The 288,358-nt window shown below is 44.2% G+C and overlaps 1 protein-coding gene across 1 annotated transcript; it reads left to right on the forward strand.

Annotated features, from left to right (window-relative positions):
• Positions 1–32,068: 32,068 nt before the first annotated feature.
• Positions 32,069–227,277, forward strand: nlgn3a (neuroligin 3a). The gene is made up of 5 exons (XM_068047486.1): positions 32,069–32,457; positions 103,596–103,745; positions 142,953–143,138; positions 194,102–194,891; positions 222,220–227,277. Exons 1-5 carry the CDS (start codon positions 32,337–32,339, stop codon positions 223,073–223,075), a joined length of 2,103 nt encoding a protein of 700 aa, XP_067903587.1. The 5' UTR covers positions 32,069–32,336; the 3' UTR covers positions 223,076–227,277.
• The last annotated feature ends 61,081 nt before the right edge of the window (positions 227,278–288,358 follow it).

Raw genomic sequence — 288,358 nt, forward strand, 5'->3', positions numbered from 1 at the left:
GCAAAGCAGGTGTGGAAAGAGATGCAGTGGTTTTTGTCAAGGTTCATCCCAAGCAGCTCTGTAACACAGGAGTCTGTGCTCTACGGGCTGTTCCCAGGGACGCACACCGAGACAAACATCAACTGCTGCTGGAGGACTATCAATTCGGTGAAAGACGCCCTTTGGTCTGCCCGAAACTTGCTGGTCTTCCAGCGCAAAGAGTTGTCCACCACCGAATGTTGCAGACTGGCACATTCCAAGGTCCAGGACTACGTGCTGAGGGACGCACTAAAGCTTGGGGCAGCCGCAGCAAAGGCTCAATGGGGAAAGACCACAGTGTAAGGTTCCCCCACCAAGCTGGACTGAGGGGCTGGATCCATGGGAAACCCCTCGAACTGTATCGTTAATATTCTCAATTGCTGTAAATGTAAAACTGTAATTGACATGACAATTGTGAAACAGAAGGGTTGGGAAGAAACTCATGACAGTATTGAAGGAAACTGATCTCCCTTGCAATGTTTGTATTTTTGGTGCTGTTTGGAAACTGTTTGGCAATGTAATTTTTACAGATTTTTATGAATAAAGTATATTTTGAAAATAAAAAAAAAGTACGATAGGAGTTGTGAAGAAACTCATGATAGTATTGAAGGAAACTGATCTCCCTTGCAATGTTTGTATTTTTTGGTGCTGTTTGGAAACTGTTTGGCAATGTAATTTTTGCAGATTTTTATGAATAAAGTATATTTTGGAAATAAAAAAAAAATACAATAGGAGCAAATACTGCAGATGCTGTATACTGAAATGAGAACAGAAAGTGCTGGAAGTATTCAGCAGGCCTGGCAGCATTTGAGCAGAGAGAAACAGAGTTAACATTCCAGGTCTCTGATCTTTCATCAGAACTAGCAAAAGTTAGAAATGTAACCATCTTTGAGCAGTTGATGTAATCTACATGGACTTCATTAAGGCTTTTAATAAAGTCCAGCATGGGAGATTGGTTAACAAGGTACGAGCCCATGGGATCTAGGGTAATTTGGCAATTTGGATCCAAAATTAGCTTAGTGGCAGGAGGCAAAGGGTGATGTTCGAGTGTAGTTTTTGCAAATGTAGGCCTGTGACCAGTGGGGTACCGCATGGATCGGTGCTGGGACCCTTACAGTTTGTGGTGTACATTAATGATTTAGATGTGAATATAGGAGGTATGATCAGGAAGTTCTCTGATGACATGAAAATTGGTGGTGTTGTAATTAGTGAGGAGGAAAGCCTAAGATTACAGGACGATATAGTTGGGCTGGTAAGATGGGCGGAGCAGCGGCAGATGGAATTTAATCCTGAGAAGTGTGAGGTGATGCACTTTGGGAGGACTAACAAGGCAAGGTAATATACAATGGATGGTAGGACCCTCGGGAGTACAGAGGGACCTTTTGGGTGCTTGTCCATCGATCACTGAAGGCAGCAGCACAGGTAGATAAGGTGGTTAGGAAGGCATATGGGATACTTGCCTTTATTAGCCGAGGCCTAGAATATAAGTGCAGGGAGGTTATGTTAGAGCTGTATAAAATGCTGGTTAGGCCACAGCTGGAGTACTGTGTACAGTTCTGGTCACAACACTATAGGAAGGATGTGATTGCACTGGAGCGGGTGCAGAGGAGATTCACCAGGATGTTGCCTGGGCTGGAGCATTTCTGTTTTGAAGAGAGACTGTATAGGCTGGGGTTTGCGCAGGCGTGTTGGGCCAAAGGGCCTGTTTCTGTGCTGTAAAACTCTGACTCTATGACTCTCAGTAAAAGGGGGATGGGGGGGAAGAAGTGGGAAGGTCTGCGATGGGATGAAGTGGGGAGAGATTAAATGACGGAGATGTCATGGAACAGAATGCAAATGGAGTGCTAAATAGTTGTGGTAAAAGCCAAAGCATGAGTCCAGAGTGAGTGCTAAAGACAGAATAATGAACAGCTCTGTCCAAAAGCAAAAACATGAAAAACGAGACTTAAAACTAGCACATGGTTAAAAAATAATTTAAAAAATGAAAATATTAAAAAATTAAATAATGGAACAGGAGGCTGTGGGGTGACCTATTTGAGGTGTATAAAATTATGAGGGGCCTAGACAGACTAAATAGAGATGACCTATTTATCTTAGCAAAGGGGTCAAAAACTAATGGGCATAGATTTAAAGTAATTGATAGGATTAGCAGGGAGATGAGAAAACACTTTCCTTTTTCACCCATAGGGTGGTAGGGACCTGGAACTCACTGTCTAAAAGGGTGGTAGAAGCAGACATTGTCACCACATTTAAAAAGTACTTCGATGTCTTCTTGAATTGTGACCTGCAGGGCTGCGGACTTAATGCTGAAAGGTGGGATTAGGCTGGGTAGCTCTTTGTGGACCGGCACAGACATGATGGGCTGACTGACCTCCTTTTTCTGTCTCATAAATTTTCTATGATTGATACAAGTCACAAATGCTGGTTCTATCATGTGGGCTGTAGGCAAAGAGGGTAGTGTCTGAGGCAATTGTGCTGACAATCGCTGTAGCTGACGCTGAATGTTTTTTGGTACTTCGACTGTCTCTTGCATGAGGAAGCATGATGCTTGAAGGGAGTTATTCGTCTGGCCCTTGGCCATGATCCTTCTACCCCTGCTGGAAAAAAACACTGTTAACTCTCGCCTGATCTGCCTGTAATTAGAAAAATGGGCATCTATGGTGTTGACAGATCTTTGCATCAATGCTGTCTAAAGCTGTTCCCCTAGCATATGGAGGTCATTTAAGAAAGCATTTTGCAGGTTAGGTGCCAATACCTCTACAGCAGCAGTTTGAACATTAATGAGAAATAATGTCACAGCCCCTTCAAGGCAGAAAGCACATACTGCAAGGCAGATGCAGCAAGGTCATCCTTTCCTCCATTTCTGCATAGATCATTATGATGGACTACTCCACATTATGTCCAAGCCTCATTGCGTTTTGCATAGACGAGTGACTTCTATGGTTACTTCTGCTCAGATCATGTCCTTTGTTCAGAAGGAGGCCCTGTCAGATCTGAATCTCCAAGTGCTGCAGCAGTGCTAAATTCCTTGCATAGTAATTCCCTAGTCTTGGGCAGCAAAAACCACTTGCTGTTTTTCACTCATGCTTTGTGACTGACCCTGTGGTTTTCCCTGTCTAGCTCACTATCATTATCATCCATGGTGTATGTTACAGTGCTGAGTAGGCTGAGTTGGTGCTTATTCCATGCAAGTGCTGTGAGGTGTCAGTTACCTGACAAGCATGTGCACAGACTTCACTCTTCCTCAGTTTGTCTAAATAAAAAAAGAGTGAATTATCACTATGTAAACCCAGATTTTTGGCTGGAATTACTCTGGATTTTGCGTGTGGCACATTGTGCACAGGGCCATTTTGCAGCCTGTATACATTTCTGGGATTTGCTGCCTGATGAGACAGTGCAAGTTAAATATATTTACCCTAATATGGGTGGCTGTATTTAAATGACACATTTAATTATGGTTAAATATGATGTGTATCCCATCATATTGCTATAAGGCTGGATGCTGAAAGTTTTGGTGCAACTCTGGCATACAGCCTTTCTATGGTGGGTGGTGGGGGATTTAAAACTTAAATCCTCCCCTCCTCAAGATAATGTAATTGTGTGGTCATTGATTATTGTATTTATTCTACCCACAACTGTTTACATTGAAAATAAAAAATTCTTCAGCCCATTAACAGCAACTGGCTCTGAGCTCACTGCAGCTGCCCTGAGACTGGTAACATCAAACTTTGTCCCTCCCTTGAGGCGAGCTCCCTGAAACAGGTGGGAGCCAGCCAAAATTCTGCAAATGATGCTGACCCTAGAAGATTTATTCGTGTTAGCTGCAGCCTATTTTTATGGGCACAAACCTGGGCTTTCCTATCTCAGAATGTGTTTCCCATGAGATAAAAAATTCTGGCTGAAGCACATTACAAACTCGATCACATTGCAAGGTATTTATAATAGTATGGCAGAAGGGCAGTGTGCCATTGACATTCAGCTGTGCTAAATTTCTTGACATGTTCATAATGAAGGACGGCTGTTTACTCTGTGGTGGCCTGCAACTTTGGTATTAACCACTCCCTCTACATGCTGCATTTCAATTATCGCCAATTTGACCCTTCCATGGGATTAAGGCATCTGAATTCTTCGAGTCTTTCACCATGCACCTTTGTTCCCTCCTATCGAAGACCATCTTGTTCTGCAAGTACAAGATGTGAGGGATCACAAAGTGCAGATAACATTGACAATATCAAAGACAAAAGCAAAATACTAGATGCTAGAAATCTGAAATAAAAACATAAAGTACTGGAAATACTCAGATTTGGAGCATTTTTTTGTTCGTTCTTGAGATGTGAGCATTACTGGCAAGGCCAGCATTTATTGTCCATCCCTAATTGCCCTTGAGTAGGTAGTGATGAGCCAACGCGTTGAACTGCTGCAGTGAAATTCCAGGATTTTGACCCAGTGACAATGAATGAATGGTGATATAGTTCCAAGTCAGGATGGTGTGTGACTTGGAGGGGAACTTGCAGGTGGTGGTGGTCCCATGTGTCTGCTGCCCTTGTTCTACTGGGTGGTAGAAGTCAAGGGTTTGGAAGGTGCTGTTGAAGGGACCTTGAGTTACTACAGTGCATCTTGTCGATCGTACACACTGCTGCCACTGTGCACTGGTGATGGAGGGAGTGAATGTTTAAGGTGGTGGTTGGGATGTCAGTCAAGCAGGCTGTTTTCGCTTGGATGGTGTTCAGCTTTTTGATTGTTGGAGCTGCACCCATCCGGGCAGATGGAGAGTAATCCATCACACTCCTGACTTGTGCCTTGTAGATGGTGGACAGGCCATGGAGAGTCGGGAGTTGTTACTCACCACAGAATTCCCAGCCTCTGACTTGCCCTTCTAACCAGAGTATTTATATGGCTGGTCCAATTAAGTTTCTATGGAGAGAGAAAAAGAGTTAATATTTCAGGTCAGTGGCCTTTTCAGAATTGGGAAATGTTAAAAGTACAATAGATTTTAAGCGAGTGAAAGGATGGAGGACAGGAGAGATTAAATAACAAAAGGGTTTATGGTGCAAAGCCAAAAGGAGTGGTAATGGGACAAGTAAAGAAACAAAAAATGTGTCTAGAGGGCTTATGAATGGTAGGATTATGAATAACTGCAGTCTGAAAGCTAAGAAAAGGGAAGGGAAACAAATTGGGGGCAGAGTTTACGATTTAAAATTGTTGAACTCCGTGTTAAGTCCATAACGCTGTTCAGTGTCCAGGCAAAAGATGAGGTGCTGTTCTTTGAGCTGGTGTTGAGCTTCATTGGAGCACTGCAGGAGGCTGCAACAGAAATATCAGATGGGAGCAAGGTGGAGAATTAAAATGACAAGCGACTGGAAGCTGAAGGTCACGCTTACGGACTGAATAGAGGTGTTCTGCAAAGTGGTCAACCAACCTGCATTTGTAGTTGAGACTGTAATTATAAGGGTCTGAAAGAGCTATTCTTGAGTGTGTGTAAAGACTACCTCCTACCATGATGATGTAAGTGATCATGTGAGAGAGACTTGACGCTGGATGTAGTATGACTTTGAAGGAGTCACTCAGACTAGAGTGAAGATGTGCATAGTTGTATAAAAAATATTAATGTTCTAACTACTCTAGACTACAGAATCTCTCTAAGCTAGACTAACAAATGTGGCAGCGTACCAAACAAACAGAGACCACATCATGAGCAGCGAATGCAGTATGCTAAATGGAAAGAAGTACAAGTAAATCGCTGTTTCACCTGGAAGGAAAGTTTGGGCCCTTGGATGGTAAGAAGGGAGGAGGTGAAAGGGCGGGTATTGCATCTCCTGCATGGCAGGATGGTGTGACTTTCAGGGGGACTTGGAGGTGGTGGTGTTCCCATGTGTCTGCAGCCCTTGTTCTTGGTGGTAGAAGTCGCAGGTTTGGAAGGTGCTGTAGAAGGAACCTTGGTGAGTTACTGCAGTGCATCTTGTAGATCGTACACACTGCTGCCACTGTGCACCAGTGATAGAGGGAGTGAATGTTTAAGGTGGTGGATGGGGTGTCAGTCAAGCAGGCTGCTTCGGTTTGGATGGTGCTGAGCTTTTTGATTGTTGGAGCTGCACCCATCCAGGTAAGTGGAGAGTATTCCATCACACTCCATGGGAAGAGGAGAGGGTGTTGGGAATGACTGAAGAGTTGGCCAGGGTATCTCAGAGCGAATGGTTCCTTCGGAATGCTGAAAGGGCAGGGGAAGATGTGTTCGGTGGTGGTATCCTACTGGAGACGGCAGAAATAACAGAGGATGGCCTGTTGAATACGGAGGCTGGTAGGGTGGAAGGTGAGGACAAGGGGAAACCTATCTTCGTTCTGAGAGAAGGGAAGGGGTGAGAGCAGAAGTACTTGAAATGGAATGGGCATGGTCAAGGGCCCTGCCAGCCACTCTGGGGAGGAATCCTCGGTTGAGGGAAAAGGAAGACATATTGGAAGCACTGGTATGGAAGGCTGCATCATCAGAACAGATGTGATAGAGATGGACACACTGGGAGAATGGAATGGAGTCCTTACAGGAAACTGGGAATGAGGAAGTGCAGTCCAGGTAGCTGTGGGAATCTGGGCTTATAGTGAATGTTGGTTGATCACCTATCCCCAGTAATGTCAAGGAATGGAAGGGAAGAGTCAGAGATGGACCATGTGAAGGTGAGAGAAGGGTAGAATTTTGAAGCAAAGTTGATGAAATTTTCCAGTTCAGAACGAGAATAGGAAACTCCATCCGATGCAGTCAACAATGTACCAGTTAAAGAGATGATGGAGTGGGCCTGAATAGAATTGGAACAAAGAATGTTCCACAAAAAAGGCATAGCTAGGACCTTTTGTGGGTACCCATAGCAACACCTTTTATTTGGAGGAAGTGAATGGAGTTAAAGGAGAAGTTGTTCAATGTGAGAAAAGGTCCAGCTAGGTGGAGGAGGTTGGTGTTGGTGGATGGATACTAGTTGGGGGCCTCCATTCAAGGGAGAAGCAGAGAGCTCTCAGACTGTTCTGGTGGGAGATGGAGGTGTAGAGGGATTGGGCATTCATGGTGAAAAGGAGACGGTTAGGGCCAGGAAAGTGGAAACTGTTAAAGTAATGGAGGGCTTTGGAAGAGTTGTGGATGTAGGTGGGAAGAAATATAGAGTTGAGATAGGAAGAAATCAGTTGAGTGGGGCAGTGAAATGATGGGTCTATCAGGGAAGTCCTCTTTGTGGATCTTGGGAAGAAGGTAGAAGTGGGCTGTATGGGGTTGAGGGACTCTGATGTTGGAGGTCGTGGAGGGAAGATTTCTAGAGGAGATGGGTCAGAAACAACGACTTGATGTTTGATGGTGGGGTCCGGGGGAGTGTCGGAGAGTTGCAGTTTGGCTTCTGCTAGGTAGAGATTGGTATGCCAGACATCAACAGTACCACCCTTGTCAGCATGTTTGACAAATGGAGCGCTGCAAGTTCAGAAGGAGATGGGTTGGAGTGAGTGAGGGGAGCAAAGAAATTGAGATGGCCGATGTCACACCAGCAGTTCTCAATGAAAAGATCTAGAGAAAGTAAAAGGCCAGAGGGAGGGGTCCAGGTGGAGGGAGAATACTGGAGACGGATAAAAGGGTCTCCTATGGGTGTGAGGGGTGCTTGGTGGCACGGGGTGAAGACTCCTGGCCAAAGAACTGGGCACTGAGGCGAAGGCGATGGAAGAAAAGCTTAGCATCTTACTGAGCTCAATTCATTGAGGTGGGGGCATAAGGTAATGAAGCTGAGGCCTTTACTAAGGATAGACCATTCAGGGTCAGAGTGTACAGTGAATACACAGCAAGGGGTGAGATTGGAAGATGGGGAAAGAAGATCCAGAGGGGTATTGGTACCCATGAATTGTTGAAGCTTGTGATCCTTCACACCTGAAAGGAAGTGTTGGATGAGATGAAGAGTGAAATGAATCAGCAGACTGGGACAGCTGTGAAATAGAGTGGGTCGGTGCTGCTGAAGAAAGAAGTCAAGGGAATGCATGTGGTGGTGCATCAATGTGATCTCATGATGCAGTGAGAACAGTAGTTTGAAGAATGGTGAATGTCTAGCAGATATTTGTAATTGTGGGTGGATTGGAAACAGGAAGGGTGGAATTTAATTGGAATTCATGCAGAATAATTCTGAGCCGGAGACTATTACTAAGGACAGTGTCAAGGAGTTGCATAGTTTGTGTGGCATTGCAAAATTATGTGTATATTGCCACAACAATGGTAAATAAAGCAGTTTGCTTGTGAGATGGCTTCCTGTACACCTGGCACAACAAATGTACTTTCACAAAATGACTTTCACAAACTATTCTTGCCATTCAAAAAAATTAACATTCACAAGATAATTTTGGATGAACAAACAATTCAATCAATCATAGTTCATCTATCCTGAAGATCCCTACATTTCCCCATTGTAGCATCCAATTTCTTGAATTATTCCATGTTTTTCCTGTTATTACTGTAAATGGCACTCTGCTTCACGTGTTGATTACTCTGTGTTGACATTCCTTAGTTTGCATTTTATCAGTTTGAATCCCTGTCTCCTTGTCTCTTGCAATTTACATGAGAATATTATTCTGGATATACCTTTCACAAAGCCTTAATATGTTGTATACATCTGTGAGATGCCTTTTTTCCAGCTAAAGAGCCTGAAATTCTCCCATCTTTATTGCAACTCAGAACACTGGGTATCCGCCTCATTGCCCTTCTCTTGCACTGCCTCTAATGCTTGAATCCTTTTGTCTTGGTGCTCAGAATTGGACACAATACCCAAGATGTAGTTTAACTAGAGCACTGTAGTGTTTGATCACGAGTGTCATTAGATGTTGGACTTGGCTGAGTGGAGGACATGAAGGCTTTCTATAATAGTCCTTTCTTTCCTCTGAGTAGCTTTTCAGGCCTTCATACTTTTCTTACCAGTTGTACCAACTTCAGTCCATTCACTCTCCTCTTTCCTTGGTTTTCCTCAGCGCACACGTCCAAATCATGGCAAACCTTACCCCAATCTTTAACACAGATTCCTAATGGTTCATTCCTGCTCGTGTCTTTGTAAATTTCTATGTCTTCCTTTCTACAGTCTTACTTTAAGCTTGTTGATCAATAAGCCATTTTTCCATCTTTTAGCCCACCTATTAAACATGTCCTTTTCCTGATGAAAACATCTCACAGGAAACAGATCTCATAACCTCCTTCCTACTATTGTTCCTCTTTTCTGCCCCCTTCAAATCGGTCTCTCATTTGCTGCTTTTAGCTTTGATTTACATGTGGACCCCTTATTTCCTTGTCTTTCATTTATCCATTTTCTAGTTAACTTTTAATTGGGTGCACCCTGTATAAATTTACTTCAGTCCTTTTTCCTTTGCTGATCTGTTTTAATTGCCTCACAATTCACTGGATAGCTCCAGATGGGGTGCATTCTTTACTATACCTAATCTGTTGCTGGGGAATGATCTTTTGGCATATGTCTGTTTGATGGGTATGGATCTTTAACTCTGAAATTGGATCTGAGGAACCTTCCTGAAACACAGCCGTGCTGATGGATCAAGTTGACACCTTGAAGGCCTATGCTTCTATCAACAATGCAGCGGTAAATATATTATTCTGCATGATGTAGCAGAAAAAGATGAGAGATGGTCAGGGCTAACTTTTCACTCCTACTTAATTGTGATGGGGCACATCATAGCTAGTCATTCTTGAAAGTAACCTTGTTTGTTTTACAAACCTCCCATCAGCCATCTCATATTCTCCTATGATCTGAAGGTTACAGAGACTCCATTCATCTTTTAGACAACTTCCCAACTCTACTGAACCAGGTGTTTCTGCAGTTTATCCCTCTCTGCAGTGTATGTTTTCCCTCCATTCACTCAGTTCTTGTCACCTTCCCCCTTCCGCCCTCCCCCCTGCCCCAACCCCCAAGAACTTGACCATGGAGATGGTTCTTTCTCTATCTTCTATTCTCCAAAATTGCTTGTCACAATCATTTGCTGCTTTCAGAGGCATTTTAAGCGAGCTGAATTATGGCTCCTGAAATTCTAGTTCAATATAAATTGCAGTTGCAATCTAATATCCTACCTCATTGTACAGGTACTTAAGCAGACAAATATTGCATCCAGGTAGAATGGGAAGATCCCTGAAATAAAAGCAGGAAGTGCTGGAAATAATTCTCGGGTCTGGCAGCATATGTGGAGAGAGAAACCGAGTTAATGTTTCAGGTCTGTGACTTCATCAGCACAGGTCATTGACCTGAAACGTTAACTCTATTTCTGTCTCCACAGATGCTGCAAATTTCCAGCATCCGCAGTATTTTGCTTTTATTTTGGGAAAGATCCCTGATTCAGCTGCATGCTTAACAGTACACACAAACCAAAAATGCCCTCTTGTTAGTCTGCAAACAATAATTTACATGTCACTTTTTAATCATTCAGCTGATGGGAGATGGGTTTTCTGAATGGTTGAGGAAAGAACTGTAAGACTGTATCTATACATCCCTCTTGAGCTTTATGGGCAGAGTTTGGGTTCAGTCCTATACCTTATCCCCCTGCCCCACACCACCTCCCCTCCCCTCCCCCCCCCCCCCCCCCCCACATTGATCTCTCGGGCACCCTGCCACTTCAGGTCAATAGCACAGTCCTTCCTGCTCAAGTGAGAAGTGCTATTAGTTTCTAAAGGACTCTCTTCATAACCTACAAGTGAAAGGAATGTATCTGTAAGTGCTGTTAGTTAACTGACCTGGTCATGCTCAATGGAGGTTCCTTATCATGCGACCACTGCTCTTGTGAGATTACTGGCTGATATCAAGAAATCACCATAGCAAAGATCTACATATAACCACAGCATTGTCATATAGTGAGTCAGTATACCAACCCACTTAGAAACCACCAATGGTCTTATTTATCAGTTTGTTCAATGCCCAAGTGCTCATAGTTAAAAATATAGTCCATGATTGGCAGTCCTTCTCTTTACCAGGGAGGTACAATCATTAAACGGAAGTACTCCTCCTTAAATGTGCTACAAAAATCTAGATGTGACAGTGGGAGAAAGTTAATGTCAATTATTTATCGACCTTAGTGTCACATTCCAGTATGTAGCAGTCTGTCAGGAACATAAGAAATAGGAGCAGGAGTAGGCCATTTGGCCCCTCAAACCTGCTCCGCCATTCAATAAGATCATGGCTGATCTGATTGTGGCCACAACTCCACTTTCCTGCCTGACCCCTGTAACCCTTGACTCTCCCTTGTAGATCAAAAATCTGTCTAACAGCCTTGAATATATTCAATGACCCAACCTCCACTGCTCACTGGGGTAGATATTTCCAAAGATAACAACCTAAGGAACAAAAAAGGTGCAGTTACATTGCTTGGTGTTGTCGATAGGCCACCAACTAGTGGGAAGGATGTAAAGGAACAAATTTGCAAAGAAATAACAGGTGCAAAAATTATAGGGTAATTATAATGGGGCACTTTAATTATCCAAACATAGTATGGGATAGTAGTACCATAAAGGGCAGTGAGGGGCAAGAGTTCATAGAGTGTGTTCAGGAAAATTTTCTACAGTAGAATGTTTCTAGTCCAACGCAAATGGAGGCACTGCTGGATTTGGTTCTTGGGAATGAGGTGGGCCAAGTGGATCATGTGTCAGTAGGAGAGCATTTAGGGAACAGTAATCATTGTATCATAAGGTTTAGGCTTTCTATGGAAAAGGACAAAGAACAATCCAGAGTAGAATAATTAACTGAAGGAAAGTCAACTTCAGTGGGGTAAGAATGGATCTGGGGCAAATAAATTGGAGTCAAAGGTTGGCAGAAAAAATGGAAGCTGAACAATGGGCTACCTTCAAAGAAGAGATAATTCGGGCACAGTCGAGATATGTTCCCTCAAAGGGGAAAGGTAGGGTAAACAAATCCAGAGCTCTCTGGATGACAAAAAAGATAGATAAAGATGAAGAAAAAGTCTGCCTACGACAGATGCCAGGCAGAGAATACTATTGAGAACCAGGCTGAATATAGAATGTTCAGAGGGGAAGTGGAAAAAGGAAATAGAAGCAAAGAGAGAGTATGCACATAGACTGGCTGCTAACACAAAAGGGAATCCCAGAGTTTTCTATAGACATATGAATAGTAAAAGGGTGGTAAAAGGAGGAGTGGGGCCAATTAGGGACCAACAAGGGGATTTGCGCATGGAGGCAGAGGGCATTGCATAGGTATTAAATGAATACTTTGTGTCGGTCCTTACCAAGGAAGAAGATGCAACCCAGATAATGGTGAAAGAGGAGGTGCTCCAGAACTTGCCTCGCCCCTAGCCAAGCTGTTCCAGTACAGCTACAACACTGGCATCTACCTGGCAATGTGGAAAATTGCCCAGGTATGTCCTGTACACAAAGCAGGACAAGTCCAACCCGGCCAATTACCACCCCATCAGCCTACACTCAATCATCAGTAAAGTGATGGAAGGTGTCATCAACAGTGCCATCAAGCAGCACTTGCTCAGTGACGCTCAGTTTGGGTTCCGCCAGGGCCACTCAGCTCCTGACCTCATCACAGCCTTGGCTCAAACATGGACAAAAGAGCTGAACTCAAGAGGTGACGTGAGAGTGACTGCCCTTGACATCAAGGCAGCATTTGACTGAGTATGGCATCAAGGAGCCCTAGCAAATCTGGAGTCAATGGGAATCAGGGGGGAAAATTCTTCGCTGGTTGGAGTCATACCTAACGCAAAGGAAGATGGTTGTGGTTGTTGGAGGTCTGTCATCTGAGCTCCAGGGCATCACTGCAGGAGTTCCTCAAGGTAGTCTCCTGGGCACAACCATCTTCAGCTGCCTCATCAATAACCTTCCTTCAATCATAACGTCAGAAGTGGGGATGTTCGCTGATGATTGCACAATGTTCAGCACCATTTGCAACCTCTCAGATACTGAAGCAATCCGTGTAGAAATGCAGCAAACCCTGGAAAATATCCAGGCTTGGGCTGATAAGTGGCAAGTAACATTCGCGCCACACAAGTGCCAGGCAACGACCGTCTCCAACAAGAGAGAATCTAACCATCTCCGCTTGACGTTCAATGGCATTACCATCGCTGAATCTCCCACTATCAACATCCTGGGGGCTACCATTGACCAGAAACTGAACTGGAGTAGCCATATAAATACCATGGCTACAAGAGCAGGTCAGAGGCTAGAAATCCTGTGGCGAGTAACTCATCTCCTGACTCCCCAAAGCCTGTCCACCTCTACAAGGCACAGGTCAGGAGTGTGATGGAATACTCTCCACTTTCCTGGATGGGTGCAACTCCAACAACACTCAAGAAGCTCGACACCATCCAGGACAAAGCAGTCTGCTTGATTGGCACCCCATCTACAAACATTCACTCCCTCCACCACCGATGCACAGTGGCAGCAGTGTGTACCATCTGCACGATGCACTGCAGCAACGCACCAAAGCTCCTTAGACAGCACTTTCCAAACCCACGACCTCTACCAACTAGTAGGACAAGGGCAGAAAATCCATGGGAACACCACCACCTGCAAGTTCCCCTCCAAGTCACACACTATCCTGACTTGGAACTATATCCGTTTCTTCACTGTTGCTGGGTCAAAATCCTGGAACTCCCTTCCTAATAGCACTGTGGGTGTACCTACCCCACAAGGACTGCAGCAGTTCAAGAAGGCAGCTCACCACCACCTTCTCGAGGGCAATTAGGGATGGGCAATAAATGCTGGCTTGGCCAGCAATGCCCACATCCCATGAATGAATAAAAAAAAATTGACACTCTTTGGGTTTAAAATTGATAAGCAGGAGATATTGGATAGGCTGTTTGTACTTAGTGCTGTATGGCAGCGAGGCCTGGACAACATATGTCAGCCAAGAGCGACGTCTCAATTCATTCCATCTTCGCTGCCTCCGGAGAATACTTAGCATCAGGTGGCAGGACCGTATTTCCAACACAGAAGTCCTCGAAGCGGCCAACATCCCCAGCTTATACACACTACTGCGTCAGCGGCGCTTGAGATGGCTTGGCCATGTGAGCCGCATGGAAGATGGCAGGATCCCCAAAGACACATTGTACAGCGAGCTCGCCACTGGTATCAGACCCACCGGCCGTCCATGTCTTCGCTTTAAAGACGTCTGCAAAGGCGACATGAAGTCCTGTGACATTGATCACAAGTCGTGGGAGTCAGTTGCCAGCATCCGCCAGAGCTGGCGGGCAGCCATAAAGGCGGGGCTAAAGTGTGGCGAGTCGAAGAGACTTAGTAGTTGGCAGGAAAAAAGACAGAGGCGCAAGGGGAGAGCCAACTGTGTAACAACCCCGACAAACAAATATTTCTGCAGCACCTGTGGAAGAGCCTGTCACTCTAGAATTGGCCTTTATAGCCACTCCAGGCGCTGCTTCACAAACCACTGACCACCTCCAGGCGCTTATCTATTGTCTCTCGAGATAAGGAGGCCAAAGAAGACTTAGTGGATAAGGCACAAGGACCAGATGCGATGCATCCAAGGATACTGAAGGAAGTGAGAGTGGAAACTGCAGAGGCACTGGCCATATTGTTTGGGCTTCCTTAGCCTCAGGCGTCGTGCCAGAGGACTGGAGAATTGCAAACTTTACACCCTTGTTCAAAAAAGGATGTAAAGATGAGTCCAGCGACTAGAGGCCAGTCAGTTCAACTTTGGTGCTGGGGAAACGTCTAGAAAGAATCGTTCGGGACAAAATTAATTATCACATGGACAAATGCAATGAATTAAAGAAAGCCGGCATGGATTTCCTAAGGGAAAATCATGTTTAACTAACTTGCTGGAGTTTTTTGAAGAGGTAACAGAGGGCTGATGAGTGCAATGCTGTTGATGTGCTGTACATGGACTTCCAAAAAGCATTTGATATAGTGCCATACAACAGACTTGTGAGCAAAGTTATAGCTCATGGAATAAATCTGACAGTAGAAACATGTATACAGAATTGACTGAGTGACAGAAAACAAAGAGTAGTGGTTAATGGATGTTTTTTGGGCTGGAGGAAGGTTTGTAGTGGAGTTCCCTAGGGGTCAGTTTTGGGACCCTTGCTTTTCCTAATATATATTAATGACCTAGACTTTGGTGTACAGGGTGCAATTTCAAAATTTACAGATGCTACGAAACTTGGAATCATTGTGAACTGTGAGGAGGATGGTGTAGAACTGCAAAAGAACAGGCATGTTAGGGCAATGGGTGGACAAGTGGCAGATGAAGTTCAAAGTGGAGAAATGTGAAGTGATTCATTTTGGTTGGAAGAACATGCATAAATCTTTGAAGGTGGCAGGACAGGTTGAGAGCACGTTTTATAATGCATACAATATCCTAGGCTTTATTAATAGGGGCAGAGAGTTCAGGATCAAGGAGGTTATGTTGAACTGTATCAGACGCTAGTTCGGCCTCTTATTTTTTGCATTCGTTTTGTGGGATGTGTGCATCGCTGGCTGGGCCAGCATTTATTGCCCATCCCTTATTGCCCTTGAACTGAGTGGCTTGCTAGGCCATTTCGGAAGGCATTTAAGAGTCAACCACATTGCTGTGGGACTGGAGTCACATGTAGGCCAAACCAGGTAAGGAAAGCAGATTTCCTTCCCTAAAGGACATTAGTGAACCAGATGGGCTTTCACAACAATCAACAATGGTTTCATGGTCACCATTAGACTAGCTTTTTAAAATACAGGTTTATCAATTGAATTAAAATTTCACCATCTGCCGTGGTGGGATTTGAACCCTTGTCCCCTGAGCATTTGCTTGTGCTCTGGATTACTAGTCCAGTGACATTACCACTATGCCATCGCCTCCCCAAAATTATATGTCATAGGTGGGATTTGAACCCACACCTCCAACTGGAGACCAGCACACCCGATTTATCACATAAGGGCTTCACTCCTTCAGTCTGGCACCTCCGATCACTCGGCCATCCTGACACCCGCTGGAGTATTGCGTCCAGTGCTGGGTGTTGCACTTTAAAAAGGATGGGAAGGCATTGGAGAGGGTGCAGAAAAGATTCATGAGAATGGTTCCAGGGATTAGGAACTTCAGTTATGAAGATAGATTGGAGAAGAGAAGGCTGAGAGGTGATTTGATAGAGGTATTCAAAATCATGAGGGGTCTGAACAGAGTAGATGGGGAGAAACTGTTCCCACTCATGAGAGGATCGAGAATGAGAGGGCACAGTTTTAAGGTAATTGGTAAAAGAAGCAAAAGCGACATGAAAAACCATTGCATGCAGTGAGTGTTTAAGGTCTGGAATACGCTGCCTGAGTGTGGTGGAGGGAGGTTCAATTGAAGCATTCAAAAGGGAATTAAACAGTTATATGAAAATGAAGAATGTGTAGGGTTACAGGGAGAAGGCGGGGAAGTAGCACGAGGTGAATTGCTCGTTTGGAGAGCTGCTGTAGACATGATGGGCCGAATGGCCGCCTTCTCTGCTGTAAAAATACTGTGAAGCCTCTGAGAGAAGAAATTCCCCCTCCTCCTCTGTCTTAAACGGGAGACCCCTTATTCTGAAATTATGCCCCCAGTTCTAAATTCCCCTACAAGGGGAAACATCATCTCAGCATCTACCCTGTCAAGACCCCCTAGAATCTCAAGTGTTTCAATAAGATCACCTTTCATTCTTCTAAATTCCAATGAGCATGGGCTCGACCTTTTCTCATAAAACAACCCCTGCATCCTTGGAATTAACTTGGTGGACCTTCTCCGAACTGCCTCCAATACAAGTATATCCCTCCTTAAATAAGGAGACCAAAACTCTATGCAGTACTCTCGGTGCAGTCTCACCAATGCCCTGTACAGTTGTAACAAGACTTCCCTACTTTTATACTTCATCCCCCTTCCAATAAAGGCCAACATTCCATTTGCCTTCCTAATTGCATGCTGTACCTGCATGCTAGCTTCTTCTGATTCATGTCTGAGGACACCCAGATTCCTCTGTACTACAGCATTCTGCAGTCTCTCTCCATTTAAGTAATATTTTGTTTTTCTATTCTTCCTACCAAAGTGGATAACTTCACATTTTCCCACATTTATGCTCTCTCTGCCAATTTTTTTGCCCACTCACTTAACATATCCAGATCCCCTCGCAGACTCATTGTATCCTCCTCACAACTTGCTTTCCCACCTATCTTTGTATCATCAGCAATTTGGCTACAGTACACCCTTCATCCAAGATTTTAAATAGTTGAGGGAGGCCTCAGCACTGATCCCACACTAGTTACAGTTTGCCAACATGAAAATGACCCATTCAGCCTGACTCTGTTTCCTGTTAGCCAATCCTCTATCCATGCTAATATATTGCCCCCAACATCATGAGCTCTTATCTTGTGCAGTAACCTTTTTATGTGGCACCTTATCGAATGCTTTTGGAAATCAAAATACACCATATCTACTGGTTCCCCTTTATTCACCCTGCTTGTTACACCTCAAAGAACTTTAATAAATTTATCAAACCCGATTTACCTTTCATAAATGCATGTTGACTCTGCTTGATTGTGTGTGATTTTTCTAAATGTCCTGTTACTATTTCCTTAATGATGGATTCTAGCAGTTTCCCAATGACACATGTTAGGCTAACAGGCCGACAGTATCCTACATTCTCTGTCCCTCCTTTTCTTGAATAGGGATGTCATATTTGTGGTTTTCAATCCGCAGGGACCTTTCCAGAATCTAGGGAATTTTGGAAGATTACAACCAATGCATCCACTATCTCTGCAACCACTTCTTTTAAGACCCTAGGATGCAGGCCATCAGGTCCAGGGGACTTGTCAGCTTTTTAGTCCCATTAGTTTTCCTAGTACTTTTTCTCTAGTGATAGTGATTGTTTTAAGTTCCTCCCTCCCTTTTGCCCCTGATTTTCTACTATTGTTGGGATGCTTTTATTGTCTTCTACCGTGACGACAGATACAAAATATTTCTTCAAAGTCTCTGCCATTTTCTTGTTTCCCATTATTAATTCTCCAGTCTCATCCTCTAAAGGACCAATATTTATTATAGCTACTCTTTCTTCCTTTTTATATATTTGTAGAAGCTCTTTACTGTCTGCCCTTTTATATCTCTTGCTAGTTTATGTATATTCTAATATCCTCTTCATTATTTTTTTAGTTATCCTTTGCTGGTTTCTAAACTTTTCTCAAACTTCTGGCCTACCACTAACTTTGCAGAATTGTACACCCTTTCTTTAATTTGATACCATCCTTGCTTCCTCAGTTAACCATAAATGGATCATCCTTTCTCATAGAATCTTTTTTTCTCTCAATGGAATATATCTTGAGAGTTATGAAATATCTCCTTTAAATGTCTACCACTGCTTATCTACTGTCTTTCTTTTTAATCTATTTTCCCAGTCCACCTTAGCCAACTCTGTTGTCGTACCTTTGTAACTGCCTTTATTTAAGTTTAAGATACTAATTTCAGACCCAGTTTTCTCACCATCAAACTGAATGTGAAATTCCTCATGTTATGATCATTCTTCTCAAAAGGATCATTCTTTAATTCTGTCTCATTGCACATTACCAAGTCTAAAATAGCCTGTTCCTTGGTTGGCTCCACAACGTTTTTCTCCAAGAAACTGTGCCGAATACAATCTATGAACTTGTCCTCAAGGCTACCTTTGCCAAATTGATTTGTCCAAATATTTGAAGATTAAAATTACCCATGATTATTGCTGTAGCTTTCTTTGAAGCCCCATTACTTCTTGATTTATGCTCTGTCCTACAGTGTAGCTACTGTTACGGGCCTATAAACTACTCCCACCAGTGACTTCTTTCGTTTGCTTTTTCTCATCTCCACACAAACTGATTCTACTTCTTAATCTTAGCCAAGATCATTTCTCACCACTGTACTGATCTCATACTTTTTATTAACAGAGCTACTCCACCTTCTTTTCCTTCCTATCCTTTTGAAATGTCAAATACCCTTGGATATACAGTTCCCAGCCTTGGTCCCTTGCAACCAAATCTCTCTAATGGCTATGATATCGTACACATTTATTTCCATTTGTACCATCAATTCACCTATCTTGTTACTGATGCTGTGTGCATTCAGATAAAGAGCTTTTAATTCTGTCTTTTGACCATTTTTTTCCTGACTTGGACCCTATTTGCTGATGCTCTCATGTTTGTATGCTCTGTCTCTTCCTGTCACATTCTGGTTACCATTAGCCATATCACTACCCTATACTATTGCCTTGTCCTTTCTCTTAAACTTTCTAAATTTCCCCTCACCTGAACCCTCACCCCACTATTTAGTTTAAAGCCCTCTCTACAGCCCTAGCTAATCGATTTGCCAGGACACTGGTCCCAGCTCCGTTCAAGTGACACTCCCTTGTTACTCAGTAGAGTCATAGTCGTACAGCATAGAAACAGGCCCTTCGGCCCACCGCGTCCATGCCGACCATAATGCCTATCTATACTAATCCCACCTGCCTGCATTAATTTCATATCCCTCTATGTCTTGCTCATTCAAGTACCTGTCCAGATGCCTCTTAAATGTTGCTACTGTTCCTGCCTCCACCACCTCCTCTGGCAGTTCATTCCAGATACCCACTATTCTTTGTGTGAAAAATTCACCCTTTTGATCCCCTTGAAACCTTCTCCCTCTCACCTTAAATCTATGCCCTCTAGTTTTAGTCACCCCTACCATGGGAAACAGACTCTGGCTATCTACCCTATCTATGCCTCTCATAATTTTATATGCTTCTATCATGTCCCCTCTCAGCCTCCTTCGCTCCATTCTGCATTAAATTCCATTTGCCAATCCCTTGCCCACTTTCCCGGTTTATCTATATCCTGTTGTAACCTTAGACAACCTTCTTCACTGTCCACTATACCACCAATTTTGGTGTCATCTGCAAACTTACTAATCATGCCCCCTACATTCACATCCAAGTCATTAATATATATGACAAACAACAGAGGGCCCAGCACCGATCCCTGCGGCACACCACTGGTCACCAGCCTCCAATCTGAAAAACAAACCTCCACTACCACTCTCTGCCTCTTATCACCAAGCCAATTTTGTATCCAATTTGCTAGCTCACTCTGGATCCCATGTGTTCAAACCTTTTGGACCAGCCTACCATGCGGGACCTTGTCAAAGGCCTTGCTAAAGTCCATGTAGATAACATCCATCACCCTGCCCTCATCAATCCTCTTGGTCACCTCCTCAAATAAACTCAATCAAATTCGTGAGACATGATTTCCCACGCACAAAGCCATGCTGACTATCCCTAATCAGACCTTGCCTTTCCTAATGCATATAAATCCTGCCTCTCAAAATCCCTTCCAATAACTTTCCCACCACTGATGTAAGGCTCACCGGCCTGTAGTTCCCTGGGTTATCCCTGCTGCCCTTCTTAAATAAAGGCACAACATTAGCTATCCTCCAGTCTTCCGGTTCCTCACCCGTGGCTAGCGATGATACAAAAGTCTCTGCCAGGGCCCCAGCAATCTCCTCCCTTGCTTCCCATAGCATCCTAGGATACACCTGGTCAGGCCCTGGGGATTTATCCACCTTAATGCGCTTCAAAACCTCCAACGTCACCTCCTTTGTAATGTTGATTATGCTTCAGGATATCGCTGTTGCCTCCTTTGAACTCACTAGCTTCCATGACCACCTCCACGGTAAATACAGATGAGAAGTATTCATTTAAGACCTCGCCCATTTCCCCGTGGCTCCACACATAGATTACCACATTGATCCTTAAGGGGACCTACTCTCTCCCTAGCTACCCTTTTACTCTTAATATACTTATAGAATCTTTTAGGATTCTCCTTTATCTTATCTGCCAGGGAAATCTCATGGCCCCTTTTTGCCCTCCTAATTTCCTTCTTAAGTGTACTCCTATATCCCCTATACTCCTCATGGGACTCGCTTGATCCTAGCTGCCTATTCCCGACATATGCCTCCTTCTTTGCCCTGACCAGACCCTCAATATCCCTCGTCAACCAAGGATCCCTAAACTTGCCAGCCTTGTCCTTCCATCTAACAAGAACATGCTGGCCCTGAACTCTTCCTATCTCACTTTTAAAAGCTTCCTCATTGCCAGACATCTCTTTACCTGTAAACAGCCTCTCCCATTCAACTTTTGAGAGTTCCTGTTTGATTCCATCGAAGTTAGCCTTCCCTCAATTTAGGACTCCAACTTGAGGACCAGTCCTATCCTTTTCCATAACTACCTTGAAGCTTATAGAGTTATGGTCACTGGTCCCAAAGTGCTCCTCCACCGACACATCAACCACCTGCCCAGCCTCCCTTCCTAAGAGGAGGTCGAGTGTAGCCCCTTCTCTAGTAGGGCCATCCACATACTGCTTCAGAAATCTATCCTGGACACACTTAACAAATTCTTCCCCTTCTGATCCCTTAGCACAGTCAATATTAGGGAAGTTAAAATTACCTATTATTACACCCCTATAATTCCTACACCTATCTGTGATTTCCCTACATATATGCTCCTCCACTTCCCTCTGACTATTGGGGGGCCTATAGTATAATCCCATCAAAGTGATCACCCCTTTCTTATTTCTAAGTTCTACCCATATGGCCTCACTGGACGTTCCCCCCGGGATATCCTCTCTAAGTACTGCCGTGATGTCCTCCCTAATCAATAGTGCAACTTCCCCTCCTCTCTTACCTCCACCTCTGTCACGCTGGAAGCATCGGTACCCTGGATCATTGAGCTGCCAGTCCTGCCCATCCCTCAACCACGTTTCCATAATAGCTATAATATCACAATCCCATGTACCGATCCATGTTCTGAGTTCATCTGCCTTACCTGTAAAGCTTCTTGCATTAAGGTAAATGCAGTTTAGCCTACCTGACCTTCCACGCTCCCTGTCCTGCCCCTGCCCGGCCTGCCTACTGGACTTGCTTGCTTTAACTTCTACATTTTCCTCAACTATCTCATCGGAGAGACTACTACTTTGGGTCTCACCCACCTGCAAGACTAATTTAAACCCTCCCGAGTAGTACTAGCAAACCACCCGCAAGGATATTGGTCCCCGTCCAGTTCAGATGCAACCCGTCCCTCTTGCACAGGTCGCCTCTACACCAGAAGAGATCCCAATGATCCAAGTACCTGAAGCCCTCCTGCCTACACCAGCTCTTCAGCCATGCATTCATTTGCCTTATCCTCCTATTCCTACCCTCACTAGCACGTGGCACAGGGAGTAATCCTGAGATTCCAACCTTAGAGGTCCTGCTTTTTAGCCTTCTGCCTAACTCCCTATATTCACTTTGCAGGACATCATCTCCAATATGGACCATGACCTCTGGCTACTCACCCTCCCCTTTCAGAATGTCCTGCAGCCGCTCTGAGGCATCCTTGACCCTAGCACCAGGGAGGCAACATACCATTCTGGAGTCTCGTTTGCGGCCACAGAAATGCCTATCTGCACCCCTTATGATAGAATCCCCTATCACTATAGCTCTTCCACCCCTTTTCCTCCCCTGCTGTGCAACAGAGCCCTCCATGGTGCCACGAACTTGGCTGTTGCTGCTTTCCCCTGGGAGGTTCACCCCTTTCCCCCCCGCCCCCCCCCCCCCCCCACAACAGTATCCAGAGTGGTATATCTGTTTGAGAGGGGGATGGCCACAGGGGACTCCTGCACTACCTGCCTGCGCCTGCTACTCTGTCTGGTGGTCATCCATCCCTTTTCTGCCTGTGCAGCCATTACCTGCGGTGTGACCACCTCACTAAACGTGCTATCCATGACGTCCTCAGCATCGCGGATGCTCCACAGTGAATCCACCCGCAGCTCCAGCTCCGTAATGCGGGTAGCCAGTCGCTGCAGCTGGATACACTTCCTGCACACATGGTCATCAGGGACACTGAAAGCATCCCTGATTTCCCATATAGCACAGGAGGAGCATATCACGGAGCTGAGCTCTCCTGTCATGACTTACCCTTAGATTAATTAGTTACTCCCTGAATTAAAAAATACTAATTACACTAGGAGCCTTGTTCTAACCACTCCAATCTAAAGTCCTTAAGAAGCTACACTGAATTAAAAAAAAACACTTTAGTAGTACTCTCCTTATCACTAGATGTTTTTTCAACAAAATAAACTTTCCCTTTTTTTCAGATATTTAAATGCACAACAGCAGTGATTCACCAACCAATCACCTTACTGCTGCCAGTGCCCCTTGAATTGAAATCCATTTCTCCCACACCAATCTTTGAACAATACGTTCAATTCGCTGATCTTATTTATCCCATGCTAATTTGTTTGTGGCTCAGGTCATAATCCAGAGATTATTACCTTTTGTGGTTCTGCTTTTTAATTTAGCCTCCTAGCTGCTCATATTCCTTTAGCAGAACTTCTTTCTTAGTCCTACCTTTGTTGGCACCTACGTGGACCACAACAACTAGATCCTTCCCCTCCCACTCCAAGTTCCTCTCCAGCCCCGAGGAGATGTCTTTAACCTTGGCACCAGGCAGGCAACACAGCCTTCGAGACTAGCGCTCTCGACTGCAGGGAACAGTACCTCTGCCCCTAACTATACTGTCCCTTACTACTACATTCCTTTTTACTCCTGTAACTTGAATGGCTCCCTGCATCACGGTGCTGTAAACAGTTTGCTCATCATCCCTGCAGTTCCTGCTCTTGTCCGCCCTGGCTGGAAGAACCTCGTACCTGTTGGGAAAGTGCAAGGGCTAAGACTCCTCCAGTGTACCTGCTGGATCCCCATAACTGCCTCACTCTTCGTCATACCCTCCTGTCCTTGACCACAGACCAAATCTGAAGTACTTAACCTAAGAGCTATGACTGCTTACTGGAACAAAGTGTCCAGGCAACTTTCTCCCTCCCCGATGCATTGCAGTGTCTGAAGCTCGGACTCCTGCTTATCAACTCTGAGCCAAAGTTCGCCGGACTACAGACACTTCCTACAGATGTAGCTGCTGTGCATCACACTGGTGTCCACCAGCCCCCACATGCTGCAACTGTAACATATTACCTGCCCTGCCATCTCTATTATATTATATTTAACTACTTAGGGATTCAAGTTTTGGAATGTCACTCAACAATTATTTGTTGTATATTAAACAGTTTAACTAGTTAAGCTGTAATTTTAATCTTGTAATTTACTTGTATCTCCCCGTTCCTAGTTAAAACTACTGATCTAATTTAGAGGAAAAGAAGTAAAGCTCACCAATCAATCACTTACCTGCTCATCTAATTAATGCCTCTAGACTTCTGCTCTCAGGTCTTACTGCCTCCCCTGGGCTGCTCCTTGTTTTTAAAAGACCAGAACAGCACCTCTTTGCTCCACTGCGCCAAATTCCCTCACTCACCAAATTCCCGAGTTAAGTACTCTGTAGATGTGTACTCTGTCGAAGTGGACTGTGATGCACTGCATGATTTATCACTCTGTACTATGTCAGCCTATTTTATTGCAGCTTTTTACGGTGATCCCAAGAGTTTGGGTTACCATTCAGTAATTCGCATTATAGACATTATAATACAGAGACACCCAGCATAGCCTAATCTGCTCGAAGGCAGCAGAATCTGCAAGATCACAGATTTGAATCTGCAAATTCCCTGAGCCTTAAATCTTGCAATCTGGATTGGAATGGACACTTGGCGATGAATTTAATATGCTCGCCACTGAGAATGGCGGCAATTGAAAGAAGGCATGGCGCAAGTGTGACTTGTGTGCCACTGACCCCTCGCGATATTTCAAGTGGGGGCTCGTTTTAAATGTCGGGAGCGGAAGGCTTGCCCCTGACGTAGAGGGGGCTGGCACACCATCCCCAGCAATGGCATCCGGCGCCACCACGAAGGCGCCAGTGCCATTTTTAAAGGTCTTCAAGCCCTTCGGGTAAATTAACATTTTTAAAGGTCCATTTCAATAAAACCTTGTGAAAAGTTTTTGTTCAACTTTGATTCCCCTATACCAGCCGCCACCCCCTCCCCCCCCACCTCCCCAGAAAAGCACCTTTTTGATTTTCTGACCCCTCCCCCCCGCCAACTTCAGCACTTCAGCACCTTTGACCCTCAACCCCTTCCCATCACCCCACAACCAATAACAATAGGTCTCCTCGCTCGCCCCCCTCCTCCTGCCTGAGAATTTCACTCCTCCCCCCTCCGCACCAGTGTCATGCCTCGGATCTCTGAACGGAGATCCGAGGGCACGGGAGTTCCAAACAGCAGCCGGAATATTGGTGTGGGACAGCTGTCACTAGCAGGTAACTCATTATTCTTTAATAGTAATCTGATTTGCATATTCAGATGCAGGCTCCACCACTGAGCGGCCGGGGCAGGGGCTGCATCGAAGCCTCACTGCTGCCGGTAAAATGCGGCGGGGCCTCCCCAGCATTGGGGGTCATGCCGGGCCTCTCCCAGAAGAATTTTGTGGGCACCCCCTCCCCCCCCACCACGACCCCTGACGTTGGAGGGCTGGTAAAGTTCAGTCCTTTGTGTCTAAGAGGGTGAGGCGTTGTAGCCTGTCTTGTGGGGTTAGGCAGAAATTAAACACATGCTTGCACCTTAGTGTGACACTGAAGAAATGGTGCATTGTTGGAGGTGTTGTATTTTGGAATGCAACATTAAAACAGAGAGCTCCATCTGGATGTAAAAGATTCTCCAGCACCCGAAACACGAGAAGACAGATTCTCATCATCATTCTCAATAGGGTTGCCAAGGTCTGCGTAGATGGTTGGTGCTTTCTTAGCAGGTGTGACCAAACCAGCAACACTGGATCTTGATCACTTGGCATGCCGTTTTTCATGAAGTGCTATGTAAAGTATCACATTCTATGGTTAGGTTCTCCTGAAGAAATTTCCAACAGAATGGTTAGACATTGGTGTCTCAGTGATATTTACTGGCACAGTTTCCTTTGGGAACAGAAGCCTCTGCACAATCACTGCCAGAGTGAGATATGTTACATCTCTGTATGTGCAAGGATGAAGGTGCCAACCACAAGGTGCAACTCATCTCTTAGGCAGCATGTCCTGCCTGGTATTTCTCCACCAAATCTCTTCTAAACACGTCAGCTTGGAATGTCCCTATTGGCAAACTCTGGTGTCAATAAATGGAGCCTGGGAGGGGAAAAAAAATGAGTGGTACAAAGACTCATGAAAACTCAAGTGCCAATACAAGAAGGATCTTTATACAGCTTGAAACACTAACATCTGTTGGCTTTATAAAGACCCCACTGTCTGCAGGCCATCTTTCCACCAGAAGCACCATAAATGTGCTGAGCAGTTGATGCCCTGCATGCCTTCAGGCCAGAAAATGGTGTGCCAACCTTTTCCATCTTTTTAGATATTTAAAAATATGTTTCACATGGGAGTTCTGTGATGCACAGATTCCTTCCCCTTGCCCTAGAAAATCATTCACTTTCCTGAAACTGTTACTGAGTGAGTGGAGCCAAATCAAGCTGGATCTCCTGACTGTTAACATTGTTTTTGGTGAAGAGTTGAAAATCAGCCCTGTGTTATGTCATCCCAATCCTCTGCACACATGCCATCTTCCCCTCTTTCCCTATTAGGTGGCAGCACAGTGATACCCACCCTGTGGACATTTGTTAGACAGCAGGAAATGTGCAAGATGATGAATTGAGTAAAAGTGGCTAGGAGGAACAGCAGGTAAAAGATTTAACACCAGTCACTGCTGGCTAAAGGGTCAGGAAACAATATCCCTCAATAAGGAACCTTAGGAGCCATATTACAAGGGCCTGTCATTTAAAAGAAAGGTACTTGCTGAGTATCAAGGTTATGTTCAGTAACTGGGGACAATCACCCAGAATGTGCTTCGGATGGTTGATCAGGAGGACAACTCCACCGCCTGCATCTGAGGCACAATAATGAATGCATGCAGATTCAAGCAGCCAACGCTGGTGTGTGAGACAGCTGTGGAATGATCTGCAGCGGAGGCCCTCTAACAGAGTAATTAAGGACAGTTGTAGCTTTTAGCAACTGCACTTGTTGCCTTGGACTCCTTCAGTGTCATTCTAGAGGGGATTATCTTTTTGGGCTTCAACAATCTGAGTAATACCATTTGCACTGTTTTCATGCTCATTATTACCCAAGCAAAGCCAGAGCTAAGTTGTGGCTTAGCAGGTATGGACATACACAATGATATTATCGTGCTACGTGAATGCTGGCCTTAGCTGAGTGGTAGCACTCTTGCCTCTGACTCAGAAGACCATGAGTTTGAATCTCACTGGAAAAAGTCTTAAGCACATAATCCATACGATGCTTTAGTGCTGCATTGGCAGAGTTATTGTCTTTTAGATGACCAAAACCTACTTTCTCTGGTGGCCTTAAAAGATTCCAGGGAATTACTTGTAGAAGTGCAAAGGCATTCCTCTAGTGTTCTATCCATAATTTATCCTTAAAACAGATTATCTTGTCATTGCCTCCAGCTGTGCCTGGAAGTTCATTCTACATCTTGTATTAAGAATCTCCTGATATCAATCTTAAAATTACCTTTTACCAATTTGAACCTCTCTCGCCAGTTCTACTTCAGCTTCATTTAAAGTAATATTCCAGGTAACATTTTTCTATAATATTATATACTTCCATAAGATCACCCCTTAGACACCCCTTCAAACTGAAAATCCCTCGACTGAATGTTTCCTTAGAGATGCTCTCACTCCACTTCTCTGGAAATGTGTGTAAATGGGCTTTCCACCGTGAGTCTGGTGAAGTTAGGGAGGAACTGCACCTGCTTCACCAAGTACATTCCCAGCCTTCGTCTATTCAAGCTTTACTTACAACTCAGTCCCATGACCCTGGGGGGTTAGCCTTATGGCTATACTGCCTCCAGGGTTTTAATGTACCTGTTATTTCTTGGCGTCCTGAACTGGATGCAGTATTTGAGGTGTAATCTGTTCCAAACACAGTACAACTTATTCATTCCCTCACTTGACTTGTATTCTGCTGTTCTGGCTATGCAGTTCAACATCTTTTTAGTTTTGTGATTGTTGCTCTATATTAGTTAAACATATTGAAGCAGGTCTTGACTGGTGATAGTGTAAAGTAGTAAAATGGCAAGTAGGCAGTCCATTTTACATCTCTCCCAATTTTTATTTCCATTGACTGCAATTGAAATAATTTTCAGTAGGATTTAAAACAGGCTGCCAACTTGCTATCACCCACTTTACGTTATCACAAAGTCAAAATCTACCTTGTTTAGCCTCCAGTCTACTTCTAGACATCTTTATGCTTTATTCTTAGCTGTTTCAACATCATTCATGGAGTATTTGTGTTGCCTGTTTATCCTTCCTGTGTGTAGTTCTGTACGTTTGCCTGCATTAAATGTCGTTTGTATTGTTGAGCCTACTTGCGTATTTTGTCCATCTCATTCTCTAATTTCCAAGCTGCCTCTTTTTGATTCTCCTCATTCTCCTAGTTTGACCACTTTGCATTAAGTTTCTGAATTTATTTATGAATGTGATTTAAGTGATCCCAGCACCGAGCCTTGAGCTACCCAATTCAATGCAGTCCCGCAATTAAATATAATTCTAGCGAGTGCTCATTTTTTCCTAACCTTCAGCCAGTTTTTGTAATCCATTTCCAGGGTTTATTATGAATCCCGACTGCTTTGAGTTTAATTAATAGCCTTTCATTTGGACATTTATCAAAAGCCTTTTGAAAGTTAAGGCACATTGTCATAAGGTTTCCCACAGTCCACTTGGGTGTCACTTCCTCAAAGAAGTCCAAGAGGTTGCTCAAGCAGGATCATCTGAGTCCATGTAGACTGCTTTGAACTAGGTTATTATTGTTCAAATGATACTCAAGCTTACTCCTGATAACCGGTTCCATTATGTTACATGGAATGGATATAAGACTAATGGGACTGTAGTTGCCTGTCCGTTTTGTCATCCTTTTTCAATATGGGAACTACATTACCAGTTCTCAATCTACTGGCACCTCTCCAGTATCAATCAACTTCCTCATAATGATTGTCAGTGGCTCACACATTACCTTCTGGGTCTCGGCACTCAGATAAATAACCAGGGATGGATGGTATTTATTTGTCTTGCGCCCTTTCGCCTGTCCGGAACTTCTATCTCTGATAGGATGAAGTAATTGATCAGACTTGGGATTGCTTTTCTTGGAGAGGGCACGTAGCTCATGTCTTCCCTTGTGAATACTTGCAAGAAATAGTCATTCAGAATATTTACTATTTTACGCTCATCCTCCACTTCAAGCCCATTTGTTTCTTTTATGGTTTTCATCTGTTCTGTCATCTTACTGTTGTGGCACTGGAAGATTATTTTACTGTTATGTTTAGTTTCGCTACATTGCAACATTACCTGTGGTTGGGTATCACTGTGAGAAACACCTGCATGAAATGTGGGAGATTTATTTCCATTTTAATTTGGACATCCTGCAAATTGGTTCTTGACACTTGTGCAGGATGTCCATTTATAGTCATGCCCATGTGAAATGGATACCCAGGATTGCCTGGCAATAACAAGTACATAGAAGACCATGGAAAAGTTAAGTAAAATATCTTTCTGATATTTCCAGTTTTTTCATTTTTTTTCTTCTCGCATTTAGATTCTAAAGCTTTTGTTCCAGTTTTTCTACAGTTTTCTTTCTGCCCCCAATGGGGAATCCTTTTATCTGATCTGTTTGAAAGAAGAGTAATGTAGGGATTGGAAGCAGGTCAGGTTGCACAAGTAGTTCTCCTTTCACAACCTTGGTATCCATACACCTGTATCTGCGGTCAGAGGTGAACATAAACAAAATGCTGGAAATCCTCAGCAGGCCAGGAAGCATCTGCGGAGAGAGAAGCAGAGTTGATGTTTTAGGCCGCTAACCTTTCATCAGAAATGGAAGTTGTTACAGGCTTTAAGCAAGCACAGAGGCATAGAAAGTGTGGGAGAGGAAAGAACAAAAGGGCAGGTCTGTGATAGGGTGGAAGGCAGGAGTGATTAAATGAACAGAATTATTGCCAGCACCTGCTTTCCAAAATAAAAATGGGAGCAGTGATTATTGTCTGCATTTGTTGAAATTGATGTTGAGTCCGGAAAATTGTAAAGCACTAATTGAAAAATGAGGTGCTGTTCCTCGAGCTTCTGTTGAGCTTCTCCATCCTCGGCCGCCTCCCACTGTTTCAAAGAAGTCAGAGTGAGAGTGGGATGGAGAATGAAAATGGTAAGTGGGACATGAACGTACGTTACTTTGGCAGACTATTAGAGCAGGCAGAGGCTCGTATTACCAAAGGAAGCTGGGACAGCAAATGAAGTGGCACCATTAAGATATGCCAATGTTAACTCACTGAAGTGTTGGATGTTTCTTCTAAAGTAGTCCAATTATTTGGCATGTTTTCATTGGCACTGCAGAAAATAATCCATGCCCAGGATGATCAACTGCCAATGTACCCTGATTGACTGAACCATCACTGATAAAAGAAGGCCTTGGTACGTCTATTTGCCAAAATCTTTGGGGAACTATCAGGACACTTTCCATGTCCTCAGAGACCCACGTGCAGAACATTGCCATCTGCTCCAAGGATAACAGCAACTGCCATGTAGCATAAAGCTAACACATTCAGTGACAGTTATGGTCATTTGCAGCTTGCAATTTGACTCTAGCTCCCAGCAGGCATGCTGCAATGCATGCAGTGACGCAACAGGAAACCCTTCGTGCAGCTATTAATTAACTTGCAATGATATGTAATTTTCCACTTCCACCACATGCCCAAATCTGCATCTGTTGCTATGTACAATTATGATAATGTGCTGACCTCAGAAAGTTGGGTCAAAAAAAGTCACATTCTATCCATATTGGAGCAAACTTATTTCTAAGTATTCAGGTGTAAATGCATCCATATCATAAAATCTATATTGATGTTTTTATTACAATTTCTAGCATTTCAACAGTTGTCCTGAAAATAGTTGCATTGTAATTTTAGTCTCAGCGTGTTATTTCAAATTTTAGAAATGTCTCCATAAGACATTAAGTTCTAATTGCATATTAAAATGTTTAAATACCGTGGCCCTGAAGTTCAAGGGGCTCTGCTACAGCAGCATAAATATGGCAGTGTGGAACTCCCCCCACCCCCATCCCATCTGCTGTTCCCCAGGCTAGACAGCCCATCCCAAATCCTGGGCATGGTAGCCGGTTCTATATCTGGGATCGGGCAGGACGCTCACCCCAGCCTGGCGCAATTTGCCCATCTGAGGCAGAGCAGTGCCATCCTGCGAAGACTCAACTGGACCAAATAATTTTTAAGTCTTTGGCTTTCACTTGGAGCCGCACAGCCCTTGAGAAGGTAATTAATGCCAACCTGGGTTGATTGCCTTATTCTAGCAAAGGTTTGGGACTCATGCCAAGTCTTAAATGCTGAGAGTTCCACTGAGGTATTTCATGAGGGTAAAGGGAAGAATTCTTGTGACAGTTTATAATCTCTTCTTACATGGCCCCTTGAAATAGTGGGGGTGTGGGCAGAAGATTCATGCCTGGCCTCAGACTGGAACTTAAAGATGTGGTCTTAATCTGGCAGAAATGGAACATGTCATCTGATAACCCAGGAACTCCAGTGTCAAACACTATGTTCCTCCTAATAAATAAAAAAACACATCTGGGTGGTTCGGGATTTAATAACTGTCAGTCCGTGTTTACACATTTGCTGTGTTTTTTTTTTATCCTTCTGTCTCCCTTTCCTTACAGACAAAGCTTCATATACACAGGCATGAGTTAAATTTGTTTCTCTTTACTTGTCACAGGATTTGTCTTTCAAACAGAAATGCAAGTGTGAAGAATAAACATCTATCTGGATGACTAGATGTGCACCTTCCAGATCTGAAACTACTGGACAGGATCCAGCTGCAGGATGGTTACTTGGCTTTGCATATCCTGTGGATTGAGAGCAGAACAAGAACTAGTGTAACAAGATAAGAACCTCCCTCCCCATGACCTTTGGATTTATTGCAGTTATAGATTGGCATCGTGTTTTTGGAATTTAAATTGGTGAGAATCTGGTGATGTCATCGTGTACAATGTTTCTTTATACAAGATGGAGTTGGCCTGTATCCTTTTTGCGAAGCATAGCTACCATTTTCTTAAATGTAGACTGCAGCGCTGCTCTCTGGATATTCAGCTTTGCTGTCAGGGTCATAGTGCTGGAGGGTCAGATTAATTACCCAACTGTGAATACGCATTATGGAAAACTGCGGGGGATCCGAATTCCCTTGCCAAGTGACATACTCGGGCCAGTGGATCAGTACCTGGGAGTTCCATATGCTAGTGCTCCCACTGGGGAGAAACGGTTCCAACCGCCAGAACCTCCACCCTCTTGGTCTGGGATACGCAACGTTACTCACTTCGCTCCCGTCTGTCCACAAAACATTCATGGTATGGTACCGGAAATCATGTTACCGATTTGGTTCACAGCCAATTTGGATATAGTTGCAACTTACATCCAGGATCAAAATGAAGACTGCTTATATCTAAACATCTATGTCCCCACAGAGGATGGTGAGTCAGTGGGGGACAAACCAATGCTTCTTTTATCTGATTCTTTGTTGCTGTTTTGTCTGTATGTTGCTCTTTAAGCATGAAGTGGTTCTCTATATTCTATCCCCACTGTCCCCCTCCTGCATGCAGATGTCATGTGGCTCATGTTGTGGCTTCTCCTTGCCTTGACTTTTCCATCTCTTACTGTCTATGGCACTGTTATGGTTCCTCTTTTGTTTCTTTGGCACAGTTTGACAACCAAAAGCTTATCATCACTGCAGAAAATCTGAGGCCAGGTGCATTGACCACAGGGTTAATTCTCAGTGTTTGGGGTTCACACTGTGAGGGGACAAGTGGATTGGAAGGTTTGCAAAGGGTGATTGCAGAAATATTCTCCCAGGACATATTTGGGTTGTGCCTGAATGTTTGATGCAAGAGCACTCTCAAATCCAGAGGGTTAGACTGCTATTTGGCATTTACTGAGGTTTTAATTCACTCCTTTGGGCTTATAATGGGAAGAGGGCAGACTGTCCATTCACTGAGATGCTGAACCAATTTCCCAAAAATCAGTACAAATTATCCATCCATCAATGCAGATTACCCATGAGTCAGTATCAGCTATGCATGAATCAGTGTGTATACCCCATAACCAGTGTAAATTATCCATGAGCCAATGTCAATTGGTCATACTGTTATATAATCCAGTAATATTTGGTTTGATCTTGTTTATATTATTAAAAGTATTAAAACTCATTGAGGCCTCATGTGCTAGAGCTATTGTTACAGGCCTCACTGTGGCCTGGGGCTAATCTCTCAAACATGGCTGTGAGCATCGCTATGTATGGATATCGGCTAGCCACTCACACAGAGGCTGCCTGATGGAGTAGGATTGGTCTATCGTGTTAATAATAGTTTGCACTCAATGTGAGTGACATCAGCACTGGAAAAATTCTTAGAAAAAGTGCACTAAGTCTTAAGTGCATTTTAGAGCTGTTATACCCTTCCAGGTCCACCTTAACTCCAGACTCCGGACACTTCCAGTGCACCTGTGTAACATTTTGTTTTCTCATACAATTCAACCTTATGGTCTCTTGAGTTAGAGATCAAATTGATGCCTAAATCTATGTTGTGGACATTTTTTGAGTGGGCGTCAAAATGTCACAAGCAGAATTCATTTTAGATCCAAGACTATTACAAGCAGGAACTGGGCTAGATTCAAACTCAAGTGCGTGAGATTACCATTACCATTGAAACCATTATTTACTTAATAGACATAAGCCGGGAACTTTGTCTCATGCTGAAAACCTATGCAAAGTGGGCAGTGTTCTTACATTCTAACTCCTTCCATGCAGCAGTCTTGCTGGGTGAGGGGGAGTAAACTTGATCTGTCCGTAAGAGAGCTGGATTTAAGCTGAGTCGGGACTGACGAGATCGGGATTTAGTTAAAAGGAGGGGTAAGGAGAGGTGGATTTAGATAGTGTTACGACCAGGTGAGAAAGGAGTCCAGGGTTCCCTCTCAGCCTTCACCTGGTCTTACCGTAACAGTTTAATTTTAAACACACTTTTTTTAGCTCCCCTTTAGTTCACTAACTTCCAATTATAAAGCAAAAAAACTAGGCAAACAGGTTTTCTTCGGTTTAAAGAAAAAAGGTTGAACTTTTAAATTGAAACTCTAATTCGGTTAACGCCTATGGATACGCGATGCGCCCACGCTAGCGTGCATACGCGATACACACATACAGATAGAGACAGAAAAGAGCAGAAGAAATAAAGTGGAAAAGTTTGAGGCAATATCTGAAGATAGTTTTGGTTACTGTTCTTCGAGCTCGCTGTAAAGTACTTGATTGTAGGTAGGTCTTGCTTTTCATTGGGGCCCAGTATTATTCTAAAACCTTGTTTGATGCTGGAGACTTTTCTCTCTTGAAGTTCATGTGTCCTCAGTGGGTCCAGAGGCTTGTGAGAAAGAGATGGGAGCAGACAGATGTCATCTCACTCCAGGAGCAAACAGTCTTTGAGTTCAAAAACTCTGTGGCTAGTTCAAAAAACCCTGGACCAGCCAGTAGTCATGTGACCAGCTGGTTTAACCAGTACTGGCTTTTGTGGATTGTATCACCTTAGCAGTCTCTGGAATGCTCTTCCTTACATCTTCAATGTCTGGTGATCAAAATCCATTGTGGGTTGAATGGTCCTTTTGTCTCCACAAGCACTGTCTGTTAGAATGTTAGCGAAGTGTCTGGCAGCCCTTGTAACAGGCCTTCTCTTCTTCCCAGCAAGTTTAAAATCAGTGTTCATATGACTAAGTGACTATGTCTCATTCTTGGCAGGTGGGGGCCTGAATGCAATAATATCAGGAGCAAGGAGAATTAAATGTAAATAACTAGGTGTAAAAAGAACTGTATTTAGTTTCAGTGAGGAGTAATAGATTTGAATTAGAATGAATGAGGGGTTAGGGAGAGCTATATATACAGTGTGAGGCATAAGGAAAATGGGATTTAGAGTGGAGAGTCAGGGAGCTGAAGTTAAGTTTAATAATGAAGAGAGTTTCATTTGGAGTAAATTATGAACCCAGGATGAAGAAATTGAGCTAAAGGAGAATATGGTGCCAAGACCTGACAAAATACATCAAAGCATATGAAAGGGAATAGTAGAAGTCTTAAAAATTATTTTTCAGAGTTTTATTGTGATGTGTGCCAGATAACTGCAGAGAGGCCAATGTAATACCCATTTTCAGAAAAGAGACTGCCAGTTCAGGTAATTACAATTTAACATCTGTTGTATGGAAAATTTTTAGAATCTTTAAATATTTTAATTATTAAATATCAAAATGGGAGAACATTATTAGAGGCAACCAACATGCATTTCAGAAAGGGAGATTACGCTTCACAAAAGTGATGGCATTCTTTTGAGGAAGTGGCATTTATGTGAATGTGGGAAATGTACATGAACTTCCTGAAAGGTTTTGACAACATACAACAACTTGTATTTATATAGCACCTTTAACATAGTAAAACATTTCAAAGTGCTTCACAGAGGCATTGTAAGAGATATTGGAGAAGATCACCAAAAGCTTGGCCAAAGAGCTATGTTTTAAGGAGTGTAGTAAAGGAGGAAAGTGAAGTAGAGAGGCAGAGGGGTTGAGGGAGGGAATTCCAGAGCTTGGAGCCTAGCCAGCTGAAGACGTGGCCACCAATGGTGGAGCAGTTAAAATTGGGGATGGTCAAGGGGCCAGAATTAGAGGAGCGCAGTTATCTCAGAGGGTTGTAGGACTGGTGCAGATTAGAGATAGGGAGGGGCAAGGCCATGATTTGAAAACAAGGATGAGAATTTTAAAGTCGAGACATTGCTTAACTGGGAGTCAGTGTAGGTCAGTGAGCACAGCGGTGATGGATGAATGGGAATTGGTGAGTTAGGACAGGGGCAACAGAGTTTTGGATGACAAGTTTACAGAGATTGAATGTGGGAGTCTGGCCAGGAGTTTGTTAGAATTGAGGCAAGGGAGGAGGCGGGTGATGTTATGGAGGTGGAAATGACCTTGGTGACCACGCACATTAATTGAAAGCTCATCTAGGGGTCAGATATGACACCAAGGTTGCAAACTGTTTGATTCAGCCTTAGACAGTTGCCAGGGAGAAGGATGGAGTCAGAGGTGAGGGAACAGAGTTTGTAGTGGAAGCTGAAGACAATAGCTTCAGTCTTCTCAGTATTTAATTAGAAGTTTCTGCTTATTTAGTACTGGATCGGATAAGCAGTGTGACAATTTAGAGACAGTGCAGGGGGCGAGAGAAGTAGTGGTGAGGTAAAGATGTGTGTCATCAGCGTACTTGTGAAAACTGGCATTTTTTAAGATGCTACCGCCGAGGAGGCGTCATGCAGATGAGAAATAGGAGGGGGTCATGGATAGATTCTTGGGGTCATCAAAGGTAGCGGTGCAAGAATGGTAAGAGAATCCATTGATGGCAATTCTCGCTGGCTACATTTAGATAGACAAGACTGGAACCAGGTGAGTGCAGTCCTACCCAGCTGGACGACAGTTGAGAGGCTTTGGAGGAAGATGGTGTGATCAACTGTGTCAAAGGGTGCAGACAGGTCAAGAGATAAAGGCTAAATATCCCTCCTCAAACTTCTTGACCTATCTACAGCCTTTGACACAGTTACATAGGATATCATTTGTGACTTTGAGAGCAATTCTGGTACTCTGGTATGGGTGGAAATCTGATTGGAGGGATTGAAACATGGAGTTCCAGGAAAGATGGGCACCAATTTGGGAGGCAAAAACACGTTCAAGGACTTTGGAGAGGAAAGGGAAGTTGGAGATGGGGCAGTCATTTGCAAGGACAGTGGTGGGGGGGGGGGGGGGGGGGTGGTCAAGGGTTTTTTTGAGGAGAGAGGTGATGAAGGCAGATTTGAAAGCGAGGGGGCAGCACCTGAAGAGAGAACCGTTAACTATGTTAGCTAACATGGGAGCTAGGAAGGGAAGTTGGGTAGTCAGTAGTTTAGTGGGAATAGGGCTGAGGGAGCAGGAGGTGGGTCTCATGGACAAGATAAGCTTGAAGAAGTCATGAGGGGAGATAGGAGAGAAAGATGCAAGTTCAGGGAAAGGACCATATAGGAGGCTATTGGGGAAGGTTAACAATAACTTGACTTATATAAGTGACTTTAATGTAGAAAAACCTCCCAAAACATTTTTTGGGTATGAAATTAGGGGAAAGGTAGAGAATTTGATTAAAAATGCTTAGAAGGCAAGAAAAAGACAGTATAAATTCAGGGCTGTTTCTTCGAGTGGTTGGAAGTGCGTAGCAGATTCCCACAGGATTTTGTTCTGGAACCGTTTCTCTTCACTGTACATCAATGATTTTGTTGTAACGCTAGGGGGAATAGTGTCCAAATTTGCCAATGAAACTAAAGTAGCAGGCATGGTAATACTGACTTTCATGGCGAAAGATATATAATATAAAAGTTGGGATGTAATGATGAACCTATATAAAAAAAATCTTGGTGTACTGTGTGCAGATTTGGGCTCCATGTTATAGAGAAGTTGTTGAGGCAATAGAGAGGATATAGTGCAGATTCACTAGAATACTCCCTGGTATGGAGAAATACAAGTTATGAAAATAGACTAGAAAAATTGGGACTGTTTTTTGTTAGATTGAAGGAAATTATGGAGTGATTTTTATAGAGCTGTTTAAATTATGAAGGGATGGGATAGAGTAGATGGAAACAGACTATTTCCAGTGGTTGTGGGGTTAAAATGAGAATAAACATCAGCCTGGACTGGTTGGACTGAACAACTTGTTTCCATGTTGTAATTTCTATGTAACTCTTACATAATTGGGACTGGTTTAGGGGCACTACAATTGTCTTCAGTTTTCTTTATGATGGAAGGAAAGATATCTGCCAGGTTCCAGTTTTTGATCCCTGTACAGTAACCCCTGCTGATAGGATTGGCAGCTATTCAGATATGGAGGAGAGAGCTGCTGTGATGTATCCCTTGCAAAAATAGCTGCACGGGCTCGCACATTAAAAACGTCCCCATGGGCAAGGTTTTGGATGATGGCCAGCAACTGTGGAACTGTACCTTAGCAAGTAGTCAGTGACTTTAGGAGCGGAGAAAAATAATCTTTGATCTGTAGCATGCATCTTGGGCTGATTCTGAGTAGCTCATGGTGCAGAAAAGGATGAGTTAATTGTCCAGAATCCACATTTTTATTTACAAGGAATAACAACATTTATATAGAGATTCTAATAAAACGTCCCAAGGAGCTTCACAGAGACATTGTAAAACAAAATATGACACTGAGCCACAGGAGATATTAGGGAAGATGTCCAATTAGTAAGAAAGTGTACTGAATTAGAGAATGCAGAAACTGTTATAATGCATGAAAAGATATGGGTGAAATCTGTAGGAAAGAGTGATGCAAGTGTATTTTATTTGACACAGAATATTAACACCATGAAATATTTTAGATTGTAGGGCAGTATCTTCTGGTTATGATCTGAGTAATGTGCTTCACTTGAGGTAATTAGCAGATAACACTGTTCAGGTGATGGTAATAATTGCTGGGATTCCACACAGATCAACTCTGTACACTACCAGTGACAGACAAACCGGTGAAACCTAGCATTTACAAATATTGCTAAGTATAACCACCCTGGAGGAAGAAGTGCTTTGGTCTTTTCATGTTGCAATATCATGAAGGCAGTGGTGAAGATTTCCTTTATTATTACTAGTAAAATCGTGAATGCATTCTTTTAGATCAGAGCAAATCTTCACAAATTCATCCATTAAGGAACAGCAACCACAGTAGTTCTTCCCCAAAAAGGAACCAGATAAGAAAAACCTGTGAACAATCAATCTGAAACAAAAACAAGAAATGCTGGAAATACACAGCAGGGCCATCAGCATTTGAAGAGCAGGTTCTTCAGATAAGACCCTGCATCAGAATTCCTGAGGGATCATTCAGAGTTTATTCTTTCATCAGGGGAACATTTGAAAAATGGCTTTTTATGTGGGGCAGTTTCTACTTGAAATATAAAAGATTATCAACTGATCTGCCTTACTGAGAGGTGGGGGTGGGGTGCATGATGCCCAATTTGAGTTCTCTCCACACTCTCAAATCAGAGTGGTACTGCATTGGCTGCTCCAACAGCATCGACCAGCTGTGCCCTGGGAAGACTGAATATTTCTGCAAATAGGTCGCCTGTGTGTGTGTGTATGTGTGTGTGTGTATGTATGCCTGTATGAGAGTGGGGAGGGGGAGTGAGACTGTTGTGATTGCATGCTCCTACTGTGTCTGATGGAGCCTCATGTTATTTTGCAGTATTTTATTCATTTTACAGTAAAAAGAATATCGAAGGAATGCACGAGAAAACCCAACAAGAAAATATGTAGAAAAGGAGGTAGGTAGAAACCTGGTATCACATGGGGAGGAGCGAGCATGTATTCTCAACGCAAGCAGCAAGCTTCGTCATCAAACTGCAATTAACCAAATGGAAACTGCAAGAAACAGCCTAAGAGTGTGTGTGTCATTTGATTAGAGTTTTTTGTATTTTACACAGATGTCATGCATTTGATGTCATGCATTTTGTTTGTTGCACCAGTCCAGCTGATAGGATCAATTGTATACCAGAGAGTAGCTTACTGGACACAAGAGAGGAACATACTGGGAAACCGTCAATATCTCCAGAGAGAGAGAGAGAAACACTGAAAGTACTTTTACATTGGTCGTATGTTTTCTTTTTGGATGGAGGTATTGAGAGAAATATTCAATCTCTGTCATGGTGCAAGTACACACTGCCAAACACTCAGGGTGAAATTGGACCTTGTTTCACCTGTTTCTCAGGTGCGAAATGAGGGGAAGAGAGATCCACTTTCAAGGAGCTATGTCATGTGCCTCAAGGTGTCTGAAACACATTGGGTGAGATTTTAACTCACTCAAAGCCTATCCACTTAGAGTTAAAACCAGGCCCATTGGCTTAGACAATATGCTAATTAGGACCTAAAATCTATTTAAGGACCCCGGGTTGAACTTTGTCAAAAATAGACCGAGTTTGCACTGTGCAAGTTCTCACTAGTTTCTCAGGCACGACAATTGTCTAACCTGTGGTCCCTAAAGTTACCTATGGAAGCTGCTGAAGACAAGGTAAGTAAACCTTTTTCCCCATTTACTTGAATACGGAATAGTAGGAGTGCTCCACTAGTGCGGGCCACTACTGGTTTGTGCTTGCCCCCCACCCACCATTTGCTCTACCCCCACTCTCCACCTAAACCCCCCCCCCCCCCCCCCCCACCTCACCCTTCCAACACCCTGCCACCCCCAGGACCTACCTCAGGGCCACTGCCAGCATCAGATCTGTGCGGTCTTGCTTCGTACTCAACTGGCAAGCTGTAGTTGAAAATCTGTCATATCAATACTACTAACCAGTTTCCTGGCCCGAGGACTAATTTTCAGCAGTCCTTGGTTCACTCTTTTGGGCACTTGTTGCAGTTGTGCTGCAGGTGATAACCAGTTTCTCCCATCAATATCTACACCAGAAGGAGAGACTGCTGAGTACTGCACCTGGGAGGAGAGATTGAGAAAAAAATCTGGGAAACCCTCTTACCTGCCCCAGGTACAGATTCAGTAGTTGTTCTTCCTCGGGAACCATTTCCTTGCATTGGAAAACTGCCGTCATCACCCGTTGCTCAGAAAATGTCATCCTGACCTCTCCTCCAACAACTCCGCCATATCAAGCCTTTCTTTCCATCTTACTCTGTGCTCAATGCGCTCCTTCATTCCCTGTTCAAATCCCTTTCATCTGGTTTATGCCTCAAGACTGCAGTGGTCACAGTGTTTCCAATGTCATCTTTGTTTGCAACCATGATGTGTTCGTTCTTCCTGTCCTCCTTGATCTCTCTGCTGCATTCTAGACAGTTTACCACTTCATCCCCTTCACTTGTCGCAGTGTAGGGAATTCATCTCTGTAAAGGCTTCGCTTCACACCCTCATATGGTTATCCTGGCAGTGTCACAAAATTCCATCCTGGGTTCACTCCTATTCTTTGTCAATGTGCTACAATTTGGTAACCTTATTTGTAGGTGTGTAGCCAGGCTACATATGTATTTTGATGACAACCATTTCAACCTCTTCTCCGCCACCCTTGACTACATGACCACTACTGTTGTATGACAACTTGTTCAACATCATTGTGGATGACCCAGAATTTTCTCCAACTTAACATCAATAAGACTGGACCCATTCTGTTCAGTGTCCAACATAACTTTGCACTGTTGCCCTAACTCCAGCTGCTCCCTCAGCTATTCACTCAAGCTGATCCTGACTGCGCTTAACCTCCTGTAATCTGTCCTACATTAACTCCAACTTGGCCAAAGCTCTGCCACCAATATCCAGTTCCATGCTAAGTACTGCTTGTCTATCATTCCTATCTTCACCAACCAGCATTGTTTCCCAGTTTCTTAATTGAATATCTTCCTCATTTTCTAGATCCCGTCATAGCTTTCCTCTGTCCTACTTCTGCAACCAGCTCCCACCATGCACCCTGTGCTCTTCGGTCTCTGGTCTCTTACACACTGCGCCGCCCCCCCCCCCCCCTTTCACTTTTAATCATTGGTGGCAGACCCTACAAGCATTTGTGTCTTACTGTCTGGAACTTTCTTCCTAAACCCTTTCCTTGGCTACTCCTCTCCCAATTTAAAAGTCACTTCAGAACCTAAAAATTCAACTCTGCCTTTGGTCACCTACCTTAATTCTTCTCTTATTACTCCTCAGTGCACATTCTGACTCAATGAATTACTTTGGGACATTTACTATTTTAAAGGTGTTACAGAAATGCAAATTCTTCTTGTAACACACATACTGGGAAATATTGTAAATACACCAGAACAGAGACAGAGAGACTAACACACACTGGGAAATGCTCAGTACTTGCACCAGGAAAGAGATTAGCACATATCCAGAGGGAGATGGATCTCACATCTTTGATTACAAGTAGTTGTGCAATTAAAATCACAGAATGTAGCCGAAAGAAGTGTATCCTGCCATATATGGTATTAATGGATATCTAAACTTGAGAAATGTTTTTTAAAAAAATTGTACAGAACTTTTGTGAGTGGGTTGACATTTCAAAAAATGAATTACTCCTGAATGTTTTGAAAATCTGGTGCATTGTTTCAAACCAATTTTTAGATGATTTTATGCTAAATGAAAATCACTTTGAAGGATGTGAAGTTTTCTATAAACATCAGTAGCAACTAATCTGATGCTACTGTTGTTGGAGGTTTTCAGTTTATCCAACAGATTTGTTGTGTCTGTGGGAGTTGCAATCTGCTGTTGCTGAGTACTGAGCTGTTGAAGGAATGAGGGTGGGGCATCTTGTCGGTATTCCACTGTAGATGCTGGGTTGCCAACTTGTGTGAGCAATTTGCTTGCATAATAAGACTTTCACCTTGGCTATGCTGCTAAGGTGAAGTGATGAACAGCAGGAGGCTTGCTGCAGGAAAAGGGAATGTGTAACCTCCAGGATTACTCGAAAGAGCAACCTCTGCTGGCTGAGACAAGATTGGGTGGGCAGGTACCGTGGATAAGGTACCTTTGGATGAGGATTGATTTTTGTGTGCGTGTGTGTGTGGAGAACATAAAAGAGGAGGACACAGCAGGGCTGTGTGATAGTTCTGGGACTACTAAAGATTGGTATTCTTCCCCATAGTCTGCACTGCCTTGACAGGAATGCATATTTAATGAGGTGGTAGTATTATGTTTTTAGGAACTCACCAGACTTTTCCCTCATGCGCAGTACTGAAAACTCCAGTGATTAAGGGCTTTGTTCCCTGCGAAATGGAGTATAATATATACATACAACCTCTGGCAATGTAGCATTGCAAATGAGTCAAAAACAAACTCTTGTTACTGTAATTACCTCACCAAGTTGACTTGTATTCTCTCAGACTTTGGATGGAGGAAGGATAAAACTGTTGGACTGTGATTAAGGCTATAAACTAAAAATTGGGCTTTTTAAAAGTAGACAGAAAATCCATGCCACAGATTTCATTTGATTATAGATTTTTAACTGTATAAGCTCAGATACAGAAATAATAATAGATACAACATTTCTATAACTCTCTTTTTAAGACTGAGATATGGAATCTGAAGCTACTGGGCAGTGTTCCAAAGCTATAGTCTTGCTGCTGTCATACTGCTCATAGATTTACTGAAATCACTTTGATTTCATATAATTATCAGAATCACCTGGCAGCTTGAGAGTAACTGGAGCTGGGATAGTCTGAGTTTCATGCTCGTTTATATCTTAAGGATGAATCTGATAAGAGAATGCTGTGTTCTAAAGTCACTTTCTTGCTGTAATCTGCACAGTTCTCTCACTGCCAACTGTACTTGGAAATATAAACTGCTTGACTAACTTTGTTTGGATGGTAATGAATCCCATAAGTCTTATTAACTGCCATTGGATTCCCTAATTTCAACACTGCCTGAGGTCTGACAGAACAGTACCAGGTGCAGTTGTAAACAACAAGAGTAGCATTAAGAATACAGGAATTACGCTGGTCCCTCAAAAGCAACACACAGGAATGTAAAAGAGCGTTGCATGTTGCAGATGCAAATTCCTGTTCAATCTGACCTTGGCCTCAGCTTTTGAGTGTAGGGCTTTTTAATGATAACCCTTCTGTCCCATTGCACTGACTCAATTATTGGTGACTGGCTGAACAGAAGCATTAATAATGGAGTGTTTAATATTAAAAATTACCAGTAGTTGGTTTTTCAGACTGTAATATTGTGATTTGTCACAGACCCTAGTGATAAAATATAATTTTGGAGACTTTGATAAAATACAGGCTAATAACTTCTACCAGTTATTGAGTGTAATTGCTAACAGAGAAATGCAGTAAAAGAAGTATGAATACATGGAAAAAGCAGTAATGAGAGTTTTTTCCCCCCAAATAAAATACTTTTTAGCCAAAAAAAATTGTTTCTTAAAAACAAAATTCAATTTTCCACTTGTGGGTGGGATTGTAAACACCCACGGAATAAGAACACAAGAAATAGGAGCAGGAGTAGACCATACAGCCCGTCGAGCCTGCTCCGCCATCTAATGTGATCATGACTGATCTTGGGCTTCAATTCCACTTTCCTGCCTACTCCCCATATCCCTTGATTCCCTGAGACCAAAAATCTGTCTGTCTTGGCTTTAAATAGATTCAGTGATAGTGCATCCACAACCCTCTGGAGTACAGAATTCCAAAGATACACAACCTTTGCGTGAAAAAATTTCTCCTCATTTCAGTCCTAAATGGTCAGCCCCTTCTCCTGAAACTGTACCCCCATGTTCTAGATTCCCTAGCCAGGGGAAACAATGCTTCAGTATCTACCCTGTCAAGCCACTTTATAATCTTGAATATTTCAATGAGATCACCTCTCATTCTTCTAAACCCCAGAGAAAATAGACTCAATTTACTCAGCTTCTCATCATAGGACAGCCCTCTCATCCCAGGGACCAGTTTAGTGAACCTTCACTGCACTATCTCTAATGCAAGTAAAACCTTCCTTAAATATGGAGACCAAAATTGCATACAGTATTCCTTGCAATAAAGGCCAAGTTATGCTCACATGTACAGCTGGAATTGTTGTAATGAAGGAATGGCAAGATGTGGAAGAATCAGCAAGACAATGACAGAACATGTCAATGAGCCTCGCCAAGCAAGTCTAAGCCCTTGTCGACTTTTTGTTTTTATTCATTCGTGGGATCTGGACATAGCTGGCTGGGCCAGCATTTATTGCCCATCCCCAAGTCCTTGAGCAGGTGAGGATGCACCTCCTTCTTGAACCACTGCAGTCCATGTGGTGTACTTACACCCATAGTGCTGTTGGGGATGGAATTCCAGGATTTCAACCCAGCAAAAGTGCACAAACAGCAATTATATTTCCAAGTTAAGAGATGGTGTGTGACTTGGCTGTTGGGGAACTTGCAAGTGGTGGTGTTCCCTTGCCATGACTATCTTGTATTGTTGTGGAGGGAGGAGAGGATAGCCTAGAAATGTACACTGCATGGAAAATTCACTACTTACAGAGCAAACTATCTCAGGAAGTCGATCTAATACAGATTTAGAAATCTAGGCTTTATCAAGGTGCATCTGAAACTGAGTCAGTAGGGAGACTATGACTGGTGTGTCGTCTGATGTAAGGAAACTCAAACATGTGCATTACACAGCCACTGACAGTGATGGACACTACTCTGGTCTACTTTTATCAAAATGAATGTTTTGAGGTACCTAGACATAACAGACATAAACTGCTATTCCATTCATCCCTTGATTTAATGGATTTTTGAAGCCCAGTTTAGCCATGCAAGCACTAACGTGTTTGGATGAGGAGGAGTTTCAAGTTATTGCAGAGCAAGCAGAGGACAGAATACAACAATCACAAACAGCTGAGTAGCTAGTTCAGGCAGAAAGACAGCAGTTTAAGGAGATTATTGTTAGATTCTTCCGCTGAATGCTGCAGTTGGATGCTCTTTGGGGTGCACACACAATGGTAGAACTGTTTTTTGCTTTACTTATTTAGTATTTGCAGCGAACTGACGAAAGCCAGCAAGATGTGAAAAGTGGATTGAATTTGAAGTATCTAATGTGCTAGTTCCATCTGGAAGGAGGAGTACAATGGTGGAAAGTATATTTAAAAAGCTATAGGAAATGCAGCAGACCTGTTATCTTTAGTGATGTATGTGCATTATGTGCTAAAGCTGTCCTGTGATAGTCATTCTAAGTTCTACCCTTTGAGGCAGGATTGAATGCCACCTATGCAGGGATTTGAGATAGTGCAGGATTACAGATTATGTGATTGCCAATGTGGGCATAAAATGTCTACTGATTTGTGAAAATAAAGAATTCTGGACATCCAAATTCTCTGAATTTCCCCCCACTACACTTTTCCAAACATTTCTGCTATATCTCCCCAAGAGAAACTGATCATAACTGCTTCTCAAAACTTTCATAACCCCAGTGGAAGCATTCATGAAATGCTGCTACAGCATCCATGGTTTGCATAATTGAAGCTATCATTGTAGATGTTAAAGCTGCTGGTACTTGGTCAATGCCAGACTGCAGTGCACACGATCACTGATCCATTCATACCATAGAATCATACCATTGTGCAGCACTGAAGGGGGCCATTTGGCCCATCAAGTCTGCATCAGCTCAATCCAGTTAGTTTCTTCCTCCCATCACCACCCCCTCGTTCTTTCCCATATCTCTGCCATTTTTTTTTCTCCAAGTAATTATCCAGTTCTCTTTTTTTAAGGCTACTATAGAATCTGTCAGGCAGTGCATTCCAAATCCTAACTACTCGTCACATAAAAAGAGAAAAAAAACAAATTTTGTTATGTCATATGCGAGGTGGTTGAGTGTTTGGTCCATCTTCCAAAGTGATGCCTATGGCACTTCTTCAATAGTGGCTTTGTGTTATAATATCTTTTGATTTAAAGCTGCTTCACTACGTCTTTATCACTAGACAACTAAGGTGTGTGCATAGTTACTTAATTGTTTTACTATGCCAGCCTCTATGTGGCTGTTTAGCGAGGGTGATACATACTGGTATAATGAGTGGTGCTCTTTTGCTTTGCCCAGGGATATGGATTATTCCTCTTCATCTCGAAAGAGAGCAATGGAACTTAATTTTTCCATCAACACAGATATTCACTTGTGTAATTTGTCAGTAAATGCACTATTATACAATTAAGTACTATCTGTGAAGTGCTCTATACGAACAGGTTGTTGAGAATTAAGAGCTCATTAATAGGCAGAAGACCAGGGGTAAACTAGCAAAAAGCAAATTTAGATTGAGAGTCAGGAAGCTCCTCATGCAAAAAGTGATCAACATGTGAAAGTGACTTCCAGACAAAGCAATGGAGACAAAATCCTGGAATCGTGTAAGAAACAATTGGATGTGATGTTGGAAGGAAAGGAGTGTTTGCTAGATGAATGGGCTAAGATGTGCTAAATAACCTTTATGTGCATCTATCTTGTGAACATTGTTGGTATGGATTCTGGAACAGTTGTACATTCATAATTTTTGGTTTCTTTTTTTAAAAAAGAAACCTTTTCAAGCTACACTCTATGTATGGCCATCCCCTTCACATCTTGCTATTTGACTGCTGTTCTGCTATTGACTTACCTCGATGCTTTCCTCAAAGTTATGCAGCTTATCTTGGATGTCCTTCTAAATCCACACTGTTGTCAAGATTGATTTTACTTAGTCTGTGGCGTCTTGCCAATGGGCTTGGGTAGCTATTCCTGTGACTCCAAAAAGTTATTTCCTATGTGCATTTTAGAATCAACTAGCATTTAATATTCATGTCAGTGAACCTAGCTTTCTCAATTCACTGCTGAAGCATGGTTATTAACATTCTACGTTTCAAAGCTGATTTGTTTAACTAATACAATAGTAAAGCCTGTAACTGTTTGAAAAGTGAGAAATGAGCATTATTGCAGGTTTGTACTTAATTAACCAGGAGGCCAGTGTTCGACTTGCTACTGCTGTGTTTATGCTTGTAAATAGCTCAGTAGATGGACAAAAATTGATTTAAAACAAATATACTGACTTGTCGCTGGTTCCACCCATTCTGATTTTCCAGTGGACGTTGATTTAAGCAGTTAGCAGTTGTGCCAGAAACAGACAGGTTCCAATTTTAAAACAGGTCAAATGACACAGTAAAGACCCCAACATAATTTTCATGTCAATCAGTACTGCCACTGCTACTTCCGCAACCCTCCCATAAATCAGGAACTATACAGTTAGGAGGTGACCATTTCCAGTACTATTTCAAGGGATATTGACCTGGTGCATTTAAAATGATGCAGCAGCTTTGGTTATATTTTGTTGGTAGTTTATTGTGATTTTTAGCACGTTGTTCAATTGTTAAAAGGTTGTAGTGGCTCCGAAACCTTCTGATCTGTTCAGGAGGTACTGCCATTGCATATTTCTCCAATGGGCATTCTTCTAGGAATTTCATGCGAGCTGGAGAAAGAGTAACAGCAGCAATGATGGAAGGAACACATGAAACTGCATCTTCAGGGATAACAGAAGGAGTCATGATCACAGGTATCCTTAACCTCCCAACAGAGTCTGTAAGCCCAGGATAACATACGCACTTCTCTGAGGAGCAGTGCATAAGGAGGCCACGCTTCTCTGCTAGGCTATCAAAGATTTGCATCACTGCCTGCAAAAAGACCTGCAACCTGTTGCAAGCCTGCTGTAGGCAATGCCATTACAACCCTGAACTACTTTGCCTTCTACTCAGTCCAGGATGCCACAAGGGAATCAGTAACATCAGTCAATCTGCAGTTCATGCTTGTATTAAGCAAGTGAGTGATGCCATATTTGACACAGCAAAGGCTTTCATTGCATTCCCCATGAATAACTGGAAGCACCAGGATAGGCATTCAGATTTGCACGCAGGGTTTCCCGTCCCGCAACCCCCGCAAAGTCTCCAGTCTTGTAAACTGCACCCAGACCATCATGTGAACTCTTTTGAACGATCCCACTGCCTTTAATGAATTGCAAGAGTTTTCACTTTATTAATGTGCGACTGGTATGTGATCACCAGCGATGCAACATAAAGATCTGTGCCTGCTTTCCTGGCAATTGCCAGGATGGTTTTATGTTGAAGCAGTCCTCTACTACCCTCTGCTCCCCAATGCACCATCTGCACCCACCCCCCCACCCCCCCCCCCCCTCCATTCTTTGTGACTGTTCAGCAAATGAGTGGGTGGCTGCTTGAGGACAAGGTGGGGGGGGGGTGGGGTGATCTATGTTAGACTTGACTATTTCAACACAGTCCTGCCTGGTCTCCCATATTTGATCATCCAGAACCTTGCTGCCCAGGTCCTAACTCTCACCATGTTCCATTTCACCCATCACCCTTGTGCTCGCTGACCTGCATTGGCTCCTGGTTAAGCAACATCTTGATTTTAAAATTTTTCATCCTTCTTTTCAAATCCCACTGGCTCCACCCCTCCCTATCTCAGTAATCTTCCAGACCCACAACCATCTGGGATAACTGCCCTTCTCTGATTCTGGCCTTTTGAACTTCCCCAGTTTTAATCACAGCTCCATTGGTGGCCATGTCTTCAGCTACCATGGTCCTAAGCTCTGGAATTTCCTTTCTCAACCTCCCTACCTCTCTTTTCCTCCTTTTAAAACACTCTTTAAAACCTACTTGTTTGACCAAGCTTTTAGTGATCTGCTGTAATATTGTCTTATGTAGCTCACTGTCAGATTTTGTTCTATAACTCTTGTGAATCTCATTGTGATGTTAAAAATGCTCATGATTCCTCAGTGGCTTAACTTCACCACAGTTAGATTCATGAGCCCTTATTGAGCAGACTGTTCTCAAGCAACAACTCCTCTGCCTGGATATGTCTGGTAGGTTCCTACGATATAGCTGAGAAAGCATGTCCCACATGATATAAAAACAAGAAATGTTGGAACCACTCAGCAGGTCTGGCAGCATCTGTGAAAAGAGAAGCAGAGTTAACGTTTCGAATCAGTGACCCTTCTTCGGAACTGACAAATATTAGAAAAGTCACAGGTTATAAGCAAGTGAGGTGGGGGTGGGGCAAGAGATAACAAAGGAGGTCCAGATTGGACCAGGCCACATAGCTGACCAAAAGGTCACGGAGCAAAGGCAAACAATATGTTAATCGTGTGTTGAAAGACAAAGCATTAGTACAGATTAGGTGTTAATACACAATATTGAACAGCAGCAAGTGCAAACCTGAAAAAAAACAGTGGGTAAGCAAACTGAACAAACTAAGATGAAATGAAATAAATGCAAAAAAAAGATTGTAAAAAATGTAAAAAAGAATGTTAAAAAAAAAGGAAGAAAAAATAACTAAAAATGAAAGTAAAATGGGGGGCTATCATGCTCTGAAATTATTGAACTCAATGTTCAGTCCGGCAGGCTGCAGTGTGTCTAATCGGTAGATGAGATGCTGTTCCTCGAGCTTGCGTTGATGTTCTAGACACCCTACAGCCTGCCGGACTGAACATTGAGTTCAATAATTTCAGAGCATGACAGCCCCCCATTTTACTTTCATTTTTAGTTATTTTTTCTTCCTTTTTTTTACATTCTTCTTTACATTTTTTACAATCTTTTTTTTGCATTTATTTCATTTCATCTTAGTTTGTTCAGTTTGCTTACCCACTTTTTTTTCAGGTTTGCACTTGCTGCTGTTCAATATTGTGTATTAACACCTAATCTGTACTAATGCTTTGTCTTTCAACACACCATTAACATATTGTTTGCCTTTGCTCCGTGACCTTTTGGTCAGCTATGTGGCCTGGTCCAATGTACACCACCTTTGTTATCTCTTGCCCCACCCCCACCTCACTTGCTTATAACCTGGGACTTTTCTAATATTTGTCAGTTCCGAAGAAGGGTCACTGACCTGAAACGTTAACTCTGCTTCTCTTTCCACAGATGCTGCCAGACCTGCTGAGTGATTCCAGCATTTCTTGTTTTTATTTCAGATTTCCAGCATCCGCAGTATTTTCATTTTATCCCACATGATATTGTATGGTTGCATGCTGTATAACATTGCTGTGCAGTGGAGACAACACTACTCGTTGAAGACATACTGTGAGATGAGGGAAACAACACTGATGCTATTAAGGATAGTGAAGAAAAGGGAGAACTCCAAAACCAGCCTGCAATTGAATCTGCAGCAGCTTGCTGAAAGATTCCTGCTCCTCCTGGCTCCATAAAAATACTTTGATCTGCTGGTTGCTAGATAGTCCCAAATTTGGAATGTCCTCAGTATGTGAGCAGTGCTACAAAATACAGATTCTTTCCTCCTTGACTTTCCTTGCTCAACTAACACCTCCAAAAATCAGATTAATTGATTAGCTAGCTCCTTGTTCTTTGTACAGTATTGCGGTTGCAGAATGGCTGCTGGGTCTGCCAACATAACAGTCATCGCACTCCAAGCATAATTCATGGTGTGAAATGCTTTGAAATAAAAACAAAAAGTGCTGGAAATACACAGCAGGTCTGGCAGCAGCAGTGGAGAAAGAAATGGAGCTAATGTTTCAGGTCAGTTCTGATGAAAGGTCACAGACCTGAAACGTTAACTCTGTTTCTGCTTCCATAGATGCTGACTGACCTGTTGAGTATTTCCAGCACTTTCTGTCCTTCTTTCAAATTTCCAGCATCTGCAGTATTTTGCTTTTAGTGAAGTGCTTTGAGATGGTTTGACAATATGATAAATTGATCTATAAATGTCAGGATTTCTTTATGTTCTGGCCAGCCATTACTCTTAGTCCACCAAAATTAATCAGCCACAATATGCCTCAAACAACCTCTAACAGAAAAAATAATTTATTTTTTTAATATATTGTTTAAAAGTGAGGTTTTAAAATGGAGACTACTTTTTCTAGCCAGCTACAAAATAGTGGAGCAGAGACATCAGAGAGCAGATACTCTATGAAATCTTCACTGTACAATTCACAACTTGACTTCCTTTTTCCCTACTTGCTAATAGAGAGATTCACTCAATTATCAAACTTTCCATATGACAACAGAAGAACCCTGTTTGCTCCAACATGACTTTGCCAATAATTATCACCTCAGTCACTAAATTAGCATTAAATGGGGTAATTTTGCCTTTAGGTGATTATGTAAATCGGGTAATAATAATTCAGCCGCCCATTATGCATCTCTCCTGATTTCCATTTCCAATGAAGTAGTTAATTAAGTGTATTAATATGTATCAATGAACCTCTATGTAATCTTCAGATTGCACAGAATCTGAGAGACAGCCAAGCGTTAAAGTCACCACACTTGGAACAGCATAAGACACAAAGAGGTTAGACAATCACTTTGTGCATTGTTTAGGCGGGGCAGTAGATTGGGTGATCAGGCCAGCCACCCAAAGTCATCAATCTGAGGCATGAACTATTTTGATTCAGGCTTTATTTAAATTTCATGGGCAGGTCCCCCCAGCAACAGTCCAATTGGGGATGGTATTTCCGGTGGACCTGGCTCCTATTTAAAAACATGATTGCATCTCTTGTGTGTGAGGTGTCCTTTTTACTTGCTGGAGGTTCTTTCTCGGGCAAGAGCATCTCAATTTAGTGAATCAGCAGTGGATGTGCTCGTTGAGTAGATGAGGACATGCAGGCAGATTCTCTTCTTCACAATGGCAGACTCAGCAGGCCTGAAAGCTGGTAGCTGAAAATGTCTGCACCATCACCCACAACACACCGATTCATTGCCGCAAGAACTGATGCAGTCAGCAACGATGAGAATTACACTTGGCCACAGCACTTCTGACAATCCCACCCCCAACAATCTGAACACTATCCTTCCCCACATTCCACATGTTTCTTCTCCAACCACAATGGGACACAGCACCATCGTTCCTTCTCATTCCAATCACATACATCTGTTGTTCCTGCCCTTATTACAGTACTAACTGAGTTCTACTTTATCTGCTAGCAACTGAAAAGTGTTTCACTCCTCTACTAACTGCATTTACATTTCACAGTCGGGCTACTTTCTCACACAAGACCATCTCCACATCCTATTCTCAACTTGTTGCTTCTTCCTTTCAACATGCACACTGTATGGAGCTGTCTCTCTTTTCTCAAGCATGTGCACACACAAGCAGCATAGCAACTTATATACAAGGCTACGGGCCAAGTACAGGGAAATGGGATTAGTTTTGGATGGGTGCTTGATGGTCAGCGCAGGTGCGGTGGGCTGAAGGGCCTGTTTCTGTGCTGTAAAACTCTGACTCTGTAGCGCTGCCAATCACCTGCTATTGCCTAACATTTTGTGGTGTACTGAGCCTTGTCGCTATCCCCAGTTTCTAGGCCAATGCCACAATTTGGAGCTTGTAAACCAAGTCTTAGGCGATCATTTTCGTGAAGAAACACCAACACTTGCTACATCCTTCCAAATCACTAGCATATAAATCAGCTCTCTGGATGGTTTAGATAGTGAATTAGAGGGACCTTCACACGGTGCATCACAGATCACAAATGAGCAGAAGCCAGTGAAAAGGACAATCAAAGGAGATGGTTTGCCAAAGGGGTAGGTTAGTTCCTAGCTCTGCTGAGGACCAAGATGCTCAATTTAATGGCTCAGATATCAAAAGAAAACTGCTTTCTGCTCACCAAAAATTGTTTGAAAAACTTCTGAGGAGGTGCAGTACCAAGAGTATAGAGCAACCTGCTTTCAACTTGTGTGACATTCTATACAAGAGTCTGTGACACCAGCTGTTGTAGCTTTGATTGAAGCCCTGACTTGTGTTGTTCAGGCTTTGTACTCACCCAGCTCCGCTGCCTCTGAAAAGCTTCAGGAATGCATTGATGGAGGTTTCAATCATAGTTCTTTTGCAGTCAGCTCTCACGCAGCTCCATGGGACTGTCATATTTTGCCCTCCCTCAGGATGACAGTATGCCTGCTTCCTCGCCACCCCCATTAACCAGTGCCAGAAAGCCAGCTGGGCCAGATCTCCCCAGTAGAAGCTGAACTGCTGCACCATCCAACCGCACTGTTTTGGGCCTGCATCAAAATGGCAGTGGATGGATCTGGAGTGAAAACAGGGCGGTAAGTATCGCACCACGATTTTCACAGGGCTACTAATCATTCCCACTCAGCAGAGGCACTTTCAGTCGGCCCTAAAGAATTCATTTTAAATTAGATAGATTGAGAACTGCTCAGTGATGGAAAGCAGGAAACACATGCATAATAAGGAATGTCCTTTTTCCATGTTGGAAAAGTAGAAGGTTCTGGGTATGATTTTGAAGATTATAAAGAGTGTGTATTTATATACCTTTCACAACTTCAGGACATCACAAAGCACTTTACAGTGAAGTCTGTTGTAATATAAAGAAACTAATTTGCACACAGCGAGGTCTTACAAGCAGCAATTAGATAAATAAGCAGATAATCTACTGCACTGATGTTGATTGAGGTATAACACTGGCCAGGATAGCTGGAGAATTTCCCTGCCCTTGTTCAAGTAGTGCTACAGGATCTTTTCCATCCATAGAAGCAAAATGTTCAACAAAAACAAGAAATGCTGGAATCACTCAGCAGGTCTGGCAGCATCTGTGGAAAGAGAAGCAGAGTTAACATTTCGGGTCAGTGACCCTTCTTCGGAACTGACAAATATTAGAAAAGTCACAGGTTATAAGCAAGTGAGGTGGGGGTGGGGCAAGAGATAACAAAGGAGAAGGTGCAGATTGGACCAGGCCACATAGCTGACCAAAAGGTCACGGAGCAAAGGCAAACAATATGTTAATGGTGCGTTGAAAGACAAAGCATTAGTACAGATTAGGTGTGAATACACTGAATATTGAACAGCAGCAAGTGCAAACCTGAAGAAAAACAACCTGAAAAAAACAGTGGGTAAGCAAACTGAACAAACTAAGATGAAATGAAATAAATGCAAAAAAAGATTGTAAAAAATGTAAAAAGGAATGTAAAAAAAGGAAGAAAAAAATAACTAAAAATGAAAGTAAAATGGGGGGCTGTCATGTTCTGAAATTATTGAACTCAATGTTCAGTCCGGCAGGCTGTAGTGTGCCTACTCGGTAGATGTTCCTTGAGCTTGCGTTGATGTTCACTGGAACACTGCAGAAATCCCAGGACAGAGATGTGAGCATGAGAGCAGGGGGGAGTGTTGAAATGGCAAGCAACCGGAAGCTCAGGGTCCTGCTTGCGGACTGAGCGGAGATGTTCCGCATACGGTCACCCAGTCTGCGCTTGGTCTCCCCAATGTAGAGGAGACCACACTGTGAGCAGCGAATACAGTATACTACATTGAAAGAAGTACAAGTAAATCGCTGCTTCATCTGAAAGGAGTGTTTGGGGCCTGGGATAGTGAGGAGAGAGGAGGTAAATGGGCAGGTATTACACCTCCTGCGATTGCAGGGGAAGGTGCCCTGGGACGGGGACGAGGTGGTGGGGGTAATGGAGGAGTGGACCAGGGTGTCGCGGAGGGAACGATCCCTTCTGAATGCTGACAGGGGAAGGGAGGGGAAGATGCGACTGGTAGTGGCATCACGCTGGAGGTGGCGAAAATGGCGGAGGATGATCCTTTGGATATGGAGGCTGGTGGGATGAAAAGTGAGGACAAGGGGAACCCTGTCACGGTTCTGGGAGGGAGGGGAAGGGGTGAGGGTAGAGGTGCGGGGAATGGGTCGGACATGGTCGAGGGCCCTGTCAACCACAGTGGGGGGAAATCCTCGGTTGAGGAAAAAGGAGGTCATATCAGAAGCACCGCCATGGAAGGTAGCATCATCAGAGCAGATGCGTCGGAGACGGAGAAACTGGGAGAATGGAATGGAGTCCTTACAGGAGGTAGGGTGTGAAGAAGTGTAGTCGAGGTAGCTGTGGGAGTCAGTGGGCTTATAATGGATATTGGTAGACAACCTATCCCCAGAGATGGAGACAGAGAAGTTGAGGAAGGGAAGGGAAGTGTCAGAGATGGACCATGTAAAGGTGAGAGAAGGGTGGAAATTGGAAGCAAAGTTGATAAAGTTTTCTAGTTCGGGGCGGGAGCAGGAAACGGCACCGATACAGTCATCAATGTACCGGAAAAAGAGTTGGGGAGGGGGCCTGAGTAGGACTGGAACAAAGAATGCTCGACATATCCCACAAAAAGACAGGCATAACTAGGACCCATGTGGGTACCCATAGCGACACCTTTTACTTGAAGGAAGTGCATGGAGTTGAAAGAGAAGTTGTTCAATGTGAGAACAAGTTCAGCCAGGCGGAGGAGGGTGTTGGTGGATGGGGACTGGTTGGGCCTGTGTTCCAGGAAGAAGCGGAGAGCCCTCAAACCATCCTGGTGGGGGATGAAGGTGTAGAGCGATTGGACGTCCATCGTGAAGAGGAGGCGGTTGGGACCAGGAAACTGGAAATTGTCAAAATGACGTAGGGCGTCAGAAGAGTCACGGATGTAGGTGGGAAGAGACTGGACCAGCGGAGAAAGGATATAGTCAAGATAGGAAGAAATAAGTTCAGTGGGGCAGGAGCAGGCTGCCACAATGGGTCTGCCGAGACAGTCCCGTTTGTGGATTTTGGGAAGGAGGTAGAAGTGGGCTGTCCGGGGTTGTGGGACTATGAGGTTGGAAGCTGTAGAGGGAAGATCTCCAGAGGAGATGAGGTCAGTGACAGTCCTTTGGACGGTGGCTTGATGTTCGGTGGTGGGGTCATGGTCCAGAGGGAGGTAGGAAGAGGTGTCTGTGAGTTGGCGTTGAGCTTCTGCAAGGTAGAGGTCGGTACGCCATACAACAACAGCACCACCCTTGTCTGCAGGTTTGATGACCATGTCGGGGTTAGACCTGAGAGAACGGAGTGCCTCAAGTTCAGAGGGGGACAGGTTAGTGTGAGTGAGGGGGGCAGAGAAATTGAGACGACCAATGTCTCGCCGACAGTTTTCAATGAAGAGATCAAGAGCGGGTAAGAGGCCAGGGGGAGGGGTCCAGGTAGAGGGAGAATGCTGGAGGTGGGTGAATGGGTCTGCTGGTCGGGGGGAGGACTCCTGGTCGAAGAAGTGAGCCCGGAGGCGGAGGCGACGGAAGAAGAGCTCAACGTCATGCCGAGCGCGAATTTCATTGAGGTGGGGGCGTGAGGGGATAAAACTGAGACCTTTGCTGAGTACAGAACGCTCAGCATCAGAGAGGGGGAGGTCAGAGGGTATAGTGAATACACGGCAAGGGGTCAGATCAGAAGGGGTGGGGTCAGAGGGAAGTGAAGCGGAAGGAGGATCTGGAGGGGCATTAGTCCCCATCAGCTGCTGGAGCTTGCGTTCCTTAACACCTGAAAGGAAGAAAAAAAGTTTTTTGTTAATGCGTCGGATGAGACGTAAGATGAGATGAAACTGCGGAGTAGAACAAGCTTTGAGATAAGGTGAGACGGTGCTGCTGGAGAGAGAGGTCCAGTGTGTGCATGTGGTGGCGCATAGCACTGAATGTGGATCTCAGGATGCGGCGAGAGTAGCAGTCCGAGGAACTTTGTATTTCTCGGAGATACCTGTGATCCTGGGTGGTTTCAATGCATGATGGGTGAAACTGCAGTTGGAATCCACGTGGAATAAGTCGGAGCCGGAGACAGTCACTGAGGAAGGAGATGTGGCTGTGAAAACGAGTTTTGGTAGATACCTTATCTAACACCAGGAGGGAAATAGAAAGCAATGAAGGTGAACAAGGTAAAAGAGACAAACGAAAATCCCGTCGGAGAGAAGAGCAGAACTTCTTCAAGGTAGGCATTCCTGGAAGAGAAGTGGCAGTGAATTAAACACTAAAATAAAAGCAAAATACTGCGGATGCTGGAAATCTGAAACAAAAACAAGAAATGCTGGAATCACTCAGCAAAATGTTAGTTTAACATCATCTGAAAGGCAGCACGTTGTTATGACCAGGTGAGGAAGGTGTCTAGGTGTCCTTTTCAGCCTTCACCTGGTCTTACTGTAACAGGATTTAATTTTTAAACACATTGTGTTTTTAGTTCCTCCTTGATGAATCCTTGTTCACCGCTTTCCAATTATATGGCAAATAAACCAACACAAGTAGGCTTTCTTAGGTTTAACAAAGAAAAGTTGAAATTTATTAAACTTAAACTCTAATTCGGTTGACGCCTATGGATACACGGCGCGCCCACGCTAGTATGCATATGCGATACACACATGTAAATAGAGACAGAAAAGAGCAGAAGAAATAAAGTGGAAAGGTTTGAGGCAATATCTGAAGAGTTTTTGTTACAGTTCTTCGAGCTCACTATAGAGTCCTTGATTGTAGGTAGATCTTGCTTTTCGTTGGGGCCCAATATTCTTCTTAAACCTTGTTTGCTGTAGGAGACTTTTCGCTCGGGGTTCATGTGTCTTCAGTGGATTCAGAGGCTTGTGAGAAAGAGATGGGAGTAAACAGGAGAGAGATCTTCTCAGTCCAGGAGCAAACCGACTTTCTGCCCAAACTATTTGTACAAATTCAAAAAGCTCGAGTCGCCCAGCGGGTTAGTCATGCGACTAGCTTGATTTGACCATGTCCGTTTGTGTAATCGGCCATCTTAGCAGTCAACTTGGAATGCGAGCCCCCCCACCTTCAATGTCTGGTGATCAAAAGTCCATTGTGGGTTGAATGTGTCAGGGAATGACTGCTTTGTCCTTCCAAACACTGTCTGTTGATATGCAAATGTCTTTTCCAGCCATGGCTGATCTGTTTATCAAGTCCTTTCTTCACTCCAGTAACAGTTTAAAATCAATGTCCATGATAAAGTTAATGCGCCTCATTCTTGACAGGTGGGGGCCTAGCATGACCACATGCTGACAGTAGTACTCCTTCAATGTCAGTCTCTTAGATTATGTTTTTCAGTCTCTAGAGAGAGGTTTGAACTCATGATTGTTTGACTCCAGGCTGGAGTGCTACCAGTAAGCCAAGGCTGGCACCTTGCCTGTTAGTTTAAAGTATTCAATCAATATTAAGCTGTAAACAACAAAGTTAATCATGTGCTGGCTAAGGGCATTTGATTATAAATTGAATTTTTATAAAATTCTGTCTGGCTCATGGCTATATATGGGTAGCATAGTGGTTACGTTATTGGACTAATAATCTGGAGACTGAGTGTTCAAATCCAACTGTGGCGTTTTGAGAATTTGAATTCAATTTTTTTTTAAATCTAGAAATAAAAAGCTGATATCTATTAGAAGTGACCTGCAGATGGATTGTCATAAAAACCCAACTGGTTCACCTGCGTTCTTCATGGAAGGAACCCTGCCATCCATATTTGGTTTGACCTATATGTGACTCCAGTCCCACACCAATGTAACCCTGGAACCAACATGTGCCAGATGTGCCAAGTGGATAATGCTTCTCAGCTTCCTCCTGAGGTCCCCATCATCATGGATGCAAGTCTTCAGCTAATTCAATTCACTTCATTTGAAATCAAAAAATGCTCGAGTGCACTAGACACAACAAAGGTTACATCTCCCCAATGACATCCCGGCTGCAGTGCTGAAGATCTGTGATCCAGAATTAGCACCTGTAACTAAGATGGTCCAGTGTAGCTATAACACTGCAGCTATATCAACCCAATAATGTAGAAAATTGTCCAGGTACGCTCTGATCACAAAAAGAAGACAAATCCAACACAGCCAATTACAGCTCTATCAACCTATTCCCAATCCTCAGCAAAGTGATGGAAGGAGTCGTCAACAGCTTTATTAAGTGGCACTTATTCACCAGTAACTTGCCCACTGATTGTGTTCTGCCAGGACCACTCAGCTCCAGACCTCAGTACAGTTGTGGTCCAAATGTGAACAATTGAGTTGAATTCCAGAGTTGAGGTGAGAGTGATTGCCCTTGACATCAAGGCAGTATTTGACCGAGTGTGGCATTGAGGAGCCCGAGTAAAACTGAAGTCAGAGGATCAGGGAATGACTCTGCAGAGGCAGGAATCATACCTAGCACAAAGGAAGATTGTTGATGGATGACAATCATTTTAGCCCCAGCTATCGTTGCAGGAGTTCCTCAGGGCAGTGTCCTATGCCTAATTATCTTCAACTGCTTCATCAATGAGCTTCCCTGAGGTCGTAAATGTGGCTGTTTGCTGATGCCTGCAGTGTTCAGCTCCATTTGTATTTTCACAGGTAAAGAAGCAGTCCTCACTTGCAAGCAGCATGACCAGGACAATATCCAGCTTTGGGTTCGTAGCTTGTGCGCAAATCCTGATGCGAAGTTGGTAGTGCAGATGCCAATATAATTAAAACTGGTTAATGAAGTCAGTTTGGTGAACCGCGTTTTGGCACCATGAACACCTAGACTTAAATTAGGTGGTAAACCCCATGCAGTTCCTTGACGGAAGGCTAAGGATTTTAAGGCAGTCTTAATAAATATTCTTGGCAGGGTATTGAGCAGAGTGTTTTCACAAGATGGTGGGAGACCTTCTTCTTGAATCATTTCTTCAGATAATACTTGCACTGTGTGTTCTGATGAAAGGTCACTAACCTGAAACGTTAACTCTGCTTCTCTCTCCACAGATGCTGCCAGACCTGCTGAGCACTTTCTCTTTTTAGTACTGGCACAATGTTACTAAGTACAGAATTCAAAGTCTTTGAACAATAGTAAAGGAACAGTGAAATAATACCCAAATAAGGATGGTGTGTGACTTGGAGGGCAACTTTAGATGCTGGTGTTCCTATGATATTGCTATTGTTGGGTCCTTGATAGAGGCCACAAGGTGGAATGATGTTGTTTAAGTGAGCCTGATGAGTTGCTATAGTTCATCTTCTGGATATTACATATTGCAATCATAATGTGCGATGGTGGCGAGGCTGGATATTGAGTCCAGTGGAATGCTCTGTCCTGGTGTTCAGCTTCTCGAGCTTCACCTATCCAGGTAAGTACCATCACTGAGTCCATAACCATCAACATCCTGGTGTCACCATTGACCAGAAACTGAACTGAAACAGCCACATAAATGCTGTGGCTACTAGAGCAGGTCAGAGGCTGGGCGTTCTGTATGGGTAGCTCATCTACTGACCTCCAAAAGCCTCCCTATCACCTACATGGCCCAAGTCAGACTGTGATGGATTACGCTCCACTTTGCTGGATAGAAGTAGCGGCAACAAACTCGAGAAGTTTGACACCATCCAGAACAAAGCAGTGCACTGGTTTTGGCATTTGTCCACTTGCCTAAACATCTAACCGCTCCACCAACGTGTGTTGTTACAGCAGTGTATAGTATTTACAAGATGTACTGCAGCAAATTCCAAGGCTTCTCTAGATGTACCTGCTAAAACTGTGACCTCAACCATCTAGAAGGACAAGGGCAGTAGGAGAAAATAAATGCCATCAGCTCTGTGTTCCTCTCCAAGTCTCACACCATCCTGACTTTTTTTTAATTCATTCATGGAATGTGGATTTTGTTGGCTAGGCCAGCATTTATTGCCCATCTCTAATTGCCCTTGAGAAGGTGGTGGTGAGCTGCCTTCTTGAACCTTCTTGAGTCCTTGTGGGGTAGGTACACCCACAGTGCTGTTAGGAAGGGAATTCCAGGATTTTGACCCAGCGACAGTGAAGGAACGGCCATATCGTGCCAAGTCAGGTTGGTGTGTGACTTGGAAGGGAACTTGCAGGTGATGGTGTTCCCATGCATTTGCTGCCCTTGCCCTTCTAGTTGGTAGAGTTCACAGGGTTGGAAGGTGCTGTCTAAGGAACTTTGGTACATTGCTGCAGTGCATCTTGTAGATGGTACACACTGTTGCCACTGTGCGTCGGTGGTGGAGGGAGTGAATGTTTGTGGATCGGGTGACAATCAAGCGGGCTGCTTTGTCCTGGATGGCGTCGAGCTTCTTGAGTGTTGTTGGAGCTGCACCCATCCAGGCAAGTGGAGAGTATTCCATCACACTCCTGACTTGTGCCTTGTAGATGGTGAACAGGCTTTGGGGAGTCAGGAGGTGAGTTACTTGCCGCAGGATTCCTAGCCTCTGACCTGCTCTTGTAGCCACAGTATTTATATGGCTTCTCCAGTTCAGTTTCTAGTCACTGATGGCCCCAAGGATGTTGATAGTGGCGGATTCAGCGATGGTGATGCCATTGAATGTCAAGGGGAGATGGTTAGATTCTCTCTTTTTGGAGATGGCCATTGCTTGGCACTTGTGTGGCACGAATGTTACTTGCCACTTATCAGCCCAAGCCTGAATATTGCCCAGGTCTTGCTGCATTACTACATGGACTGCTTCAGTATCTGAGAAGTCGTGAATGGTGCTGAACATTGTGCAATCATCAGCGAACATCCCCACTTCTGACCTTATGATTGAAGGAAGATCATTGATGAAGCAGCTGAAGATGGTTGGGCCTAGGACACTAGGAGTTTTCCCCCGATTTCCATTGACTCCAGTTTTGCTAGGGCTCCTTGGTGCCCTACTCAAGTCAAATGCTGCCTTGATGTCAAGGGCAGTCACTCTCACCTCACCTCTTGAGTTCACCTCTTTTGTCCATATTTGAACCAAGGCTGTAATGAGGTCAGGAACTGAGTGGCCCAAGCAGAACCCAAACTGAGCATCACTGAGCAGGTTATTGCTAAGCAAGGGCTGCTTGATGACACCTTCCATCATTTTTTACTGATGATTGAGAGTAGACTGATGGGGCGGTAATTGTATGGGTTGGACTTGTCCTGCTGTTTGTGTACAGGACGTACCTGGGCAATTTTCCACATTGCCGGGTAGATGCCAGTGTTGTAGCTGTACTGGAACAGCTTGGCTAGGGGTGTGGCAAGTTCTGAAGCACAGGTCTTCAGTACTATTGCTGGAATATTGTCAGGGCCCATAACCTTTGCAGTATCCAGTGCCTTCAGTCGTTTCTTGATATCACGCGGGATGAATCGAATTGACTGAAGTCCAGCATCTGTGATGCAGGGGACTTCAGGAGGAGGCTGAGATGGATCATCAACTCGGCACTTTTTGCTGAAGCTTGTTGCAAATGCCTTATCCTTCGCACTGATATGCTGGGCTCCCCCATCATTGAGGATGGGGATATTTGTGGAGCCACCTCCTCCATTTATATCACTGCACTTTTGTTGTTGCTGGGTCAAAATCCTGGAATTTTCAGCTGACAGCATTGTATAAGTACCTTTGTCACACAGATTGCAGCATTTCTACAAGAAGGTCCACAACCAACTAGGGATGGGAAATAAATATCAACCTTGCTTGTGACATTCACATATCAAAAATGAAAAAAAAAATCTGAAGTTCCATTTGAGACACTGGAATGACATGCCTCTCAATTGATGGCAGCAATGCAAATATGTTTGTGAAGACTTCCTCTAATCTCTATTTCTTTGAGATGCATAAAACTATGTTGAATCAAGATTTTCATCTGTTTGTCAGATGGACTATGCAGGCAGAACTTTCTTGATTACGGTTGATCATGATCAGAACAAGCTGGCTGTTGGAATAAAAGACTAAAAATCTCTCTCGGTAAAATTACAGCTCTTCATTCATCTTAAGGGAGCATATATCTGTTTTCATTACTCTTTACAGTTAGCTTTGGAAATGGTGTTAACTTATTTAAAGTTTAATAACTTTTAAGAGTTGGGTTTTCTTCCCCCTTCCTGCAAAGTCCTCCTTGACTCCGTAATGACTAACACAACTGCTTCATCACTCTGTAAATAGTCAAGGAAGCTGAAATAGTGTCATAAGTGTCTGTTTTCTCAACCTTTTAAAGTTCGAGAGCCAACAAAAATAACAGTTTATATAACAAAGTGCCACAGGTTTTAGCCCTATAACATTGCAGCCTGGGTCCTGGGGATATAAAACCAAAAGTAGGGTCTCTGCCGGAGTCTTTTGGTTCTAAAGACGCAAGCTCAGGGCGGCACAGTGGCTCAGTGGTTAGCACCGCAGCCTCACAGCTCCAGGGACCCGGGTTCGATTCTGGGTACTGCCTGTGTGGAGTTTGCAAGTTCTCCCTGTGTCTGCGTGGGTTTTCTCCGGGTGCTCCGGTTTCCTCCCACAAGCCAAAAGACTTGCAGGTTGACAGGTAAATTGGCCATTATAAATTGTCACCAGTATAGGTAGGTGGCAGGTAAATATAGGGACAGGTGGGGATGTTTGTTGGGAATATGGGATTAGTGTAGGATTAGTATAAATGGGTGTTCGGCACAGACTCGGTGGGCCGAAGGGCCTGTTTCAGTGCTGTATCTCTAATCTAATCTAATCTAATTTATGTTGAGAGGAGCTGCCTACAGTGCAATACAATATGTCTTTTTAATATTTTTATGTCCATTACTATGGAAGTATGTTACACAAAACAAGCTACCAGGTATATCAATGTGGATATTCGCAGTGTGAACTTCAAAACATTTTTTTCGGTGAATATATGTGTAATGACAAAATTGCAGTGATCATTTTAATTAATGCTAATTAGATTCTAAAATTGCAATTATCCCAGAAACTAACAATTAATTATAAGCAATAGTTTTATACATAACATAATAACAACAGTTGTTCTGCTAGTCTGCTCAGTGTTATTCGCTCAGTAAGTGAAGTGGAAAATTCCTGCATAGACATCTCCCATAGCGGGTGTTAGATTGGGGTTTGTGGATCTGAATCTACCTCACCAGAAACACATGGACACATTATCTCACACAGAGATTATCTTTATTTAACTACTAATACAATGATTAAATAAGAAACACAACCACAACCTGTCCTAGCTTCTTCAAGTGTCCTGATTGACCAGACTGACGATCACGCAAGGTTTGGCAAATATTTAGATGTTGTCTTTCCATTAAACCAGGACATGTATGTCCCAGCCAACTACAGCACCACAGCTCATAATTGCTAAGTCCATATATCCTTTGTGTCCGCACTTTCTTTGTGTTCTTCATATGCACACTTTGATGGTTGGTCCCTTCAGGTTTTTCATGGTTGGTTCATAGCTTAGTGGTGGTTATCTCAGTGTCTCTTTACATGTTGCTGCGTTCTAGAGTTTCTTATCTCAAACTAAATTTAAATTAATTTGGCACGGGGAGGGGATGAAGACTCCTAACAGAATAGGGACACAGCTAAACACAGGAAAGCGAACAAGTCAGAGGGAATACAGTGGAAGTAAGACCAGGATGGAAGGCCTCTACTTTAATGCCAGGTGTATTGCAGGTAAAACGGATGAGTTAGGGGCAATGATTGACATGTGGATTTGTGATCTAGTAGCCATCACGGAGACATGGTTAAGGGAGGGGCAGGATTGGCAGCTCAATATCCCGGGATATAGAATCTTCAGGCGAGACAGAGGAGGGGGTAAAAGAGGATGGAGCATTGCAATATTAGTTAAGGAATCAGTTACTGCAGTAAGGAGAGATGATTTCTTGGAGGGGGCATCAAATGAAGCTTTATTGGCAGAGTTTAGGAATAAAAAAGGGACAGCCACATTGCTAGGTGTTTATTATAGACCCCCAGATATTCAGCGGGAAATTGAGGTGCAAATATGTGCGCAATTTGCAGAGGTGTGTAAAAATAATAGGGTAATTATATTAGGTGATTTCAACTTTCCCAACATTAATTGGGATAGTCATCGTGTTAAGGGCTTAGATGGAGTGGAGTTCTTAAAATGTATACAGGAGAACTTTTTAGCTCAATATGTAGAGGATCCCACAAGGGAGGGTGCAGTGCTGAACCTAATTCTGGGGAATGAAGCCAGACAGGTGGCTGATGTGTTGGTGGGGGAACATTTTGGTGATAGCGACCACAACATGGTACAATTTAAGCTTGTTATGGAGAAAGAAATAGACAAGTTGCTAAAAAAGGTTTTTGATTGGGGGAGAGCGAATTTTAGTAAAATAAGGCAGGATCTGGCCAAGGTAGATTGGAAAGAGTTACTTGTTGGGAAATTTACAGAAGAGCAGTGGGGGGCATTCAAAAAGGAAATGGGGAGGGTACAGGCCCAACATGTTCCCTCTAGGGTAATAGGTAAGAGCAACAAGCCCAGAGAACCATGGATGACCAGAAACATTCAGGGTACAATGAGAGGGCAAAGAGAGGCTTTTAGCAAATACAAAGAGAGCAAATCAATGGAAGCATTAGTGGAGTACAGAAAGTGTAGGATGGAGCTTCAGAAAGCAATCAGGAGAGCAAAGAGGGGATATGAGAAAGCTCTGGCTGGTAAAAGTAGGGAAAATCCTAAGATATTCTATATCAATGGGAAGATGATAACCAGGGAAAGAGTAGGACCCATTAGGGACCAAAGGGGAAATTTGTGGGTGGAGCCAGAGGACATTGGTAGGATGTTGAACGAATACTTCACATCTGTCTTCACCCAAGAGAAAGAGGATGTCGATATGGAACTTAGAGAGAGAGACTGTGAGGTTCTTGTGCAAATTGTCATAGGGAGTGACAAGGTATTGGAGGTTTTGGAAGGCTTAAAAGTGGACAAATCTCCAGGTCGGGACGATTGGTATCCCAGGATGCTGTGGAAGGCGAGGGTGGAGATTGCAGGGGCTCTGACCCAAATTCTTAATTCCTCTCTGGCCACGGGGGAGGTTCCAGAGGACGGGAGAACAGCTAATGTGGTCCCACTATTTAAGAAAGGTTGTAGAGATAAGCCAGGGAACGAGAGGCCAGTGAGTCTCACGTCAGTGGTTGGGAAACTATTGGAGAAAATTCTGAAGGAGAGAATCTATCTCCACTTGGAGAGACAAAATTTGATTAGGAATAGTCAGCATCGCTTTGTCAGAGGGAGGTCATGCCTAACAAATTTGATTGAATTTTTTGAGCATGTGACCAGGTATGTAAATGAGGGTAGTGCAGTTGATGTAGTTTACATGGATTTCAGCAAAGCCTTTGACAAGGTCCCACATGGGAGACTTATCAAGAAAGCAAATGCACATGGGATACAGGGTAACTTGATAAGGTGGATTCAAAATTGGCTTAGCTGTAGGAGACAGAGTGATGACAGACGGCTGTTTTAGTGACTGGAAGCCAGTGTCCAGTGGCGTACCACAGGGATCTGTGCTGGGTCCCATATTGTTTGTCATTTGTATAAACGACATAGATGACTATGTAGAGGGTAGGATCAGTAAGTTCGCGGATGACACAAAGATTGGCCGAGTGGTTAACAGTGAGGTTGAGTGTCTTGGGTTACAGGAAGATATAGACGAGATGGTCAAATGGGCAGAAAAGTGGCAGATGGAATTTAACCCTGAAAAGTGTGAGGTGATGCACTTTGGAAGGAGTAATGTGACACGGAAGTATTCAATGAATGGCCTGACACTGGGAAGTTCCGAGGAACAAAGGGACCTTGACGTGTTTGTCCATAGATCCCTGAAGGCAGAAGGGCAGGTTAATAGGGTGGTGAAAAAGGCATATGGGACACTTGCCTTTATCAATCGAGGCATAGATTACAAAAGCAGGGAGGTCATGCTGGAGTTGTACAGAACTTTGGTAAGGCCATAGCTGGAGTACTGTGTGCAGTTCTGGTCGCCACATTATAGGAAGGATGTGATTGCATTGGAGGGGGTGCAGAGACGATTCATCAGGATGTTGCCTGGGATGGAACATTTAAGCTATGAAGAGAGGTTGGATAGGCTTGGGTTGTTTTCGCTGGAGCAGGGAAAACTGACGGGTGACCTGATCGAGGTGTACAAGATTATGAGGGGCATGGACAGGGTGGATAGGGAGCAGCTGTTCCCCTTAGTTGAAGGGTCAGTTACGAGGGGTCACAAGTTTAAGGTGAGGGGCTAGAGGTTTAAGGGGGATTTGAGGAAGAACGTTTTTACCCAGAGGGTGGTGACAGTCTGGAATGCCCTGCCTGGGAGGGTGGTAGAGGCAGGTTGCCTCACATTCTTTAAAAAGTACTTGGACGAGCACTTGGCAAGTCATAACATTCAAGGCTATGGGCCAAGTGCTGTCAAATGGGATTAGGTAGACAGGTCAGGTGTTTTAATGCATCGGTGCAGACTCCATGGGCCGAAGGGCCTCTTCTGCACTGTGATTCTGTGAAGACTGCACTTGCCAGTTCCTCTAACTCCATACAAAACCCAAGGTTCTGTCCTTGGTTCAGCAGCTGCCGAATCTCAATAGATGATGCTTGTTAATGATATTTTTCTGTTTTTCATCTTGCAGGTAATATGGTATAGCCATCATTAAAGTTCATACAGTTCTTGGTCGAGATGTTCTAGATTTTCCCTTCACCCTTGAAACCATTTGCCATTATCAACAATAAGTAATATTTCTGAAGCTAAAATGATCATGATCCTCCTGATTCATGGAACATCTGTTCAGGCAGAATTTGTTTCTAGTTTGTTTCTGGACCCAAAGTAGGCGACATACTGCAAGCACGCAGAAGGCAGATTGCGGGTGAGGCTTGGGCCTCATTTTAGTAAAACAGGTGAGCAACTGGCAACTGTCGCACCTCGAGAGGCAACTCTGATCTTGTTTTTTTGTTTTTCAACTAACACCTAAAAACAGGTGATCTGGAAAATTGCTTCATTTCTGTTTGTGGGATCATGACATATTCAAATTGGCTGCCATATTTTCTACATTACACCAGCAACTATTCTTTACAATTACTTCATTGGCTGTAAAGCACTTTTGGATGTCCTCAGGCTGTGAATGGTGCTATATAAATGCAAATTCTTTCTTTGTTTGGTGTGTGTGTTTTTTTAAGGCAAAATTCTTAACATGGAGACATTTATGTCACTGTGCCAATCATTATCTGTTGAATAGCTGCATCTTCACATGGGCTGGGTCTTGCACTCTGACAACAATAAGTCCCTGGGGTTTTCCAGGGTTATGGTAGCACTTTAGGCTGGGGCTTCAGGGTCTCCCAGAATTAAAGGGTACCCAGGTCTGTGGCAGTTATAAGGAGGTGTGCCTGAATTGTGGTAGCACTGGGGAGGATCGAGGGAACTCGAGAGGGTGTTCAGGCATTGGCAGCATTGGGGAGGGCTGCTTCGGAATCTGTAAGCAGTGGGTGTATGATCCCAGGATCTGGCAGCCTATGAGAATAAGAACTATAGGGTCTAGCAATGTTGGAAATCATCTTCAGTGCTAACAGACTGTGCTGTACCTGACCTTTGAGTGCTTTATGCTGACGCTAATGGCCAGAATTTCCTTGGTCCAAGTTGCTTTGGTTTCTACGCTAATATTGTTGGCAATTTATGCAATTTCCTGAGAAGCTCAACCACAAACAGCCAAATGTAAAACCCTTTGTAAAACAAGTGGAAACCAGCAGAAGCAATCTTTTCTTAGCTATATATTTTTTCTCCTTTACCGTATATCACAACAGTGTTTAGTTAAGCAGAATCTTTTGGTAATTTATTTTAAATTCAGGACTTTTATTCAGAAGCTGCCTTCACACTTGAATAATGGTATTACCCTTGCGAAAAGTTTCACCACTTATTTGGATAACTTTTTGACTAATGAAAGTAGACAAAAAATAAAAGTACTGGAGTAAGCTTTTAGGGTACATCACAGAATATAAACATTCCACTTTGAAATGTTGGCATTGTTTAAAGATCTTATTTGTCATACATGCAGTGTGAAAATACATCCTTGGATATAGAAATCAGCATTATTTTTCTCAGGAAAATTATCATGTAAACATTTAAAGAGTTACTGTTTAACCTTAATTTTTATTTCTATAAAACTTCAGTCGTTTTTACTGACCCTGATGTATTCATCCCCTAATTGTCCATTTATATACCAGAATGGAGGAGTGAGTGGGATTTGCAAACAGCAGGACTTGACTGGCTTTATTTATGGTAATCTTGATGTATATCATAAACATTTCAGGAACTGTATGCAGAAGTCCATGCTGAAAGCTGTAGACTAAAAGCTTATGCAGATGGGTCTGGGAACCTGTGCATGCTCAAAGCTCAGGCTTCTTACAGAAGTTCCAATAAAAACATTGTTACTGGCATTTGAAATACACAAAATGCTAATGTAGAGATAGGTTTTAAAGTTAAGTATATTTGTGCTCACCAAAGCAAGGGATGGGCAGTGGTTCATTTTAGGCATTCGGCCCTAGGACTTTTCTGGAAAGTTTCAGCATAACACCACTGCTGTTTATTTTGAGAACATTTGCACGGACCTGATTTTATGATTGTTTTATGCCGAAACATCGCTACGCACAAATATCCTTGCTCATTTGCGCCGCTTTTAAGTTACATTTGTTGTAAACCCCACTTAGCTCATTAACATAGCTTCTACCTCATGCAAAAATAAAAGGAAAATGGAATTTTCTGATTGGGCATAAATTTATGTCCAAAATTTTAAACATAGCAGTCCACGTATATTCCCCACTTTCAGGTCCCGATTGCTTCTGCTGGTTTCCACTTGTTTTACAAAGGGTTTTACATTTGGTTGTTTGTGCTTGAGCTTCTCAGGAAATTGCATAAATTGCCATCAACAACATTAGCGTAGAAACCAAAGTAACTTGAATCGAGGAAATTCGGGCCATTAGCGTCAGCATAAAACATTCAAAGGTCAGGTACAGCACAGTCTGTTAGCATTGAAGATAATTTCCAGTGTTGCTAGATCCTATAGTTCTTATTCTCACAGGCTGCCAGATCCTGGGGTCATACACCTACTGCTCACAGATTCCGAGGCAGCTCCCCACCCAAATGCTGCCAATGCCTGAACACCCTCCCTAGTTCCTTCGACCCTCTCCAGTATTGCCACAATACAGGTACCCCTCCTTATAACTGCTGCAGCCTTGGGTACCCCTTAATTCTGGGAGACCCTGAAGCCCCAGCCTAAAGTGCTACCATAACCCCGGAAAACCCCAAGGACTTCTATTGTTGACAGAGTGCAAGACCCATAGATATTGATTGGCACAGTGACATAAATGTCTCCATTTTAACCACAATATCCATCACTTTTTTTTCACATTGGTTTAAAAGCACATCGCCTGACCTACAAATTTGAGTGACTTGTTTGGTGCCTTGTGAAAATTGCCGTGGCATAGACTAATTACAGGAGCAGGGTTAGTTTGGGTTGATTAAAGCAGCATTGTTAATGTGGGCAAATCAAGGCATGAGTTGATTAAAGAAGCAGTGTGGCCTAATTAAAATAGTGGGCCATTGTAGGCTCATTAAAGAAATAGGTCAGTGAGGGTCAGATAAATCAGCAGGATCAGTGTGGACTGATAATGTTGGGAAGTCAGTATGGGCTGATTAAAGCTCAGGCTGTGTTGTATCCTCGGTGGAAGTGTACACCTTAAATTACCATAGGAAGATCTTTAAAAAAAAACAAAATCAACAAATAGTTTAAGTCCAGTTGTTAGCATGAAATCAGGGAGCCCTTCACTCATTCAGTGTGAGGTGAGTGAGCCCTTTGCCCTTTCAGTGTGAGGGCATTGAATCCTTTCCCATTCAGGAATAGGGAAAGCTGTGTATGGGTAAATCAAAGCTATTTTTAGAAGTAACAGGGTTGCAATAATGGGGACTTTAACCATACAGCTATATCCTGGGATAACCGTGATGATAGTTGTCAAAATGACAAGGGATTCATAGATTGCATTCAAGTCTGTTTTCTAAGTTAATGGGTTACATACGTACAATGAGAAAAAATGCAGTACTAGACCTTGTTTTGGAAAGGGACTGGTACAAGTAAGCAACTTGAATGTAGAAAAATATTAGAAGCCAGTGCTCAATATAATTAGGTTTTACAGTGCCAACTTGACTCCTTGGGAGCTCTCCTGCTTCTGAATTAGAATGTCATGATCACAAAATTGGGCTCTGCAGTGGTGCTGGTGCAAGCTCTACACAAGTCCCAAATTCGGTAAAATGGCGACCAGAATGCTTCCAATCACTTCTAGTGTGACCCGTGTGGTGCGCCGCAATTGACAGGGCGCGGGCCTGCCATGTGTATGCTGGATGCATGCAGAGTGGGCAGATCATGACATCACACAGCTTCTAATGCTGATTTCCACACACGATCTAGCCATTTTGGTGCTCTCTTAAACACTCTTAGCTGAAGATGTCTTCCCCAACTAGAGTTAAAGGGCCAACCATCCAACTTTCAGGTGAGGTACTTTTGACTTAATTTTGCTGGTGCAGAATTAGTGGAAGTACTGTGTTCTGTGTTTTTTGGAGTTGTTTTGCTAACGTTTTGGATTTTCAAGTGTTCTGACCAAGGCAGCAGGAATGCCCTGTTAATTCAGTCCTGCTTCTCCACAGGTCATAACATATTCTTTAAAGTTTTCCACTCATTGAAACAGTTAATTGAATGCTATTTTTTTCCCCCACTAAACATACTAAACCAGGTTTCTTTACTGAACAACAAAATTAACAGTATTATAAAACGAGTCTTAACTAGTAAAGAATTAAAACAATAGCACATAGATCAAAGTTTTAAATATCCAACAAATTTTTTTTAAAAGTCCTCTTTTCTACCTTAACCAATTTTTAAAGTCTCTTTTTAACCTTAGTCCCTTCTCACTCTCACTCTCACTCACACACACACGCACACACACACACACAATATAATTAATATATATATATATATATATATTATATATATAAGTCTGTCACTCTAGAATTGGCCTTTATAGCCACTCCAGGCACTACTTCACAAACCACTGACCACGTCCAGGCGTTTACCCATTGTCTCTTGAGACAAGGAGGCCAAAGAAGCAAAAGATAGATATAGATATATATATATATATATATATATATCTGTCCTTCTTTGGCCCTTCAGCAGTTCTTGACTTTTATCTTTCTAGATTTGATGCATGCACACTCTGCCTAACAGCCGAACAGCTTGGTAGTTTTCCATCCAGTGTTCTGTACCTGCTGCCGGACTTGTCCAATTAAAGGAGAGTTTGTCAGTTTTCTGCTCCTGTTGCCATGGCCTCTGCCGTAAGCTTAGCCCGAACCAGGTGACAAATCGGAAAACTGTTGCAAATCAGCCTTCACTGTGACATTGATTAAACATTTGTTTAGCTTACTCAAAATCCCTTTTTAAAAAATTTATTTTTTAACAGAACAGAGTCACTTTCATAACACACAGGAGGGGTGCCCGATCTTGACGAGGAGGTCAGAAGAGTTGGTTGGCCTGTCAGGAGAAAGATTGCTTCTCAGTAATGGGGGCTATAGTTGGAATCCCTCTTTGGCTGCACCATGATTTGGACATGGAGCACAGACAAGAGCAAGAGAGGAAGCAGTGCACAGAGGGAGAAGGAGGGGGACTGTCAATAGAAGGCTGTACTGCCTAAAGGTCTGTAGGGAGCACTTCTCCTACCACCTGAGCTAGGAACGGTATCTGAGGTGCTTGTGTTTTACCAAGGAGGTAGTTACTGAACTACACCACCTCCTACAATCCAAGCTGCAGCCTCACAGGAGGGTGAGGACAGGGCTGTCCAGTGGCCATCACAGTCACCCTCAATTGCTATGCCAGTGGATCCTCCCAGGCAGGAGCAAGCGACGTTAGCAACATCTCGCAGTTCACTGCCCATTGCTACACCAGTGAGGTGATTGATGCCTGGTATAAAAGGAGAGGGAACTTCATCTTGTCACTGTTCAGAAAGAAGCAGGAGGACAGAGCACGTGTATTTGCCAGGCTGGTGGGATTCCCAGTGGTATGTGGTGCATGCACATGGCTCTGTGGGCCCCACGTATTAACAGAGAGATGTTCGGTAACTGCTAGGGCTACCACTCTATTAATGTTCAGTTGGTAAGCAGCCATGCCAGAAAACCCTCTCAGTAAATGCCTGCTATCCTGGCAGCAGCCATAACGCATTCATCTCATGTCTGTGAGGCATACCCACCTTCTTTGGCTCACTACGAAGCACCAGAGGCTGGCTACTGGGTGACCAGGGCTATCCACTCTACAGCTGGCTAATAACACTCCTCTGCCAGCTAACCTCGCATGGACACAGTGCCTATAATGAGAGTCATGCAACCACAAAGAATGCCATGGAGCAAACCATTGGCGTGCTGAAGCTATGGTTTTGCTGCCTGGATCGCTTTGAGGGAGGAGGGGGGGAAGGGGGGTAGCCCTCCAGTACTCACGATAGTGTGTCTGCATGTTTGTGGTGGCCTACTGCTTCCTCCATAACCTTGTTATCATAGAATCGTAGAACGGTTACAGCACAGGAGACCATTTAGCTCTATGTGTCCATGCTAGTTCCCTACGAAAGCAGCTCAGTTAGTCCCACTCCCCTGCATTTTGCCCGTAGCCCTACAAATTCTTTCTTTTCATACAAGCATACAAATTGTCCAATTCCCTTTTGAAAGCCACAATTGAATCTGCCACCACCACACTCTCAAGAATTGCATTCTACGCACTGCTACCCCAGTGGCTGCAGCATAGCTGGTGGAAGGCTGCTGAACTTCAATGCGGAAGACTGCACATGAAGGATGACGTCGAGCAGCGCTGAGCCTTGCGGGCCTGACTTTGAACGACACCAACTTGGCATGAACTGGCTGGCTGAAAGGCAACAGTCAGGGTACTGGTGGAGTGGCAGTACTGGGAGCACAAATGCTGTCATCCTGAGAGAGGACAGTAGGTTCATTCACCAGGGTAGTGCCTTAGCAATCCTAATAAATGTGTTGGAGGACAGATTGCTGGCCTGTTGTGAGAACCTGCGGGCCCCTTTGAGCACTGCTACCCACAGCCATGATGACAGCAGTCTGAGCCTGTATGGCACCAAGCAGGGCTCTCATGACCTCGATCTGAACTTCCACTGCAGCAGACAGATGTTGGGTAGCTTCTGCCTGTGCTGCAATGGAAGCTGAGACATCGGCCACCAGACGCTGCATCACGGGGGAGTCTGCAGGTGCTGTCACGGAGTTGGCCACCACTTCCATGCTGGAGACGATGGCCTCCAAGTTCTCTGCAAAGTCCTGTTCCAAATAGGAACCAGGCTCCTCCATTCTCCTTTAGAGACCAGATGCTCTGTGGGAGGCCTGCCAATGCACCAAGCATCTCGCTGTGCATGCCCATTAATATTCTCCTGTATGCTGCCCCATTTGAAGTCTGCATCTGAAACCTCTGCAGCAGAATTCTTCAGCAGCGTCGCCCTCCGGTGAACTGGCACGTGAACTATCCTTCCCCCGGCCTAGTTGTAGCACACTCGTGCCCGATGACTCAGCATGTGCTGATCTCAACTCTATACTACCCTCCAAAGTTCGTACAGTGCCAGTGGGCCCAATTTTAACTTAGTGCAAACGGGTGGGTTTTGAATAGGCTAAAATTGGGCCCAGTATCTAAGCCGGTGGCAGAGTGTCAGATCAAGTTACAGTACTTCATCAGATGTCTGGTCTAGCTCTCACCTTTCATGGTCAGGCTGCAGTGGCTGTCCAGGTGGTAGTTCTTGGGTATTTGAAAGCAGAAATGCAGAAGGTGAGGGAAGACGGGGCTGGGTGGAAAGCAAGCCTTTAACGGTCACACCATCTGCAGCTTTCACTTCATGCTAGATAGCAGGATGAGAATGAGGTGGGATATGAGAGGGGCATAAGGCAACAACAGATAGAATGGCCTCAGTAGCAGCCGTCCCCATAATGTGGAGCACCATCTCCTCCAGAAGGCTCAGTTGATGCAGGCGTGCCTTCTCCTGCCAGTTCTCTGCTGCTCCCTGTGGTTATGGGCCACCTGTCCTGCACGAGAGAAGGAAAAATGTCAGTGAGTGTTGCAATGTGTTTGGGTAATGTCCCTGCCATAGCTGAATAGCTGGAGCTATGTGCAAGTTGCAGAGGTAGGTGTGAGGTTGGCAGCATTGGTATATGTAATGGGGGTGTGGTGCATTGAGCAATGTAAGATGTTGGAGATGTCACGTGAAAGTGCATTCACTAACCCTGACCATCCGTGTCAGCTCATTGAACTTTTTGCGGCACTGCAGCCAAGTCCTCGGGGTCAGTCTCTGGGAGTTGACATCCATGGTCATCTGCTACCATTCCCTTCTCAAGCATTGCTTTGAGGGGCCTCTTGGCCTCCTTCAGCAACATGGCTTCTTTACTCCTTTCTACCTTTATCACTAATGCATCAAAAAATCTGGAGCCCTCTGCCTTGTCTATTGCCCCATTTTCTGTGTTTTTCTTTCCAGCGAAATCTTCCACAGACAGTCTGCAGCAGCTCTTGTTGCACGAGTGCAGCTCCCCTTTAAGTGGGGCAGGCTGCCTATAAGAAGCCCAGGTGGCTCACACTGCTGGGCCCCCTTCTGAGTGTGCACCCAGTCAGCAGTACATTCTGCGCTGGGCTGCACGCTGACGTCATTTAGATGAGAAGGCAGCACAAAGTTATTGTGCTGCCGGCCCCAACGGGACCAGGTGCAGGGCAATTGTACATACACCATGCCTGAAAATTGGCCTATTGAATTTTCCCCCATGAGTTCAAGCTCCCCTACACAACCTGAGTACATAATCTCGATGGGAATTTCGGTGCAGTCCAGAGGTACTACTACATTGTTGAAGTTGCTATCTTTCAGATAGAGTTTCTGTTTAGCACGCAATTGGGAAACTGGGCTTAAGTTGCAATGAAATTGCATTGTTTTTCCGAAGGGAAGTTTCTACCCGAACTTATTTGCACAATCACAGATGTAAACTTTTCCAATGAATCAGTACAATTGGTGATAGAACGTAAACTTTTTTTCTTTGCTTTAAAAAATATTAATTGATGTGTTTTAAACATGGTAACCTGATGTAGTTTTATTTTTATCACAAAAGAATAAGCACTTTTAATAGTGTCTATTCCTCCACCTCTGATTGATCTCATCTTAAATCACTGAAAATTTTAAAACTATACTGATCCATTTACTAGTTTCATTGGTGTGCACTAGTCAGTTCCTTAGTAACTTAAATATATTTTAATATTTAAAAGCTTTTGAAACTTGCCTACTCGTGCCTGTGTGCCTAAACAAACAAGCTCAATTTGAACAGCCTCCTCGAATGGCTGCAAACAGCTGCAATTGGCAGAAACTTGTCATCCTCATGATTTCATTCTCAGGCATGGCCAGAGTTTTGGAAAGATCGGCTTTGGGCTAGCTGTAATTTATTAAAAATTCTCCAATCTTTTGTGCTGGTTTTGGTCTATTTCATTTATTTTGCATTGATAATAGCGCAAACTGGCAGAAACTCTACCCCAAGATGCTTTACCAAGACACTTTCTACCTATTCAAGGTGATGGTGAAAGATCCCCTGGCATTTTGTACCCAATATCCTCCCCAGCATTTATCCCTCAATTAACAACACTGAAACTGATTAACTGATCATTTATCTCCTTGTTCTTTTTGGGACCTTGCATGTGCACATTAACTGCCATGTTTGCCTACATAACAGAGAAACTTCAAAAGTAATTAATTTGCTGAAATCTTTATATAAATGTAAATTCTTTCTTTAGTCAGAATTGATTGAAGTAAAAGGTGCTGAACTGAAAATGTCTAAGCTTTAAAGTGAGAAAAGGAAATCAAACTTAGATTAACTGATTAACATTTGCAGATAAAATAACAGGGATATTTTAATTACCAGATGAGTGGGGTATAAACTGAAAAATATCCTGACCAGGAGTGAAAAAATTATAGCAAATGCCAGAATTCCATGGATAAATAAAAAGTTGAGTCAAAAATTATGTTTAGTAAGGATGGATACAATAAAATCGCAGCTAGCGATACTGAAGAAAACTAGGAGAAGTATAAACAGCAGAGAAATTGTCAGGGAGATTAAAAAGTCCTGTCCACCAAACTGGCCATGCCAAAATAAAAGCAAAATACTGCAGATGCTGGCAATCTGAAATAAAAACAAAAAGTGCTGGAAATACTCAGCAGGTCTGGCAGCATCTGTGGAAAGAGAAGCAAAGTTAATGTTTCAGGTCTGTGATCTTTCATCAGAACTGGCGTTTGATAGGGCAGATGGGTAATTAAATAATAAAGCTGTCCTGGGACAAAGGCAAAGAGCGTGTTAATGCTCGTGGTGAAAGCCAAACCATTAGTCCAGAGGGAGTGTTAATAGCGGAATAATAAGCAGCTCTGACTACATGAAAAGCAGGCACATGGTTAAAAAATAAAACATTTTAAAAAAAAGCTAGTCATGCTCTGAACTTATTGAACTCAATGTTCAGTCCGCAAGGCTGCAGAGTGCCTAATCGAAAGATCAGGTGCTGCTCCTCGAGCTTGCGTTGATATTCACTGGAGCAGGCCAAAGACAGAAGTGTTGGCACGAGAGCAGGGGGATGTGTTGAAATGGCAAGCAACCAGAAGCTCGGGGCTATGCTTTCGAACTGAGCAGAGGTGTTCCACAAAGTGGTCACCCAATCTGCGTTTGGTCTCCGCAATGTAGAGGAGACCGCATTGTGAGCAGTGAATACAGTATAATCAATTGAAAGAAGTACAAGTAAATTGCTGCTTCACCTGGAAGGAGTATTGGGGCCTTGGATAGCAAAGAGGTAAAAGGGCAGGTATTACACCTCCTGCGATTGCATGGGAAGGGGGTGAGGTGTCGGGGTAATGGAGGAATGGACCAGGGTGTCGTGGACGGAACAATTCCTTCAGAATGCTGACGGGAGGGGAAGATGCATTTGATGGTGGTATCACGCTGGAGGTGGTGTTAATGGCGGAGGCTGGTGGGGTGGAAAGTGAGGACCAGGGGAACCGTGTCGTGGTTCTGGGAGGGAGGGGGTGAGGACAGAAGTGCAGGAAATGGGCAGACACAGTTGAAGGCTCTGTCGGTTGAGGAAAAAGGAAGACATATCAGAAGCGCTGTTCTGGAAGGTTGCATCATCAGAGCAGATGCGTCGGGGACGGAGAAACTGAGAGAATGGAATGGAGTCCTTACAGGAGGCAGAGTGTGAAGAAGTGTAGTCTAGGTAGCTGTGGGAGTCGGTGGGCTTGTAATGAATATCAGTGGACAGCCTATCCCCAGAGATGGAAACAGAGAAGTCGAGGAAGGGAAGGGAAGTGTCGGAGATGGACCATGTAAAGGTGAGAGAAGGGTGGAAATTGGAAGCAAAGTTAATAAAGTTTTCCAGTTCGAGGCAGGAGCAGGAAACAGCACCGATACAGTCATCAATGCACCAGAAAAAAGAGTTGGGCGAGGGGACCTGAGTAGGACTGAAAAAAGGAATGTTTGACATATCCCACAAAAAGACAGGCATAACTAGGACTTGTGCAGGTACCCATAACAGCACCTTTTACTTGAAGGAAGTGAGTGGAGTTTAAGGAGAAGTTCAATGTGAGAGCAAGTTCACCCAGGCGGAGGAGGGTGGTGGAGGATGAGGACTGGTTGGGCCTCTGTTCAAGGAAGTAGTGGTGAGCCCTCAGACCATCCTGGTGGGGGAATGGAGGTGTAGAGAGATTGGACGTCCATAGTGAAGAGGAGGCGGTTAGGGCCAAGAAACTAAAAATTACCAAAATGACGAAGGGCGTCAGAAGAGTCACAGATGTAGGTGGGAAGAGACTGGTCCAGCGGACAAAAAATAGAGGCAAGATAGGAAGAAATAAGTTCAGTGGGGCAGGCGCAGGCTGAAACGATGGGTCTGCCTGGATTGTCTTGTTTGTAGATTTTAGGAAGGAGGTAGAAGCGGGCTGTCTGGGGTAGCGGGACTATGAGGTTGGAAGCTGTAGAGGGAAGATCTCCAGAGGAGATGAGGTCAGTGACAGTCCTGTTGACGGTAGCTTGATGTTTGGTGGTGGGGTCATGGTCCAGGGGGAGGTAGGAAGAACTGTCTGAGAGTTGGCACTCAGCCTCTGCAAGGTAGAGGTTGGTATGCCAGACCACAACAGCACCACCCTTGTTTGGCCATGCCCAAAGATTGAAATAATGAGGATGGCAAGTTTCTGCTAATTGCAGCTGTTTACGGTCGTTTGAGGAGGCTCTTCAAATTGAAAGTGTACTAGTGACATACAGAGGATAATGCTTTCATAAGGATATCAGAAACAAGAGGACAGTCACAGAAAGGGGGGCATTAAGAGATGAAGACAGCAAGGTAGAGAAAGCACTAGAATATCAAAAAGGAGTTGGTATTAAAAGTGTTTTATGTATTGTTGATACATAACCAGTTCTGCACAGTCGTCCAGAATGCTAAGAGAGGTTAAAGATGAAATAACTAATTCTTTGGAAACAGCTATTGTGCCAAAGTCTGGAACGTGGAAATGTTATATCCTGATTCAGGAAAGTATTTTTTACTTGTATAGCCATGAAACTGTCCTGCTTACAAATCAACCACCGTGTCACAGCTGTAGAATATCTGTTTGCCCAACAGTACTTCCTGCAAGTGCTGCTTCTTGCTTGGAATGTCCATCCAAATATTGAATAGGATGAGTGACAGTAGACAATCTTGCCTCACTTCCCTTTGAGGAGAGATAGATTTGATAAATCTCTCATCCACCTTTACAGCAATCTTGAACCTGGAGTCCACATCTGGATAAAATCTGAGATTTGGTCATTTACTTCCATAACTTCCTGTTGCTTCATTACAGCGGAATGAGACACCAACCTGAGAGCCTTATGGATATTAATGTAAACAATGTAGGTGGGTTGCTTCTGAGCCTTACAATGCTCTGTATCACAAATAAAGTCGCAACTTGTCCTGCACACTTCTTACAGAATAAATTGTGTATCTTTTTGATTACTTTACAGGCCTCCAGAGCATCTGATGTATGGTAAAATAAAGAACCACCTTAAGTTCCGCTGATATCAGAAATTTCCCGATTGTTTCAAGCACATTAAAATTCTCCTTATGGATAGAAACCTCAAAAGTACTCTGGAAAACTGAAGGGATGCATGCCTCAAGCAGAATCCTGTTCAGTCTCAGAAGGCAGCTCCAAGCCTGATCAGTGTTTCCCAGCATTATTCATCAAGACCATTGCCAATTTTACACACTTCTACCCACTTTTACCAAGATCAACTTCATTCCGCATACACTGCCATTAACTAGGTAATGCTGTCATCTTCCTTTCATTGAAGCATCTAATGACACTTCACTACATTAAAGGTTTCATGTAAGTGCAAATCAGAAAATGGATGGATAGTCACATAACTCACAGGCCAATAATGAAATGTCAAATATGAAGCTGAATATGAAGCTGAATATAAAAATAACTTGCTTTTGTATGTAATGTAATTGGAAACATCCAAAAAGTTTCACAGAGAAGAAATGGATTAAGGGTCTGACCAGAAAGAGGCTCCTTAAAGAAAGGGTGTTGAGGCTTTTAAAGCTGAGAGAAACGTAGCAAGGCAATGCATTCGGAGAGAAAGAGTAGGGATGATGTCTCTGTCACCAATAATGGAGTAGATGGTGGAGGATACACAAGAGACCCAGAGTCAGAGGATCAAATTACTTTAGTAGTGATATAGGGCTCGAGGAGCTGAGATAAGATTGGGTGAGGCATAAAAGGATTTCTAAATAATGATGAGCATTTTGGAATTAGTGTACTGGGAGACGGGAGCCATTGGATGTTGATAAGGACAGTAATGTTGGCATATTATGTGGGCCAGGATGTGGGTAATCGAGTTTCGGATGAATTGGAGTAGCTATAGAGTATAGCTCAGGAAGCTGGCAAGGAGACATGAAAAAAAGAACTTGTACTTATATAGCATTCTCAGGACATCCCAAAACACTTTATGGCACTAAATAACTTTAGAACAGAAGTCAATGTTGTTTTATAGGCAAACACAGCAGCCAATTTGTACACAGCAAGATTTTAAGCAAGAGCGGTGGGAGGAACGGTGATTTGGTTCCAAGTCACAATTGTGTGAGACTTTGAGGGGAACTTGCAGGTGGTGGTGTTCCCATGTATCTGCTGCCCTTGTCCTTCTAGGTAGAAGAGGTTGCGAGTTTGGAAGGTGCTGTTGAGACATGGTGGGTTGCTGCAGTGCATTTTGTAGATGGTACACACTGCTGCTACTGTGTGTCGGTGGTGGAGGGAGTGAATGTTGAAGGTGCTGGATGGGGTGCTGATCAAGCAGGCCGCTTTGTCTTGGAGGGAGTCAAGCTTCCTGAGTGTTGTTGGAAGCTGACTCATCTGGGCAAGTGGAGAGTATTCCATCACATTCCTAACTTGTGCCTTGTAGATGGTGGACAGACTTTGGGAGTCAGGAGGTGGGTTACTCACCACAGAATTCCCAACCTCTGACCTGCTGTTGTAGCCACAGTATTTATGTGGCTGCTGCAGTCAGTTTCTGGTCAATGGTAACCCCAAAGATATTGATAGTGGGGAATTCAGTGATGATAATGCCATTGAATGTCAACAGGAGATGATTAGATTCTCTCTTGTTGGAGATGGCCATTGCCTGGCACTTGTGTGGCGCAAATGTTACTTGCCACTTATCAGCCCAAGCCTGAATGTTGTCCAGGTCTTGCTACATATGGACATGGACTGCTTCAGTATCTGAGGAGTTGTGAATGGTACTGAACAATATACAATCATCAGCAAACCTCCCCACTTCCAGGGATGAAGAACTTCAGTTACATGGATAGATTGGAGAAGCTGGGGCTGTTCTTCTTGGAGGAGAGAAGGTTGAGAGGGGATTTAAGAGGTGTTCTATATCATGAGGGGTCTGGACAGTGCAGATAGGGGGAAACTGTTCCCATTGATGGAAGGATCGAGAATCGTACAAGATTTAAGGTGATTGGCAAAAGAAGCAAAGGCAGCATGAGGAAAAGCTTTAAATGCAGTATGTGTTTATGATCTGGAATGCACTGTCTGTGAGTGTGGTGGAGGCACATTCAATCATGGCTTTCAAAAGAGAATTGGATAATTATCTGAAGCAAAAAATTGCAGAGATAGGGAGAAAAGGTGGGGAAGTGGGACTAGGTGAATTGAACTTGCAGAGATGGCCTGAATGGCCTCCTTCTGTGCTGTAACCATTCTATGATTAATTAACGCACAAACACCAATTTGACTAACGCCTTTTGCCGACATCATTGGCATTATGCCCATTTTTTTGCCATAAGTTGAATTTCTTCCCAATTATCTTTTTTGCCTTTGAGTGCCTTAATTAATTGTTTTTACTTGAATAGCTGTTCTTGAATTTGCAGCATAAGAAAAAACAGCAGGTGCTGTAATCATCTCCTCAATCTCTGTCTTTCTGTCTTCATCATCCAGTTTCTCTCAGAGCATTAAATAAGCATTTGAAGATAGTTTCCTGTTCAATCTTATCCTGAAAAAGGTTTTAAGGTTCACGGAACTGCTTGTTTTGAAATCATTTGGAGAAATAAGCACATAGTGGATAATTTTAACCCCCAGAAACAGCAGGTGGTGGGGGCGGGGGGCGGGGAGTGTTGGGTGTGAAGTTAAAATGTTATCAATTTCAAGCTTGAGCCCAACTGTGACAAACCCTTCCACTTCCAGGATGAATGACGGGCAACCAACCCACTCTCAAGACGTGAGACTGCCATTTAAATATTTTAATGAGGCTGCATGCCTAAGGTTTTATCCCTGTTTAAGCTTTAACCCAGGCCAACTGGTTTTCATAGGCCTTGGGAAGCTGAAGAGAGGTGAGAACTGCTGGATAGAACAGATAAGTGCTTTTCCTGCATTGCTTGTGGACCAGGAAGAGCTTGAGTTCTTTCCACTAGTTACCTTGTTAACCTCCCCAGTTATTGAAACCTCCCCGAGCTTTCCAACCCTGACCTATCTACCTTTTCTGGCTCCTCACCAAGTCCACCCCAACCCCCAATCTTCTCCCCAGCGAACAGCCTGTCTAGGCCCCTCCACTGATGACCCCAATATTGACCAGAACTCTGCGAAGAACTCCCCTGCTCTTCTTCAGTAGAGCCATAGAATCTTTTACGTCCAACTGAGAGGGCAGTCGGGGCCTTTTTAATGTTTCAACTGAAAGACGGTACCTCTTGAGAGTGCAGCACTCCCTCAGTATTGCACTGAAGTGTCACCCGAGATTATGTGCCCAAATCTCTGGAATAGGATGTGAACGCATAACCTTCTGAATGAGAACTGAGATTCCTATCACTGTGCTATGGCTAACACATTCAGAACATCAGTGAATCATAACTTATCAAGGGTGCATTTCAATTCGGGTGTGTATATCAGGCAGTTGGTGAGTGCAGGCATTGCTTTGCTGTCCGGTGCTGCCGATGGGAGGCTTGATCAATTTTTGTGGTCAGGCCTCATTAATATTGAATTGTCAAGCTGCCAACATTAATTGCACTCTTTATAGGCAACTTGTAGATGCAGAAATCAACAAGCGCATGGGTAAGGCTTCCACTGCTATGTCCAGACTGGCCAAGAGAGTGTGGGAAAATGGCGCACTGACACGGAACACAAAAGTCCGAGTGTATCAGGCCTGTGTCCTCAGTACCTTGCTCTACGGCAGCGAGGCCTGGACAACGTATGCCAGCCAAGAGCGACGTCTCAATTCATTCCATCTTCGCTGCCTTCGGAGAATACTTGGCATCAGGTGGCAGGACTATATCTCCAACACAGAAGTCCTTGAAGCGGCCAACACCCCCAGCTTATACACACTACTGAGTCAGCGGCGCTTGAGATGGCTTGGCCATGTGAGCCGCATGGAAGATGGCAGGATCCCCAAAGACACATTGTACAGCGAGCTCGCCACTGGTATCAGACCCACCGGCCGTCCATGTCTCCGCTATAAAGACGTCTGCAAACGTGACATGAAATCGTGTGACATTGATCACAAGTCGTGGGAGTCAGTTGCCAGCATTCGCCAGAGCTGGCGGGCAGCCATAAAGACAGGGCTAAATTGTGGCGAGTCGAAGAGACTTAGTAGTTGGCAGGAAAAAAGACAGAGGCGCAAGGGGAGAGCCAACTGTGCAACAGCCCCAACAAACAAATTTCTCTGCAGCACCTGTGGAAGAGCCTGTCACTCCAGAATTGGCCTTTATAGCCACTCCAGGCGCTGCTTCACAAACCACTGACCACCTCCAGGCGCGTATCCATTGTCTCTCGAGATAAGGAGGCCCAAAGAAGAAAGAAGAAGAATAGGCAACTATTGAGAGGATGGAAATTCTGACAGTGTGGTCAGTCTTGGTGGGCCTGTAGCAACACCTTAAAGGGGACGAGTGTAATTGAATTAAAGGTTTATAGTGGCAGGGATATTTTTATAGTGCTTACAGCAGCAAGGAGATCAAATATTTGAAGCCTTTAAGATTCAAAACACACAAACTAAAAATGTTTTTGAGAGATAATTGGCAGATGAGGGTTTTTGATTTTTTTAAGCAATTTGATTGATTCAGTTTCTTGATTTTTTTCGTTAGAAAATTTTCATTTCCTCTCATACTTACCAAGTTCTGATTTGTTGTGGCTGAAGGTAATCTAGAAAAATTAATTGGTTTAGTTTCTGCCTGGTTTTAAACCTCTCATTCCCCTATGACTGTGGGATTTGAGCAAATAACTTGGCAAATGCAGCCAAATATTTCCATGTAGAATACTATGACGCTTAGCAGGAAAAACTGGTGCACACATGGATCACATGGATCATGTTTATACTACAAATGGATCTCCCACAGCACTGAACGTGGGAAGTCAATTGCACACTATTTTACAACGGCAAGGGCATTACTCTGCTACAAAGCTGAAGCGTCCCATTAAGGTTACAAAGTTTAATTGCTGTTAAGTAAACACTGGGTGAGTTCATTCAGAATTTAATTGCTGTTCAGGTTGAATATTGGAATAGAACCTTGCTTTTATTTGTCTCTGTTTAAAGTGTGATTTGCTAATTACAGGGCTACATATGTTTTGACTGGTATTTTCAGTTTCTGGATGGTTTGTTTGTCGTCTTAATATATTCCTTTGTTCATCCTTTTTTTTTAAAAAGTGGCAGATATTTGAGTGTGACACCTAAAAGTGTGATGAACAAGAAATGAGCACAAGATGTACCATTTTTCAAATAGCAGGATCTTCCATTGGAAGGAAAATGAAAGGAGAGGAGGGATGGGGAAATGGGGAAGGAGGTGGCAGAGTGTGTTGACAGTGTGATAGAAGAGGGGAGAGTGGAGGGAAAGAATTGAGGAAGAAGAGAGAAGAAAAGAGGCTGAGGGAGAGGGGCGAAGGATGACTTTTATTCAGTGGACTCTGCTTCTGGTTGGGAAATCCTCTAAGTGCAAAGAATAAGGGAGAGGGCTGCCAATGACTGAAAATTCAGTCAATGAAAGGCGGTGACGTGTTGAGGAAGGAGAACTCAGAACACCAAGGGGGAGGAAGATTAAGGCATGGGACAGCCAGAAATTGGAGAAGGGGAATGGGGGGAGGGGGAAATTTTAATCACCCAACAAGAGGGAGAGGGCTGCTGCATTCCCGGTATTTTGAGTTTTCCTGGCTGCTGACCCATGACCCCGCTCCTTCCCTGCCTTCCAGTAAATATTCGGGTCTACCAGTCAATGGGATGGTTGGGGGAATGTGTGGATAGGAAGTGCAGCTGAGGTATGGGTAGGTGGAAGTGGGGCTTTATATTAAAATAGGAAAGGAAGCAAGATAGTGTCAGCCTCTGAGGAAAAACTGCAGCCATTGGGAGCTGGGAGGGCATGATTGGCAGCCATTGCTAATGGAAGAAGGGGCGCAGACAGCGGAACAGCTTGCCATAATCTTCCACGCTTCCGTAGGTAAGAGGGAGGTGCCAGAGGTTTGGAAAGTGGCAAACGTGACACCCTTGTTTAAGAAGGGGTTTAAGAACATTCCTAGTAACTACAGACTGGTCACTTTAACATCACTGGTGGGTAAGGCTTTAGAAACAATAATCAGGGAAACAAATCAACAGGCACTTGGAGAGGTTTGAGTTAATTAAGGAGAGCCAGCTCGGATTTATAAAAGGCAGATTGTGCTTGACTCATCTAATTGAATTTGTTGATGAAGTAATAGAGAAGGTTGATGAAGGGAGTGCAGTGAATGTTACCTCTCTGGATTTTAAGAAAGCATTTGACAAAGTACCGCATTAAAGGCTGGCAAACAAAATTGAGGCTCATGAAATAGGAGGGTTAGTGTAAACTTGGATAAAAAAATTGACTTAAGGACAAAACAGATTGAGTCATGGTAAATGGTTATTTTTAGACTGGAGGATGGTAGACAGTGGTGTTCCCCAAGGGTCAGTGCTAGTTTTGTGCGATTGCCTTTAAGAGTAATGTACCTTTAAGATCTTAGTATGCTAAAGAACTAAGTGCCAAGATGTAGCCATGTGACTACATGCCAGTCTCACACTGCTACTATAACACCAAGAGGCAAGACCTGCAAATAGATAGCTCTGTACTGTATATAGTTGTTAGTTGTTTAATAAACCTGTTTTGAGACTCCAACTACCTGAATTCTACACATCTCATTTTATGTTGCACCGTACAACGTAAAGAAGCATCTCATTGCATAGAAAAATTACGGCTCAGAAGGAGGCATTTCAGCCCATCATGTCTGCGCTGGCCGTAAAAGCTAGCTGCCCAATCTAATCCCACCTTCCAGCACCTGGTCCGTAGCCTTGCAGGTTACAGCACTTCAGGTGCATGTCCAGGTACCTTTTAAATGTGTTGAGGGTTTCTGCCTCTAGCACTGATTCTGGCAGTGAATTCCAGACACCCAAAGTTTTTCCTCATGTCCCCTCTAATCCTTCTACCAATCACCTTAAATCTGTGCCCCCTGGTAATTGACTTCTCCGCTAGGGAAAACGGGTCCTTCCTGTCTACTCTATCTAGGCCTCTCATAATTTTGTATACTTCAATTAAATCACCCTTCAGACTCCTCTTTTCTAAGGAAAACAACCCTAGCCTTTCCAATCTTTTCTCATAGCTGCAACTTTCAAGCTCTGGCAACATTTTTGTAAATCGCCTCTGTACTTTGTACAGAGTAATTATGTTCTTCCTATAATGTGATGACCAGAACTGTACGCAGTAGTCCAGCTGTGGCCTAACCAGCGTTTTACACAGTTCCAGCATTACATCCCTGCTTTTGTATTCTATACCTCGGCCAATAAAGGAAAGCATTCCAAATGCCTTCTTCACCACTCTATCCACCTGTCCTGCTGCCTTCAGGGACCTTGGGACATGCACTCCAAGTTCTGTCACTTCCTCCACCCCTCTCATTATCCTCCCATTTATTGTGTATTCCCTCACTTTGTTTGCCCTCCTCAAATGCATTACCTCACACTTCTCTGGATTGAATTCCATTTGCTACTTTTCCGCCCACTCAACCAACCATTGATGTAATTCTGGAGTCGACAGCTATCCTCTTCACTATCAACTGCACGTCATGGTGGCAGCTGTGGTGAGAAAACAGAATCCAAGTTTGAAGACCACAGGGAAACAGCTTAAAAATACCTGCAGCTGGAAGAGGGAAAGTTAAAGAAAAATACTGGCCCAAAGTTAAAGAAAAAGCTTGCCTTCAGCTGCCAAGACAGAGCTTTGAACGACAGACTGCAGATCAATCATTGTGATCAGGTGAGTCAGTCTGCCGTCGGTACAGGAACCCCAGTTTATAAAAAAAAAGAGAAGCCTTGAAGCCATTAAAAGGTTGATTTCTTTTTCTCTCAAAGGCTCCCTGGGAGAGTAAAAAACACAGGGAAGACCCAATCCTTTAGGCTGATCGTGGTAGACACCATTACAGGAGGCGCCCGACAGTGAAAAGCGCAGGAATCCTCCATTCACGCAGCTCGCAGCTACAGCTATAAATAGAAATCATTAAATCATTTGAATGCTGAAGAGTTTTCATTCACTCAACCTGAGTTTTTAAAAAAACTCATAAAACCACTCAATTGTGAAGAATTGTCTTTTGAACGACTTTATGAACAGACCAGCAGAAAAAAAAGTACTTGCAAGTTCTTAAAGCAAGATTTAAAGCGAAAAGAACAGCAGAAAAATGGATACCAAATTATTTCCCAGCATGAACTGGAAAGCCTTGGATATCCTATCCGAATTCAAACTGTTCCAACAGAGAATGCAAATATGCTTTACAGACCAAGTAATTACAGAACCTGAAAAGCAGGCTGTAAAAATAATGATCGTGATTGTAAAAGAGGGATTGCACAGAATCTGTACCTCTGGATTATCTGAGCAGGACCAGAAAGATCCCGCTAAGAAATGGAAAGTGCTGGAAGACCAGCTCCGATTGCAAGTGAATTTCAGAATTCACTGCATAGCATTGATGTCCTACGAGTAACAGCCATAGGAATCAATAGACCAGTTTGTCAGCAGATGCCGAAGTAAGGGCAATGAATATGATTTTTCGGAAGCTGAGCTGTCAGACCAAATGATAGAGCTAGTGATTGTATCAACATGCATTGAAGCATTCCAGAAAGACCTCTTCGGGAAAAATAAAGGTCGAAGCATTGATGCAGTACTGGAAGATTGCAGGATGTACGAAGCCATTGTAGCTGGACAAGCACTAGGTGCAGCCAACAGTATCGGCACCATAACTACGTCGAAAAGAGCAAGCAAACTGTGTGGTAAGTGTGATCTGTCCCACTCGCCGCGAAATTGCCCTGCATTTTGAGATCTTTGCAAGGTGTGCGGTGTAAAAGGACACTGGGCCCGCCTATGCAGGAATTTTGGCTCCAAAGACGAAGCCAGAAGTCACAGTTGGACGCAAACGAATGGACAACACGGCGACAGCAGCAAGGAAAGTGCCAGAGACCTGTATAAACACAAGCCAAGAGGTCCACAGCAAAACAGACCTGAGACAAGACTCAGGTAGGAGCATGTCTCAGTCAGAAGACAAGCAAGCGTTCCACATTGTCAGCATTACACATCACATTGAAGAAGTCAAACAACTGAAAGCTTTTGCCATTATCAACATCAAGTGCCCAAAGAAAGCTGGCAAACATACACTCAAGGTCAAGATTGAAACCGGTGCTAGTGCAAATATCCTACCAGTCTTAATCCTCAAAGATATGTACCGGAGTAGTTGGAGATCGATGATACAACTGACAACTGGTTTAACCATTCATTGTCAGATCTGGCTGGACCACATAAAGCACTATCGGGTCTTGCTGACCTCTGCCTAAACTGCTCACTATTCTAGAATCATCCTGGAATGCAAAGATAACCCTAACTTTTCCCCACTATAAATCATCATCTCAGTCATTAAGATTGGCTGCCTCTGCTGCTTCTCTGCCTTACCCTAACCCACAAAGCTAAACTTCTTCTAAGGTTCCCCCTGGTCTTAACCCCAAACTCACATCTTTCTCTAGTTTCTCACCGATCACCCTCATGCCCTCTCCAAGGTCATCTCGTCCATGAGACCTACATTCTGCTCTCTCAGCCCTATTCCCACCAAACTGTTGATCATCCAATTTCTCTTCCTGGCCCCCATGTTAGCTGACACTGTTAATGGTTCTCACTCCTCCGGGTCTGTGCCTCTCCCCTTCAAATCTGCCGTCAACACCCCCCACTTCAAAAATACCCTTGCAAGCTATGGCTCCACCTCCAACCTCCCCTTCCTCTCCAAAGTCCTTGAAGATGTTGTTGCCTCTCAAATCCATGGCCATCTTTTTCCCTCGAATCAGGTTTCTACCCTTGCCACAACACTAAAACAGCCCATATCAAAATCACAAATCCATCCTATTTGTCTGTGACCATGGTAAGCTGTCCCTTCTCATTCTTTCCGAGCTGTCTGTAGCCTTTGACACAGTTGACCACACCATCCTCCTCCAGCACCACTCACCTATTGCCCAGCTGAATGGGACTGCCCTCCTGGTTTCATTCTTTTTTGTCCCGTTGTAGCCAGAGAATCTTCTGCAATGGTTTCTGTTGCTGTTCTGGTATCATTATCTCTGTAGACCCCCCCAAGGATCTATCCTGTCCCCTCCTATTTTTTTTTTATCTACATGCTATCCAAAACACCATCCAAAAGCACAGCATCAAGAAATCTAGCTCCACCTTACCACCACCTAACAACCCTTCCATTGTCTCTGATTTGTCATGCTACTTGTCCAACATGGAGAGCCCTGAATGAGCAGAAATTTCCTCCAACTAAGTATTGGTAAGATTGAAGCCATTTTCTTCCCAGCCACAATCTCTGTTCCCTAGTTACCAACTCCATGCCTGTTCCTGGTCACTGACTGAGGCTGAAACAGACCGTTCACGACCTTGGCATCTTATTTGGTCCCGAGATGAGCCTGCAATCCCATAGCCACTCCATAATATCGCCAGTTCCACCCCTGCCTCAACTCATTTGCTGCTGAAATCCTCAACCATCCTTTTGTGGCCTCTATTTCCCCTGCAGGAACAGTCTTGGTTACAGGTATTTCCTGTATAGAGGATGACGATGCCCCATTAGGAGTGAGTCCTCGTCATCATCACTGATGGCCTCAGCCCTTTCGTGCCGCGCATGAATGACAGAGGGATCCACCAGCTGGGGCACACCTGGCATCCACTCCATACATCTTTGCATCATTAGTGTCATTGACTGATCAATGCTACTGAATATGGCGTACATTCTGTGCAAGTCAGTGCGCTGTTCCTGCATCCACTCAGAGTGATCCCACATATAGTACTCCACGAAGTTGGTCACTCACTCAATGGATGAGTTCATGCGTTCCAGTGCCTGAGACATGGTGGAGTACGTGTCAGGGATGGACTCCTCCATTCTCTGCCCATGATTCCACATGGCCTCAGGGAGTGCTGATGTTTGGGTGCAACTCTCCCACTGCTGCTCCAGGAAGACCCGCCTTGTGTGTGACTCCTGAGGCTCTGCATCTGTGCCCAGCTAAGCATGGCTGTGTCTGTCTTCCAGCCTCCAAGGCGGCCTATCCACAGCTGTCCCTGCCTCCCTCACCTCCTTCTCCTCACATGTGAAGTGTTGGTCCCCTGTGCCACCCATTCTAAGCTCGAGGTGAGTGTATCTTCGCTGGAGGAGGGTGTGCTTGACTGATGTGATGGTGTTGGCCCAGTTGCTTCTTCCTCCACTGAATAAGACAACGGCATCACATTGTCATGCCTTGGAACCCCCTCCACAACCTGCCCTGTTGTAGACATAAGAAGCTGGTTGGGAAAACTTGTTTCTGTCAGCAGCTGGTTCTGCAGAGATGTAGCAGACCACTAGAGCTTATATATTGCTATGGAGGAAACGGAGGAAGAGGAAACTCCATTCCTGTCACCTGGAGATGGTAAGATCACTTCACCCTGTCTTGGAAGGACCCACATCTTGCCATCGTTGACTTCCTGATGGGCTGCCACCCTGACAATATCAAGGGTCTCCTCCTCCATGGATGTTAGAATAACTAGAGTATGGACCCCCACCACCTGAACAAGGGCCTTTTCTCTGGAGTAGTATTCTCTTTTCACCTGCAAGGTCACGAGTGAGAGAGTTAAGACCATGGTGCCCTCTTTCACCACCTCCAACAGGTCAAACACATGGGATTTCACTGCCTTTAGTGTTGCCTCCTCCACAATTGCTTGTGGTGTCAGTTTTGTCAATGGCTCATTGGCGTTCTGGGCACTCATATTTTCCATGTTCTGGGAGCACTATGTACCCTTGGGCTGCTCAGCTCGTGGGTATTCTGGTCACTACAGAACAGAAAGCCTTTCATCTGGGCGTCACATTGCACCCACCTTGCCAGCCCTCAGAAGGTGATTGAAGTGCTTCCGGCACTGTGCCCGGCTGATATTGCTGTGACTGCTCACTTCATAAGACACTTCCAGCCATGCCTGCTTCATCTGGCTGGTTGGCCGCCTCCTGCCTCTCTCTGGAAACAAAATACTCCGCCATGCAGCAACCACGTCTAAAAGTACCTCAAGGGAGGCATCTGTAAACTGTGGGGCTGCCCTTGCAAGAGAACCTGGCCTGCTGCTCTCCTCTTGTTTCCATTCTGAAATAAATCACCCAACTCTATAATAGCTGCCGTTTGTCCTATAACTCAGGCTCACCACGTTTGATGCCTGCCTCCTCATCACATCCACTGCCCTTAACTGGACGGCGAACCCGCCATTGGACCAGTCTTTGAAAATTGCGTCGGCCATCATGCGCCGATGTGGAATCGAGTCGGGACTTGGAAATGGTCCTGACCCTAAAATGAGAATTCAGCCTTTGGTGTGTGAGGGAGGTTTGGTGGCCAAAAATTGGTCAGTATTTGGGGATTAGGCAATTCCAGCTTTCTAAGAGTGCTCAAGCTATGCGGGTTCAGAAACATTTCTTCTTCATGCTTCTCTGCCATTATGAGGCCAGGGACAGCCATCATATATTGTCATTCTTCACTTTTTGAGGCTGTTGTTTAGAACTTGTATTGCTACATTATATTTGCTGTGCCACCTAGAAAGGTAGTTCCTTTAGAATTTTTAAGATATTTGGGATTATAAATATGTAAACAGATATTTAAAATGGTATCTCCTTGTAATGTGTTAATATTACTTGCTCGGGGCATCAGTTGGTTCTGGGAACAGTATTACATTTTGTATCCAAGTCTTTCTTCAGGAAAATATATTTGTAGCATTTGTGACTATCTTCAGCCAGAGGTGCCGAGTGGATGATCCATCTCGGCCTCCTCCTGAGGACCCCAGCATCACAGATGCCAATCTTCAGCTAATTCGATTCACTCCATGTGATATCAAGAAACAGCTGAAGGCACTGGATACTGCAAAAGCTATGGGTCCTGACAACATCTTGGCTATAGTATTGAAGATTTGTTCTCCAGAATGAGCCGCGCCCCTAGCCAAGCTGTTCCAGTACAGCTTCAACACTGGCATCTAAAGGTCTGCTCGGGTCTGCAATTGAAACCCGACCCGAGCCCGACCAGGCCCTAGTCCTTTGATTTTTTTCCCGCGCCCGATCGGACCCGACCTGACACCGGAATGAAGTTGATTATATTAAAGAGGTTGTGCCTACCTTGGATGGAATCGCTCACTGCAGATTAGTGCGGAGTCCAGATGCACGTTTCCCGCCTTGACATCCTGGCTGTTCAAATCTGGAAGCTTTTCCCTCCCTGACCAAAAGGCAGCATTCTGTCCAACCCGGCCCGACCCGACCCGAAATCGAATGCTGGAGCCGGAAGAGAGACATGACCCAGCCTGAACCCGACATATGTTGTCGTGTCTGGTCGGGTTCGGGTCGGGTAGCCATGTTCTACTGGCATCTACCCAACAAAATGGAAAATTGCCCGGCTATGTCCTGTCCACAAAAAGCAGGACAAATCTAATCTGGCCAATTACCATGCCATCAGTCTACTCTCGATCGTCAGCAAAGTGATGGAAGTTGTCGTCGACAGTGCTATCAAGCGCCACTTAAACAGCAATAACCTGCTCACTGATGCTCAGTTTGGATTCCGCCAGGGACACTTGGCACCTGACCTCATTACAGCCTTGGTTTAAACATGGACAAAAGAGCTAAACTCAAAAGACGAGGTGAGAGTCATTGCCCTTGATATCAAGGTAGCATTTGACCAAGTACGGCATCAAGGAGGCCTAGCCAAATTGAAATCAATGGGAATCGGGGGGAAAATTCTCCACTGGTTGGAGTCATAACTAGCACAAAGGAAGACGGTTGTGGTTGTTGGAGGTCAATCATCTCAGCCCAGAACATTGCTGCAGGAGCTCCTCAGGATAGTGTCCTATGTCCAGCCATCTTCAGCTGCTTCATCAATGCCCGTCCCTTCATCATAAGCTCAGAGGTGGGGATGTTTGCTGCTGATAGTACGATGTTCAGTACTATTCGCAACTCCTCAGATATTGAAGCAGTCCTTGTCCAAATGCAGCAAGACTTGGACAACATTCAGGCTTCGACTGATAAGTGGCAAGTAACATTCGCACCATACAAGTACCAGGCAATGACGATCTCCAACGAGAGAATCTAACCATCTCCCCTTGACATTTAACAGCATTATCATCGCTGAATTCCCCACTATCAACATCCTAGGGGCTACCATTGACCTGAAACTGAATTGGAGCAGCCACTTATATACTGTGGCTAAAAGAGCAGGTCAGAGGCTAGGAACTCTGAAGCGAGTAATCCACCTCCTGACTCCCCAAAGCCTGTCCACCATCTACAGGGCACAAGTCAGGTGTAAAATGGAATACTGTCCACTTGCCTGGATGAGTGCAGCTCCAATAACACTCAAGAAGCTTGACACCGTCCAGGACAAAGCAGCTCATGTGATCGGCACCCCATCCATCACCTTAAACATTCACTCCCTCCATCACAGGCGTGCAGTGGCAGCAGTGTGTACCATATACAAGATGCACTGCAGCAACTTGCCAAGCCTCCTTTGACAGTGCCTTCCAAATTTGCAACCTCTTCCACCTAGAAGGACATGGGCAACAGATGCATGAGAACACCACCACCTGCAAGCTCCCCTCTAAGCCACACATCATCTTGACTTGGAACTAAATCGCCGTTCCTTCACTGTTGTTGAATCAAAATCCTGGAACTCCCTCCCTAACAACACTGTGGGTGTACCTACATTAGATGGACTGCAGTGGTTCAAGAAGACAGCTCACTACCACCTTCTCAAGGGCAATTAGGGATGGGCAACAAATGTTGGCATTGCGAGGAATGCCCACATTCCATTAAAAATGAATAAAAACAAAGCTTTGTTCAATATTAACATAAATATTTACGTTCAGTATTTTGTTCAGAAACAACAGGTGAGAAATTTGTTTGTGTAGCGCTGCTTCTAGCAGACTTGCCTCGATTCACCAGGTCATGCAGCGTGGTGGGCCACTACCTGCATGGCCCGCACAGCATTTATCAATGATATCAATTGTCATGCAGGCCCCCACCTGCCAAGAATGATACATATTGATTTTGTCATACGAACATTGATTTTGAACTTGCTGGGAAGAAGAGCAGGCCTGTTACAAGGGCCAGATACTTAGCTGAAAAACATTTGCATACTAACAGACAGTGCTTGTGGAGACAAAAGGACCATTCCCTGGCACATTCAACCCACAATGGATTTTGATCACCAGACATTGAAGTTGTAAGGAAGAGCATTCCAGAGACTGCTAAGGTGATACATCCACAAAAGCCAGGACTGGTTAAACCAGCTGGTCACTTGACTAACTGGCTGGCCCAGGTTTTTTTGAACTAACCACAGAGTTTTTGAACTCAGAAAAAGACTGTTTGCTCCTGGAGTGAGAAGACCTCTCCTGTCTGCTCCCATCTCTGTCTCACAAGCCTCTGGACCCACTGAGGACACATGAACTTCAAGAGAGAAAAGTCTCCTACATCAAACAAGGTTTAAGAAGAATACTGGGCCCTACCTAAAAAGCAAGACCTACCTACAGTCAAGGACTTTACTGCGAGCTCGAAGAACAGTAACCAAAACCATCTTCAGATATTGCCTCAAACTTTTCCACTTTATTTCTTCTGCTCTTTTCTGTTTCTATCTGCATGCGTGTATCGCGTATGCATGCTAGCGGGGCGCGTCACGTATCCATAGGTGTTAACTGAATTAGAGCTTAAAAGTTCAGCATTTTTCTTTAAACCTAAGAAAACCTGTTTGGCTAGTTTATTTGCCTTATAATTGGATATTAGTAAACAAGGATTCACTAAGGCGGAGCTAAAAAAAATGTTTTTAAAAATTAAACCCTGTTATGGTTAAACCAGGTAAAGGCTGAGAGGGAACCCCTAGACTCCTTCTCAACTGGTCGTAACACAATGAAGAACACTGTGCAGGCGGCACAGCTGGCAGCCTATAGCACTGCTTATCCCTGGGGAATCAACATATGTCTGTGTAGCGCTGCTAGAAGCATCTTTATGTGAGAAAATCTCTCCCCCAACAGTCCTTGTCTCATGTCTGAAAGAGGTGTACGATGTTATGGAGACAATCATATGTAACACTGCATTTTTACTACTGTGGGTGGGGTGGGGGAGGGGTTTTACTGTTGCTTCTCCATCTTGCAGAGCATTCTTGCTGGGATGACCTCAAAGCATGCCACAACTGTAGGACTTTTCACTTAATGTACCTAAGGAAATGATATTTATGCAAAAGTAAAAGCTAAGCAAAGAGTTATTGTCCAGCATGCATTGGAATAGCTGCAGAGCACAAGGCAGGCACAGTGATATCATTCTGTGGAATGTAGAATTCCAAGCTAGATATTCCACAACAATCAGAACATGTTTCCAAGATCTTGGCAGTGGATCATGTTGTGAGAATTAAAACAGAGTAAGTACTGTCCAGACTCATACCAACTGTAGGCACTATCGCAGCAAGTAGTTTAGCTAGTGGAAATGATCAGTTGATGTATGTAGCCAGATGTTCGCATTTAATTCAGTCACTGTTGGGGAGTAAACAAACCATTTGCAACCTCCTTTCTACTGCTGATCTAGTCCAATACAAACGCCTTTCAGGGGAGTTTCAGCAATGGCTGCAAAAGTGAAACATGGGGTGATGGTAGTGCCTCAACAGCAATATCCCAAATCAAAACAGGAAATAATTTTGATTTTCCAGTTAGCTTGCATCATTATCTGATAGGGAATGTCCTTTGCTAACTGAGAGCTCAATAATTCCCTTTTGAGGAACCATGAGATTATTTAGAAGGGCAGACGGGGCAAAGCAAGTCAGGTGCTTTAATTTATCAAAGTATAGCCTGACCTCATCACGCGCTGTTGTATTACCCACATTTGTGATTATTAACTAAATGGACTGTGATGTCAGGGCTCGGAAATGGGGTGGGTATGGAAGATAATGGAACTTTCACCTGATGTGAACCAAGAGATAGTGGTAACATATGCTAGTGCTATCAATGCTGGGACCTCTGCTTGATATATGTTTTCAACTGATGAGGTTCCATGATCTGACCAGAAAATATAGCCGTCTTTGTGGCTAGGACATAGTTAGCAGATGTCTTGTCAAACTTTACTGGGTACTCTACTGAAAGGCAGTTGTGTGAAGTCTGTTAGAGTTCTCAGTGTACAGATATATAACAGTCAAGAGCTGGCTCCTCATTCTCTCAGATCAATAGCCAAGACTTGTTTCACATTAAAATGTTCAGTTAAAAAATGAATTGTATTAGGCTGTGTTGTCGTCGAGTTTGGTATTTCTGGGGAGAGGGGTACAGTTGATTAAGTAAATATTTCAGGTTCAGTGTTTCTAGGATGATCTTTGACGGGATGCGATTCACATTCGTGATATTTTTGAATTCTCTTGTTTCCTTTCACCTTGTCTTTCCTCGTTTCGATTCTAGGGGCCAATGCAAAGAAACAGGGCGATGATCTAGCCGATAATGATGGCGATGAAGACGAAGGTATTTTGCGGTGCTCGAAACTGGTGCATGAATGCAGAACAGAATCCTTTTAATACTTTCTGATTTTTAAGTTTCCTTTTTTTGAGGCAATTTTTGGGAGGACAGTGTGCACGTTTCCTTGCACTTTTTTTCTTAATCCTTCAGTACATTTTTTATGTAATACATCCCTTTACAAAATAGAAAGATGTGGTGATTATGTTTGTGTGACTGAAACAAAAACTGCATCACTGGGAAATAATAGTATTTAACAGGATTCAACTTCATCACTGTCCCATAGTTTCGCTGTCCAGAGAGTTGGAAACACATTCCTCCCATTTTCACCCCTCTGCTTCTTTACCTCTGCACCAGTTTTGTTTGAAACTGTGAAGTTATTTCCAACTTTCTTTTACATAAATTTTGATCCTCGTAATTTTCATTAAAAACATCTTCCTCTGGCTTTATAAGACTGCCTAATCTTTAGACATTGCCTACCTAAGAAATTAGTTAGGTAAATGGCCTTTGCCACTCTGAAGCACTAAGCAGGGTAAACGAACACCATAGCACCTTAATCCTAAATTGTAGGTACCCCTTGTGTTGCCTGTGTAGCTGAGTCTGCAGGCTGATAATGCACAAGCTGGTGTTCTAATTCAAGCAAGTGCCAAGCGTTGCTCTGCTTTTGTGTGTTTTTTATTTGTTTCTTTCAATAATCCAGTTAAACTCAGAAACTTATAGCAAAATTAGTTCTGATCCAAGTATTGGAATGGACATACTGTGTCTCTGCATATCAGAATTCTTCTCCAGCTCATGTTCCTGGTGCATGTGCAATAGTAACTCTGAAATACAGTGAAATTCTAAGTGTATTAACAATTATTATGCCACTTTTGTGCATAGAGTGTGATTAAAAGAAAGTTCTCTCATTTGCAACAAATATTTCATAATAAAACACAAGGGCATCAGAAGATTTTTTGTGTGATCTCAAATTTCTGGCTGGTTAAGTGTTTAGTTTGACTTTACATATTTAAGTGTCAGTTGAGATCTGTGCTCACCCTGTATGTACCAGTGTCTGAGTCTGTATGTGTGGTATAACCCAAGGACCCAATAAATAGCAGTGCAATGCTGAGTCTATCTGCCTCATGACTAGGATGCTGATATAATGATTTCTCCCCACCGCCTCCCACATGAGTTGTGTAATTAACTGCTGCCCCCTTTCAATTGTTTGGTACTGAACAGTTGGGATTAATAGTCCATGTTGCCCGACACTGCATGCTGTACTTTATTATGAGTGCATCGTTGAGACAGAAACCGATGGCTTCTTGCATAGAGCATTGGAAATATTGTGTGAATTCTGTGGATTTCAGCATTAGAGAAAAACTATCACCTACCTATTTGAGATTAGGAATGAAATACAGGTACAGAGCAATGCCTCTTAAATATGTTTTAAAGGTTTCATAGTCTGGTTGAATAAAAGCCCCTTGAGCAGGCTGTACTGGCTGAAAAGAACAATCAATTATATCAGAGAAAAAAGTAGTTGTGGCAGCCAATAAGTCTCAACACACTGTTGTACCAAAGAAAATAGATAAGAAAACAGAAATAGATGACTATCACTCCATTTTATCCATGATAGGAACGTGAAGGTCCCCAAGGAGATTGCATGTGTAAATGTAAATCTTTGTAACATATCTTACTGGTAATCCATGTGTAAATATTGAAGGTATAAACCTTGTCTCACTGGTCATAGTGTGTTCTGGGTGTGCTGTATATCTATGATGATGTGGTGTCAGCCTTCCTCACTGCTCAGTTCGTGGAGGGGGAAGAGAAATGTTAAGGCACGCTGCTAAACATGACCTTGGCTGTAATTTTCACCTTTACCGCTTTGGTGGTAAACTGGGCGAGCAGATCACTCAGCCAATTTAGCACTCAAGCATTGAAAATGAAAATTATCCCCTTGTGTCTGATCCTTTAAAATTGGTTAATTGCATCGCGAATTGTCTGTTGGGAAAATGACCGTTGCATTCTACAATGGGTTTACAGGATGCATTGTAATAACTGTAAGCCTGAAATCTGTATCATAACTGTCAGTCTTTAGCTCCTAGTTGGTGTGAGACCTTGCTTTAAAATTCACAGATGTGTTGTTAAATGTACCCACAACCCATTGTAAGACACAAAAAATATAGGAGTATATGTGCAATAGACATAGGCTCTGCCCAGCAAAGTGAAAATCTCTGAAGTCATTGGCCAAATATAGATAATTGGTTTATTATAGAGTCATAAAATGATTTTATAATGAAACAATTAACTGGATTTGGCTAAAGACTGCTGAGATTTCCATTTGGCTTGAAACTGCTTCATCTGGAATTTATCTTAACTGATCACTGGCTGCTGGTTTGAATGGTCACTTATGTTGGAACAGGTCCAACAAGAGCTAGTTTTCCTGTCAATTTTATATTTCTTTATTCAAATTATGTATAATGTCTCAATTGAAAAATATTTAAAATCCTGATCAGATATTTCCTGGTATTTCCTAGTGTGAAATACTATGACAAAATACAAGACAGAGTACAACCCTTTGTGCCACTGATATCAAAGGCTTCCTTTATTGTCACAGGGAAGATTAAGGAATTTCATTTTTCAGAAAGTCTGTGCCATCTTCATTGCTGATTTAAAGTTCATCTCAGGATGACTCTGTGGGTTGATTAAGCTTCAGCTCACAATTTGAAGAGCCCAGCTCTTCGGTAGCCTTGTCAGAAAGATAAAGAGAGGTGGGTTGTGAGAGAACAGCATGTGAACAGCATGTTTCCCAGGTAGGTAACAGCCTACATCTGTGAATGACAAAAGAGGTAGCCAGTAATGGAATTTCCTCTCCTCTCCCTCATTCATTCTGTTCAACAGTGGCTGCTGTCTGTTACTTGATATCCATGGCAGTTACTGAACCTTCATCCTGCCTTTGTGTACACCCTTTTTTCCCCTTGCCTATGTTTGGTGTGTTCACACCTTGGTGTTAAATGTCTGTTATGTACATGTAAAAGCCATGAAAATTTGCTGCAGGCATTCACTGGTGCCAGGTACCAAAGTAGGTAGACAGCAGTAACTCTGAGAATAATGCAAATAGTGTGCACTGTTGAGAGTACATGCACCATTTCACAAAGTTATGGTCCAAAGGCAAATTGCTTTCTTCCCTGCCAAGGCTAATACACATCCATATTATCCACCCTCAAGATCTGAAAATATTTGTATCAGTTTCCCCACTAGTTCCTTTTCCTCTTCCCTATCCACTAACTCCCTGCTCCACTGTTGGCCTATTAAACATGCCAGCAACTAGATCACAATTTCTATCACAGGAAACCTGACTGTGTGTCTTCTTACCCTTTTCCCAAAATTATTCCTGTCTAATTCTTGCAGGGTATAGTTCCATTGCACCAGCAGCCCTTTGGTACATCATCCAATTGGTGTTTCTTCATGCTGAGCCCAGACAGAGTGCAATGGTCACTGTTTGACCCTGGGAGCATCTATGTATTTTAAGCATTGGATGGTGTTCAGCAGCAGCGATCCTAGCCAGTCGAGGTGCCCCAACTGGGAAAATCAGAATGGAATCAAGAAATTCTAATTTCTTGTCACTCAAAATTATTGGTTTTAAATTAGAACAAACAGTAAGTGCATTAAATCCTGTTACCACCCAATGAGAAATGTGTCTAACCTTGTTTCTGCTTCTTCAGATTCAAGGGAAAAATGGTTGGCCACTAGACTTAGCAGTTCAGACTTCCTAGCCTTGCCATGTACAGTGATCCCACACTGCTCAGCCATTTTCCTCAACTCCTCCATAGATTGTGCTTTTAACTTATCCCAAGTTACTTCACCCTGGTTTGGAGAGCTACTAGCTTCAGTTGCAGACATATTAGTATTCAAGTACACACAACCACAAGAAAACCTGTATTGAAATCTCGCTCTTTTTTGATTGGGAACAATTTGGCTTCCCACTTCCAATTTCTTTTGTTTGTCTGTGGGTAAAATCCCTGACGGTAGCACCAAAGTTTCTGTTACAACCGGGTGAGAAAGGTGTTTAGGGGTCCTTCTCAGCCTTCACCTGGTCTTACTGTAACAGGGTTTAATTTTAAACACACCATGTTTTTAGCTCCCCCTTGGTGAGTCCCTGTCCACCGCTTTTCAATTAAAAGACAAAGAAACCAGCTTTTTTAGGTTTAAAGACAAAAAGTTGAAATTTATTAAACTTAAACTTCAACTCTAATTTGGTTGACGCCTACGGATACACTACGCGCCCACGCTAGCATGCAAACACAATACGCACATGCAAATGGATTGAGAAAAAAACAGAAGAAAGATAAAGTGGAAGAGTTTGAGGCAATATCTGAAGAGTTGTTGTTACAGTTCTTCGAGCTCACTGTAGAGTCCTCGATTGTAGGTAGTTCTTGCTTTTTGTTGGGGCCCTGTATTCCTCTTAAACCTTGTTGGCTGTAGGAGACTTTTCTCTCTTGGGGTTCATGTGTCTTCGTGGATTCAAAGGCTTGTGAGAAAGAGATGGGAGCAGGCAGGAGAGAGATCTTCTCAGACCAGGAGCAAACAGGCTTTCTGCCCAAACTGTTAGTACAAATTCAAAAAACCCAGGTTGCCCAGCAGGTTAGTCATGTGACTAGCTGATTTGACCATGTATTCGGCCATCTTAGCAGTCAACCTGGAATGCGAGCTCCCCCACCTTCAATGTCTGATGATCAAGAGTCCGTTGTGGGTTGAATGTGTCAGGGAATGACTGCTTTGTCTTTCCAATCACCATCTGTTAATGTGCAAATGTCTTTTCCAGCCATGGCTGATCTATTTAACAAGTCCTTTCTTCACTCCAATAACAGTTTAAAATCCATGTTCATGACAAAATTAATGTGCCTCGTTCTTGGCAGGTGGGGGCTTAGCATGATAATCCTATTAACTCACTACTGGACAGTAACAGTCTTCAGTGATCATCACATTTCAAGAACATTATCCAAAACTGGCGATTAGATTCCAGCCTGTAACTCATTCTTGGGGATTCATCGTTCTATTTATAAAGCCTTCAAACTCCACAATTAGATTCCTGTGTAGCACATTCCTGGGGATCTTGATCTGTTGCGGTTGCATTTGTTTTTGTTCTCTACTCTATGCTGGAGTTGCCACCTGAGTTGTTGATAGATTTTGGTATTTGCTACCTGGGCCCTAAAATTGCTTCTCCACAAACATCGAACTAATACTGATTATTATTGGCATTCAGCAAGTCACAGTTTAGGCATGTAGTTGATAAAGTGGTAACTGCTGACAGTCACTATTAAAGTTTTGAATAATAAGCGTTGGCTGTGGTCATCATTTTCACAATGGGTTTTGGGTTGCCAGCTATGGAGCACACCCCTCACAACTGAAACCAAGATGATTAAACCTTTAGATCAATGTTGAGGTGGTGGGTGGTGGGGGCCGGTGTAGTCGGGGTATGATTTATGAGATTCATGAATAGAGAAACATGGAATGTGATGACTAAGAGCCATGTTGCATCATTGTCTTTATCTGGTGCTAAATTATCAACTGAACTGGGAACTGTCAGTCAGGGTGACCTACTGTATAAATTTCAGACTGTGACTTTGATGCTGTCTTCACCATTTTAAAAGTTTTTTAAGTGTTTGAAGCATAAAAGGTTCACGGCACTATCTTTGATTTTCCATCTGCACGTAATGCCTGGTATCTGCAGTGTGTCTGTTAGCAGATTTTCTTGAGCCGTGATTGTGGTGTATTGTTGCCAAATATTTGTCATGTGTTGTTGCCCACTGTGGCACATTTATGCCTGGGATTGCAGTATGTGAGTGCCCATTGTTTACCATGTGTTGTTGCCCACTGATTGTGATGTGTTGATGCCTGCTTATTGCAGTATTTTAATACCTACTGCTTGTGGAATGTTGATTCTTGGTGATTGGAGTGTGTGCCTGGTAAGTTGGTGCCTTCTATTTGAAATATGTACATGGCAGATGAGTGAAGTGTGTATATGCACATTATTTGAACTGTGCTTGCTTTCATTATGGCTGCCATCTGAGCGAAGTGACACTTGGCTTTCCTGCTATTTCTTCTCTTGCAGATATTCGTGACAGTGGGCCCAAGCCAGTCATGGTATACATTCATGGAGGGTCATACATGGAGGGGACGGGAAATATGATCGATGGCAGTGTACTAGCAAGCTATGGCAACGTTATTGTTATCACACTCAACTACCGTGTGGGTGTTCTGGGTAAGGAAAAGCCAGTTTTGGATCTTGTCTTATATTCTCCAGTACTTAAATGGATTATGTGGTGATGTGAGTGATATGGTACCTGAAGTCTCTCGGCCTTCAGCATAATGTCTAGCATTTGAAAATGAAACCTTTGTTCCCTCAAGAATTATACTTCAATCCAGCTGGTTAGTGACTTGCTCTGAATCTGAATGTGTTATCTTTTAAATTTCTGCTTTTCTATCTGGGTAACTGAGTGGCGTGGTCTGCTGCAACATTTACACCTCACCCTTAGAATCTGAGCTTGAGTACAGCCCAGACTATGAGATGAAGATGTGAAATTATGTTGGGCAATCCCGATCCAGTTTTTACTGGATGTTATCGAAGGAAATGTAACGGTGGTGAGGTATACTTGGGTGCACAGTGAAGTAGTGTACCAGGCTATTGTGTCTCGACCTAATAAAACTCATTGGGAACCTAGAAATTTGACAGAATTTTAATATAGCTGATCTGCTCGCAGCGGGTTGGCTGGCAGTGGGTCGGGAACCTGTTAGTCACTGTAGCGGGCTTTGCCATGGCTCTTTAACTCAGCCATGGCATTAGCATCCCGCTTCTGGGTTCCCGACCAATCACAGAGTGCGGGTAGGATGATGACCTGCACTCTGTCAGAGCAAGGATCTCTAGTTAAAGCGACCCAGATGGGTCAGAATGGCGGATCTGTACATTGCTTCCTGAGGCTTCAGCAATCACAGAAATGGAAAGAAGACGTAAAGCTTCCCTCCGTGTTTCATTGATTTCAGCATGCTTGACAATGGGTGACTTGACCAGTTCGCTGTGTTTGAAGCAGGCTTGGTGTTCCTTGATTAAAGTGTATAGGCTGCGGCCTGTTTCTCCGATGTAGACGAGTCCACAGTCACCTGTTATGCTGTAAATTCCTAGTTTGTTGTGAGATGGTTTCTTATCTTTATGGGTCTGACTTATGTCGGACTTCTGTTTCCGCTGACTTTAGTATGCATTGTACTCTGTGGCTGACTCTTGTCTTGGTTGAGGTAGTTGTTGCTGTGTGAGTGACAGGTGGGCATGTGTTGATATTGTGGGAAGAAAATCCATTGTTTTGAAGTGTAAAAATGATGGCGCAGTTCAGATTGTAGATCTTATCACAAATGGAGCAGGCTCTTCTGATGAGAGTATTGGAGACCAATTGAAGAGAAGAGAGATGATAAGAACATAGTTCAGTTATCTATCAGTATGGGTGGGCTTGTGGTAGTCTTGGTATGCTGCTCTGTCATAATGAGACTTGGTAATGAGAACATCAAGGAATGGAATGGAAAGTTATTGTTCCATCTTTATGGTGAAATTGCTGTTCAGGTATTGGTTATTACGATGTTGTAGAAAACTATTAAGATCTTTCCTATCATGTTTCTGCTACAGAGAGTGGGAAGTGGTGTGGGTGACTTCCACTTTTCACCTTTCAACTGACCGTAGATAGTGTTTTTAAAGAAAAGTGTTCTGGACCCTGAGTGTTTTAAGGGTCAAATAAATAGATAAATGACACATTTTCTTGTAAGTTTAAAAAGAAAGATAACTATTTATTAAACAATACCTAAAAATGTTCGCAACCTCACCCACTCTCACAGGCACACACATGCACACACACAAGAAAAGATTGAGATTAAAGGACAACATGCATTTAAGTCCGATTGCTGTAAAAAGAGTTCATCTTGCAACCTTCTTGTTTTCTGGGAGGAATTTTAACAACGTTGCAGACCTGATGTTCCTTGTCTTGCTTCACTGAAGTATTGCAGATTTCTTTAAGACTCAAAGTCAGTGGACGATCTTGTAAAAATTTTCAGATGGGGAGTTTTCAAGGTCACCTTTGGAGTCTCTGCCTCATTGGTTTAAAGATGTTACAGGCAGGGTCTTAATCTTGGTTGGATTGCATGTCTCAACTACCTTTCTGGCTGCTTTTCTCTCTCTCTCTCTTTTTCTCTGAGAAATCTCTTTTTGTAAGAAAAACCCTTATCTGGCTGGGTTTTGGTTAGGTGGCCTTAGATGCTCTCCCCTGATGTGTTCATTCAATGCCTTTGAACACAATGGGGTTGGAATGTGTTTTATCTTGATAAAGAAGTGTTATTTCCCACCTATCATCTTGGATTTGTATCCAGAGTCGCCCTGCCTGTGAAGCTCTTTGCCAACCCAATTCTTGAAGATAGGAGCCATTTAGCATTGAATGGCCTGTTTAGCATTTTACTGTGCCTTCAGCAGAACTAGTCCAGACGTGATGATGTGTTTTAGTCTCCAACAGTCGTGATGTATTTTTGCAGTATAGGAGAGGTCAACTGACCTCTTACTCCATCTTGTCTGCAGCAAAATGTGTCCTTTTTTGGAGTTCAATTCACCAGTTCATTTTTTTCAGTTCATAATTGCTTCAGTTCACTTCGTGAGCGTGGCATTCCCATATGACTAAATTGTCATCGACATTTCGGAGTCAGAGTTTAGGTCGAAAAGTAACTGATTGAAGAGCTGCTTGTTCAAACTCTTCCATGAAAATGTTGGTGACGATTGGTGACAGTGGAAATACCATGGCAACTTCATCTGTTTGTTTGAAATAGGAACCTCACCATTGAAATGATATTGAGTTGAGGCTCATCAATAGAAGATCGTAAATCTGGCCAGGTGACATCACAGTTCTGTTGGGTAAGGAAGTGTCTTCTTCTAAGTGTTGTTTAATGATAGGTCAGGCTTCCAGGATGGATACACTGGTAAACAGTGACTCAATGACAAAACTGACCATTATATCTGACAGGTTGATTGTGGTTTGCTGTGTCCTCTCAATGAAGTGTTTAGAGTTGGTGATGTGGTGTGTAGATTTTCCCATTAGTGGCTGGAGAATCTTAGCTAGGTGTTGGTCTACCTTGTATGTTGGCGAACCTTTGGTTGAAACAATAGGTCGTAGTGGAGCATCTGGTTTATGGAACTTGAGTTGTCTGAATAAAATCGGACAGGAAGAAGAAGTGACCTGGAGTTTTTTTTTATTTTAGAGATACAGCACTGAAACAGGCTCTTCGGCCCACCGAGTCTGTGCCGACCATCAGTCACCCATTTATACTAATCCTACATTAATCCCATATTCCTATCACATCCCCACCTTCCCTCAATGCCCCTACCACCTACCTACACTAGGGGCAATTTACAATGGCCAATTTACCTATCAACCTGCAAGTCTTTGGCTCCACTTTCCTGCCCGCTCCCCATATCCCTTGATTCCCTGCGAGACCAAAAATGTCTCTATCCCAACCTTAAATGTATTCAATGTTGGAGCATCCACAACCCTCTGGGCTGGAGAATTCCAAAGATTCAAAACCCTTTTAGTGAAGTAATTTCTCCTCATCTCAGTCCTGAATGATTGGCCCCTTATCCTGAGACTGTGTTCCCGTGTTCTAGATTCCCTGACCAGTGGGAACAATCTCTCAGCTTCTACCTGATCAAGCCCTTTCAGAATCTTGTATGTCTCAGTGAGATCGCCTCTCATTCTTCCAAACTCCAGAGATTATAGGCCCAATTTGCTCCGCCTCATCATAGGACAACCCCCTCAATTTAGTAAATCTTCACTGCACTGTGCAAGTTTATCCTTTCTTAAATGTGGAGACCAACACACAGGTGCAGTCTCACCAAAGCCCTGTACATTTTAGTAAGACTTCTTTATTCCTGTACTTGCAATAAAGGCCAACATGCTATTTGCCTTCCTAATAGCCTGCTGCACCTGCATGTTAACTTTGTGCATTCCTTGTTGGCAGTGTTTATATGAATTGAATGTGTCTGAATGAAGGTCATTAAGTGCTGCTTTCTCTATTTTGTTGATGTTGGATTTGGGTGGTTTTGCTGTATATATAAATATACGAATTAGAAGCAGGAGTAGGCCACTCGGCCCCTCGAGCCTGCTGTGCCATTTAATAAGATCATGGCTGATCTGATTGTAACCTGGACTCCACATTCCCGCCTACCTCCGATAACCTTTCACCACCTTACTTATCAAGAATCTATCTACCCCTGCCTTAAAAATATTTAAAGACTCTGCTTCCACCGCCTTTTGAGGAAGAGAGTTCCAAAGACTCACGACCCTCTGAAAGAAAAAAGGTGGAGAGAGCTTGAGTAACTTGGAGTCGTATGCTATTTGCTGCTGCTCGGTTGAGTATCCTGAGACTTTGTTCAATCTGTTAGATAATCTCTTTGATAGTAATTTGCTTCGGAGCCACAACAAAGTTGAAGCCATCACCACCTGCTCTGCAATCAACATACCCCGACAAGAACAACAGTACATATCGACTTACCACAAGACACAATAACTGGCCAATCAGCAGCAAGAACAATACCATGTACTGGCCTACCACGGAACACAATTAGCGACCAATAGCAGCAAGAACAAGAACATGTAATGACCTATCAGCAATAAGATCCCATCCACATTCCCATTCTCCATCACATATAAACCTACTGTTTCCACCCGTTGCAGTTATTCCTCCGGACAACAGACAGAGTATGCTGCCCAAAATGCCGAGGCCTGCCAGTTCTTCCAAGAACTATATTTTCAAGGAAACACTGCTCTTTGCAGAGCAAATTCACATATTCAACATTACCTTGCTTTTAGACTACTGCTAGGTGCAGTAACTGACCCATTACATTTTTTAGCTCCAACTCTGGGCTTCATGCCTACATCACAGAGTCTCTTACTTAAAACCCCACTGCCAATGTGCAAATCTTTTTCCATCCACCTGACCAGAAGGCTAAGACATATGCATTGATCCAAGACCCTAGCGTGTGCATAGTGTGAAGGAAGGACTCAATGAGAACGATGAACCACCCGTGGATAACAAAGGACATTAGAGTTATAGAGTTATACAGCACAGAAAAAGGCCCTTCGGCCCATCGTGTCCATGCCGACCATCAAGCACCTATCTATTCTAGTCCCATTTTCCAGCACTTGGCCCGTAGCCTTGTATACTATGGCATTTCAAGCGCTCATCTAAATACTTCTTAAATGTTGTGAGGGTTTCTGCCTCTACCACCCATTCAGGCAGTGTGGTCCAGATTCCAACCACACTTTGAGTGAAAAAATTTTCCTCAAATCCCCTCTAAACCTCCTGCCACCTACCTTAAATCTATGCCCCCGGTTATTGACACCCCCGCTTAGGGAAAAAGTTTCTTCCCAGCTAACCTATCTATTCCCCTCATAATTTTGTATACCTCAGCCAGGTCCCCCTCAGCCTTCTCTGCTCTAAGGAAAACAACCCTAGCCTATCCAGTCTCTCTTCCTAGCTGAATTGCTCCAGTCCTAAGGAGAGTATCAAATCAAAAACAAAGGCATACAAAGCGGCAAAAACTAGTGGTAGGCCAGAGGATTGGGAATTTTTTAGAAACCAGCAGCGGATGACTAAAAAGCTAAAAAATAGGGAGAAAATTGATTGTGAGAGTATGTTGGCAAGAAATATAAAAATAAACAGTAAGAGCTTCTACGGGTATATAAAAAGTAAGGGAGTAGCTAAAGTAAGTGTGGGACCTTAGAGGATGAGACTGGGGAATTAATAACAGGGAAATGGCAGATAATTTAAGCCAATATTTTGCATTGGTCTTCACGGTGGAGGACACTATAAACATCCCAACAATAATAGATGAGCAAGGTGTAAATGGGAGGGTGGAACTTGTAACAATCTCTATCATGAGGGAAAAGGTGCATGACAAACTGATGGAACTAAAGGCAGACAAGTCGCCAGGATCTGATGGCCTGCATCCAAAGGTTTTAAAAGAAGTGGCTGCAGAGATAGTGGAGGCATTGGTCATAATACACCAAATTCACTGGATTCTGGTAGGGTACCAGGGGATTGGAAAACCACTAATATGACGCCCCTATTCAAGAAAGGAGGGAGACAGAAAGTAGGAAAATATAGACCAGTTAGCTAACATCTAAAGATGCTACAGTCTATTATTAAGGAAGAAATTGCAGGACATTTAGAAAAACATAATGCAGTCAAACAGAGTCAACATGGTTTTATGAAAGGGAAATCATGTTTGACAAATTTGTTAGAGTTCTTTGAGGATATAACAAGCAGAGTGGATAAAGGGGAACCAGTAGATGTAGTGTATTTGGATTTTCAGAAGGCTTTCGATGAGGTGCCACATAAAAGGTTATTGCACAAAATAAGAGCTCAGCGTTTGGGGGTAGTGTGTTGGCATGGATTGAGGATTGGCTAACACACAGAAGGCAGAGTGTTGGGATTAATGAGTCATTTTCGGGTTAGAAAGCTGTAACTAGTGGGGTACCACAAGGATCGGTCCTAGGGTCTCAACTATTTACTATCTATATTAATAACTTGGAGGAAGGGACAGAGTGTAGTGTATCCAAAATTGCTGATGCTACTAAAATAGGTGGGAAGGCATGTTGTGATGAGGACACAAAGAATCTGCAAAAGAATATAGATAGGTTAAGTGAGTGGGCAAAAACTTGGCAGATGGAGTTCATTGTGGGAAAGTGCGAGGTCATCCACTTTGGTAGGAAGAATAAAAAGGCAGATTATTATTTAGATGGAGAAAGACTGGCGTACAGAGGGATCTGGGTGTTCTTGTACATGAAACACAAAAAGTTAGCATGCAGGTGCAGCAAGTAATTAGGAAGGCAAATGGAATTTTGGCCTTTATTGCTAGTGGGTTAGAGTTTAAAAATAAGGAAGTCTTGTTACAACTGTACAGGGTATTGGTGAGGCCACACCTGGAGTACTGCGTACAGTTTTGGTCCCCATATTTAAGGAAGGATATACTAGCATTGGAGGCAGTTCAGAAAAGTACAGGGAGATCTGGGTGTTCTTGTACATGAAAAGTTAGCATGCAGGTGCAGCATGTACTTCGGCTGATTCCTGGGATGAAACGGTTGTCTTACCAAGAACGGCTAAACAGGTTAGGCCTTTATTCATTGGAGTTTCGAAGAATGAGAGGTGATCTTATTGAAACATGTAAGATTCTAAGGGGGCTTGACAGGGTAGATGTTGAGAATATGTTTCCACTGGTGGGGGAATCTTGAACTAGGGGACATAGTTACAGAATAAGGGGTCACACATTCAGAACTGAGATGCGAAGGAATTTCTTCTCTCAGAGGGTGGTGAATCTCTGGAATTCTCTACCTCAGAGAGTTGTGGCGGCTAGGTCACTAAATGTATTTAAGGAGGAGGTAGATATATTTTTGAAATCTCGGGGAGTCGAGGGTTATGTGGAGCAGGCCCGAAAGAGGAGTTGAGGCCTGGGACAGATCAGCCATGATCTTATTGAATGGCGGGGCAGGCTTGAGGGGCTGAATGGCCTACTCCTGCTCCTATTTCTTATGTTCTTATGTTCATAGCAGGGTTACACCAACCAGTAATTAGAGTGATGGTAGAGTCAAGAAGTGTTCCACTTTGGGTATCTGACTGGTCTGCACAGAACTATATGGGGGAAAAATTCACTCACATAGTGCTACTCAGACTATGTAGATTCCCCAGGGGCAGACAGAGCTGTGGCTCAGCTTTCTCCATTGATATCATTGAGGAAACCCGCATGGGCTGCGCAAAAAGCAGCCCACGTTGTTGAGAACTCTGGGGAATTACGTAGTCTGCATAGCGCCACTTTGAAGCAGCGCTACATGAACAAATCTCCCCGTCTCCCATGTTGTTTTACTATGATAGATTTGCAATAACCCAGGGAACAAAGTTCCCAATGAACATCTCTACTGGTAAAGTTACTCATGCTCTAACAGAGTGCTCCTCAATGAGTTACTCACTAATTAGTTGGAGGTAGAAGCCTCCTGATGTTGAAGGATTGAGTTTTACTGAGTGATGAGCTGCAGTTTATATTAAACTGTCATGCCATTCAAATTCCTTCTGACTCTAGATTCAGAGACAGGAAAAATCAGGCCTGTGTTAGAGATAGGTGCCCAGTGCATTCGACCATTTAGATTAGTAGGATTAAGGTAACTTTCACTCAGTGAGCTGCTTTTAGAAGAACTGCCTCCTAGAGTTTATGAAACATTTCTCTCTGTTATGCATGTAGTGGAGAAAACAGAGGTATAACTATTAGTATATATTATTCTGCAGCTAGCTAAGTTGAAAACAAATAATTTGTTTCCTCAGATAAAATGGAAAGAAAATGTGAACAATATAGTGGCACTGGAGAAAAGTGACTGATACTGTAGTATTTGAAGTGGATTTTCAGCTACTGCAGCAAAATCTGGATGTGAACTTGTCAGAAAATAATGTTCTCAGGGCGCTGCTGGGAAGCTGCAGGGAGTCACGAAAAAGCAGAGGATGTTGAGTATTGGATAATATCACAGTCAACAGGAATATGGTTGCTACATGACAAATTCAGACATTCTTGACAGTGAGATTTATACATCTGTGCTGAATCACACTAGTGCGATTAATGAGTCATGTGTAGCAGCTATGTCAGCAGACAGCCTGCATCTCAAGACACATTTGAAAAATTAAAACTTCAAACAGACGCACAGATTTCAGCTGGGAGCCACTGACTAGATTAGTGCAGACAGATAGCTTCAGTGGGGGAGTGTGCAAGTCATTTGTGTAGCACAAAGCCTGGGATAAGTTTCTACTCATCAACAAAGCATTCAAAAAAAAAGCAGAGGATGAACGTTGAAGTTCAGTTAAACTCTCCCCTAGCCAGCTGATATTCCCTATCTTGATCGCAGGAGGAATAAAGGAAGCTGGTGATGTACAGAATGTTCTAATGGAAACAAAAATTGCTTTGTGTCACCCATGTAGTGTTAGGGATGGGAAACAGTTTGACTCCGTGTTGTCTTACACAGAGTTGGAAGATCACTTGTGATATTACTAAGAATCAGTAATGCTGTATCTTGGTGTCACATATGACCCCGAGCTGAATTTCAAAGCTCAGATCCAGAACATCAGCAAGACTGCCTATTTCCATCCCCATAGCATTGTCATCCCACCCATGCCTTCACTCTGGGAATGGTGCTTGTGGTAGAGGGTGGGAGATCAGGGACAACAATGAAGCCAAATTTAAATATTTTAAATCGGAGTACAGTCTTTCTAAATGGTATGGCCTCCGTCTGTGTGCTTTAGCGCATAGGTATGTGCAAGAAATGGATATGGATAGGAGCATGTATATTTTGTCCCAAAACATTTTATTTTGCTTATGTATATTTTGTTACTGGATTTGGGTGAATGTGATGATGAATAAGGGCTAGACTGAGCATTGGACGTCATCTGATGATGGACAGGGAATAAATTGGGGTGAGGCCTGGCCTATGGGCGCTAGGGAATGAATTGGAGGTTGGACGGTTTGATGATCAGTGGGAAATAGCTTTGACATTAAATTTGGTCTGTTGATGGACAGGAAATGGAATGGGATTGGGATTTATTTAATCTTTTCCTGCTCTCTCTGAAGAATTATGACAGTCACTTTGGACGGGCAGAACTTCAACCGAATATAGTCTGGAACACAAAGCAGCCTGGATTGATGCCTTGCTTTTTGAATTTTTGATTTACAAATCCATTTTTTTGTGGACTCTAAATTCAAATTAAACAGAATGGTCATAGCTTTTAGAAAAAATAAAAGTTAAATGAATGTAACACAAAAACATGTTCTGATAACACAGAGCAGCTCTTTTTTTTTTGTTTAAAATGCTGAGCACAAAAGTTTTCTTTAAACCAAGAATGAAACCAATATGATTCCTTGAGCAGAACCAAGTATGGGGGGATTTGGGTAAGGGGGAGTAATTGTTGTAAATAAAGAGGATTAATAGCTTTTCTTTGGAGTCTCTGTGTAAGCATTAATGAGCGGAAATGGCAGCACAGATCTTCTTGGACAAATGAATATCAATCCAGTGCATCTGGCAATTGGAGGAGAATGTTTAAGGACACAATATACACTGTTCACTATTCATTTCCCAGAAAGGAAGCAATGGCTTGTTTACCCACACAGAGATTTGAACAGTCACAGCCTGCTCTACTGGCCTGGAGAGCCTTGAATTAATCCCATCATCACAGAAAGGCGACTCAGATGCACAATGCATCCATCAGCATAAGAAAATTGAAAATGTTGGAAATGCGAAAGGAAAAAGAAAAATACCAGAAATCCTTTCAGCTCCAAGCAAGGCTTCAATTCTACCAGTGTGTGGTATAGAAGGTTAAAACACTTGTCCTTGAGGCTTGAATTTTAGCCCAGGTCCTAGGTAACGAGGTACATGGCAAGATTGGTTCTGTCTCCAGATTCTTGATGCAAACCCAGTGGGTGGATGACACAGTGTATTGCACAGATACTGGCCAGGTCTTTGTGAATCAACAGCCTGCACACTAATTTCAGGGTTAAGATCACATCCCGAACAGACCACAAAAATGCAGTCGCATACGATCATGATTTTAGTCTTGAGATTACATCCTGAAATTCTTGGGAGCTGTGTTATTGTACGTTGTGTACATTGGTGATTTTTTTGTTCAGGGGGCTTGTTTTGTTACTGTCTGACAGTGTTATGGGAATGGAAGAGAGGGAAGGTGCTCTGTGGATTGCATTTGTGGTAAGTAACATGTCCCCACAGGCATATTTCAGCACTCTCCTTAAACTCTGATTTATCTGCTGAATATAGATTTAAATTCAGACCCACTAAGAGCAGGCAGATGAGCCTAATGCAGTTCAGCTCTTCTGTTTGTGCTTTGCGTCTTGTGACATTCACTGATGTGGCTGTAATGTCGAAAGTTACTTTTAATGTACCGTTGCAGTTGTGTACTATTTAACTGTTAGTGTATTGAATGTGTTGTTACAGTATTAGTATTCTCACACACAGGTACTGTACTGTCACATTATGCTCATGTACAGTTACAACAACAACTTATATTTATATAGCACCTTTAACGTAATAAAACATCCCAAGGCGCTTCACAGGAGCATTATATAACAAAATATGACACTGAGCCAGATAAGGAAATATTAGGTCAGATGGGTAAAAGTTTGGTCAAAGAGGTAGGTTTTAAGGAGTATCTTAAAGGAGTAAAGCGAGGTAGAGTGGCAGAGAGGTGTAGGGAAGGTATTCGATAGCTTAGGGCCTAGGCAACTGAAGGTGCAGCCACCATTGGTGGAGCAATTAAAATTGGGGATGCTCGAGAGGCCAGAATTAGAGGAGCGCAGATATCTCAGAGGGTTGTGGGCCTGGAGATTACAGAGATAGAGAAGGATGAAGCCACGGAGGGATTTGAAAACAAGGATAAGAATTTTAAAATCAAGACATTGCTTGACCGGGAACCAGTTTAGGTCAGTGAGCACGGGGTGATAGGTGAACAGCATTTGGTGTGATTTAAGACATAGGCAGCAGAGTTTTGGATGACCTCAGGTTTGTGCAGAGCAGAATGTGGGATACCAGCCAGGAGTGCATTGAAATAGTCAAGTCTAGAGCTAACAAGGCATGAATGAGGTTTTCAGCAGCAAATGAGCTGATACAGGGGCAAAGTTGGCGATGTTATGGAACTGGAAATAGGCAATCATATAGATGGCACAAATATGAGATTGGAAGCTCATCTCGGAGTCAAATGTGACACTGAGGTTGTGAGCAGACTGGTTTAATCTCAGACTGTTGCCAAGGAGTGGGACGGAGTTGGTAGTTAAGGACCAGAGTTGTAATGGGGACTGAAAACAATGGCTTCAGTCTTTCCTAGATTTAATTGGAGGAAATTTCTGCTCATCCAGTACTGCATGTCAGATAAGTAGCCTGATAGTTTAGCAACAGTGGAGGAGTCAAAAGAGGTGATGAGGCAGTCAGCGTACATGTGAAAACTAACACTGTGCTTTCAGATGATGTTGCCGAAGGGCAGCATGTAGATGAGAAATAGGAGGGGGCCAAAGATAGATCCTTGGAGAACACCAGAGGTAACAGTGCAGGAACAGGAAGAGAAGCAATTGCGAGTGTTGTTCTGGCTATGATTAGATAGATAAGAATGGTATCATGCGAAAGCAGATCCACACAGCTGGATGGCTATGGAGAGGTGTTGGAGGAGGAGGTTGGTGTGGTCAACTGTGTCAAAGGCTGCAGGGAACAAGGAGGGAACGTTTACCCTTGTTATAGTCACATAATATGTTGATAAGAGCTGTTTCAGTACTTTGGCAGGTCTGGTAGTGGATGGCAAAACCAGTTGCCTGCCATATCCTTTCAAGTCTGCATCCCTTAGACTTAAGGGAGCAGAGATGAGGGCTGCTACAGGGGCAACTGCCAGGGTGAGAGAGAGTAATCTTTTTATTGGGAACTCTCTTTTTTCTTTTGGGCCTCCTTATCTCGAGAGACAATGGATACGCGCCTGGAGGTGGTCAGTGGTTTGTGAAGCAGCGCCTGGAGTGGCTATAAAGGCCAATTCTGGAGTGACAGGCTCTTCCACAGGTGCTGCAGAGAAATTTGTTTGTTGGGGCTGTTGCACAGTTGGCTCTCCCCTTGCGCCTCTGTCTTTTTTCCTGCCAACTACTAAGTCTCTTCGACTCGCCACAATTTAGCCCTGTCTTTATGGCTGCCCGCCAGCTCTGGCGAATGCTGGCAACTGACTCCCACGACTTGTGATCAATGTCACACGATTTCATGTCGCGTTTGCAGACATCTTTATAACGGAGACATGGACGGCCGGTGGGTCTGATACCAGTGGCGAGCTCGCTGTACAATGTGTCTTTGGGGATCCTGCCATCTTCCATGCGGCTCACATGGCCAAGCCATCTCAAGCGCCGCTGACTCAGTAGTGTGTATAAGCTGGGGATGTTGGCCGCTTCAAGGACTTCTGTGTTGGAGATATAGTCCTGCCACCTGATGCCAAGTATTCTCCGAAGGCAGCGAAGATGGAATGAATTGAGACGTCGCTCTTGGCTGGCATACGTTGTCCAGGCCTCGCTGCCGTAGAGCAAGGTACTGAGGACACAGGCCTGATACACTCGGACTTGTGTGTTCCGTGTCAGTGCGCCATTTTCCCACACTCTCTTGGCCAGTCTGAACATAGCAGTGGAAGCCTTACCCATGCGCTTGTTGATTTCTGCATCTAGAGACAGGTTACTGGTGATAGTTGAGCCTAGGTAGGTGAACTCTTGAACCACTTCCAGAGCGTGGTCGCCAATATTGATGGATGGAGCATTTCTGACATCCTGCCCCATGATGTTCGTTTTCTTGAGGCTGATGGTTAGGCCAAATTCATTGCAGGCAGACGCAAACCTGTCGATGAGACTCTGCAGGCATTCTTCAGTGTGAGATGTTAAAGCAGCATCGTCAGCAAAGAGGAGTTCTCTGATGAGGACTTTCCGTACTTTGGACTTCGCTCTTAGACGGGCACAGATGGGAACTAGGACATCAAAAGTGGAAGTGAGGGTATGGTTCAGAAATCAGTAGCTGCAGAAATGTTGTGGTCAACGGAGGGCCAAAGGCTAGACGGTTGGGATTTTGAAAGTGCAGTTGTAAGTGAATTGGGGTCAGTTTTTTTCCAGGGACTGATACAGTTATATTGGTGGCATATTGATACGTTGTGGTGTACTGTTACACAGTCGTGTTGTTAAATTTTTATACTGTATTTATGTTAATCATACTCCATTTATATTGCCTGAATTGAACTGCAGTTCTGCACAGGAAAACATATTGCATAACTACCCCTCTCCACTGTTATGTTTACATATTTATTCACTGCAATAACGGATCTGTAAACATTTAAATGGATGCTGGGGGTTTAAAGGGTGTTGTGGCAAATCAAGAGCCCAAAAGTATATCATCACGCTGTGCTAGTACAATGTTACAGTGTTAGCATACTGTTAACACTATGATGTGTTGCAACACTGTGTTGGTATGTTGTTCCAGTTTTAGTATACCCTTACCGTATTAATATATTGTTGCACTGTGATGTACCATTACGCCATGTTCATACACTGGATCAGTGTTAATATACTGTTGCAGTGAATGTACTGTTACAGTGTTAAAATATTGCTGTAGGTTACACTGCATTCGTATATTTGGTCAATAATAGTATACTGCTATTCATATAGAGCTTTTTATTTGTTCGTGGGACGTGACATCGCTGACAAGGCCAGCATTTTTGCCCATCGCTGATTGCCCTTGAGAAGGTGGTGGTGAGCTGCCTTTTTGAACCACTGCAGTTGTGGGGTGTAGGTACTTCCACAGTGCTTTTAGGCAGGGAATTCCAGGATTTTGACCCAGTGATGATGAAGGAAAGGCAATATATATTCAAGTCAGGATGGTGTGTGACTCGGAGGGGAACCTGGACGTGGTGGTGTTCCCATGAGTCTGCTGTCTTGTCCTTCTAGGCACTAGCGGTCACAGGTTTGAGGGGTGCCTTTGAAGAAGCCTTAACGAGTTGCTGCAATGCATCTTGTAAATGGTACATACTGCAGCCACAATGTGCCGGCGGTGGAAGGAGTGAATGTTTAAGGTTGTAAATAGGGTGCCAATCAAACTGGCTGCTTCGTCCTGGATGATGTCAAGCTTCTTGTGTGTTGTAGGAGCTGCACTCATCCAGGCAAGTGGAGAGTATTTCATCACACTCCTGACTTGTGCCTTGTAGATGCTGGAAAGACTTTGGTGAGTCACTCGCTGAAGATAGCCAGCCTCTGATCTGCTTTTGGAGACACTGCATTTATATGGCAGGTCCAATTAAGTTTCTGGTCAAAGGTGACCCCCTGGATGTTGTTGGTGGGGGAATTCACAATGTTAATGCCATTGAATGTCAAGCGGAGATGGTTAGGCTCTCTCTTGTTGGAGATGGTACTTGTGTGGAGTAAATGTTGCTTTCCACTCATCAGCCCAAGACTGAATGTTGCCCAGATCTTGCTGCATGCAGACAGGAACTGCTTCGTTATCTGAGGAGTTACGGTGTGTTAGTATACTATTGTATTCCGAGGGCTGGATTTTATGCAGGAGGTGGGGCTCCTGGCGCTGGGCTGAAAAGGCAGGGAAACCCTGCCTCTGCATTTTTCTGACCCCTGAAGCGATCTTCTGGTCTTTTGGGATCAAAGTTTAAAGAGGTGGCAACCCCGTCCCATAAAAAACTTAATAGGGACAAGGATTCTGCCCCCAGGAGCTGCCAGCCAATCACAAGACTGGTAGCTCTAAAGTACCAGCAATGCCACCAGGAGCAGTAGCCACTGCCTGTACTGCAGAGACCTTGGACTCAGGCCCAGCGTTGGAACCCCAGACCTGAGGTAGGTGAGGCAGGGTCGCTGGGGCTGGTTTGGAAGGCCCTAGCGAGGGGGGTTGGGGGGAGGCCGTTCGATCCAGGGGGAGGGGGTACCAGGTTTACAGGGGGTCCTGGGAGTGTCCTCCAAGGGCCATGAATTGCCCATGGAGGAGGGACCCCCCAAGCCCACAGGAGGGCGCCTCATTTTCCAAGGTGTCCTCCCCGCACGGCGGAGGGCCCCCCTCCTCCCACTGCTGGTGGTAAGATCCCAGTAGTGGCGGATAGAGGCCCTTAATTGGCCATCGCTAGGCCACTGAAGAGCCTCAATTGGCCTCTGGGCGGGAAGGCCAACGTCGGCCTATCCTGCCCCCGGGAAGATTGGGTCCGGCAATCCTGGTGTCAGGTTCCATGGCAGCAGCTGCTGCTCCGATTCTCCAGCCCCCTGCCAGGAATCCGACGTTGGGCTTGGAACAAAATCCAGCCCCTAGTGTACTGTTACACTTTTAGTGTACTGTTATGTTCATAGTATAACATTAGTGTTTCAGGATTGTTAGTGTTCCTGTTACTCTGTTGAAGTTCTCTTGCTCCATATTACTACACTGTTACACAGTTAGTGTAATCTTAAACTATTAGGCTCAGAATTTCCTCAATATGAATTACATTTTTTTAAAAGTAGTCTATCTGCCACTAGCCTTTAGAGAGAGATTTGCTGGTATGGTTATTTTTCATATCTATTGGTGCAAGCATCGGTGTAAAACTGGTGCGATTAACTGAACCAGCATGAAGCTTTGCTCAGCCTTTTAAGTGCATTGTTTACCCTGCAGTAAAACAGTGGGGATAAGAAGATAAAGCAAGAACCCTGAGTGGATCTTTTATTTTTCTCTTAAATTACTTTGCTGCATGTCTTACCAATATTTTGTTATATAATTATGAATTTTGAAATGCCATCTATGCCCAGAGGGAAGCAGATCCAGGCCCCAAGCCAGAGATGAAGAGGGCAGAAATTCACTACTTCAGATTTTCAAGGTTTCCTAGAGGGCATTGAAAGCAAGACAAATATAATCCTGTTCGTGGTTACCACCAAGTTCATGATCTTCCCCAGCCTCACCACTTGCTCCTCTTCACTCATGATTTATGCTCTGTTCCCTCCTCAACCTCTCCACTTAAATCACCTACGGTTGGTCTAGCTATGCTGGTGGCTGAAGCAAGTGGAGTGAATGATGCAGAGTCCTGTGATGTAAGGCATGTTCTGGGCCATTGATATTTTGGACTGTATCTAAAGGAACAGGAGGGGAACATATGTTAGAACACTAGCTATAAAACACCCTTCCAATACTACTTACATTTCACTGTAATGTGTACCATGTTGTTGCATGCCTGTGTGATCGTGAGTGAGTCGGGACAAAAGAAATAAGAAGTGTTAGCCTCGACTTTAGGACGGCCTTTGTCTTCTGGACTTATGCTTTGTGCCAATCATTTTGAACATAGCAACTTTTTGAAAGAACTGAAAAGCAATTTAATAAGATGCAGAGATTGGGGAAACAAATCGTAATTTGGGGAATTTTATCTGACACAGCTGAGATTTTAATGTCGGCACTGAGGAAAACACAAAGGAGAAGGAATGGCAACCAAGTCACTAACTGGGAAGGATCCACACACCAAACCACTAGTCGAGCAGGATCCATTGAGAAAAAAGTGAATTTATTCGCAATTTCATGTGTGGAAATATAATTCATATCAGAATCTAGGTAACAATGAGGCAATGATAATGCAGCATTGCTGCTGAGTTCAGCAATTACCAACAGAACAAAGAAATTGCACTGTTAGTGTTGGATCGATACACTGGCCATTGGCTGTACTGCTTCTGATTCACCACGGTGCCCACTGCACCATATTTTATTCAGAATTTGCAGTGAGTTATCAACGGCAAGATCAACACACTGCAATTGGCATGGTGTATGCCACCAAACTAGCTGTTGCAGGAAAATCTGGTCTATAGATTCAAAAAGGGAAGTGCAGAGAAACAATTCCCTGCTGAGAGAATCCAGAGGAAGGTGGTAGAACCTTAAAAATGGAGCTAGGCCATTTAGGAGTGAAATCAAGAAGCATTGTTTCACATAAAGGGCAATGGAAATCTGGAACTGTCCATCCCAAGAGGCTGTGGATACTGGATCAATTGATATGTTCATATCAGATTATTGTTAGGTAAGGCTATCCAGCTATATGGAACAAAGGCAAGTAAACATAGAAAGATAGAAAATAGGAGCAGGAGTAGGCCATTCGGCCCTTCGAGCCTGCTCTGCCATTCATTATGATCATGGCTGATCATCCAACTCAGTAGCCTGTTCCTGCTTTCGCCCCATACCCTTTGATCCCTTTAGACCCAAGAGCTATATCTAACTCCTTCTTGAAAACATACAATGTTTTGGCCTCAACTGCTTTCTGTGGTAGCGAATTCCACAGGCTCACCACTCTCTGGGTGAAGAAATCTCTCCTCATCTCAGTCCTGAAAGGTTTACCCCGTATCCTTAGACTATGACCACTGGTTCTGGACTCCCCCACCATCGGTAACATCCTTCCTGTATCTACCCTGTCAAGTCCTGTTAGAATTTTATAGGTTTCTATGAGATCCCCCCTCACTCTTCTGAACTCCAGCGAATATAATCCTAACCGACTCAATGTCTCCTCATACGTCAGTCCTGCCATCCCAGGAATCAGTCTGGTAAACCTTCGCTGCACTCCCTCTATAGCAAGAACATCCTTCCTCAGATAAGAAGACCAAAACTGCACACAATATTCCAGGTGTGGCCTCACCAAGGCCCTGTAAATCGCAGCAAGACATCCCTGCTCCTGTACTCGAATCCTCTCGCTATGAAGGCCAACATACCATTTGCCTTTTTTACCACCTGTTGCACCTGCATGCTTACCTTCAGTGACTGGTGTACGAGAACACCCAGGGCTCCCTGCGTATTCCCCTCTCTCAGTTTATAGCCGTTCAGATAATAATCTGCCTTTCTGTTTTTGCTACCAAAGTGGATAACCTCCCATTTATCCACATTATACTGCATCTGCCATGCATTAGCCCACTCACTCAACTTGTTCAAATCACCCTGAAGCCTCTCTGCTTCCTCCTCACAACTCACCCTCCCACCCAGTTTTGTGTCATCTGCAAATTTGGAGATATTACATTTAGTTCCCTCATCTAAATCATTAATGTATATTGTGAATAGCTGGGGTCCTAGCACTGATCCCTGCGGTACCCCACTAGTCACTGCCTGCCATTTGGAAAAAGACCCATTTATCCCTGCTCTTTGTTTCCTGTCTGCCAACCAATTTTCTATCCATCGCAATACACTACCCCCAATCCCATGCGCTTTAATTTTACTTGCTGATCTCTTATGTGGGACTTTGTCGAAAGCCTTCTGAAAGTCCAAATAAACCACATCCACTGGCTCCCCCTCATCAACTCTACTAGTTACACCCTCAAAGAATTCTAATAGATTTGTCAAGCATGATTTCCCTTTTGTAAATCCATGCTGACTCTGCCCGATTCTACCACTGTTCTCTAAGTGCTGTGCGATAAAATCTTTGATAATGGACTCTAGAATTTTTCCTACTACCCACATCAGGCTGACTGGTCTATAATTCCCTGCTTTCTCTCTACCTCCCTTGTTAAATAGTGGGGTTACATTAGCTACCCTCCAATCTGTAGGAACTGTTCCAGAGTCTGTAGAATCTTGGAAGATGACCACCAATGCATCCACTATTTCTAGGGCCACTTCCTTAAGTACTCTGGCCTGCATGCCATCAGGCCCTGGGGATATATCGGCCTTCAATCCCATCAATTTCCCCAACACTATTTCTCTACTAATACTGATTTCTTTCAGTTTCTCTCTCTCACTAAGCCCTGTGTTCCCCAACATTTCTGGTATGATATTTGTGTCCTCCTTTGTGAAGACAGAACCAAAGCATGCATTTAGTTCGTCAGCCATTTCTTTATTCCCCAAAATAAATTCCCCTGTTTCTGACTGTAAGGGACCTATGTTTGATTTCACCAATCTTTTTCTCTTCACATACCTATAGAAACCTTTACAGTCAGTTTTTATGTTCCCTGCAAGCTTGCTCTCGTACTCTATTTGCCCCTTCTTAATCAATCCCTAGGTCTCCCTTTGCTGAATTCTAAACTGCTCCCAATCCTCAGGTCTGTTGTTTTTCCTGGCAAATTTATATGCCTCTTCCTTGGATCTAATGCTATCTCTTATTTCCCTTGTAAGCCATGGTTTGGCTACCTTTCCCGTTTTACTTTTGCGCCAAACAGGGATAAACGATTGTTGCAGTTCATCCATGCGCTCTTGAAATGTTTGCCTTTGCCTATCCACCGTCATCCTTTTAAGTATAGTTTCCCAATCTGTCATGGCCAACTCACGCCTCATACCTTCGTAGTTTCCTTTACTAAGATTCAGGACCCTTGTCTCAGAATCAACTACGTCACTCTCCATCTTGATGAATTCTATCATATTATGGTCACTCGTCCCCAAGGGGTCTTGCACCACTAGATTATCAATTATTCCTCTCATTACACAGTACCCAGTCTAGGATGGCCTGTTCTCTAGTCGGTTCCTCAACGTATTGGTCCAGAAAACCATCCCGTATGCAAACAAACAAAGAACAGTACAGCACAGGAACAGGCCATTCAGCTCTCCAAGCCTGTGCCGATCTTGATGCCTGCCTAAACTAACACCGTCTGCACTTCCGGGGTCCGTATCCCTCTATTCCCATCCTATTCATGTATTTGTCAAGATGCCTCTTAAACATCTCTATGGTACCTGCTTCCACCACCTCCCCCGGCAACAAATTCCAGGCACTCACCACCCTCTGTGTAAAGAACTTGCCTCGCACATCTCCTCTAAACTTTGCCCCTCTCACCTTAAACCTATGTCCCCGAGTAACTGACTCTTCCACCCTGGGAAAAAGCTTCTGACTATCCACTCTGTCCATGCCGCTTATAACTTTGTAAACCTCTATCATTGTCGCCCCGCCCCCTCCGTCGTTCCAGTGAAAACAATCCGAGTTTATCCAACCTCTCCTCATAGCTAATGGCCTCCAGACCAGGCAACATCCTGGTAAACCTCTTCTATACCCTCTCCAAAGCCTCCACGTCCTTCTGGTAGTGTGGCGACCAGAATTGCATGCAATATTCCAAGTGTGGCCTAACTAAAGTTCTGTACAGCTGCAGCATGACTTGCCTATTTTTATACTCTATGCCCCGACTGATGAAGGCAAGCATGCCGTATGCCTTCTTGACTACCTTATCCACCTGCGTTGCCACTTTCAGTGACCTGTAGACCTGTACGCCCAGATCTCTCTGCCTGTCAATACTCCTAAGGGTTCTGCCATTTACTGTATACTTCCCACTGCATTAGACCTTCCAAAATGTATTACCTCACATTTGTCCGAATTAAACTCCATCTGCCATTTCTCCGCCCAAGTCTCCAACCGATCTATATCCTGCTGTATCCTCTGACAATCCTCATCACTGTCCGCAACTCCACCAACCTTTGTGTCATCCGCAAACTTACTAATCAGACCAGCTACATTTTCCTCCAAATCATTTATATATACTACAAACAGCAAAGGTCCCAGCACTGATCCCTGCGGAACACCACTAGTCACAGCCCTCCATTCAGAAAAGCACCCTTCCACTGCTACCCCCTGTCTTCTATGCCCGAGCCAGTTCTGTATCCATCTTGCCAGCTCCCCTCTGATCCCATGTGACTTCACCTTTTATATCAGTCTGCCATGAGAGACCTTGTCAAAGGCTTTACTGAAGTCCATATAGATAACATCCACTGCCCTTCCTTCATCAATCATCTACAGATTCCACATTGTCAGAGTTAATATCTTTCTTCACTATTGCATTCCTTTTGGGCCTCCTTATCTCGAGAGACAATGGATACGTGCCTGGAGGTGGTCAGTGGTTTGTGAAGCAGCGCCTGGAGTGGCTATAAAGGCCAATTCTGGAGTGACAGGCTCTTCCACAGGTGCTGCAGAGAAATTTGTTTGTCGGGGCTGTTGCACAGTTGGCTCTCCCCTTGCGCCTCTGTCTTTTTTCCTGCCAACTACTAAGTCTCTTCGACTCGCCACAATTTAGCCCTGTCTTTATGGCTGCCCGCCATAAATTGCATTAATTTCCTCTTTAACCAGCAATGCAACTCCACCGCCTTTTTCTTTTTGTCTGTCCTTCCTAAATACTGAATACCCCTGGATGTTCATTTCCCATCCCTGGTCACCTTGCAGCCATGTCTCCGTAATCCCGTTCATATCCGTTTACATCTATTTGCGCGATTAATTCATCCAATTTATTGCGAATGCTCCGCGCGTTAAGGCACGAAGCCTTAAGGCTTGTTTCTTTAACATTACTTGTCCCCTTCCCACTATTTTTCACTGTGGCCCTGTTTGATTCTGGCCCTTGATTTCTCTGCCTATCACTTTTATTTCTCTTACTGTCTTTTGTTCTTGTCTTTGATCCCCCCTCCTCTGACTCCTTGCAAAGGTTCCCATACCCCTGCCATTTTAATTTAAACCCTCCCCAACCACTCTAACAAATACTCCCCCTCGGACATCAGTCCCAGTCCTGCCCAGGTGTAACCTGCCCAGTTTGTACTGGTCCCGCCTCCCCCAGAACCGATCCCAATGCCCCAGGAATCTAAAACCCTCCCCCTCACACCATCTCTTCAGCCATGTATTCATCCGATATATCCTGCTATTTCTACTCTGACTAGCACGTGGCACTGATAGTAATCCTGAGATCACTGCCTTTGAGGTCCTACTTCTCAACTTACTTCCTGGCTCCTTATATTCTGCTTTTAGGACCTCATCCTTTTTTTACCTATGTCGTTTGTACCAATTTGTACCATGACCACTGACTGTTCACCCTCCCCCTTCATAATGTCCTGTAATCGCTCTGAGACATCCTTGACCCTAGCACAAGGGAGGCAACACACCATCCTGGAGTCTCTTTTGTGGCCATAGAAACACCTATCTATTCCTCTTACAATTGAATCCCCTGTAACTATTGCATTGCCACACTTTTTACTCCTCCCCTGTGCAGCAGAGCCAACCGTGGTGCAACGAATTGGGCTGTTGCTGCTTTCCCCTGAGAGGCCATTCCCCCCAACAGTATCCAAAGCAGAATATCTGTTTTGCTGGGGAATAGCCACAGGAGATTCCTGAACTGCCTGCCTAGTCCTTTTGCTCTGCCTGGTGGCCACCCATTCCATTCCTGCCTATGGGGTCTGAGCCTGTACTGTGACCACCTCTCTATACGTGCTATCCACGATACTCTCCGCCTCGTGGATGCTCCACAGTGTCCCCAGCTGCCGCTCCAGCTCCGAAACCTGGGCTTCCAGGAGCTGCAGCTGGATACATTTCCTGCACACATGCTGGTCCTGGGCACTGGAAATGTTCCAGGCTTCCAACATGGAGCACGAGGAGCACACCAGGGCTTTGAGCTCTCCTGCCATGACTTAACCCTTTAAATTAAATTAAACCTCTGGAAGATCTTAATGTCCAATAATATCAATTACTCTAGGGCCCTTCTTTCATGGTCCTCGTTACTACAGAACTCCCTAAAAAAAAACCACTACTTATTATGTTTGAAATGAACTTTAAACTTTTAAACTTTTCTTACCTGAGCTACTTACCCAGCTATTTAGAGCTATTCCCTAACAGCAGTGACTCACCAACCAATCACATTGCAGCTCTCTTGTGACGTCACTGTTGGCTTTTTTTCCCCAAAACTCGGCTGCCGCTGCACTTTTAAACTCTGCCGGTCTCACTCAGTATCGCTCCTCCCCACTGCCGCTGCACTTTTAAACTCTGCCGGTCTCACTCAGTATCGCTCCTTCCCGCTGCCGCTGCACTTTTAAACTCTGCCGGTCTCACTCAGAGTAAACGGAGTTGAGGCCATGATCTTATTCAATGGTGTAATAGACTCGAGGGGCTTAATGGGAACTCCTTTTTCTGTGACCATAAATACAGAGGGAGACAAAGCATAAGAGAGAAATGGAACAGCAGAGTTAAGAGCTTGATATTTAGGGGAAGGTAGGGAGGGTGGTGGAGAGGCCAAAAAAGCCACCTGGCAAAGCTGGGGATGTGGAGGTTCTATTGAACTTAACGGCAAGGCCACATTATCATTTCAGTGATCCATTCTCGGCCCAGCCAACAACCAAATTGGCAGCCTGGCCAACAGACTGGAGAGAACACCAGCAGCAGGAGATTGCAACCAGGAAGTCTTGGGGACAATCCCTGGCAATTGGGAGGGGGCAGGTCAGCGATTGTGGCTGAGAGGGGAGAAAGTGGGCGATCAATGTGGGAGGGAGCAAGGCCACGTTGTGCTGGGAGAGTACTCAGCCGTCTGGAGGGGAGAGGCCAAATCCTTCCTTGTGAGGCCTGGGGGAGCACTCATGTTCATCTTGGCCCACAAGCAGTCCTGAGACAGGCACTTAACTTGTGGAACTAGCCTCCCTTTCACTGCTGGGTTTTCCAACCACTGGGAAACCCGCGCAGCAGCATTGAATTTTAAATTGGGCCCTCAATTGCTCTGTGGGAGCCCAATTTAAATATGCTAATTAAGTGCTCCACCACTTCGTGGTGAGACACTCAGATGCCCTGTTATCTGCCTCCATAAAAAAGGCAGTTGGCATGTGCATACTGACAAAAGCCTCAAACCTGGCACCAAGCTCATGGTCTACAGGGTCACAGTGTTACCCGCCCTCCTGTATGCGGCGGAAACATGGACATTGTACAACAGACATCTCAAAGCCCTAGAGAGATATCACCAGCGGTGCCTCTGCAAGATCCTGCAAATTCAGTGGCAGGACAGGTGCTCAAATATCTGTGTCCTCTCTCAGGCCAACACCCCCAGTATCAAGACACTGGTCATGGCTAGTCAGTCACACTGGGCGGCCACATCATCTGCATCCCTGACACAAGACTCCCGAAACAAGCTTTCTACTCGGCGAGCTCTGTCATGGTAAGAGGCTAGCAGGAGGGCAGAGGAAACACTACAAGGATGTCCTTAAAACCTCTCTGAAAAAATGTGACATCTCCACTGATCCGTGTGAATCTCTCGCCTGAGACTCCCCAAAATGGAGAAGTAGCATCTGCGAAAGTGCCAGCCAGTTCGAACAACATTAACATGCCCAGGCAGCGATCAAGTGCAAACAGCGGAAGGAGCATTTGGAAACGCGAGCATCCTATTCATTCGCCTCACCAAACACCACCTGCCCCACCTGTGGCAGAGTGTGCAGATCCTGAATTGGACTATTCAGTCACCCAAGGACCCACAACCCTGGAATGGAAGAAAGTCATCCCTATTCCTGAGGGACTGCCTAAGAAGAAGACCGCGTTGGAGACCTGTTCCTTGTATTTAAGTCTTTAACCCCCACCCATGTGGGGACTTAATATGAGGAGACAGAATTATTTGTCCATCCTTTCAAGAGCACATGCCAACTTTATACAACGCTTACCATGTGACTTCACTTTATGTTTGATAAAAGACTCTGATGGTATTAATTAGATATACTCCTCTCATGGGCTAAGTTCTCTGAGCAGTCCAGTTTTAATCCATCAGCATGATTTTGGACAGGCTGAGTGAGTGGGTAAATACATGACAGATGCAGTATAATGTTGATAAATATGAGGTTATCCACTTTGGTGGCAAAAACAGAAAGGCAGATTATTATCTGAACGGCGATAGATTGGGAAAGGGGGAGGTGCAGCGAGACCTAGGTGTCCTTGTGCACCATTCGCTGAAAGTAAGCATGCAGGTGCAGCAGGCAGTTAAGAAGGCAAATGGTATTTTGGCCTTCATAGCGAGAGGATTCGAGTACAGGAGCAAGGATGTCTTGCTGCAATTATACAAAGCCTTGGTGAGACCACATCTGGAGTAGTGTGTGCAGTTTTGGTCTCCTCATATGAGGAAGGATGTTCTTGCTATGGAGGGAGTGCAGCGAAGGTTCACCAGACTGATTCCTGGGATGGCAGGACTGACGTATGAAGAGAGATTGGGTCGATTAGGCTTGTATTCACTAGAGTTTAGAAGAATGAGAGGGGATCTCATTGAAACCTACAAAATTCTAACAGGGCTGGACAGACTAGATGCAGGAAGGATGTTCCCGATGGCAAGGGAGTCCAGGACCAGGGGTCACAGTTTAAGGATAAGGGGTAAGCCATTTAGGACTGAGATGAGGAGAGATTTCTTCACCCAGCGAGTGGCGAACCTGTGGAATTCTCTACCACAGAAAGCAGTTGAAGCCAAATCATTATTCAAGAAAGAGTTAGATATAGTTCTTAGGGCTATAGTTCTTAGGGCTAAAGGGATCAAGGAATACGGGGAGAAAGCGGGAACTGGGTACTGAGTTTGGATGATCAGCCATGATCGTATTGAATGGCAGTGCAGGCTCAAAGGGCTGAATAGCCTACTCCTGCTCCTATTTTTCTATGTTTCTATGTTTCTATTTTCAGTAAGTTCAAACAAATATTGCTATTTTATAGCTGAGAATTTTACATGTTTTCAATTTATGACAAACATTTAAACTTACTGTGACAGCCAGTGCATCGAATGATTTTGGTTCAATCATTACTTTACACATGCAGTTTCTAATAAAATGCCCAAGAGCTAAAAATTGAATTGCTCCCATTTTTTGATGTGGGGGTTGCAATTTGTGATTAGCCTGCGCCTGGTCCTGTTGTGGCAGATATCACGCTCATGAAGGGAACAGTGATGAAATATGAAATGAACTGGAGGAATTATGAAATAAAAGTCAACTACTGAACTGAACTATGTTGCGACCACGTAGTGCGACATGGGTGGTTCCCACTGTTCAACTCCCCACCGGATGGCAGCAAGTGTATTGCATTAGAGTTTAGCCCCTTGGTGTTTTATTTTTCAAATAAACAGACAACAGGTTTTCTTGCAGGTTTTAAAAAATAGAATGTCAATTGTTTATTGATCAATACACCTTATTCCAAAATTGGCGCAGCTGCATCCACAGATAGAGAAGGGAAGAAGGAAGATGACTTTTAGTAGAGGGGCAGGTTATGAGAAACCTGTTGAATTCTCTTGGAAATCAAGTTCTCAATGGATGCAGGCCTGAGATGATTGTAAATTTCTCCCTTGATTGAAGGTTCCTTTGAATACGGTGGGTTACTTCTAGCTCTCACTGCTGTATAATGTAGATGTAGGATTCTGCAGCAGGGCATGTGCTGTCTGGCTTGGCTGGAACACAAGCTGTTAGGATATTGCTTCTTGTTCTCTCTCTGGCTGTGTTTTTTTAAGGTAAAGCTGTTATCCCTCACCTCCTGTTAGGAGACGCTCAGCTCTCTTCCCCATGATGATCGCACAATGACCCAGGATGTGGCTACTTCACACCTTCTTTGTTTCAGAAAAAGACATTCAATTCTGGAATGTTTTAGAGTAGGTGTAGGATAGGTTCAATTGACACCTCTTAGCCTTGAAGATTTGTCCTTTGTCTTTGTCAGACAGTTTGAATACACAAAATGTCTTTTTCCTTCAATGGCCATTTTGGACCAATGTTCACTTTTAAAAATAGGTTCATTTTTTAAGACAGGTCAGTTTTTCATAACTCTTCAAAGTTAATCCATGATTTTTATATCATCGCACTTCCTATGTGCGTGACCAGTACAAATGGACCCATTTATGCCACGGACAAAATGGAATAGAGGTACCTGTACTGTCAATAAACATATCTGTCTGTTGAGGATGAAACCCATTATCCACATCTGAATTAGCTTTGGGGAAAACATATTGAAATATAAAACAGCCCATTCCATGCAAACAACTCCTATCTTCAGGAATGGAGCCAACAAAGACCTTTGCAGACAGACTGACGCTGCAACCAAGACTAAAATAATAGGTGTGAAGCAGCGCCTAATCATCAGAATGGACCACATTCAGTCGCAATCATGGAACAATGGTTCCCATATCTTGGAACATTGTCTGAATCACTTCAGGGGAGACAGCCCTTAACCTGACCAATACCCCAATCTGACAAGTCTCTACCTGAAAAGGTATCTCTCTGGAGGGAGAGGGCATATAGCCAGACAAGGTCTTTTTGAGCCAGAACAGCTGTGAGACAGTTTCAGCTAAGCAGGAGCCATGCTGACAACACCCATTTGCTACTGCAGCAGAGGTGACTTTGGAATTCCCCCAGCTGTGAAAATGAACTAGGATTTCCTCCATCGGAGTTCAGATTCAGGCTTAACCACAAGGAGCCTGCAACCCTTCATCCTTTACAAGACAAAGAACACTCAGGCCTGCACCGTTGAAAGATTTCCTCCCAAAAAGCTTCAGAAGGTTTTCTTCAAGCAACAAACTCTTTTACCACAATTGGACTCTAACTGCTTGCTACCACTCTACTCTTTATCTTTTCTTGTGTGTATATGTGTGTGAATGCATGAGTGAGTGAGGTCATGAACATTTTCGGTTTTTGTGTAACATAAATGTTTCTTTTTTAACCTACAAGAAAATCTGTCTTTTGTCTATTTATTTGGCCCTTAAACACTTGGGACTAAAAGACTATTTTTAAAACACTATCTCAAGTCAGTTGAGAGGTGAAAAGTGGCAGTCACCCACACCACTTCTCCCCTTTCCGTAACACAGACAGTATGCAAACCTCACGCTAACTCCGTATTTGAACGATTGTAGCATTTAGCGGAGCAGGACGTGTGCTTCTGGCTGGCCGAGCTCTCAACAGAGGGCCCAACAACATTCATGGCTAGCACATTTTTCAGCTAGCCTGCACCTCCTGAGGGGAGCTGCATTCATTACACAGAAGCGACTGCTGACTGTCTATGGTACAAGTGGCTGTAAGAAGAAGGAGACCAAATGGAGAAACAGCCAAGAGAGAGGGCTCGCAGGTGCTCAGATGTGGCGTGAGAGGCCCGGAATGCCCTCAAGGAACACCATGAGAAGGAAATGGGAGCAGGTGGCCAGGGAGGTCAAATCCCAAAGTCTTGCCCTGAGCACCTGGCAGCAGTGCTGCAAGAAGTTCAGCGACCTCACGGAGGTGGTCAAGGTCATTGATACATCTTCAGATTACATCTCCTTCCCCTTGCACCATCAACCTCGTATACTGCTCAATGCACCACACCCCCATCACTCACCCCGCCATCAGCAGTCCCAGGTATTCAGGATTCAGGACAAACGTTCAGATGATCCACCTCACCCTCACAAACCCAGCAATGATGCCAACCCCACACCCACCTCTCACAGCCTCCATATACTTCCCACTATTCAGCTATGACAGGCATATCATCCAAACACATTGCACAGCTGTGACAGAGATCGCTGGATCTGACACCGCCAAGAACATTCCGGATGATATGTTCCTACCTTATGCCCCTTCTCCCACTTCACCCTCATCCTGCTATCTGCCGTGAAGTGAAAACTGCAGATCATGTGAGCATGGACATAATGCTTTCCGTCCCATCCCCATTCCCTCACCCTAATCCTCCTCTTATGATTTTCTGCTTTCAGATACCCAAGCACAACCACCTAACCAGGCACTGCAGCCTCGTGAGGAAGGGCAAGAGCTGTGCCACATCTTCAATGAAGAAACATTGCTACTTGATCTGACACTTGCAACCACCAGCTCAGATACTAGTTCAGCACATACCTTAGAGGGTAGTATAGAGTCAGGAATGCATGTTGTGAATTATTTGGCATGAGTGGGCTGCAACCAGGCCAAGGAAATAGGGCAGTTCGTTTGCCAGTTCCCCAGAGGTCAAGGTCACAGATGAGTTCTTCTGCAGGAGACTCAGATGAGGATTGCGATGGAGTGGCCTACAGGAGAACGCTGACATGTATGCACACCAAAATGCTTGGTGAATTGGCAGGCCTGCCGAACAGCCTCTTGTCACTATCAAGGAACTTAAAGGAATCCAGTTCCAAGGTGGCACAGGGCATCATACAGAGCTTGGAGCCCATCCTTTCCAGCGTTAAAGTGATGGCCAGGACCGTGACAGCACTTGTGGGCCCATCCGTGCTGTAGCATCTGTTGGCCACTGTCTCAGCTTCCACTGCAGCACAGGCAGCACACCCAACATTTCAGTGCTGCAGTGGAAGCTCACACGAAGGTCTTGGAATCCATGCTTGGGGTCATGCAGGCTCAGGCTGTAGCCATCGTGGCTGCGGATCTCAGTGCTCAAAGGGGCATGCAGGCTTTCTCAGCAGTCCAGCAATCTGTCCTCCAACAGATTATTAGGATTTATGAGGTTTCGCCCAGGGGAATGCCAGTGGCCCCGTACAGCACAAAGCTGCTGTCCTCTCTCAAGATGGCAGCAATTGTGCTGTCACCCATGCTGAGATGCAGCCCCAAGCTGGGCCCTCAAGTCCCCAGAGATGCTCAAGGGCATCCTGCAAGGCCCTCTGCGGTCTCCCGCACTGAAGGTCAGCAGCCTTCCACCAGCTATGCTGCAGCCACTGAGAGAGCACTGCATAGAGGCACTAGGATAGGCAAAGGCAGGCACTAAAGGGATGCACAGGGGTAAATAGTTCCTTTTTTGTATGTATCATTGGAGGAGTTGTTGGATAAAGTAGTTATGAAAAGAGTTTTTATTGTGGCTTTTATTTCAGGATTTTGTCCATGATGCGATGGGAAATTGCAGATGGCCTGAAAGGTGGGGAATTTTAGAGTTAGTGGTGACGGGGTGATGTCCTAAGAGAATTGGAATCTCAGTAGGTGCTCACAGACAGCTTGTCTGGAGTGAAAAGGTCCCCAATGTCTCCTCTACCTCCCAAGATGGCCTCCATATGCCTGGTGGCAAGGGCTGCACCCTCATAATAGTGAGTTTATGGAGGATGGAACAGACCACCACGAATTTGCAGACATGCTCCAGCAAGTATTGTAGGGCTCTCCTGAGCAATCCGGGCAGCAGAACTGTTGTTTGAGAATGTCGATGATCTGCTCCATAATGTTTCTGGTGGCAGCATGGCTCTCATTGTAGGCGTGTTGCCCTCACATGGTCAGATTTGTGAGGGGAGCCATGAGCCATTTGTATAGGCGGTATCCCTTGTCTCCAAGCAGCCACCATCTGGTTCTTCATGGTGGTCCGAGGCTGGCGGCAACAGCAGACTGTCTGGGAGGAAGGTGTTGTGGGAAATTTGGGCAAGGCTGCCTGCTCCCACCTGGAAGGATCCAGTTGCATAGAAGCTGAGGGTGACACTGATCTTGATGGCCACTCACAGCGCCATCCTTGCTCTGCTATGAGGCTGCAGGTCTTGTTGAAGAAGCTGGCACAGTTCTGTGACCACCAACTTGGTGAATCGCATCAGGCATTGCTCCTGACTGAGGTGGAGGAGGAGAAATGCTCCCTGAAGATCTTTGGTGGGTAGGGTTTTCTGTTGGCAGTCCTCCTACTTCTGCCTCCCTGAACAGCTTCCCCTCGCTACAGCCTCAGCTCCATCTTCCTGTTGTGTTGCAGGCCAAAAGGGACTGCATCTACAGCCCCCATAACTCCAGCAGCCTTCATGTACACAGGGCAGAGAACTCTCACCTCCCTGTCTGGATGCAGCCACACACCCTCTGAAATCCAACAAGTCACCTGAACCCCACCAAGAACATGCCACAGTATTTCCACAAACTTTACAAAAGCAAAAGTAAGTCAAAAGCACCTCGCCTGCAAGATGGATGGCTGGCTCTTTAAATAGCACTAGTGAGGGGGTCCCTCATGTAGCTGAATGCATGTTCAGCTGGAAGTGTTTAGGACAGGGCATTCATTAAACCTGTGCAGTCCAAATTGGCAGAATGTGCGTCAAATCAGCCTGAGAGGCTGTTTGACGTCACAATCTCCCAGTATTAAAGCCTCTGGTGTATACACGGCACGTCCATACCAGCATGGGGTGCTGCACAGGCCGCACCAATAGTGGTGCACCTGCCATTTTCAGCAACTCCAGCTTCTATATTCCCAGCTTCTGCAGTGCTATGGAACCAAATTTTTCAGCCTAAAAATATTGAATTTAATAGCTTGAAGAAATCAGATCACATGATGGAGAAGCAAAATCTTGTTACGTGGCCAAAGTGAGATGATCTTGCATTCCTGCACTCATTTGCATGCTTTTCCTGAATTCCAAAGAGAAAGTTGATTCAAACTTCTAAAGGAATGGAAAGGTTGTTTTGAAAGGCATCATTTGAAATTCTCTTCGGTATCTGGTTTGAAGCTCTCATCAGATAAATGTATGCGTGCATCCAGACATCTGAAGAGGATGCTCTTGATTTAATTGGATGTTCTCTTACCAGTTAAATAGATTGGTTTTAGCCAATGGAGACTGACCTTGACCTTGGATATCAGTGTGTCTTTCTTACTTTGCCAAGATATAATTCATGAACATAGCACACTAATTAGATGTGTATTTCCATTTGTCTTTTGGAGCATTATTTCAATCCTGTATTTTTCCTTGATAGATTTCTCTGAATGTATAGAAATGATGATTGTTTGATAATTTTAGGATATTAATTCAGAAGGTCCAAAAATCCTGATACTCTGAATTCTAAATTTTAAACATTACTATTGCAGTTGTCGCAAATTATCAGGCACAATCTGCTAAAATCTTCAAAAACAGAAATTACTCTATCACATTCTATACATAGGATAGTGTAAAATAGACAGAAGATAGATGGATATCCTACTTTGTATGCACACTTCCATTTTCTTTTATCCATTTGAAGCATATCCAAGTCCAGAGTTGGCTGGAATTCAAGTTCAAACCTATTTCAATTAATACTTTTGGGTTCTGTACAAAACCATACAATATTCTTTCCCATTCATATTAATGATAACCATGAAGTCAGCTCTTCAAGCTAGTAGCTGAAACAGAATTTTTATGAAGACGTCATTAAATGTCACCCCTTCTTCAAGTAATACAGTGTATTGTCCATCACTCTCGAATACAGTGAATTGAAGTTTGTGAGGTAAAGTGATTAAGAAATATGTAAATAATTCTTTCAGACCAATTACAAACTTCCTGGCCCCATAGATTTCCTGTTCTTCTGGGTCCAACCTGGGTTTAATGCATGATATGGCCAATTAGTGTCAGTGGGGGTAATTTTGATGCTGGGTGATAGTATAAAATGGGCATACATCTCTCCCAATTTCCATTTCCATTTAAGTCAAGCGGGAAAGATGTATAACAGGTGGCTGATCTGATATAGCTTGTTTTACACAATTGTCCAAAGTCAAGATTACCTCAGTGTGTCAGACTATTAACATAAAATTCAGTGATCTCTGCTGCAGCTGAACGTTTCTGTGGGATTCACTGATTAGTCAACAGATTGCTGCAGGAACTGAGAGGGAAAGACTTGCCAAAACCTGCAGTCTTGTGAAAGGGAAATTGCCTTTCTGGAGTAGGGAAAACAAATAAGGCAGCAACAAAGCAATTTCTAAATTCAAACTTAATAGAAAATGTTTTGCACAACATTTGGAAACAGTCATATCTCTGCAACTGAATGACCCAGCTATTGTCGAGACAAGTGAGCACATCTGGGAAGAGGCAGCAGGCATCAGGGAAGGAAGGATTAAGACTTCATGGGCTGCAGGCTACACAATTCTTAATGGAAAGTAAAAAATCAGTTCAGCTTCACAGCTTTTCAAGTTGCCACTGTGGCTCAGTGGTAGCACTCCCATGGGAGTGCAAGTCCCACTCCAGAGACTTGAGCACAAAATCTAGACTGATATGCCAGTGCAGTACTAAAGGAATGCTGTACGGTCAGAGGTGCTGGCTTTCGAAGGCGACATTAACATTAGGCCCTATCTGCCCTCTCAGATGGCATTAAAGATCCTATGGTACTATTTCGAAGATGAACGCAGGTCTTTTCCGTGGTGTCATGGCCCATATTTATCCCTCAGCCAACATTGCAATAACAGACTATCTGTTCATTATCACATTGCTATTTGTGGCACCTTGCTGTGTGTAAATTAGTTGTCATGTTTCCTAAATTTCAAGAGTGACTACACTTCAGAAATTACTTAATTGGCAGTAATTGGAGAGTCGCAAGTAATGAAAGATGCTATATAAATGCAAGTTAATTCTTTTTTATCATATGACAAATTCTGGATACAAATTACAGCAGGGTTACAGATCAAGGTATAATATGAATAGCAAATCATCTGTGAAGCAAAGATTTTATTCATGCTTTCGTGCAACCTTCAATCAAGAGGCATATTCTTGGTGTTCTGGAGACTGAGCTACAACCAGCCAGAGCCCACCCCTCGGTTCCCCATCTCTTCTGCAGAGCTCCCCCATTCTCACAACACAAAAAAATACAGCTGTGAGTGGGTGGTCCCAAACTCAACATTGTTCTACAGAGTTGTAGAGATATAACTGTTTTCAAATGTTGCGCAAAACATTTTCTATTAAGTTTGAATTTAGAAATTGCTTTGTTGCTGCTTTATTTGTTTTCCCTACTCTTTCCAGAAAGGCAATTTTTCTTTCACAAGACTGCAGGTTTTGGCAATTATTTTTCTCTCAGTTCCTTCAGCAATCTATTGACTAATCAGTGAATCCCACAGAAACATTCAGCTGCAGCAGAGATCATTGAATTTTCTGTTAATAGAGTGACACACTGGGGTAATCTTGACTTTGGACAATTGTGTAAAACAAGCTATATCAGATCAGCCGCCTGTTATACATCTTTCCCGCTTGATTTGAATAGAAATGGAAGTTGGGAGAGATATATAATGGGCAGCTGATCTGTGAATGCCCATTTTACACGAATACCCAGAATCAAAATTACCCTCACTGACACTGGTTGGTCATATCCTGAATGAGTTCAAGCTCAGGTTGGACCCAGGAGAACAGGGAATCTATGGGGCCAGGAAGTTTGTAATTTGTCTGAAATAATTATTTACATATTTCTTAATTACTTTGCCTCACAAACTTCAATTCACTGTATTTTAGACAGAGATGGAGAAGACATTGCAATGGACAGTTTATGTTTGCAGTCTCCCTCACTAATGGGAACCTCCATTTCCCCAATTCTGTATTATGAAGAGAAAAAATAAATGAAATAGGCCAGATTGGAAGAATTTAGCATATGGCATCATGGAAGATGTTTATTTCAAACACATGGGGCTGGATTTTCCTGCGGGCTTCAAAATCCGGAAGTCAGGACCAGATGTGTGTCCCGATCTTGCTCTTAGCGGCAGCGTGTCCAATGGCCCAATCTTCCTGGAGACGGCCTCCTATTAAGGACAGCGGGTGGGCTCTCGATGCTACAGGCTTAATCAGAGGGTCTGCCATCGCTACTGGGAGAGGTGGGTGCTGGTGAGGCAGCTCAGGGACCACAAGGGGGATTTCGCCCTCAGAGGGGTGTATTTAAAGTTAAAACTATTATGGGCAAAGTTGTTAGGGTCCCCAAAGCGGAGGGGAATCCCCTCTGTATGCATCGTTCAGGCTATGGGTGCGCTTTCTCACCAGCGGTACCCCTCTTTGGGGCATGGAACCTCTGGCTTCGATGGGCCCCCTGCCCACCTTCATGGAGATGGCAGCCTCCGCACTTGGTTGGGGCGGAAAAATCCCACACGCCCACATAATCAGACCTAATTCGGTCCGTAATCAGCTTAAATGGCTGCCCACCTCCATGGTGCAAGCAGCCAAACCGGGTCCCTGCTGCCCATGGGAAACCTCCCTGGCGGCGAGAATGCATCGGGGAGCTGTCCTGACGAAGCTTCCCTCATTTCTCGCCGCCCCCCCCACCACCGCCTCCAAGCCCACCATCACGGGGCCAGAAAAATTCAGCCTATAGATACATAGGATGGAATTTTATGCTGTCCCTGCAGCAGGTTTGGAGGCAGAGAGAGCATAAAATTGGGTGGGATGGTGGCGGGGCCTCTGCTGAAATTTAGCCTGGGGCGGGAAGGCCTGTGAACGGCCTTTCCACCATGTTGCCACTTGAGGCCCTTAACTGGGTAATTAATCCCTAATCAAGGTCCTCCCCACCGCAGCCACAGATACCCTTGCGGCGGGCGGCCCTGTCATCGCATGGGAAGCATGGCACGAAATACTGTGCAGGCTGCTTCCTGGCTGCGGGGTTTGGTGGGGGGGGGGGCGGCGGTAGGTTGCGTGCGTCATTCATAGGCACTTAGTGCCTGAATAAGAGACCCCTCCCACTCTGACCTAGCTTAAGCTGGTTCCAGCGCCGTTCTTCATTGTCTGCTCGCTGAAGCTACTGCAGCAACCACCGCCTCCGTGGTGGCGCTGCAGCTGCCAGCCTCTGATTGGCTGGCAACTCTGCAAGGCCGGGACCTCCGGCAATGGGGTCCTAAATCTTCTGGAAGGACTGCCGCTGTCAAGTTAAGTGCCTGATCGGCATTAAATTCGGCGGGCCTTTTGTGCAAGAGGCGACGCGGCAATCTCGGCGCTGGCTTCTCCCGACGTTGAGACTCCCATTGCCAGCATAAAATTCCACCCCTAATCAACAAAGCTTACAAACCTGGAAGATCTTAGAATTCTGTGCTCATCAATATCTCAAAAGTTGTGATTTGTCCCCAGATGATATTGGATCAGTGACAGCTGCTGGCTGAAGACCTGCAGACCACTTCAACAAGGAAATTTTAACACTGGATCTTTCCAGACAGCCTTGGGTGACCCTGGTCACATCAGTCAGACAGCACCACATCACTGTATGAAGACAGTCACTGATGCTGTATTCAGATTGGCCTCACTGTTTATTACCTTTTCCACAGAACCTATGAATCAAAGAAAGAGCAATTAAACTCTACAGATTGGCGGGCATCCCGTAGATGCAGAGTAATTGATGTAACTGACGTTGCACCAAAAGCCCCATATGACAACCCCCTCAATTTAATTTTCAAAAAAAGGGTTTCATCAATCAACGTGCAGCTCATGTGCAATGCTGTTTATTCTATACTGCATGTTAATGTCCACTGCCCTGGAAGCTTTCATGATGCTTTCATCATACAGCAGTCCATCATATCAGCGCTGATAATTCAAAACCATGGATCAGGGTGATTAATTGCGTATCAGGATTATTGCCTGCAGTCATGGCTTTTGACTCCATTATGGCATCCACAGACAGAAAGGAAGAACAAGTATAATGAGGCCCAGGAGACTACAAGAACTTAGTAGATAAGACTACTGGCATTCTGAAGTATCTTTTTTGATGCCTGACTGAATCTGTTGAAGCTCAGCGTGAGTCCCCAAAATCATTGTTGCTTGCTGTGTCCTGTATAATAATGATATGCAGATAGGATTACTACTTACTAAAGCTGACGGGGAGGATGATTATAATGAAAATGGAGAAGGCTTTCAATCACTGCAACAGCAGGACAGCACATAGGAAGAAGAGAAAATGGAGAAGGAAAACCATCAGTCTGCAGCCAGAGAATGGTGGCAGCAACGTATAGCCAAATACTTTCAGTAAATAGAAGTTGAAAAACCAAATAACAAAAATGAACTCTGATGTCTAAGTGGTCATAAAATTTTCAGTTTCGGGAATAAAATTCAACAAAAGCTTCCAATCATGTCATGAACTCTAATTACAACTCTGTCTGCTACCTGGTACTTTACTTGCTCTAGCTTCCAATCTACTGCTTCTACAAAGTGCTCCCTGAGTGATGCAAGATTGAGAATTGAGTGGCTGGGAATATTTCTTTGAGGACGAAGGTGACTCTCATCTCAATGAAGCTGTTGTACCTGACCTGCTTCCATTTGACATTCTCTTACTTTGTCAGGGGATGGAGGCATGACAATCACCACTATTATTACAATGAAGCCTGACGCTCACATTTTTGGCAAATCTCCAGCCTCCTAACTTGGGCATGGCTGGGAGTGTGCAGTGAGTTATGTAACTGAGAACCCCACAGTGTCCAGTACACAGAGGTCACTCCAACTGGACAATATGGTGTCAGTAACATATTCAATAATACTACATTTAAAGCAAGTTGGAGTCACAGTGGCGCAGTGGTTAGCACCGCAGCCTCACAGCTCCAGCGACCCGGGTTCAGTTCTGGGTACTGCCTGTGCAGAGTTTGCAAGTTCTCCCTGTGTCTGCCGGGTGCTCCGGTTTCCTCCCACCTCCAGACCTGCAGGTTGATAGGTAAATTGGCCATTGTAAATTGCCCCTAGTGTAGGTAGGTGGTAGGAAAATGGTGGGGATGTGGTAGAGAATATGGGATTAATGTAGGGTTAGTATAAATGGGTGGCTGTTGGTCGGCACAGACTCGGTGGGCTGAAGGGCCTGTTTCAGTGCTGTATCTCTAAATAAAAAATAAATAAATATATATATATATATAATCAGTGTAACAATTTTACTTTTACTGCAACTCCTGAGATACAATACTACAAGATCAAAAATCCACAGCTGTTCTAATGGACTCTCACCATAACTCTGGTGGGAATCCACCAGAATGGCTACAACTTCACTGGGCTTCTGAAATGCCTATGATTCCATGGTGACCCAGCAGGAGCAGAGCCTCTTCCTGCGGTTACAAGGCCATTGATATAAGGGAAAGTGTTGGGGTGGGTTGTTGGGACAGAAATTGTGGAAAGCTGGAGTTCCTCTAGCCAAGCCTAAGTTGGAATCCAGCATAGCATTGACCAAACATATCTCAACCCCTTGGTGGAAGGGAGGCCCACCTTAGAGTCTAAGCCAAGGTCCAAGCTTGAAGCCCTGAAGTGGAGGAGGCAAATGATTTTTTGCAAAATACATAAATGTTCCCTTCAAAAGGGTAGATATCTGTATTGGGGAAAGGGACATCTCCAACCTTGACTGGCCACACATGCCGCTGTATTCTGTCTCTTCTGCTCGGGCAGGGGAAGGGGTTGGTTGAGGGGACTGAACCCAAATGCACCGATCAGCTTCTAAAGGCCCTGGGCCTCTGCAACCTTTGGTTGTGTCAGCAGTGATAGCCATGGGTAGGTGTTTTTTTTATTTGTTTATGGGGATGTGGGCATCGCTGGCTGGGCCAGCGTTTATTGCCCATCCCTAATTTCCAGTAAGAAGGCGCTGGTGAGGTGCCTTCTTCAACCGCTGCAGTCCATGTGGGTAGGTACACCCACTGTGCTGTTAGGAAGGGAGTTCCAGGATTTTGACCCAGCAGCAATGAAGGAACGGCGATATAGTTCCAAGTCAGGATGGTGTGTGGCTTGGAGGGGAATTTGCAGGTGGTGGTGTTCCCATGCATCTGCTGCCCCTGTCCTTCTAGGTGGTAGAGGTTGTGGGTGCTGTCTAAGGAGCCTTGGTACATTGCTGCAGTGCATCTTGTAGATGGTACACACTGCTGCCACTGTGCGTCGATGGTAGAGGGAGTGAATGTTTGTGGATGGGGTGACAATCAAGCGGGCTGCTTTGTCCTGGATGGTGTCGAGCTTCTTGAATGTTGTGGGAGCTGCACCCATCCAGGCAAGTGGAGAGTATTCCATCACACTCCTGACTTGTGCCATGTAGATGGTGGACATGCTTTGGGGAGTCAGGAGGTGAATTACTCACTGCAGAATTCCTAGCCTCTGACCTGGCACTTACACTGGGTAGTGCCCCTATTACCAATGGATATTTGGGGCCTATAAGACAATTCTTTTAAAGGTTCATTGGCACTTCAATTACAATGTCAGTGCAAAGCAGAGCATAACTGGTGACTCAGTCTGAATCATGGTCTGACCTGACATCAGAGTGAAGCAGAATGAAACTCTTTGAAGGAGGCAGTCTCACTGTACTTTGGAGTCAGGCGAAACCTTCATTCCAGATTTGCATTCATAAGTTTAGCATTGGTGTAATACAGAAACTGCTTTGCATTGATTTCTATTGTTAGTGCACAAGAGATTAGCACAGAGCCCGGTTTATATGTTGCATGATTGTAAATGTCTTTCTTTTCCTTGTATTCAGAAAATGCAATAACCTAAGGTGCAGTTTATCACAGTACATATTGAAAGGTTTGTTCCCCATGCTTGTGCTTTATTAAGGATGTACACAATGCTCTCTGTTCATTCCAGGTTTCTTGAGCACTGGGGATCAAGCTGCAAAAGGCAATTATGGACTGCTGGATCAGATCCAGGCCCTGCGCTGGATCAGTGAGAACATTGCATTTTTTGGAGGGGATCCCCTACGGATTACAGTTTTTGGATCTGGAATTGGAGGCTCATGTGTCAGTCTTCTCACTCTGTCCCATCATTCAGAAGGTAGGTCATAGAAAAATGACAATCTTATTTTTCCTCCCCATTTCCACACCTGATTACTTCTGGTAGTAATTGAACATGATTTCAAGGGGACTTGGGAGGGGATGGGGGTGGTGATGGCAAACATCGAAGATTTTAAACAAAAGTTGAGAGGATTGGAAAAAGTGAGCTGCTCGAAGGAGGTGAAGGTACCAGAGGAGTAGGAGAAGAGGCCAAGGTGTGATTTGATAGTAAGGGTCACATCACCAAAGCAGTGGTTTGGGCAAAGCAAGTAGTGGAAATTCTAGCCAGCCTGGGAGGCTTCAGTAGGAGCAAGATATCAACACTCATCAACTAAATTTCAGTCAAAGCAGGATGTCAATGCAGTCACCCACAATGAGGTCATAGATGGCTTTGCTCAAGAATAATGAATTGCAAGGTAGTCATTGGAGGACAAAAGGTGAATCCATAGAGTCAATGCAGATGAGCGAGATGATCCAAGGAAGGAGCATACAAGACCAGGGGCAGGAGCTTGTGGAGGATCAAACGAAGTCCAGCGAAAGGCGATGGAGGATTTCTGAAGGACAAGTGGAGCAGCATTGAGTCACTAGCCATGGGAATGGAGTGGATATCCTTCAGCAGCATCAGAGCAACATCCGGAGAAGGAACAGATCAGAGCCAGCTCAGTATAAAGTGGCTAGTCAAGACAGGGTGCCTGTCAAGTATAAAGGAAAGCAGATGATAATCACTTTGAATTGAATTGATGCATTGAAGTGGAGGAGATGAAACTTATCCCGTTGGTGTAGATCAGGTAGTGGAATAGAGACTGTCTAGCAGAGGGTACAGTCACATTTGAAAGAAGAGGTAAAAGTAGACATCACAGAAACTAGCCAGCAGAGAAGTGGAACTTGACCCTGGGCAAAAACAGGTTTCTGCCCAGGACCCATTGCAGTAGCAGAGTAAAGTTGAGAAGTCATCTGTGCACTACAGTACAATCCTGAGGTCCTGCAGGTAACAGCAGGATATGAACATAGGAACAGGAAAAGGCCATTTAGTCCTTCAAGCTAATTCCGCCAGTCAATAAGGTCATGGCTAATCTGTAGCCTAACTCCATATACTTGCCTAAAATAAAAGCAAAAGACTGCGGATGCTGGAAATCTGAAATAAAAACAAGAAATGCTGGAACCACTCAGCAGGTCTGGCAGCATCTGTGGAAAGAGAAGCAGAGTTAACGTTTCGGGTCCATATACTTGCCTTTGCCCATATGCCTTACTACCTTTGGTTAACAAAAATTTATCAATCTCAGATTTGAAATAAACAATTGATCTAGTATCAACATTTGTGGAAGAGAGGTCCAAACATCTACTACCCTTTGCTAATTTCACTCCTGAAAGGTTTGGCTCTAATTTTTAGGTTATGTTCCCTAGTCCCAGAGACTCCCCAACCAGTGTAAATAATTTCTCTTTATTTACCCTGTATGATCCCATTAATATCTTGAATGCCACAATCGAATCACCTATTAACCTTCTAAATTCCAGGGAATACAACCCTAGTTTGTATAATAAAAGCAAAATACTGCGGATGCTGGAAATCTGAAACAAAAACAAGAAATGCTGGATTCACTCAGCAGGTCTGGCAGCATCTGTGGAAAGAGAAGCAGAGTTAACGTTTCGGGTCAGTGACCCTTCTTCGGAACTCCGAGTTCTGAAGAAGGGTCACTGACCCGAAACGTTAACTCTGCTTCTCTTTCCACAGATGCTGCCAGACCTGCTGAGAGAATCCAGCATTTCTTGTTTTTGCCTAGTTTGTATAATCTGTGTTCATAATTTAATCTTGGAGTCCAGGTATTATTCTGGTAAAACTACACTGCACTCCCTCCAAGGCCAGCAGGTAAAGGATTGACACTGTAAATTAGAACAGATAACCTTAGATTTGAAGGTATTGAGGCATTTGAAGAGATTAAATAGCAGAGCAGAGTCACAACAGCCGAGGCGTACAGCAGAGCAGTGCAATTCTGATGGCAGAATCCAGGAAATCAAATTTGAGCATAATATAAAAGCAAAATACTGCAGATGCTGGAAATCGGAAATAAAAGCAAGAAATGCTGGAAATACTCAGCAGGTCTGGCAGCATCTGTGGAGAGGGAAGCAGAGTTAACGTTTCAGGTCAGTGACCCTTCTGTTGAGTATTTCCAGCATTTCTTGTTTTAATCAAATTTGAGCAGTACGAGAGTCATAGAGTCGTACAGCATAGAAACAGGCCCTTCGGCCCACTGCGTCCATGTCGACCATAATGCCTATCTATACTAATCCCACCTGCCTGCATTAATTCCATATCCCTCCATGCCTTGCTCATTCAAGTACCTGTCCAGATGCCTCTTAAATGTTGCTACTGTTCCTGCCTCCACCACCTCCTCTGGCAGCTCATTCCAGATACCCACTATTCTTTGTGTGAAAAATGTACCCCTTTGATCCCCTTTAAACCTCCTCCCTTTCACCTTAAATCTACGCCCTCTAGTTTTAGTCACCCCTACCATGGGAAACAGATTCTGGCTATCTACCCTATCTATGCCTCTCATAATTTTATATACCTCTATCATGTCCCCTCTCAGCTTCCTTCACTCCAGGGAAAACAGACCCAGCCTATCCAATCTCTCTTTATAACTCAAGCCCTCCAAACCAGGCAACATCCTTACTAAATCTTTTCTACACCCTCTCTAGCTTAATCACATCTTTCCTGTAGTGCAGCGACCAGAACTGCAGACAGTACTCCAAATGCGGCCTAACCAACATTATGTACTACTGTAACATGACGTCCCAACTCTTGTACTCAATGCCTCGACCGATGAAGGCAAGCATGCCATACGCCTTCTTCACCACCCTGTCTACCTGTGTTGCAACTTTCAGGGAACTACGTACTTGCACCCCAAGGTCTAGCTAGGGTTACCAACTCTGGTTGGACGTATTCCTGGAGAGTTAATCGCCTGATATTTGATTACATGACACCCAGAGTTTGGGATTGTTACTACACTTATCTTATAAAGGTTGGGTCCCGGGTAGTTGAATGTCTTTTCTCACCATGAGCCAATAAAAAGATTTTGCTCATTGGCAAGGATGGACTGGGTATCAGGAAATGGGGGCATTTCACCAATGCCCTCATGAATGGTTCCTCAATGCTCGTGAGAGATGCATTCTCTGATCCTCAAAGCCGCTGAGGAATTGAAGGTGGACTATTCTTTCTAATCTCAAACAAAAGTAGAAAATGCTGGAAATACTCCATCTAGATTCCTGAAATATTAACATTTCCTATTATTTACAGATGCTGCCTGACTCGCTAAGTGTTTTTGTTTGAGATTGTCAGAATTTGCAGGATTTATAATTTCAGTTGACTAAAGAAAACCTGGATTAAAGTAAGAACTATCATCAAGATTTAATCAAGCTTCAATCTTACCACATCTCCAAGTGCACATAACTGCTTTTCAGACAAAAAACTTTTAAAAACACATCATGCAACAAAAATATGCAACAGAATCTGCTTGCAGTGTTCATCACTTGGAGCAAAGAAAGGGATGCATTGCTCAATTTTGAAATGTAGAAACAACATTTCATTCAATGCTGTATTTGTACACCTGCTTGTGCTACTCACTACAACTTAAATCTCAGCAGGAAAAGTATTTCCAGGGTACATATTGGATGGACTTGAGAAGGATTTTGTTTTAATCCTGGTAATCTTGCTGTCAGAAAAATTACATTTTTGATGGAGACTTGGCGTGACTCTGTTCCCACAAGCATCAGCTCTGAAACCCGAAAGAGCAAGCAGTGAAAAAAAATGAAGGTTTGGATCACTGAGCTCTTCAGAAGATACAAACTGTCTTTGCCTCTACTGTAAAGGTCACACAGTCGATTGTTGGAGATAGTGGTTTTCAGGAGCTACTTAATGCATAGAAAATTCACTACGCTTGATTGCTAGTTTCTATGTTATAGCTTCTATATATAAATCTCTAGGAATTAGTCTCTGGGAGTGGGAGGCACTGCTATTGGCATCTCCATGGGTGAAAGGAGAGTGAGCAGAAGCTAAGGACTGCTCTCGGCTGCATTGAATATGGAGAGAGAGAATCCGACACGAGTGGGCAGAGTTTCTGTTTTGGGCACAATCGGCAATCCGGGCCAAATTGTGTCCATTTTGATAAGTTTTTTCTTTTCTTGAGTTCCCGATCAAACTATTTGTTTATCACCAAAGGCAAAATCTGTCATGAACCAGCATTTTAAATGTATTTCTTGAAGAAAAAGTTTGCTTTAAAAATATTCCTTGATATAATCAAGAGTGGTAACTTGGTGCAGTCTGGTTAATACAGGTGAAAATGGGTTTAACACAAAAAATAAACATTTATTATCACTGGTCATCCCATTACCTGAGGGTAACTTGACTTTGAATTACTGAAAATGACTTTTTAAAAAAAAATCACAGAACCATTTGCCAGTTATATTGGGGTCCACAAGTGACAGCAGAAACTCCCATTGTTGATTAATTCAGTTGTGGGGGTGGGGGGGTGGTGGAGTTGTGGCCAGATTTCCAGCCGCGCCAGCTTCTGATGTGATGTTTCGCTGAATGCTGAATTTTAAGCTTAAATTACAATCATTTGCGCGGGTTAAACTATTTTCTGGTGACTTGTGCCAAAAAAGACAGTGCAACTGAGCGGAAATGCTATCCTCTGCATCTGCATCATGCATTTACTCTGCGTGTATGTTTTTAACCACTGTGCTTTTCCTTGTCATCAGTATGTGAACTGTAAAATCTAGGGCTGGATTTTAGAGTCCCCCCGATGTCAGGGGTCGTGGCAGAGGGGGCTGGAAAATGCCTCCCAGAGAGGCCCGCCACAGGCCCCTATGCCGGGAAAGCCTGGCCCGATATTGCCCATGGTGGCGAGGCCTCATGGCAGCCCCCCCGCCGCTCGGCGACGGGAGCCAAATCTAAATATGTTAACTTATTAAAATGAATGAATTAGGTACTTAACCGCTCCTGCTGTCTGTTCCGCAGCGATATCGCTGCCAGTGGCCGGCATTCCCGTGCCTTTGGATACCCATTCGGAGATCCAATGCGGGACACTGATAGGGAGAGGGGGAGCAGGTAAGTATTTCAGTGCAGGAGTAGGGGAGGTGAGCAGGGTCAAACTAATCTGATTTGTGTAGGGGATGGTGGGAAGGGGTGAAGTTAAAAGCTTACAAACTTTGGGGGGGTGGGGAAGTCAGGTACACAAGGTAAGTATTTTGGGGTGGGAGAGGGCAAGGGATGAATTGTATAGTTATTGGGGGGGGGGTGGGAGAGGGGCTAGAAACATTTAACTTTTTAAATATATTTTAATTCAATATCTCTTTAAAAATTTAAATTGTAATGTAGGGGTCGAAGCCCTTTAAACATGGTGTCGGCGCCAGCACAGTGGCGCCTGACGCCGTTGCCGGGGACGGACCGCCAGCCCCCTCCATGTCATTGGGTTTGGGGGGAGGGGGTGGTCCACCCTGGCCATTAAATGAGCTGCTGCACTGAATATCGCGGCGGCTCCGCGACGTGTGGTCCACGCAGGCGGGACCCCATTTCCTGAAGCTCCAGCGAGCTTATAAAATCCAACCCCTAATGCTTATCCTAATTGCTACCTGAATGATAGGTGTGTGAGATGTGGTTGACTGCTCAATATTAATGTGAGCCTCCTGGAACTGAGGTGGCCCTTGTGTCATAGTAGCTAGGTGTTGAGGTGGATCCTGCAGGTTGCAGCCCCTGAGCTGTTGCACGGGTGATATGGCCTGGTTTCCTTTCTGCCCTATGTGCAGGCATTGGAGGAGACTAGCAGGATGGAACACATATGCTGATATCCTGAGAGATAGCACCAAAATCTAAGAATGTCCCTGCTATGCAGCCACTGATGTAAAGTAATGCAGACTCAATTCATCAGTCTAGTCCAGAAAGATACTTATCGGTATCTCAGCTCCAAGCACTTGAAGGCTGCAAGAGACAGCTGTCTCCAATCTGGCACCCCAAGTCTCTGTGACATCCATTGAAGAAGTGTAGACTGTGCCTAGGGCCTCTCTCATGGGAGTCCCCCTCCAGATATGCCTAGAACTATCCAGGTGTCAGCATAGAGCTTAATGACAGGTGGACTGCAACACTACAGATGTAGGTAGTAGGCTACACCAGTTGGGCCATCATCTGCTGCACAGTGTTAGACATTACATATGTTTAATGCTGTACAAGCACTCTTCTTATAAAAGTGAGACTGTGAGATCTACTCCTGCGGCCCTTGAGCTGAGGAGCAATATGCCATGGCCCTCTAATCAATAACATCATATTCAACCCCCGCTACCCCTTCACACTTATGACACGCGCATCATTCAGTCTATTTCCTTCTTGGATCACTTGGTCTAGGTTGACGCTTTTGAGGGACACAGTGAAATACTCTGAAATGTTAGCGAGGTCAAGAGCACTGGGGCCTGGCTTATCATTCCCAGAAAAATTTGAAGAAGGAGAAAGAGAGGTTAGATTGGGGCTCACAATTTGCATACAATAGAAAGAATATGAGGGTTTCATGATGCAGCTGACTAATAATTAATACAGGACGTAATAAGAAAAGAAATTTAATGTCATGGTGAACCTTATTGACTTATGCCCTTGCATTTCACCATCTCTGCTAACCTCTGTTACTTCCTTCCCCAGGATCTAGATTACTTACTTCCCCTAGGGGTGACAACTCATAGATTTAGTTTCTGATCTTTCCTGTCTGCTATACACAGTCTTGTCCTTGGCAAAAGAATACGAAAAGTGAGATCGGTTTTCCGGTTTTTGGAGAGATTAATTTTGCACCAGCAATGATTTACCATTTTCAGGTAGGAGAGGTGATATTCAGTACGACTCCAATCTTTCTCCACGTGTCTCAAGACAATTTTTTGTAACTTCCTCTCATGAAGAGAAAGCAGTTTCTGTCTTAGACTCAATCTGAGCCAGGAGGGTTTGTAGGGGTCAGTCTCATTGAAATTGTATACTGCCTCTTTGCAATGCAGTTCTTTGACTGCATCTGTTAGATTCTCCAGAAGAAGACTTTTTTTCTAAATAGCACAAAATCACCAATAAGCCATTCAGTGCAGCTACTTGATTGATTTTGCTAAGCCGAGCATTTTCCAACCTACCTGCTGCTGCTCCTCCAGTCTGTAGCTGTTCTCTTCAGCCAGACTTAGCTTTTTAAAGACTGCCCTGGAATTTTGAAAAACCCCTAGCACAGTACTTCCATTTCACATCAGATTTGCACTACAGAACTGCCAAGGTTTTAAAATGAGCTGATCCACACAAGTATTACAGGGTCAAAACTGTAGAAGATTGGCAGAAACGAGTCCTGGTTCTGGAACACACAGCCAGCACCAGCGGAAGTGCCTCAGTAGAATTGCAGAGTCAGGCTGCCAAAAGGATTCTTGGGCAGAGATTGCTGAAAGGGTTAAATGCCCTTCAGCAATAAATTTCCTGACACTAGTTATTATTTTAATTTCCTTCCTTACAGGAGTAGGAACACTTCTGACCCTGAACTATATGACTTCCAGTTTGCTTATTTATTTATTAATTGACAGGTTGTGAACATTAATGATATTGAAATGATTTAGAGATCACTAAGGCACACTGTTTCTGTTCAGTCTCGACTAAAATCATTACAATGTGATTTGTAATAATGGGAGCCTATAATGAAGCATATACTCTGAGCTATAATTACAAGAAGGTTTCATTGCCTCCCCTCTGTCATTTTGTTCTAATTCAGTCCCCTTAAACCTATTTAAATGCATCCCCTTTGGATATAATTATGAAACAGAAATGTTCAGTCATTATCCAAAAATGAATTGTGTAGAACTACATCACTGGCAGTGGCCATAGGGATCAACAGTATCACTAGCAATAGTCAGTTAATTTTATAGGAGGAAGCCAATGACAGGGCACTGTTCGTAGAGTTGAAGTTAATATTTTATTTTCTTGAACTGCAGAATAAAATAGCATGAATATTTTGGTAGGAATAGATAAGTGGAAGATTTACTAATTCCACAGTCCTAGCAGGAAGCCACGCTCGAACGGACAGTGTTGTAGCCCTATCATCGACCTCTTTCCTTCGGGTGTGGCTCCCTACTGGGAGTATGGAATTGATGAATTTACTTGAATGTGCACAATTTTTTAGTCAAATGCGTAACAACAACAGCTTGTATTTATATAGCACGTTAACATAATAAAGCACCCCAAGGCACTTCACACAGTCATTCGAAAACAAAATATGACACCAAACCACATAAGGTGATATTAGAGCAGATAACCAAAAGCCTGGTCAAAGAGGTAGATTTTAAGGAGCATCTTAAAGGTAGAAAGTGAGATAGAAAGGTGAAGAGGATAGGGAGGGAATTCCAGAACTTAGGGCCCAGGCAGCTGAAGGCACAGCCACCAATGGCAGAACAATTAAAATCTGGGATGCTCAGAAGGCCAGAAGTAGAGGAGTGCAGATATCTAGCAGTGTTGTGGAGCTGGAGGAGATTACAGAGATAGGGAGGGGCGAAGCTGTGGAGGGATTTGAAAACAAGGATGAGGATTGCAAAATTTAGACATTGCTTAACTGGGCGCCAACATAGATCAGCGAGCAGAAAGGTGATGGGCGAAGGGGACTTGGTGTGAGTTAGGACATGGGCAGCAAAGTGAAAATCATAGAAATTTACAGCATGGAAGGAGGCCATTCAGGCTATCCTGTCCATGCTGACCAACAAGTAGCCATCCAACCTAATCCCACTTTCCAACTCTTGGTCCATAGCCTTGTAGGTTGTGGCATTTCAAGTGCATATCCAAGTACTTTTTAAATGTTGTGAGGATTTTTGCTTCTACCAGCCTTTCAGGCAGTGAGTTCCAGATCCCCACCACCCTCTGGGTGAAAAAACTCCCTGCAAATCCCCTTTAAACCTCCTATCTCTGACCCTAAATGTATACCCTCTGATTATGGACCCCTCAACCAAGGGGAATAAGATCTTCCTATCCACTCAATCTAGATCCCTCATAATTTTATACAATTCAGTTAGGTCTCCCCCAAGCCTCCACTGTTCCAAAGAAAACAACCCTAAGCTTATCCAATAAATAACAAGGTTTTAAGAAGATTACTGGGCCCCAACGAAAAGCAAGAGTACTTACAAAAGGACTACAGAGAACAAAGAACAAAGATAATTACAGCACAGGAACAGGCCCTTCGGCCCTCCAAGCCTGCGCCGATCCAGATCCTCTCTCTAAACATGTCGCCTATTTTCTAAGGTTCTGTATCTCTTTTCTTCCTGCCCATTCATGTATCTGTCTAGATACATCTTAAAAGACTCCATCGTGCCCGCATCTACCACCTCCGCTGGCAATGCGTTCCAGGTGCCCACCACCCTCTGCGTAAAGAACTTTCCACGCATATCCCCCCTAAACATTTCCCCTTTCACTTTGAACTCGTGTCCTCTAGTAATTGAAACCCCCACTCTGGGAAAAAGCCTTTTGCTATCCACCCTGTCTATACCTCTCATGATTTTGTACACCTCAATCAGGTCCCCCCTCAACCTCCGTCTTTCTAATGAAAATAATCCTAATCTACTCAACCTCTCTTCATAGCTAGCGCCCTCCATACCAGGCAACATCCTGGTGAGCCTCCTCTGCACCCTCTCCAAAGCATCCACATCCTTTTGGTAATGTGGCGACCAGAACTGTACGCAGTATTCCAAATGTGGCCGAACCAAAGTCCTATACAACTGTAACATGACCTGCCAACTCTTGTACTCAATGCCCCGTCCGATGAAGGAAAGCATGCCGTATGCCTTCTTGACCACTCTATTTACCTGCGTTGCCACCTTCAGGGAACAGTGGACCTGAACACCCAAATCTCTCTGGACATCAATTTTCCCCAGGACTTTTCCATTTACTGTATAGTTCACTCTTGAATTGGATCTTCCAAAATGCATCACCTCGCATTTGCCCTGATTGAACTCCATCTGCCATTTCTCTGCCCAACTCTCTAATCTATCTATATTCTGCTGTATTCTCTGACAGTCCCCTTCACTATCTGCTACTCCACCAATCTTAGTGTCGTCTGCAAACTTGCTAATCAGTCCACCTATACTTTCCTCCAAATCATTAATGTATATCACAAACAACAGTGGTCCCAGCACGGATCCCTGTGGAACACCACTGGTCACACGTCTCCATTTTGAGAAACTCCCTTCTACTGCTACTCTCTGTCTCCTGTTGCCCAGCCAGTTCTTTATCCATCTAGCTAGTACACCTTGGACCCCAAGCGCCTTCACTTTCTCCATCAGCCTGCCATGGGGAACCTTATCAAACGCCTTACTGAAGTCCATGTATATGACATCGACAGCCCTTCCCTCATCAATCAACTTTGTCACTTCCTCAAAGAATTCTATTAAGTTGGTAAGACATGACCTTCCCTGCACAAAACCATGTTGCCTATCACTGATGAGCCCATTTTCTTCCAAATGGGAATAGATCCTATCCCTCAGTATCTTCTCCAGCAGCTTCCCTACCACTGACGTCAGGCTCACCGGTCTATAATTACCTGGATTATCCCTGCTACCCTTCTTAAACAAGGGGACAACATTAGCAATTCTCCAGTCCTCCGGGACCTCACCCGTGTTTAAGGATGCTGCAAAGATATCTGTTAAGGCCCCAGCTATTTCCTCTCTCGCTTCCCTCAGTAACCTGGGATAGATCCCATCCGGACCTGGGGACCTGTCCACCTTAATGCCCTTTAGAATACCCAACACTTCCTCCCTCCTTATGCCGACTTGACCTAGAGTAATCAAACATCTGTTCCTAACCTCAACATCCGTCATGTCCCTCTCCTCGGTGAATACCGATGCAAAGTACTCGTTTAGAATCTCACCCATTTTCTCTGAGTCCAAGCATAACATTCCTCCTTTGTCCTTTAGTGGGCCAATCCTTTCTCTAGTTACCCTCTTTCTCCTCATATATGAATAAAAGGCTTTGGGATTTTCCTTAACCCTGTTTGCTAAAGATATTTCATGACCCCTTTTAGCCCTCTTAATTCCTCGTTTCAGATTGGTCCTACATTCCCGATATTCTTTCAAAGCTTCGTCTTTCATCAGCCGCCTAGACCTTATGTATGCTTCCTTTTTCCTCTTAGCTAGTCTCACAATTTCACCTGTCATCCATGGTTCCCTAATCTTGCCATTTCTATCCCTCATTTTCACAGGAACATGTCTCTCCTGAACGCTAATCAACCTCTCTTTAAAAGCCTCCCACATATCACATGTGGATTTACCTTCAAACAGCTGCTCCCAATCTACATTTCCCAGCTCCTGTCGAATTTTGGTATAGTTGGCCTTCCCCCAATTTAGCACTCTTCCTATAGGACCACTCTCGTCTTTGTCCATGAGTATTTTAAAGCTTACGGAATTGTGATCACTATTCCCAAAGTAGTCCCCTACTGAAACTTCAACAACCTGGCCGGGCTCATTCCCCAACACCAGGTCCAGTATGGCCCCTTCCCGAGTTGGACTACAGTGAGCTCAAAGCACTGTAACAAGATATTACCTCAAACCCCTCTCTACTATATTTTGCTCTTCTGCTTTATGTTCCTTTCTGCATGTGTTTATCGCGTGTGCATGCTAGCATGGGCACGTCATATATCCGTAGGCATGAGTCGTATTAAAGTTTGAGTTTAAGGTTTAATAAAATGTCATCTTCTTTAAACCTGAGAGAACCTGTGTGAATTGGTTTCTTTGTCTTATAATTGGAAAGTTGTGAACAAGGATTCACAAAGGGGGAGCTCAAAATACAGTGTGTTTAAAATTAAACTCTGTTACAATAAGTCCAGGTGAAAATAGTACCAGACCCCGAGACACCTTTCACACCTGGTTGTAACAGTATTTATAAAAAAAATCTTTGGGTTTTCCTTGATTTCACTTGCCAATATTTTTTTCATGCCCACTCTTGGCTTTGATAATTTTAAAATTTCCTCCCTACACTTTTTATACTCTTCTAGGTTTTCTGCAATGTTGAACCCTCGGTATTTGTCATAAGCTTCCCTTTTTTTCTTTATCCTCTCCTTTGAGCCTCATGACATCGAGGGGGTTCTGGATTTGTTAGCCCCAGCCTTTTTCTTTAGGGGAACATACTTGCACTGAACCCTCATTATCTCTTCCTTGAATACCTCGCACTGATCTACTTTCAATTAGCTGTTTCCAGTCCACTTTAGCTAATACACATCTCAGCTTAGTAAAATGAGCTTGAAACAATTGAGAACTTTTATTCCTGGTTTATCTTTGGCTTTTTCCATAACTATCCTAAATCTAACTGAATTATAATCACTTCCACCAGAGTGCTCCCCAACTGATAACCCTTTCACCTGAAATACTTTTTTTTTAGAGATACAGCACTGAAACAGGCCCTTCGGCCCACCGAGTCTGTGCCGACCATCAACCACCCACTTATACTAATCCTACACTAATCCCATATTCCTACCACATCCCCACCTGTCCCTATATTTTCCCTACCACCTACCTATACTAGGGGCAATTTATAATGGCCAATTTACCTATCAACCTGCAAGTCTTTGGCATGTGGGAGGAAACCGGAGCACCCGGAGGAAACCCACGCAGACACAGGGAGAACTTGCAAACTCCACACAGGCAGTACCCGGAATTGAACCCGGGTCGCCGGAGCTGTGAGGCTGCAGTGCTAACCACTGCGCCACTGTGCCGCCCCAGCATTTGTGTGGAGAGAAACGAATTAACGTTTCAGGTCTCTGACTCTTCATCAGAACTGGCAAAAGTTAAAGATGCAACAGGCTTTGAGCAAGGGATAGGGTAGGTGGGGGTGGGGCGTTGTGGAAGAAGGACAGAGGGGGAGAGATTAAGTTGACAAATGTCATGGAAGAGAATACAAATAGAGTGCTAAATAGCTGTAGCGAAAGACAAAGCATAAGTCCAGAGAGAGTGCTAATGGCAGAATAATGAACAACTCTGTACGAAAGCAAAAACATGAATAATAAGTTTAAGACTAGCACATCATTAATAAATAAATAATTAAAGAAAGATGAATATATATATAAATTGAAAATAATAAATAAACAAAAAATAATGGAGCTTGTGGTCTGAAATTATTGAACTCAATATTGAGTCCAAAAGGCTGTAGAGTGCCTAATCGGAAGATGAGGTGCTGTTCCTCGAGCTTGCATTGATGTTCACTGGAACACTGCAGCAGGCCAAGGACAGAAATGTGGGCATGGGAACAAGGTGGTGAATTAAAATGGCAAGCAACCGGAAGTTCAGGATCAAGCTTGCAGACCAAGCAGAAGTGTTCTGCAAAGCAGTCACCCAATCTGTGTTTGGTCTCCCCAGTGTAGAGTAGACCGCACTGTGAGCAGTGAATACAGTATACTAAATTGAAAAAAGTACAAGTAAATCTCTGCTTTACCTGGAAGGAGTGCTTGGTGCCTTGGATGGTGAGGAGAAAGGAGGTAAAAGGGCAAGTATTACACCTCCTGCGATTGCATAGGAAGATGCCGTGGGAAAGGGAAGAGGTGTTGGGGGTGATGGAGGAGTGGACCAGGGTGTCACGAAGGGAATGGTCCCTTCGGAATGCTGACAGGGGAGGGGAGGGGAGGGGAGGGGAAGATGTGTTTGGTGGTGGCATCACGCTGGAGGTGGCAGGAATGTCAGAGGATGGTCCTTTGGATCTGGAGGCTGGTGGGGTGGAAAATGAGGACAAGGGGAACCCAGTTGCAATTCTGGGAAGGAGGGAAAAGGTGAGGGCGGAAGTGCGGGAAATGAGTTGGACACAGACGAGGGCCATGTCAACCACAGTGCAGTGGAATCCTCGGTTGAGGAAAAAGGAAGACATATCAGAGGCGCTGTTATGGAAGGTTGTATCATCAGAGCAGATGTGGAAACAGAGAAACTGGGAGAATGGAATGGAATCCTTACAGGAGGCAGGGAATGAGGAGGTGTAGTCAAGGTAGCTGTGGGGAGTTGGTGGGCTTATAGTAAATGCTTGTGGACAGCCTATCCCCAGAGATGGCGACAGAGAAGTCGAGGAAGGGAAGGGAAGTGCCAGAGATGGACCATGTGAAGGTGAGAAAAGGGTGGAAATTGGAAGCAAAGTTGAAGTTTTCCAGTTCCGGGCAGTTGCAGGAAGCAGCACCGATACAATCATTAATGTACCAGAAAAAGTATTGTGGCAGGGGGCTGAGTAGGACTGGAACAAGGAATGTTTGACATATCCCACAAAAAGGCAGGCATAGCTAGGAACCATGTGGGTACACATAGCAGCACCTTTTATTTGGAGGAAATGAGTGGACTTGAAGGAGAAGTTGTTCAATGTGAAATAAGTGTTTCAGGTGTTAAGGAATGCAAACTCCAGCAACTCATGGGTACGAATGCCCCTCCAGATCTTTCTTCCCCTTCCATTCCCAACAGCACTAGCAAATGCCCTGTGAGAATATCGCTTCTGGCCCTGTTGAAGTGCAACCCGTTCAGCTTGTACAGGTCCCACATCCCCAGAAGTGGTCCCAATGCCTCAGGAATCTAAAGCCCACCCTCCTGCACTCACCAGCCACATATTCATCAGCTCTAACTTCTTATTTCTGTGCTCACTCGCACCCGGAGTAATCCTTTGAGGTTCTGCTTTTCAATCTCTCTCCTAGCTCCCTAAACTCTGCCTTCAGGACCTCATCCTTCTTTCTGCCGATGTCATTGGTGCTGATATGGACCACAACTTCTGGCTGTTCATTCTCCCCTCTCAGAATGTCCTGCAACTGATCAGTGACATCCTTGTCCCTGTCACCAGGGAGGCAACACACCATACTGGAGCAAAAACAAGAAATGCTGGATTCACTCAGCAGGTCTGGCAGCATCTGTGGAAAGAGAAGCAGAGTTAACGTTTCGGGTCAGTGACCCTTCTTCGGAAGTTCCGAAGAAGGGTCACTGACCCGAAACGTTAACTCTGCTTCTCTTTCCACAGATGCTGCCAGACCTGCTGAGTGAATCCAGCATTTCTTGTTTTTGTTTCAGATTTCCAGCATCCGCAGTATTTTGCTTTTACACCATACTGGAGTCTTGTCCGTGGCCGTAGAAGTGTCTCTCTGTTCCCCTCACTATCGAATCCTCTACCACTTTTGCTCTTCCACTCTTCTTCCTCCCTCCCTGTGCAGCTGAGCCACCCATGGTGCCATGGACTTGGCTCTGCCTGTACTCCCAGAGGAGCCATTGCTGTCATCAGTATTCAGAACTGAATACCGGTTGGAGAGTGAAATGAACTCATGGGATCCCTGCCCTCCTCCTTGTTCTTCTGCTGGTCACTCTTTCCCTCTCTGTCTGAATATTTTTAAGATGCGGGCTGACCACCTCCAGAAAAGTGCTATCCATGAGCCCTCAGCCTTGCAGATGCCCCGTAGTAACTCCAGCTGCCACTCAAGCTCTGAAACCCAGAGCTTGAGCTGCTTTAGCTGGTGACACTTCCAGGCTATGGGAAGCAGCCAGGATTTCCCACATGACACAGGATGTGCCTTCTACAGGGCTGAGGTTCCCTGCCATGCCTTTGCTTTCTAGACCATTAACTAGAAACACTTACCAGCTACTCACCAATTGACTCCTTCCCTGGTTTGGACGTCACTATAGCTGCTTTACAGTTGTTGCTTTTGTTGTTGGAGATTTCGCTGGAGACTCTTTCCCATGCTTTAACTCATTGGTTGCTGCGCTCAGTCTCCACCCAGGTCCACCGCCAGCACTGCTGCCGGTGAGTCTCTCTGTAATATAGATAAACTCTCCTTGCTCACCTAATTAATACCTCTCGACTTCAACTCTCAGGTCACACTGTCTCTCGTTCCCTCACTTGGACCGCTCCTTGTTTTGTAGAAGACCAGAACAGCACCTCTTTCCTCACTGCACTGAATTCCCTCACTCACCAAATTCCCTGTGTTAATTACTCAGTCAAGCTGGCTTTCATACTTGGATGTTATCAAATTTATGGAGAGCAGAACGTGGGAGGCTAGTCAGGAGCGCGTTAAGTCAAGAGGTGAAGGCAAGAATGAGGGTTTCAACAGCGGATGAGTTGAGGCAAGGATGAAGCTGGCCGATGTTACAGAGGTGGAAGTAGGCGGTCTTTGTGGTGAAGAGAATATGTGGTCAGAAGCTCATCTTGGGGTCAATTAGGACGCGAAGGTTGCAAACAGTCTAGTTCAGCCTCAGACAGTAGCCAGGGAGAGAGATGGAGTCGGTGGTTAGGGAATGGAGTTTGTGGCGGGGACCAAGGACAATGGCTGCAGTCTTTCTGCTCATTCCTATTGAGAAAGTGAGAGGCTAATTGAATGGAAGACTGACTGTGTGTTTCGCTGAGAGACAGTAAGGAAGTGAGTTTAAGCTGAGAGTGTGAGACCAATGCTGACCAGTCAACCATACAATCGTAGAATGTTATAGCACAGAAGAGGCTTTACAAAACTGTAAAATCGGGCAAAATCAAAACAAAAGCATCATGCGTTGACTACCACTTCTGAAAGGCATTCAGAAACCCGGCAGACAACATGTGTCTGGTCACCTGTGCGTGATATCCAATTTTGTAATGAGCAGTGAGTCAGATTTAGTTAACAGCCAACAGTGCTTGAATATTTATCTAATAGCAATCATAATATTCAACGTGAATATTCAACGTGGTTTTTGAAAGGGAGAAACAGCTAGATTTAGGTAAGGTTGACTTCAATGAGACAGAGACTGTCCACAGTGAACTGAGAAAGTCAATTAATGGGTAAAATGACTGAAGATCAATAGGATACATTCAAAGAAAACTTAATATAATAATAATGTGCTGATCCTGCACACTGGTAGTGTGTTTGATTTCTATTGGGTGGAAAGTGCATATTGTGAGCACACCGATGGAATCATTGTGAGGCCCAAACCGATTTTCATGGCTGGGCTTATTTGCAGAATGTCGGCAAGTTGACATCACTGAACCAGTAAAGATGCAGGAAATCCAGCTATGGAATCAAGCTGGAAGTAGAACGACAAAGGAGGAGAGGCAGTCCAGTGGGGAGGGAGGCGTGGAGGGTCCGATCACAGGTGGGAAGATTGTTATGACTTCTTAAGAAACATTAATACAAAAGCAAAATACTGCAGGTGCTGGAAATCTTAAAAACAGAACATGCTAGAAATAATTAGCAGGTCAGGTGGCATCTGTTGAGAGCAAAGCAATGTTTCATGTTGATGATCTTTCATCAGAACTGGAAAATGTTAAGAGTTGCAACAGGTTTTAAGCAAGTACAGAGGCAGGGAAAGGGGATAGGGGAGGAAAGAACAAAAGGGAAAGTCTGTGATAAATTGGAAGGTGAGAGAGATTCAGGGCTGAATTTTAACCTTACAGGTTATTTGTGTTTCAGTATGGGCAGCAAGTTAAAAGACCAGAAACTGCAGACATGTCGGGAAGCCGGCAGTAACCCACTGACTTCCACACTTAACTCGAGAATGTTTGTGAGCACACGGGAAAACCCCATGGGACAAGGAGGTCTGGCATTCACATATGTTAAAAAGCAATTAATTGGAGTGTTAACCTTGAATCCTTTCTTTTCATGAGTACACGGGTTTCCTGGGCTTCCTGGAACTCACCAGGTTGAACAAAGCGAGAGAACAGCGGGAATTGACGGGGCTGAGCAATTGACAGATGAGAAAGCTTTTAAATACTGAGATATGACAGTTGCTTCCTTGCCTAAGTGAAAGGTTTTTGCTCTGAGAGTGGACTTTTGCTGCTTTAGATGTGATTTCCAATACTTCGGAGATCATTTCTACTACCTTGGAGTTTTTGCCATTGATCTGCACTTTCCTGCTGTTGGTCTTCACAGCAGCATGGGAGCCACTGATGCAGTTCTACCTTGGACCTCAGATGAGGAACAGGAGGAGCAGCGGCAGCAGCAGCAAGAGAAGCACCAGCTTTCTCCTCAACCACCTGTAGCTCCACAAGAGAGAGGAGACAAGCATATAGCTCCAGCTCACAAGAGACAGTAACCCCAGCACAGGGTATAAAGGCAGACGATTCACTGTCTGGACATAACTGAGCACCAGTGCCTCAGGATGCTCAGACTTTCCTGTCAAGTGGTTACTGACATTTGCAGCCTTCTGGAAGAAGACCTCCTGCCAAGTGGTCAAGGTCACCACAGCACTTAATTTTGTTGCCTTTGGCTCCTTCCATGGATCTGCAGGAAATATTTGTAGAAACTGCTGCACACAAGTGCATCTCCCAGCTGACGGATGTCATGTTTGTAGGGCTGGTACTTATGTGCACTTTGCCATAAGGCTGATCAGAATGAGAGAGCCCTCAGATTTGCTACACTGGCTGGATTGCCACAGGTATAGGGAGTCTTAGATTGCATATGTTATTAAGTTATTAGGTAGGGTCAGAGTAAGTGAGAAAGAAATAAAGTCTAAATCAGGGTTAATGTGCATGTGTGTAAATGCATGGAGTGTGGTTAATAAGATTGGTAAGTTACAGGCCGAGATTGACATGTGGAAATATGATGTTGTGGCTATAACAGAGACCTGGCTCAAAGAAGGACAGGACTGGGTGTGAAATATTCCTGCATACAAGGTGTTCAGGAAAGATAGGAGAGGAAGAAAAGGGGGAGGTGTGGCAGTATTGTTCAAGGTGAGCATTGCAGTGCTGGAGAGAGAGGATGTCCCTGAGGGGTCAAGGACAGAATCTATTTGGCTCGAGCTAAGGAACAAAAAAGGTGCAATTACTTTGCTCGGTGTAGTCTATAGGCCACCAACTTGTGGAAAAGATGTAGAGGAACAAATTTGCAAGGAAATTACAGAAGAGGTGCAAGAATTATAAAGTAGTTATAATGGGAGACTTTAATTATATGAATATAGACTGGGATAGTAATATTATAAAGGGTAGAGAGGGGCAAGAGTTCTGAGAATGTGTTCAGGAAAATTTTCTACAGCAGTATGTTTCCAGTCCAATGAGAAAGGAAGCGCTGCTGGACCTGGTTCTTGGAATGAGGTGGGTCAAATATCAATAGGAGAACATTTAGGGACAGTGTCCATTGTATCATAAGGTTTAGGTTGGCTACGGAAAGGACAAAGAACAATCCAGAGTAAAAATCGTTAACTGGGGGAAAGCCAACTTCAATGGGGTAAGAATGGATCTGGGCCGAATAAACTGGAGCCAAATGTTGGCAGGAAAAACGGTAGCTGAACAATGGGCTACCTTCAAAGAAAAGATACTTCGGGCACAGTCAAGCTATATTCCCTTGAAAGGGAAAGGTAGGGCAAACAAATCCAGAACTCTCTGGATGACAAAAGAAAGAGCGATGAAGATGAAAAAGAAAAAGTGTGCTTATGACAGATATCAGGTGGATAATACAATGGAGAACCAGGCTGAATATAGAAGGTTCAGAGGGGAAGTGAAAAGCAAATAAGAGCAGCAAAGCGAGAGTATGAAAAAAGACTGGCAGCGAACATAAGAGGGAATCCAACAATCGTCTATAGGCATATGAATAGTAAAAAGGTGGTAGAAGGAGGAGTAGAGCTACGTGGGGACCAAAAAGGGGATTTCCACATAGAGGCGGGTGGAAGAGCTGAGGTGCTAAATAAATACTTTGCATCTATATTTACTATGGAAGAAGATGCTACCCAGGTCACGGTGAAAGAGGAGGTAATTAGTCCACTAGGAGGATTTAAAATTGATAAGGAGGAAGTATTAGATAGGTTGTCTATACTTAAAATTGATAAAGCACCAGGTCCGGATGAGATGTATCCAAGGATACTGAGGGAAGTGGGAGTGGAAATTGTGGAAGCACTGGCCATAATTTTCCAGTCTCCCTTAGGGGTGGTGCTAGAGGACCGGAGAATTGCAAATGTTACACACTTGTTCAAGAAAGGATGTAAAGATAAGCTCAGCAACTACAGGCCACTTAGTTTAACTTTGGTGATGGGGAAACCTATAGAAACAATAGTTCAGGACAAAATTAATAGGCACATGGACAAATGCGGGTTAATTAAGGAAAGCCAGCACAGATTTGTCAAGGGAAAATCATGTTTCACTAACTTGCTGGAGTTTTTTCAAGAGCTACCTGAGAATGTTAATGAGGGCAATGCTGTTGATGTGGTGTAAATGGACTTCCAGAAGACATGCACAGTGCTGTACAAGAGACTTGTGAGCAAAGTTATAGCTCATGGAGTAAAAGGGACAATAGCAACATGGATACAAAATTAGCTATGTGACAGGAAACAGAGAGTAGTGGTTAATGGATGTTTTTCGGGCTGGAGTAAGGTTTGTAGTGGAGATCCCCATGGGTCAGTGTTAGGAACCTTGCTCTTCCTGTTATATATTAATGACCTAGGCTTTGGTGTACGGGGCACAATTGCAAAATTTGCAGATGGTACGAAACTTGGGAGCATTGTGACCTGTGAGGAAGATAGTGTAGAACTTCAAAAGGACATAGACAATTTGGTGGCATGGATGGACAAGTGGCAGATGAAGTTCAATGCGGAGAAATATGAAGTGATTCATTTTGGTAGGAAGAACATGGAGAGACAAGATAAGATAAAGGGTCCAATTCTAAAGGGAGTGCAGGAGCAGAGGGACCTGTGTGTTTATGTGCATAAGTCATTGAAGGTAGCAGGACAGGTTGAGAGCGCAATTAATAAAGCATACAGTATCCTAGGCTTTATTAATAGGGGCATAGAGTACAGGAGCAAGGAGGTTATGTTAAACTTGTTTAAGACACGAGTTTGGCCTCGGCTGGAGTATTGTGTTCAGTTCTGGGTGCCGCACTTTAGGAAAGATGTAAACACATAGGAGAGAGTGCAGAAAAGATTCACGAGAATGGTTCCAGGGATGAGGAACTTTAGTTATGAAGATAGATTGGATAAGTTAGGACTGTTTCCTTAGAGAAGAGAAGGCTGAAAGGTGATTTGGTAGAGGCATTCAAAATCATGAGGGGTCTGGACAGCAACTGTTCCCAATTGTGACAGGATCAAGAACGAGAGGGCACAGATTTAAAGTAATTGGTAATGCACTGCCTGAGAATGTGCTGGAGGCAGGTTCAATCGAGATATTCAGAAGGGAATTAGACTGTTATCTAAAAAGTAAGAATGTGCAGGGTTACAAGAAGAAGGCAGGGGAATGCCACTAGGTAAATTGCCCATTTGGAGAGCCGGTGCAGACTCGATGGTCTGAATGGCCTCCTTCTGTGCTGTAATAATTCTGTGAATTCTGATTCTGTGATGTGGGAATCAAGGTGCCCTTAAATCGCCTAGCACTATTGATCAACGGACTGGGATTCTACTGCATCAATGTTGAGCTGGTATGCAACCAGCGAAAAATTATCATGCATGTCTGTGCAAAATACCTAGGGAACTGCCATGATGCCTTCATCCTCCGACAGATACTCTCACCTCCAGTCAGTGTATGGCTTCTTGTGGACAAGGACTACCTTCTAAGGACATTGCTGATGATACTTGTGAGGAGCCTATGGCTGACGCACAAGAAAGATACAATTGAAGCCACATGAGCAAAAGAATTGCCATTGACCAAGAAATCAGAATGCTGAAGTTGCAATTCAGGTGCCTGGATAGATCTGGGACACCCTTCAGTATGCACCAACTAGGGTATCCAGAATGATAGTGATGTGTTGCGTCTTGCACAGCAATGAGGACTGAAGCTGCAGAGGAGGAAGGTGATGATCACTCTGCCTCTTCTTCAAGGAGGCGCCTGATGTGGTGAGGGTACCTGTAGCCACTCACTTAGCTGTCAGGGATGCACAGGATTGACAAATTCAGGCACACTTCAGCTAATCTGAGGCAGTGCAGTCATTTGGCACAGTGATTCAAAACCCACTGTGGCCCCCGAGCACGAAGCATTTCCACAATCAACAATCCATCCCTCTTATAGACACCCATTGTTCATCAGTTACTATTGTCATACCATTTTTCACAAGGTAGAAGGCCACTTAGCAGGCAGCAGTTAACAATGGGGAGGATGGAACAATATAGCTTTGCCTTAAAGTTTATGGTTGATAAAAATTGGACAGAAAAATGACAATGTCACACAATGTTAAACACCCAAATAAATGCCCTTGTGCAACTACAAATCTTTTCTCTTCCTTTTCTTATGACTCCTATGTGGTGCAAGACTTGTGGCTTCAGCAGAGCCAGAGGCAGACTGCTCGTTTCCCTGCTCTGACAGTCATATGCTGTTGGGTGTTGTTCTCTGGGTTTTGTGGCCCATGAGAACCCCACCAAAGACTGCTCTACCTGCACCTGTGCAGGGGCACACTCGGCCATCAGGACAGGAGGCAGCATGTGGGACTCTGACTGATTACCAGGACAAGGGGTCAGAATGAAGTACTTTGACTGGAGTCCACATTTTCATGTCCCCTTTCTCCACTTTACCTTTCATGGCCCTCCTGCTCACCAAGAACTGGAGAACACTTTGCTGAACTTCAATGAGGCAATGAACAGCCCAAGGCAAGGCTTTCCTGCATCCTGCTTAAGGTGGCAGACTGAGTGTGCGGGCCATTGTTCATGGCCTGTATGTGCACAGTTACCTACTGTGTCTGATGCTTCATGCAAGTAGCCATTATTCCATAGAGGTAGACATCTGCGCAAAGGCCTGAAACATCATGACATACATGCTAGAGAATGACTCCTCCAATTTCTCTTCATTCATATGCAGTTCCTCTGGAAAGGTGGACAGAACCTCACACATTTTCTGCTGCTGCTGCAGGATAGTCCTCTTCATCAATGATCTTCAAGGCTCAGCATCGACATCCATCTGAGCAGAGCTTGGAGGGTCCTGTGCCCTCCAGCAGGGATTCTTCACTGCTGTTCCTGCCTCCAGTACCTGCCCCTGCTAACTTGTGATACGTCCGGTCTTGGTAGGGACCATCGAGGTGTGCAGATTTGAGCTGGTGGAAGAAGCGCTTGAGTCATGTGATGGTGCTTCCTCAGAGAGAGTGACTGCCTCTGAGCAGTTTTCCTTCTGCTCTGGCACCAGCTTCTGAGAGATGCTTGCGGGACCTGGTGGAAATGAGCGACATGAATTTGAACTGAGAAGGTGAAAGGTTCTAAGTCATCATTGTGCAGATCATCATATTTCAGTGGCTGTTGATATCAAGTCAACATGAGTGAGTGTTGTCTGCCATCTGGCTGTGTTACATTTAATTTTGTCACCTTGTAGCTGGGAAACCACCATCTCTCCACTGTCAATGGTCAGGTATTCCAAGACTCAGCTTATCTCCATTGCCTCCTCCTCTGACTGAAGTTTGTTGGTCTGAGGAGTGATGTGCAGGAGAAGGCTGGAGAAAGCAGAGTGAGGGGTGTTGTACTTGAATATGTCACTCACCTTTCCTGGCCTAATCAGGTCATTGAACCTCTTGTAGCACTGTATTCAGGACTGAGGCACCACACTCCTGCTGTTGACCTCCTCAGCAACCTCCAGCCATGCCTATTTGTTCTCTGTGACAGGCTTCTTCCTCCCATCCACAGGGAAAGGAATCTCCCTGGGGGACTACAGCCCACAGCATGATGTCCAGGGACGCATCTGAGAACCTTGGTGCAGCCTTTGCATGATGACACCCCATCTCTCAAGTTGCTGGCTCTGCTTTGACAATTCTAGAATGCTTCCATTCTGACCTTCTCAGGGTCCTTTTAAATAGTGAAGCTGAAACAAACGGCTGATAGTTGTCATCACATCCATCCACTCAAATTGGTTGAGAAACCCAAAAGTCAGATGCTCTTGCCATGGCTGGATTAAAAAGCCACAGGCAAACCTGCTGCTCAAGCTTCTGGGTTTGTGACACACTGCCAGCCTCTCCCGTTGCAAACACCTTAGAACTTTAAATAACAAAAGGCAAATTGAGGTGGTCATGGAACAAGAAACAAAAGATGGGTCAAGAGGAGGTGTAAATGGGAACAGCAGAATCATTACCAACAGCTGCTGTAAAATTAATTAACATAACTTTTTTGAGAAGCTTGGAGCAGCCCCATTAAGTGTTTGAGAGTATAAAGGAAAATATAAATGGAAAAACTGCAAAGGCTGTCAATCTGAAATAAAAACTGAGAATTATAAAAAAGCAAGGCATGACAGCATAGTAAAAAAGAAAGACAGATTCTGATGTCGCAGCTGCGTATCCTTCTAAAATCCTACTAAAATATCAGTTTCACTCAGCCTTCATTCTGATGTAGGGTATGCAGCCAAACATCATAAACTGTCTTTTTCCATTAGAGATGCTGACTGTCCTGTTGACCTTCCAGCATTTTCTGTTTTTATTAAGGATTTGGGAGTAATGTTTGATCATACTGTGGAAGTATTTGGCCTGTGTGAAGCCATTATTAATAAGGCACATTGAGTACTGGCTACGCCTGGAGGGCATTGAACAGCAAGTCAGAACAAATTGACGTGTACAGACCACATCGTATGTTCAACCAAGTTAAAACATAATATATCATTTTGGTTATCCTACCTCAAAAAGAACATAGATGCATCAGAGAGTGGGAAAATATGAGTTAGCAGAATGATGCCAAGCCTTAGAGATCAGAATTATGAAGAAAGCCTCAAGCTAGATCTTCAAAATAATGAAAGGTATAAATGAAGTTGAAGTGAAAAAAAAAGCTACTTGGGCGACACAGTGGCACAGTGGTTAGCATCGCAGCCTCACAGCTCCAGGGACCCGGGTTCGATTCCGGGTACTGCCTGTGTGGAGTTTGCAAGTTCTCCCTGTGTCTGCGTGGGTTTTCTCCGGGTGCTCCGGTTTCCTCCCACAAGCCAAAAGACTTGCAGGTTGCTAGGTAAATTGGCCATTATAAATTGTCACTAGTATAGGTAGGTGGTAGGGAAATATAGGGACAGGTGGGGATGTTTGGTAGGAATATGGGATTAGTGTAGGATTAGTATAAATGGGTGGTTGATGGTCGGCACAGACTCGGTGGGCCGAAGGGCCTGTTTCAGTGCTGTATCTCTAATCTAATCTAATCTTAACTTGGACAATGAGCATAAGGCTGGAAGACTCAAGTGCAAAATTCACAAGACTCAAGTAAGTTTTGTGATTAAAGGGAACTTCCTTCCACACAGGCAGGTTATACATGGAACAGACTTCCTGAGTAGGTGTTGATTCGGAATCAATTTTTACCTTTAAAAGGGATCTGGATTGATCTCTGGTGAGAAGGGTGATTGGGGGTTACAGATATTAACACTGATGGATTTTTTTTTCCAGGGACTCAAATTCCTGGGTATTAATCCTATTCGCACATAAGTTTATTTCAGTACCCGAAGCCTAGCTGTTTCTAGTAGAATTGAATAGTCCCTTGATTTTGAGGTAGATTTGAAAACCACAGCAGCATTTTTAAGACATAGTGGCCTAGTGCTGTAGCCATATTGGCAGCAGTCATACCAACCTGAGTATGCGTGATCTAGTATAATGTGTGACAGTAAGTGGATTGAGTTGAATTAGCACTTAGAGTTAAAGGCCTGCTCAGGTCTGCAAATGAAACCCGACCCAGGCCCAGCAGAACCACATCTGACCCGAGCCCGACCCGACCCGACCCGAGTCCTTTCATTTTCTCCCGCGCCCGACTCGACCCGACCCGACCACCCGAATATAATCAACTTTATTGAAGAGGTTGTGCTCTACCTTGGATGGAATCGCTCACTGCAAACTAGTGCAGAGTGTTTCCCATCTTGTCGTCCTGGCTGTGACTGTGTCCGACTCGACCCGACCCGATCCGAGCCCAACTGCCGGACCCGGAAGAGCAACCTGACCCAACCCAAACCCGACACCTGTCGTTGGGTCCCGTCAAGTTCTGGTCGAGTAGCCGTGCTCTAATTAGAATGGTAATAGCCCAAGAGCACCAAATGCTGTAGGCTATGTTTTGAATTAAAATTTGAACACTGATTCTGCACCATAATGGGCAGAAATAAGCCCAGAACACACTGAAGCACAGATATTAGTGTGGAAAGTTTATATCAGCAAGAAGGGTGCAAGTGAATAGCAGCAGGGCTCTGTCTGAATGCACTGGTCAGAATTCCGCCATCAACCTTTAAAGAGCTGCTGATGGGATCAATAGGAGACTGGACTAAACTGAAAGTCGAACTATCACATTCCTTGGACTGTGGCCACATTTGTACAGATACTTCAGAATTTATTTTCCATTTTTCTAGCAGATGAGTATCCTTGCTGTGTTCGGAAGTAAACAGGGAAGGCCGTTCCTTTGTGCTATCATTCACTTTCGCACTCGCACAGCTACATTCTGGCACCGATATGTATCCAGCTGGCAGGAAGTTGGGCGGTTGGGGGATTAATTGTGTGCTAATGCTTCACTTGATAAAGTCAGAGGACATTTGAACATTTGCATAACACCCCCTGGTGAAAGGCTGTCTCTTTAGGCACAGTTCTTGCAGCTGCCAGAATTCAGAACTTTCCATTAATTCATGTCACATCAGCCTGCTATTTAAGATTTTACATAAACTAATGCCTTTTTTCAATTTGCACAACCATACGTCCGTAACTAAGCAAACAGGGCTTGGTTACAAGCTACCCGTTAATGTTGGCTTAGCCAGACAGAGTTCATGTTAGTCTTAACAGTCTAAATTGATAGAAGTTGCCACTGAGCTTTACTCTCTGGTGTGGAGTGTTCAGTACCATTCGCAACTCCTCAGGTACTGAAGCAGTTCTTGCCCACATGCAACAAGACCTACAACATTCAGACTTGGGCTGATAAATGGCAAGTAACATTCATGCCACAAAAGTGCCAGGCAATCACCACCTCCAACAAGAGAGAATCTAACCATTTCCCCTTGACGTTCAATGGCATTACTATCGCTGAATCCCCACCATCAACATTCTGGGGGTCACCATTGACCAAATACTTAACTGAACCAGCCATATAAACAGTGTGGCTACAAGAACAGGTCAGAGGCTGGGAATTTTGCAGTGAGTAACTCATCTCATGACTCCCCAAAACCTGTCCACCATCTACAAGGCACAAGTCAGGAGTGTAATGGAATACTTTCCACTTGCCTGGACGAGTGCGGCTCCAACAACACTCAAGAAGCTCATCACTATCCAGGACAAAGCAGCCTACTTGATTAGCACCCCTTCCACAACCTTCAACATTCACTCCTTCCAGCACTGGAGCACAGTGTCAGTAGTGTATACCATCTACAAGATGGACTGCAGCATCTTCCAAGCCAGCAACCTCCAACACCTAGGAGAACAAGGGCAACAGATGCACAGCAGCACCACCACCTCCAAGTTCCCCTCCACGCCACACACCATCTTGACCTGGAATTATATCACTGAGTTCCCTTGCTAACAGCACTGTGGGTGTACATAAGGAGATTGCAGACCGATATAGATAGGTTGAGTGAGTGGGCAAAAATCTGGCAGATGGTGTATAATGTGGGAAGATGTGAAGTTGTTCACTTTGGCAGGAAGAATAAAAAAAAGCAGAGTATTACTTAAACGGAGAACGACTGCAGAATTCCGAGGTGCAGAGGGATCTAGGTGTTCTAGTGCATGAGTCACAAAAAGTTAGTATACAGGTACAGCAATTAATAAAAAAGGCTAATGGAATGCTATCCTTTTATTACGAAATGAATTGAAAATAAAACTAAGGATGTTATGCTTCAGTTATACAGGGCATTGGTGAGACCACATCTCGAATATCGAATACTGTGTGCCGTTTTGGTCTCCTTATTTAAGGAAGGATATAAATGCGATGGAGGCAGTTCAGAGGAGGTTTACGATATTGATACCTGGAATGAGTGGGTTGTCTAATGAGGAAAGGTTGGACAGACTGGGCTTGTTTTCACTGGAGTTTAGGAGAGTGAGGGGATACTTGATTGAAGTATATGTGATCCTGAATAGTCTTGACAAGGTGGATGTGGAGAGGATGTTTCCTCTTGTAGGTGAGTCCAGAACTAGGGGCACTGTTTTAAAATTAGGAGTCGCCCTTTTAGGACAGAGATGAGGAGAATTTTTTTCTCTCAGGATTGTGCAACTTTGGAATTCTCTGCCTCAGAAGGTGGTGGAGGTGGGGTAATTGAATATTTTTAAGGTGGAGGTAGATAGATTCTTGTTAGGCAAGGGAATCAGAGATTATCAGGGGTATATGGAAGTGTGGAATTTGAGTCAGAAACAGATCAGCCATGATCTTATTGAATGGCGGAGCAGGCTCGAGGGGCCGAATGGCCTACTTCTGCTCCTAATTCATATGGTATGGTATGGTCATATGGACTGCAACACTTCAAGAAGGCAGCTCACCCCCACCTTCTCAAGGGCAATTAGAGATGGGCAATAAATGCTGGCCTTGCCAATGACACTCAAATCCCACAAATGAAAAAAAAAACTTACAGGAATATCTCACTCCCCTGCAAAGCATACAGGAGTATTTCATTGCCATTATAAATCCACTTGACCTCCCAGTTGAGTACTGTAAGAAAAAATAGCCTTGCATTTATATAGTGCTTTCCACAATGTCGGGGTGTCCAAAGTGGTTTATAACCAATGATATACTTTTGAAGTGTAATCACTGTTGTAATGTACCCTTGTGTGGGCTGCGGTGGATAATCTTGCAAGCACATCTTGAATATCAACAGCCTGTTTTAATGCTTGAGGTGTAGCTGAGATTTGTTTTGAAAGAGCCATTCTATACCACCCCCTCAAGCCCCATGCACCTTTCTCATCAATATATTCTCATCCCTTTCCTCCTTCCACCTCTGCACTGAACAACTTCTTATCCTCTGTGATTTCAGTTTTCATCTCAACCCACTTTGATTTCACTGCTGTTCTATCCCTCCTTAGCCTCACCCTTCCCATATTTACTGCCATCAACCTGGCCATCTCTTGTGGCCTCCCTACTCTGTCATTTTAATCACAGACAAGGCCATCTCTGATCACTTCCTTGTGTCCCTAATGACTCACATCCCCCTAACTCCTTCTAACCCCATTTCCTTGTTCAGTGAAGCCCACAGCCTAAATAAGACCAATGAATATGAGAGGCAGGACTTTGTGAGACAAATTCATGATGCTTAAGCTATCCTTACATGTTTACGTGAGAAACACAAGAACTGGAGTAGCTGCACCTTAGCAATCTGTATTAGTCCAAAAAGGTCTGCAAGGAATACTAGTGTAACTAGTATAGTTGCATACAACATTTCTCCTACCATGGAACTGTCATCTGTCCGTGAAACATCAGATACCGCTACCCCTACCTGTGGAACTCTATCCTAGATCACATCAATGAAGCATCAGGCACCAACACCCCTACCTCACAGAATCACAGAATTGTTACAGCACAGAAGGAGGCTATTCAGCCCATCGTGTCTGCATTGGCTCTCCGAATGAGCAATTTACTTAGTGCCGTTCCCCTGCTTTCTTCATGCAACCCTGTACATTCTTCCTTTTCAGGCAAATATCTAATTACCTATTGAATTCCTCGATTGAACCTGCCTCCACCCCACACTCTTTGGCAGTGCATTCCCGATCCTAAATAATCGCTGCGTGAAAATGCTTTTCTTCATGTCGCCATTGCTTCTTTTGCTAATTACCTTAAATCTGTGCCCTCCCATTCTTGATCCTTTCACAAGTGGGAACAGTTACTCCCTATCTACTCTGCCCAGACTTCTCATGATTTTGAATACCTCAACAAATCTCCTCTCAGCCTTCTCTTCAAGGAAAACAATCCCAACTTCTCCAATTTATCTTCGTAAATGAAGTTTTTCATCCCTGGAACCATTCTCATCAATCTTTGCTACATTCTCTCCAATGCCTTTACATCTTGCATTAAATGCTGCGCCCAGAACTAGATGAAATACTCCAGCTGAGGCCAACTAGTGTCTTATACAAGTTCAACATAACCTCCTAGCTCTTGCACTCTATGCCCCTGTTAATAAAACCTAGGATACTGTATGCTTTATTGACCACTCTCTCAACCTGTCCTGCCACCTTCAATGACTTATGCGCATATATACCCAGGTGCCTCTGTTCCTGCACTCCCTTTAGAATTGTACCCTTTATTCTATATTGTCTCTCTATGTTCTTCCTACCAAAATGAATCACTTCATATTTCTTCAGATTGAACTTCATCTGCCACTTGTCTGCCCATTTCACCAGCTTGTCTATGTTCTTTTGAAGTTCTATGCTATCCTCCTTACAGTTCACAATGCTTCCAAGTTTTGTTTCATCCACAAATTTTGAAATTGTGCCCTGTACACCAAGGTCTAGGTCATTAATATATATCAAGAAGGGCGGCACAGTGGCACAGTGGTTAGCACCGCAGCCTCACAGCTCCAGCGACCCGGGTTCAATTCTGGGTACCGCCTGTGTGGAGTTTGCAAGTTCTCCCTGTGTCTGCGTGGGTTTTCCCCGGGTGCTCCGGTTTCCTCCCACAAGCCAAAAGACTTGCAGGGTGGGAGGTAAATTGACCATTATAAATTGTCCCTAGTATAGGTAGGTGGTAGGGAAATATAGGGACAGGTGGGGATGTGGTAGGAATATGGGATTAGTGTAGGATTAGTATAAATGGGTGGTTGATGGTCGGCACAGACTCGGTGGGCCGAAGGGCCTGTTTCAGTGCTCTAAAACTAAAAAAAAAAGAGCAAGTGTCCCAACACTGACCCCTGGGGAACTCCTCTACAAACCTTCCTCCAGCCCGAAAAACAGCCATTAACCAACACCCTCAGTTTCCTGTCACTCAGCCAATTTCGTATCCATGTTGCTAATGTCCTTTTTATTCCATGGGTTGTGTGGCACTGTATCAAATGCCTTTTGGAAGTCCGTGTACACCACATCAACAGCATTGCTCTCATTAACCCTCTCGATTACTCCTTCAAAAAACTCGAGCAAGTTAGTTAAACATGATTTTCCTTTGACAAGTCCATGCTGGCTTTTCATAATTAACCTGCATTTGTGCCTGTGACTATTAGTTTTGTCCCAAATTATTGTTTCTAGAAGTTTCCCCACCACCGAAGTTAAACTGACAATGCTGTAGTTGCTGGGCTTAACTTTACATCCTTTTTTGAACAAGGAGTAACATTTATAATTCTCCAGTCCTCTGGCACCATCCCTTAGTCTAAGGGAGACTGGAAAATTATGGTCAGTGCCTCTGGAATCTCCAGTCTCACTTCCCTCAGAATTCTTAGATGCATTTCATCCGGTCCTGCTGTTCTATCAATTTTAAGTATAGACAGCCTATCTAATACCTCCTCCTTATCAATTTTAAATCCTTCTCGTGTATTAATTACCTCTTTTTCACTGTGGCCTGGGTAGCATCTTTTTCCTTAGTAAATACAGGTGCAAAGTATTCATTTACTACCACAGCTATTCCCCCTACCTCCATACGTAAATCCCCTTTTTGGTCCCTAATCGGCCCTACTCCACCTTTTACTACACTTTTACTATTTATATGCCTATAGAAGATTTTGGAATTCCCTTTTATTTTAGCTGCTAGTCTCTTTTCATACTCTGTCTTTGCTTCTCTTATTTGCTTTTCACTTCCCCTCTGAACCTTCAGTATTCAGCCTGGTTCTCCAGCACACTTTTTCTCCTTCATCTTCGTCTCTCTTTCTTTTGTCATCCAGGGTGCTCTGGCTTTATTTGCCCTATCTTTCCCCTTCAAGGGAATATACCTTGACTGTGTCTGAACTATCTCTTCTTTGAAGATAGCCCATTGTTTAGCTACCATTTTTCCTGACAACATTTGATTCCAATTTATTCGGCCCATATCCATTCTTACCCCATTGAAGTTGGCTTTCACCCAGTTAACTATTCTTTCTTTAGATTGTTCTTTGTCCTTCCCTTTAGCCAACCTAGACCTTATGATACAATGGACACTGTCCCCTAAATGTTCTCCTATTGATATTTGATCCACTTGGCCCACCTCATTTCCAAGAACCAGGTTCAGCAGTGCCTCCTTTCGCATTGGACTGGAAGCATACTGCTGTAGAAAATTTTCCTGAACACGATCTAGGAACTCTTTCCCCTCTCTACCCTTTAGACTACTGCTATCCCAGTCTATATTCGGATAATTAAAATCTCCCATTATAACTACTCTATAATTCTTGCCCATCTATGTAATTTCCTTGCAAATTTGTTCCTCGACATCCTTTCCACTAGTTGGTGGTCTATAGACTGCACCGAGCAATGTAACTGCACCTTTTTGATCCTTATCTCTAGCCAAATAGATTCTGTCCTTGACCCCTCTGGAATATCCTTTTTCTCAAGCACTGCCATGCTCTCTTTAATCAATACTGCCACTCCTCCCCCTTTTCTTCCTTTCTCATCTTTCCTGAACACCTTGTATCCAGGAATATTTCACACCCAGCCCTGCCCTTCTTTGAGCCAGGTCTCTGTCAGAGCCACAACATCATATTTCCACTTGTCAAACTGTGCCTGTAACTCACCAGTCTTACACTCCATGTATTCACATACATGCACATCAACCCGTATTTAGACTTTATTACTTCCTCCCCTACTCTGACCCACCTAATAACTTGCTGTTCCCTACTCTAGTGCTATCTATCTTTCCTCGTATTCTATGCAACCTGGTAGTAGAGTATAACACTCACCTTATTATGCACCTTATTCCTCTTTTCTACTTCTTTATGTGGCTGCCTATCCCCCTGTCAAGTTAATTTAAATCCTCCCTGACAACATTAGTGCACCTCCCCACAAGGACATTGGTCCCAGTCCTGTTGAGGTGCAACCCATTCCTTTTGAATAGGTGCCTCCTGCCCCAGAACTGGTCCCAATTCCCCAAGAATCTGAAGCCCCCCCTCCTGCACCATGCTTCAAACCACACATTGATCCTCCCTATCTTCCTATTTCTACTCTCACTAGCATGTGGCACTGGGACTAATCCAGAAATTACTACCTTCGAGGTCCTGCTCTTTAACTTCCTCCCTAGCTCCTGAAAATCTGATCATAGAATGTCAATACCAGCCCTTGCTATGTCTTTGATAGCACCACAACTTGTGGCTCACTCCCTTCCCGCAGAATATCCTGCACCCTCTCCATGATGACACCAGGGAGGCAACACACCATGCGGGACTCCCAATAATGGTTACAAAAATGCCTATCTGTCCCCCTGACTATGGAATCGCCTATAACAACTGCATTTCTGCACTTTGCTGCTCCCTCTTGTACTTTGCTGCTCCCTCCATCTCAGATAGTGTCAGTGAAGTATTAGACACTAGTAGCCATACCTGTGACATTCTCTTCCAGATAAAGTTCTATTCCTTTTGTGCAGAAGTTCAAATGAAGAGTTAACCACAACTTTCTGAACCAGGATGTAATATATGGATCAGAGTATGGGAAATTGGTCACCTATTTCAGCCGCTAGATCCAATTTAATTGATAGCTGTTCTTGTGAGAACATCTAAATTGAACTAATGTGCAGACACAGAGAAAACACTGGATCTTGTTGATGAGAGCTTCAAGTCGATAAGATAAGAGATGAGAGCTTGTATTTTGTACGTTCTTACTTGGACCTTAAAAATGAGAACTGGGACCAGCGAGCCAAAATTTGCAGATGCAAGTTATAACTTGTGAACAAGAGTTGGGTGTTGGGATCAGCGAGTACTTCGACCTTGCATGTGAGGGAAGATAACTGCACTTTGTAAATGGGAACTGGGAATTTGGGGATGTGGGGAGATGAGAAGTAGAACCTAAAGCAGAGAACAAGTAACTTAAAAATGGATTTTTAAAATTTAAAATATTTATGTTATACTGTTCATGAGACCTGGGAACTGAAACTCTTGTTGGGCTAACAGGGTTATAAAGTTTATGGTATAGAAAGCTGCTTATTATCAAGCCATCAATAAAATGGATCATTTTCCACACAACATAAAATTGACATTGGAATTATTCCAGGCAAAGTCATTAAGATTAGCTGGAAGCTAGTAACACCAACATGCAGACTACCTTCTATTTTATTACATTACAGAGGTGTTTTTAACCCTACCCACCTGGTGACAACTGGGCAGGTGGGCTGTTATAATTGTCCGAGTGGCTTGCCTGCTGACATCCCACATGGATGTCACTGCCTTGAACATTAACCTGCTTTTTTGAGCTGTTGGTAAGGACATCTGCTTGAAGCCCACCAAAATGCTTGCCTCAGACCTCCACCATCAACACCCCACCATTGCCCCTCCCCCCACCTGTTGTGCATCTCATTTATGTTGCTTCAGACAACATAAAAAGCTTCTCATTACATGGTGGCAGCTGTGGTGAGAAGACAAGATCCAAGAATGAAGACCACAGGAAAAATGCTTTAAAAACTACCTACAGCTAAAAGAGAGAAATACTGGCCAAAACAGTGTAAAGAAGAAGAAAAAGTCACCTCCAGCTGTAGAAAACATAACGCAGAATGACAGGCTGCAAATCAATCACTTTGAGCGAGTGAATCAGTGTGCCGTCTGTACAGGAACCCCCATGTAAAAAAAAGCTTTGAGGTGCTTGGAAAGTTGATTTTATTTAAAGGCTCAGTAAAAGAAAAAAGCAGGGAAAACCCAATCCCTATCTCAGGCTGATTGATTTTTTTCTAAGGCTCTCCTGGGCTGATCAGGTCAGTGCCATTACAGGAGATACCCGGCAGAAAAAAGTGTAGGCATCCTCCATTCACACAGAACAAAGAACAAAGAAAATTACAGCACAGGAACAGGCCCTTCGGCCCTCTAAGCCTGCGCCAATCCAGATCCTCTATCTAAACCTGTCGCCTATTTTCTAAGGGTCTGTATCTCTTTGCTTCCTGCCCATTCGTGTATCTGTCTGGATACATCTTAAAAGACGCTATCGTGTTCGCATCTACCACCTCCGCTGGCAACGCGTTCCAGGCACCCACCACCCTCTGCGTAAAGAACTTTCCACGCATATCCCCCCTAAACTTTTCCCCTCTCATTTTGAACTCGTGACCCCCAGTAATTGAATCCCCCACTCTGGGAAAAAGATTCTTGCTATCCACCCTGTCTATACCTCTCATGATTTTGTACACCTCAATCAGGTCCCCCCTCAACCTCTGTCTTTCTAATGAAAATAATCCTAATCGACTCAACCTCTCTTCATAGCTAGCGCCCTCCATACCAGGCAACATCCTGGTGAACCTCCTCTGCACCCTCTCCAAAGCATCTACATCCTTTTGGTAATGTGGCGACCAGAACTGCACGCAGTATTCCAAATGTGGCCGCACCAAAGTCTTATACAACTGTAACATGACCTGCCAACTCTTGTACTCAATACCCCGTCCGATGAAGGAAAGCATGCCGTATTCCTTCTTGACCACTCTATTGACCTGCGTTGCCACCTTCAGGGAACAATGGACCTGAACACCCAAATCTCTCTGTACATCAATTTTCCCCAGGACTTTTCCATTTATTGTATAGTTCACTCTTGAATTGGATCTTCCAAAATGCATCACCTCGCATTTGCCCGGATTGAACTCCATCTGCCATTTCTCTGCCCAACTCTCCAATCTATCTATATTCTGCTGTATTCTCTGACAGTCCCCTTCACTATCTGCTACTCCACCAATCTTAGTGTCGTCTGCAAACTTGCTAATCAGACCACCTATACTTTCCTCCAAATCATTTATGTATATCACAAACAACAGTGGTCCCAGCACGGATCCCTGTGGAACACCACTGGTCACACGTCTCCATTTTGAGAAACTCCCTTCCACTGCTACTCTCTGTCTCCTGTTGCCCAGCCAGTTCTTTATCCATCTAGCTAGTACACCCTGGACCCCATGCAACTTCACTTTCTCCATCAGCCTACCATGGGGAACCTTATCAAATGCCTTACTGAAGTCCATGTATATGACATCTACAGCCCTTCCCTCATCAATCAACTTTGTCACTTCCTCAAAGAATTCTATTAGGTTGGTAAGACATGACCTTCCCTGCACAAAACCATGTTGCCTATCGCTGATAAGCCCATTTTCTTCCAAATGGGAATAGATCCTATCCCTCAGTATCTTCTCCAGCAGCTTCCCTACCACTGATGTCAGGCTCACCGGTCTATAATTACCTGGATTATCCCTGCTACCCTTCTTAAACAAGGGGACAACATTAGCAATTCTCCAGTCCTCCGGGACCTCACCCGTGTTTAAGGATGCTGCAAAGATATCTGTTAAGGCCCCAGCTATTTCCTCTCTCGCTTCCCTCAGTAACCTAGGATAGATCCCATCCTGACCTGGGGACTTGTCCACCTTAATGCCTTTTAGAATACCCAACACTTCCTCCCTCCTTATGCCGACTTGACCTAGAGTAATCAAACATCTGTCCCTAACCTTAACATCCGTCATGTCCCTCTCCTCGGTGAATAACGATGCAAAGTACTCGTTTAGAATCTCACCCATTTTCTCTGACTCCACGCATAACCTTCCTCCTTTGTCCTTGAGTGGGCCAATCCTTTCTCTAGTTACCCTCTTGCTCCTTATATATGAATAAAAGGCTTTGGGATTTTCCTTAACCCTGTTTGCTAAAGATATTTCATGACCCCTTTTAGCCCTCTTAATTCCTCGTTTCAGATTGGTCCTACATTCCCGATATTCTGCCAAAGCTTCATCTTTCTTCAGCCGCCTGGACCTTATGTATGCTTCCTTTTTCCTCTTAGCTAGTTTCACAATTTCACCTGTCATCCATGGTTCCCTAATCTTGCCATTTCTATCCCTCATTTTCACAGGAACATGTCTCTCCTGCATGCTAATCAACCTCTCTTTAAAAGCCTCTCACATATCAAATGTGGATTTATCTTCAAACAGCTGCTCCCAATCTACATTCCCCAGGTCCTGCCGAATTTTGGTATAGTTGGCCTTCCCCCAATTTAGCACTCTTCCTTTAGGACCACTCTCGTCTTTGTCAATGAGTATCCTAAAACTTACGGAATTGTGATCACTATTCCCAAAGTAGTCCCCTACTGAAACTTCAACCACCTGGCCGAGCTCATTCCCCAACACCAGGTCCAGTATGACCCCTTCCCGAGTTGGACTATTTACATACTGCTCTAGAAAACCCTCCTGGATGCTCCTTACAAATTCTGCTCCATCTAGACCTCTAACACTAAGTGAATCCCAGTCAATGTTGGGAAAATTAAAATCTCCTATCATCACCACCCTGTTGCTCCTACATCTTTCCATAATCTGTTTACATATTTGTACCTCTATCTCACGCTCGCTGTTGGGAGGCCTGTAGTACAGCCCCAACATTGTTACCGCACCCTTCCTATTTCTGAGTTCTGCCCATATTGCCTCACTGCTCGAGTCCTCCATATTGCCCTCCTTCAGCACAGCTGTGATATCCTCTTTGACCAGTAATGCAACTCCTCCACCCCTTTTACCTCCCTCTCTATTCCGCTTGAAGCATCGATATCCTGGGATATTTAGTTGCCAATCGTGCCCTTCCCTCAACCAATTCTCAGTAATAGCAATAACATCATACTCCCAGGTACTAATTCAAGCCCTAAGTTCATCTGCCTTACCTACTACACTTCTTGCATTAAAACAAATGCACCTCAGACCACCAGTCCCTTTGCTTTCATCATCTGCTCCCTGCCTACTCTTCCCCTTAGTCACGCTGACTTCATTCTCTAGTTCCTTACAGGCTTTAGTTACTACCTCCTTACTGTCCACTGACCTCTTCATTTGGTTCCCATCCCCCTGCCACATTAGTTTAAACCCTCCCCAACAGCGTTAGCAGAAGCACCCCCAAGGACATTGGTTCCAGTCCGGCCCAGGTGTAGACCGTCCAATTTGTAATAGTCCCACCTCCCCCAGAACCGGTCCCAATGTCCCAAAAATCTGAACCCCTCCCTCCTGCACCATCTCTCAAGCCACGCATTCATCCTGACTATTCTTTCATTTCTACTCTGACTAGCACGTGGCACTGGTAGCAATCCTGAGATTACTACCTCTGAGGTCCTACTTTTTAACTTGGCTCCTAACTCCCTAAATTCTGCTTGTCGGACCTCATCCCATTTTTTACCTATATCATTGGTGCCTATGTGCACAACGACAACTGGCTGTTCACCCTCCCCCTTCAGAATGTTCTGCAGCCGATCTGAGACATCCCTGACCCGTGCACCTGGGAGGCAACATACCATTCGAGAGTCTCGTTTTCGACCACAGAATCGCCTATCTACTCCCCTTACAATCGAATCCGCTATGACTATAGCCCTTCCACTCTTTTTCCTGCCCTTCTGAACAGCAGAGCCAGCCATGGTGCCATGAACCTGGCTACTGCTGCCTTCCCCTGGTGAGCCATCTCCCCCAACAGTATCTAAAACGGTATACCTGTTTTGGAGGGAGATGACCGCAGGGGATACCTGCGCTGCCTTCCTGCTCTTTCTCTGCCTTTTGGTCACCCATTTCCTTTCTCCCTCATCAATCCTAATCTGCGGTGTGACCAATTCGCTAAACGTGCTATCCACGACCTCCTCAGCATCGCGGATGATCCAAAGTGAGTCCATCCGCAGCTCCAGAGCTAGAGCTATAAAAAGAAACCATTAAATCACTTGAATGCTGAAGAGCTTTCACTCCCTCAGCAAAAGTTTTTAAAAAACTCATAAACCATTCAAGCGTGAAGAATTACCCATTGATCTACTGTATAAACAAACTCTAGCTAAAAAGGACTTGAAATGCCTATTGCACAGTTGTATAAACAGACAGACTAGAGTGCAAGAAGCTAGATAAAGCAACAAGCACTGTCAAACACTTGCTTCTGTCAATCAAAGCAGCTAGTCTAGAGAACAGACAGGATATTTTTTAAAGGGAAGCAGTACAGAGTCACAGAACCAGGTCGTAAAGCAAGTTTTAAAGAAAACGAACAGCAGAAAGATGGATATAAATTTTCTCAGCAGGAACTGGAAAGCCTTGGATATCCTTTCTGAGTTCAAACTGTTCCAACAGAGAATGCAATTATGCTTTACAGACCAAGTAATTGTAGAATCAGAAAAACAGGCTATAAAAATAATGAAATAAAAACAAGAAATGCAGGTCAGTGACCTGACCTGAAACGTTAACTCTGCTTCTCTCTCCACAGATGCTGCCAGACCTGCTGAGTATTTCCAGTATTTCTTGTTTTTATTTCAGGTTTCCAGCATCCGCAGTATTTTTCTTTCATAAAAATAATGATACTGATTGGAAATGAAGGATTGCACAGAATCAATACCTCTGGATTATCTGAAGAGGGCCAGAAAGATCCCACAATGATATGTAAAGTGCTGGAAGATCAGCCCCTGTTACGAGTGAATTTCAGAATTCACCGCCTAGAATTGATGTCCTACAGACCACAGCCACAGGAATCAATAGACCAGTTCATCAGCAGATGTCGTAATAAGGGCAACGAATGCGATTTTTCAGAAGCTGAGCTGTCAGACTGAATAATGGAGCTGGTGATCATATTACCACCCATTGAAGCATTTCAGAAGGACCTCTAAGGGAAAAAGTTCACAGTATTGACTCACTGCTGGAAAATGTCAGGATATACGAAGCCATTGTAGCTAGACCACAGCACCTACAAGCACTAGATGCAGCCAACAATATCGGCACCATAACCAGGTTGAAATGAGCAAACAAGCTGTGTAGTCAGTGAGATATGTCCCATTCATGGCGAAATTGCCCTGCATTTTGAGACCTGTGCAGGGTGTGTGGTGTAAAAGGACACCGGGCCCGCCTATGTAGGAATTCTGACTCGAAAGTCGTGGCCTGACGCCATGGTAGGACACGAGTCAACAGAAGACAAGCACAGCAATACTGCAACAGCAGCAAGGAAAGCACCAGAGACCTGCATAAAGCAAACTGATAAATGAAGTCCATGGCGAAATAGACTTGCGCCAATAGCGGGAGACTGTGTGTTGTGCCGGAAGACATAAGTGAGGTTTTGAATGAGTACTTCTCTTCGGTATTTACGAATGAGAAGGGGTGTATTACTGAAGAGGACGGTGTGAAACAGACTGGTAAGCTCGAGGAAGTGCTCGTTAGGAGGGAAGATGTGTTGGGGTTTTTGAATAACTTGAAGATAGACAAGTCTCCCGGGCCTGACGGGGTATATCCAAGGATGTTATGGGAAGCAAGGGATGAAATTGCAGAGCCGCTGGCAATGATCTTTTCATCTTCTCTGTTGACGGGGGTGGTACCAGGTGATTGGAGGGTGGCAAATGTTGTGCCCCTGTTCAAGAAAGGGAATAGGAACAACCCTGGGAATTACAGGCCAGTTAGTCTTACTTCGGTGGTAGGCAAGTTGATGGAAAAGGTGCTGAGGGATAGGATTTCTGAGCATCTGGAAAGACACTGCTTGATTCGGGACAGTCAGCACGGTTTTGTGAGGGGTAGGTCTTGCCTCACAAGCCTGATTGAATTCTTTGAGCAGGTGACCAAGCAAGTGGATGAGGGTAAACCAGTGGATGTGGTGTACATGGATTTTAGTAAGGCATTTGATAAGGTCCCCCATGGTAGACTTATGGAGAAAGTCAGGAGGCATGGGATAGTGGGGAATGTGGCCAGTTGGATTAAGAATTGGCTAACTGATAGAAGGCAGAGAGTGGTCTTAGATGGTAAATACTCAGCCTGGAGCCCAGTTACCAGTGGCGTGCCACAGGGATCAGTTCTGGGTCCTCTCCTGTTTGTGATTTTTATTAACGACTTGGATGAGGAAGTCGAAGGGTGGGTCAGTAAATTTGCAGATGATACAAAGGTTGGTGGAGTTGTGGATACCGAGGAGGGCTATTGTCGTCTGCAAAGGGACTTGGATAGGTTGCAGTGCTGGGCTGAAAAGTGGCAGATGGAGTTTAACCCTGAAAAGTGTGAGGTCGTCCATTTTGGAAGGACAAACACGAATGCAAAATACTGGGTTAACGGTAGGGTTCTTGGGCATGTGGAGGAGCAGAGAGACCTTGGGGTCTATGTGCATAGATCGTTGAAAGTTGCAACTCAAGTGGATAGGGCTGTGAAGAAGGCATATGGGGTGTTAGCGTTCATTAGCAGAGGGATTGAATTTAAGAGCCGTGAGGTGATGATGCAGCTGTACAGGACCTTGGTAAGGCCTCATTTGGAGTACTGTGTGCAGTTCTGGTCGCCTCATTTTAGGAAGGATGTGGAAGCCTTGGAGAGGGTGCAGAGGAGATTTACCAGGATGTTGCCTGGAATGGAGAATAAGTCTTACGAGGAAAGGCTGAACATTCTAGGCCTCTTCTCATTAGAACGGAGAAGGATGAGGGGTGACATGATAGAGGTTTATAAGATGATCAGGGGAATAGATAGGGTAGACAGTCAGAAACTTTTTCCCCGGGTGGAGCAAAGCGTTACAAGGGGTCATAAATTTAAGGTGAAGGGTGGGAGATATAAGGGGGATGTCAGGGGAAGGTTCTTTACCCAGAGAGTGGTCGGGGCATGGAATGCCTTGCCTGGGGAAGTTGTTGAGTCAGAAACTTTAGGGACTTTCAAACGGCTTTTAGATAGGTATATGGATAAAGGAGAATGATGGGGTATAGATGAAATTGTCCTTGACAGAGGACAAAGGATCGGCACAACATCGTGGGCCGAAGGGCCTGTTCTGTGCTGTATTTTCTATTTTCTATTTTCTATAAGACTCAGAGAGAAGTAGTTCTCAGACAGAAGACGAACAGGCATTCCACATGTGAACCTAACACATCATGTTGATGAAGTCAAACAATTGGAAGCTTTCGCCACTAAAAACATCATGTGCCCAAAGAAATCTGGCAAGCATACACTTAAGGTCAAGATTGACACCGGCAGTAGTGCAAATATCCTACAAGTCCGAATCCTCAAAGATATTTACTGGAGTCATTGGAAATCAATGATACAACTGACAAATGCCAAGTTCTCTGCATATAATGGGTCATCCATCCCTTGCAGTGGCACAGTAACCATGCAATGCAGCTATGGGCAAGTCAGCATGGAAACCACAAACATTCTACCTAGTAGACTCAAGCAGACCAGCAGTGGCAGGACTACCAGCATGTAAAGACCTCAACATCATAACCATCCATGAGAGCATTGGAAATCTCCAAGTATCGGAACCCACTCACAGACTCTGACTAGCATCAAATGATGCAGTTGGAAAACCCAGCAACAGCACAAATATGTCGCACCTTTACTTATGCTCTATAGAGAACCGCCAGCGCCACAACAAGCCAGAATGAACAGGACAAGTATCGCCATGAGACCAAGTACTCTTCCCCCAAAAAGCCCTCGACCATGAGCCCCAAGTCTTCAGACACGGAGGATGAGGAGAGGCAAAGGACACGCTATGTCCTGAAGAGGCAGAGGAGGAATGAGTTGAAGCATTGTTGGCTCTTCTAGATGAGTTGCTGGAACTTTCCAAGAATGACAAGGCCCTGAAATAGTCATGTTGAGAAAAGCAACTGAGTATGTTAGCAGTCTGAAGGCAGAGCAACAGAAACTGAAGCAGAGAAGGAGAAACTTCAGAAAGAACAGCAACGGATGAGTCGCAAACTCCCCAAGCAAGAGTTATCAAACCACCAAGATAATTTTTGGACTTTTGAGCCTTTATATCTATAAACTTCACCATCTCTATCCATTTGCAAATAATTTTAATGTTATCTAATTTTATATGTTTCTTTTTTTAGCATACATGACATCTTTGGAAAGAAGGAGGATGTTGTGTGATTGCCTTTAATAGTGATAGAAACATAGAAAATAGGAGCAGGAGTGGCTATTTGGCCCTTTGAGCCAAATGGCTGATCATCCAACTCAGTAGCCTGTTCCGGCTTTCGCCCCATACCCTTTGATCCCTTCAAACCCAAGAGCTATATCTAACTCCTTCTTGAAAACATTCAATGTTTTGGCCTCAACAGCTTTCTGTGGTAGCGAATTGCACAAGCTCACCACTCTCTGGGTGAAGAAATTTCTCCTCATCTCAGTCCTGAAAGGTTTACCCCATATCCTTAGACTATGACCCCTGGTTCTGGACTCCCCCACTATCAGGAACATCCTTCCTGCATCTACCCTGTCAAGTCCTGTTGGAATTTTATAGGTTTCTATGAGATTCCCCCCTCACTCTTCTGAACTCCAGCGAATATAATCCTAACCGACTCAATCACTCCTCATATGTCAGTCCCGCCATCCCAGGAACCAGTCTGGTAAACCTTCGCTGCAGTCCCTCTATAGCAAGAACATCCTTCCTCAGATAAGGAGACCAAAACTACACAGTGATGTCCCTTAAGATCTTGCATCAGACTACATAGAAACTTCTCATTACACCCCCCCCCCCCCCCCACCTCCAGTCTGATACCCATTTCAGGTTAAAAATTAGGGCTGAAGTGTGTGCAATAGGGCACATATTAATTCTGAATCAAGACAGTATCAACTGCTTAATATCTTCTGGGTTTTAAAAGTGGAATTCTCAGCTGTTATTATAAGCAAGCATTTTGAAGTAATGAGCCCGAAAATCAGTAAAATGGAAGAGGGGGCTTTGTCGTAGATAATAGAAAATGGCATCCAAGCAGGTGCTCCCAATTTTTGATGTTACACATATCGTTTAGTTTCTATCTTCGGGATGGAAATGTAGAGATGTATAATGCAAGTTAAAGAAATGTTATGTAGTTTTAATGCCTCACACAAAGCTTTTTTTTCCTGCTAAACCTTTGGTTAATTGTGGGTAATAGAAATGGTGGGTCCACAAGTGTTATTAAATGAGCTTGTAACTGGGATTGTAACCAATTAAGTAAGGTTTAAATATCTGTGGGTTTGACAGTAACAATATTACTGTAACATGATGAGGGTAATACCAAGTTATCAAGGTTAATAGGATAATACTACTATAGTATAGAGCATAACCCAGCAGTAAAAGTAAAACATTAATAATGCCATTCATCACTGGGAACAACAGAAATGTTAGCACCATCAGAAACAACAATGAAATGATAGAATCAAATAATAAAATAAAAATCAGGTAAATCAGGAAGTAAAGGATAGATTACTCTAACCTTGGGTTTTAGAGTCATAGAGTTATACAGCACAGAAACAGGGCCTTCGGCCCATCGTGTCTGTGCTGGCCATCCAGCACCCAACTATTCTAATCCCATATTCCTGCACTTGGCCGGTAGCCTTGTATGTTATTGCGTTTCAAGTGCTCATCTAAGTACTTCTTAAATGTTGTGAGGGTTCCTGCCTCCACCATCTCTTCAGGCAGTGCATTCCAGATTCCAGCCACCCTCTGGGTGAAAATTTTTTTCCTCAAATCCCTCCTAAACCTCCCGCTCCTTACCCTAAATCTATGCCCCCTGGTTCTTGATCCCTCCGCGAAGGGAAACAGTTTCTTCCTATCTAACCTATCAATGCCCCTCATAATCTTGTGCACCTCAATCATGTCCCCCCTCTGCCTTCTCTGATCCAAGGAAAACAACCCTAGCCTTTTCAGTCTCTCTTCATAGCTGAAGTGCTCCAGCCCAGGCAACATCCTGGTGAATCTCCTCTCCAGTGCAATCACATCCTTCCTATAGTGTGGTGCCCAGAACTGTACACAGTACTCCAGCAATGGTCTAACTAGCGTTTTATACAGCTCCGTCATAACCTCCCTGCTCTTATATTCTATGCCTTGGTTAATAAAGGCAAGTATCCCATTTGCCTTCCTAACCACCTTATCTACTTGTGCTGCTGCTTTCAGTGATTTATGGACAAGTACACCAAGGTCCCTCTGACCCTCTGTACTTCCTAGGGTCCTACCATCCATTGTATATTCCCTTGCCTTGTTAGTCTTCCCAAAATGCATTTCCTCACACTTTTCAGTATTAAATTCCATTTGCCACTGCTCCGCCCATCTTACCAGCCCATCTATATCTCCCTGTAATCTAAGGATTTCCTCTTCACTATTTACAACACCACCAATTTTCATGTTATCTGCGAACTTGCTGATCATACCTCCTATATGCATGTCTAAATCATTAATGTACACTATGAACAGCAAGGGTCCCAGCACCGATCCCTGTGGTACACCACTGGTCACAGGCTTCCAATCGCAAAAGCCCTTTGCCTCCTGCCACTAAGCCAATTTTGGATCCAATTTGCCAAATTGCCCTGGATCCCATGGGCTCTTACCTTCTTAACCAATCTCCCATGCGGGACCTTATCAAAAGCCTTACTGAAATCCATCTACTGCTTTACCTTCATCGACACATTTAGTCAGTTCCTCGAAAAATTCAATCAAGTTATTTAGATAGGATCTCCCCCTGACAAAGCCATGCTGACTATCCCTGATTAATCCCTGTCTCTCCAAGTGGAGATTAATCCTGTCCCTCAGAATTTGTTCCAGTATTTTCCCAACCACTGATGTTAGACTCACCGCCCTGTAATTACCTGGTTTATCCCTGCTACCCTTCTTGAATAATGGTACCACATTCGCTGTCCTCTAGTCCTCTGATACCTCTCCTGTGGCCAGAGAGGATTTGAAAGTTTGTGTCAAAGCCCCTGCTATCTCCGCCCTTGCCTCACATAACAGCTTGGGATACATCTCATCTGGGCCTGAGGATTTATCCACTTTTAAGCCCGCTGAAACAGCTAATAATTCCTCCCTTTCAATGCTAATTTGTTCAAGTATATCACAATCCCCCTCCCTGATCTCTACACCTACATCGTCCTTCTCCATAGTGAACACCGATGAAAAATAATCATTTGAAACCTCACCTATGTCCTCCGGCTCCACACAAAGATTGCCACGTTGGTCCCTAATGGGCCCTACCCTTTCCCTGGTTATCCTCTTGCCCTTAATATACTTATAAAACGAAAGTCCTTTAGAGGAAGGAAAGTCTGGGAGATGAGGATTTCCAAAGTTTTGAAGTCTCATGAAAGCTCAAGTTGTAGTAGGAGGTGGGGAAGATGGACCGTGAGATCAATACAGGGAGGATGAAAGAAGAAGGAAAAGCAATCAGAACCATAATATTTGGAGAATCAGAGAAGCTCTAATATTAATCAAATAAAGACACAAAAGGTGCTGGCAAAGAGAGAGCAAGAGGAATCAGAGGCTGGAGGTGAGACGGATGCCTATCAGATGGCAAGCCTTTTCTTGTAACCTGTCAATGGCTGTGAGAAAGCTGTTACAAGAGCTCAGATAATGGAAGAGTATTTAACCTTGGATAGATATAGGCTTTATGGGGGATCAAGTGTTGTTGAGGGGGAAAGTACTTTGTATGAAAGAGGAAACCAAGCTACTTGGAGGCAGATGTACCCCTGTGTCACTGACAATAACATAGTACATGGCTTTAGAGTTTTAGTCACTGTAGTTCTGTAAGCAAATGTAGTCATTCTACGACAGCTACAATCCAAAAACATATGTAAAATGTTACTCTGCTTATTGATGGTGTTGATTGTGGGAGGAATATTTCTCATTGAGAGTAACAAACCATTAATAACGTTGTACCAGCAAGTTAAAAGTTGAAATAGCCTCAGAGGTCACAATACAATCCTTGGTAATTATTAGTCATGTGTGTTTATTCAGATATGCGCCATGATCACATCAGTTTCCATAAAATATCCAACCACTGTCCTAAAACTAATGTGATTTCTAATCCATTTCTGATGGTCCTGGATTTTTTGAAGAGAGGGTTTTATGTAGATCGATCACAGTTACCAGAAGCTTGCTTCTAAAATAACATTGAAGCTAAGGGGACTAAATCAAAAGTATAATTGCATTGTAGCAGAAAGGAGAGGCAGACAATCGCATTAAATAAAACATCAGAAATTGGAAACTGTTGGGAATTGGGAAAACTCAGACCTTTTCAAATTCAATTAATTATGAATGTGACATTCATGCCATAGATATGTAATGCTTTGTTAATCCCCTAATAATTTTTTCACTTAAGTTACTTAACAACAACTTAAATTTGTGGTTTATAAAGACACAGCTCCAATTTACCAGCAGAGTTATGTGTGACATGTTATAATATTTCTGCATCAGTGTAACTGGTAACTTCTTCCACAATTCTGTAACTCTTGGTTCAAATATCAGACTCGCAAGTGGAAAAATAGTAAGTCAGGAATAAGGACAACTTCTAGAAAGCTTATATAGCACTTTAATGTAACAGGAACAACCAGTAAGGACGTAAGAGAGAATGTAAGTGAGGTGACAGAAGACACAGGGCTAAAAATTGGATCGTGCCAATAATCGGCCACAGGGGTCACAATTCGTAGTGGAGGTGGGCAGCATGCATATTTGGTGGTGCCACCTCATTTCCAATATCATAGCATAGTGCCAGGAGGCTCCCGCGCTGAAGGCCGGCTCAGGTCTGCAAATGAAACCGGACCCGAGCCTGAAAGAATCACATCCAACACCGAGCCCAATCTGGCCCGAGTCCTTCCATTTTTTCCGCACCCGACACGACCGTCGGGTTCGGGTCGGGTAGCCGGCCTTTATCCAGCACTGCCTGCTGCCTCAGCACTCAACAGGGGACTAAGCACCATTGTGCTGAGAGAACATGATGCAGCCAGCTTCCTGTTCTTAAAGGAAGTCTGTCCCTCTTAAAGGGAAACTGCACAGAATGACAGGAGGCTGCTGCTGAATACTATTGCTGCAATTCTAAGTACGAAAAATGGAATACCAGGGGAGAGAAGGAGCTCGAGAGTCACAGAAGCAGTGCTGGAGGCCTTCGTACTGGAGGTGGACAGGAGGAGAAATATCATGTTTCTGTTGTGGGGAGGGGGGGCGTGGTATGGGGCAGGAGGCCCTTAAGGACAACCCTCAGAAGGGATTGGAAGCAGGGAGGTTAATTCCCAGCGTCTGGATTCAAGGACCTGGCAGCAATGATGGGTGGTCAAGGTCAGTGAATGCAACTTCACATGATGTCTCCTACTCACCACTCCACCAGCCTCTCACATTGCTCAATGCACCACACCCGCATCACCTACCCATCAGCACCCCTGGTACTCAGACTTACGCCTTACATCCAGATGCTTCACCTTACCCTCATGTACCTACCAATGCTACCAGCCTCTCACACACCCCTCACTGCCTTCACATATTCAGCCATTCAGCTATGGTAGCCACATCACCCAAATCCATGCTACACAATCACTGACCTTCTTCCCTCTCTTGCAGGACAAGGTGGCACACAATGGAAAGGAGCAGAGCAAAGCTGGTGGGGAACAAGGACACCTGCATCTCCTGGGTCCTACTGAGGAGATGGTTCACCGCATCATAGGGCTGGCTGCGACAGAGCCCATGTCACTGAGAACATTGAGGATGATGGTATGTTCCTGCCTTATGCCTATTCTTGATTACCAGCTCACCGTCATCCTGCTATCTGGCATTATGATCAAACTGCCGATTGTGTGACCATGGAACTCTTGATTTACACCCCACCCACCTTCCCTCACCGCAACCTTTCCCTTCTGATTTTCTGCTTTCAGACACCCAAGAAGTGCTGCCTGCCCAGCCACAGCAGCCCCAGGATGAGAGAGAGAGAGCAACAGCACACCGCAGATGAAAAGGCCCTGTCACTTGATTTGGCACTCACAGCCAGCAGCTGAGATGCTGGCACTGCGCGTACTTTGGAAACCAGTATAGAGTTGGGATTAGCACGTGGTGATTCACTGGGCATGACTGCGCTGCACTCCTGTTACAGGGAACTCAGATGAAGTCCTTGATGGTGCGACATCCAGGAGAACGTAGATGGGCTGGCTCAGCATTTATTGCCCATCCCTAATTGCCCTTGAGAAGGTGGTGGTGAGCTGCCTTCATGAACCGCTGCAGTCATCTGGTGTAGGTACACCCACCGTGCTGTTAGGAAGGCAGTTCCAGGTTTTTGACCCAGCGACAGTGAAGGGACGGCAATATATTTCTAAGCCAGGATGAAGTGTGGCTTGGAGGGGATCTTGCAGGTGGTGGTGTTTCCATGTGTCTGCTGCTCTTGTTCTTCGAGATGGTAGAGGTCTCTGATTTTGAAAGTACTGTTGAAGAAGCCTTGGCGAGTTGCTGCAGTGCATTTTGTTGATGGTACACTTGCTGCCATTGTGTGCCGGTGGTGGAGGGAGTGAATGTTGAAGGTCGTGGATGGGGTGCCAATCAAGCCGCCTGCTTTGTCCTGGATGATGTCGAGCTTCTTGAGTGTTATTGGACCTATACCCATCCAGGCAAGTGGGGAGTATTCCATCACACTCCCGACTTGAGCATTGTAGATGGTGGACAGGCTTTGGGATTCAGGAGGTGAGTTACACACTGCAGAATTCCCAGACTCTGACCTGCTTCTGTAGCCACAGTATTTATATGGCTGGTCCAGTTAAGTTTCTGGTCAATGGTGAACCCCAGAATGTTGATGGTGGTGGATTCAGCAATAGCAATACCATTGAACATCAAGGGGAGCAGGTTAGATTCTCTCTTGTTGGAGATGGTCATTGCCTGGCACTTGTGTGACACAAATATTACTTGCCACTTATCAGCCCAAGCCTGAATATTGCCCCAGTCTTGCTGCTGGTACTAAACATTTCAATCATCAGCAAACATCCCCACTTCTGACCTTATGATGGAGGGAAGGCCATTGATGAAGCAGCTGAAGATGGTTGGGTCTAGGACACTACCCTGAGGAACTTCTGCAGTGATGTCCTCGGCCTGAGATGATTGGCCTCCAACAACTACAACCACCTTCCTTTGGGATATTTCGGGCCATGTGGCTACAGATTGTGGTTAAATACAATTCTGCTGCTTCTGATGGCCCAGAGTGCCTCATGGATGCCCAGTTTTGAGCTACCAGATCTTCTCTGAATCTATCCCATTTAGCAAGTTGCCATGCAACACGACGGAGAGTGTCCTAAGTGTGAAGGCGGGACTTCATCTCCACAAGGACCGTGTGGTGATCACTCCTACCAATACTGACATGCACAAATGCATCTGTGACAGTAGGTTAGTGAAGAAGAGTTCAAGTAGATTTTTCCCTCACATTGGCTGTCTCACCACCTGCCATAGTCCTGTCCTTCAGAACTTGGCCAGCTTGCGCACTATCGGTGCTACCGAGCCAGCTTTGTGATGGGCATTGAAGTCACCCATCCAGAGCACATTATGTGTTCTTGCAACCCTAAGTGCTTCTTTATAGTTGTGTTCAACATGGAGGAGTGCTGATTCATCATCTGAGAGAGGGTGATAGATGGTAATGAGCAGGAGGTTACCTTGCTCGTGTTTGACCCAATGGCATGAGACTTCATGGCATCCAGAGTCAATGTTGAGTTCTGTCAAAGCCACTCCCTCCTGACTACTTACTGCAGTGCTGCCACCTCTGGTGGTCTTGTCCTGCCTGTGGGACAGGACATACCCAGGGATGGTGATAGAGAAGTCTGGGATATTGACTGAAATAATTGCCGAGGTTGCAGAGAATGAATGGAATGGTAAATAAGGATGAGGATTCTGAAATCATTGTGTTGGGATATGAAAAACCAGTGGAGGTTGGCAAATACAGAATGATTGATAAATATAGTATGGAATAGGGTGCAGGTGACCAGGTTCTGGATGAGTTGGAGATTATGTAAGTTGGAGTTTTGGAAGTCAAGCTTGGAAGTTCCTGGAACAGTTGGGTGAATTGCAGTGGAGGCATGCAATGTAACGAAAGTGAAAATAAGCAATCATGGAGAGGGACAGAATGTGAGGGTAGAAGTTCAGCTCGTGGTCAAACAAGACATGACATGTGCAATTTTGAGTTAAGTTTGAGCAAGTTACTGGGAAATGAAGTAGAATTCGGCAAGGTTATAGAATTCCTGCCAAGAAGTAACTGGGAATTGAACTAAAGGAAGCTATCATTGGAAGGCCAATAAAATGGACAGTATAAATGATGCATTTCTGAAGAATAAGGAGGTGATTGAGGGATATAGGGAGAAGGGGTTGTTATCTGACAAAATGATTAACTTGTTGGGCCTAATAGGTTTTCCAGTTCCTAAAGTTCTTATTTTTCATTTGCTGTATTCTCTGATTTTTGTCTTCAGGCCTTTTCCAAAGAGCCATTATTCAGAGTGGGTCAGCTTTATCGAGTTGGGCAGTGAATTACCAGCCTGCAAAGTACACAAGATTACTAGCGGAGAAAGTGGGCTGCAACATGCTGGATACCCTTGACATGGTGGACTGTCTGAGGCAGAAATCATTCAAGGAGCTAGTAGAGCAGGACATCAAGCCGGCACAGTATCATGTTGCATTCGGCCCAGTCATTGACGGAGATGTTATACCAGATGATCCTGAAATTCTGATGGAGCAGGGAGAGTTTCTAAATTATGACATCATGTTGGGAGTCAACCAAGGCGAAGGATTCAAATTTGTGGAATGGATAGTGGATCAGGACGATGGAATATCTGGAAGCGACTTTGATTTCACTGTTTCTAAGTTTGTGGATAACCTTTATGGCTATCCTGAGGGTAAGGATACGCTGCGGGAAACAATCAAATTCATGTACACTGACTGGGCAGACCGCAACAATCCTGAGACACGACGGAAAACCTTAGTCGCTCTATTTACTGATCATCAGTGGGTGGAGCCTGCAGTGGTGACAGCTGATCTGCATGCTCGTTATGGCTCTCCTACATATTTCTACGCCTTCTACCATCACTGTCAGAGTGACATGAAACCAGCCTGGTCTGACGCATCCCATGGTGATGAAGTACCCTATGTCTTTGGGATCCCTATGGTTGGCCCGACTGATCTATTCCCTTGCAACTTTTCCAAAAATGACGTAATGCTCAGTGCTGTTGTTATGACGTACTGGACAAATTTTGCCAAAACAGGGTAAGCAGCATATTTATTTATGATACTAGTTATTGGTTCTGTAAGGGTGACATAAGGATACAAACCCAAGAATATGGAAATGTGCATGAAGAAAATAGTCCTTTTGCACTGGTGTGGCAGATCATTGTAAGAGCTCCCTCTGCTGACTCAGTGAGATAATGCATTACTAAGTGGTACTGAGCCCAACAGACTAAAATGTCCCTGGAGTAGAAGTTCAACTTTGTTGCGCCAGGTCTATGGGTGTAAAGTGGGCAATGCAGTGGAACATTTTGTGGTAGGAAAGCCTGCGCCAGATTTGCACACATACCCATGCCACTATTCAACTTGGCAGGACCGTTTTTTAGGCAGCAATAGAGGTTACCTAAAATGAACACAAGCCTAATTCCAAATTGAAATTGAACTTGTTGGGCCTAATAGCCTTTCCCACACCCATTTTCCATGCACCCATTTCCGACCCATTTGCGTAACGAGTTAACAGTACTCAACCCTTGCGCTGCCTCAAGCAATGACTGCTTTTCCAGGCTCTACAGCAGCTTAACCAGTAATACATAAAGAGGCTGCTAAAGGCCATGGAAAAAGCCTGCATGTAATTGTTTTAAAATATATCTTCATGTGAAACCAACAGGAGCAAGGGTGCCTCCCTCTCAGTCACCTCCTTCCCCCTTCCTGGTCTCATCCATGGGCCACGGCCAACATTAGAGCCAGCTGAAGTTTGTTCCACAGGTCCTGGCAGTTCTCTAGTATATCACCCAACTGGCCATTTTCATGTGTGAGCCAGATGTTGTCAGCAGGCTAGTTAAACGTGAGATGAATATCAAAGCCGAGCCATAGTTTGCCCTCACCTGACATTTACTGAAGCACACTTTCTAGCAGAATCTTTAGGTAATGATAGGAGTGGGAGTTCCATCTGGTGTTGTCCTCCTTAGCTTAACGATATGATAGCAATTGTAGGATACCTACTGCCAGCCCTTCGGAGGTCAACTATTACTGAACTTTACCTGATAACTCTAGCTTGTGTCAGTTGTGGCTCAGTTGGTGTCACTCTCGCCTCTGAGTCATAAAGTTCTGGATTCAAGTCTCACTTAAGGGCTTGACCACAAAAATCAAGGCTGACACTGCAGTGCAGCACTGAGGGAGCACTGAGGTGCCGTCTTTCGGATGAGATGTTAAACTGAGGCATAAAAGATCCCATGACACTATTTTGAAGAGCAGGGGAGTTATCCCTGGTGTCCTGGCCAATATTTATCCCTCAATCAACATCACTAAAACAGATTATCTGGCCATTATCACATTGCTGTTTCTGGGAGTTTGCTGTGGGCAAATCAGCTGCTGCATTTCCTACACTACAACAGTGATTACACTTCAAAAAGTACTTCATTGGCTGTAATGTGCTTTGAGATGTCCAGTGGTTGTGAAAGGCACTATATCAATACAAATCTTTCTTTTCTTTTTGTAAGGTGCTCAGTTCCATAATGGGCACTTACTAAGCCTTTTGAGGTGGTGGACAGGCAACCTAGGCTGCAGTGCTACCAAACAGCTCTTAAACTAAACTCTCCAGATCCCATTGCATTGGGCCTTGTTCGATCTAGAGGTCAAGCACTAATATATGCTTCCAGAACATAAGAGAACCTCAGAGCTGTGGGCATGTAGGGAGGGGAAGCAGGGTTTGATGTCCATGTTCGGGCAAAAATGGGCACTACATATGACAAAGTGTGACTCCTGGCAACAGAGTGGTTAGGAGTTGGGCCAAACATCCAGGTAAAACGCACCACTCAAACCCAGATGCACAGGCGTGATATAGACAACCTGTGGCTGCTGGAAAGAACATAAGATCTAACTAACTAATTGCTACTGCAGGAAATTGCTGCTAATTCAATGCCACATTAACAGTACAACATTATCTTGGGATTTACAGCACCAGACAGTCACATCTATGAGAGAAATAAGCATGTTATTGAGAATTTTTTTAAGAGTTTAGGTTATGTTGTAAATGTTACTCTTACTTGTAAATCTTTACCTGGGGAAGTAATTCAAGATAGTGGCTCAAATCAGCATCATATTTTTTCAGTGAATTGTATATCCTGCTTCTGGTTTCCTTTATTCATAACTTTACTCATTGGTCATTCTTGACTCATTATTTTCAGTTATGTTTTAACCTTTAAAATGATGGCAAAAGAGTTTGAAGTTATTTATAGTGTGCATGTTAACTTTTGAGATTTTTCCATGTTGTACATAGGAGGAATTTGAAGTTAATTAAGATATTGGTTTTAAATTAAATTTGGTGGACAGGGGATTAATTCTCTAACACATAATTTATCTGGTAATATGGTTTAAATCGCTGGAATTAGATGAAGTGTCTAGCAGAGGTATGTTTCTTACATATCATATGAAATAGAAGAGAATCGTAAGGGAACAGGTGGGAGATCACTGCATCCAACACACACAACAGTAAGGCCCTCAAGTCATGCTATTGCATAATTAAATATTGGCCAGTAAAGATATGCTTTTGATGATAGGAAACATGTGGTCCACTTATGGAAGTGACCAGTGATGTGGAAATCAAGATAGTCAGAAATGTGATTTCAAGGTGCAATAGACAGGCGAGGAGAAAATAAAGGTACACAGAATCATGACAGCATGTGCCCGACATATGCAAAACTATATTATTGGTGGATCTCCCACCGAGTTTCTCATGGAAAATCATGATTTTTAAAAATAATTTTTATTTGCTTCCAAGACATAGACAATGTCTACAAGGCCACACTTACTGCCCATCCTTAGATGACCTGAGAAAGCATTAATGAACCTTCTTCAAGCAATTAGTTTTACAACTGAGTGGTTTCTGAGGACTGTAAGAGTCAATCATGTAATGTTTGGGCTAGAATCAGGTAGCAGTGGCAGAAGTTCTCTTTGCTGAAGAACACCAGTGAACCAGTTGAGATTTTGTGACAACCAATAGATATCAGGGTAATTTTAATTCTGGTTCTAGCCCACAAATGACCAGAATTAATTGTATTCATGTTCCCAATATGCAGTGGTGGAATTTGAACTCTTGAGTTTTTTGTTGCTTGTCCAATACCAATCACTACATTTCTGTATCCAGTCTCCATTGGGGTTTAACAGGAATGGAAATAGTCACGATCTGCAAAAAAAAAAATTGTTACCTGGGGTATTGCTTTTCCTGATATATATTAATGACCTAGACCTTGGTGTACAGGACACAATTTCAAAGTTTGCAGATGGTACAAAACGTGGAAGCTTTGTGAACTGTGAGGAGGATAGTGTAGAACTGCAAAAGGACAAAGACAAGTTGATGGAATGGGCGGATAGATGGCAGATGAAGTTCAATGCAGAGAAATGTGAAGTGGTGCATTTTAGTAGGACGAACATGGAGAGACAATATAAAATAAAGGGTACAATTCTAAAGGGGGTTCAGGAGCAGAGGAACCTGGGTGTATATGTGCATAAGTCATTGAAGGTGTAGGACAGATTGAGAGAGTGGTTAATAAAGCAGACAGTATCCTGGGCTTTATTAATAGGGGCATAGAGTACAAGAGCAAAGAAGTTATGTTGAACTTGTATAAGACACTAGTTCGGCCTCAGCTGGAGTACTGCATTCAGTTCTGGGTGCCACACGTTAGGAAAGATGAGAGGGCATTGGAGAGAGTACAGAAAAGATTCACGAGAATGGTTCCAGAGATGGTTCCATTATAAATTGTCACTAGTATAGGTAGGTGGTAGGGAAATATAGGGACAGGTGGGGATGTTTGGTAGGAATATGGGATTAGTGTAGGATTAGTATAAATGGGTGGTTGATGTTCGGCACAGACTCGGTGGGCCGAAGGGCCTGTTTCAGTGCTGTATCTCTAATCTAATCTAATCTAATCATGAAGAACTTCAGTCATGAAGATAGATTGGAGAACTTGGGACTGTTTTCCTTGGAGAAGAGAAGGCTGAGAGGTGATTTGATAGAGGTATTCAAAATCATGAGGGGTCTGGACAAAGTAGATAGAGAGAAACTGTTCCCACTCGTGAAAGGATTGAGAATGAGAGGGCACAGATTTAAAGTAAGAGAAGCAAAAGCAACATGAGGAAAGACTTTTTCAGGCAGAGAGTGGTTAAGGTCTGGATCGCACTGCTGAGAGTGTTGTGGAGGCAGGTTCACTTGAAGGGTTCAAAAGGTAATTAGATTGTTATATGGAAAGGAAGAATGTGCAGGGTTATGGGGAGAAGGCAGGGGAATGGCACTGGGTGAATTGCTCGTTCGGAGAACCGGTGTAGACCCGATGGGCTGAATGGCCTCCTTCTGCACGGTAACAATTCTGTACTTCTGTGAGAGTCCAGTAATCCTGTGATTCATTCTGACCTTACTGGTGTGTTTGCCAACTTATTCAGGACCGCAAAGAGCTCTCATTTGGCTTTAGTACAGCAGTTGCAAAGTATATTCATCCCACATTTCTACCTTTCACATTTGCAGAAACAGCAAGATCCTTTCTTTCTGTCCACCTGGGGAGTTCTGTATGGAAGATTCCAGCCAGAAACACTGATGGCAGATCATACTGATTTCTTGAATACTCTAGGTGCCTACGGTGCAATGATGTGTTTCAATCAATCACTAATTTCACCATGCGCAAGGTGGATAATTCACCTAGTCTGAAAATCTGCAGGGGTAAATTAGACATGGAAATTAGCCATGTAAAAAAGTGATCCATGCAAAGTGTTTGGAACTGGTTTAAGCAGTTTAATCAGGGGACAGATAGAATACTGAGCCAGTGATGAGGAACACCAGGCAATTGATAGATTACAGACACACTCACAAGCAAACACAGACACGTGAGAAATAGAAAACAAGGGACAGAAACAGTCAAAGAAAACAGTGACACCAAGACATATTGACAGAGAGAGATGATGACATAGACAGGGAGCGAGAGAGAGAGACACACACACACACACAAAGGAATAGAAAATAAGAATATGCAGTGAATGGATATGCTCACAGAAAGCCAGCAAAGATGATTCATGGATTTGGTCACTGAGCTATGAACAACAGCTGAGAAATATGAATATAATTATATTGCAAATAAAAAGGATTAATGAGGGGATTTTATATATTTGTTCCTCTTTTTCTCTACTCCTTTCCTGAAGGCACTAACTCTTGTTAGGGTCTGGTTCAGTGGATGCCAGCTGCACTCTGTTGTGGCCTTTCTTCATGTATAAGCCTAGACAGTATCAGCAGCCTATTCTCCATTGAGGCCACTACAGCCAAGCCCAGTGGTATCCACACATGTACTTACCAGCAGGAGTCACTGCATATTGATAAGGAGCAGAAACCCTGGATGATGTTTTGCTCCATAGCCCAAGGGCACTGAGATCAATTGTCACTTGTGCTAATAAGTCAGATTTTCTAAATAATGAAGGGAATGGATAGTCTGTATGCTAAGAGAACACCTGTGAAAACCAGGGAAAGGCAGGCAAGATGATTCTTAACTCAGCCCCCAGGAATAACTTTAGTCTAAAATTTACTGAAGAGAGCATCCTCTGGGGCAGTAACCAGCTCAATTGGAACACTCAAACAGGAATGGTATGAAGTTATATCAAATCTACAGCACAGAAACAGACTGTTTAACCTAACTGGTCTTTGCCAGTGTTTATGCTCCACAAAAGCCAAGGGTTAGGTTGGAGATGGGCAGAGAAAAATGAACTGGTGAGACAGGGTCCTGGAGCAGACCATTGCAAAGAGAAAGCCAATGGATCAAGTAGCCCTTCCTTGTTTCTTTTGGGCCTCCTTATCTCGAGAGACAATGGATACGCGCCTGGAGGTGGTCAGTGGTTTGTGAAGCAGCGCCTGGAGTGGCTATAAAGGCCAATTCTGGAGTGACAGGCTCTTCCACAGGTGCTGCAGAGAAATTTGTTTGTTGGGGCTGTTGCACAGTTGGCTCTCCCCTTGCGCCTCTGTCTTTTTTCCTGCCAACTACTAAGTCTCTTCGACTCGCCACAATTTAGCCCTGTCTTTATGGCTGCCCGCCAGCTCTGGCGAATGCTGGCAACTGACTCCCACGACTTGTGATCAATGTCACACGATTTCATGTCGCGTTTGCAGACGTCTTTATAACGGAGACATGGACGGCCGGTGGGTCTGATACCAGTGGCGAGCTCGCTGTACAATGTGTCTTTGGGGATCCTGCCATCTTCCATGCGGCTCACATGGCCAAGCCATCTCAAGCGCCGCTGACTCAGTAGTGTGTATAAGCTGGGGATGTTGGCCGCTTCAAGGACTTCTGTGTTGGAGATATAGTCCTGCCACCTGATGCCAAGTATTCTCCGAAGGCAGCGAAGATGGAATGAATTGAGACGTCGCTCTTGGCTGGCATACGTTGTCCAGGCCTCGCTGCCGTAGAGCAAGGTACTGAGGACACAGGCCTGATACACTCGGACTTTTGTGTTCCGTGTCAGTGCGCCATTTTCCCACACTCTCTTGGCCAGTCTGAACATAGCAGTGGAAGCCTTACCCATGCGCTTGTTGATTTCTGCATCTAGAGACAGGTTACTGGTGATAGTTGAGCCTAGGTAGGTGAACTCTTGAACCACTTCCAGAGCGTGGTCGCCAATATTGATGGATGGAGCATTTCTGACATCCTGCCCCATGATGTTCGTTTTCTTGAGGCTGATGGTTAGGCCAAATTCATTGCAGGCAGACGCAAACCTGTCGATGAGACTCTGCAGGCATTCTTCAGTGTGAGATGTTAAAGCAGCATCGTCAGCAAAGAGGAGTTCTCTGATGAGGACTTTCCGTACTTTGGACTTCGCTCTTAGACGGGCAAGGTTGAACAACCTGCCCCCTGATCTTGTGTGGAGGAAAATTCCTTCTTCAGAGGATTTGAACGCATGTGAAAGCAGCAGGGAGAAGAAAATCCCAAAAAGTGTGGGTGCGAGAACACAGCCCTGTTTCACACCACTCAGGATAGGAAAGGGCTCTGATGAGGAGCCACCATGTTGAATTGTGCCTTTCATATTGTCATGGAATGAGGTGATGATACTTAGTAGCTTTGGTGGACATCCGATCTTTTCTAGTAGTCTGAAGAGACCACGTCTGCTGACGAGGTCAAAGGCTTTGGTGAGATCAATGAAAGCAATGTAGAGGGGCATCTGTTGTTCACGGCATTTCTCCTGTATCTGACGAAGGGAGAACAGCATGTCAATAGTCGATCTCTCTGCACGAAAGCCACACTGTGCCTCAGGGTAGACGCGCTCGGCCAGCTTCTGGAGCCTGTTCAGAGCGACTCGAGCAAAGACTTTCCCCACTATGCTGAGCAGGGAGATTCCACGGTAGTTGTTGCAGTCACCGCGGTCACCTTTGTTTTTATAGAGGGTGATGATGTTGGCATCGCGCATGTCCTGGGGTACTGCTCCCTCGTCCCAGCACAGGCATAGCAGTTCATGTAGTGCTGAGAGTATAGCAGGCTTGGCACTCTTGATTATTTCAGGGGTAATGCTGTCCTTCCCAGGGGCTTTTCCGCTGGCTAGGGAATCAATGGCATCACTGAGTTCCGATTTGGTTGGCTGTATGTCCAGCTCATCCATGACTGGTAGAGGCTGGGCTGCATTGAGGGCAGTCTCAGTGACAGCATTCTCCCTGGAGTACAGTTCTAGGTAGTGCTCAACCCAGCGGTCCATCTGTTTGCGTTGGTCAGTGATTATGTCCCCCGATTTAGATTTGAGGGGGGTGATCTTCTTGATGGTTGGCCCAAGAGCTCTCTTCATGCCATCATACATTCCTCTGATGTTTCCGGTGTCTGAGGCCAGCTGAATATGGCTGCATAGGTGTTGCCAGTAGTCGTTTGCGCAACGCCTAGCTGTTCTTTGTGCAGTACTTCTGGCTGCTTTAAGTGCTGCGGATGTTAAATCGCTGGGGGCTTTCTTGTAGTTCAAAAGTGCAATGCGCTTAGCGGCTATGACAGGTTCCAGCTCTTCATTATGAGATTGAAACCAGTCTGCATTTCTCTTCGCACTTTTGCCGTAGGTGGTCAAAGCTGACTCATAGATGGCATCTCTGATGTGGGCCCACTTGGTCTCAGCATCCCCTGTGGGAGTGTTTTGAAGGGCTGTTACAAGTGAATTTAGAAATTTTTGTAACAGCTGTGGGTGAGAAATTCTGCTCGTGTTGATGCGCGGGTGGCCTTCTGCTTGGAATGATGCAACTACTTTGGTCTGAGTCTAACCTTGCTGCACACCAGGGAGTGGTCGGTGTCGCAGTCCGCACTGTGGAAGCTGCGTGTGATTTGAACACTGTTTAAGGCGGCTCGCCTTGTGACAATGAGGTCTAGCTGGTGCCAACGACGTGATCTTGGGTGCCTCCATGAAACCTGGTGACAGGGTTTAGTGTGAAAGAACGAGTTGGTGATGCAGAGGTTATGATAGGTACACAACTCAAGCAGTCTCTGCCCGTTCTCATTCATCCTTCCAACGCCATAGCGCCCAAGGCAGGAGGGCCATGAGTCATGGTCGGCCCCAACCCTGGCATTAAAGTCCCCCAGCAGGAATAGGTGTTCGGTGTTGGGGATGCTGCTAATGATGTTATGGAGTTGTTCATAGAACTGGTCTTTAGCTTCAGGTGCGGAACAGAGTGTTGGAGCATAGATGCTGAGTAGGTGTACTGGACCAGAGGTGGTGAGCAGTCGGATGGACAGTATGCATTCCGAGCCATTTGAGGGAGGCTCTATCATGCTGAGCAAGGAGTTTCTGATGGCGAAGCCCACTCCATGCTGTCTTGGTTCTTCAGGATCCCTGCCCTGCCAGAAGAAGGTGTAGTCTTGCTCTGCTAGAGAGCCACTCGCGGGGAGGCGAGTCTCCTGAAGTGCTGCAATGTCCACATTGAGTCTACTGAGCTCGTTGTTAATGATGGCGGTCTTCCGAGAATCGTTGATTTGTGTAAGGTCTTCCGACAGGCCAGGACACATAGTTCTGACGTTCCAGCTTGCAAAGCGAAGGGCTGGTACCTTCTTTCCTTTTTTCATGTTGTTTGGTGCGGTGTATCAGTCCACCTTTCGGGCAATGACCCTGAGCTCCAAGCACCCATTGAAGCAGGCAGACTGTGGCGGGACAGAACCTTATTGACCGGGGGCTGCCCGGTTTGAGGCGGGCGGTAGCTGTCCAGTGAGGTGCAATGACCTCTCCCACCGACAAAGGCAACCCGTGGCGCCCAGTTTCTACGCCAATTTATCTGGACTTATAACCCGTAACTGCTGCCTTCCGTGTTGTTTCAGTCGCTGTGAGGCAACTATGGAGTGACCTCTCCATGGCGCATGCCTGGGCAAATTTATGGAGGTTGAGAGTTGCCCAGTCGTCAAAACCCCCCTCTCGGCCTTTCTGGTGGGGTCCAAAGGAGTGCGGGACACAACGTTTGGCACCAGTATGGCTGCAGGAACTGCCGGAAACATGCCAAAGGTGACACATGACCGCCTACGGGGTTCCGCTCCGGATTTTCTGTTAGGGTTTACTCCCTTAGCCTTGGTCTCTCCCGAGACGCCCGCAAGGCAGTGGGGTTGTTGGGTCCCCTACACAGGTGTAGGATGGTGCCGGTGGGAGGAGGGGATGCAAGGGGGAGGGGTAGAGGGAGGGGGTGGGGGGGGTGCAGGGGAAGGGGGTGCAGGGTGAAGATGGTGCGGGGGGGGGGCGGGCTGGGACGGGGTTGTGAGGGGGTGAGCTGAGAGGGTGGAGCAGGGAAGGGGACGGGGGTGGGGGGGGGTGGGAGGGGGGGTGGAATCTGGTGCAGGTAATAAGCCATTTCCTCAGTGCCCACCATCGACGTCCGGAAAGCTCATCTACGTCCTTCGGGAGGTGAAGCATCATTTGGCAGACTTAGAGGTGGTTACATTTGCTAAGGGTTTTTTTTTTTTGCAGTGGTTTAAATAAAGGCATGCAGCATTGCCGACAGTGCGCTGCAGATGCTCTCCGAGCCATCTCCCGCGGGCGCTTTGAAGTTGCGGCCGGGGGGGCCGCTCGTGGATGTTTTGGGTGTTCGGGGCACCTTTTCACAGGACTTCTCTCGGGTCCCGCAGCTCCTTCTTCACCTCAATGGACTTACCGCATGCCGTGGCTGCAGACACTCTGGACTGTGAAGACAGCAGGATCGGAGATTCAAGTATCGGCAGCTGTTCTCGTCAGTTTCATCCGGATCAATTTCATTGAGAAAACAAAGAGCAGGTGTGGCTGGGGGAGGGCAGTGGGCCCAGGTAACATACACTAAACTAACTGTTAACTTTTAGATAGGGCTAAAATGAACTGATTTAAAGAGCCAGGGGAATTTAAACAGTTTAAGAGGGCAGATTGTGGGAGAAAACGTTAGGGATGGGAGCAGATGGCCATGGATAGAGTTGAACAGCAAGGGAGCTTCCAGCCCAGGAGCCATCTTGAGATGGGCAGAGAAAAATGAACTGGTGAGACAGGGTCCTGGAGCAGACCATTGCAAAGAGAAAGCCAATGGATCAAGTAGCCCTTCCTTGTAGCTACATTCTATTTTCTTATTTAAATGTGACACTTGGAGCCACAGTACCACGTGTATTCGTGAAAAATGTGATGGTTCACAGACATCTTTCTAAAGATATGAGAATCACAGTCACAGAGCATGGGATTGCGAATGATGGGGAGAAGAGTATAAAGGAATAAAATCGGACAAAATACCCGGCATCGACCTAGGCACCGGAAACAACAATGGCAAACCCAGCCCTGTCAACCCTGCAAAGTCCTCCTTACAAACATCTGGGGGCTTGTGCCAAATTTGAGAGAGCTGTCCCACAGACTAGTCAAGCAACCGTCTGACATAGTCATACTCATGAAAACATACCTTACATCCAATGTCCCAGACACCACCATCACCATTCCTGGCTAAGTCCTGTCCAACTGACAGGACAGAGTCACCAGAGGTGGCATCACAGTGGTGTACAGTCAGGAGGGAGTTGTCCTGGGAGCCCTCAACATTGATTCTGGACCCCATGACGTCTCATGGCATCAGGTCAAACATGGGCAAGGAAATCTCCTTCTGATTACCACCTACTGCCCTCCCAGCTGATGAATCAGTACTCCTCTATGTTGAACATCACTTAGGTGAAGCACTGAGGGTAGCAAGGGCACAGAACGTACTCTGGATGGGGACGTCAATGTCCATCACCAAGAATGGCTCGGTAGCACCACTACTGACCAAGCTGGTCAAGGTCCTGTAGGACATAGCTGCTAGACTGGATCTGCGGCAGGTGGTGAGGAAACCAACAAGAGGGAAAAACCTACTAGATCCAGTCCTCATCAATTTACCTATTGCAGATGCATCTGTCCATGACTGTATTGGTAGAAGTGACCACCGCACAATCCTTGTGAAAACGACATCCTGTCCTCACACCGACTGTACCCTCCATCATGTTGTGTGGCACTACCAGTGTGCTAAATGGGATAGATTCAGAACAGATCTGGCAACTCAAAATTGGGCATCCATGAGGGCTGTGGACCATCAGCAGCGGCAGAATTGTATTCAACCACAATCTGTAACCTCATGACCTGGCATATCCCTCATTCTACCATTACATCAAGCCAAGGGATCAACCCTGGTCCTATAAAGAGTGCAGGGCAGCATGCCAGGGGCAGCACCAGGCATATCTAAAAATGAGGTGTCAATCTAGTGAAGCTACAACACAGGACTACTCGCATGTCAAACAGCATAAGCAGCATGCAATAGACAGAGATAAGCGATCCCACAACTGACGGATCAGATCAAAGCTCTGCAGTCCTGCCACATTCATTCAAGAATGGTGGTGGACAATTAAACAACTAACCAGAGGAAAAGGCTCGACAAACATCCCCACCACAATGATGAAGGAGCCCAGCACATCAGTGCAAAAGAAAAGGCTGAAGCATTTGCGACCATCCTCAGCCAGACGTGCCAAGTGTTCGAACCTTCCGGACCAGCTTACCATGCGGGACCTTGTCAAAGGCCTTGCTAAAGTCCATGTAGACAACATCCATCGCCCTGCCCCCGTCAATCCTCTTGGTCACCTCCTCAAAAAACTCAATCAAATTCGTGAGACATGATTTCCCACGCACAAAGCCATGCTGACTATTCCTAATCAGACCATGCCTTTCCAAATGCATATAAATCCTGTCTCTCAGAATCCCTTCCAATAACTTTCCCACCACTGATGTAAGGCTCACCGGCCTGTAGTTCCCTGGCTTATCCTGCTGCCCTTCTTAACTAAAGGCACAACATTAGCTATCCTCCAGTCTTCCGGTACCTCACTCATGGCTAACGATGATACAAAAGTCTCTGCCAGGGCCCCAGCAATCTCCTCCCTTGCTTCCCATAGCATCCTAGGAGACACCTGGTCAGGCCCTGAGGAATTATCCACCTTAATGCACTTCAAAACCTCCAACACCTCCTCCTTTGTAATGTTGATATGCTCCAGGATATTGCTGTAGGCCAGATTTCCCTAAAGAACATTAATGATGGGTTTTTATGCCAATCAATGATAGTTTCATGGCACCATTACTGAGACTAGCTTTCAATTCCAGTGTTTTATTAATTAATTTAATTTAAATTCCACCAGCTGCCATGGTGGGATTTGAAACTGTGTTCCCAGCGCAGTAACCTGGGCCTCTGGACCACTAATCCAGTGACTTTACCACTACATCACCATGCCTGGAAAGCATCCCATCATAGATTGGATACAACACAGAAAGAGGCCATTCAGTCTGTTGTGTCCTTGCTAACTTGGAGGAGGATAACAGTCATTCCCTTCCTGACCAGTTGTGACATGATTGCTTCGTTCAACTACAGTTCCACCAAACACAACTGCAAATCCCCATTGTACAATAGTCACACTGTCAGTGTGATCTGTCACTGAGCATCAGTGTCCTCTTGGCTACGATGCTGAAGTAAATGCCACCACAAAACAACCATTCCAAACCAACATCATCCAACAAACCATACAATATTTCATACAAACATCAACTAATCACCCTTGTGCATTCACTTATTGCCTGTCTTGTGGGTGCCTTTGTTTGTGGCAATACAAGTAAGCACAAAAGCCAAAGGAGCTGTGTAATGTATTTAGGATCAAGTGAATAGTGAGTAAACATTGTCAATGAGCAATGTTTGTGAGGTAGTCTTGTAAGCAGCGTTTATCAGCTGCTCATAGAATCATAGAACCATAGAAAGATTACAGCACAGAAGGAGGCCATTCAGCCCATCATGTCCATGCTGGCCGAAAAACTAGCCGCCCAATCTAATCCCACCTTACAGCATCGGCTCTTGTGAATAGTTTTGATAAATATATTTCCGACCATACTAAATTTTTCAGATAAACTATTTTCCTCATGGAAGGTTGGGTTTGATTTTTTTTTAGATTTTAGATATACAGCACTGAAACAGGCCCTTCGGCCCACCGAGTCTGTGCCAACCATCAACCACCCATTTATACTAATCCTACATTAATCCCATATTCCTACCAAACATCCCCACCTGTCCCTGTATTTCCCTACCACCTACCTATACTAGTGACAATTTATAATGGCCAATTTACCTACCAACCTGCAAGTCTTTTGGCTTGTGGGAGGAAACCGGAGCACCCGGAGAAAACCCACGCAGACACAGGGAGAACTTGCAAACTCCACATAGGCAGTACCCGGAATTGAACCCGGGTCCCTGGAGCTGTGAGGCTGCAGTGCTAACCACTGCGCCACTGTGCCGCCCACAGTGGTAGTAATTGGTAGCAATGCCAGAATTCTCCAGAGTGGATACATGGTTGCAGTTGGGTCAAAGGTGAGGAACCTTATCATGGATGCCCCTGACAGGTATTATGGTGAGAACCTCAGCATGGATTTCATCATTGGATGCCATCATCTAGAAACAGGATTTCAAAACATTTGGCTTGAGATCTGGGCTAGACAGTGGATGGAAAGTCATGTGTTCAATGTACTTACGGCTGTTCGTCATGAGTAGGGTGGTATGTGCATTCATCAAAGTGTTCTGTTAGCCAATATTTTGGATCTATATCATTGATCACATCATGGAAGTGTAAGAACACCTTTCAAAGAGCTGATTTCTCTTTTGCCACTTGAAATGCCAGTTCCTTGGCTCAAAACAAAACAATTCATTTCCCAGGAATGAATTTATGTCCTTGCTTCGAGAAAACATGTAGAATGCTCATTGGCTGTCACCTATGGTTCCATAGTTATCAAATAAATGAAGGATTTATGGATCTAGACCCAAAGGTGGCTTCAGCAAAACTTTGATTATTGACCTGGGCTTGCTTACAGTGGAACTTAGGATGTGCCAAACTAACTTTGTCATGGCCAAGATACTCTTCAAGGATTTAGGCATTGGCCTCTAGAATCTGAGTGCATTCCTCAGAAGCTGCAGCGTGTTCAGTGGGAAGCATCCTCAGGACCTCAGATACAACTCTAGATGGCCGAGAAAATGTTTGTGTTTGTTCATTGCTCCAATGTATGACTAATATGATAGTCAAAGATTCGTGTTGGAAATCATATACACCCTCTGTTAGCAATACTCTCTACTTTCTTTTGAAGATCACCTATTACGTGCGTTGGCAAGGGGTGCAGAAGGCACATCAGTCATGTCAATGTGATACCTTGCAGCATGTGTTACTTTAAAATTGCTGTGTTCAATGTTGATGGGAAGCTTCAGACCGCTGGCCAGTTACATTCTTCATTAACAAGACAGCTCTTCGATGTCTTGGGCAAGATGATTTTTTAAAATTCATTCATGGGATGTGGGCATCACTGGCTAGGCCAGCCTTTATTGCTTATCCCTAATTGCCCTTGAGAAGGTGGTGGTGAGCTCCCTTCTTAAACTGCTGCAGTCAGTGTGGCGCAGGTACACCCACAGTGCAGTTAGGAAGGGAGCTCCAGGATTTTGATCCAGCGACGGTGAAAGAACAGCGATATAGTTCCAAGTCAGGATGGTGTGTGGCTTGGAGGGGAACTTGTAGGTGGTGGTGTTCCCATGCATTTGCTGCCCTTGTCCTTCTAGGTGGTAGAGGTCGTGGGTTTGGAAAGTGTTGTCTGAGGAGCCTTGGTGAATTGCTGCAGTGCGTCTTGTGGATGGTACACATTGCTGCCACTTTGCATCGGTGGTGGAGTGAATGTTTGTGGACGGGGTGCCAATCAGTTGGGCTGCTTTGTCCTGGATAGTGTTGAGCTTCTTGAGTGTTGTTGGAGCTGCACCCATCCAGGCAAGTGGAGAGTATTCCACCATACTCCTGACTTGTGCCTTGTAGATGGTGAATAGGGTTTGGGGAGTCAGGAGATGAGTTACTCGCTGCAGGATTCCTAGCCTCAGACCTCCTCTTAGTTTCTGGTCAATGGTAACTCCCAGAATGTTGATAGTGGGGGATTCAGCAATGATAATGCCATTGATTGTCAAGGGGGGGATGGTTAGATTCTCTCTTGTTGGAGATGGTCATTGCCTGGCACTTGTGTGGCACAATTTTTACTTGCCACTTATCAGCCCAAGCCTGGATATTGTCCAGGTCTTGCTGCATATGGACAGCTTCAGTATCTGAGGAGTCACGAATGGTGCTGAACATTGTGCAATCATCAGCGAACATCCCCACTTCTGACCTTATGATTGAAGGAAGGTCATTGATGAAGCAGCTGAAGATGGTTGGGTCTAGAATGTACTTATATCAAAGGGTAAGAATGTATTTATAACAAAGGGTAACTGCCAAATCAGAGTTGCTGAGGACTGTGCCATATGTTTCCAGGCTTGTGACTCATCCATAAGCAGCACGTTTGTCAGGTAACTGTAAAGGCATAGAGAGAGAGCTGTTAGGTAAAGAATTTAAAGCAGTACTTGAAGCCTCTTGAAAACAATCAAGAGCTACTGCAACATTAGTTGATGCAGTGCAACATTAGTTGATGCAGTGCATCATTATGATAGGAGGATCACTAGAGAGATAAAGTGGGATCACTGAGTTGAAGTCATCCATCAGGGTATGCGATTTCACAAAAACAATTCTGTATCATTTTTCTATTCAATAAAGCCTGTTGTGATGGATGATCAAAACGTTTCTCTAGGTTACTGCCAATAAGTGTTCTAAACCAAACAGATTAAGTTATCTACAAGTCTGGAAAGAACACTATACAGAGTTGATATCTGACCCAACAAGATACAGCAAGGACCTATTTACAAGGTTGTAAAAACTGTGCTGCACAGATAGAAGACCTTAATGAACTAGTTTGATGGGAGCAAATGGACTCTGCACTGTGTTGGCTGACTATTAAAGAGCAGCAAGTATTTATGGTGTTCATGCTGAGTTCCTAAGAGCTGCTTTAGACGAAAACAACAAGGGTTTTGGTGACCAGTCTAGGAACCACTGACTGACTTTGGAACTACTTTTCAGAAGCTGCTGAATAGGTTTCTGTTTAAGGCACACAATCCCTCTGTATTACAGAGCACGGTTCTAGTTTCTATCCCCAAGAAGGGAGAGTGATAAATAAGAACCTATCACAAATTCAAATCATAACTAAGTCTACATATTTTATTATTTATACAGATGTGACTGATCACTTTAAATTTAGTTACTGCTAACTTGTTTTATATATGTTGAGAAGGACACATATAATATTTAAGTATTCAAGTACCATAACGTCAAGGGCATCATCTCTGTGCATGAATGTTTTGATGGCAAAGCAAATAGAAAATAGTCAACACAGACTGCTTTCTTCATCCTGAACTCAGTTAAACTGAGATTAAATGATTCATAACACATGCATAATGTGCTGGGATCTTACACCTGGGTAGATCTCAGAAAACTATTGTGTTAATTTGATGAAGTTGTTCAACAGTGGGAGTCACCTTACGTTTTGTGTATCTCAATTTTCAACTTCAAAGGCCATAGGAAGCATATTCTAGACACTGTGTCCTCAGCTCATCAGTTCATCATATTATTGTACCACGGCTTGTGTGGAGATGGTTTCATGGAACCACCACATGCAGTTGCAAATCACCATATAATATTTTGCACAGTCCAAGAGGGGATCATGAAGGACAAAACAAAGGGCACTTGCTCCAATTAGATTCCTATCAATACCTGGCAGTTCTGGCAGATGCCAGCTTCAGCCTGACCACAATACCTTTGGGGCAATGTTCAGAAAGGCATGAAGGGTACTTGGGTCTTTCCATTCTTTGGTGTTGCAGTGGAATGGCTTCCTCCGGTCATGATCTAGAACAAACCTGTGAGATGGATTTGTGGCAAAAAGGGAAGATAGCTGCTCTGTGTGAGGGCCCTGATCTATACAAGCCTGTCGACAAGTACCTTGGAGGGGAAGTTCCCTCATGATGGGCACACCTCTTTGTAAAAGCCCCTTATGTTAAGAGTTAGATTAAACTGTTTGGTAATGAATAAAAGCAAAATTTGATGAATAAGCCTGGTGCACGTCACTGAACATTGACACCTAGACGATCAAGACGGCTGGCTGGAACATCAAGGTGATTAGAATGACTAAAGCTATTCTGTGCAGTTCTTTCCACCAAACAGAAGGCAAACAGCTATCATATAGTCAGTGAAGAAACTTTCAGACTTGGAACAACAGCTGCTGGAAGGCACTGGAGACTAGGTATGAGATCACACCCTTGTACATCCATAATATATTCTACTTTGAGTTGCAGAGAGGCAAGCAGCTGCTACAGAAGCTGCACAACTTCACCTGGTGGAATTCTTGTTCCATGGATTTATGAGGTATTTCTATGCTATGGTCAGGAGAATTGTGAGAACATGCACTAATTATATGAACAATGCTGCTCACCATAAGGAGCTCCTGATACATTCTGTCGACCTAGCAAAGATTCAAATCTACATTTGTCAGTTCTCCAATGACCAGCCGGTAGCTATCTTCTGGGAGAGAAGTTAAGCAGAGTTTTTTGGAGTAAAGGTGGCTTCAAGATGGCATCCCTAGTGATGAAACCTCAGTGCAAGACTCAGTAATCCAATACCTTAAATAGGGAGGTCTACAGCATTGCAGTGCACTGTGTATAAATCAATGGTTCACTTATTGAACTTAGGGCTGTCATTGGGCCCTGGCATTCTTCCAACTTGGCTCCAGAAAAAGGAGGAAAGTGAGGTAGAGATGCAGAGGGGTGTAGGGAGGGTTTTCCAGAGCTTAGGGCCTAGGTAACTGAAGGTGCGAGAACCAATGGGCAAGCGATTAAACCCAAGGATGTTCCAGTGGCCAGAATTGGAGGAACGCAGATGTCTCAGAGGGTTGTGAGGTTGGAGGAGAGATTTGAAAACAAGGATGGGAATTTTAAAATCAAGACGTTGCTTTACCGGGAGCCAATGTAGGTCAGCGAGCACAGGGGTGATAGGCGAACAGGACATGGTGCAAGTTCAGACATGGGCAGCAGAATTTTGGATGACCTTGAGTTTACGGAGGGTAGAAAGTGGGAGAACAGCCAGGAGTGCATTGGAATAGTGAAGTCTGGAGGTAACAAAGGCATGAATGAGGGTTTCAGCAGCAGATGAGCTGAGACAAGGGCGAAGTCGGGTGATGCTACGGAGGTGGAAATAGGATATCTTAGTGATGTGCAAATATGTAGTCGGAAGGTCATCTCGTGTTCAAATGTGACAGGTGTTCAAGGTTGTGAACAGACTGGCTTAATCAGACTGTTGCCTGGGAGAGGAATGGAGACAGTAGCTAGTAAATGGAGTTTGGAGCGGAGACCAAAAACCATGACTTCAGTCTTGACACTATTTAATTGGAGGGAATTTCTACGCATCCAGTACTGGATGTCAGATAAGCAGTCTGATAATTTAGTGATAGTGGAGGAGTCAAGAGAGATGATGGTGAGGTAGAGTTGGGTGTTGTCAGCATACAAGTGACAACTCACATTGTGCTTTTGGATGATGTCACGAGGGGCAACATGTATATGAGAAATAGGAGGCGGCCAAGGATAGATCTTTGGGGGACACCAGAGGTAACGGTGCAGGAGTAGGAGGAGAATCCATTGCAAGAGATACTCTGGCTATGATTAGATAGCTAAGAATGGAGCCAGGTGAGAGTAGTCCCATCCAGCTGGATGACAGTGGAGAGGCATTGGAGGACGATGATACGATGATGTGGTTAACTGTGTTAAAGGCTGCAGACAGGTTGAGAAGGATGAGGAGGGAAAGTTTACCTTTGTTAAAGTCACATAGGATGTCATTTGTGACTTTAATAAGAGCTGTTTTGGTACTGTGGCAGTGGCGGAAACCTAATTGGAGGGATTCAAACATGGTGTTCCAGGAAAGATGGGAATGGATTTGGGAGGCGACAACACATTCAAGAACCTTAACCATAGTTGATACCAGCTTTTTGCAGTTACTGCAAAAAGAAATAGAAGCCGTATGAACTCAGCTAAAGTTCTTTAAACTTACTGCCTGGAGGATTAGAAAAAAGCTGCTCACTGGTGGGTTTAAACCAATCAGGGAACAGCTTTTCTGACCAATCAGTCATCCAGCCTGATTTGAGACTGTAATTTACTAATGTCAAAGTTTGGGAAAGAGCCAGGATTGAAGAGAGATTGCAGGGAGGAAGGGGATGGGAGTGAGGATGTGTGGCAGAGGATGGGGCTGAAGGGAGAATGGAAGTGAGGATATGGGCATGAATGATGGGAGTGACACCAGGGGTAATGAAGTATGGGAATGAAGATGGGGAATCAGAGTGGAGTTGTGATGGAAGAAAGATGCAGATGAGCAGAGTAAAAACAGGAGAAGGCCTTGATTTTTTTGCATGGGATGTATGGGGGTCTCACTTCTTTGTGTCTGAGAAATGTAGCTATTTATAAATGTCTTGGGTTTTTTTAGGGTCGAGTAGTTCTTTCTTGTGTATGTGGAACACATCTTGTGTTTTGTGTGCAGGGAGTCTCACTTCTCTTATCTATGGGGCTGTTTGAATTTTTGTGTCGGTACTTTTTTAATTTGTGTGCTATGGGGTGGTTCCATTCTCAGATTATTGAGACTCTTCCTTTTATGTGGCCCACTCCTCTCATTGGTTTTGACATGAGTATCAGGGCTCAGCTCCAAATTGTTGAACATCTTTGAAATAAATGGGGCCTGTTCAAATGGTAAAAGAAATAGGTATCCATATTGGGCACTTTTAGGATGCTTCACATTACAGCGATAACATCAGTGTGAAGCAGTTTGGCTACACACCAGTGCTGCAGTTATAATGTAAATGGAGCTGAATCTGGAGTCAAACTCTGAGCTAATACTGGAATGAAGCAATATTATATTCCCTGCATAAGTTAGTTTCAACCTTGATACCTGATTTGCACTGCACGAGTTTGGTTTTGGTGTAAAGCTAAAAGAACTTTACACCAGGTCAAGTAAACTTGTTTTGTGAATTTACCAGTAAGCATGGTGATAGGTTCCTCCATGTCAGACATTTGACTGACAAAAAAATTGGAAATTGAGCCCTAGCTCTGATGCAGGCTCTCTGTACCATAGAACCATAGAAAAATTATAGCACAGAAGGAGGCCATTCAGCCCGTCGTGTCCATGCTGGCCATAAAAACTAGCCACCCAAACTAATCCCACCTTCCAGCACCTGGTACATAGTCTTGCAGCTTGCAGCACTTCAGGTGCATGTCCAGGTACCTTTTAAAAGAATTGATGGTTTCTGCCTCCACCACCATTCCTGGGAGTGAATTCCAGACACCCGCCACTCTCTGGGTGAAAGTTTTACCTCATGTCCCCTCTAATCCTTCTACCAGTCACCTTAAACTTATGCCCCCTGGTAATTGACCTCTCCACTAGGGGAAACAGGTCCTTCCTGTCGACTCTATCTAGGCCCCTCATAACTTTGTACACCTCAATTAAGTCACCCCTCAGCCTCCTCTGTTCTAAGGAAAACAACCCTAGTCAATCCAATCTTTCCTCATAACTGCAACTTTCAAGCCCTGGCAACATTCTTGTAAATCTCCTTTGTACTCTCTCCACAACAATTATGTCCTTTCTGTAATGTGGTGACCAGACCTGTACGCAATACTCCAAATGTGGCCTTACCAGTGTTTTATACAGTTCCAGAATTACATCCCTGCTTTTCTATTCTGTACCTTGGCCAATAAAGGAAAGCATTCCAGATGCCTTCTTCACCACTCTATCTACCTGTCCTGCCACCTTCAGGGACCTGTGGACATACATTCCAAGGTCTCTCACTTCTTCCACCCCTCTCAATATCCTCTCGTTTATTGTGTATTCCCTCACTTTCTTTGCCCTCCCCAAATCCATTACCTCACACTTCTCTGGATTGAATTCCATTTGCCACTTTTCTGCCCACTCAACCAAACCATTGATATCATTCTGGAGTCTACAACTATCCTCTTCACTATCAGCTACACGACCAATTTTTGTGTCATCAGCAAATTTCCCAATCATGCCTCCCACATTTAAGTCCAAATTATTAATATATACCAGAAACAGCAAGGGACCCAACACTGAGCCCTGTGGAATGACACTGGGAACAGCTTTCTATTCACAAAACATCCGTCGACTACTACACTTTGTTTCCTGTCACTGAGCCAATTCTGGATCCAACCTGCCACATTGCCCTGTATCCCATGGGCTTTCATTTTACTGACCAGTCTGCCATGTGGGACCTTGTCAAATGCCTTACTAAAGTCCATGTAGACCACATCCGTTGTACTACCCTCATCAATCCTCTTTGTTACTTCCTCAAAAAACTCAGTTAAGTTAGTAAAACATGACCTTCCCTTAACAAATCCTTGCTGACTATCTCTGATTAATCCGTGCCTTTCTAAGTGGCAGTTTATCCTGTCCCTCAGAATAGATTCTAACAATTTACTCACCACTGAGGTCAGACTGACTGGCCTATAATTATTTGGCTTATCCCTCGCACCCTTTTTAAACAATGGTACAACATTCGCAGACCTCCAATCGTTTTGTACCTCTCCTGTATCTAGTGAGGATTTGAAGATGATCCTCAGTGCATCTGCTATTTCCTCCCTAGCTTCTTTTAAGAATCTGGGATGCAATCTATCCAGCCCTGGCAATCTATCCACTTTCAAGGATGTCAGACCCTCTAGTACTTCCTCTCTCATTATGCTTATCGTATCTAATACTTCGTACTCTTCCTCTTTAACTACAGTATCTACATCAACCCTCTCCTTTGTGAAGACAGAGACAAAAAACTCATTAAGAACCCTGCCCACATCTTCTGCATCCATACATAATTTCCCTTGTACATCCCTGATAGGCCCTACCCTTTCCTTAGTTATCCGCTTGCTCTTAATGTACTGATAAAACATCTTTGGGTTTTCCTTGATTTTACCTGCCAGTAATTTTCCATGTCCTTTCTTTGCTTTTCTAATTTCCTTTTTTACTTCACCCCTGCACTTTCTATACTCCTCTAGGCTTTCTAAACTATTAAGATTTTTGTGATCGTCATAAGCTTTCTTTTTCTGCTTTAACTTACCCTGTAAGCTTCTAGAAAACCGGGGGCTCTAGATTTGGCCGTAAAACCCTTTTTCTTTGTGGGGACATGTCGACATAGTGCCTGTAGTATCTCGCTTTTGAATGCCTCCCACTGGTTTGCCACTGATTTTCCCTCAAGTAGCTGTATCCAGTCCACTTTCGCCAGATCACCTCTCAGTTTCTTAAAATTCGCCTTCTCCCAATTTAAGACTCTTACTCCTGTTTTATTTTTGTCCTTTTCCATGATTATGCTAAAACTTACTGTATTATGGTCACTATCTCCAAAATGGTCACCCACTGTTCCTTCCTCCACTTGCCCAGCTTCATTACCGAAGACTAAATCTAGAATTGTGCCCCCTCTTGTTGGGCTTGTTACGTGCTGGCTTAAAAAGTTCTCTTGAATGCAGTTCAAGAATTTTGTCCCCTCTGTGCCCTTCACACTGTTTGCATCCCAGTTGATATTGGGGTAGTTGAAATCCCCAACTATTACCTCCCTATAGTTTTTGCACTCTGAAATTTGCCTACATATTTGTTCTTCTATCTCCCTCTCACTATTTGGGGGTCTATAGTACACTCCTAGTAGTATGGCTGCCCCTGTTCTATTTCTGTGCTCCACCCATATGGCCTCGTTTGATGATTCATTGAGCAAATCATTCCTCCTAATAATGCTACACCCTCTCTTTTTTAATCTCCCTCTCTATCCCGCCTGAAAACTCTATATCCAGGGATGTTGAGCTGCCATTCTTGCCCCTCTCTGAGCCAGGTTTCTGTTATAGCAATGATATCGTGATGCCATGTGTCTATCTGTGCCCATCTCAGCTCATTGGCTTTATTTACTATACTCCTTGCAGTTAAATAAATACCTTTTAACACTGCCAAATTCCTGTGCTGCACACTTTTTAACGTTTGTTTCTTCTTTCAGAGTCACTTGCTAATTTTCTGCCTCCTGTTCCCTGCCCTGAAATTGTCCTATCTAAGACTGCGCTCAGGTTCCCATCCCCCTGGCAAGCTAGTTTAAACCATCCCCAACAGCACTAGCAAACCTTCCTGCAAGGATATTTGTCCCAGTCCTGATCAGGTGCAGACCATCTGGCTTGTACAGGTCCCACCTTCCCCAGAACCAGTCCCAATGCCCCAGAAATCTGAAACCCTCCCTCCTGCACCATCTCTGCAGCCATGCATTCATCTGGTGTATTTTCCTATTCCTATAATCACTAACACGTGGTCTTGGGAGTAATCCACAGATTACTACCTTTGAGGTCCTGCTTGCTAATCTCGTTCCTAACTCCCTGAACTCAGCCTGCAGGATCTCATCCCTCTTTCTTTCTATATCGTTGGTACCAATGTGGATCACGGCCTCTGGCTGTGCACCCTCCCCCTCCAGAATGCCCCGTAGCTGCTTGGTGATATCCATGACCCTTGCACCAGGGAGGCAACAGACCATCCTGGAATCACGTCTGTGACCACAGAAACGCCTATCTGTTTCCCTAACTATAGAATACTCTATCACTATTGCTCTCTTGTCCTTTCTCCTCCCTCCCTGCACAGCTGAGCCACCCATGGTGCTCTGGTCATGACTCTCACTGCACTCTCCAGAGGAACCCTCTCTCCCATCGATACTCAGAACTGAATACCGGTTGGAAAGTGAGATGCTCTCAGGGAACTCCTGCACTACCTGCCTCAATCTTCTTGTCTGTCTGGCAGCCACCCAGTCCCTCTCTGCCTGTGCTCTCTTAAGCTCCAGTGTGACTACCTCCTGAAATGTGCTATCCACGTAGTCTCTGCCTCGCGGATGCAGCACAGTGACTCCAGCCACCGCTCAAGTTGCGAAACCCGGAGCTCAAGCTTCTGCAGCCCGTGACACTTGCCGCAGATGTATTTGTCAAGGACACATGGTGCATCCACGACTTCCCACGTACTGCAACAAAGGAAATATGGGTGATTTATGGAGTTGAGTGGTTGGAGATTGGGGGAATTCGGGAAAATACCCAGCTTTGAGTAGAATAGAACAGCATTTCCACTGAAGTCACTACAGCTAGGCTATGTGCCGTCAGCATCAATCTGGCTCTGCATGCACCTATCTAGCCTGGAGTGCTGATTTGGGAGGAAGACTCAGGGAGGCTGTATATGGACTGTATGTTTGCAAGTGCTGTTGTAAGACTGCAGAGTCATGAGTCAGGTACACCAAATGTGATATGTGGGCCATTCCTTTTTGGGCTGTCATCACTCACCTCTTTCACATGTACAATCAATCAGTGAACTTGTAGGTACTGCCCTGGACAGCCGAGGCGACTGTATGTTTAATGGTTTATTCTAACCAAGCCACCTTGTCACTGCCTGTGGTGTCTATGAGCATGTGGATTTTATAACTTCTTGTTTCGGGTTAATGGTACAATAATAAAATGAGGAGAGCGCAGGTGCTCTGTGCCTGTGTTTGACTCCAACTCAATGGCTCAGAATTTCCTGTGCAATAGTTCCTAAAGACACCTGCAGTTGTGACATAAAGCCATAAAGCAAAAGATAGAGGAAATTTGGGTGTAAGTGTGTTATACACCTACTTACAATACATCCGAATTTCACCGATCTTTTATGCCTATTTGCCTAGATGCATCCCACACCCCCCCACCCCGCAATGGTAGAGAGGGTTACACTTGAATTTCCTGTGATTGTGCTGTTACAAAATGGATGTAAAATTACGTCAAAATTTTAGATGCAGCAGGACTCAAAATCATATTTCTGGTAGTTTATGGCAGTTATTTTAAACATTGATTTTATTTTTTCTCACTGATTTTATTTTTTCTCACTGAGACTGGAACTGTATTTTCCGTTTCTTTGAATGCATTTTTATGGCACCAGGGTGAATCACATTAAAAATTGAAAAGCTTCCCAGATTGCTTAAACATTATTGAGCCTAACTTGAGCATTAATACGCCTGTTTTACAATGATCCATTTAGCAGTGGGACTATGTGGGCATTTGAACCACTGCTAAATTTGCCAGGCCCATTTTTCTGGCTTCCCTGATGTAGGGCTGCCAACCCTCTTGGATTACCCTGGAGTGCCCAGAAATTAAAGATTCATCTCCAGAACACTGCGGTGTGCAAAATCATGAGGGCATTAAAAACAGTTGTATTTATTAGGTATAAAAATATTGGAGAAGAATTTTAAAAAGACTGTTTTACTGGGTAGGGCAGCTTGAGGCTGGTAGACATCCAGGAATATGCCCAGCTAGAGTTAGCGCCCTACCCCGGTGGCCACCTAAGGCAGGTGTTAGGCCCATACAAATGTAATTGAGAGGTCCACGCCTATCTTAAGTCCTCTTGCCAAAATCTTTTGGCTGTGTGGAGCAGGTGCCAGGCCTGCTCCACTCCGAATTCTTCAGCAGCCCCTGCAGCCAGCAACAAAAAGTAAGTTTTTTAAATTAAGAAATAATTGGTGTGAAGCCAGCAGGAGTGCTCTCTAATTCCACAAACTTCGCAATTGCCCCACCATTGCTGCTCCAGCTGGATTAACCTTCGGCCTGCTGCCAGCAAGGCAATCAGCCCAATATTATTCTTAGAATAATGTGCAAATTGCGTGTGGAGGGAGCCGGCAGTTCGCAGAAAAATTATTAATGAGGCCTGAAGTCCAGTTTTGGCCTCCCAGTTGAATGCATGCTACTGGCACACCACCTTAACTAATTTTCACCCCACAATGCCTAATGTTCATAAATGATGGTTATATGGTATATGTTTTTCATTTTCATAGTTAAAGAAAGGATATATGGTATGAGTTCTGCACTTTGTTTACCGATTGTTCCTGTTTGTTAATGCTGATTTTCACATTCTGGTTTATGCTATTGAGATTGGCAAGAAATGTTGGCATCACTTGCTGTCAGCAAACGTAACATATTTACGCCAGCATAAGGTGTTTCAGGCCTATGTATCCATGAGCCAAGACTCAGTTGCTGCCTGCAGAGTCCTGTTCACCTTATATTGAGCAGAGTGTGATTACCTGGGCCGGATTTTCAAAGGGTCACCGAGTCTGAACCCGGTGCAGACTTGATTGGAAAATCACAGTCCCAGAGGTCATCTCCGGAACCTGATGCCTCTGCGACAGTCCGCAATTTTTAATGTGAGGGCTGGGGGAAGGGAATGTGGAAGCCACTCACCTCCAATTAAGAGCCCATTAAGCTCATAAAAGAACTCATTAAGAGGCGGGGGTGGGTGGGGGGAGTCAGCACTGTAATTTTCAATGGCGATTCCGGAGAGCCCGACCAATCTGGTGCACAGTAGTCGGGCTCACAGGGGGCAGGGGGCAAACTTTATTGCTGCACGTTGAAATGTTTTGGGGCCATAGGGATCTTGTGCCAGGCCAAGCGCAAAACTTCTTTAATTCTGGAAGCGCTGCCTCACCTTTTTATTCTGCTGGCCCTCCATGGTGTTGCCTGCTCTCAGTGGCAAGGCAGCAGCCGGCTCCATCATGACTGCCACCTGTTTTTGCCGCCCGAGCTCTGCAGGAAGCTCCTATCTCCTACAGACACTCAGTGCCACTAATTAGGCGCCGAGCTCGCTTTCTGACCAATTAGGGCATTAATATTTGAAGATTGCGTCGCATTGGCAACGCAACTCAGGCGTGGGGTCGGGACCCGGAAATTGTCTGGGCATTGGGTGCCCAATCCCGTTTTGAAAATTTAGTCCCATGAGTCCATTTTCCAGGGTTTGGCATTGTTCATGATAAGGGCAGACAGGCCTTTAGATCTTCACATGCATTACATGCTTCATTAACTGTGCTTGATTTATACAGAACTGACAATGACCCTGGTAAGTAAATTGAAAGGAACTCCTGAAAGTAACTGTCTTCTTTCTATCTCTAGTGATCCCAACAAGCCAGTGCCGCAGGACACCAAGTTCATCCACACAAAGGCTAACCGCTTTGAAGAGGTGGCCTGGTCTAAATACAACCCACGGGATCAGCTTTACCTCCACATTGGTCTGAAGCCACGAGTGCGGGAGCACTACCGTGCCACCAAAGTGGCCTTTTGGAAGCACCTTGTCCCTCACCTGTACAACCTGCATGACATGTTCCAGTACACCTCCACCACCACCAAGGTGCCTCAGCCCAACACCACTCCCATCTCCTATGCGACTAGGCGACCCAATGGCAAGGTATGGCCCTTCACCACCAAGCGGCCAGGCTCAGGCATGTCTCCAGCTTTCAACTCCAATGAGCAGCAAAAGGAGAACTGGGACCCAGAGCAAGACAGTGGCTCCCTGCTGATCGAGAACCCCCGGGACTACTCCACTGAGCTTAGCGTCACCATCGCAGTGGGGGCCTCCCTGCTTTTTCTCAATGTCCTGGCCTTCGCTGCACTGTACTACCGCAAGGACAAGCACCGCAATGACTCCCACCAGCAGCCGAGCCCACAACGCAACACCAGCAATGACATGGCACATACACAGGAGGAGGAGATCATGTCACTACAAGTGAACCAAACGCACCATGAGTGTGAGAACATCCAGGCTCATGAGCCCATGCGGCTGCCTTCACTGCCAGACTACACACTGACTCTCCGCCGCTCACCTGATGATATCCCCCTCATGACCCCCAATACCATCACCATGATTCCCAACTCCTTGGTGGGAATGCAGTCCTTGCATCCTTACAACACCTTTGCTGCTGGTTTTAACAGCACAGGGCTGCCTCATTCACACTCCACCACTCGGGTATAGTCCTGGGCAGTAACCCTCCAGTAGGCGGGAGTGAATGAACCGCCGGGTAGAGACCCCCTCACACAGACCACTCCAGACTGCTGGATTTTAACAAGTGTCTGATTAACATGTGCACTGTACCATCCTTACAAGAAGGCTCTCTCTCCCTGGGAACTTCAAAAGACATATATTCACATCGGGCCTTCTTGTTCAAAGAGACAACCTGAAGTTTTATAAAATAATCAAAATAAGAAAAAGTTTTAAAAAAGAAAATACACACATGAGAGAAAATGAAAGTGCTTTTTGTTACCATTGTGGGGAAGCAGCAGCAGATGGCTGCCCACCTTTTCTCATTGTTCACATGCCTTAGCCCCACACGCTGCTGTGCTCCATGCATTTTTTTATCACTTTTAGAACAGCTTAGAATAAATATATTAGCACCGAGGGGATCGGACACACACAAGGACTGAAACTCTGTGGCCGGGTATCTCCTCAGTGGTTCACGGATCACCTACCATAACTTCATGAGAAAATCACAGAAACCAGGGATAGAAGCAAAAACTGGGTATTCTGCTGAAGTTACAGCAGTCGATCAGGAAAGCCCCCTAGAAAATTCCCAGCGTGATTTTTTTTTCAGTAAATATTAAGGGTTGTTGAGAAGAGAGAGAGTGCCTCCTCGGCCTCCCCTTTAGGACTCAGTTCTTGTTTTGGGTTCAGTTAGGTTCTTATGTTCCGATGGTTCTAAAGTCAGTTAATTCTGAAGTGGAGATTGATCTCGGTCCAGCACCTTTCAACAGTGAATGTCTTGCTGTACCACCAATGGTTAATGGTTAATAATTCAAAAGAAAGACCAAAATCAAGAGTGCAACACTTCCGTCCTTCTAGAAGCTGCCAGTAAAGGTGACAAAGCGTTGTTTTACTGCCATTGCATTTTAACCTGACCGCCATGGAAGCATTTCTGTCCACCCATTGCCTCTATATCCCTTCCTCATGTGACGTGCTCGCATTCATTTATCCAGTGAAGCACTTTGTATTTTTGTGACTCAACAAAAACCTAACAAACTTTTTACAGATCTGTTTCTTTTTTCTGTGGCTAGGTGACGACTCTTCAAGGACAGCAAATAAAGCAACTTTAGATAGTGTGCACCCCTTAATTTTTTATACACAGTGAATTGTGACACGTGCCAAATTAGAACCAGCAAAAATTCTTGGGGGTAGGGGGGGAAGGTTGTTTTTAACTGTGTCTGTTTTGTATTTTGGTATAGCAATCTGTTGCTGTATGTTACTTTGTGCCAAACCCGTTTGCAATTGAGAGGGTGCAGAGGGAGACAGCACCACAAATACACTCCATGTTCTGACACTTTTCAATTCAGTCAGGCTACCATCCATGTCCTTAGTCCAGGCTCATGAGGACTATGCTGTCAATGGAATGTTTCCTACAACCCCACACCACACTCCTCCCACAGTAGCCAGACTCCAAGCAAGTGTGAAACAAAACACTTCAACGACTGGGGATTTCCAAATGGAATGTTTGATCCATTTCCTGAAATTTCATCCCAGTCATGCATACTCTGCGTCATCTTCCTTGCCCAAGATTTATTTAACTAATTTGGAACCGAGGTTATGTTGTGAATGTGTTTAGTGGGTTTGGATTGAAAACTTTATTTTGAACTTGATCCTCATTGTGCCCATTTTCTGGGTAAAAAAAGATGCAAAAGGTGCCACTTGCTGGGGACAAAGTTTTGCATCCCCGGGGCGCTTGGTAGATGTCTGACCCCACAGTGGGTCAGGCAATTTTTCAGGAGTTCCTGATGGCCACTTAAAACAGATGTTAGGCGCTTAACGTGTAGACACCTGTTTTGGGACCCCTCTGCTAAATTGGCCATGCTTAATGGAGTATGTGGCAGGAGTGGTTCACTCGGGACCTTCAGTAGTCACTGTAATTACGTAGTGGCCGCCAACAAAATAGTGAGTTCTGAAGAAGGGTCACTGACCTGAAACGTTAACTCTGCTTCTCTCTCCACAGATGCTGCCAGACCTGCTGAGTATTTCCAGCATTTCTTGTTTTTATAACAAAAAAGTGTACATGTTTTCAAAGTTTGGAGCCAGGAGAAGCAGAAATGATCATCCTGGTACCACATCACTCCCAAGGACTGCTGCCAATGGTGATTAGTCCCTCTCCCATTGCCCTCAACAGCAAGACAAGCCGCCCAAAATTCATGCTGTTTAAATGGACGAGCTGCCTTTAAAGGCAAAACAGGCAGATCATGCAAAATATTAAAATGAGGCCCAAGGGCCAATGTTAGGAAAGCCTCCAGGCTTCGGTGTACACAATAAATTGGCCATAACCAGTTGCTACTCCATAATCTCTTTCTTTATATGCATGTATTCTGAGGGGGAGGAAGCAGACAGTCTTCAGCTGAATTTGAACCTATGTCCCAATGGTAAATAACACCAGGTATATTACTAATACCAGCCCCTCCCAAGAAAGGTGGCTGAATACATATGAGGCACAAGCAAAAATACTGCGGATGCTGGAAATCTGAAATAAAAACAGAAAATTCTGAAAATGCTTAGCAGGTCTGGCAGCATCTGTGGAATAGACTTAACTCATGTTTCTCTTCCAGACGTGCTGCCAGGTTGGCTGAGCATTTTCTGTTTGAATACAAATAAGATCTGAGTTATTCCTGACCCTGTTCATCAGCAGTTGAAAGCCAGAAAGTATCGGTATTAACACCGCATTCTGGTTGGAAACTCCAACCTCAATTTGCTGTGAAGACAAATAATCAAAATACCATCATAGAAAAACACAAGATCAATATCCATAATTATGGTCAATCCTGCCTGAGACAGTCCGGCGTCTATGTACAATGCCTGAAATTGAATCACAAAGCAACTGCCCACATGTAAAAAATATCAACATATCAGGCATCCCCTATCCATGTATCCATTCCTCTATCTCTAACCGTCCATCTTCAATCTTTAGTAATGTTTATCTGTCCATATCCAATTCCTCAGCGTGTGTTCATCCCTCCCTGCAGCATCTGTTTCTCCACCTCCCATTCGTCACAGTCTCTATCATCATCTCCAGTTCCTCCATCTCCAAAGCCCGGGCTTCCCCATTCTCCTGTTCTGCTACTTCTGATCCCTTTGCGTGTTCTTCATGATCCTACTAAACAACCACTAGATTGTATTAAGCATGGATTCTGTTGCAGCTAGATTAATTTCCTTTGGTTAAGCTTTAAATAACCTTTTTTTCTGATCGACAGGTTCTTTTTGTTAAGCTATAAAGCAGTCCCAATTATACAAACACAGTGTAAATTCTAAACTGCTTTTCCCATGCAGAAAAGCACTGTATTATGACCAGGTGAGAAAGAAGTCTAGGGTTCCCTTTCAGCCTTCACCTGGTCTTACTGTAACAGGATTTAATTTTTAAACACACCGTGTTTTCAGCTCCCCTTTGGTGAATTCCTTTTTCACCTCTTTCCAATTACAAGGCAAAGTGACCAGCACAACAGGTTTTCTCAGGTTTAAAGAAGAAAAGTGAAATTTTATTGAACAAACTTAAACTCTAATTCAGTTAATGCCTACGGATACACGACACACCCACGCTAGCATGCACATACGATACACACTTGCTGATAGAGACAGAAAGAAAACAGAAGAAATAAAGTGGAAAAGTTTGAGACAATATCTGAGGAGGTTTTTTGTGTTACGGTTCTTCGAGCTCACTGTAGTGTCCTTTATTGTAGGTAGATCTTGCTTTTTGTTGGGGCCCAGTATTCTTCTTAAACCTTGTTTGCTGTAGGAGACTTTTCTCTCTTGGGTTCATGCGTCTTCAGTGGATTTGAAGTTCCGTGAGAAAGAGATGGGAGCAGGCAAACAGCAGGAAAGGCTGTGGCGAGCCAGCCAGGAGAGATCTTCTCAGTCCAGGAGCATTCTGCTTTCTGCCAAAACTGTTTGTACAAATTCAAAAAAACTCAAGTTGCCCAGCAGGTTAGTCATGTAACTAACTGGTTTGACCATGTCCATTTGTGTATTCGGCCATCTTAGCAGTCAACCTGGAATGCGAGCTCCCCCACCTTCAATGTCTGGTGATCAGAAGTCCATTGTGGGTTGAATGTGTCATGGAATGGTCATTTGTACTTTCCAAGCACTGTCTGTTAATATGCAAATGTCTTTCCAGCCAAGATCTGGCAATTCTTTTTTAAAGCAAGTCCTTTCTTCACTTCAACAACAGTTTGAAATTTAATATCTATGTGGTGAAATTAATATGCCTCATGCTTGGCAGGTGGAGGCCTGCATGACAATTGGAAGTTTGCCTTTGCGTGACTTCCATCTAAACCGCGACCTCATTTGACATCTGGACAAAGACTCCCCCGATCATCAGCTATTTCAGCCAATTAATTCAGAGTGTCTTGGTGATTGGAGCAGAGCAAACTCCCTGGTTGGTTTATAAGACCCCCAGTGTTTTTGTTTTGAGATCTGAGTACAGAAAGCCGATACCATGTGTGGAAGTGATTATTGGAGCATCAGTGACTTGTCAAGAAGGAGGGTTTTCACTGTGGTAGGTTCTATATCTTCTTGGGGTATATTGGGTTGAGTTGAATACTTAAGCTGAGCAACTCCCATTCTGGACATCTGCAATTGCTCGTTTGTGAAACATGTTTATGTTCTTTGTGGCCTTTCGGTTTTACTGTGTGTACTTTAGTATTGGAGGTGGGCTGAGATGAGATGTGGAGTTCTGTTGGTTGCTGAAGGACTTTAGTAACACTGAAATGACTGCTCCCTACTGCCGCATAAACATCTCACTCAAATATCTGGGCTCAGAGTAACAGGGATTGTGCTTTACCTGTTTGTGATGTTAAAAGTTGTGCACATCTGGAACAATATAGGAGATAGGGAAAACATTCCATTGTGTGTTATAGATGACCCTTTGAGTACTGAGGTACGCAGATTCCTGGATCCTTTTCTATCCTATTCGAGCTGCGCCGACTAAATACATTTTTAGTTGAGACTGAGTCTTTGCGCAGACACTCTAAATATTTCCTAATTCACATTATTCTCAATAAACTGAATAATTAATAATGGAATTTGATCTTTGTTTTATTTTGATGCAGAAATGCTGCTGCAGAACTCAAAGGGTTAAACAGCCACTCTGACTCAGGAGAAAACAGCGCGAGAAAAGCCAGTCTGGAGTGTGCCCCTGGGTCTTTTTATATAGTGATATATAAATACCAATTATGATTTTATCATACCGAATATAACATTGTTACTGAAATATCTTATTCACTACATATCAGTCTGAAAGTATATTTTCAAATGTGCAGTGAAGGTGAAAGTGTAGTCTTGGTGGGATTGCTCCCCACATCATCCAGTTTACAGGATGATAACCAGTGTTCAGGTGCTGGATGCCAGCCACCAGATATCAGGTTATCCTGATGGAGATTCAGGAATACTTTATAATGTCATCACACCATCTCTGATGTAATAAATTGCTTGTGATATGATGAACACGGCTGGATGGACTCCGCCTACCTATTTCCACCGTAACGAATGTGACAATAGATTTAAATACTCTAGCCTATGTATCAGAATTGTTCCCTGTGATGTGACAGGGTTCGCACAGTAAAGCGGAGCCCGGAGCCTATGTACCACTTAATAAGGATCAACTGGAACTTGCTCCCAGTTTACGAGATCTTTCCTGGCCCTGGTAAGCGTTCCATCTCAATTTGATCCGCTGTGTGTTCTACGTTTAATGCAGCTTCACCATTTACTTTAATCACAATGTTTCTTTTAATCTTTTGGCTGACGGTGAAGCGTTTCTGCATCGAAATAAAATGATAACAAGATGCTGGAGCTTCTGTTTATTCTCTGAGTCTCAACATTAATTGATGGAAAGTGTTCATGTGTTTTGTTCAAATGTTCTCTTCTAGATTCATTTGTGTGTTTCTTATAAAACTGAAAAAGTAGGAAGGTCATAGATACATAAACATTAAAGCAATGCGATTTCTGTATCAATCAGAGGAGCACTCTGTCCTTCCCATGCATTTGATTCACCAGTTTCTTATTTCCTTGCCTGAAGGTGCTCGCTGTCGCTGGGGTACAGTTCCGTGTGCGGCCGCTGTTTACATAATGACAATCAAGTGGTCACTTCCAGGTCTATGGATCGTTTCACAGCCCAAACAAATCCTCTTGTCCCCTGACATCAGCACTTTCCAGCAAGGGATCATAGGATGGTGATCGAGAGTGTGAACCCTTGCTGATTTCTCAAACTTGAATATAGCTTATTTGCATGCTTCAAAATGCTTCACAATTAATTACCTTTGAAGTCCAATGACTGCTATTATGTGGACAAGTGTGGTAGGTATTCTACACCAGCAATGTCCCACGGAGTATTTTATTGTGATAATGTATTAATTTACATCCATAACTTGGAGTTTTGGATAGCTTTAGAACACACATCTGGACAGCAGCAAGACATTGCTCCTGTCCCCATTCAGCTTGTTTCCTCGTGTGTTGTAGTATCACAATCTGACCAGTTTCTGTCATTTTCCTGCCTGAAATCCACCCCAATATCCTATAGACTCAGGAGCTCATCCATTTGCAGCTACTATGTATCTGACTGCAGTAAATACTATATCATGGATTAATCTACCTGCAGCTATTGTGTATCCGACTTCAGGAAGCATCGAAATTGATCACCTGCAGCTCCTATAAACCTCCAATAAACTCCCTAAGGAATTAATTGCTTGCAGCTTTTGTACATCTCACTGCAGTAAGCACTATATCAGTGATCTACCTAGCGCTGGCAGTTTCAATATATCTGCAGTAAGCACTGATCAGCCTGCAGTTTCCATGTATCTGACTGCAGTAAATACTGCATCAGAGATTGATAACCTAGCGCCAGTATATCTGACTGCACTAAGTACTAAATCAGGGATTGATCACCTGCAGTTCCTATGTCTCTGATTGCAGTAAGCACTGTAACATGGATCGATCACCTACAGCTTTGTGAATCTGACTGCAGTGAGGATTGTATCAGTTTACGATCACCTGCAGTACCCATGTATCTGACTGCAATAAGCGCTGATTTCAAAGAAATTTGGCTTGACTCGTGTTACAGACAAAAGATAAGTTGTTACAGATTGATCATTTGAAATATTACTGAACCACACATTTTGGAAAGATTGAGGTCCGATCTCAAATTTGTGCTGAAATAGCTGACATCAGCTGCGGTTGGGAGCAATGCAACTGGCCTTACTGCCCCTGGCACGTGGAAAAGTAAATCAGCCAGGATTCCTGTTCTTGGTTAATAACCAATGATGCTGGCTGGAAAATGCATATATGGGTGTTGTGTGCACACAAGATAGGGCTGGGCTATGATGCCCTCCAGTTGATTCGCCTAACAGCACTCAGTGTTTAGATTTACACATAAAGAATGGCCATTTCTAAAGAAAAATTCATTTGTGGAATGTGAGCATCATTGGCAAGGCCAGCATTTGTTGCCCATCCCTAATTGCCCTTGAGAAGGTGGTCCTTGAACCGCTGCAGTCATCTGGTGTTGGTACACCCACAGTAATGTTAGGGAGGGAGTTCCAGGATTTTGACCCAGCGACAGTGATAGGAATGGCGATATAGTTACAAGTCAGGATGGTATGTGGCTTGGAGAGGAACTTGCAGGTGGTGGTGTTCCCATTCATTTGCTGCTGTCGTCTTTCTAGGTAGTAGAGGTTGCTGGTTTGGAACATGCTGTCGAAGGAAGATTGGCAAGTTGCTACAGTGTATCTTTTATAGATCAGGGTTGTCCGACATATGGCCTGTGGGCCAGGATCCAGCTTGCCAAAGGTTTCCATTCAACCCACAGATGTAAACTGTACAGAGCTGTTTCCTCATCCCTCGCCAGGGGTTCGTGACTGGTAATTTCCCCAGACTGGCTTTTAAAAGAATCACACTGTCAGTTTCACAGCTGAATTGGACTTTCTAAGTTGAGATCTTTAACTAATACTCATCAACTCTCCTTTCCATATTCACAGCTGACAGGTGCTGAAAGCGGGAACAGTGGCTTCCGAACTTCGGACAGATTCTGGATTTTCCAGCAGGCCCTGATTTTTTTTTTTTAAAGCCCACCAGTAAACCACAAACTGTCTGAAATTCGGAAGCCGCTATTCCCGATCTCAGCACCTGTCAGGGAGAGAGAAAGGTGGGGGGAGCAGGCACGGGGGAGGCGGGCAGGGGGACACAAAACTTGGGGGACAGAGGGGGGAAGGAGGCGGCAGATGCAGAGAGAGATGGGGAGAGAGAGACAGAGAGGGTGGGCGACAGACAGAGAGAGGGGGTGAGGGAAGGGGGGATAGAGACAGAAAGGGAGGGAAGAGAGAGAGGAGGGGGAGAGAGAGACTGAAAGAGATGGGGAGAAAGAAAGAGAGGGAGGGAGGGGACGAGAGAGAGAGGGAGGGAGAAAGAGAGGGAAGAGAAAAAGATCAAGATTACTCCTGATAGATGGACATCTATCTGAAATACTCCACATTGCTGTGTCAAGTATGTGGGCAGAGATTGAGTACTAATGCAAGCAAAAACAATGCCAGGTATGTCACAAAATCAGTGTTCAACATACTGATGAGAAAGTAAGTCAATAAATTAGTTTTCTCATTTAAAGCTTCGCAAAAATGCACCTTTGTTGTTTTGGTAGTAAGATAAATTTTTAGTGCAGGGGGACAGAGGGCGTGGGGGACTGAGGGGGGAAGGAGGCGGCCACCAATGTAGGACAAAAATTGTCATGTGAGCCCCCCCCCTCCCCACCATGTGAAAAGGTTGGACACCCCTTTTGTAGATGGTACACACTGCAGTCACGGTGCACTGGTGGTGGAGGGTGGCAAACTGGTGGATGGGGTGTCAATCAAGCGGGATGCTTTGTCCTGGATGGTGTAAATCTTCTTAGGTGTTGTTGGAGCTGCACTCATCCAGGCAAGTAGGAAGTATTCTTTATGCTCTTGACTTGTGTCTTGTCGATGGTGGACAGACTTTGGGGAGTCAGGAGGTGAGTTACTCAGCACAAAATTCCCAGCCTCTGATCTGCTTTTGTAGCCACAACATTTACATGGTCCAGTTAAGTCCCCACTTCTAACCTTATGATGGTCATTGATGAAGCAGCCGAAGATGGTTGGGCCTAGGACATTACCCTGAGAACTCCTGTAGCGATGTCCTGGGGCTGAGATGATTAGCCTCCAACAACCACAACCATCTTCCTTTGTGTTAGGTGTGACTCCAACCAGTGGAGAGTTTTCCCCCTGATTCCCATTGACTTCAATTTTGCTAGGACTCCTTGATGCCACATTTGGTCAAATGCTGCCTTGATGTCAAGGACAGTCACTCTCACCTCATCTCTGCAACTTAGCTCTTTTGTCCATGTTTGGAGCAAGGCTGAAATGAGGTCTGGAGCTGAGTGGAATTGGCAGTAACCAGGATAAATTCTAGAGGGAACTGACACCTGTGAACTCATACTCCAGCAGGAAGTCAGTGCATTCAAAAAAAGAGAGGAAGAATGACTGGCAGGGATGCACAGTGTCTATGGAAAACAGCATGTGGAAAAATCTTGGAAAATTTTAATTACTGTTGGATTTGAGATTGAGAAAGGAACTAATTACATTCATGATAAATAGATTGATTCTTCTGTGTGTTGTGGTCTGTAGAATGATAATAATAAAGTGGTTCTAACTATAGTAGATCAGATAACTAAAAAGAATTGGTGGATAATTGGTAACCAATTGCAACTGCATTCCTCTTAACAATTTGCTTAATACTGCTAGAAATTATCTGGAATATCTAGAACACTGAGAATTGAAGACAGCTGTTGGTTTAACTTTAAACTGTATTTCAGTGAATGGAAATAATTGTGAATTGAAAGTTAATTATTCTTAAAGTAAATCTTGAGACCGCTGGGGAATTGTAAGGCTGGCACAATGGCGAAGTGAAAAACAAAATGCCACAAAGTCATGTGATTTGTCTGCACCACAGCTACAGTGCATGATATCATGCTGTGCTCTGTCAAATGCTGTCCATCCCTGCAGCCTGTACCTAGACAGTGTTAGTCAGCTGAATCAGCTACGTCTGCAGTTAGAACACTCAGATGTCACAGAACCAACCTACAGCCTCTTACAATCAATCACCCTCACCCAAGCACATTCACAATCTCATATTCACTCACTTTCCCATTCAAACTCACCCACATACACACACATGCATACATACATTCAACCACCCACTCACATCAACTGATGTGGCCTCTTTCCAAACTGGAAATTTATTTGATTCTATGATAATTCTTACACAATCACAGCCAGCAACAAGCATTAACATTCATTCACCCATCCATGCATACATTCACTCATACCCAACCACACACCACTCTCACATGCACACTCACCCACCCGCACTTTGGTCTGGATTTTAAGAGCCAGCCGCTGATCTTGGCAGCGAGCTCAAAAAATGGCAGCCTGCCCCCCCCAATCTCATAGAGGTTGTGGGCTGTTCGTGCCTGGCAATGGCGTCAGCTGCCTGTGTACAGTTGCTGGCACCATTTTTAACAGGCAAACAGCTCTGCCACCCAATTTAAATTTTTAAAGTCATACGCGCCCACAAAATTAAATAAATAAATTTCTAATGCCCCTTTCCCACCCCACTATAACAATTACAATAACTATTTACCCTTCCCCCCCAAAACACTTACCTTGTACATCTGACCTTCCCCCTCCCCCCCCCCCCCCCCCCCACAAAACTGCACAAAGTTTAAGGTTTAACCCTTTCCACCATCCCCTACACCTGTTACGTGTATTTGACCCCGTTCCCCCACACCCCTCCCCGCACTGATAAACTTTATCTCCTCCCCCATCCCCACCAGTGTGGCGTCTCGTTTCCCTGGACAGGGATCTTTGGCGCCGGTGTGCCGGACACCACGCCAAAGATTGCGGCAGGCCCTCAAAATCGCGAGTAAGTCTATTTAAATTTATTCATTTTATTCATTTCAATATTTAAATTGTGGGCCCGTCACCCAGCGGGGGTAGGGGGCCACTACAGAGCCTTGCCACCGCCGGGAGGATCGGGCCGGGTCCTCACGGCGTCGAGGTCCATGGCGGGCCTCATCCAGAGCCATCTTCAGGTCCCCCCTCCCCCCGCCACAGAACCCAACGCCTGGGGGAGAACAAAATCCCGCCCTCTCTATCTCTTAGTCAGCACCGTTTGTGACTGGTTTCACCAACATCAGTTGTGTCTGCTTTCTGTAATGTAGCAAAAACAGAAACAGGATACCTTTTGCAACAAAAACAGAGATCTAACACTAAAAAAATGAAACTAGAATATTAAACATTTTATCAGGTAGTAGAGCATTACAATTTTTACTTTGAATTAATTTAATAATTGAATTTATATGTGTATTTATTGATGGCTGTAAATAAAAGTTTAATTTGTATGTTCTCAGTAAATTGGGACATTCCCAGCAGTATCTCTCTCTACTCAGCTATCCCTTTCCTACTGACCCTGTAACTAATCTCTGTACAAACACTGAAACTTTTTATAAATAGATGTTCATGCCAAAGTTTGTTGTTTGAAGGGCTCTTTGTGAATGATTGCATTTCAATTTTACTGTTAGACCAAGCAGTGGACAGAGAATGGTCTTACCAGTCACTTTTTCCTACCAATTTCTCTCTCATTATTTCCTGGAAATGCTGGTTTCTCATCAGGATATAATTCCATGCACAGTATCTGGTCACTGGACCTAGCCAAAATGGCCATTCTTCATATAGAAAGTCATAGAGTCATTTACAGATAAGACATTGCATACCTGGAGGCTATTCTGTCTTGGAGGACATCGCAGTTACACCCAATCCTGGCCTCCCCCATCATCCATGTGTGCACTTTCCAGCAGGGGTCAGGAACAGAGATAAATATCTAAACGACACAGGCACTGAAATTCTGAAAGGACTCCACCAGACTGAATTTTGAAGACAGGATATAAATAACCTTGAGCTATCAATTCACAATCAACATACCTGCACTGACTTCTAAACTCAGACAGAGAGGTGGGCATATCACAGGTGCGCAAAGTCACGGATGAAGCAGCTGGCTCTCAAAACACACTTTGCGGCCATCAAACATTCAGCACAAGTGACAGTATATGTGCTAGAAAGTGACCAGGGTGAGACAGCCAAAACAGCACTGGTTAGAATCAGAATCTTACAGCACAGAAGGAAGCCATTCAGCCCATCATGCATGCACTGGCTCTTTGAAAGCTGTCAAATTTAATCCCACACCCCAGCTTTTTCCTGTAACCCTACAAATTAGTCCTCTTCAAGTACATGACCAATTGCCATTTGAAAGTTGAAAGAATCTGATTCTTCCACTATTTCAGGTATTGCATTCCAGGTATTAACAACCCTATGTGTGAAGAAAGTCCACCTCATTTCCCTCTAGTTCTGTCACCAATTATGTTAAATTTATGGCCTCTGGTTACCAACCTACTTGCCATAAAGCAAACAGTTTCTCCCCATTTGTTCTATTAAAACTCCTCATAACTTTGAATACCTTTATTATGTCTCCCCTTAACCTTCTCTGCTCTAAGGAGAACAATCCCAGCTTCCCCATTTTCTCCACATAACTGAAGTCCCTCATTCCTGGTAAACTTTCTCTATATCATTTCCAAGGCCTTGACATCCTTCCTAAAATGTAGTGCCCGGAATTGTACACAATACTTTAGCTAAACTCTAACCAGAGATTTGTAAATGTTTATTCCTTGTTTTTGTATTCAATATTCCTATTTACAAGGCTAAGTATCCCATATGCTTTCTTCACTGCCTTATCAACTTGTGCTGCCAATTTCAAAGTTTTGTGAATATGCACTCCCTGATCCTTCTGCTTTTGCACTCCCTCAGTACCATATAGGTTATACTGCCTCTTCATGTTGTTACTGCCAAAGTGTATCACTTCACACTTATCTGCATTAAATTGCATCTGCCATGTGTCTGCCCATTTCACCAATCTGTCTACATTCTTCTGAAGTTTGCTGCTATCCTGCTCACCATTAACTATGCTGCCAAGTTTTGATTCATCCACAAAATTTGAAACACAAAAATTGGAAACTGGGAATACTCAACCTCAGCTCTTTAAACTTCTTGAGCTGGCGGACAAATTAGCATTATAAGAATGCTCCCTGATTGGTCTGACTCCACCAGTGAGCAGTATTTTCTAGTCCTCGAAGACCAGGAAATTTAAAGAGCTGCAGTTGTGCTGTTTATTCAGCACCCACTTCTTCTCAGATTTAGAAGCACAAAGTCAATTTCAACTATAGTTACTTCCAGCTCTCAATTATGATAAATGTAGTTTAAACCAGTTTTGCATGTTTAACTTGAGAAGAAGTGCAGGCTGAATGAATGGTGTTTGAGTTTGGCTTTGACTTGTGGGTCACCTATTGGACATTTCCAATATAGTGCAAAGTATTATGCGCTGGGGCTACAATGGCAATATGGATGCAACCAACATCCCTCTGGATCTTTAGATAACCTGTAAAATTGTTGTGATGCTCTGTCATTCTGCTATTGGTGATCAGTGACAAAAGTATTGAAATTACTGGCTCTACCAAATAATACATCTGTGATCGCCCTGATATATCTGTGGACAAATACTGACTGGCACTACTGACATCATGAAGAACCCCAATGCAAAGCCACAGTGACTTTGATTGTCTAATAGTCAATCTAATAGTCCTCAGTACCTTGCTCTACAGCAGCGAGGCCTGGACAACGTATGTTAACCAAGAGCGATGTTTCAATTCATTCCATCTTTGCTGCCTCCAGAGAATCCTTGGCATCAGGTGGCAGGACCATATCTCCAATGCAGAAGTCCTCGAGGTGGCCAACATCCCCAGCATATACACCCTACTGAGCCAGCGGCGCTTGAGATGGCTTGGCCATGTGAGCCACATGGAAGATGGCAGGATCCCCAAGGACACATTGTACAGCAAGCTCGTCACTGGTATCAGACCCACCGGCCGTCCATGTCTCCGCTTTAAAGACATCTGCAAACACGACATGAAGTCCTGTGACATTGATCACAAGTCGTGGGAGTCAGTTGCCAGCATCCGCCAGAGCTGGCGGGCAGCCATAAAGGCGGGGCTAAAGCGTGGCGAGTCGAAGAGACTTAGCAGTTGGCAGGAAAAAGACAGAAGCGCAAGGGGAGAGCCAACTATGTAACAGCCCCGACAACCAATTTTATCTGCAGCACCTGTGGAAGAATCTGTCACTCTAGAATTGGCCTTTATAGCCACTCCAGGCACTGCTTCACAAACCACTGACCACCTCCAGGCGCTTACCCATTGTCTCTCGAAACAAGGAGGCCAAAGAAAAAAAAGAATGAGAAAGAAATAGTACAGTATGAATGGTTGTCATACCTAGAAGTCTTGATCAATTATATGGCACAGTTCTGTCATATCCCCCTTGCTTAGCCTCTCAAGGCAGTGCTTTCAATCATTCCCAGGTAGCTACGCCTGGGATAGTCTTCCATCTGACATTACAGGCTACCCTTTTCTTCTCTTGTTTGTCCTTACCAGCCAATTTTAGTACCAGTGGAGTATTGAATTTAATACCCATTTTATAAAAAACATCGAAGGATGCAATTTATTTATGTAGCAGCTCACCTGTTCATACAACCAAGAAGTCTACTACTTCTGCTGCTAAACCAGATTCGTATGATGGTTAGCAAAGGACCATGCAACAAAAATCTCTGATGCTGACAATCATTATCCCAACAAGTTAACCATTTATTGAGTAAATATATTCCTTGAGTAATTCAGAGTCAACAAGCCACCTCCGCCAAGGAGCAATTTGACAGCAAATAAGAATGGGTACCCCTTTGCATTCCCAATATTATTGCTCTATAACACATGAACAGCACAGGCATTCATTGTAACACTAACTTCCAGGCTGATATGTCAGATTTCAGTGAGGCACAACAAAACTGCTGCTGTGCAGTTAATTAAACAAGGACTCTGACAGCTCCATTAGAAAGGGAAACAACAGCAACAACAACAATTTATATAGCACACTTGACATATAATAAAAAATCCAAAGGCACTTCACAAATAAGCATACGATAAACAGATACTGAGCTATGAAGGAGAGATCATTCAGGCTGACAGAAAGCTTGGTCAAAGAAAGGGCATGTAGTAGTTTTTAATGATGGAGAGAGAAGCGGGTGAAGTGGAGAGGAGGAGAGATGTAGAGAGTGAATTTCAAAAAATAAGACTAAGGTAGTTAAATGTTCAAGCAGCACTAATGGGGCACGGGAGGCAGGAATACACAGAAAGCCAAAGTTGGGGGAAGGGAGGAAGAGGATGGGTGCATTGTAGGGCTGGAGGAGTTCACAGAATTAGAGTGGGGCCATGGAGGCATTTATAGATGACAACAAGATTTTGAAATGTAAGCATTAAAGATGGTTGGTTGGTATCCTTCCATCTACGAAAGATGATGGACATGCAGCAAACAAACCATTTAGGTGGGGTGGACCTTTGCTGATGGCTGCGAAAGCCAATCCTTGAGAGGCAGGTTCTGCCACAAGTGCTGCACGTGAAGCTGCCAAGTGACGCTGTGAGTTGTTCTTTTTGACATTGGCACCTGTTGCCAAGCTGCTCTAGCAACTGGTCATTGTGGTAGTGCACACCAGTCCATAGGATGTGTCGCCACTCACAAGTGTGATAGTCAACATTTAGGGCCTTCATGTCACGCTTGCAAGCATCCTTGAAGCGGAGCTGTGGACACCTCACAGGTTGTTTGGCTTCGGCCACCTCACCATACAGAAGGTCCTTGGGTATGCGACTAAATTCCATTCGGCGCACATGTCTGATCCAGCAAAGCCGCCTCAATTTGATTAATGTCAACAGACTTGGGAACTCTGCCTTTGAGAGGACTGCCACATTTGTGATTTTGGCCTGCCAGGTTATACCCATAACCCATCCCTTGCATAAGCAATGATACCAAGTACCAGCACTTCGCACTGTCGCTAGAATGCTTGCTACCCACCAAAATCTTAATAGGAAGCATTGATGCTGGCATTGATGAAGCTTGGAAGTCACGAAGCTCAATCATCTATGAAGCAGCAGAAGCATCATTTGGTAAAGGCGGAACCCGCAACAAGGGCTGGTTTGAGACCTACTCAGCTGAGATGATATCTGTCATTGATGCAAGGAACAAAGCCTATATGATGCACAACATAACCCAACAGCTAAGACATTGCATGACCTTAAAGTAGCCTTGCAATGGAGAAGGAGATACTGTGCAAACAAAGACTGGACCAACTAATGTCAAGAAATCCATACTGCATGTGACAAAGGAAATCTAGGAGCTATGTACGAAGGGATCAAAAGGGCCCTTGGCCCTGCCATCACCACAGTTGCTCCCCTGAAATCGGCAGATGATGAAGTACACACTGACAAAGTAAACAGATGTCCCACTGGGCAGAACACTACTGTAAGCTGTACTCCTCAGTTGGGCATCTCCCAGTCTGCGATCGATGCTCTCCCATAACTTTCTGTCATGGATGAGTTAGAAGAAGAACCCTCATCACCAGAGCTCGAGAAGGCCATAGACCACTTAGCAAACAGAAGGGCGCCAGGCAAGGACGGAATCCCAGCCGAACTGCTCAAGCGCAGAAAGTCCATCTATTGCCACATCTTTATGATATTCTCCTTCTCTGCTGGAAAGTAGGCTCTGTTCCACAGGAGATGCATGACGCCAAAATCATCGCACTGTACATAAACAAAAGTGACAGAGGAAACTGCAACAACTACAGGGGCATCTCACTCCTTAGCATCATAGGGAAGGCCTTTGCTAGGGTCATACTTAAAAGACTCCATTTACTTGCAGTCCGAGTGTACCCAGAAGTGCAGTGTGGTTTATGTGCTGGCAGACCTACAGTGGATATGGTCTTCACCATACGCCAGCTACAAGAGAAGTTTTGGGAACAGAGCATACCCCTTTATCTTACTTTCATAGATCTCACTAAGGCATTCGATGCTGTCAGCAGAGCAGGGATCTACTATATTTTGGGGAAAATTGGCTGTCCACCGAAGCTCCTCAGTCTCATCCACTCCTTCCATGACAACATGCACTGTACTGTACAATTTGATTGTTCCACTTCTGACAGTTTCAGAGTGAAGAATGGAGTGAAACAGGGTTGTGTCCTAGTCCCCACTCTGTTTGGCATCTTCTTCTCCATGCTCCTGATCTTCACCTTCCTTGCAGACATGGAAGGACTCTACTTGCACACTAGGCTGAAAGTGAAGACAAAAACACACCATGTCCTGATCAGAGAACTCCTCTACACTGATGATGCTAATCACTCACATGGAAACCTAGCTACAAAGACTCAGGGACTGTCTCTCCCATGCCTGTAACTTGTCTCCTTGACTATAAGCATCATGAAAACTGTTCTCATGGGACAAGGTGTTGATCACACCAAATAACACCCCACTGGAAGTGGTTAGCAAATTCTGCTACCTTGGTTCCACAGTGACAGACAATCTGTCCCTTGATGCAGAGCTTGATACACGCATAGGGAAAGCATCTACCATCTTTGGCCGACTTGCAAAATGCGCATTGGATAACACCAAGCTGACCCTTAGGACCAAGCTAGTGGTTCATAAGGCCTGTGTTCTCAGAACCTTGCTGTATGGCTGTGATACATGAGTGACTTACAGTTACCAGGAAAATAAGCTCAATAATTTCCATCTTTGCTGTCTGCGGCATATTATGGGTATATCCTGGCATTAAAAATAAGAAGACAGTATAAGTAAGAAAGGACAAGATGATGGGCAAATAGGATGTGTTGTAAGACAGGATACATGCAGCAGAGCTTTGGTTAGGTTGAAGTTTATGAAGGATGGAGATCTAGCAAGGAAAGCATTAAGTAGTCAAATCTGGAGACGAGGAAGGCATGTATAAGAGTTTCAGTGGTGGAGGGGGCTGTGCTGCTGAGATGAGACCAGAGGTTGGTAAAGTTATGGAGATGGAAGTAAGTACTCTTGGTGATAGGGAGGTTATGAAGATTAAAGTTCAGGTCAGGGTTGAACAGCACACTAAAATTACAAATGTTTTGGTTCAATCTGAGAAGGGAATGGAATCACAGGCAAGCAAGAGGAGTTTTTGCTTTGATTGTCCTAATGTTGAGCCGGACGAAGTTATGACTTATTCAAGATGATGTTGGAAAAGCAGGTTTAAAACATGGAGGTGGTTGAGGAGTCATGAGCAGAGCTGGAGAAATAAAGCTGGAGCAGTGTGAATGTGAAATTTTACCTCAGGCCTGCAGATAATATTGCTGAGAGGCAATATGTATAAAAGGAAAAGGTTGGGACTGGGAATAGACTCTTGGGGAATCCATAAGGTGTTATTGTGGTAGACGGAAGAGAAAACATTGGTGGAGATGCACTATATTCAAGGAGGAATGGAACAAATCAAGGGCAAATCCCATAGAGGTAGACAATGAATAAGGAGCATTGGGGAAGGAGGTTTGGCCAACTGCACCGTTCAGTGTGGGAAGATTCAGGAGGGAAAAGAGAGTAAATGCATCATGGTCACAGTCGCAGAGGATATTATTTGTGACTTTAACTTGGATTTTTTTTTGGTGCTGTAGGAAGAGTGAAAATTGCACTTAGGAGATTCCCATAAGAAGTTTTTGGCAGTGAGCTAGGAAGCAATGACATGTTCCAGGACATTAGAGAGGAACAGTAGGTTGGGGTGATAGTAGGTGATATCAGATGGGTCAAGAGTGATGAATTGGAAATGTCAGAACAACAACTGTAAATTTCAGCAATTCAGGCTGAGACCTAGGGGTTACCATTGACTAGAAACTGAACTGGAGTAGCCATATAAATACCATGGCTACAGGAATCCTGCGGCAAGTAACTTATCTCCTGACTCCCCAAAGCCTGTCCACCATCTACAAGGCACAAGTCAGGCGTGTGATGGAATACTCTCCACTTGCCTGGATTGGTGCAACTCCAACAACACTCATTAAGCTCGACACCATCCAGGACAAAACAGCCCGCTTGATTGGCACCCTATCCACAAACATTCACTCCCTCCACCACTGACGCACAGTGGCAGCAGTGTGTACCATCTACAAGATGCACTGCAGCAATGCACCAAGGCTCCTTAGACAGCACCTTCCAAACCCATGACCTCTACCAACTAGAAGGACAAGGACAGCAAATGCATGGGAACACCACCACCTGCAAGTTCCCTTCCAAGTCACACACCATCCAGACTTGGAACTATATCGTCATTCCTTCATTGTCGCTGGGTCAAAATCCTGGAACTCCCTTCCTAACAGCACTGTGGGTGTACCTACCTCACATGGACTGCAGCGGGTCAAGAAGGCAGCTCACCACCACCTTCTCAAGGGCAATTAGGGATGGGCAATCAATGCTGGCCTAGCTAGTGACGCCCACATCCCAAGAATTAATAAAAAAAAGGTAGTGAACTAGACACTGATTAAAATTGTTTTTTTTTATAAACCTGTTTTCACCTGTACTAATCAAACTGCACCAAATTACCATTCTTACATCTCTGAAGACAAATCTTTTGGAACAAAAAAGTTTTTTTTAAAATTATGTTCTAAAATATTGCTCAATTGCATTGGTTCATGGTAGATTTTACATCTTGGAGATGTGCAAATAAGTTTGAGCAGAAACTTGAGTAAAAAACTTCTCAAAACGCGCACAATTTGGGACACTATTTATACTTGGATTGTTGATTGCTATGGCCTGGAGTTTCCACTTTGGGCACAAACAGGATAAAAATCCTGATGAAAAATAGACTTGAATGTAATGAGTCCTCACACCAAACTATAGTTTGTTAGTTTAACGTCATTTGTGGGTAAACCCTTAGACTCTATAATTCAAGTTAAAGTGTAGTATTTAAAAATGCATGTGATAGTCAAAGACAATCAAGAACCAACATTAGTATGCAGCCTCAATGATGTTGCTTCCACTGGCTATTCATATCAAATACTTTGTCAAGTGAATTGAATCAAAGGCAAGGTAAGTAAACCCCATGATACCTTAAGTCAGCTAGTTTTGGTTGGTAGCACTCACACATTGGGTCCCCCATAAGGACTTGATAAGATAATCCAGGCTGACACTCCAATGCAGTACAGGAGGAATGCTGCAATATTGTGCTGGTCGTCAGATGTGATGTTAAACCATCTGCCAGTTCTGTTGGTTCAAGTGGGCCTGAATAATCCTATGAAGGAGAAAAAAGAGCTCTGTCAGTGCCTTGATCAATATTCCTTCCTCAACACCAAAAATCACTATCACCAACCAAAAAAGATATTCATCCCATATCCATTTGTGGGATAGGATTAGCATGTGTGACTTCCTCATTTGAGTACATAATGGGCGCAACTTTAATTTAACCTGCCCATTGAGAAAATGATGATATTGGGTGCAATGATGGTTTTACCCCCATCCTGATTTTACTCTTCATTAAAGTCACCTGATCCTTTGGAATTCCTGTCCTGAAAGTTCAGTTAAAATCATCCTAAAAATGTCACTGCACTTCCAAATTATTTGATTGTCTAAAGGACTTTGAGATGATTTGATTTGATTAAGCACCATATAAATGTATGCTTAAGCAAAGAAAGATATCCAGTAATTCTTTTTCCCAAATCTGAAAGACCAAAAGAAAGTTTAAATCATGCAAAAACCCATAAAGTCCCATTTTCAGATGTCTCAGTTGCTCAGCTTGTTACCATATCCCTTCAATCCCTTTCTTTCCAGAAACATCTAAGTTTGGAACATTCCTGTTCCAACACAAATTATGTAAAGGGGGCAAACATTGTGTTTATTAATTTCCTGTTGCCCCATCTAAAGTCCCAATTGGCTTACAACTTGTTGAATGTATACCATGAATGAATCAGTTGCAGTGCCATCTCAGAAGCCGGCACAAGCAGGTACAGAGCCATCTGAATCCGAACAGGCTCCCATTGGGCTAGATTTTCCTGGTCCTATGGAGGCAGGGTTGGAGACGGAGTGGCAGGGAAATTGGGGGTAGCTGCATCGGGACAACTCTATGATGCATTCTCGCCTCTGGGGGTCTTTCCTGTGGCAGGCTGGGTCGGCTGTCTGGAAGCTGAGGCAGCCAGCCAATTAGTCCCATTAAGGCCCTATTTAGGGACCATTTTTCAGAAGTGCCAGTGTTTTGCTGATTTCTGAGCAGCCCCTGGCTGTGTGCGGAGGCTGATGGTTCAATTGAGACAGCCTCCCAGCAGCAGGCCAGGGGGCCAATGGAGCCAAAGGCTCCATGCCCCACTGACGGCAATGCCACTGGAATGAAAGGCCGCAGTGTCACCGGTGAATAGGACTGCGGAGGGGGTTCCCCTCCAACCCTATGGCCATGCTTCGGGTCTTTATAACTTCAATGCAGGCAGGCGAGGACACCTCTATGTTGAGGTGCTCTCACGCTCACTGCCTGCTTCGGCAGTGCCCACTTCTCCCTTTGGGGTTGCTGTCCTGACATCACTGTGGCCCATCTGATTGGGCTGGCAGCATTAGGAGCCTTCCATCTGTCCTTAATAGGATGACAATTGAGGAGGCCGCCAATTAGGAGGCTACCTCCCGGAAGATTGTGCCAGAGGAGACACTGAAGACATGGGCGGGCTTGGGACCCTCATATGGGCATAACATCAGGGTCCCAAGGCCCGATGGAAAATCCAGCCCATTGAAACCTGGCAGCTAGCCAGGACATTTACTCCTGCCTTAAAGAAAACATTTTAAAGAAGTCATAGGTTAGAGATTAGAAACCTGAATTAATATACCAGCACTAAGAATTACCATGGGAAAAGTGCTTAATGTCACTCACATGGGACAGAGAGTAGGCGAATAGATTAGTTACACTGTACACTTTCTACTGTAGAATAAGGTAGCAGCTCAGCAAGGATGGTAAAGGCCGGCTCGGGTCTGCAAATTAAACTCAACCCGAGCCCGACAGAACCACAACTGCCCCGAGCCCGACCCAGCCCGAGTCCATTCACTTTTTCCCGCGCCCTACCAGATCTGACTCGACCATCAGTTAACCTACCTCCCGTTTTTCACTTTGTCGCTTATCTGCACAAGCTTAAAATAACTGTAACAAAACCACCTTTCAGGTCCAAAAAGTACATTAACATTGGAGCCACTTACAGGAGGTGGTGATAGAGCGTGTCCGACCTGAGCCCGACCTGACCCGAGCCTGAATGCCGAACCTGGAAGTGTGACCCGACCCAACCCGAAACCAACACATGTCGTTGGGTCCCGTCGGGTTCAGGTCAGGAAGCCGGCCTTTAAAGGGTGGGCACTAAATGTTAGCTGAGCAAGTACAGAAACGAGTGGTGCAGAAGGTCATTGAAGTTAATTTCTTTATGTCCTCTGCAGAGAACAATTACTTTAAGAGCAGTGCTGATACTTGGATGTGTGCCTCGTGCACCAGTCTGCACTGAAGTTTCTACAGTGACATTCTTTTGGTCAGTGTCTATGTCCTCATCTAACCTTGATTGTAAAATACCTCTCTAATTGTTAAACTGCTTTGCATTTCAGTAATATGGAGCATGCAGAAGATGAAGTTAATATTGGAGACTTGGCAAGAAGCTTTACTGTAAGGTATCTCCAATGTGTCTAGACAATTAAAACATTGCTAAAAGATGTCAGTGATACTCTCTATAATTATCCTGGTAACTGATTAGTTTTGTAGGTGCACTCTATGTTGAAAAGGTGTCATTAACTGTACATGAAGTGGCTAGTCTTCACTGGTGACTGGCCACTGCATATTGATGGGGTTGAACCCTTACTGATCATGTAGACTATTGCATTGTGACTAAGGGTACAAATTGCCACCAAGGTGTTATCAATGATTGAATAATTTGTGCGTTGTAATATGACAACCCTGTCTTGCAGGTGTTCCTGGGACAAGTGGGCGAGAAGGTATTAACCAGGTTGAATAATGCATCCGTCATATATTCGATAAGTCTGTTGACAGAATATTGGTTGATCATGCTCCCCTCTGCTAGCCTGGAACAATCTGGGGCATAAAAGGTGAGAGTAATGATAACCTTGACTGCCACAGATCCTCCTTTGAGGATGGCTGGTAGGAGGTCTTCTTGAAGAGGAGGGCATATCTCTGCAGCTGCTTCCCTGTTAAACCTGAATGTCTGGAGGCAGTTCCCCATCTTTCTGCTTGAACCTGTACATATAATTATTGGCATATTGATGAGTGTAGTCAGTCCAGCTCTCATGCCATCTGATATTTTCCTTTGTTCCTTTCATTCCTTTCATCAAACTAAGTGAAAAGAGAACACTGAAAGCAATCCCCACTAGGTTACAAATGACTCAGAAACAAAAATTAAACAATGCCTCCGCCCCCAACAGGTGAGAACCTGCTGACTTTTAACAACCATTTGAAATGGACAAAATTGGTCCACTGCAAATGCAGTTAATGAGATCAAGAAAATTGCAGGCTTCTCTTTAATGCACATTAGCAGATTTGCATTTGTAATGAAGTTAAAGCACATTCTATAGAAAGGCACACGCCAACAGCAGGAACTTAAACCAATATGTTCAACAAGCAGAAAGTGAATGTGTTCCAGAATTTGTGATTTTCCGATTCCTGTGATCGAACTCCATTCCCTTGCATCGAAACAATTATGTCAACATAAATTTCCAAACTCAGTTATCTCTTGAACACATTTGTAAATTTCACTTTGATGATTTGGTGGCTTACTCATCAGCAAGCACTTTAGATAGAGTGTGATCAACAACTAAAATGGATTGAAGTCAGAAACCTGGGCTCATTTAAGAATCAGCTAGATACTGTGATAGGAAGATGTTAAAGTTAGTATTCTGGAGGATGAGATCAAATAAGCTGAACAACCTTCTTCATTCAAAGCTATCTTGTGATCTTACTTCTAACTTTCTCATTTTAACTTGTATCCCCTGGTAGTTGAATCTCATATCAAAGTGATGAATTTTCCTGTATCATCGTTGCCAATTCTCTTCATAATATTGAAAATTTAAATTAGGTCACCTTGAAGTTTCTTTCCAAAAATAAATCTCTTAACCTTTCCTCCAAACTTAAATCCCTGATGCCCAGACATCCTTATTGTTCACCTCGCACCTATAAAGAAAATCTGCTGATATCATCAGGATGCTGCTATATTCATATGTGGTGTTTTTTGGAATACATTCTTATAAGGATTGACTGAATTTCTTGATTTCTGTGATTCATTAATTTATTACCTTTTGTTAGAACCAGGTGAGAAAGGTGTCTCGGGGTCCCTTTTAGTCTTCACCTGGTCGTACTGTAACAGGAGTTAATTTTAAACACACTGTGTTTTGAGCTCCGCCTTGGTGAATCCTTGTTCACCACTTTCCAATTAAAAGGCAAAGAAAGGAGCACACACAGGCTTTCTTAGGTTTGAAGAAGAAAAGTGAAATTTATTAAAACTTAAACTCTAATTCGGTTAATGCCTATGGATACATGCCCCACGTTAGCATGCATACGCCATATGCACATGCAAATAGAGACAGAAAAGAGCAGAAGAAAAATATTCAAGAGGTTTGAGGCAATCTCTGAGGAGGGGTTTTTGTTACCTTGCTTTGAGCTTGCTGTAGTCCTTGCTTGTAGGTAGATCTTGCTTTTCGTTGGGGCCCAATATTCTTCTTAAACCTCGTTCACTGTAGGAGACATTTCTCTCTTGGGGTTCATATGTCTTCAATGGATTCTGAAGCTGGTGAGAGAGATGAGAGCAGGCAGGACAGAGGACTTTTCAGTCCAGGAGCAAACAGCTTTCTGTCTTCAAAATTCTGCTTCTCCAATTTAAAACTCTCCTAGTTGGCCAGCAGGTGGTCACGTGATCGACTGGTGTGACCAGGTCTCTTCTGTGTATTGGGGCAGGGACTGGTTCCTTTGTTCCAACACTGTCTGCTAGTATGGAAAAAATGTCTTTCCAGCCAAGGTGGGATTTTTTAAAAACAAGTTCTTTCTTTACTCCAGTAATAGTTTAAAAATCAATGTTCATGTGCCTCATTCTTGGCAGGTGGGGGCTTGCATGACACTTTTTATACAATACAGGTATAAGACACCATCAAAATACTCATGTAAGCCAGCAGACAAATGGATACATTAGCAAACATACTCTATAAATGCTTGTTTTCAAAATTTAGGGACACACATAAACCTTCAAGACGATCACCTTGTAGCAAGTAATTATATTTTTGTTTCACATCCTGCAGGGGGTTTTTATGGGACCTGCAACAGCAGCTTTGTTGGCAGGCTGGATTATTTAATTAGGCAATTTTTTTTACCAGATTTCCGACGTCGGGTATTTGTATCACAATTAAGCCAGCAGCATCGTTGCGGTGCCCCGGGGTGCACGGTGGCAGATTGTAGCTTAGCATTCATTTCCGTACCATGAATAGTTATTACCCTACATTTATTTCAAATTAAGTCCTATCTGCCAGATTAAGTTAGCGGCATACGGTATTCCCCTGCCACCTGGTTCGCATTCATTTAAAGGTGGCGTAAACCAATTGGCTTTGTGCAGTTGTGTCTGAGGCCAGTGGTTTCATGTCTTGAACTTATCAGTACAAGGAAGGCCAACATTAGAATAGATGTTTGCCTCCAGGCTTGGCACCAACAAGGGCGATTCTTCTCAGGCGATGGCAGTGATGGCATGGTGGGGTTGTGGGGTGGTGGCAGAGGGTTGCATGGAGGCGCAGTAGAGGGTAGCCATTGAGGACACAGGGTATGGTTATCGGGTGCATGGAGGAGCAAGGGAGGGTGCACGGGCAGAACAGGGTGGGGTCTCATGCGCATGGGGGATCAGGGGAGGGTACTCAGGTAGGACACGGTGGGGCCTCGGATGGGTGGAGGAGCAGACGAGGGAGAGGGCAGCGTTCGGGGTGTGTATTGGTTGTTATTGATGCTGAAACTGGCTGTGGGCAGTTGCAGGGGGTGGTCAGTTGATGTGTGTATGACAGTAAAAAGATGGTCATGAGGGGCCTAAAGGAAGGGATGAGTGCTGTGTAAATCAGGGCCCTGTGGGGCAAAATCAGGGTACTGGCTGGCAGATGAAATGGTCACAGTCACAGTGGGCAATTAGATTTCATAGGGGGGAAGGTCGAGACATAGGTTTGGGGATTCAACCGCATCAAAGGGAGGGGAATGGGACTCACAACTACGTCAAGGTGGAGTTTAGGAGGATCAAGGGTAAGAGTCGGCAATTGGATGGTCATGGGAGTAGGAAAAAAGGGGAGGAATGGCATGATTAAATTGATGATGATCCGGTCCAAGGTAATGGTAAGAGGTTCAATGGTAACAGAGGGAAGGTGTAACGTTACATTGGTGGGTCAAGGGTGATGGGTCTAGGCTGGAAGGTGGCAGGTGGAGGATGGAAGGTGGGGAAACTCACTGCTAGTGCAAACGAAACATCTTCTTGAAGGACAATGCAAACCACCTGGCCACTCAAGGATTGCAAGTCGAGTGGGAGGAGACCAATGACTGTGGGTGGGATTTCCTGCTGGGTGCAATTGTAAGGCACATAAAAACAATCTGCTCATTACCTCAATGGTTCAGCTGACTGACAACAGAAGGCTGAATGAAATGCGCTGCTCATTTCAATATTTGCAGCGCTGCAAAGACATGGGTCTTATATGCCCAATTTATCTCCTGCCATGGGAATAAGAGCAGAGGGAGCGATTGAGGGGGGCTTTTTCCCTCAACAGATGATGCCTGAATACCAGCAGCAGGCAGAACAAGAAGGTGAGGATGCTCAGAATGATACCATCCAGGAAAGGCTCTATCAAAGACGGGCACTGGTGCGTCATCTCATCCTCAGGACAAGGTCAAATTACTTTCAAATGTCAGAAAGGCAATGCCAGAGATGCCTAAAAATGTCAACTGAAATGGTCACAGAAATTTGTAGGATCCTGCTGTATGACCTGCAACTGCATGGGTTTGGTGGAAATCCCATACCAGTTGCCCTCAAGGTTACTGCTGGGCTCAATTTCTTTGCTAGTGTTGTCTTCCAGGGATCAATGGGTTACATATGTGGCATATCACAATCTATGACCCATAGTTGTCTCAAAGAGGTGACCAATGCCCCATTTCGTCATGCAGTGATTTCATCTATGTATCTATAGAGAAGGACAGCCAGGACACAAGGTCTACGGCCTTTGGCGCCATCGTTGGTTTCTGTAGAGTGCAAGGGGTAATTGACTGCATTCATGGGGGCCATTAGACTTCCCTGGGACCAGCCTCCACTTTTTGAATGTACAACTGCGACCACAGGAGAAGAATCATGCAGATTTGCGTTCATTTCCCAGGGAGTTGTGATGACTCAACAATTTTTTGGAACTCACAGCTGCCAGGGATTTTTGGAGAATGAGCCGAAGGTGACAACTGGATCCTGGGAGACAAGGGTTACCCCCTTTGGACATGGTTGATGACACCAGTGTGGCATCCCCAAAGCGCAGCCGAAGAGCGATACAATGCTGCTCACACATCCACCAGAACCATCATCGAACACACCACTAGCATATTGACAATGCGCTTCCACTGCCTTGACTGGTCTGGAAGGTCTCTTCAGTATGCGCCACAAAGGGTCTCATGAGTAGCTGTTGTCTGCTGTGCATTGCACAACCAGCAATTAGACACATTTTACATATGGAGGACAGTAGTCCTCCTCCGATGAGAATGACTATGAAGAGGATGAGGAAGAGGACAACAATACAAATGATGCCATTATGGTTATAAGCGCCAAGGAGAGACGTGCAAGGGACATCAGGGAGAACCTCATATTTGCATGTTTCAGCCAACATTGAGGTACTTAATAAAGGAACTTTGGAAGGAAAGAAAACCATTCTCAAAATATGTTCACATACGCCTGAGTTCTTATTCATTGGTGTAACCTAAAAGAAGGGCTCTTGTGACAACAGTACGTGAACCTGCAGTGGAGATGTGCATAATGGCCTGTCTGTTATGAACTTCATTGAAAGTGACCTGCTTCTCCATGGAAATAGGATCCTGCATTGAGGCATTACCCCTCACAAATAGGATACTACAACGCTGCAGCACTTTGATGTCAACGGCAGATCAAATCTTTTCTGGGTTACAATGGACCCGCAACAACACCTATGCAAGGAATGTAAGGGGATGACCACAGAACTACAATTGAAAGGCATGTTGGTAAGGAATAAGGTGCAAAATCTTCAAAGGACAAACAGTCATCATTGAAGACTGAAGGCTCAAATGTCAGGGATAAAAGCACACTGGACACTTTCAGAAATGCTTTGCAAGTATCAATGCATTCCTGCCATAGGCCTCCAATGATCATTTTCCTTTTCATCTGAAACAAAGCAAATGATTTCCGAGAGTGCATCAAATATTAAAGCAAATAAATCTATATTGAAATGTCATTAATCTATGTACAATATTTACAAAACCCGTGCCACCTTTGTGCTCATAGATGTTTAATTTTTTTTCCTACAACATCTAGGTGCAACCCCGACATTAGCAGCTGAGGTGGAGGAAGTCTGCTCAGTTATCCCATTGCTCTGGATGATTGTGGTGGGCGTCCTCTGGAAGTACGGGCCCTTGATGGATCCATACTACTGGGGGTCTGCAGCACTGGTGCTTTAGTATCCCCTGTGTATTCACCTGCTGGAGGTAAGGGAGTCAATGTTGGCAGGGAGGATGAGATGCTGCTTACCCTGGGGGTGTCCTGAGAGGAAGGCCCTGGGGAAGCTGGCATGTGCTCCTCCTCCATCCAGGTGCATGATAGCACCTGCCCGTCTCCCTGAGAAGAAGGAGCACCCGTGGGAAGTGATACAACCTAGGCAGGTCGAGTGCACTGTCTTTTCTCGTTCCACTTCTCCACAGATCACAACATATATTTAAATGTTTACCCAGTTACTGATGTGGTCAATCATATATTCTACTCTTTATCCCAGAATAAAATACACCAACCAGGTTTCTTTAATAAACAACAAAATTATCAGCTTATTATTAAGCAAGACTTATCCAGTAACAAAGCAAAGCATTAACACACAGATTGAAATATGAAAGTTCCCTTTTTAAATACTTCAACACACACACACACTGGTTAACAGAAACCTAAAGAAATTCTCTCTGTAGAGATCTTCTACAAAAAAAACAAAAACAAAATCAGAAAAAGAATACTGTGGCCAAATATTTGCTAAATCTTGAAGAAAAGGGATGAGATCTGTTGTGTCCCAAAATGGCATACAGTCTAGCGTCCGAGTACAAGTAGATAAATCACTGGGATCTTTTCTGGAACAGTTCTTTTCAGACAGTGTTGAGAATTCATCTGGCAGGCCTTCCAGGAGCGTCTCAGGAGAAATGTGGCATCAGTGGTTTTAGCTCTCACACACACTGAACTCTCAGGGCTTTTCAGAGAAGAAAGAGAGGAGCTGGGTTTTTTCTCTCTTGGCAGGCTGACCTCCAACTAACTCAAAATGGTATTCAAAAATGAAACCCACTCTTGAGCCCCATAAGTCTTGACACGTCACTTCTCTTCCCAAGTCACCAAGGTTTCTGTTGTTTATTGAGCTTAAAGCATGTGACTTCCAGTAAAGGTTGTTTTCAAATAAGACCTCTCAGTGACCTTGTAAAAAACACATCCATGGACTCTTTTCAGTTTTAAACAGAAGTCCTCAAAAAAAAAATTAAAACATGGAAGCATTTTCATAATGGGAGGTCCAGGTGCCTCATCCCCATCTTGCTTGGCCATTGCTGCACACAGGACATGGCTACAACGATGGAGTGCAGGTCGGATCGCATATGGCTTGAGTGTTCAACCACACTCACCACAGAGTTTGCCAGACTGTCAACTGAGGAAGCCATACGCTCATATGCCTGGGACATAGCAGACGTCATGGCCTGCATGAACTCCTTCATGGCACGCACAAAGCCACACATGACCTCAGGCATCTCTGACATGTGCTCCACATGGGTTTGCTGCACATCCAGCAGATATCTCATTGCAACAAACAGAGGATCATCATCAGCATGGGGCTGAGCAGCGGCCTGGTCCACAGCAGCCCTCCAATTGTCAGGAGACCCGGCTGGCACATGCTCCATCATCCACGTGTCCGTGTTCTGACCACCAGCTTGTGAGCCTACTACTAATCTTAAACCCCCTGCAGACCATGTGGCTGTATCTGTGCTGGTGGAGGTGGAAGAAGAGGCAGGTGATGGTGCACCCATTGGGGCATTGGCATCTTCCTCCCCAGAGATGGATTGTGGGTCCTCACAGCGTTCCATCACTCAAGTGTGGGCACCTGCAGTGGAGACACAAACAGAGGCGCATTAAGCATTAGTACAACATAAGGGTGACAGTTTCACTCATGTTCCTCTTGCATTCAAATATGGCTGCTGGACTACAGTGGACACTTCATCCTTATGCCTTGAGGATCCTGCCTCGCCAACTGAAACAGATCTGCCTCCCTCCTCTCATGCAATTTCAGCAGCCTCCTCCTCAGCTGTTGATAGAAGTCTGATATCTGGCACTCCTCCACCTGTCCTTGCCCGCTCCTGCTGGTTATGGGTGCGTTTATCCTGCAGGAGACAGTGCAGATTCAATGACTGCCAAAAGATGCATCACTCACATTCTACACGTGCATCAACATCACTCATTCTGGAATGGCTTTCCCACCACACATCCAAACGCATGCAAAAGCCAGAAGTCAAGATTCTGCACGATCATTTGGTGTCCGGCACAAGAGCTGATCAAGCATTCAAATGCATGCCTTGTCTGCCCACTGTGTTATACACATGGAGCCAAGGAGCAAAACTTAATACCAGCTTTGGGAACATCACTTACTCCAACCAATCTGAACAGGTTGTTTACATGTTTCCAACACTGTACCCAGGTTCTATGCATCACGCCATGGTTCAACACCTCCTCCACCACCTCCATCCAGGCTGCCTTGGTCAGGAGGAAGGGTCTTCTGATGACATCAGCAGGGAAGAGGACCTCCCACCTTTTCCCTCACTGCCTTGAGGAGAACTTGCAGGGAGGCATCACTGAACTGTGGGGCGGGACACTGCCTACTGCCTGACATAATGTTGGTTGATCAAGCAAAACAAAATTATGAAGGGGAGGTGGTGTTTGGGTGCTCACTGAAAATGAAGGTAAACCAAATTCAAATTATAATAAGCTTATTCTGTGGCCACAATCAGCATATGCTTCTGAAAGCTGCTGATCCTTGTGGCTTGCAACACAGAATGATTTATAGATGTTTGGCCCATGGTGTTTTACAGAGTGATGGCGGGTTCTACCAGTCTATCCCCACCACCTGATCAGATGTAAAATTGTGTGCAAAATGAGAAGATGGGTAAGGGCAGAGGCGGAAGTTCCGCCAACTTCTGGTTCTGCTATCGGAAACGCCATGGGATTCATAAAATCCGGGCCTGTGACTCACTGATTCAAGCAAGCTTCACTGGCAGAAATTAGTGTTTAGAGTTTTACTGAGGGGGTAGGTGTGAATGGTTAATACTTCGGTGGTAAAAGTGAATCCCAGTGATAGAACTGAGAGCTTGGAGTTTCACTGAGAGGAGATAATATTCAGAGTTTCACTGAGAGGGATGCTTAGAGTTTCACTACTCAGAGTGAATGTTGAGAGTTTAAATGTTATGAGCGAGTGTTCAGATTTTTGCAGAAGATCGTATGGTTTGATTATAAATTTAAAGTATATTTCCTCTGAAAAACAAAGTACTGAAGATACTATGAGGAGAGACACAAGGCAAGAATGTTTCTCAAACAGCAGACATTCACTGATCTCTAACAAAGTGAGTGCTCTTTAACCTTAATTGCCTTCATACTTCCTTGCTAGCTCATCTGACATATAAGTAAACATCGCCTATAGACCAAGACAAGAAAGTAAATATCACTTCTTTATAATTGTTAATGCCACGTGGTGAGGGGTGTTATTGGTTCCCACTGTTCAACTCCCACCTAACTGCAGCAACTGTTTTTGTTATTAGGATTTTAACCCCTTTGTGTTCTATTTGTCAAATAAATAGACAGCGACAGGTTTTCTTGTAGGTTTAAAACAGAAGATTAATTATTTTTTGAGCAATATGCTTATCTTGAAATTGTCACAACATATCCACTCATGCATTCACTCTCACACACATAGACACACACACGCACATGCACACACAAACACAAGAAGAGACAGAGAGGAAAAGGGTTAAGGGGTTTTAAGTGGGGTAGGTTTCGGGAGTCATGGTAAATCTGTTGAATTTTCTCAGAAGTCAAGTTCTCAGTTGCAGGCCTGAAGTGCTTGTAGGTTTCTCTCTTAGTTGAAGTGGATGATCCACCTCGGCCTCCTCCTGAGATTCCCAGCATCACAGATGCCAGTCTCCAGCCAATCCAATTCACTCCACGTGATATCAAGAAACAATACTGCAAAGGCTATAGGCCCTGACAACATTCTGGCAATAGTACTGAAGACTTGTGCTCCAGAACTAGCTGCGCCCCTAGCCAAGCTGTTTCAGTACAGTCACAACACTGGCATCTACCCGGCTATGTGGAAAATTGCCCAGTTATGTCCTGTCCACATGAAGGACAAATCCAACCCAGCCAATTACCGCCCCATCAGTCTACTGTGGATCAACAGCAAAGCGATTGAAGGTGTCATCAAGTGCCGCTGCTATCAAGCGGCACTTGCTCAGCAATAACCTGCTCACTGACGCTCAGTTTGGATTCTGCCAGGGCTACGCAGGTCCTGACCTCATTACAGCCTTGGTCCAAACATGGATAAAAGAGCTGAACTTCAGAGGTGAGGTGAGAGTGACTACCCTTGACATCAAGGCAGCATTTGACCAGGTATGGCATCAAAGATCCCCAGAAAAACTAGAGTCAATGGGAATCAGGGGAAAACTCTCTGTTGGTTGGAGTCATACCTAGCACAAAGGAAGATAGTTGTGGTTGTTGGAGGTCAATCATCTGAGCTCCAGGACATCACTGCAGGAGTTCCTCAGGGATAGTGTCCTAGGCCCAACCATCTTCAGCTGCTTCATCAATGACCTTCCTTCAATCAAAAGGTCAAAAATGGGGATGTTCACTGATGATTGCACAATGTTCAGCACCATTCGCGACTCGTCAGGTACTGAAGCAGTCTGTGTCCATATGCAGCAAGACCTGGACAACATCCAGGTTTGGGCTGTTAAGTGGCAAGTAACATTCGCGCCACATAAGTGCCAGGCAATGACCATCACCAACAAGAGAGAATCTAACCATCTCCCCTTGATGTTTAATGGCATTACCATCGCTGAATCCCCCCACTATCAACATCCTTGGGGTTACCATTGACCAGAAACTTAACTGGACCAGCCACATAAATACTGTGAATACAAGAGCAGGTCAGAGGCTAGGAATTCTGCAGCGAGTAACTCACCCCCTGTCTCCCCAGTGTGTGTCCACCATCTATAAGGCACAATCAGGAGTGTGATGGAATACTCTCCACTTGCCTGGATGGCTGCAGCTCCAACAACACTCAAGAAGCTCGATGCCATCCAGGACAAAGCAGCCCGCTTGATTGCCACCCCATCCACCACCTTCAATATTCACCCCCTTCATTGACGCACAGTGGCAGCAGTGTGTACCATTTACAAGATGCACTGCATCAACTCACCAAGGCTCCTTTAACAGCACCTTCCAGACATGCGACTTCTACCATCTAGAAGGTCAAGGACAGCGGACGCATGGGAATACCACCACCTGCAAGTTCCCCTCCAAGCCACACACTATCCTGACTTGGAACTATATAATTGTTCCTTCACTGTCACTGGGTCAAAATCCTGGAACTCCCTTCTTAACAGCACTGTGGGTGTACCTACACCCCAAGGACTGCAGCAGTTCAAGAAGGCAGCTCACCACCACTCTCTCAAGGACAATTATGGATGGGCAATAAGATTAGATTAGAGATACAGCACTGAAACAGGCCCTTCGACCCACCGAGTCTGTGCCGAACATCAACCACCCATTTATACTAATCCTACACTAATCCCATATTCCTACCAAACATCCCCACCTGTCCCTATATTTCCCTACCACCTACCAATACCAGTGACAATTTATAATGGCCAATTTACCTATCAACCTGCAAGTCTTTTAGCTTGTGGGAGGAAACCGGAGCACCCGGAGAAAACCCACGCAGACACAGGGAGAACTTGCAAACTCCACACAGGCAGTACCCGGAATCGAACCCGGGTCCTGGAGCTGTGAGGCTGCGGTGCTAACCACTGCGCCACTGTGCTGCCCTAATAAATGCTGGTCTGGCCAGCGATGCCCACATCCCATGAACAAATGAAAAAAAAATTCAGTTCATGACAGTTGATCACTTCTAAATCACTGCTGCATAAGCAAACGTGTAGAATTCTACAGCAGGGCACTTCCCTTCTGGCTTGCTGGATTTCTCCCAGCCCCTTAGTTGGAAGCAAGCTACTTGGTAATCTTTCTTTCTGGGTGTCTCCCTCTCTTCAGGGATCTACCTTTAAGCTCAAAAATGGTTTCACACTTTGTCTCTGTTGGGAGATGTGAGTCTCCCTCCCTGTCGTGACAAACAATGACCTAGGATGTGGCTACCTTCTTTGTTTCAGAAGAACCCATTCAATTCAGGAATGTTTCAGGATGGATGTTATTGACCCCGCCCAGCTCAAAGGTTCTTCCTTTTGTCCCTGTCAGACAGTTTGAATATACAAAGGCCAGGTCGTTTGCTTTCAGCAGGCATTTTTAGCAGCATTGTCCATTTTTTTAAAAAGGTAAAGTCAATTTTTATAACTCTTCAGTTTTAGTCTGTATTTTTTCATCGTCTCATTTCTTGTACACGTGACAATAATATATATTATGTCTTACAAACAACCACGGAATGAAAGGAAAGTTGACAATTCATCTTTACCACTGACTCTCATCCAATTTGAGACTAGGTGCAGATTTGTAATTGACCCCAACATCTGCTCATCTGGATATAAAAGCATTAGAAAATTTTTCAGTCAAGCTGCACCTTTGAGGAGTGCTGATGACAAGGTGAACTGTGAATCTCGAACTCACTATCGCTTATATCATCACCTCCTGAAAGTGTTTTGCCTTAGAGAGATCTGAATTCCCTCATCCTTGCCTTTGTTTATCCTGTTGCTAAGTATTTAAGCAGAACTGTTGATTAAGAAAAGGATGATCATGACAATTGGCTGATTTCATTAAGAAGAAAAGGTGGAGACTGATGATTAATGCGAAAGCTGCAGCATTATGATAGCTGTAATTGTATGACCATTAGTAAAAGTAATGATACTGATTGCTGTTACAACACAGCTCTGATTAAAGAAGGTCAAAGTCCGGAACTTTTAAGGATACGACTGAAAACCAAGAATTATTAGCCCCTGGGAAACAAATATCAGAATTAATGGAATTGGATCAGAAATGTCGTCAGCCTGAATTTCTCTCTGAATTATTTTCTCTGCAATATGAACCAGTCAGGTTAGCAGGTGATACGCTACATAAAATTTACAGCACAAGAACAGCCCATTTGGGCATACTGGTCTGTGTCAGTGTTTGTGTTCCACATGAGCCTCCTCCCACCCCTCTTGCTCTAACTCTTATCAGTGTATCCTTTGAAACAAGGAGTTATGTCAGAGGAAGTAGCAAAGGACCTAGAGAAAGAGACAGAATGGTGACAGATGAAATGCAAAACAGAGAAGTGCCAGGTATTACACATTCAATGGAAAAATGAGCATTATCAGTCTAGTACAGAGTGTGAAGAAATAGGTGGAAATAGATTAGCACCCCATTCACCACCTTCAACATTCACTCCCTTCAACATTCACTCCCTTCATCACTGACGCACAGTGGCAGCAGTGTGTACTGCAGCAACTCACTAAGACTCCTTCAGCAGCACCTTCCAAACCTGTGACCTTTACCACCTAGAAGGACAAGGACAGTAAACGCATGGGAACACCACCACCTGCAAGTTCCCCTCCAAGCCACACACCATCCTGAATTGGAACTATATCGCCGTTCCTTCACTGGCACTGGGTCAAAATCCTGGAACGCCCTTCCAAACAGCACTGTTGGTGTACCTACACTCCAAGGCCTGTAGCAGTTCAATAAGGCAGCTCACCATCACCTTCTCAAGGGTAATTATGGATGGGCAATAATTGCTGGCCTAGCCAGTGATACCCACATCTCATGAATGAATTTTTAAAAAAGTTAAAGGTGATCTTGAGAGGGTTCTGAGTACATTCAACAGTTAATGGGCTGCATTTTACAATCTGTTGTGGTGGAAGGACCAACCAGTTTCCCTGTGCCTTGACTCCAGAAGATCCATATTCATTGATTCACATTTTTGTACATTGATCTTTGATAGAGCTCAGAATAATAGAGGTAAATCCAAGCTGATGGCACTAAGGAGGCATTTAGTTCAAGTGTAGTACAACTGAGAAAAGACTAATATGATGTGTTCCATTTTATGTGAGGAATTATGCCTCATTAACCAAGTATTGAATTTGAATTGACTTGTTGCCTTTTGACGCATTTACTGACCTTATCCAGAGTAAACATTTTACAATTAGCTCTTAATATTGCTAGCTGTATTAGTGATACTGGGTTACCTGTGGGTGTATTGCTGAGAAATCAAAGTGCACCCTAGTAAATCCCCTCACTCTCTTCTGCTCTATACTGCACTCCATGTTCCTCACTTTAACTCTTCAAGATACAACACAGCCCCTAACTTCACCATTCTCTGATTTATCAAAAGCCTTTACTATAACACTGTTTGACAAAAATCACATCTCTGACTACAAGATTCTCTGACATGCCCCATACCCCTCACTGCAGCATTCTCGATATAACCTCTGCCCCTCAGTGTAACACCCTATGATGTAATTCACACCTCTTGCTGTATTATTTTGTGATACATCTCACACCCCTCACTGCAGCATTCTATTAAGCACCCCACACTGTAACATTCTTGATAAAACCTCTACCCCTCACTGTAACACTCATAATGTAACTCATACCTCTCACTGTAATTCTGATACGTCTCAGACCCCCTTATCATAACACTCTTTGAAGTAAAGCATTCTTCTTATTATAATGATCTCTGATGTATTCCACACCACTCACTGTGACATTTTTTGATATATCTCACACCTCACATTGTAACATTATTTGATATAGCTCATAATCATCATGGAAACACTCGTCAATATATCCTCAACCACCCGCTCCCACACTGTAATGCTCTCCAATATACACTGCCTTGCTCACTGACACTTTCTGATATATCTTGCCTCCTTCACTTCAGCTCTTATTGATAACCACCACACCTTTCACTATAACAAATCGCCAATAAAACAATGCCTTTGTTATAATCCGGTCTCTTCCCTCAACCTGTTTATCCATAAGCAAAGGACATTTTCCATTGGCAGACAGTGCCTCTATAATCTAAAATTTGCTTACCATGAATAAAAGTAATGTCTCACTGAATTATAGTGACTTTTTTACTGGAATAATTTGGATTTCAAGTTGCCTGTGTTGCCCGTAATGCATTCCTGATCACTTTGTAAGGCGGAAAATACCACACTGTTTTTGAAAGCAGGCACAATCGTTTCCCATTGAACATTAATATTCTCAATATTCCGCTTCGCAGTATGGCATTGTAGAGGTGGCATGTGCCAGGTCTATGAGTAAGTGACTCAGACGGAGCATCTACAAGGCCAGGCTATTGGGCAAATGCGTGACAGACATCATGCTCTCTTTATAGGGTGGTTTGTTGATTTCTTTCCAGTTTCTGTTTGTGAGCAGTGACTACTGCCAATTCTCATTGAAAGCTTTATCATTCTTTTTGTCCTTGGAGTTTGCTAATCAGGATCCTGCCTTTATTTACTGACAGTAATCGAATAGTGACTCTGTGCCAACCCTATGCTGAATATTTATGCCCAGCACAAAGCATAACTAGCGCCAACTAAACCAGCATTAGAAGCAGCCATCAATTGCATCAGACATGAAATCTTTATATCCTGTTGGTTGTACTTGTGGATTGTTTTTTGAATGAAGGATCAGCCCTTCAGGATACAGCAGATGTTCCTCTATATGAAAAGGATGGGATGAGGAGCCAACAAAATATTTCATCTAACAGGCAGCTGGGTATGTGAATGATAAACGACAGCCCCTGGGTGCAAACAATTTTGGAGCTAGCTTACCATCACTGCTTCCCCACGCCCTCCCCCCCCTACCGCCAACGCATGCACACGTGCACACACACACACACACACCCGTGCACATATACGCACATGCATAAAGGTGCACAACCTGAGAAACAGCAATAGTGCATCTCCTCACATTGAGATAATAGGATAATATCAAATCAGCTGAAGCTGCTTCCATCTTTGTTATATATATTTTTATTTTAGATTTTTTAGATTTAGAGATACAGCACTGAAACAGGCCCTTCGGCCCACCGAGTCTGTGCCGACCATTAACCACCCATTTATACTAATCCTAGACTAATCCCATATTCCTACCACATCCTCACCTGTTCCTATATTCCCCTACCACCTACCTATACTAGGGGCAATTTATAATGGCCAATTTACCTACCAACCTGCAAGTCTTTTGGCTGTGGGAGGAAACCGGAGCACTCGGAGGAAACCCACACAGACACAGGGAGAACTTGCAAACTCCACACAGGCAGTACCCAGAATTGAACCCGGGTCACTGGAGCTGTGAGGCTGCGGTGCTAACCACTGCGCCACTGTGCCACCTCAGGACAGTGTTCTGGGCCCAACCATCTCCAGCTGCCTAATCAAAGACCTTCCCTCCATCATAAGTGGGGATGCTCACTGATGTTTTTAGTGTTCACTTCCATTTGACAACTCTTCAGATTCAGAAGCAGTCCGTGCCCGCATCCAGCAAGACTAGCTCAACATTCAGGCTTGGTCTGATAAATGGCTGGCAAGATTTGCACCCTACAAGTGCCAGGCAATGACCATCTCCAACAAGAGAGTGTAACCACCACCCCTTGACATTCAATGCATTACTATAATTAAATCCCCACTATCAGCATCATGGCGATCACCATTGACCAGAAACGTAACTGGACTGACCACATAAATACTATGGCTACAAGAGCAGGTCAGAGTAACTCACCTGCTGATTCCCCAAAGCCTTTCTACCATCAAGAAGACACAAGTGAGGAGTGTGATGGAATGTCTTCCACTTGCCTGGATGTGAGCAGCCTGAACAACACCAAGAAGCTCAACACCATCAAGGACAAAGCAGCCCACTTGATTGGGACCTCATCCACTACGTCAAATTTTAACTCCCTCCATCACTGGTGCATTCTGGCTGCAGTGTGTACCATCTACAAGATACAAGGGAGGAAATAACCAAAGCTTCTTTGACAGTAGCTCCCAAACCCGGAACCTCCACTGCCTAGGAGGATAGGGACAGAAGGTACATGGAACGCCACCACCTCCAAGTTTCTCTCCAAGTCACACACCAACCAGACTTGGTAATATATTGCCATTCCTTCATCTTCGCATAGTCAAAATCCTGGAACGCCACACAGATTGCAGCAGTTCAAGAAGGTGGCTCACTACCACCTTCTTGAGGGCAGTTAGGGATAGGCAATAAACATTGGCCTTGCCAGCAACGACCACATCCCCTGAATGAATAAAAGGTTTAAGCCACAAAGGAAAATCACAAAGCAATCCTATGATAAGAAATCACTGCAATCAAACAGCCTGACAAAAGCTTATGGGAAAACACATCACTTAACTGTTGTGCCTCCAGAAATTCACAATCAACTTAAATCTCTGCAGGTTTTTAAATTGTACAGCAACATGTTCCACTTCCCTACAGCCCAGCAATTTATTCCAGTGGGCTTCTTCTGGCTTGCCATTCAATATGGTAATGAACTGATTCCATGAATTACAGGATCAGTAACACAATTCATCAGCAAGCAGAAATCCCTTTCTACTAGCATTACTGCTTGATGGATTTTTGGGCCCATTAGGTCAAGCAGAGAGTAATTGTAATGGCTTGCAAACTTTTGGCTCCAGATTGGAAAAACCCATTATGAAATAATGTAATTCCTTTCTCTCGTTTTTAAATTGTTTTGAATCCTTGTATCATTTTTGAAATGTTTGACAGAATTTTATGGATGCAAAGCTTTTACACATGTAATAGATTTCAACTGAAATGGTTTGAATAATTCTGGCAGTAACCAATGTTAAATTTTAGAGAGTGGTTCTAAACTCGGAAGCCAGGAAGTTCCTGGGACCCTGCTCTACGATACTTACAGCAGATTCCCTGGCTGTCTTAGCTACAGGCCAGAGAACCCATCATAAATCATGGGAATGGGTCATTTATATATACAGGGTGTGCTACTAGTAGTTGCAAGTATGCCTTAGCTACACCTGTCTGGAACTACCCTGCTGTGTTTACACATCTGGCTGAAGGTTCCCAAATCCCAACTAGGCTGAAGAAAAGAAATTCTACATATTGTCTTTGGAGGTGAAATTGATCTATGCCATAATAGGCTCATAAAAAACTGGTAGATGGTTTTTATACAATGCCCGATTATTTTCTGTTGAAGTCAAATGGGACAGAAAAAATGTCAGAACTGGGTTCCACCCATCAGGTAGAAATCAGACTTATGCTATTTCTCAACTCAGGTATTTTTGGGCCAGGGTCCCTGCTAAAATGTAACAAAACAATCACAGAGGCCAATGAGTTATAACAGAAAAAGATTAGTGGAGGGAGGAAAATTTAGGTGGTAGGGAAATATAGGGACAGGTGGGGATGTGGTAGGAATATGGAATTAGTGTAGGATTAGTATAAATGGGTGGTTGATGGTCGGCACAGACTCAGTGGGCCAAAGGGCCTGTTTCAGTGCTGTATTTCTAAACTAAGCTAAAACTAAACTCCTGCAGCAATGTCCTGGGGCTGAAATGATTGGCTTCCAATAACCACAATCATCTTCCTTTGTGCTAGGTATGACTCCAACCAGTGGAGAGCTTTCCCCTTGACTCCCTTTGACTTCAATTTTACTACGGCTCCTTGATGCCATACTCAAATGCTGCCATGTCAAATGCTGCCTTGATGTCAAAGGACGTCACTTTCAGTCACCTCTGGAATTCAGCTCTTTTGTCCATGTTTGGACCAAGGCTGTAATGAGGTCCAGAGCCAAGTGATCCTGGCAGAACTCAAACTGAGCAGGTTATTGCTGAGTAAGTGCCACTTGATAGCACTGTTGATGACACCTTCAACCAATTTGCTGATGATTGAGAGTAGACTGATGGGGCTGTAATTGGCTGGATTGGATTTTCCTGCTTTTTATGGACAGGACATATCTGAGCAATCTTCTATTTTGTCAGGTAGGTGCCTGTGCTGTAGCTGTACTGGAACAGCTTGGCTAGGGGTATGGCTAGTTCAGGATCACAAGTTTTCAGGACTACAGCCAGGATGTTGTCGTAGTCTTTGCTCTATGCAGTTTGTTCAGCCGTTTCTTGATTATCACTTGGAGTGAATTGAATTGGCTGAAGACTGCCTTCTGTGATAATGGGGACAGCAGGAGGAATTTGAGATGAATCATTCACTTGGCACTTCTGGCTGAAGATGGTTGCAAATGCCTCAGCCTTGTCTTTTGCACTCACGTGCTGGGTTCCGCCATCAGTGAGGTTGGGGATGTTCATGGAGCATCTCCTCCCATTAATTGTTTAATTGTCCACCATTATTAACAATTGATGTGGCAGGACTGCAGAGCTTTGATCTGCTCTGTTGGTTGTGGGATCGCTTAGCTCTGTCTATGGCATGCTGTTTTTGCTGTTTAACATGCACATAGTCCAGTGCTGCAGATTCACCAATGTTGGCACCTCAATATTAGGCACAGGTGACACTGCTCCTGGCTTGTCTTCCACACTCCTCATTGAACCAGGGCTATTCCCCAAATGATAATGTTAGAGTGAGGAATATGCTGGGACATGAGTTTACAGATTGTGGTGGAATACAATTCTGCTGCTGCCCCACAGCGTCTCATGGATGCCCAGTTCTGAGCTGCTAGATCTGTTCTGAATCTATCACATTTAGCAGGGTGGCAGTGCCATACAACATAATGGATGGTATCCTCAGTTTGAAGACGGGACTTTGTCTCCACAAGGACTGTGTGTTAGTTACTCCTACCAATGCTGTCATGGACAGGTGCATCTCTAACAGGTAGATTGGTGAGGAAGAGGTCATGTAGATTTTTTCCCTCTTGTTGGTTCTCTCATTACCTGCCACAAACCCCTTCTGGCAGTTATGTCCTTCAGAACTTGGACAGCTCAGTCAGTAGTGGTGCTACTCAGCCATTCGGTGATGGCATTGAATTCCCAGAGTACATTTTGTACCTTTGCTACCCAAGTGGTGTTCAACATGGAGAATTTGAGGGAGAACAGTAGGTGATAATCAGCAGGATGTTTCCTTGCCCATGTTTGTCCTGATGCCATGAGACTTCATGCGATCCAGACTCAATGTTGGTGTCTGGCTTCCCAAATGTATACCACTGTGCTACTAGCTCTGGTGGATCTGTCCTGCTGGTGGGACAGGACATAGCCAGGGATGGTGATGGAGGAGTCTGGGATGTTGACTGAAAGGTATGATTCTGTGAGTAAGACTATGTCAGGCTATTGCTTGATTAATCTACGAGACAGCATTCCCAATTTTGGCACAGGTCCCCAAACATTCGCGAGGAGGACTTCACAGTGTCAACTGAGCTGAGTGTGCATTTGTCATGTCCGAATCCAAAGCCCAAGGTCGATGCCAGGTGTTTTATTCTTATTATAGTATGAATGCTGTTAATGTTCTTCCACAATAAGCTGGTACATAATACTCGACAGATGGAGGAGTGATCTCAGATATAAGGTAGCTTATGGGTTTTGAGCAGCAGGCAACTGACCCCAGAGGAGGCAATCTGACTTCGTAGTCGCTGATGACAATGTTTGTAGGCCAATGTTAACTGCAGGCATGTAGGTTAAAAGAAGAAACTGCAACTGCTACAGCACTCCAAAGAAGCAAGTTGCTTGTAACTCCACAGCTGTCTCTGCCTTGTCACCATTTCTGGGTGCTACATCCGAACATATAAACATATAAATTAGGAGCAGGAGTAGGCCACTCGGCCCTTCGAGCCTGGTCCACCATTCAATAAATTCATGGCCAACTGATTATTCCACATTTCCACCCACCCCCGATATCCTTCCACCTCCTTGCTTATCAAGAATCTATCTACCTCTGCCTTAAAAATATTCAAAGACTGCTTTCACTGCCTTTTGAGGAAGAGAACTCCAAAGACTTGCGATCGTCTGAGAGAAAAAATTTCTCCTCATCTCTGAATTAAATGAGTGACCCCTTATTTTTAAACAGTGACCCCTAGTTCTAGATTTTCCCACAAGGGAAAATATCCTTTCCACATCCACCCTGTCAAGATCCCTCAGGATCTTATATGTTTCAATCAAGTCTTCTCTTACTCTTCTGAATTCCAGCGGAGTCAAGCCTAGCCTGTCCAATCTTTCCTCATAAGACAGCCCGCCCATTCCAGGTATTAGTCTAGTAAACCTTCTCTGTATTGCCTCCAATGCAGTTACATCCTTCCTTAAATAAGGAGACCAGTACTCCAGGTGTATAGCTGAAGCATAACCTCTCTACTTTTGTATTCAATTCCCCTTGCGATAAACAATAACATTCTATTAGCTTTCCTAATTACTTACTGTACCTGCATACTAACCTTTTGCAATTCACGCACTAGGACACCCAGATCCCTCTGCACCTCAGAGCTCCGCAATCTCTCACCATTTAGATAATATGCTTCTTTTTTATTCTTCCTGCCAAAGTGGACAATTTCCCACTTTCCCACATTATACTCCATTTGCCAGGTCTTTGCCCACTCGCTTAACCTATCCATATCCCTTTGTAGCCTCCTTATGTCCTCTTCACAAGTTACTTTCCTACCTATCTTTGTGTCATCAGCAAATTTAGCAACCGTATCTTCGGTCCCATTATCTAAGTCATTTGTATAAATTCTAAAAAGTTAAGGCCCCAGCACAGATCCCTGTGGCACACCACTTGTTATATCGTTCCAACCAGAAAATGACCCATTTATGCCTACACTCTGTTTCCTGTTAGCTAACCAATCTTATATCTATGCCAATATGTTCCCCTCTGCACCATGAGCTTTTATTTTCTGCAGTAACCTTTGATGTGACACCTTATCAAATGCCTTCTGGAAATCTAAGTACAATACATCCACCGGTTCCACTTTATCCACAGCATATGTAACTAAGCCAAAAAACTCCAATAGATTGGTTAAACATGATTTCCCTTTCACTAAACCATGTTGACTCTGCCTGATTACCTTAAATTTTTCTAAATGCCCTGCTTTCACGTCTTTAATAATAGCTTCTAATATTTTCCCTAAGACAGATGTTAAGCTAACTGGCCTGTAGTTTCCAGCTTTCTCTCTCCCTCCCTTTATAAATAAAGGATGTACATTCACTATTTTCTAATCAAATGGAACCTTCCCCAAATCTAGGAAATTTTAGGAAATTAAAACTAACACATCAACTATCTCACTAGCCACTTCTTTTAACACCCTAGGATGAAGTCCATCAGGACCCAGGGACTTGTCAGCCCACAGCTCCAACAATTTGTTCAGTACCACTTCCCTGGTGATTGTAATTTTCTTGAGTTCCTCCCTCCATTCCATTTCCTGAGTTACAGCTAATACTGGGATGTTACTTGTATCCTAAATAGTGAAGACCTATGCAAAATATCTGTTTAATTCATCTGCCATCTCCTTGTTATCCATTATTAATTCCCCAGACTCACTTTTTATCGGACCAACGCTCACTTTGTTAACTCTTTTCTTTTTTAAATATCTATAGAAACTCTTACTATCTGTTTTTATATTTCTAGCTAGCTTTCTCTCATACTCTAATTTTACCTTACTTATCAATATTTTAGTTATTCTTTGTTGTTTTTTATATTCTGTCCAATCTTCTGACCGACCTCCCATCTCACAGATGCTTCTTTTAGTCACGCTTCTCCTGCAGATCCAGCACACTTTGAAGTGGTGCAGAATAGAAGGAACATGATGATAATGAGAAGAAGCAGTCGAGGAAATATATAGCTAATTGTTGGAAAATTTTGACAATAATTGTGATGGTGATGATTGTGACAATGATGATCATCTCATCCCAGCCACCATGCAGCAAGAGGCTACTGTTTATCGATAGCACTATATGCCAGGTCCAAGCCCTCAGAGCAAATAGACTGCCCAGGCACGTGCACTAGAGATGCAGCCCAGAACCTGTCGGTCCCATAAACCAGTTGTCATGAGAATTGGGTCACCTCAGTCTCAAGAGTCTCTTGCATCAATTCAACATTGGGCCTCAGGTGGCACTGAATGGAGCACTGGGTTTGGCAATAGAAAAGCATGCCCAAGCACCCAGGAAAATGCAATGATTAGAAGTAGGTTTAAGTACATTGCAAAATAAATAAGATGTTGCACTCTGATTTGGTTCATGAGGTCCTGCAATGTCAGGTTGGGGTAACATAATCATTTTGTTAAAGGGAGACAAAGAAACAAATATTTTGATGAGGTATGTTTGGAGTTGGCAGGAAGGCAGGGGAGATGTAATGATAGAAGGTTTCAAAGAGTAGCACGTAGCCAATTGTCTCTTTATGAATTTCTTTTGCAGCCAGCCTGGAAGAGTCGTCTGATTACGGATCCTCATTAGGCTGAGTTCCTCAACCTCCTCCGCATTCAGGCATCCTGGGATTTAAGTTTTGAAACTTTCCAAATTACTAAGTGATGAAGGGCACACACAACAAGCAACAACTATGTGAACGACCCACGCAGGAACATACTGCAGTGTTCCTCCATATTGACTAAGGCAGCCAAGCATCACCTTCTGAATTCCATAGTCCTTTAAATGACAAATCCATTTGATGATAGGCCCCGTTATACATACGCTCATGTCCACTCCTTTGAACTTGAGGGAACGAAGATTACTGCAATATAAAGAGGCAATATGTTCCTTCTACTCAAGAGCAGAACATCAAAGGCTTAAACAACAATGCTATGGCTCAAGCAAAGCAATGATAGGAAGTAATTGATAAGAAGGAACCATGTGGAACAATTTCAGAGATAAGGTACCTGATCAATACTTTGTCTTGAATTGTACTCGCTAGGAACAAAAGTTTATATGGAAAATGACTACTTTCTTTCTGTTACTAACTATCACATCAAATTAAATTCTCTTAGGTTATAAGATAAATAGTGCATTGCTTGATTTCTTGGCCTTTTGCATTCTGAAAAAGAGAGAAGAATAATCTTACAGTGAACAGAGTATCAGTTGGTGCATTGCTCTAGGTTTCTCACTGGAAAATAAAGAGCCAAGGAGGCACCGAGAGTTACCTAAGAGCCAGAAGAGATTGGTCCAATGTACCAGCAGAGGACTGAGGAACAGAGGGAGTGATACCCACAGACTGAGAGCAGTAAGCCAGGAGAGCCAGGATATAGTGAAATGTAAATCCACAGGATCAGTGCAAATCAACACAGAGGGAGGAGGGTTTTAAGGCAAGCATATATGTAAGTATCTTCATACCATTTTTTGTGTGTGTTGGTATTTTTAGCAAATGCTCAAGTAGTTAAAGAATCACAGAGCCTGGCGGTGAAGGAGCATGAGTATCAGAGAGAGAGAAAAACATCTAAAGTGACATCAGCATAAAAGAAGGAGCTGATTGATAAGTTTTTTCCAGATCATTGGCAAGTGTTAGGTTTACTTCTGGTAAGTTTTAGATAGTAATCTAATAAATAGAAGCATGGCAGGACACCTAAATCCTGCCGAATGCACATCCTGTGCCATGTGGGAACTCTAGGATGCTTCTCATGTCCTGGACAAACACATGTACAGGAGGTTTCGTCAGCTGGAGGAACTTGAGCTCAGAGTTTCAGAGCTTGAGCAGCAGCTGGCATTATTGCAGTGCATCCGTGAGGCTGAGAGCTATGTGGATAGTCTGTTTCTCAGGAGGTGGCCACCCTGCAGCTTAAGAGGATGCAGACTAAAAGGGAATGGATGACAGCCAGACAGACAAGGAGGACCGTGAAGGTCGTGCAGAAATCCCCTAAGTGCATCCTGCTCTTCAACCAATATTCAGGTCTGGATACTGCTGAGGGCAATGGTTCCTCTGCAAGGTATTGCCAGAGCCAAGTCCATAGTATCATGGGTGGCTCAGCTATGCAGAGGGGGAGGAGGAAGGTCAGAAAAGGAATTGTGGTATGGGATTCAGACAGGTGTTTCTGTGGCCACAGATGTGATTCCAGAATGGTATGTTGCCTCCCTGTTGCCAAGGTCAAGTTTGTCATAAATGACTGCAAAACATTCTGAGGGGCTGGACAGATGGTGCAGGAGAGAAGGATTTAGATTCCTGGGGCATTGGGGCTGGTTCTGGTGGAAGTGGGACCTATACAAGTCAGATGGGTTGCACCTCCCCAGGGCTGGGACCAATATCATCATAGGGAGGCTTGTTGGGAGGGTTTAAACTAGATTGGCAGGGGGACGTGAGCAAAGATTTAGAAGGGAGAGGAGAAAAGCTGGAAATGGAAGGCAGAAAATTATTAAGTGGGCATGAAAAGCAGAGGAAACAAAGGCTAGAAAATAAACAACAAAAGAATTTGGCAGTGCTGAATGGTATATACTTCAGTACAAGGAGTCGAGTGAATAAGTAGAGTTGAGGGCACAAATGGAAGTATGATATCATCGCCTTTATGGAAACATGGCTGAAAAAAGGGCAGCTTAATATTCCTGGTTACAGGGTATTCAAATGAGATAGAGAGGGGGATAAAAAAAGGAGGAGGTTGCTATATAGGCTAAAGAAACAATTATGGCTGTGAAGAGAGATGATTTACTAGAAGGATCATCAGATGAGCTCATAAGGGTTGAACTGAAGAACAAAAAAGTTCTCAAACAGTCAGAGGGAGAAAGAAGAGTAAATATGTAGGCAAATTTCTGAGAATTGCAGAAACAATGGCTGGGATTCTCCAGAAGCAAGCAAGTCCTGCCGTCGGGACTGAAAGCGGGTGGGGTGGCCACACGGGCAGGGGCCGGAGCTGCCATCGCGATATTCTCAAGGCTAGAAGACAGGGGAGCCAGCCAGTTGGGTGGTGCAACAGGGGAAAGTTCCAGCTCCTCAAACGCTGGAACAATCTTTAAAAGGCATCCAGCAGGACTTGATCATGCAGTGGCCCTGGAGGGAGCAGTGAGGGAGCCCTGGCGACTGCACTGCTTGTTAACACGGCCGAACGAAGATCAAGAATCCCTCCAAGGTTCAATGACGCCTCCCTGGAGGTGCTCCACCAGGCTCTCCACCTCTCTGGAGGTGCTCCACCAGGCTCTCCACCTCCCTGGAGGTGCTCCACCAGGCTGTACGCCTCCCTGGAGGTGCTCCACCAGGCTGTAAGGGCACAGTGGGAAGTCCTGTTCCCTTGGGATGGCAGGAGGAGACCAGCTTGCCAAACCAAGTGGACCTGGATGGAGATAGCAGAGGATGTCAACAACTGTGGGGTTGTCCCCATACCTGGCTGCAAAGCCGAAAGAGGGTCAATGATCTGATACATTCTGGCAAGGTGAATGCAGTGCACAGTATTAAGCCTGCAGCCTTAAATGAGACCGGAGTTGAATATAAGATTGGAGAAGGGTTGCCCACCCAATTAGTGGAGATGTCCAGGCATCAGCATTGGCTGTCAGATGTATGTTAGTCTCTCTGTGCAGGGCACTTTTCAGGCAGAGGTGACTCCTGCACAGCCAGTACTGATTGGCTGCATTCAGGAGGCATGTCTGTAGGACCATGCTGGACAGTTAGGCTGCCACCAACATACGAGTCATGCATGTCTTTGATGTGCGAGTAATTATGGGAATTTATGTGCTTGCAGGAGAATTCTGAAATGGTGCACCCCTAAAAGAATCCTTTACTTTTTTAAACCCTACTGGGCAATTAACAGTTCGCTGGCTCCCACACAGTGAGTATAGAAAAGGCAGGGGTGAAATTAAAAAAGAAATTAGGAAAGCAAAGAGAGGGTATGAAAAAATATTGGCAAGTAAAATCAAGGAAAACCCAAAGATGTTTTATAAATACATAAAGGCTGTTTCCAGCGGAGCTCAGTACTGGGCCCTTTCATTTTGTGGTATGTATCAATAATTTAGACTTTTTATTTATTTTTTTAGAGATACAGCACTGAAACAGGCCCTTTGGCCCACTGAGTCTGTGCCAACCATCAACCACCCATTTATACTAATCCTACATTAATCCCATATTCCTACCACATCTCCACACCACCTACCTATACTAGAGGCAATTTATAATGGCCAATTTACCTATCAACCTACAAGTCTTTGGCTGTGGGAGGAAACCAGAGCACCCAGCGAAAACCCACGCGGTCACAGAGAGAACTTGCAAACTCTGCACAGGCAGAATCGAATCCGGGTTGCTGGAGCTGTGAGGCTGCAGTGCTAACCACTACGCTACCGTGCAGCCCTTAACTGTAGTGAGCATGATTAAGAAGTTTGCAGAGAGTACAAAAATTGGCCATGTGGTTGATAATGAGGAGGAAATCTGTAGACTGCAGGAAGACATCAATGGACTGGTCAGATGGGCAGAAAAGTGGAAAATGGAATTCAATCCAGAGAAATGTGAAGTAATACATTTGGGGAGGGCAGACAAGGTAAGGGAATACACAATAAATGGTCAGATACTGAGAAGTGTAGAGGAACAGAGGGACCTTGGAGATCCCTAACGGTAGCAGGACAGGTAGATAAGGTGATTGAAAAGGCATGTGGGATACTTTCCTTTATTAACTGAGGCATGGAGTATAAGAGCAGGGAGGTCATAGCTGGAGTGTTGCATGCAGTTCGGTCATTGCATTATCTGAAGGATATGATTACACGAAAGATGGTACAGGGGAGATTTACGAGAATGTTTCCAGGACTAGTTATGAAGAAAGATTGGATATGCTTGGATTGTTTTTGTTGGAACAGAGGAGGCTCAGAGAAGATTTAATTGAGGTCTATAACATTATGAGGGACCTAGAAAGAGTGGATAGGAAGGTTCAGCAGGCTATTAGGAAAGCAAATTTCATGTTGGCCTTTATTGCAAGGGGATTGGAGTACAGGAATAAAGAAGTCTTACTAAAATTGTACAGGGCTTTGATGAGACCGCACCTGGAATATTGTGTGCAATTTTGGTCTCCACATATGAGAAAGGATATACTTGCACTGGATGCGGTGCAGCAAAGATTTACTAAATTGGTCCTGGGGATGAGTGGATTGTCTTATGATGAGAGGTGGAGTAAATTGGGCCTATAATCTCTGGAGTTTGGAAGAATGAGAGGTGATCTAATTGAGACATACAAGATTCTGAAAGGGCTTGATCGGGTAGAAACTGAGAGATTGTTCTCACTGGTCAGTGAATCTAGAACGCGGGGACACAGTCACAGGATAAGGGGCCAATCATTCAGGAGTGCAATGAGGAGAAATTACTACACTCAAAGGGTTATGAATCTTTGGAATTCTCTACCCCAGAGGGTTGTGGATGCTCCATCACTGAATACATTTAAGACTGGGATAGACAGATTTTTGGTCTCGCAGGGAATCAAGGGATATGGGAGCAGGCAGGAAAGTGGAATTGAAGCCCAAGATCAGCCATAATCGTATTGAATGGCGGAGCAAGCTCGATGGGCTAGATGGTCTACTTCTGCTCCTTTCTTGTGTTCTTGTGTTATTTCCTTTTGGCCAATAACCAGGGTCATAGATATAATGTAATAGGCAGAAGGATTAGGGGGGAGTTGAGAAGAAATATTTTCATCCAGAGAGTGATGGGGATCTGGAACTTACTGCCTGAAATGGTGGTCGAGGCAGAAAAAGTATTTGTATATGCATTTTAAGTGCTGTAACCCATAGAGCTACAGACTGTAATATTCTTATAAATGTTAAGGCTGGATAGATACTTTTCAGCTGACACATACACAATGGGCTGAATGGCTTCCTTCTGTGCTGTAAATGTCTATGATTCTATGATGAGAGAGCTGGTCTGAGGAGGAGCTATAAGGAAAGTGAGAAGTCAGCCAACCCAGTAAAGTGAAGCATGAATGATGAGTGGATTGGTGGCCATGGGAAGCAATGAGAAAACAGCAAGGCAAAGATTATTCAACAGCAATGTAACAGAACCCAGATCAGGGTAGAAACCAGCAAATTAATTTGCGGGGCTATGGAATAGAGAATGGGAGCGGGACAAAGTGGAGCCAGCACAGGCACAAAGGGCCAAATGTCCTCCTTTCTTGCCCTTTGACTTTATGATACTATGATCGTCATAAAGAGAAATATATCCAACAGAACTGGAAACGTAGGATCTAGGAGCAGACCGGGTATTATAATAGAGGCAGTTCAGGAGATAATATTATCTGCAGGGTGATGGAAGAGGACAGAAATCAGTGGAGGAATGGGATTTGGCCCAGAGGAAGTGAATTTATATCCTGGGCCTAACACTGCAGAAGAATAAAGCTGAGAGGCCAGCAGCATATTGAAGTACAGTCCTGATGGGAGTTTGGGAGTGAAACTTGTAGAAAGATTCTTGTTGCATGACTTGGATTACAAAGCACTTTTCCTCAGATACTTTAGGCCCTCAGGAGCATTCAAGATAGCCAAGATGGGGTCCAAAGCCAGTTTAGTCTGTGTTTAGCGCAAGATGCCATCTTGATAAAGGAGTTGAAACATGCAGTAGGAACGGCCGCCAGGAGGATTGTTAACAGCTGGTTGACAATTAAATTGCCTGATAGTGCTCATTAACGAGGCTGCACAGCATTTTGGTGGCTAGCATTTCAATTAACAACCTCTTCTCACAGCGACCAGCTGATTGGGAGTAAACAAGTCATTGCCGAGGATTTTGAGTGCTACTTAAGGGTATATCATCTTTTACTGTTTACATGCTGCTTGAAGTTTGAAGAGGATTCTTCAAATACACAGGAGACTTTTGGGACACTTTGTCAAGACTTTAACAACACTCTATCAACATATATTTCAGAAATTCTCTAAGGACTTCACCTAAGAAGAGTGAATACTTTGCTTCTCTACCTTATTGGATGGATACCTTACAGGATTCACCAGGAGAAAGGTTATGGGTATTTTGCTAGGGGTCCTCCTTGGTCTGTAGGAGGAATGGAAGGAGGACATGAGATCAAGTAGAGCAACACCAGCTGCTGCAGGAAAGAGGAATAGGACTGACAGGACAAAGAGGAGGGAAAGATGGATTCCTTTGCTCCCTGCAGGCACAGGACATCCCACTTCCACCTGGACTTCCAGTGCTGCATTAGAGAACCTGTGCACCCCTGAGCCATCTTGAAACCTGCCATTGTGTGTCATACATCACACTCCACACCTTCAGTGGAAGTGAATGCGAGGAGCCCACATTTACTGCTCCACAAAAATTGTGTTTAATCAGCGCTTGAGTGTTAAACCTGTAGGTATTTGATTTAGTACCTCCAGGAAAGTGCAAATTATGGCAATCAGCGATTAGGCCCAAAATTGTGTGCTAAAATTAGACTTTTGAACAAGTGTGCCTTGTAAGCATAGCACCCATTTAGCATGTTTTCACCCTTTCACCAAAATCCTCCAATGTTCCATTGCAACTCAGCAAGAAACAGAAACATCCTTGTGCCTTGGTGTGAGCTCTGATTTAAACTAAGTTTCTTTTTGCATATTTTGAAGAATTCCCAGAGGGAAGCTGTTTATCAAGATTTTCAGATTCTCAGTGGGTGGAGTGTGGTCAAGAAGGAACTAAATGCTGGCTATGTTAAAGTTGTGACCAGCTGACAGGATGCTTTGCTGTTTACCGATTGCATGGTCATGCTACTTGTGAAAGATTTACAAATTTCAGGATGTAATTGACCCCGCTCCTCCATGGATTATGAGAATGTGTCAGGGGGGTGGGGGGCTGGGGGTGAAATTCATCTCTGGTGGCAGTCCATAATGATCAATAGCAAATTTGCAGCCTGACTTCCAAACTACCCAATTCCCTATTCCATGGAAAAGACCTACCTGAAGAACGGAGCGTCAGTAGGTGGACCTGGGAGGAGGCCGGTACCTGTAAAAGAGAGAGCGGGGCTCGAGGCCCTTACCTACCTGAAGGCCGGAGCATCGGCAAGCAGACCTGGGAGGAGGCGGATCCGGAGCGGTACCTGTAAAAGAGAGAGCGGGGCTCGAGGCCCTTACCCACCTGAAGACCGGAGCGTCGGCAGGCAGACCCGTGAGGAGACGGATCCGGAGCGGTACCTGTAAAAGAGAGAGCGGGGCTCGAGGCCCTTACCTACCTGAAGACCAGAGTGTCGGCAGTCTCTTTCTCTCTCTCTCTCTCTCTCTGTGCCGGCACACGCTGAGGTTCAAAAGAGGAAAAAAAAGACTTATAGCGACATCACGGGAAATCTGTAAGGTGATTGGTTGGGCAAGTAACAGCTGTTAGTGGCTGTAAATGGCTTTAAAACATCAGGGGAAAGTTCTTTATTTTTGAAAAAAAAAACTCAAAACGTACCTTATAAGTAATAAGGTTAGTACTACTAAAGTGTGTTTTTTTTTAATAAGTGTAATTTATTAAGGACTTTAGATTGTAGTGGGTAGTGTTTGGAGTAGAACAAGGCCCCTAGCATAATTAGTATTTTTTAATTAAAGGAAGTAACTAAGTAATCTAAAGGTAAGTCATGGCAGGGGAGCTTGCACCCGTGATATGCTCCCCCTGCACTATATGGGAAATCAGGGATGCTTCCAGTGTCCCTGATGACCATGTGTGCAGGAAGTGTATCCATCTGCAGCTACTGGCTACCCGCATTACAGAGCTGGAGCTGCGGGTGGATTCACTGTGGAGCATCCGTGATGCTGAGATCGTCATGGATAGCACGTTTAGCGAGGTGGCCACACTTCAGACAAATTCTGCAAAGGCAGAAAGCGAATGGGTGACCACCAGGCAGAGTAGAGGAAGGCAGGTAGTGCAGGAGTCCCCTGTGACCATCCCCCTCTCTAACAGATATACTGCTTTGGATATGGTTGGGGAGAAAGCTCAGGGGAAAGCAGCAAGAGTCAAGTTCATGGCACCATGGGTGACTCTGCTGCACAGCAGGGGAGGAAGAAAAGTGGCAGGGCTATAGTGATAGGGGGCTTCAATTGTAAGGGGAACAGACAGGCATTTCTGTGGTCAAAAAAGAGACTCCAGGATGGTATGTTGCTTCCCTGGTGCTAGGGTCAAGGATGTCTTTGAGTGGCTGCAGGGCATTGTGGGGGCGGGGGTGTTGGCGAGCAGCCAGTTGTCATTGGTACATATTGGTACCAACGACATAGGTAAAAAAAGGGATAAGGTACTACAAGCTGAATATTGGGAGTTAGCAAGAGCAGAAATAGCAGGATACATCAGATGAATACATGGCTGGAGAAATGGTGCAGGGGGGAAGGATTCAGATTCCTTGGACATTGGGGCCAGTTCTGGGGAAGGTGGGATCAGTACAAGCTGGACGGATTGCATCTGGGCAAGACCGGGACCAATTTCCTCCGGGGGGTGGGGGGGGGGGGTGGCTGTTTGCTAGTGCTGTCGGGGAGAGTTTAAACAGAATGGCAGGGGGATGGGAATCTGAACAGGGAGACAGAGGAGAGGGAAACAAGGATAGAAATGAAAGACAGAAAGGTAAGAAGCAAAAGTGGAAGGCAGAGAAAACAAGGGTGAGAAACAAATGGGGCTGTAGTGCAAAATAAAGCTAAGATGACTAACAATGTTAAAAAGACAAGTCTAAAGGCATTGTGTCTTAATGTGCAGAGCTTTCGCAATAAGGTAGATGAATTAACAGCGCAAATAGATATAAACGGTTATGATATAGTAGCGATTATGGAGACATGGCTGCAAGGTGATCAAGGATGGGAACTGAACATCCAGGGGTATTCAATATTTAGAAAGGACAGGCAAAAAGGGAAAAGAGATGGGGTAGCATTGTTAGTAAAGGACGAAATCAATGCAATAGTGAGGAAGGATATTGGCTCAGAAAATTATGATGTAGAATCTGTATGGGTGGAGCTAAGAAACACCAAGGGGCAGAAAACGTTGGTGGGGGTTGTCTATAGGCCCCCAAACAGTAGTGGAGATGTAAGGGATGACATTAAACAGGAAATTAGAGACGCATTCAATAAGGGTACAACTGTCATCATGGATGACTTTAATCTACATATAGATTGGTCAAACCAAATCAGCAGTAATACTGTGGAGGAGAATTTCCTGGAGTCTGTACATGATGGTTTTTTTAAACCAATACATTGAGGAACCAACAAGAGAACAGGTCATCCTAGACTGGGTACTGTGCAATGAGAAAGGATTAATTAACAATTGTTGTGCGGGGTCCTTTGGGAAGGAGCGACCATAACGTGATAGAATTCTTCATTAAGATGGAGAGTGAAGTAGTTGAATCTGAAACTAGGGTCCTGAATCTAAATTAAGGAAACTACGAAGGTATGAGGCGCGTGTTGGCTATGGTAGATTGGGGAACTTTACTAAAAGGGTTGACAGTGGATAGACAATGGATAATATTTAAAGAACATGTGCATGAATTACAACAATTATTCATTCCTGTCTGGTGCAAAAGTAAAACCAGAAAGGTGGCTCAACCGTGGCTTACAAAAGAAATTAGGGATAGTATTAGATCCAAAGAAGAGGCATATAAAATTGCCAGATAAAGCAGCAAGTCTGAGGATTGGGAGCAGTTTAGAATTCAGCAAGGGAGGACAAAGAGGTTGATTAAGTGGGGGAAAATAGAATATGAGAGTAAACTTGCAGGGAACATAAAAACTGACTGTAAAAGCTTCTATAAATATGTGAAGAGAAAAAGATTAGTGAAGACAGATGTAGGTCCCTTACAGTCAGAAACGGGGGAAATTATAATGGGGAACAAAGAAATGGTCGAGCAATTAAACACATACTTTGGTTCTGTCTTCACAATGGAGGACACAAATAACCTCCCAGAAATGTTAGGGAACCAAGGATCTAATGAGAGGGAGGAACTGAAGGAAATCAGTATTAGTAAAAAAATAGTGCTAGGGAAATTAATGGGGTTAAAGGCTGACAAATCCCCAGGGTCTGATACTCCACATCTCAGAGTACTAAAGGAAGTGGCCCTGGAAATAGTGGATGCATTGGTGGTCATCTTGCTGTGTGGAGTCATCGGAGGACATTGGTGAGGTTTTGAATGATTATTTTTCAGCTATGTTCACTAGGGAGAGGGATGATGTAAGTGTAGTGATCAGGGAGGGGGATTGTGATATACTCGAACAAATTAGCATTGAAAAGGAGGACGTTTTAGCTGTATTAGCGGGCTTAAAGGTGGATAAATCTCCAGGCCCAGATGAGATGTATCCCAGGCTGCTATGTGAGGCAAGGGAGGAGATAGCGGGGGCTCTGACACAAATTTTCAAATCCTGTCTGAGCACAGGAGAGGTACCAGAGGACTGGAGGACAGCGAATGTGGTACCATTATTCAATAAGGGTAGCAGGGATAAACCAGGTAATTATAGGCCTGTGAGTCTAACGTCAGTGGTAGGGAAATTATTGGAAAAAATTCTGAGAGACAGGGTTAATCTCCACTTGGGGAGGCAGGGATTAATCAGGGATAGTAAGCATGGCTTTGTCAGGGGGAGATCGTGTCTAACAAATATGATTGAATTTTTTGAGGAGGCGACTAGATGTGTAGATGAGAGTAAAGCAGTTGTCTACATGGACTTCAGTAAGGCTTTTGATAAGGTCCTGCATGGGAGGTTGGTTAAGAAGGTAAGAGCCCACGGGATACAGGGTAATTTGGCAAATTGGATCCAGGGTTGGCTTAGTGGATGGAGATGGAGGGTAATGGTCGAGGGTTGTTTTTGCGAATAGAGGCCTGTGACCAGTGGGGTACCGCAGGGATCGGTGCTGGGACCCTTACTGTTTGTAATGTACATTAATGATTTAGATGTGAATAAAGGAGGTATGATCAGTAAGTTCGCAGACGACACGAAAATTGATGGTGTTGTAAATAGTGAGGAGGAAAGCCTTAGACTACAGGACGATATAGATGGGCTGGTAAGATGGGCGGAGCAATGGCAGATGGAATTTAATCCTGAGAAGTGTGAGGTGATGCACCTTGGGAGGACTAACAAGGCAAGGGAGTATACAATGGATTAGATTAGATTAGATTAGAGATACAGCACTGAAACAGGCCCTTCGGCCCAACGAGTCTGTGCCGACCATCAACCACCCATTTATACTAATCCTACACTAACCCCACCTGTCCCTATATTTCCCTACCACCTACCTATACTAGTGACAATTTATAATGGCCAATTTACCTACCAACCTGCAAGTCTTTTGGCTTGTGGGAGGAAACCGGAGCACCCGGAGAAAACCCACGCAGACACAGGGAGAACTTGCAAACTCCACACAGGCAGTACCCAGAATCGAACCCGGGTCCCTGGAGCTGTGAGGCTGTAGTGCTAACCACTGCGCCACTGTGCCGCCCCACAGGACCCTAGGGAGTACAGAGGGTCAGAGGGACCTTGGGGTGCTTGTCCATAGATCACTGAAGGTGGCAGAACAGGTAGACAAGGTGGTTAGGAAGGCATATGGGATACTTGCCTTTACTAGACAACGCATAGAATATAAGGAAGTTATGTTAGAGCTGTATAAAACGTTGGTTAGGCCACAGCTGGAGTACTGTGTACAGTTCTGGTCACCACACTATAGAAAGGATGTGATTGCACTGGAGAGGGTGCAGAGGAGGTTCACCAGGATGTTGCCTGGCTGGACCATTTCAGTTATGAAGAAAGACTAGATAAGCTGGGGTTGTTTTCCTTGGAGCAGAGAAGGCTGAGTGGGGACCTGAATGATGTATACAAATTTATGAGGGCATTGATAGGATAGATAGGAAGAAACATTTTCCCTTCGCAGAGGGTTCAATAACCAGGGGCATAGATTTAAGGTAAGGGGCAGGAGGTTTAGAGGGGAGTTGAGGAAAAATGTTTTCACCCAGAGGCTGGTTGGAATCTGGAACACACTGCCTGAAGAGATGGTGGAGTCAGGAACCCTCACAACATTTAAGAAGTATTTATATGAGCACTTGAAACGCCATAGCATACAAGGTTACGGGCCAAGTGGGGGAAAATGGTATTAGATTGGATGGGTGCTTGATGGTCGGCACTGGCGCGTTGGGCCGAAGGGCCTGTTTCTGTGCTGTAAAACTCTATGACTCTAAAATTCTATAGACTCTGGAGCAGTTCCTACAGATTGGAGGGTGGCAAATGTAACCCCACTATTTAAAAAAGGAGGGAGAGAAAAAACAGGGAACTACAGACCAGTCAGCCTTACATCAGCAGTGGGGAAAATGCTAGAGTCTATTATAAAGGATATGATAGCAGAACACCTGGAAAACATAAACGGGAATGGGCAAAGTCAGCATGGGTTTACGAAAGGGAAATCATGTTCAACAAATCTACTGGAGTTTTTTGAGGATGTAACTAGTAGAATAGATAAGGGAGAACCAGTGGATTTGGTGGATTTGGACTTTCAGAAGGCTTTTGATAAGGTCCCACATAAGAGGTTAGTGTGTAAAATTAAAGCACATGGGATTGGGGGTAATATACTGGCATGGATTGAGAATTGATTGACAGACAGGAAACAGAGAGTAGGAATAAACTGGTCTTTTTCCAGGTGGCAGGCAGTGACTAGTGGGGTTCCTCAGGGATCAGTGCTTGGGCCCCAGCTATTCACAATATATATTAATGACTTGGGTGAGGGAACTAAATGTAGCATTTCCAAGTTTGCAGACAACACAAAGCTGGGGGGGACTTTGAGCTGTGAGGAGGATGCAAAGAGGCTCCAATGTGATTTGGACAATTGGGTGAGTGGGTAAATGCATGGCAGATGCAGTATGATGTGGTTAATGTGAGGTTATCCACTTTGGTTGTAAAAACAGAAAGGCAGATTATTATCTGAATGATGATAGATTGGGAAAGGGGGAGGTGTCCTTGTACACCAGTCGCTGAAAGCAAGCATTCAGGTGCAGCAAGCAGTTAGGAAGGCAAATGGTATGTTTGCTTTCATTGCAATAAGATTTGAATACAGGAGCAAGGATGTCTTACTGCAGTTATACAGGGCTTTGGTGAGACCACATCTGGAGTATTGTGTGCAGTTTTGGTCTCCTTATCTGAGGAAGGATGTTCTTGCCATGGAGGGAGTGTGAAGAAAATTTACTAGGCTGATTCCTGGGATGGCAGGATTGATGTATGAGGAGAGATTGGGTCGACTAGGCCTATATTCGCTCGAGTTTTGAATAATGAGAGGGGATCTCATGGAAACCTATAAAATTCTAACAGGACTAGACAGGCTAGATGCAGGCAGGATGTTCCTGACGGCTGGGGAGTCCAGAACCAGGGGTCACAGTTTCAGGATACGGGGTATGCCATTTAGGACCAAGATGCAGAGAAATGTCTTCACTCAGAGGGTGGTGAACCTGTAGAATTCTCTACCACAGTAGGCAGTGGAGGCTAAGTCATTAAATATATTCAAGAAGGAGATAGATATATTTCCTAATGCCAAAGAGATCAAGGGATGTGGGGAGAAAGCGAGAACAGGGTACTGAATTAGACGATTGGCCATGATCTTTTTTGAATGGCGGAGCAGGCCTGAAGAGCCAAATGGCCTGCTCCTTCTCCTATTTTCTATGTCTATGTTTCTAAAATTAGGCCCTGTGTAAACCAGGCTGCTGATTTGTTTTAGCCTGCTTTGTGCTAGCATCTAAGATGAATTTTACCCTCAGAATGTGTATGCTTATGTGTGTGGCTGTACATATGTCTGTGCACGCATCTGTCTGTATGCACACTGTCCATCAATACAATACCACACAGCTGGTAGCTGTTATCAATAATTCAGTAAGGGAGGCAACTGATGTAAATGGAATCCAGGTTAATATCAGCCAGGTGGCAGTTTCACTACTGCATCTGTGAACCATTCATCATTGTAATTAGTCAGTGCTGTCATTAGCATGATGCTGAGACCAGCTGCTACCTCATTCTGCAACTGCTTCGTTAACTCTTCAACACTGTGGAGATGGGCGTACTGAGCATTTGACTCTCAGAATCAACGATGATGAATAATAGTGAAGCTCTCAAAAATCATTCTTAAAGAGGCAGAATCAGCACAGAATGGATGATTGTATTCAGCAGAGGGGGCAATGACATGATGGACCAACTTACTGAGGTGATTATCAACAGCTTCTAATAAAACTGTTTCATTCACTGCTTGAAGTCTACAAACAGCATTATAGTATCAGGCACTGGAGTACTGACACTCTGTGCTAGACTTGGCACCATGCTCAGTATTTCTCATACTACTCCCAGTTTGTGATCTCAAAACAGCAACAACAACTTACATTTATATAGAACCTTTAACATAATAAAATGTCCCAAGGCGCTTGACAAGAGCATTATAAAACAAATTATGACACCGGTCACAAAAGGAGATATGAGGTCAGATGACCAAAACCTTGGTCAAAGAGGTAGATTTTAAGGTGTGTCTTAAAGGAGGAGAGTGATGTGGAGAAGTGTAGGGAGGGTATGCCGAGCTAGGGGCCTAGCTAACTGAAGGCACGACCCACCAATGGTGGAATGATTAAAATCAGGGATGTACAAGAGGTCAGAATTAGAGGAGCGCTGATATCTTGGGGGGCTGGAGGAGATTACAGAGATAGGGAGGGGTGAGGCCATGGATGCATTTGAAAAGAAGAATGAGACTCTTAATATCAAGATGTTGCTTGACCAGGAGCCAATATAGAGAGATAATAGTTGAACAAAGAAAGATAATCGCACACAGGGAGATGGAGAGTTTTCCCCAGTCCCAGATTGGCCTCCCACATCTCCTGCTGGGCAACTCAGAGCAGAGGCATTACTGTTAACTCTCATCTCATCATCTGGGTAGAACAGGCTGAGGCTGAGACCCCAAATAAACAAGTGAGAACCAAGTGGACAGAAGTTAGCACTACAAATATATCAGTTGCTGCAGATAAACAGATGTGCACCTCAAACCCAGGGTCAGAGATGAAGGCGGAGCATTCCTGCAACTGATCTTGTATAAAAGCTCTCAGTTTGGCAATATCACATCTCTAGTAGCTATTCAGTGATGAGGTCCACTTGAATTCAACCTCACTGAAGACAGCACATCAACCATTGATATGAAAGTGCTTCCATTTTTTAATGATATTTTGCAGACTCGTGTTTGAAGATTGTGGAGATGGATTCATTTGGAAGAATGAAGAGATTCCATAGATGCTGGACTTTTTTTAAAAAGGTCACTGGAAGGACTTCAGCTTTCTGTTTAAAAACAACCCTTACTGGGTGTCACATGTCTTAAGCTAAATAAACAACAGGAACCTTAGTGACTAGTTGGAGTTGTTTACAGAGAAGTGACATGTCAAGATTTATGGTGGTCAAGAGTTGGTTTCGTTTTGGATTGTTTTGAGTCAGTGGGGGTCAGCCTGCTAAGAGAGAAGACACCAGTTCATCCTTTCTCCACCTCTCTGAGAAACCTTGAGAATCCAGTGTGTGATAGCTGAAACCCCTGATACCACATTTTGTCTGGAAAGCCTGACAGACTAATCCTCGACATCGTTAGAAGAGAACTTCTCCAAAAAGATCCCAGTGGCAGCCATCTATGTGTATTTAGGATGCCATGAAAGGGATAACTGATATCATTCCATATCTTATCCTTTTCCTTCAAGAATTAACAAATAATTGACCAAAGATTTTTTTGTCTTTTTTTGCAGAGAAAATATCTTTATTTTTTCTTTACCCGGTGTGTGTATGCATGCATGTTAGGTTAATTTAAAAGGGAACTTGGATATTTCAATCTGTGTGTTAATGCTTTGCAACTTTACTGAATAAGTCTTGTTTTATAATTAATTAATAATGTTGTTGTTTATTAAAGAAACCTGGTTGGTAGATTTTATTCTGAAATAAAAATACAGTATATAATTAGCTGCATCGGTAACTGGGTAAACATTTAAACATACGTATGACCCATGGAGAAGTGGAACTAGAGGAAGACAGTGCCCTCCTCCCGCCTCGGTCGTAACACCAAGTATAAAACCATTGTATTCAATAGAATATGAAACATCAATTAGCAACAGTGAAGTCTGAACAAAAGCTAAAATTTAGCCATGCCGGTTAGCTTTTGGCTGCAGATGATTAATTAACATACACCTTGGCCTCCCTGAGTATGGGAGAGCTCTGGAACTTGTGAAATTACAATGAACAGGCTGTGAATCGAATTTCTAACATGTCTAATTGGTTGTAAACAATAAAAGATCAGCAGGCGATGTGCTAATCGTGAAGCTAATGTGAATGTTAAAGAGTATCAACATGTGATTTAGAGTGGGAACTGAACAATTTCCCATTAATGACTGAGTTCTTAACACCAGATAAATCTTTGGTCTGAGCTGTATATCTCATATCAAAACATAAACAAGGTTAAAGTGCACTCTATCCATCACATGGCTCACCGTGACAATAGTAGCTTTTATCTTCTTCTCTTCCTTGTGTTTTTCTTTTCCCCCTTTTCTTACATGCTAATTCTACTTTTCTGCCCTTCTCTATATTAATGACCAGTTTCACTTATCATCTAATTCTATGCCTTTTGATGATTTTGTTCTGCAATCATTAACTTTCTTCAAATGACATATCATCACCGCTCACAACCTCCAGTCCTCTCTCAGTGCACTGGCTAAATTACTACATCTTGATCTCTATTATGTCTTTTGATGGGAAAGTGAAAATCTTCTTTCGTTCAATTTTTCAAAGACACAGCAGAGTGGGTTTTCCAGCTGGCAGGATTGCTTTCCCTCAATGTGGAAGTGATGTGCAGGGACTGGAAAATCAGGCAGGGATGCATTTTGCCACATTACTGTTTAATTTGCAATGACATAACCAATTGGCATGATTTTTAAACTAGCTTAAAATGCTTCCTCACATTTTGTAAAATAGCATAATTATAATGTGTAATTGAATGGAAATAATCTTTTCCTGTTTGTTTAAGATGGGAGTGCACTGTGTGCTCTGCTAAGGTGTGAAGGAGAGTTCCATGTGATAAAAGACCTCTCATAATGGCAGAGGGCCTTTGGAGTATTTTATTCATTTTATTTTATTTGTGGCTTTTTAGTGTTCAGATTTTTGTTTTCTGTTTTTAGTGTTCAGATTCTTGGGGATCATCAGAGCCTGTAGAAACAAAAGCAGCCAAATGTTGGAAAGCTAACTGTAATTGAAGCATTTATACTAATTTAGCAGATTAGAAAATCATAAAAGAGGGATGTGAAAATTAGCTTATAGAATACATACTTTTACTGCAGTTCAGGAAGCAACAAAGCATCTAACTAAAAGTTCTACAGTCTCGTGCTGGTTGCCAAATGAATATAAAATGAATGGTGGAGGTTACTTTTAAGGTAGAATGGTAGAAAATGAAAGAAATAGGCAAATCTGATGGTACAACAGCCAGACAATTAGAATCTGCACTTTTGCCATCAGCCGCATTTGCAAACAGTCGAATGTAACAGCAACCAACTACTTTAGGCTCCAGGCTATCAGGGAGGTAGTTATGGAGCTGTGCAATCTGCTGCTTGGACACCTGAACTAGCATAGTGACAGCACTGTCAATGGCAGCCCAGGCTACCACCATCCTCAAATTTTCTGCTTCTGTCTTCTGCCAGATGAGTACAGGGATCTTCTGAAGGACCAGGCAATGCATTGCCCAAAGATATGTCAAACAGTTGACTGACACATTGGTAAGCCCAACCAGCATTTGAATTTATTTTCCACTGTTTCCCAAAATACAGAGGTTCATTGATAGCTTCCAGACAGGGGATTCTGCTCCTACGCTGGCATCAGCACTTGCTTCTCTCCTGCACGCTATAACTCACCTGTTGCTGCCTCATCAACTCACTAACTGCATCTGTTGGGATATGTGTAGCTGTGCTGACACTATCCAACATTAGTTAGAGATACAGAATGTTGTAAGAATCACAGAATCACAGAATAATACAGTGCAGAAGAGGCCCTTTGGCCCATCGAGTCTGCACCGATGCATTAAAGACACCTGACCTGTCTACCTAATCCCATTTGACAGCACTTGGCCCATAGCCTTGAATGTTATGACGTCCCAAGTGCTCATCCAGGTACTTTTTAAAGGATGTGAGGCAACCTGCCTCTACCACCCTCCCAGGCAGTGCATTCCAGACTGTCACCACCCCCTGGGTAAAAAAGCTCTTCCTCAAATCCCCCTTAAACCTCCTGCCCCTCACCTTAAACTTGTGTCCCCTAGTAACTGACCCTTCAACTAAGGGGAACAGCTGCTCCCTATCCACCCTGTCCATGCCCCTCATAATCTTGTACACCTCGATCAGGTCACTCCTCAGTCTTCTCTGCTTCAGCAAAAACAACCCAAGCCTATCCAGCCTCTCTTCATAGCTTAAATGTTCCATCCCAGGCAACATCCTGGTGAATCGCCTCTGCACCCTCTCCAGTGCAATCACATCCTTCCTATAATGTGGCGACCAGAATGGCACACAGTACTCCAGCTGTTGCCTTACCAAAGTTCTGTACAACTCCAGCATGACCTCCCTGCTTTTGTAATCCATGCCTCAATTGATAAAGGCAAGTATCCCCTATGCCTTTTTCACCACCCTATTAACCTGCCCTTCTGCCTTCAGAGATCTATGGATAAACACGCCAAGGTCCCTTTGTTCCTCGGAACTTCCCAATGTTAGGTCATTCATTGAATACTTCCATGTCACATTACTCCCTCCAAAGTGTATCACCTCAGCCTTTTCAGGGTTAAATTCCATCTGCCACTTTTCTGCCCATTTGACCATTCCTTCTATATCTTCCTGCAACCCAAGACACTCAACCTCACTGTTAACCACTCGGCCAATCTTTGTGTCATCCGCGAACTTACTGAACCTACCCCCCACATAGTCACCTATGTCATTTATATAAATGACAAACAATAGGGGACCCAGCACAGATCCCTGTGGTATGCCACTGGACACTGGCTTCCAGTCAATAAAACAGCCGTCTGTCATCA

This window comes from Heterodontus francisci, chromosome 15 (assembly GCF_036365525.1).
Source record: "Heterodontus francisci isolate sHetFra1 chromosome 15, sHetFra1.hap1, whole genome shotgun sequence".
NCBI lineage: Eukaryota > Metazoa > Chordata > Chondrichthyes > Heterodontiformes > Heterodontidae > Heterodontus > Heterodontus francisci.

Excerpts from the sequence above, each read along its gene's own strand:
- nlgn3a (XM_068047486.1), top strand. The coding sequence starts at position 32,337 with ATGGTACCGGAAATCATGTTACCGATTTGGTTCACAGCCAATTTGGAT. Across the intron at positions 143,139-194,101 it reads TCTGTCCCATCATTCAGAAG|GCCTTTTCCAAAGAGCCATT; the intron begins GTAGGTCATAGA and ends TTTTGTCTTCAG. Across the intron at positions 194,892-222,219 it reads ACAAATTTTGCCAAAACAGG|TGATCCCAACAAGCCAGTGC; the intron begins GTAAGCAGCATA and ends TTCTATCTCTAG.